Raw genomic sequence first — 222,673 nt, forward strand, 5'->3', positions numbered from 1 at the left:
CAGGCTCAGCCTCTCTGCTTGGCAGAAACTTCATTTTTCACCCAAAAATGTTGAAACGTGACTTTGAGAGATGAGCCAGATTTGGTTTTCTTGTGCAAAGGGTATGATTAGACCTAAAAGGACAGAGGCAAGGTTAACAACTCAACCAGACCCATCCAAGTCTGTGTGATTTATGGATGGATTACAATGAGCTGTCCTTCATAGCAAGCGCCTTTAAATAGCCATGATCATGCTATAAAATTATGTAACAAAACCCAATCGTTTTTAATAAAAATAGTCTTGCTTAGGATAAGGAGGTAGGGCCAAAGTATTTTAATGTCATATTTGATTGCTAAGTGAGTGCATCTTGTTTGCTTTTTCCTGCTGGTTGTGCATATAGAATTAAAATCAAAAGGCTAATAGATGAAAAAGTCGTTAACATGAAGGTTAATTAATCCCCAGAAATCAAATCTTTTGCTCTTGCTGCTACAAAGTTTTCTAATCAAGAAAATACATTTTTCAAGCAACAGCTTAGCAATACTTAGCAAAACTTTGCACTAGGGGTGGCCAAAAATACTCAGCAGAGGAGATGGAAATGATCTGTGCATAAAGACACACAGCTGGTGCATCAAAGACCCTGCTGAGGACAGTCAGCATCTGGTGAGCTGGTTGAAAACTCACCCAAAACATTTAATGATAAGAGCTTATAAAAATGCAAATACATGCCACTTTCTTCGGAGAGCCACGGAGCTGCATTTGTACGTGTCTTATCAGCCTCTCCTCTGTGACAAAGTGTAACATCCGCCCGAAAAAACGTCTGCAAACCCATTTGGGCTTAATATTTGGGGTAAATTGTGCCCACTGGCGTGATTTCTTACAGAACACACCGTGTAAGGGCCCTGTCAGTGTCTGTCAGTCTCACCCTTCCATCTCTGGTGCTGAATTTCAACCAAGGCAGGGAGCAAGACTGAAAGTGCCAGAGGGCAGGGTTAGGTGGGATATTGGGAAGAAGTTCTTCCCTGTGAGGGTGGGGAGGCCCTGGCACAGGGCGCCCAGAAGAGCTGTTCTGGATTGCCAAGCAAATTGTGTTCTATTTGCCATCTGTATGGCAGTGGTCTTCTGTTAAGTTTTCCTTATCTCTTCCACACCCAATCTTCCCTCCAGGGACACACCTGTTGATAAGAGGTCACTGAATGTCACTGCATGGCTGATAAGAACTACAGCATCCCATTGGGAGATGTGAGCCCAGGGGGAGGAGCCAAGCATTCCTACCCAGATATAATCTGGAGACTCTGGAACACCAGCATGGCTTCTCCACTGGATTTCCAGCTGCCTCTTCCACTGGATCTTCAGAGGAAGACTCCACCCTTCTACAGGATCCCTGCTCCAGCAGAACCACCCCTGGCACTCCAGGAGGGCTGCAGCCACAATTCCAATGGGACTGCTGCCAACACCCTGACCCACAGTGTGTCAGGTTGGGTTCTGACTCTGTCAGTGCTGTTTATTGCATTGTTTATTTTATCTTTTTATTTTCTTCCCTATTAAGGAACTGTTATTTCCTGCTCCCATATTTTTTTGCCTGAGAGCCCCTTAATTCAAAATTTATAGCAATTCTGAGGGTTTGCATTCTCCATTTCAGGGGAGGCTCCTGCCTCTCTTAGCAGACTCCTGTCTTTCCAAACCAAGACAGGAGCTGTAGCTGTTCCAGCCCTGGAAGTGTCCAAAACCAGGCTGGACAGGGCTTGGGGCAGCCTGGGACAGTGGAAGGTGTACCTGCCCATGGCAGGGTGTGGGACTGGATGAGCTTTAGGCCCCTTCCAGCCCAACCTATCCTATGATTCCATGATATTTACCACCATATATAGCAGTGGCTCATGTACTGCTGCCACAGCCAGCCCTGAAGCAATGGGAGAGCCTCAGGGCCTCTCTGCTCCCATAAGAATAGAAAATCCAGGGATACCCCTTTGTTTCAAACACCTGCCTTGCTGTGTACAACTCACTGTAAAAGGTTGTAAGGCAAGAAAGACCAAATAGCCATGAAGCTGTGAGTGCTAAGGAGAAAAATAAATACATTTAAAAAATGCATCTTCTGAGGGAGGTCAGACAAGCCTGGTTCTGGGGCTGGTCTGAGAGTGGTGCAGGGTGATGTGCAGAGCTTCTGTCCAGTCCTCCTGTCTCCCTTCTGCTTCTGGGAAGAAAAGGAAGCAGAAAGATTCCCTCAGATCATAAATAGCAGCCTTGAGATTGCTGCAACCAAAGTTTTTCTGGAGTAATGCACTCTGGCAGAAACACGTCCATATTACCTTGTAGAGAATGCAAACAAGATTCCCAGAAAAAGGCAAGAGGAGCAGTGAAACTCATCCCTCTGAAACAGAAGATAGGAGCTGGTGAACACAGCAACATGCACTAAGATATTTAGATGTTTAGACTGGGTACTTTGGAAAAATGTTTCATGTCAAGGGTGATAAAGCATCAGGACAGAACATCCAGGGAAGTGGTGGAGTCACCATACCTGGAAATGTTCTAAAAATGTGTGTGTGTGACACTTGAGGATGTGGTTCATGGTGAACATGGTGGTGGTGCTGAGTTGATATCAGGATTTGGTGATATTAAAGGTCTTTTCCAACAGTAATTCCATTATCCTATTTTCCCTTCAAGGGGTTGTGGCTGCACACCCAAACCTCATCAGGAGAGAGGGGCATGTACATGTCCAACAATCTGGACTCAGTAGTTCCGCACAAGAAACTGACTGTCCACCAAGGACAAAGCCAAATATCTGAGGGTGGTTAATCCCCATTCTCACCACCATCCAAAGAGCCTATTCAATCAGTTTTGAGGTAAGGAGAAATTGAAATTCATCACTATCACCAATCCTTCCCCAGTGTTGCCACACGAAGGGAAAATTGTGAGAGATTTATTAAAGACGTGACTGGGGAGGCAGATCTGAAACAAAAATCCCCGAAACCCATTCTGAGTACACAATACTTCACGAAACATCTAGATGGGAAGTCAAAAATTTAATTAATCTTTTCAGAGGGAAGGGACACATATCCCATATTTATCATCCTGCACCACATGCTCATGGAAACCTCCAAAGAGCAAGGCATTAGGGACTCAGTATTTCATTTTATCACCTGCTGGTGTCTGTGTTGAGCAGTAAAGATGGAAAATTATTTGCAAAATTATCAGACTCCCTCAGTGCCTCAGCGCTTCTCAAGGGAAATAACGTGCTTAGAAATACAGATGTCACCAAGATTAACTTCCAGTGCCTGAAAGGCATTTGCCTGCCTGACCTGAGTGCAGACCATGGCTTTGCCAAGTGACACTCAGCAAATAAAAAAGCTCACGTGAAGATCCAGACACCAGCTCAGACACCTCGGTGGCATTTCACTCACCTTGTCTGGGGGAAGGGGGAACTTCACTCTCCAAAATCTGACTCTCAGCCCAGCAAGGCAGAAAGACTTCTAAAACTGACAGTGTGGCTGTTTGTAGGGCTGACAAAATCTGTTCCTTGCAAAAACAATCAGAATATGCCCATGAAGGGAAAACAGTGGATTTTAGCCCTTATTATTTCTAAAGATGCAGTAAATCCCAGAGAAACCTGGGTTTTGTGGATGAATTTCATCACACCTTCTCAGGCCTGGCAGAGCACCTTGTATCTTGTATCTGGAAGGCCCTAAATTCATCAGCATGTCTGGGGGGTCTCAAAAGGCAGAGCTGAATCCCAGGAATTCAGTGGAATTCCAAGACCCTCTTGTCCTTCCCAGCTACGCCAACAGCAAGAACCTCTGCACAACTCAGAGGTTCTATTATTGTCTCTGAGGTCTACAGAAGTCTATATTCACCTTCAACAAAATTCTCATTCTCTCAGCTCAGGGCTAAAACCTGAACTTGCTAAATCAAAAGTTTAAAGGTTTAGAAAAAAGTGAGTGGGGTCTGAAATGCTCCTCATGGGCAGCTTTAGTGCTGACATCCTAGCAAACAGCATCCTCTCCACCTAAAAAGGTGTTGGTGGCAGCACCTATACAGACTTAGTGTAGTATTTTATCTCTCTGTGATGGACAATAGTCTCTTTATGGATTAAAATGTTTATTCTTCTAGCCAGATCTGTTGTGATGATGAAAAGATGACTAAAAGATGTAGAGTGAGAAAACAACTAAGTGATAAAATTACCTGTCTGCTAGCACTTCACCACCCAGAAGCAGATTTGGGTTATTAGTGCTAAGGAAAAAATAAAAAAGAAAACAAAAAGGAAAGCAGAAGATGAATAGAAATTCATAAAACCTTCATTCCAAGAGATGCTCCCTGCGATGTTTGTGCTGGGAAAAGGGAGGTCAGTACCTGCCCTGGCTCCATCTGGCAGGGCCCACAACCCAAAAACATCTTGCTGGGCACCCTTGGGAGCTCATAAGAGCAGAAGGAACCACTTCATCACAAACACAGAGCTGAAATCTGACACTCAGTACCACACAGCACTGCCGAGGCCAAAAATACAAGCTGTCAATACCAGTCTGAGGGAATACCAGCAGAAGGGCCATTTATTATTTCCCCTGTTTCTTCTGCTCTTTCCCTAAGTGCCCACTTCTGGGCACTGTCAGACTGTGGTGAAACATCTCTGTAATTCACTATGGCTTTTTATGGAGACTTTCCTGGAGCCAAGGCTGCAAATGCCACTGAGGAAAATGACGGATGCTGCAGGCTTTAGGAAATTAACCATTCTTTGATTGCTTGCTAAGCCGAGCAATTTGCAGTGTGATAGACAGAAATTATATCATCCAGTGTCAATTTGTCTATTCATTTTTCCCTCTCCACATGCTTCCTCCCCTTGATTGAATAATCACTAACAATAATCACAAGCATCTGGGGGAAGGAAGTACATCCATCAGTTTTAATGTCAGCAAGAATGAGGGCTGATTCCTCCAGCATTCACCACAGCTCTGCATCTTCAAAGTCATTTACATTTTCCTTATACCAGCACTAATACCCAGATTGTATTATTTTTGTTACATACTCCCATTTCAGTTTATAATCTAGGAACAATAGAATGGCAATTGGGAAAATACCCAGTTTCAAAAAATAGATGGTTGTTTCATCTGCTATCATGCATTACCACAAATATTTTTACATCTATGCTTTAATTCTGTGAGAATATTGATGGAAGTGCAAGCTCGAAAGACTGAGGCTGAATAAGACAGAGAAGATTCAAAGAAGATGATTTTATATGAAGGATGAAGACAGTAAAGGACAGAGCTGTTAGGAAGGTGTAAGTAGGCAAATCCCAGGGATTGCAGAGGCTTTTCAAAGGCTGTCTGTGCACAGTTTGCTACTTCCAGTAGTAAATCACCCTACCGTGTCCAGATATTTTGTAAACAACAGTCCAGAACATATACTGAATATTCAGTGATCAAAATACCAAATTCTCAGTTTGTATGGTTGCATAACTCTAAATATACTTTTATATATGTCTATAAATGATGCTATAGCATCATGTAATTCTGCAGTGACATTCTCTAGTTTTGTGAACCAGTTTCTACCAGCTGAGCTTCCAACTCCCCCTGTTCAGGGATACAGAACAGCAGAAAGTACAAAATCAGCGTCAAGGCACAATAAGTGGCCCAAAGATTGCCTTTCCCAGAAAACTGTTAAAGTGATTTGTTTATTCAATTGAATTTAATCATCTTTCAAACACAGTGACACAGACCAAAAAAAAAAAAAAAAAAACCAAACCAAAACAAAAAAAACCCAAACCCCAAAACCCCTGATTACTGTTCTAGTTATGGCTTACAGCAATTGAAAGGCTTTCTATCACAACCATAGTACAGCTACAGAAACAATAATAAGCTAAAATTACAAGGTGTAAAGTCGACAAAAAAAAGGTCAGCCAAAGGACACAAGAGAGTAACATCATCATAACATCATCATAAAACCAACATGACTCTGAATGGATTTCTCCACCCTCACAGCCATTGCCTTACAGAAATGACAAACATGAAACAGCTTTATTTTTGTCATAGCCCAAGCTCCCCTACAATGAAGACACAAAGTTTTACTCCAGTATTCCCAAAATAAGCATTTGTTTCCCACCAGGTGAAAATCAGGGATATATATACTCAACAGGCAGCAGTTGCTCAGTACAATTTACATGGGCTCAATGCAGAGGTTTGATCAGGAACCTCATGGTGGACAGCAAGGAGGGCCCAGAAATGAAGCAAAAGTCACCAGATTTTTGTCCTGTCCCAGACAGGGAAGGGATTTTGTTCTGTCTCAGACAGGAAAGGGATTTTTCTTCCTTCCCTCGTCTCTAAGAGGACAGGCTTGAATGCACACCTAAGTGTGTATCACTTGGCCAACACAATGCCAACAAACAGGGATTAATTCTGCCTGTTCCACACTGATAAGAAGGCAATAACCAGAGTCTTCACAAGCCTATGGAGCACTGGAGATACTTCAGTGTCTTTGTCCATCAGACAGTTTCAGGTACAACAAACACCTTGAGAACCAGTCAATGCAGTACCTGATTTTTCTGGCTTAATTTGTCACTGTTTTACATGCTAACACATTTTACAGTGATTAGTACAGTCAAAAATGTACATCAGCTTACCCAAAGATCAAACACTGAGAACATCTATGGCTTCTAAATAGAAAGTCAGACACATTGGTAACATATTTACATCTTTCAATCCTTGAAGCACTGAGGCAGATTTGTCTTACTTCAAGCTTCCCACTGTGGCCCAGTCCCTCATTTCTGATGTTTCTTGGATGCTCGGAGCTTTGGGGAGCATGGGAGGTGCTGACAGCCTGGGACCCAGGCTCCCTCAACCTAATGCCTCTTGTACATTTGGATTTCCCTTAAATTCATTTTAAAAAGCACTTAAGTACAATTTCAAATTTGAATAGAACCATTTTTTTTAAATTTTGTTTTTATATTTAATACAATGCAGACCACACAAGATGCCAAGCAGGCTCACCCACATTAGACAGGATGATAACAAGATGCAAAATGATAATAATCTGGGAGGGATTTTTGGGAGATGCAGGTTATTGGCTTGGCTTACAAGCACTGATGTAAGGCCTGAATTCTCTTTCTGCTGAACTCAAATGTGAATGTTGTGGTGGCTTCAAAGGTAGTGGGCTGCATCCTGCCTTGAACACATTCATATCACTGACAAATTCCATACTGGTATTTTAAAACAAGTAGAAAAAACCCTCTTTTCCTGAGGCCTGTGGTTCACATACATACTGCCAGGTACAGGGGGCTCAAGTATGATTTACACTACCACAATGAAATGCTTTGCATAGATGAGTTTGAAAAGATGAACTAATGACATCTGGAAAGGAGAGTGACAGCCACAACACTTCTGCTTCCAGAGAAGCTTGTTCTTTACTCACACCATTGAAAACATGGTATTGCTGCTGCACTGTATCTAAAGCATATTAAAAAGTGTCTCTGAAATCAAGTTGGGGGGGGGAAAGAGGCTGCTCATCTTGCCCATGATCAAGGCCCATTTCTGGAGCACACAAAATTTCTACACGCTTCACTGGATGTTGTAAAGGCCCTAAGCATAAATACTGATTTCTTTATTCCTGGAGCCTCAGCTCACTCCAGAATTTCCCAGGGAACTTGGCCCTTTAGGGATTGCCAAATTTTGCTGTTTCCTTTTTCCTATACTTGTAAAAGCTCCAAGGCTCTCTTCACACCCAAACGCAAGTGAAGCGGGGGAAAAGGCCAATTTCAGAGCACTGCACATTCACTGCCCAAGCAGACAAGTGCACAAGCAACCTGGCCTCAGAAGATCAGGAAGGACAGACTCCCTGCCTCTCCACCTCAGTTTCCCCCCAGACACAGCAGAGATTGCTCCTCGCTGCCAGGGAGGGCTGAGCAGGGGCAGCCCACCCACGCGGCTGCGTCACCACCAGCGCTCCCGCCTGCCTCCAAGGCTTGAGCAGCCCTTCCTCTGATTCACCAAACACCCACAGAGGGGACTATTCTTGGAGCTGATTTCTTTCCATCCACTACATCTGGCCATCCCGAGTCACCTTTAATTCATCAGCAGCCGAGCCTGCAAGAGGGTGGATTTTTCAAGGCTGGAGGAGGCACCCTGATTGCTGCAAGCTGTGAAATTTCACCTGCTGTCTCTGCCGTGTTATTCCAGGGCACTAAAGGCTCTGGAGCAGCATTGTGCTTGCAGCCTCCTACATTCCCTTCACATTGTTTCTCAAGGAGACCATAGACCTGCTCAGCATGGTGCCTCTCCTCCTTGAGACAGCAGCAGAAGGAGCTGCTGCTGTCATGGCATGGTTCTCCCTTTTGCAATTCATGAGCTGGCTTTGACAACTCTGCTGCAATCACAGGAAATATGCTAAAATATTATAATGGCCCTATCGCCATTGAAGCCATTCTGTCCAACAGCAAAGTTGGATTTCATGAATCAAAAGCAATCAGCTAAACTATTCCAGCTAAATACTTCCTTCCCTTTGATGACAGCACTGGCAGATTCATAAGCCTACTCTGTTGACCTGACAATGAAGTCAAAGCAATCCTAGTTCTCATTTCCAACTCAACTTGCATTGCCAGTGTATGCAGTACCAGGAACTTCTTAAGGGATTCTCCTAAATAATGCGAGGGATTGGGGATTAAACCATAACATTCTCTCTCTGCCTGTCTCAGGCTTCATATCCTCAGCAGCAGCAGAGCTGAGATTCCAGCTCGAGCTCAGGATGTGGTACCAGACAGCTGACAGCCTTTCTTCATGGACAGATCAGAATTATTGGTGGGGGGGATTTCTCTGGGGCCTGAAGACTTTTCTCTGGGAAAGCACAACATGCTACACACATCCTTTACTTGCAGCAAACACACCTGACAGTCACTTCTTATCACTCATCTATCCCGTTGTTCAGAGGTTAGGATTGGACATTTGGAGCTTAGACCTCATGGGAGAAGGGGAAACAAAACCAACCCCAAAGTCAGACAAATGATTGATGTCAAAATAATATTTTCTTATGCTCAGCACACAAAAGAATGATGGCAGAAACCAAGGAGGGTCCTTCTTTCTGCAAAAGCCCTTCTACATATGGCATTTCTGAAAAATGCCATAGTTTTGCAATCACTTTTTGAGCAACACCTGAAAAATGAATCAGAAAGTGAACATGTTGCAACATGTATTTCATCTCAAGGACTAATTTATATATATTTCATTAGTTATCTTTCTGGCTAGTGAATCACTCCTTAACTGTACAGCTATGTACACCTTCACAGAAATATCTGGGCCTGTTTCTGCAGTCCCTACACAAATAAAATACCCACCCACCTGAATGGGGGCTCTTTTCAGATAAATGTGGCAAGATTGGGCCTTTGGTGCATATGTGCAAGTAACCTGCACACACTTCTTAAAATCACTAAAAAAATATAGTAGCTATAGATTTATAAGCAATCAAAATCTTAACACAGTAACACTGCACTTATTACAGTGAATTTACATTGCTCATTTATACGAAGCAAACAGTGGAAAGGAAACATCTGTGACCCTGTATTTACAGATTAGCTGTAAATGCAGTTTTGCTTATCCTTTTGTCTGTCCAAAAGGATTCCTTGCAACTAAAAAGAGGGATTTGCACTATTTCTATCAACATATGGGTGCTTCTCAAGTGCTTTCCCATCTTTTTTGAAGTGCCTTTTGCAATGTGTCAGACTCCTTTCAGTTGATTTTGTTCACTTCCGTCACCATAGTAAAGAAAAATCTCTTACTAAAGAAGGTAACCTTAGCAGAGCAGCAGCAGCAAAGCAAACCTGAAGCCACTACTAGTCCCAAACTCAGGCAGAATAAGGAGTAAGGGCTCTGAGTACCAGCTTCAGTGTCATTACTGTTATCATAAAACTTAATGCACAGCGAGACGGCCAACCTGCAGTGTCACATTGCTCTCTAAATAGCACTTTCATCACAGCACTTCATTGTCAAAGCCCTTTGCACACAAATTTACAGAACACAGCAACGACAAGGACCTCTTTTGCATATTGAGTCAAGGAAACCATTTCACCTGCAGGTTGGTGGGGGTGCTGCCTATTTCACAGGTAGACGATACGAGGGGGTGCTCAACAACACACAGTGTAACTCTAAGACCTAAAACACATCACCACAAATAATACATTAAGCTTAAGCACTGGTCCTTCCCCTGCCCCTGGCTGGTGTTTTCCAGGTGAGTTCTGACACCTTCATCAAAGATGGTTTGCTGCTAAGGCAATCAAACCTCAGGATTGTAGTGTAAATAAAATGCACTCTCACCTACCATCCAGGTCACTGCTGGCCAGCAGGGACTTTTGAAATGGTGACCAACGTGCTTTCAAGTTCTTTGTGATAATTTTATCTGTAGTGTGAGCAACTTGCACAGCTCTCAGCACAGCACAGAGGCTTTTAAAAGAAGCTTTGTGCATTCATGCATTACAAAGTCAAAATCCAAGTCCATATTTGGATTTAAACCCTCTCCCCCCCCCTGCAAAAAACATCCCTCTTACAGAACTTTAAACTTCAAATCCTTGATCAAAGATCTTGTAATCTACATAAGACAAGACAAGGCAACAGCCCTAGTGCTTCAGACTAAGAACTTAGACAGGGAAACTCTGTTTGTTTAACTATGCCAGCACAGCTGGAACAGCAAACCTCACCTCCTGTGTATGCAGCCATACCAGTATGAAGGGGCACATGCCAGCACCCTGCTACAACAAAATAAACTCCAGCAACTTCTGGCATCTTTTCTCCTCTCGGATTTTGTCAACTGTAGCAGGTGAAAAATTAGGCTTGGCATATCTGACAGAGCTACACTGATGACATTTAAAGAATACACCACCAGCCCTTTTACTATCCTAATAACATTCTCAATATACAAAAACGCCACATTAAGACATTTGACATCTCAAGATGCATAATTTTAAAATAAGCTTCATAATCTAAGCCACAAAATAACTTCTCTGAATTTTAACTTCATTTCCTGACATTAACATATTACAGATACCTGAAAGTGTTAACTCAACCTGTACAACAGTGAATCAACATTCAGATACTTTTACAAAGTCTTTAATACAAATCAATGAGGAATTTTTTTTTTTCCTATCTTATGCTGAACCAAAAAAAATCATCTTGTAAAATATAACTATGTAATCCCCTTGCTCTTCATCTCGAGAAAACCTTGTGAAGGAGCTTGTTCCTTCAGCAAGGACTCCAATGTGATGCTGAGATGGTGGCTGTGGGAGGAAGTGCACACATTGCCATGTGTTAGCTAGCAGGAAAGCATCACAGACAAGGAAAAAGGAAGCACAGTCAGCAGAGAAGAACAGAAATGCAAGGTGCAAGAAGGAAGAAGAAACAATCTCTAAAACAATATCACAACATGATTCACACAGTTACCTGTTGTTGTGAATGGGAGTTCAACATTCTGTTCTATCCTGGTTGAAAAAAATTCATAAAGTGATTTTGTTTATTCCTAATACATCTATCTGCTATTTTTGATCAACACTTTGTGACATTACAGAACAAAGATTTAAAGTTATATATCCCCATTAAGCTATAATGCTAAAGAGTATTTTCAAAAATCTAAAGGCCAGAGAACAGAGTGTTCAACAACATCTGGCAATACCCCAAGGTACTCGATTCAGAAAGCTCTGTAAAGTCATATAATCTATGCTAAAATTCTCCACCTCTGTTTTTCCTCAAAAGTTTGGTGCTTTTCTCCATAGTGAAATGAGAGATATGTTAGTGTGCTCTATTTATCCCTAAATGTATTGTAAATGTGCTTCTTATCTGACTTGCTTTCCAGGACACCGTGTACCCTGGGGCACGGGAGTTTTGCTTCTCCTACACTGTTACGGACCCAACTCTGCTAGCAGGAAAGATGCTGGTGTCCTAGATCTTATGGGATGCAATGCCTTGAGGAAATTTATATCAAACAATTATTGCATAATCTCGGGGTGTAACAAAACCTCCCACACCTTACACGGCCCATCGAGCTCCCGCCACACTCTCGCAGTGTCCCTGTCAGCTGCAGGTCCCCGTGTGAACCCGCAGGATCCCCTTGCTGTGCATGTGGAGGAAGTTGAATATCTCCGAGGGCATCGCGTGGAAGCCGGGGCGAGGCTTCACGTTGTCGTAGTAGTGGTGAGTTATAAAAATCCCTGAGGGGTTCATGGGGAAGGCCCAGAAGCCGAAGAGGTGCACCTCCTCGCAGAGCTCCAGGGCCGCCGTCACCAGGATCAGCCCGGTGCTGACCCGCTTGGCCCGCACGCCCTGGCCGAGCCAGTAGCGCGAGACGTTGATGAGATACTGGGGGTGGAAGTAATAAACTGCCTGCTGGGACTCGAAGTCGTCCAGCACGTACTTGACGCGGATGGACACGTCCGTGTTGCGCGTGTTGTAGAAGGCCGGCAGCAGCACGGAGGCGTTCTCGTACACCTGGAGCACGTCGTAGAAGGGCTTCCTCCACTTCTCCAGCTTGTGGAATCTGGAGGGGAGAAGGTGTGAGAGATGGTCGGCGCGTCCCCGGCAAGAAACACACCCAACGGGCTTTCACTGAAATATTTCTGACGCGGGGATAATTGAGATGAGGCTTCCTGCCGACCGCTTCCCGTTATCAACGGGAATGTGCTTAGATTTGTAGCTACAGCATCAGCATGAAAAGTAGGGTAGAAATTACATACCTCTAAAAAAACTATTAAAAATATAACTATTTTTAAAAATGAAAAAATTTAATAATTTTTAAAATTAAAAAATAAAAATTTCATAACAACTTCGTAATAACCTTGTGGCCATTTATGATCATGTCTCGCTTCTCGCGGTGTTATTGGAAGTACGTAATTTTTCCAAGCTACATGGTGCGCCATGCAGTGCAGGGCTGTATAAAAAAGTGGCCAACACCAAAGCTAGAAAGTGCTTAAAATGTCTAACTGTAACAGTTCTAAAAGAAATACAAAGTCAAATTATTTCATGTTGCTTGAGAAAAGAAACACGTACCCCCATTGAGAAAGGAAAGCGGTAATGAGCCTCATGGTCCCAAAAATGTCACAAGGTAGCATTAGGGCTTTAACAAATTTAAAATTAAAATAACCTAGTCAATCCTGTCTATGGTAAAGTTTCACTGACATTACTTTAAAACATGCGACAATGTGTGTTACTCTATTTACTTGATGATAATTTTCCAAAGGTAATGACTGTGATTCTATGACTTCAGCATTTTGGGTGGGATCCAGTTTCTTTCACCCTGAATGTTTCTATGTTTGACTGGAACTTGCAAACAGAGCAGGGGAAGGATGGTTCTGTTGTTTTAATTTAATTTTAGCTCATTGCCTTTCCATTTTCTATCATCAAAGTGCAGGTTTAACATTTCTACAACTTGTGCATTCCTACAACTTGTTACCTATTCAATTCAGAATGAAATGTATGATTCTTAGTGATGGCATAAAGTAGGATTTGGGAAGAAATTCTGTGTAACAGAATTAAGTTGAAGGTAGATTTGGGAAATCAAGAGAAAAGAAAATACAAAAAAAACCAGAAATAACCTCTCAGTGATTATACTGGGATTGACAGTCACGACATCTGTCTTCACCCCAACGTCCATGAAGTATTTCTCAGATATAGGAGGCAAATTGCATCTGTAAAAAAGAGAAATTAGTAAGAAAGTTTAAAAATTTCTTTCACCTTTTCAGGACTAGTAAATAAAATTTGTTTAAGTATTTCAGCCAATACTAGAAACAGAGTGAGAATTTAAAATTGTATCAAAACGTGTTGATGCCCAAACTGCACAATAATCTAATAAGTTCTTGAGGGCTGTGTGAAATCCTCTCTTGTTCCCTCACCTGTGAGAGATGACCCCTCTTCGCAGGTGTAGCCAATGCTCATTTTGCCTCCTTAACAGCAATTTACCTATTTACTCTGGCAGTTTAGGATGCAAAATGGAATGAAGCTTCAAGGCCAATCAGCCTATAAAAATCAAAGGCTTGCTGAGCAGTAGCTGAGGTGTATTCAATAATTAATAAACTATATCTAAAACACTGCCTTAAAGATGCTTTGGTTTATACCCAGGAGAATTTAGGGGAAATGTTCCACAAGAGAGGAATCAATCCAGACCTAATTAATCCCAAACTATCTGCTTCACTTCCTTTTCCATTTATAAGCATCTCCCAACATGGTGTAATAGCAGCAATTCTGACTCTACAAGTTCACCACAGGACATCAAAGTTTTTGGAAGAAAACTTGTGAAATTTGCAAGCCTTGACTTTGCTAAGCCTCTATCCACCTTGGCCTTGTCCTAGATACATCATCTCACAAAATTTAGAGCCTCTCTCAAGAGATGCTGAAGTTACTGAAACACACACTCACAAGCTATCACTCTGTCTTTCCTTCCTAAGGAAATCCAGCTGAAAAAAACCTTCGGTATGTGTTTTCAGGGATAAAATGTGTGTTCTGAGAACTGGTTTTACACTCAGTTTAAGCTTGAGTTAGGCACCTAGTGACACTTTGAAAGCTTTTTGAAGTGACCTACAAGCCTCAATTAAAACCGTCACTGTTAAGACCCATGCATCTCAAAAATACTGCTGTGCCTAATTTTCAAAGTTGTCCTTATTTCTGAAGAACAGGACTTAGGAAAAACTGTGATGGTATTTCGGGTAAGAGATGCTTAGTGTTTTCACAATACCACAGTTCAACTAGCAGGATAATTTCTCAGCCAAAGAGAGAGGACAGCTTGGGGAGAAGAAGAATGCACAAAATTCCTCCAAAGTCCTTCTAACACTCAAAAGGTTCACATCCACCTTACAGATAGTCCACCTTTATCTGGCCAGAGAATTGGTTTTGGCTGTCCTTTTCACAGCCAATGCCATTTCTAGGACTTCCTTCTGCTGGGTCATGCCGCTCAAGTCCTTGGGCACCCCCACTACCGCCTAGCACTGGGCACTGTGCTGATTAGATGATATTTGAGAAGGGTTTTCAAATATTCAGCTTCAATGTTTCTGAACAGGAAATTCACACCAGGATCGAGAGTGACTGCATTTTTTGAAGGTGACAATGCCTTATAAAAATGGTCCCATCTGCACAAACTGTACTTTTGTCACAAGACTCCAAAAACTCATCCCCACCAAGAGAGCAGTCCAATCTCTAAATTCACCTGGTGCTTCACCACAGAGCTCTGCTCTGGCCAGTAGATGGAGACAGACAATAACTACTGGTAAATGCAACCCCGGTGTGTGTTTTATATATTCTATTGTACTAAAACTAATTGCTTTCAGAATTTACCTCACAGAACAATCCCGGCTGCATGCTGCTGGCCACAAGAAAAGATTTCCTCAAGTGTCCTGAAGGTATAGCTGAATGTAATTAGGGCTCCATAAACAGCTTGTGAAATGTTTTATATAATTTCACTGGTGGCCAAGATAATGATTCCTGATAGTTTGGTGGACTGGAAAGCAGATGTATTCAGACCTGACCTTGAACACAAGTTTTACTTTAAAACTGACCTTGAGTTTTAAAACACTGGCACATCTTTTTGCATAATCCACATTTTGGAGATGGTATACCAGAGGTTTCTTTGGCACTGATTTATTTATTCATATTCCAGTCCTGAATATGAATAAATAAACCTCCATTTGATTGTTACAGCTACCAAAGAGAACCCAGTTTCTAAGTTCTGTAATAATCTCCTCTTTTTTTCACTGGTTTTGGTACTGTTCAAGGAAGAGTAGCAGTGGTAAAACAGGACCTCTACTAAAAGTCTTCAAACATAAATGAGATTTGCCAGATACATTTCAGCTTCTGCTTAAAAGCTTGCCATCTCCATGTGTCACATGGGCTGCTCCTTTCATCCATACTTATGGTTTTGATCCAACACAACAGCAGAGAATCTACAGTAATTGTTTAATGCATATGGAATGGACTAGGCTTTTAAGAAAGAAGTTATGAGAAGCCTGGACTTTCTCACAGACTCTTTTTTTCATTGAAAACTAAGATAATAGTTTTCTGTAAAGCTGGAATAGGAGGCAGACACAGGGGTCTGAAAATAATGAATCCTGAATGTAAAAATTTCTCATATGTCAAATTAAATTAAGACTGCACTGAACCAAAATCTGATCTAATTTTTGCTGGTGTGAAGTCAGAGAAATAATTGTTTTACGCGTGGTTGTTCTAAACTGACAACAACATACCCAAGATCAGAAAATAGGCCAACTGAAATAGATTTTTCTTTTCTAGGGAACAAGTCATGAATCTGTGCGCTAGCGGTCATATGCCATGACCCAGGCAAAGAGCTTAACAGGATTTAGAGAGGGATTAGTCATGCGTATGAATAACAAAAAAAAAATCTTTCTCATATATATTAAGGATTATAAAACTGCTGCTAGACTCTCTTATCCCGGGACACTCATCGTGGGACATCCCAGTTTATTCAAAACCTGGGTAATTCCACATATAGCGAGGAGCAGTGGAGACACTTAACCTTTAAAGTTATTCTGGTGACTCTGGAAGCCCTGGATTGATTATTGACTACCGTAAATCCTGTTATTGAGCACCTGAGCTCTGCAGCAGTCCAGAAACACACCTCTGAGGCACATCAGCTGTGAGCTATTAACATCTGACCAAGCTGCTTGTCACCCAATAGAGGCTGTACCCCTGGCTCAGATCTGCCCCAGAAAATAATGCCCAGGTTCATAGGATACTGCTTATAGGGTAATATCCATAGAAGGATAAATCCACATCCTCAGTGGCAGGGGATATCCTGAAAGAGAGCATCAGACTTTGTCAATAAGTCAGTGATTAACCCCATGGAGTTCGGGAGAAATAATTCCTCAAAGCTTAATTTTTTTAAAAATATTATAAAGTAAGATGTTTTGGGGTTTTTAGTTTTTTGTTGGTTTTTTTTTGTTTGTTTGTTTGCTTTTTTGTTCTTGCTTTGGGTTTTTTTTTCTTTTTGAAACACAGCTTTTCGTGCAAGAAGCAGGCTTGACGCAGCCAATTTAGCAAATGTCATGTTTCCATGAGAGAGAGAACAGCTTCGCAGTGTTCCTTTTGTCATTGGAAAAGGCAAAAAAAGGGGAAAACGGAGCCGTGGTGGTTACCGAAACACGAAGTCTGCACTGTCAATCTCCCGGCCACATCTGCTGTTCTTCAGAATTCCTCCGTTCCCCACCACGGCACACCTCTTGAACTGGGAGCGGTGGTATGGCATGTCCTGCAACAGCACGACAAGGAAACAGTTAAAGACCCCAAAACATGGAGACAACAAGCCCCCTTTTCCACTTCTTTCCTTTTGTTTTCCTCTGCAGCTGCACCTTGATGCATTAACCACAGGCTGCTGACGCTGGTTCTGGGGTGCAATATTCCCTCTACACAAAGTGAAGGGATATTTTGCTGCGCAGTTAGAGGTGGCACGGACAACAAACACAAATGGAAGAAAAACCAAACCAATAACCTGTTCTTTTTCCCCAGGTTCAATAAGATAAGGAATAATTTTATACATTTTTTTTCCCCTTTGATTTCCACGTGAGGGCACAAACCATGAATTAGTGTAGCTCAGGCACTGTTTTCTGAGCTGCCTGCAAACTGCTGGCTCCTGGGCCTCTGGTGTCCTGCTTTTGGGAAGTCTGCACACAGAGCTCCAGAGCAGCCAGTAAAGCCCAAATTTTACTGCTTACCAACTCTCATTGTACTAATAGTATTAATGATTATTAATTAGCATTTGCACTACCAGCACTGCCTTTGGTCAGGCAGTTTTATGGACTTGTGCAAGATGCAACCTCCTGTAATCTTTGGGCAAAATCCCGACTTCACACACAGAGATGCAGCTGCTGCTGAAGCCAGAGAGTGAAAATCACATCCTGAGAACAAACTGGGCTGTTAGGGTGAGAGGGCTGTGACGAAGAGCTGAGCCATGCTACACCTTATGAATATGTAGGGATGTGCTTATATAAGCATGAGAGTGCTGGTTTTTGGTACATACATATTTTATCAATAATCTCACGCTGCAAACTACAGAGGGATGCAAGAGTGGCTTGACATTTCTGGGTGATTATTCCCAGGATCTTTCCACGGCATCCATAAGCCATGAGGCAAAAAGGGCATGCAATTACACCTGTCTGAGAAAAGCAGCAGCTGTCTGACAGAGAGGAAATATGGAGCTGTCTGTGCTTTATGCAGTGATTTCCTAACATACAGTCCCTTGGCAGCCCTGGAAGGAAAATCAGAAGCCAGGTGTCCATGCTTAGCACAATGCTCTTGCCCTACAGTGTTTCTTCTGTGTTTTCAGCCTTTTATTTCCTACATGTGCCAGGCTGCCACCCTGCTCCCATGCAGAGGGTGGCTTTGGTCACTGCCCAGTGACTCCCAAAGGCATTTTGGCATGCAATGATGCCTTCACAGCCTCCTGATCATACCTGGACAAACAGCACAGCTAGGACAAACCTAGCAGATCTCAGGTGTTCAGACTTTGATGCACTCGTCTGCCTAATCAGGCAGGGTTTTGAGGATAATAGTCCTGGATTTAGATCCATTCTTTGCACGTCTCCAGATGCCAAAGTGCTTTCCTGGATCTGAGCCTTTCCCTTGCTTCTGCCCCAGCTCCCCGTGTGCACATTCAGATAACAACACTTCCCTTCCTCTCAGCAGTGCTCAGAAAGCCATAGGATTAGAAGTGCTTGGACCCTGAAGGACAGGTTCAATGGCACAAATTGTAAGTATTTAACCTGAATATAGGTCTGACTTTTCAAAAGGGATCAATTTCAGCCACCCCCTCCAAGTATGTTGCTGTAAATTGAAGGGGTGTACCCCACGATAAATCTGCAGCCACATCAGCTCATTCATGCTCATCAGTCACTATGTGCAGAGGGAATTGCCCACTGATTATAACCTTGAATACCCCTGAAGGTCAAGCATTATTTGCTGGAAAGGCTTTGAATAATCATTATGATGAATACATTTAAAAATTATGAAGCCCGCTCACAGATAATCTGCAAACAGAAATAAGTATAAAAATAGTCGTTGTGAATATTAATTATAAAACAATGATGGAAAAAGGAAAATCAGACCTACCCTCAAATGCCGGCTTTACTCTATGTGAATATTATACTTTGAAATAGTTCTAATAAATCAGTGTCTCTTTTATTTAGCTTTCTTATTTCATTATCCACTTTGCTCCTAAATTGGCAATATTCTGCAGGAAATTACAAACATATGATACGTATGTGTGCATATATATATATATATATATATATATATATATATATGGATGGATGTGTATGTATATCTTTTGCAGATGACACCAGAAAACAGAATAATCACCTAAAATATTGCATCAAAAATAAAGATTTTCAAAATATAAGCAGAGAATTTGGTAGAAATGTCAAACAAGTGCTAAATGCTTGGCTATAGGATAGTGCCTAATGCAGCAGTGAAACTGTGAAACTGTTCCTGAAAATGGGCAGAGGCACCTTTGGAAACATTTTGAAGATTTCTTGGTTGATATGAAAGATTCCACTCGTGTCCACTTCATATTTCAGTTTAGTTCCCAAGGGAGTATTTTTCTGGGTGGTGAACAGAAAGGATGGGGCATTGCAACACCTTGACAGAGTAGACCTGTGAAATGAAAAGGAAATAAGATCAAGGAGCTGATGGCATGACACAGGATTTGCAATTGCTGTTACTCCTAACAAGATATTTTTCACCAAAAAAATTTTTTTAGCTCTTGGATGGGTAGAATGTTGGTTTGCTGGATTTTCCTTCAGATTCGGTGAAATTTTCTTTGACTGAGAAAACTTTGGCAAAACAAAAAGAAAAGAGAGTAAATTAGATACCTATTGTTGTCTCTTCTAGGCTGTGGGGAATTCATGAGCAAATTCTTCCCTGCTCTAGCCCCCAAAGATGAGGTTCTGCCTCCCATATCCTGGCAAAAACACATCAGTGAATTATTCCCTCTCTACTTTAGAGATCTGCAGCCTTTCATGAATTTTATACTCATCACTGGGCAGGAAATGTCGGGGTTCAAGAGTCCCTCTGGGGATGTGGAAGTGTGGCAGAGCAGTATTTAAACACTGCAATACCCAAAGGCACTGCCCCCCTTGACAGACTGCTGTGGAGCACAGCACACGTTGACTACAACAAAAAAACCTTCCAAGATTTTAGTTTTGCCCCTGCCTTGCACACGTGGGCATCAGGAAGGTGATGTGGCCCCAACAGGTTGGTGCCAGGCAAACTGGTCAAGCCTAAAACTCCAAAATCTCAGACTAATGGCCAAATTATTTTTCTTTTGCATAAAATTCCAAACATGGGATTCAGAGTAAGAGAGAAAAAACATTCAGCTCTGATCCCTTTGCTGTGTTTCACATTGTAGAAACCCAAAACACCAAAAATATTTCTCTACTCTAAAGTATCCTAACACTCAAGGGAGCACTAACTTTAACCCTCATTCATAGAAAAAGTTTCCTAGACTTCAAAATAGACTAAAATCCACAAAAGTGTAAAATATATTATAGAAAGTAGCATATCACTTAGTAAAAAAATTAAGTTTTGAAATTTTTAGTATGTTGTAGATGGAAGCAAAATAAAAAACACAAAGTGTCATCCTAAATTTCTCCTTCCTTGTTCTTCATAAGTTTAAGTAACATTTTGTTATTAGAAAAAAAAATCCACATTACAAACTTTTTAGAATCAGTTATTAAGTTAAAAGAAAAAATAATCTGTCAATTCTTAATTAAATATTTTGTCTTTAAAAACCTTGTAACAAAAGACTGTTAACCATTTTCTGCCTTCTAATGAAAAGCAGCCAAACTCACAGTAATGAAACTGCTTTCCTAATAAATAATAATAAACACTTAAATCCAAACATAAACTACCATCTCAAATACCTTCAATCCAAACCCTAAAAACCAACAGCCAACACTCCAACAACGAAAACCCCTCCACACATGAAATGTGAATGGGAAAAGCAGCTATTCCAGGGATGGTTTATTTCCCAGTCAATGCATTTGATACCTTTAGTGAAAAATACATGTCATGGCAAATGTACAAGCATGAAGGCAAAGCCAGATGGCTCTCAAATAACCCAGATTAAATGCCTTGCCTCTGGGGTGTGTGGCCTCATATTCTAAGTTGGAGGAATAAGCCTGTCTTCTTTATGGGCTTTATTACAAGCACCAGAAAGCAAATAGAGAATTATGCAAACATTTCAGTGATGTCCAATTACTCTCAGATACTTGACTCATGCAGGATGGCACAAAATGACCGTCAGATCAAGGCAGCAAATGAGACTGAAAAAGTCAATGAATAATGTCTAACAGCAAAAATAATTACAAACAGATAGTGGAATTGAATTGTTATAGTTGGGATATGAGAAAAACCTCTTCATTGGCTGCTCCTTAAGGAATTGAAAGAGATGTTTTTCCCTAATGTCCAGCCAGTTTTCCAGAGGCACAGTCCTTTTTGCTAATGCCTTTTTGTGAATCTGATAGAAGATTCTCAAGGAAACTGCTTTCCTTAGTCTCTACATACAAACTTTAGTGTGATTTTTGCCCTTCATCCCTCAAGTAGCTGCTCAAGTAGCTGCTATTTAAATCTGCTGGATTCTCCCCATCTCACATGGTGGGACTGGACTGGCAAAGCTCAAAGTGCCACATCTTGGAGGGTTACACATTTCATCCTCCTCCTAAACAGCCTCCAAACTCAGAGACCTTGGTTTGCTTTTAAGGGACAGCAGCTTCCCCACAAACTCACACACTGATGTCTCTGCCCCACCAAACACAGAGGAAACAGGCTTTAGGCCTTTTTCTTTCTTTTTAACTATTGTCCTGAAACCAGCTGACAGAGATTACGTTTGCATCTGGGTGCCAGTGAGGGTTCCTGGAGCACTGATATATCAGGCAGGCAGGTAGAAGCAGTGACAGGAGTCTTTAATCTCTTTTTTCTCTCAGTGCACAGGGTGGGGAGAGATTCTTTGTTTAATGCGCTGGTGTTGGTGGCCTGAGATAGATTGATGGTCCTCCTGGTGGTCCCTGGAAACTCCTTTCTCATTGCCCCCACCTCTGCTCTGGCCTCCAAACCTCAAAGGGCTCCTTTCCATACCTCAAAGTGCTGCTTTCTCTCTGGGCACAATCATTACTCCTCTCACTCCAGCTGTTTTTAAAATAATGAGCTGCAATCCTGAATGACTCTCCTCTTCAAAACGGGCTCTGATAGTTGCCTACCAAGTAATTTCCAGGAAAAAATACAGGGGAGAAAAAAAAACCCAAACAAAAACCAAACACCTAAAAAAACTTAGGTGTGGAGATCACGTTGGAGAACTGTTATGAGTCTGAGACTAACAATGTTATTTTTAAAGATTTCAATGACTAACTCAGCACATGCATTCTCACACTCTCTCATTAACTCCTGACAGCCATTTCCTGGAATCATGCAAGAGAATTTGGGATAAAGCTGGGGGCCTTATTACAAACAACATCCCTGAATTGTACCAGTGACTTGCAGAATTCAGTCTACAGCACTTACCCCGAAATAGTTTGTTTGCTCAAAACCTACTCAAATATGGCACTGGAATATATCAAGATACAACACTCAAAAACTGGTTTGGCTTCAATCTACTGTTGCCTTCACAAGGCCAGTTTCAAGAGCTGAGTCTTGACAGGATCATGGAGCAGAGAAGTTACATGAAGAAAGACAGAACAGAAAAAGTACCTAGATAATACGTGAGGGAAAGCTGAGAAGCCATTTAAAAAAAAAAACAAACAACAAAACAACAGTCAAAAACCAGAGAAAATCATAAGGTCTGATGGTATGTAAAACACCCAGAAGAACTCAAGTTCTTTTGGTTTATTTTGCAGGCCAAATTTGCAGTACCACCAGTGATATCAGTGTTGGGTGCAGCCATTAAATCTCATCTCCCTCCCCACTGCTGCCCAAATAACATCTGGAAGTCTTTCCCACACCAAATTCCTTGCCTTTCCTGGAAGACTGTTCCATATGCCAGAAATCTTGTTGCTGAGTTGTTTTTTTTAAAGCAGGGGAAAAGTCCACATTTATTCAACAAGGATGGTATTCCAAATGTTGTCATGCTTACTCTTGCTATCCATGTGAAATATTGATCTCTGTGAGAAGCTAAATTCAAGCTGAAGTAAATTTTACTCAGTCTTATCAATGTGAGACATTCTTACTTGAATAAATTGGCTTCTGTGACATTCATCTCCCATTTGCACATCTGTAGGCTCTTCCATCTGTCAAACAATTCAGTTTGTTTCACCCTAAAAATATATTAAAAAAAAAAATTAAGTGTATTACAAGAGCTTAATTTCCTAAAACAGCTGCAGATAGAATACCATGCAAATTCATGGGACAAATCAGCCAGTCTAGACAGTACAAAATTTATAATTTTTCTTCCTTTTTCTGCTCAGACATAGCCACTCCAAACCCTGTGCATGCAAGAATTGATGTTTGGGACTGATCTCTTCTCCCTGATGGGCTTCCTCTGGTTTTTTTTCAGGATAAAAAAATGCAATATTGAGCAAGAAGCAGCTACTCTACCAAAATCTGCTGGGAAGCAAATCAAATGGGTCTCGATCAGCTGAGTTTTGGGGAAAAGTTGCACCCAGCAGAAGGGCCCAGGAGGGCAGTATTGGAAAAGGGGATTAATTTGGCCAACTAAGGCTGCATTTGGTGAAGTTAACTTAATCTGTGATATCCTACAGCATAACACTGCAGGCAAATTTATTTTCTGAACAATTTATATCCCTCACGTGTAGGGATAAGAGTCTGTGATGGTAAGAGGAAATGAAAAGCTCTTTACATAAGCATCTCTACCTCCTCCTCTGCTAATCAATATACCTGTATTCACATCAAAAAAAAAAAAACCAAACCAAAAAAACCTCCTATTTCAACTAGGTTAATACAGGATGACTCATTTTTTTGATGATATCACCAATTCCAAGAACTTCCCCACTGAAGTTCGCACATATTCTGGTGCGTTTGGACAACAGAGATAATGAAGGCTTTGCAAATATCTAGAGGTAGGAAGCAACTCTATAATCTGGCTAAGAAATTTGGAAGTCTGTGATTTCTGCTAGATTGATAGGTCTTAATGAGTTCTTTTCAGGCTTGAGGGCTTTTAATGTTTGAATAAAGCACAGACTTTTAAGATAATTATATATTTAATGTGAGTAGAACCGAGCATTTCCCAGGCTGAGGAAGTTGCAGGAAGGAATTAGGTCATATTGTACTTTCTGTAGCCCACCAGAGCACACTAACTTGGAAATCTTCCATTACCATAAGGGCTGACTTGGGAAACATAGCACATTTGAATCAAGAACATCAGAAGAGACCAGCAGAGTAAAAGAGCTTAATGTCAAACGGCATCTACTGTAGAATTTAGGGTAACTCGTATCTAGCTGAGCAGGACTCCACTACCTTCCCTGGGCCACTGAGTAAGATGAAGAAAAAGGAGGAATTCTCCGTGCATGCAAGAAGAAAAAAAAGCAAATCAGAGCTTTTGATCTTCAGCAGAACATTGGAGAAGTGTGACATTCTCACCCCTGCCATTTATTTTTAAGCGCTGCGAGTCAGCAAGCCGTGCAAAGTGTGTTACTCGGGTACCCTTCATCCAGTGCAGGAGGCAAGGACACAACCTACATTTTGCTGTGCACAGAGTCAGTCAGGGAGGCTTGCTCAGATTCGTGCAGACCTGGAGCAGCAAACTGTATTTTCTGTAGCTCTGGTTGCTTAAAGTTATGCACGTGTGGAGCTGCACTTCGAACTGACATTCCCAGTGGGCTTGGCAGACCCTGGGCATTGCCTGTAACCTTACTGGCTTTAGATGTGGTGAGGGATTAGGCATAATCTAAACACCTGAACTCAGTGAAATGCTGAAAATGCAAAAAGGCAGCACTAAAATTACCCAGCTGTGCAGCGTTGCACTTGCAAACTCACTTTTTTCACCCAATTCCTTTCCTGTGGCTTCATGTAGACATCTCATTCAACTCATTGGTTTCCTGACATACTCACTGGACCACAAAACACAATTTAGAGATATTTTATTGTTTCCCAGAATCACATTTTCTTACCTTTTCAGAGAGGAATTTTGAGTTGTGAAACTCTCTGGTGTTTGAAGAGGTCAAAAATACAAATGGGCTCAGAAAATAACAAAGCAAATTAATAGAAAGGTCCATTGTCCACTCTGATTACTCCACTCTGGACTCTTTCTAGCAGTCCACAAGTCCCCATGCCAGTATTTAGTATCAGGAAGGGCTGAACATTTTCTTCCTTTCCCAGCCTTCACTACTAGCCACTGTCAATGAAAGAACCTTAAGCTAGACACTTGCATGAGTCAGTCTGGCTGTTCTTACCCTTCAATTACTGGAAATATGATATTATAAACACTGTATTGAATTCTCAGCAATAATTGTGGGCCTGATCAAAATGCCTCAATGTATGGGAAAAGCTTCCATGTTCTGTAAATGGAACTCAGACCAAATTCAAGCACTGTTTGCACAGGTAAGAGAAGGCTAGAGATCCCTTCTGAGATCTCTGTTGATGTCACCTCTTGAGCCTTTTGACAGTGTAATTGTAGGATACCATTCCATCCTGTCTCAGAAGTAACACTTTTAGCAGTGCTTTTGTTGTTAGTACTTCTACTTTTCACATTTAGCTCATACTTACATAGACAAGACCTTCACCTCAATGATGTCCTGCCTTAATTCCAGGCATTTTGTAGAGTTGTATTCCAAAGGCCCTTCATAAAACTCAAAATACCTGAGGAAGGACAAGAAAAGATATCATAAGTTAGGTTTAGGCTAGAATAATTGTCTTGCACATCAACAAAATTTTGCTGAAATTTGTCATTTATGATTTTTTCCTAACTTGAGGCTGCACTGCCTGGTCCATAGGCAGCATGTTCCTTCACAGGAAAGCACAGATGTCCCTGCTGGTCCTAGAATAGTCTCTCATGCTCAGTTTGTCCATTCCTACAGGAGGTCATCTATCTTGAAGCAACAACAAGGACCAGCTACCTTTTCCAGCAGTCAGCACTAGGCAGCTGGAACTGAAAGTCAGGGCAAAAGCACTGATCATTTAAGGGACACTGTTCCCATCTTTTGGGTGCCTGACTGTGATGGGCTGGAAAAAACAGTACCACAAAAGTGCTAGAGGTTGTATTCCATCTGTGGAAGCTATTCCATAACTCCTGAGGAACTGAGCTTTTCACTGGGATTTACTCTTTTGGTCTGCTTGGAAGGGAACAGAAAGAGGGATTATATTCTGGGGGAAAAAAATTGAGAACAAAAGGATTTAAATACTCAGACAAAGCACAAAAAAGAGTGATATTCTTGATTAAAATATAGACAGAAATATTTACTTTATTGGCTGATTTCTTTACTTTAGTCACTGGGCTGAAGGGGAGGAAAACCACAATGATTGGTGTTCATGCTTAGGGAAAAGAAAAAGCCCAGGCTGACAAGTGAACTCAATGAGTCTGCATTGAAATGACAAACAAGATTTTGGGTTTACACCAAGCTCTGCATTAGTTTCATTCCTAATCATTAGAAGTCTGTATTAAAACCTAATTCCTAAGACCTGCACATACCCGTGAAACACTTGAGAGGACAATGAAAAATTAAGAGAAGGGGACCTGGAGGAATAGGTGTTATGAACAAGACTAGAGAAAGCTCTTTTGATGGATCCTTTAAAATCCTGGAATTCGTGAGGTTGTAACTCCAAGAACTCAATTTTTGAATCTTCAATGAGAAATATAAAGATAAGATTTGTGGAAAAGCTTCATTCAAGCCATCACTGGAAATAGAATATTTGAGGTTTGTGTCATTGCAAAATAATATCAAAATCAATGTTTGACCCATGTGTAACTGGAAAAAGTCCAAGAGCTTCCCAAAACAATTTGCTTTCAACAGGGAATATTTCTGTCCTATCAAGTGCTGCTTTAGAAGCGTCTCCTTCACCTCTCCCTGAGGTTTTCACCACCTCAGCTTTGTCAAACCCCAAACCAAACTTTTCTGTGATCCAGTGGGAGGCACAAACCTTGAGATGGAAAGGAGGAAACCCATGCTTAAAAGGTGGCAGGAGGAGGACAAAAGAATCCCTAATAAAAAAGTCAGAAGAACCCAATAGCTCATCTTCAAAAAATGTGGCTATTTGTAAATGTGTTTGCATAGCCTTCAAGGCATTTTATAAGTTTTGTAGAAGAAAATGTGTAATTAAAGTATTCCAAAATCAGTAAGAACTCCATGAAAAGACCTCCTCAGCCTGCTGAAGGGAGACCTAACATGAATCTTTTTCTGGATTCTCACCAAAAGGCTCACACTCTCCTTCCAGCTGAATTATTCACCTGGACATTTCAGCATTTACTAAGGAGCAGCTGAAATCCACTGCCCTGGCACATCTCCCATGTGCTTGTCTTGTTGAGCTGGAGATGAGCAACTTGTGGAAGGGGCTTCAGCTGGGTTTGGATTAAGAGCCCACCTGCTTGCACCAGGCCAAAGCCCTGCACGGATGCACTTCAGGCAACTTCCTCAAACTAAACCAAAATCCCTCTTTAGACAGCACCATAGAATTTCTTACAGTTCACAGAAAATTCACAGAATTTTCCTGGGCTGAAGGGGTACCCTCTGGCTGCCAGTGCAGACAACATTTTAATCCTCTGAAATAATCGTTTTTCTGACTGTCTTTTTCAGAATCAATCCTTTTCTCTGGTTCTTTGAGTAAGACAATGCTGGCACCCTGGATGTGCATATTCTACACAGTGACTAGGGGCAGGTACACACCCCCACACAGCACTCAGCCCCTCACACACCCCTCCTGCTTCTCAGGGTGTGCAGGAGTGAGCAATGCCTATCAGCCTCACCCTCACCTGTCTCCTAACACTTCATTTCAGTACCTTGAGTGTGCCTCAGGACAGATAAGCAGAGCCAAAATCTAGATTAACATTTATTTTTATCTTTCCTGTGCACTTCTGGCTGTGCTGCTAGGTTAGAGAGCAGCAGCTCAGATGTGAAGCAGCACATGCTGTCACGTGGGAACACCATGACACAGGAAAGCTGCCTTCAGCCGGTGGCATTGGAGTCAAAGATGTCATTTTATGGAATAGAGATGAAATTTCCTGTGTCCCAGCCGTTCCCTTTGATCGTTGCCTGTTTACTCAATCCACAAACCAAGAATAGAAATGAAAAAGGATGTGTTACCACAGCAGCAGAAGGTTAAGAAGGAAAGGATTGGGTCAAAAATAAACCACTTCTGGATCTGAAAGGAAATCAATCCATGAGGCAACACTGCTTTTCTAGCAGAGCTATTCCATGAGCCTATAGATTGAAAAAGCACAGTCCTGCAAATCTCTACTCTCTCAACAGCTTCAGCTTTCCCAACAGAGCCACTGGGAGCATTGAATTCACCACTTAGTACCCCATGGAAGTGCAGAGGGAGGATCTGTGGGACGGGCTGGATGACACATGGCTGATGGGACACGTGCAGCAAAGGCAGGGGACACCAATGGCAGTGTCATCCTGCACAGAGAGGGGAGAAAATGCTGCTGGCCTTGGGGTCAGTTCGACTGAAGTGAGCTCACTGATGCCCAGCTACTGAAAAAACATCCTTTGGGCTGTCCTTCATCAGGCTGAACCTCACTGGAGCAGACAGACAGACAGACACTGAACCTTCCTTGGCTGTAATGCTATGGATGCTTCTGCACATCAGCTGCACACAATAATGGTGCAGCAACAGCACTGGGAATTTTTCAAGACAGTGTCTGGTCAAGAGACTCAGGAAAAAAAGGATTCCTCTCCTTCTTCCAGGAGTGTTCATGCTTTTTTATTTGCTTCACAGTGATTCCTCCTGCTGCAGATAGTAGCAGAGGCTTTTCCCTGGAGCACTGGACAACCTCTTCCCATAGAGGTGCTTCACACTGTGCTTTCCTAGAACACAGCTTTTGTGCAGCACCAGGCCCTAGCACAAGGGCCATGGCTTCCCTCTACCTCTAGAGATGTCCTTTAAACCCACGTCCTCATCTTGCAAGGGTCTGGACCTGCAGGGAGTGTTTGGAGATCAGGCCCCCACACTTTCCCAGAGGAAGCATCAGTCTCACCCACTCCCTGGTCTCCGAGAGCTCTTCCTGCCTATTAACTCCCACTCTAAAACATGTAGTTCCCTGTGAACGAAGATACATTTGCCTGTCAGAAAGCTTAATTAGCACAAATGGAAACTGTCCCCCCCATCATCCTCCTCAGTCTGATCTCCAGCTAAGAAACAAGGATGTAGCTCAGTTTATTTTGATTTATGTTCTGGATTAGTGACAAGTGACAAACCTGACTATACTACTTACTCCTTTTGCTACAGAAAAAGTCTGTACTTTGGCTTTACAAGAATGACAGTCAAGTTTTATTATCTATGAGACAGAGTTGATCTGTCACTGCCATAATGTCCTCTCTCTCCCTGCATTTTTCCACTGCCCCTGACAAAACATAAATAACTTCTATCCCTTTAAAGGTCACAAGTCTACAGGAAAACCCATACAAGAATTCATGATTCTTTACCTTAAGAACACAACTGCAAATGAATTACAACAAACAGCTCAGTTGCACGTAGGATTGTGCATTCCCAGGGCACTGGGTACTACAGCACTCACTGCTCTGTGTCTGCTCACGTCAATTGTAGCTTTCAAACCTACAACACTTTTCCAGGGTCAAATTCTCTGCCTGAACACCACACAAGCTGCAAGTGTTCAGAGGGCACTGGGTTTTTACAGCCCACTGCACTGAGTACCCAGGAATTAGATGCTATTCACTCTGTAATTTTCCATTTTTGACTGACTGAAACTTTCTTCTTTTCTAACCTTCACGTCCCCCATCGCAACCTCACCTCCAGCTGAGCTGCCTACTGAGCTCGCTAGTGAGACACATTTGGTTTCTCAGTACATCAGCTAACACGTAGGTCTTTGATCATCTGCAGTTGGGCTGCTCCTGCTTTGATCAGAAGTAAGCTTTTCTTGATCACACTACACGAATTAAAAAGCCTGAGACTTCAATCCTGCCTTCAAGTGATGCTTGGGTTGAGACACTGATCTGTCTGATATACTGAAAAAAGGTTTAAAAGTAAAATTTGCTGCAATGGTCAGGCATCTTTTGAGCAGGATCATTTTCTGAAGCTGCCTTCCCATTCATTCTGCTCACTCCTGAAGTGCCAGTTCTCAACACTGCTTGCAGTGAGGCTGCAGCACTTGCACGGCGAGACCGCAGAGCATGGCAGGAAGGATTCCACCTACCCTGCAGGAAAAACAAAGATCTTTCCAAAAATATACATTATCCAGTGACTAAGAAATAAGAATAAATGAACCAAGCCCTGCAGGCTTCTACTAAATGCTTATTAAGAGTGCTGTCTAATTAGCAGTGCCTGTGCTCATCAGTATGGGCAGATCCATGGCCAAGCTTGGGTCGAGATTCACCTTCCTTATTCAGGAATGTTCCAAGTGTGCCAGAGCACACATTCCACAAAGCACAGGGGACTCACATCATCTGGCTAGGCTTGCATGGAACCTTCAGGACCCTGGAGCAAAAATGCTGCTGGAGTGGAGCCTATTACAGCTCCAGAGGCCCTGGACAATTCATGCAGACTAGAACACAGTAGGTGTTGGCTTCATCAGGGCCCATTGTGAGAGACCAAATCCCTCTGGCCTTTGCTTCTCTTAAAGCTTCTATGTGACAACATCAAGACTCACAAGATTTGGTCAAAATGTTTAAGGGCTTTACGTCAATTCAGGGGTTTTTCTCCCTTAATAAAAGCATCCTAGCACTTTGCATGGCCTGTTCTCCCAAGATTATTTTGTCCCATTGGGAAGGGATGATCCCTGTTCAGCAGGTAAAGAAGCTGATGTAGATGTGGCAAGGGAAGCAGGAACCTTTGATGCTCTTAGACTAACTTAAACTTCACCAGGACTGTGGCACAAAAAAAAACCAACCAAACAAAACAAAACTAAACTAAACTAAACAAAAAAAAAAAAAAAAAAAAAAAAAAAAGAAAAAAAGAAAGAAAATTACATTGCTTCTCATGTTGTTTCTGCTATTTGAGAGCCTGAGTCAACTTGTCCACAACAGGATGGTGCTTGAAAGGCTGAACTGAGCGAGGAAGAGCTGTGGGCTCAGCTGAGGAGACTGGAGAAGCATCAGGCTTCTTTCACACAGCTTCATGAAACTATTTGATTGTCTCATTCTTGGGGACAACAAATATTAAACAAGATGGTTCACATTCCTCCTGCCTACCACGTGCTGATGACAATGTCACTGGTAATAACTGGTTTAAATCCTGTACAATCTTCATCTGTAATGCATTAGATGTCTAACTGATCATGAACTTTTAGTTTGTGTCTGTAGGTGGGAGCAAGATACGCCACCATGAGCTGTGTCATGTAAAAAAAATTAAAATATAAGCAAGATAAAATGGTCATTTATCGCTGTATGCATGGTGTAGTAATAGCTCTTCTGAATTCCTGCATCCACTCCTGACATTTCATCTTTGGGGGTTTGAGACACTGGAGTTACAAAAGGACCTGCAGAAATTTTCTGGATTCTAAAATATTATGAGAGGCGTGTGAAGATTAATCTAAACATATGGTGACTGAATAAGGAGATACTGCACCAGGAAGCAATTACCAGTGGCAGGAAAGTTTTCAATACAGTATAGCAAGGAAAAACAGTATTCAATGCCTGGAAGCTAAAGATAGAAATGGCATGTTTAGTTCACGATTGGCTGTCTTTCTAGAAGAATCAGAGTAACTAAAATTCAGGATCTGGAATTCTTGTACAGGGGTTTAGGTTTTCCAGGAGATCCTTGCAGCTGAGGTTAAAAGCTATTGATTCATGAACTCACTGATCATTCACTTAGGATATTTTGAGATTTTGGCTTTACAGAATTGTAAGCTTTTCTGAGGTTTGATAATAGATGATGTTAGATAGGTCCATCCATCAAGACAAGGACCAAGATATTGCGGCTGTTTTCCAAGTTAAAATTTTTGCTTTCATAAAACCAAAAGTGCCCCCATGGACCAGCCATAAATCCATAAGTTTGATCTTCTTCAGAGGAGGAGTGGCTTTTATTTTTCTGTCCCTTAAAGGCTGCTCATGTATAGCTGACTGAACATCCCCAGAAAAGTAGAAAGTACACAATTTTTTTCTACTCAGAGGTTCTCCTTTTCTGGATTCCTTTTCTGACCATGACTCCACAGGTATCCTACCCATTTGTGCAGTCAAGAGGATGGTTGTGATGCCCTGAGGATATATTTTTCATCACAACCATGGAGGCTCCTGGCAAACTGTGACTGGCTGCTCACTGCCATTCTTATTATGATCTCCCATCTCCAAGTCTCCACACACAGATCACTTGGAATGGCTTGGCTCTGCTGCTCATTACCCCATTAGCAATGTGAATTGGCCAAACATCCACTCCTGCCAAAGGCACGTTGTTCCCTTCCCATCTGTCCACTGATTTGGGACACAAGCCTTTCTCTCCACGGTTTCAGCCTAGCACAGCACCAGAGTAAGTTGCAAAACACAGCTCCACTGCAGCAGTCGTGGGTGTAGCAGCAGGAGCTCCAGCAGAAACAGCCCTAAATGGCACAGCAAAGTCCAGGCTGCCTCCTGCTTCTCCCTGGAGATAAGCCCACCTTGCAGTCCATCAACACCACCACCCCCTGTGCTTCCCAGGTCCTCTCTGAACCAGACTGACACCCATCCTCATTTAGAGGTTTTCCCACTGTGCAGTGTGTGAATGATTTCTCGGAGACTGCATTAAATTTGAGTTTCAGGGACATGTTGGTGCTTCTTGTCTTTTGCTGTATCAAACCAATGCTGTCTCCTGACAAGCAGCAGTGGAGTATTCTGCAGGAAGCCCTATTTTCCCAATTTCATTTCAAAACTCTCAGATTTTTAATGAACTGGTGCTTGGGTGTTTTAATCAAGCCCTTTCCCATTCTCTCTGACTGAAATGATCTGCTGATGTTGTTATCCATATGGCCACCCACCTAGAAGATATAGCAACATTCATGACAACCCTTATACATCAATGACATCTTAAACCCCACATTTTAGCTTATTGCAAGCAACTGCCTTTTTTTTTCTTGTGGTTTTTAGATTTTAGGATTCTTGATGAGCAATGTGACTCAAGCAAAATCCTAAGTCCTTACATTCACTCTTGTGAAACATCTATTTGACAAATCAAATTGTTTTATTTCGTAACCAGTGGGGACAAGACAAAGCTTCAGATTTGTCATACTAGAGAATTCAGTGTACAGATTTGATAGGACTTAAAGATCTCCTCTCACCCACCAAAGGCTTCTGTGGTCTCATCACAAAAGCTCTACATTGAAATCTGCAGCTCCAGTAGACTGAAGGGAATACCATAAACCAACTCATATGGCAGATAAGTCATCCTGTCATCAAGGCAGCTTCTTGCCAGTGAAAAATTACTTGAGCGTGAAGACTCACAATTCCAGTAAGTTGGAAAACATATTAAAAGGAGAGCAGAAGAATCAGGGCTCTGGGAAGGGGCTGTGTATATCACTTGTCATAACCAGCACTAGATAAAACCTTTATCTGATTCTCCACAGGAATGCTGTAAGGTTTAACAATGCTTAGCACAAAGTAAAATGCAAAAGATAGAAATATGAGTAATGGGTGATGCACAAGAATCAAAAATAAGCCAGTGTTCAACAACTGGTTGTTATTGCATCTGTGTGGGTAGTCCTCCTCTGCTTGAAATCCCTATAGATTTTGGGGAGCTACGGTGCATCACTTTTACTTCTTGTTAGTAATCACTATTTCCTTGCCACCTAGAAGACCTTCAGCAACATAATCTGAATTGAAATTAAGGCTCTGGTGCCCAAAAAGGCCCAGGAAATTGGGATCTGTCATGTGTCTGCCCAGAGCAGTGGTAGGTGTCACAAGGGTTGTACCACATACATGACACAAGATTTAATTTCCACACACTGCTTCTACACAGTCTGAAGAGCTGTCTTAAGCACTGTGATGAAAACCTAGGTTAGCTGAGTTACCACAGCACAGCAGAGCTGTCAGAGCAGGGCTCAACGTGAGAAGTGTATTTGATTTCAGACCTCAGCCATCAGAGGGCTGGAGCCCCTCTGCTCTGGAGCCAGCCTGGCACAGCTGGGGCTGCTCACCTGCACAAGAGAAGGCTCCAGGGACACCTCAGAGCCCCTGCCAGGGCCTCCAGGGGCTCCAGGAGAGCTGCACAGGCACTGGGCACAAGGCATGGAGGGACAGCAGCCAGGGAATGGCTTCCCAGGGCCAGAGGGCAGGCACAGATGGGATATTGGGAATGAGGAATTGCTGGCTGGGAGGGTGGGCAGGCCCTGGCCCAGGGTGCCCAGAGCAGCTGTGGCTGTCCCTGCATCCCTGGCAGTGTCCCAAGGCCAGGTTGGGTGGGGCTTGGAGCAGCCTGGGACAGTGGAAGGTGTCCCCGCCCATGGCAGAGGGTGGGACTGGATGAGCTTTAAGGTCCCTTCCAAACTAGTGTGTGGTTCTAAGGAGTGGCTCAGTGTTTACTGAAATCACATAACACAATATTCATCTCTTTCTTACTTAATAATTTTCATGCAGGGTTTAATCTTCACAGCTCTTTGGTTTCTCTAAGGCCACTATTCTCATAATGCAATTCTAATGCACTCATTCTTTCTGCATGCCTTTTCTTTTCATTGGAAGTCCTTCATTTTCTTCTAAACCTTCACTCCTACAGGATGAGTTGTCAGCATCTCTACACCCTGTATTAAGTTATGTAATTAAAAGATAAAGAGTAGTTCCAGAATATGTTCAAGTTGATACCACATATGCATGAATAAGCATGTCTCTATATATATAAATGGTACAAGTTAATGGAAATCATATTCATATCTATTTCAATTAATATCTTTAAACACAAAACCTTTTACAAGAAGGTGATGGCACAGCAAACTGCAGAGCTATGCAGTGAAAGGTATTCTGACATACAATTAGTTTTGTGCACTTCAGACATCTCTCTGGAGTCCTGTAAACATATACAAATAAAATCAGTTCTGTGAAATGTAGTCTGCAAGTTTTCCATTCAGTGGAAAGAATTATTCATTAGAGGAAGACTTGTTTTCATTTCATAACAACAGCATAAAGTTGAGTGTCAGATTAAGATTCTCAGGAGATGTCTGGTGACAACACAGTCAGAAAGGTGATCAAATGTAAATAGTAAACAGTTTTGACACAGCTCTGCAGTTGTCACCACACAGCCTCATCTCCACACTTACACAGTACTTTTTTTATTTTCCTATATTCCCAGGTTCCATTCAAAAGGATAAATAATATCTCTAACACACTTAGGTGTGAAACAGGTTGCAGGTAGGCTTATCTCTGACAGAAAAGTGTTCAGCTCCACTGCCAGCAACACAGAACCACAGCATGACTTGAGATGGGAGAGACCCACCAGGATCACCCATTCCAGCTCCTGCCCTGCACAGACCCCCAGCAATCCCACCCTGGGCATCCCTGGCAGTGCTGTCCAAAGGCTCCTGGAGCTCTGGCAGCCTCGGGGCCGTGCCCATCCCTGGGGAGCCTGGGCAGTGGAGATACAGTCACTGACATATCACATAACACAGGCTTTGAAATACACTTTTTTTCTTTATTGATACTATAACTTTTTCCCATTTGTATCTGGCTTGTGTGGTTTGTTTGTGTAAAATCCCCTTGCACCTTGAACCTCTTTGTTTTTGAATAGGCTGAAGAGACTGAGAGCAGCACTGTGGTTCAGCCCCTCCAACTCTGTCTTTTGTATTCAAGGCTTTTGGATCCCAGTCATACAATCAATGATGGTTCAATTGCCTCTATCAAAGGTGTCTAGAGGAGGAAATCTATATTTGTTTATTTTCTCATGCCTTCAAGATGATGTGTGCCTTTGTGTCACACTGAGTTCTTTTTATATGCCAAGTGCCTAAACTGAAGACTTTGTAAATACAGATTATATATGCAGATACTGAAAAGGCAACAAGAGAGGAAGACAGATAGATACACACACCAACACACGAACCCTGCTCTAAGTGAAAAACTGCAGTGGAGGATGGTTGCTCTTATAAAGAACCTTTACAAGACTAACCAGCAGAGCAGCAGGCAGCATTGGTACAGGATCACATTACAGCAAGAGCCTGAACAGGAACTGCAGCATTGCTGTGGTTCAGTGACAGGATGATTTCTGGCAGGCTAGACTCTGGAACTTCTGCTTGCCTTTGAAGTGCTATCAGCTCCACTGCTGCAGTGGTGTATGGTTACAAAATGATGATATTTAAAAGAAAACGGGCAATTTACCCTGAGTTTTGTTTATACACAAGTACTAAGTGTAAAGTTCTTTTAATTGTTTTTAGTTTTTTCTTTATTTTCCAGCTCTTTCCCTGCTGTTTATCGAACATGATGCTACACATGACTCAGGATTTTTAACTCCTGTAATTGGTGTTCCAGGAAGAGAGCCCAAATATTTACCCTGTGCCTGTGCCTGGATTTGTGCAGATGGCCTGGGATAGCTGAGGAGTTCTTTAGGCAGAACTGCTGCGAGTTTTCTGACTGCTCATGACCCTGCAGACACCTGAGCCCATGTCAAACTAGAAACTACAAAGAGTGCAGCAGCACATCAGTGCTCCTCACGTTGCCAAATACTGTAAATAAAGGAAATACTCCAGCCTTGTCTTGACAGAACATTTTTCCCCTGCTAGGCCCTGAAGAGAATTTAAATTAAGCTATGTTTTCATGGAATACATGTTTTACTCTAAAGACCACATTCCCCAGTGTGCTCTGCATGCACCAACACTGTCATGTTGGGACATTCTCTGCCAAAGTCCCATTCTCCCATACTGCCACACCTTCACACACAGCATTGGTAGGGAAACAGGAGAGGCCAGAACATAGAAGCCACCCTCCTGCAGACTTTATGGACGCTTATGACATATTCCAAACTGTCCCCAAGGCTTGCAAGGGGGAAAACAGCACAGTGCTTGGGCATCCCTGACATCTTCTGTACTGCGGGGAGCAGTGCCAAGCAGCCAAAGCACACTGCAGATCTCGTTTTTCATACAGCCTGTGCTCACATTTGTGGTTCACACAAGGGGAGAGAGAGAGAGAGAGAGAGATCTCTACAGCCATTCCCTCGGGTGTTGGTACCTGGTGCCTGTGTCACTGCCACTCTTCACTGCTCCGTCATCCGTGAAATTAAAGGTGCCGGTCCAATTTGCCAATTCCTCTCCATTCTGCCAGCTAAACTGCAGCCCTCTAGCAAGAAAACGAGGCAGTTGATATTTGATATCATTCATTAGGTTAAGTCTATCAGCATGAGTTCTCATGTCCTATTTCTTAACATACAAATGTGACTATGACACATTCATCAAAAACAATTAAAAGATACCAAGAACAACAAGATATCACCTTACTAGGGTGAACAAGTAATTTTTACTTCCCACAAACTCTGCAAGTCCTGGGATGAAAACAATACCAGGCTCCCCATGCAAATTTGAAGGCCAGTAGTTAGCTGTGCTCATAAACAACACACATCTATGAGGAGGAAGAAATTTCATTCTCCAAAGACAAGGGCAAAAAGCTGGAGACATGGGAAACCACAGGGCCAAAGAAGTAAAAGCTCCAAACTTCAGTTTTGCATCTACTACATTAGTAGTTGCTAAATGTGGTGGGCACTGGGTCCTTCCCCTGATTTGCTGGCTCTGCTAGCAAAGGATGTGTCATTAGATGATGTCTCTAAAGCTATAATACAGTGCTTATTTTGCCTGTTTCGTAAGATGGCATTTTTTTAAGCCAATGCATAAACACAATCATCACAAGTCCCCTGTTTTCCAAACTTTCACAGATTTGTTCCAACCCTCATGATGCCTGCAGTCTTCTGGAAACTACACCAATAGCAGGGTAGAAATTTAAAAATGCTGGGGAGATATTTGACAACACAAGCCAAAACCCATCTCTTATCTCAGAAGCCAACGAAAAAGGATCTTGCAGATTGCTATTTTTAAACTTCTCCTTTTAACCCTATTTCATTATTTCAGAAGCCTGGCAAGCTGAGTTGTGAACATTTGGTGCTGCCAATACTGAAAGTTAACTTCCCAGTTGGGCTGTGTGGGGACAGCCAGGAAGCAATCTGCCAGCAGGCTTTGACCAAAAGAAAGGGCATCCAGGACCCCAATGGTTTTTCTGGTCACTGGGCTGATGACAAGGACTGGTGAATCTCTCTGGCCACATCCATCCTCTAGTCTAATTGGAGCAATTATCAGCACAGGGAATTAAGAAGGAACAATATGGGATGTTAAAATATGCCCAGGGGAATCTTGTGAGGTTTAACAAGGCCAAGTGCAGGACCTGTACCTGGATGAGGGCAGCCCCTGGGATCAACCCAGGCTGGGGGTGAGCAGAGGGAGCAGCCCTGGGAGAAGGACCTGGGGATGCTGTGGGTGAGAGCTGGGCCTGCCCCAGCCTGAACCCCCTGCCCTGGGCTGATCCCCCAGCATGGGCAGCAGGGCAGGGGGGATTCTGCCCCTGTGCCCCTGGGCTCAGGTGAGACCCCACCTGCAGAGCTGCCCCAGCCCTGGCTCCAACAGCACAAGGACCTGGAGCTGCTGGAGCCAGTGCAGAGGAGGGCACGGAGATGCTGCCAGGGCTGGAGCCCCTCTGCTCTGGAGCCAGCCTGGCACAGCTGGGGCTGCTCACCTGCACAAGAGAAGGCTCCAGGGACACCTCAGAGCCCCTGCCAGGGCCTCCAGGGGCTCCAGGAGAGCTGCACAGGCACTGGGCACAAGGCATGGAGGGACAGCAGCCAGGGAATGGCTTCCCAGGGCCAGAGGGCAGGCACAGATGGGATATTGGGAATGAGGAATTGCTGGCTGGGAGGGTGGGCAGGCCCTGGCCCAGGGTGCCCAGAGCAGCTGGGGCTGTCCCTGCATCCCTGGGAGTGTCCAGGGCCAGGTTGGATGGGGCTTGGAGCAGCCTGGGACAATGGAAGGTGTCCCTGCCCATGGCAGAGGGTGGCACTGGATGAGGCTGAAATTTCCCTCCTGCCCAAACCTTCTATGATTCCATGATTCATATCAAAGTGTGAATACATTATTCTATAGTGGCCATTGAGTAATGCAGGGCTCTGGATTATCAGGCAGCCCCATAACTTGTGTGTTTCTCTGACAGTTTTTAGTCAGATGACCTGCCCAAGGTACAGTCATGAGTGGAATGTTGGTGTGTGAAGAAAACATAAGAAAATTACTTGGACACCTTCACTTTGAGGCTTGTTGAAATAAATGCTTGTGGTTCTCTCCCATATAACACAGTCTAACAGATTTTTTACCACACTGTAACTGGTGTAGAATCATGATTTCATCAAATATATATCTTTGTAAAAGACATATTAGTATATGGCCTTAAAAATATCTTTTAGTTGTTTAAGGCATCACTGAATGATACATTGGGAGAGAGGGTAGAAGTGTGGGAAAACCAAGCTGGAATTGTGCCTTTTAACTGGATTTAAATTCACTATTTGGGACTTCGGTATTTGCTTGCAAACTGAAATAGAGAGCATTAATCCAGACAAATGTCTGATGTTGATGTGTCCTCCAGAAGTGAACTCTCCTACAGCACGGCCAATATTCAGGCAGACTAAATGAAGAATTAAAACCTGCAGTAAAGTCCTTTCCCTGTCTATGTCTTTACTCTGTATGTAACAGCTGAAAGAAAATCTAAATAAATGTTCCAAGGTGGAGGGGGTGAATCTGTCCATCAAGCAAAACAAATTGTAAAATCACTTTTTAATGCCCTCCTTTCATCAAGCTGGTTTTAAGGAAGGGCGTGCGCTGCAGCAGAGGCACCAAGTGTAAAGGACATTCACATTTTGGGTACAATCCAAGGGGAGATTGAAGACTAACCCTGAGGAATGGCAGATATGTCTTATGATGACCAGCTTGATATACTTAGTTTTGAAGTGGCAAGGTGGGGATCTAAGGGAGGTACAAAAATATCCAGTGAGGGATCTGGGTATGACACTTCTCTGTGGTTAAGGACAAAGTACAGAGCTGTGAGCTGAGCTTAGGGTCAGATTAAAGGTAAGTGCCCAGCCCTAAGCCAGACAGGCCACACAGGGCTCTTCTTCCAACAGGTACTCCAGGGATTATTATAGAATACAGACTTATAAATAAACAAAACACCCCACCAAAGAAATTTTGCACAGCTTATAGGGCTGTGTGTCTCACTGTGAGTCTGCAAGACTAAGACCAAGCTGCTGCTCTGCATTTTTTGCAGAGGTGGTACAATAAATCTCATTCTCACAGTAAGAACAACTTCCATAAATAATGGTTTGGAGTATTAGGACTGAGTAGATACCAAGGATGAGACATTTAAAAACACTGAATTAATTCTGTTTCTAACAGGATTACTGAGAGCTTTACCATTGATTTCAATCAGCCTTGAGTTGGGAGAATTTATTTTTGAAATACAAAATTTTCTAATCCTCTCAGGTTTGAGTTGTAAGCATCCATAAAAAATTATCTGGCCAAATGTGCAAACAGCCTGAGAAAACAGAGAAGAGACTTGAACCATTTCATCAGTGTATTTCTTTGGCATTCTATTTCAGTCAAATTCTACCATGCTCACTCTCAGCAGTAACTGCATCTAGACAGGTAAACAAATTAAGGTTCTGTGAATCAGAGCTGCAATATAAAAGCACACAGAGGACAGAAGCACAGAAAAGGAAGAGAAAAAGCATCAGAGCAAAAGGGTAAGGGTAGGTTAAAAAGGGTAAGGAAAGATTAAAAGAAGGTGAGGAAAGCTGAGGAAATGACTGAGACATTGAGGTCTACTATGTAATTTACATAGTCCATGTCAAACAGTTAATAAAAAAAAAAAAGAAAAGAAAAATGGAAAAGGAAAAAAAGAAAAAAAGAAAAAAAGGAAGAAAATTAAAAAAAAAATTAAGAAAGAAAAGCTAATTTGAAGCCTGGAATAGTTGCCAATGACTGTCAAGTGGAACTTTGCCATTTGCTCAATTTGCCCTAATACAACAACTTCTAAAACTGGGATGTGTCCCCAGCGTGTGATGCTGATGACGGCAAGGAAAGAATTCATAAAAGGTGTAATAACCAGAAACTCTGTCAGTGCAGAGATGCTTTGTTTTGCCCATGAATGTAAGCCAATTGTTCATCAAGGAAGATGTACGTCAGATATGATACCATTAATCACAAGACTTATCCCTAACAAACAAAAGTATGAGCAATGCTCTGCCTTGCCTTGCAGAAACTCCGTGAAGTTGGATGTCTTGGCAACAGAGGCCTTGAGTTTCAGGTAAATGTCAAAGCAATATTTTGATCCTAATTTGTAACTCTAAGTGTTGAATCAGTGTGTGGTCAAATAAACATCGGTGTAAAGTAATAATAGGAGGAGGGGGTGAAAAGGCAGAAAATTAACAAAGCAGCAGTGACTCTGAAGGGCTTGTCAAAACCGGCTGTCAGGAAGCAGCAGGAAGCAAAGACTGAAAGCCTGTTGCTGCAATCCAAACAAAAAAACAACTCCTACACAAGCAGAGGTTTTAATAGCAGAGGATGTCAGATAATTATGAGGATTTTGAACTACAAGGCAAGAACGAGCAAGCGGATGAATTGCAGAGAGAAGCTTTGCACCCATGCTGCTGTCACCCTGAGATCCCCCCTCAGAAATGCCCATTGAACTTCTGAAAAGGAAAGGAAAGGTGAAAACTCACTTCAGACCAGAAGGCAGGGTGTATGAAAGGGAGCTACTGAAAGAAGGAGACCCAAAAATCTCCAAGCACAGCTGCAGGTCATGTCTGGGCTCTAGCCAGAGAGTGGGCCATGAATGTGTGTGCAGCAGAACCTGCTCAGAAGAGATCCACGTGCTTCCCAGGCACAAGAGCAGTTTGGTGCAGGTGGCTGAGTGACACAGTCCTCAGCGCCTCTGGGTGACAGGGACTGAGTGGCAGCGGGGCCATCACCTGCCACTCCAGCCACAATTATTCCCCAAATACCACCAGTTCATCCCATTTAATCCCAGGCAGCAGGCGGCTTCCACTCATCTTTAAAAGATGACAACTACAACTATCCTCATCTGGCATCTACCACAGGCAGGCTAAATCCAAGGCCAAGCAAAACCAGGCAGAAATGCATGTTATTTTATAATGGTGAAGCTAAGCCAAAGCCTGACTCAGCTTGCTGGCCTACACAGATGAGCAAGGAAGGAGAAGCAGAGGAAGGGAAAGAAGATATGGATGTCCCCTTGAACCAGGCAAATTATTTGTCTATAGCTCCCTCTATTATTTGTCTTTACTTCTACTGCTCTTGCTTTCCAGCATTCTCATATCCCTTCTCCCTAACAAAGAGGCCATTAGGAAGTGACAGGAAATCCAGGTTTTGTGACTCCGGCTCCTGTTGAAGTTATCAGCAAATAGTATATTCATTAATTCCATATATATCATTAGTAATTTTATAATCCTGTTTCTGCTGGAAGTCATATACACTCCTCAGATACAGATGCCATATCCAGCTCCTGTCCTGGTGACCAACAGCCCAGGCCATGTAAAGGCTTCCTAAAGTCACTGGAAATTCACTTTCACTGTACCTCAGTTTCCCTGTGTTGTAATGCTTGTGCCCTTGAGGGGGAGGAACTGAAGACTTTGGTGTTAAGTGATCACTGCTGTCTTTGAAAATGGAAAGTGGTGCCCTGAGCCTATTAGCAGGGGTGTCACAGAGGTGTTGGAAAGTCAGATGGTTAATTTTGCCAGAGCTCCAATTCCTTCTTTCCGCAAAATAAGGAAACTATGACTCACTGTGTCCACAGGGTGCACGGAAAATAAAACTAAAGCCGTGGTAGGCATGAGTGACCTGCAGATGAGAGTGATTGGAAACACTCACTAAAATGGATCAGGGACTTAGAGGAGCTTGGGTGAGGGGAATATCAGGAGTCTCCAGTGTGACAGACTGCTGCACAGGTGAAGAGAAGCACAGCAGCCAGCAGAGACAGCAGTAAGAGGAGGTTTGGACCAAAACCAAGGATCCTTTTTAATTTTTGCACAGGCCAGAAAAAGCAAGATTATTTACACTGCACTTGAAAAGATATCAGAGGAGCCCAAAAGGAGTAAAGGACTAAAGTTACCACAGAGAACAGCGAGACACTGGGATCAAACCCAGCCCAGCAGTGCTCAGCAGGACCAGCCTGTGCTCAAAACCCCTTTCCTGACAAAAGGGCCAGACCTAGGCCCTGAAGGCAACGAAGCCAGGTGACAAGAACAAGGCAAATGCTTACTTGAATGGTTAAATATCACTTTAAACACCCCAATCAATTTTGAAATAAATACGCATGGCACAACACATTGGAAGATGCAGCACAAAGGAAAGGAAGTGGCGGAAGGAAGTGGCGGAAGGAAGGAAGGAAGGAAGGAAGGAAAAGGAAGGAAGGAAGGAAGGAAAAGGAAGGAAGGAAAAGGAAGGAAGGAAAAGGAAGGAAGGAAGGAAGGAAGGAAGGAAGGAAGGAAGGAAGGAAGGAAGGAAGGAAGGAAGGAAGGAAGGAAGGAAGGAAGGAAGGAAGGAAGGAAGGAAGGAAGGAAGGAAGGAAGGAAGGGAAAAGAAGAGACGAAGAGAAAAGAAGAGAGGGAGAGAAAGAAAGAAAGAAAGAGAGACAGAAAGAAAGAAGCAAAGAAAGAAAGAAGGAAAGAATGAAAGAGAGAGAGAAGGAAAGAAAGAAAGGTGGAGAGAAAGAAAGAGAGAGAGAAGGAAAGAAAGAAAGAAAGGTGGAGAGAAAGAAAGAGAGAAGGAAAGAAAGAAAGAGAGACAGAAAGAGAGAAGAAAGAAAGAAGGAAAGAGAAAGAAAGAGAGAAAGAAAGAGAGAAAGAGAAAGAGAGAAAGAGAAAGAGAGAAAGAAAGAGAGGAAGAAAGAGAGAAAGAAAGAGAGAAAGAGAGAAAGAGAGAGAGAAAGAGAGAAAGAGAGAAAGAAAGAAAGAAAGAAAGAAAGAAAGAAAGAAAGAAAGAAAGAAAGAAAGAAAGAAAGAAAGAAAGAAAGAAAGAAAGAAAGAAAAGAAAGATCTGCCTGTAGCAGTAGTTCAGGTCCAATTCAGCTGTGCTATTTACTGCCAGGAAAATACTTTGTGTGTGCTGGCCTCTTTCAGTCCAGAATCCGGGTCTATAACCCTGCTAGGCAAGGCACAAATAAATAAAACATTCAAGGATTTGAGCAATATGCTCTCCTTCTTATGTGAATCCATTAAAAAATTCATATTTTTCAGTGGAAGAAGCGTTGAATCTGACTAGCCAAGTTTAGAGAAATACTTATTTCTCCAGAGAAATTAGCAAAATGCAAGTTTTAGTCCTGATACAAGCACTTACATTCTTCTGCTTGCTGCTTTAATAGAGATCAACCTTTGTTTCGGTGACCTACAGCTTTGTAGATAGCCTGACAGTGGGTAATTACTGAGCTCATCACTCACAATCTCACAGGGACAAGATTATTAAAAGGTTTTGAAAATTGTATGAAAATAAGTGGCAGAGAAGGAATGGTGTATTCAGAGCAAAATGAAGAAATTAAATAATGTGGGCCCCACAAAACACAAAATATGGATGGACAATGTGGGAAAGGAGCACGTCTGGTTTCACCACACTCTTGGCCTTACAGAACTATACCAGGGACAAGTGTGGCTCTTTATGTTAGAGGGAAATAATAGTATTAAAATGGTGGAGGAGTATATTTTGACTAGTGCAAAAAGCAAAATTGGAAACATAGGTGGGAAGCTTCTGGATTATAACCATTATTACACAGAAAAAAGGTTTTGTTTCATGTAGCACATTTCACATTTGGGTTATATCTTGCATCAGATACTCACAAGCAATATCTGAAAAAAGTTGGTCTAAAATCACTTCCCAGGAAGGATAAAACACATTCAGATAGTTGGCTTAAACTGGATCTAATGCTGACCAGAACCTCAGGAACATCAAAAGATACATTCCAAACCTTTACAATCTTACTTTTTCTCATCTGTGGCTGGAAGATAAACTTCTAAGGAGTAATAGATAATCTTTATCAATGTTATTGGCAACAATTACTCACAATTGTAATTATTTATAATTATTAATAATTTAAATATCATGATTTATAATACTGAGGGGCAGAACCAAACCAACAACAGAATGAAATTATAGCGAGGCAGGTGGTTTTCAAGAAAAAAACCACAAAAAAACCCTGAAAACAACCAAGCCCTGAGCACAGACACTCACTGGAAATCCCAAATGTTTTAAGATACCAGCAAATTCTGACATTTGAGATGGTAGATGCCTGATGCAGCGTGGGTTCTAAATCTCACCACACCACAAGAGATCTGACTAAAATAATTGCACTGCATCTCCAGTACCAATATATTCAGCATCAGGTCAAGTGTCCCTACACTGCCCTGAGGGCTCATGCTGAAGACAATGAGCAAAATGCATTCACAGTCAGTGAGTGTGTACCCAGTGCCAGGCACAGGAGTAGCAAGTATTCTCTCTCTCCATCACAGAAGTGGATGGCACAGTCTTCTCCTGCCACTTAGGCAACCCTTCCAAAATATTTACAGCTTAAGATGTTCAGTTAGGACTGTCAAAAGCCCAGCTTTGGCTGTATTTGTTCTGATAGAAAATGCCAAACCAGTGACAGAGGCTGCTTTTAAGGCATTCACCCTGAGAACTAAAGCATAAACCCAACCAAATAAAATGGATGGGAAAGGACATCAACTATCTGCAGGGCTGATGGAAAAGCAAAATGGATGCAAGCAACAGAGGGCAAGCATGCCTCAAAGAAACGAGAGGTTAAGTCCACAGTTTGCCTGAGGGAGACATGGACTGCTGAGCAATGAATACACTTGAATTAAAAATTGAGAAATGAAATGAAAAAGCAATCAAGGGTAAGAATGAAGCACAGTGGAAGTAAGAAAACACAAAGCCTTGCACAGTGATTATGCCTCAACCAAATCCAGCAAGTGTAAGAACGATCAGGAAACTCCAGCTGGGTCAAAAATAAAAGCTACCAGGTCATCCACAAGGGCCACAGAGGTCAGTGGTTAAGGGTGTGATGCATCACAGGTGGAGCTGTGGGGAACATGGGTGGAGCACAACCCAAAATGGGAACACAGGGTTCTGGGCTTGGCTTTTTTCAAATTAAGGCAAGACTGAACTTTGTACCTGCCCACACACAAAGAGGCCAAGCAGGTAATTCTTTTCAAAGCATCATAAAACAAGTTGATGGCATTTCTTCTCTAAAATAGATGTCACAGCAGTTAAATCATGTTGGATGAAAAGGTGTTGAATGCTGGGCATTGGCGAAACTCAACCATTCCTTTGTCATACCAAGACAACAGATCTGTGTAAAATGAGGATTTAACCCAGGTATTCAGCCAAATACACAAGAAGAATTGTTTGCTTGGGCAGAAGCAGGCCTAGATCTTCACACAACAAAGTTAGACTGAAGGAAGCTGCTACTGGGTACTACACGAATTAGAATCAATTAGAATTAGGATTTAATTGTCTCTGTATTAGTCAGTAAGGACAATGGCCACTTTTTGGCTGGTAGGCAGGACACTTATAATTCACTGCTCCAGGGCAAAAAGTTTCTGGAGATCTCCTACAGCCTAGCACGATTCAAACCAACCACAGGGTGGGCTGGTGACACTGGCCTAGGAGCTGCTGGGTGGCCACAGCCACAACAAAAGGGGCAAGTGTCCAAAGGCCACTCTGGAGTGACACATCCCTCATGACATGAGGCCAGGAAGGACCATGGTGCGACACACTTGGGATAGTGGAATTTGCACATGTAAAACACTGAAATAAGGGATGCTCATTACCTTAATTTACTGTCATCTGAAGAGAGAAGGACTGGCAATTCACAGGCCAGACCAGCAGGTGGTTTCGCCATCTCAACAGCAGAGGTGAAACAAAACAATGATAGAAATACAGCATAGAGGGAGCAGGGATATAAACCCTGCTGGTTTTCTGCATCAGGGCCATGGGGAGCACTGCCAGGGAGCACAGGAGAGGAAATAACATTTCCTCACACTCTAAAATTTCAGCCACTTGATGCTTTCCTTTTTAAAAGCAAATTAAAATCATGTTTAAAAATCCCCAAACCTTTAACTAAAAGAAGGAAAACTTTTCAGATTCAGGAGAATTGCCTAAACAACCACAGCAGCAGTGGGGAAGGGAATGGGATGACAAGTGGGATGGGGTGACTGCATCCAGCCTCTGGATGGAGGAACATCAACATCTTGTAGCCAGTCCAGAGGAAGCCACCAGGATGATCAGAGGGATGGAGCAAAGGCTGAAAGGATTGGGAATGCTCAGCCTGGAAAAGAGAAGCTTTGGGGTGCCCTTTCAGCCCGTGAAGGGAGACAAGAGAGATGGAGAGAGACTATTTACAAGGGCCTGGAGTGACAGGCCACGGGGCAATGGCCTCAAAATGACAAAGGGTAAATTTAGGGTAGATGTTCGGAGAAATTATTCCCTGTGAGAATGGTGGCACAGGTTTTCCAGAGAAGCTGTGGCTGCCCCATCCTGGCAGTGTCCAAGGCCAGGTTGGACAGGGCTTGGAGCAACCTGGGATAGTGGAAGGTGTCCCTGCCCATGGCTGGGGATGGGACTGGATGAGATTTAAGGTCCCTTTCAACCCAAACCATTCAGTGATTCTGTGATCCCATGAATTTGGAGACAGCTGAATTAATCTATCAGCTTCCTGCTGGTTCTGTCCCCTCCACCCCATTGCCAACAGGGATGCCTGCACCCCATGAAATGGCCTTGGGAATGCCCTGTAGCAGGAATAGCATGGCTGGAGTCTCAGCTTTTCCTGCTGTGCTCAACTAGATCTGCCCACTTTAAGGTGATGTCCATATCCTGTAAACACACTTTTTTTGGTGTTCTGTATTGTTTGAAGACTTTGCTTTGTTCTGAAGTTTCCAGCCCTCTTCTCTGAAGAAAGCTTCCCAAAGCCAAGACCTGCCCAGCACCTTGTCAGGGATTCATCCAGATGACTCACAGGATACATGTAATTTCTGTGGAGCAGTAATTCCCTCTGGTTAGAGCTGGAAGCACAGAGCTGTGTGACCAGAGAGAGATGACTCACTAGGTGACCTTCAGATTACGCCTTTTGGGGAAGATACTTCAATGGGAGGAGAGTTTTAACACAGGAATAGATGGTCTTAGGTTATGGTTAACACTTTCACAGGGTGTTATGAGCTGGCCAGAGGAGTATGTACCAGGGATGGGGCAGGAGTTCTCAGGTGAGCTGAGCTGGCTGTAGTTTGGACAAAAAACCCAGTTTAGGACAAAATACATGTAGCCTCCATGGGCCACATGTAGCCTCCATGTCTCCATTGCAGTTCCTGCTGTCCCTGCCGTAAGAATTACATGAATTTAGGGTACAGACTAAATGGTAGTTCAGGTTCATTTTCTCTGGGTTTATTCCTTTAGTCCATGCAGCGCAGAAGGTGATCACAAATAATCTTATATGGTAAGGAAAGAAGTAAGGATCCCTTCGAATTGATTAGCAAGTGTTGAATAAAAGCTGCCTAAGATATTAAAAAATGATGGGTTTACCTCAAGTCATGAGATTCTGATCTTTGTAAGAGGGCACACATACGTAAGTGTGATGTTTTATTCTCATTTAGAAGATACAAAGCTTCCAAATAATACGGGCTGCCTGCATAGGAAGGTTTGCTGAATCTTGCTGTGTGATTCTTTGCTATCTTTTATGTACCCTCTGGCAGGCCCTGGGGTAATATTTGTTTAGAGTCTTTAATAGTTTTGGAAATGTGTTCTCCTCACTCAGCTGAAAAAAAAGGAGTTTTAAAGGTGCATATTCCCTTCTTCACGTGACACTCTCCCTGTGCAGAAGTCAGTGTGTTAAAACACCCAGAATTTAGTGAATTTCCTGCCAACAGAGCATTGGTATGTAGGAAAGTATTGCTCTGATATCTTTCCCTTGCCAAAGGGAAGGACTGTCCTATTGATCTCTCCCATGCTACAGGTTGGGAGATGAAGACAGATTTCAACATTTTTTTACTGTAGTGGCAGTTTCCTGATGTAATCCAGGATTATTCCCTGCTGGCCAAACAAGAGCTGACAAAAAAAGGCCAGCCCTCAGCTGAGCATCTGATTCAAAAGAAAATTCAGCTGAAAGGCGAGCATTGGAAAGATGAGTCAATACAAAAGCAAGCAGCAGCTCTGGATTTAAGCAGAAGACCACAGCATTTAACCTACTTTAGCAGATCAATGCAGTGGATTTTTAATCATCACATTAATCCTAAAATAAAAATAATTACCCCAGAGATCAGTATTAAAGTCCCTTAATTATATCTCATTTCATCATCCTTTTTACTCATGATCAGAAGCTGCAGAGACCAGAGCTTCCCAATGCCATTTCTCCAGCTTGTGGTTTGACTCTCCTGTTAGGACTTCAGCTGAAACAGCAGGGATGAGGCACTGGCCATGGTGAGAGCACCCACACCCATCCCACCTGGGAGAAAACTGAAAAAGGGCAAAAAATAAGGCGGACAGGACTCTGCTCTCCAATGACACTGCATACAACTGCAAAGGAAGGAGTGGGGAACATTACACAGTGGGTGAAAAATGTGTGAATGCCTAGAAATTCAATCTCTACACTGTCCCCTTCTTCCAGCAATGCCAGGAGCTCATTAACACCCCATAAGGGGAAAGAGAGAACTTTGAGCAGAGGCTGGGCCCCTTATCAAATTTCCCTGAGCAGAGTTTATTTCCTGGAGCATCCTTTCCTGTCCACAGTCCTGCCACCCCCTCAGATACTCTGGGAGCATGGCTATGGGCAAGTGCAGGACCCTGAGCCTCCATGGACAGCCTCAGGTGGGATTTCATGGCCATCAAACCAGCCCATTCCATGCTTGTAAGGGCAAGTGGCATGGCACAGCTTACAGCCACAGAGCAAACTTTCCCATCTTTCTCCCAGAAAAGGGTGAATAGTCACCTTTCTCCCCTCTGCTCTTTGGGACCAGTCCTGAGTCCGTGCTGTCAGCTGCATTGTGCCCAAGCTGCTTGTTTGAGGTCACACTTCCCTGCCTTGCTGGCCTTTACCCATTTCCACCATCTTCTTGCAGAGAAAAGAGCTACCCCGGTGTTATATTTAGACTTAAAAGCACTGCACACTTACTGAAATAGTACTTTAGGGCAATTTTCAGGTTTCTCCAAATACATGGGGGAATTTCTTCCTGCTGCCTTGGGAAGAGGCCACGGAGCCTGCTGTTGCTGCAGTGTTGGGATGCAGGCAAAGGCATCCCAAACAAGCAGCACCTGGAATCCCAGGGAGTAAATGGCTTCATCCCCAAGCTCCAGCTTGGCAAGTGGCACCAGGGCTATAAATATCCCACTTCCCCTCTCCAAGGAGCCTCTCCAAAACCACCAGGTACAAGTCAAAACACGTCCAAGGAGCCTCACAGCCGGAATCAGCTTCTGGCAGGGGCTTAGCACCGGAGGTTTGTGAAGTGCAAGAGTAATTAAAGGTTACAGCTGCCCCTGCACGGAGCTCACTGGCAATCAGACTGCCCTGAATGCTCACCAGAAGGTACTGCAGGGTGTTAAGAGAGAGGGAGGGAAAGGAAAGCTGGAAAAAGAAAAAAAAAAAAAGTAACTTCATAACATTATTGTGGTAACAATGCAGGCCACTGCTTAAATCGCCTTTCTGTCACCAAAAACTTCCAGCCAAATTCTGCATTTTTATTTCCATGGAAGAGGGGAACTGCCAGTTCCCAGCAGAAAGGATTTGAGGGCTGAGCTGCTTTTTGTTTTTTCCCCTGCACTGACTTTGGGGAACCCTCTATGAGACTGTTTTCACATGATTAATTAAAAAAAAGAAAAGGAAAAAAAAAGTAAAATAAACAAATCATTGCAAGTTGTAGTTAAAAAAAAAAAAGAAAAGTAATATTTTCCAGTCTAAGTGACAAAATATATGCCCATCTCCCTACTTGAGACTCTTTGATGGCAGAAGGCTCAGAACCAGACTTTCTCCTTGCAATCCTGGGAATTGGACGTCAGCCTTTTTTCATTCCCTGATGAGGACAGGAGAGATTTCCAAGGCATGAGGCAGGACAGAGTCAGGCCACAGAGATCACTCAGTGGAAGAGTTTTTGGTTGCATCTTCTCTTAATTTTATCTTTGCTCTGCCATTTTTCATTTCATTTTGTACTTGTGATTTATTTTTCTTCTCTCTAACCCTGCTGCAGTAATTTTGACTTGGAAAAGCAAGGATTGGTAGGTCTGCCAGGCCTCCAGGACAAATGGGAAAAACTGAGAAAATAAGGCAAGATGAGACCTCGACCTGGCCATAAAGTCATATTCTTAACACTGAGGAAGCTTAGTGCTACCCTTGTCTACCTACCAGGCTCCTCAAGCTCCCCAAATATGGAGAGTTTATACCTCCTCAGGTAATTATTTTCTTTAAAAGTTCCCCATCATGATTAAATCCAAATCTTCCCTGCTACAACATTTTAGCAATTTGTGAGTGTTTAGAGAGAGGTATTTATTGTTTTTGTCTTCTAAGATTTAATTTGGATATTTCAAGTCAGTTATCCTTTTTCCCCTCAGTCTTCTCCAAGCCAAAAAACCCCATGTTTTCAACACTTCTGCTCATTCTTGCTTCTTCCAGCTGAGGAAGTCACATTTTTCTGGAGCTGAGGTGCCCAAAAAAACCAGAGTCCCCCAGACAAGGCCTTGTGCTACACAAGGCACACAAATTGCTCTGTGGATAAACAACACCCCTGTCTAAACATATTAATATCATGCTTGCTTTTCTCTCCCAGAGAGAAATGTTGGCTGATTTGCCAGCATTTTGCTTGCTCTTGGCACAAAGCAAACAACTACATGAGTTGCAAGGAAGGCAAGAACCAAGCCATTTATCTCTCCTGGCAGAGTGCAGCTCAATTCCAGTAAAAAATTCCACAGCAGCTGCCTACACGACTGAAACACTTACCTCAAAGCATGTAAGGGAAACATTCATCTTCATAAAATCATGCAAGCTGTAACTTCTCAAACTAGGTTTAAGTAAAATAAACTCTGCATGGGTCAAGGTTAAACATTCATAGAGCCCCATCAGTGTTTGCTGTGAAAAGAGCATTTTCAGATCAAAGAGTGATGTGCTCTACAGCGAGGCAGTCTCAGCAGCAATTCATAGGAACACAGCAGTGCAAAAATAAAGCGCTCTCTCGGTTATCTGGAACACTAATATTGATTTTAGGAACTGCATCTGCATGTTTGTTTCTAAAGACATTGAAGTTCCAGCAATGAACATGCTACTTCAACATCTCGAGCCATTTCAGCCTGAACTTACACAGAGTGGGAAGCCTTGGAAGGGGCAAATACTCAGGTGGCACGAGTCTGTTTAAGTTGAATACAAACCCAGATTTTTGCCGCAGCTGAGGATTAAAACATAACCCAGGAAACTCACAAAACATTATATTCTGCCAAACCTTCTCCTGCACTCATAATCTAACAAACATTACAGATGCTGGATGCACCTTCCCAGACTGACAAGTTATTGTTATCATCAGCAAAACACTGAGAAGTGGTTTGCACTGCTATAATGGTCTGCCTGGAGCTCTATCTCCCCTCAGCCTGATCAGACAACTTTTCCTATTCCCTCTGATCCCCCCTTACCTCTTGAGATAGTTTCTCCCGTAGAGGATCTGCTGCAGCAAGGTGACCACGGCAAAGGCGCAGATGAAGATGAAGAACAAAGTTCTGTTTCCCAGCAAATCCCGGCTTGATGAAGGGTCAGTGTATCCCATCCTTCTGAAAAGCCACTGAAGCTTCACTGGGTAAAATTCAGTTCATTGCCACCTTCATGCCCTTTTTGCTGGGGACTGGAGGGGAATGCCTGCTGGCTTTTCTGTGAGCAATCCAAGGACAAGGTATCCCATTGTTTGGTCCTGCTGCCCCTTCCTTGCCCCTTTTGGATGTTAGCTCCAGGACTGTGCGCAATGGCTTGCTTCCATGGCAAAGTTTCCAGGAGATTCAGACGTGGGTAACATCTAAAATCATCTCTCAGAGCTCTCTCAGCGCAGGCAGCTTGTGCTGTGTGAGAGGCATTCTGTTCCCTCTAAGCCTCTCTTGAAAACCCGCTGCTAGCAATTATCTACTTCAATCCCATTTTCATATTCCAGATGGGGGAAGCTGCACACAAACCAGAGAACTGCAGCCAATGGCAAACACGGGGCTCCGGCAACCTGCGTTGGAAGCACATAGTCGTCAGCTCCTCTCTGCTTCTGCTCAGTGATTCCGACCAAATGTGCTCACAAGGAGACGTGACTGGGGCTTGCTATTATTGAGCAAGCATGCAACAATCATGAGGATTTCATTCAGAACCCTGCAGGGGGAGAAAAAAAAAAAAAAAAAAAAAGAAAAGAAAAAGGGAAAAAGAAGCACAGCAGCAGTAGCAGTCTGGTCAGGCTAGCAGGAAAGCTGCATTCTGTGTAGCAGCGCGCCGTCCGTGCCGTGGCTCCGGTGCTGTGGCATTTGCATGCAGAATGCAGAGCCTTCAGTCCCACTCTGCTCACTATTTGGGCTCCTCTGTTTCCCCTATTCCTCCAGAGTAAGCATGAGCAAGGTCACTGTGCATCCCTTCAAGGACAGAGCTCTCAGTGCCTGCATGCTGATTTATTGGAGGCTCTGAGTAGCCTCACAGCCGCAGAGAGGGAGCCTGCCTCTCAGTGCAGGCTCTAAGAACCATTCATTTAAAGAGACAAATATTCTGATTGTTCCTCCACTAGACACAGTTCTCTTTTGAAAGGGCAGAGCAACAAGACCTTGACCACAGCCATCGTAACTCCTCTGAACCTCCCCCCATTTTCAGGAGAGGCTCAATTCAGCTCACAGAGAGTTTTGTCACTCATTTCACTGGGAGCAAAATCTGCCCCAACCCTAAAACAAGTTCCAATGAAAGCTTTATCCATGAATGAAACATCCAAACTAGGAGGTTGTTTTGCCCCAATAACAGATGGGAAAATGATTTTGACAACAAAATGAGGGGGGGAGGAAATCCATTGTCTAAGAGAATAGGAAGATTTTTGTGTGAATAGATTTTCCAACAGTTAAATCAGTGTATGCAAATTGCTCCAGTGTGCCAGCAGCCCAGCTGTGTGGAGCAGCAAACAGAGTGTTCACGGACTTTGTTTCAGCTGTAACTTGTGCTCCACGTGAAGAAGGGCCAAAGGTAACTTTGTGCAACCCTTTCAACACAATCCTTAAAGACAGGGCTAGTCTTCAGCACTTCAGCATTGACCTACAGCAATTTAGGCAAGACAGACAATGGCTAAAACAGGCTTTGCCTTACCTAATTTTAAGCAACAAAAGTCACACAAGTGTCTAAGGTGTGATGATGTCACCCCGAACTCCTGCAGGCTGGAGAGCAGCACTTTAGACACAACTGACTTTGCAGAGAAGGTTTAGGGACCCAGCCCCTGGAATGTCCTGCCTCAGTGCCTCTCACAAATCCCACACCTCTATTTCTGAACCCTCCTAAATGCTTCCATTATCACCTTGCTTATAAATAGAGTGGGGACCCCAGGTCAGATCAAAGATTTCCCAGGGAAAAGCAGGGGTAGAGGGCAAGGACATACTGATTCTTCCTTGGAAACACTCTTCTACTATTTTGTCATTCAGGGTCTTCCAGAACAAAGGAAAGAAAACCAATATTTAGGTTAGAGAAATGACTCAGTAGGATACACTGTACTGGGAATAATGCATACACCATGGGACTGTAAGTTAAACACTAAAAGTAGTTTGATTCCCTATTATCAAAGCCATCAGCTCTGGGGCCAAATATTTATTCGTTAAATAATCAGTTCAGATAAGCTCACATTATATGAACTATATGTTCCTATATGAGACTGTTTCCATCTAGGAACTGAACCATTCCAATGGATCTAACCAGAAAGCCTCTCAGGAAAAGATAAAGCTGTTTGGCCATCAAAATTCCCAGGCTGAAACCCCACAAGACACCACAGTGGCAGATTTGTATGCAGTAGTTTAGTCAAGGCCAGTAAGTTCAGAAGTGAAGGAAAATTTACTTAATGATTTGAACTGTTTTATTTCTACTGATAGCTTTGAAAACTCTGAGAATTTTGCCTCAGTTGCTCTGGGAGTCATTTTACAATAACAGCAAATTATTAGAGAGTAGAATTTGGCTTCCTCTGATTTTCTGTAGGTGTGACACTGATTTTGCAGATTCTTATATCACCTAGGTTTCAGTGAAAACACTTTCAGCTTTTCTACTTTACTGCCCTCCATTCAAAGGGTTTTTTTTTCCCCCTTGAGATCTGTGCAGTAATGCACCAAATTCCTGAGCCTAGCAGAAGCTCTTTCTCCTGGAGTGATGGTGAGCCTGAGCTGCAGCAAACAGCCCATGCATTCTGTCAGTCTTTGATTTTCTGTGTCCTCTCATCATCCTCTGCTGTATCAGGACTGGCCAGAAGATGCAGCACCTGAGAGACCTATGAGCAGGAGAGCTGCAGACCCACAGAACAAAGTACAAAGGTAGCTACAAAAAATAGGAGAGGTTTTCTGTGCCAGAAGCTTGCAGAGGCATCATTCCTGATGTCATATGCAAAAGAAATCTGTTTGCTGCCCTCAGCCCAGTACAACACCACTGCACAACTGGAAGCAGACCAAGTCCATGCAAGCACAGAGAAACAGGACATCTATTGACAAATTTTCATAGGATGCTCAAGGTTGCCTGCAATATTTATTGTGAGTGAAACTTCCTGAGAGTGCAGCAGAAGTGCTGAATGAGCAGTGTCAGCACTCATTCCCGGGGCCCTTTGAGAATTTGACTTGTAAACTGCAGGCCTCCTTGAAAGGATCCGGCCTCTGCAGAGAAAAAAATATATATTTTTATAATAATTTTACACTCTGCACTTGAACAAGCAGCAGACAACAGCAGATCCCCTCTCAGAGTCTGAGAAGGATTGGAAAAGCCCTCTAAGACCATTGAGCCCAACCATTCCCCCAACACTGACAGCTCCACATTCACCCATGCCCCCAAATGCTGCATGCACCTGCTTTAATAACATTTCCAGCACAACAAACACAAGCTCAGAATGGGTATTCCTGCATCCATTCTTGGAGCACAGACTTCCAAATCTAAAGCAAATCTGGCAAAATAGATCTTAATATGAAGCTGCCAGAAGCAGTCAGTCTTACACGTGTCTGGCCTTTATTTGTTGCATGTGAGCTGCTTGCTAAATTTCACCAGAGATAATCTGTCACAAGAAACTCCTCCAGCCTGAGCAGTGAGACTCTGAGTGCTCTAACACAAACACAAACATGCTCCTTACACTGACACGCTCCTATGGGAGCTCATAATTTGCTCTTAAGGCCCAATGAAGCACGTTTGAATTTATTTATTTATTTATTTATTTTTAAAGCCAGCATTAAATTTCAAAGAGAAAGAAGCCAAGACCATGCTACTGAAGCTCTAGATGAAGAAAGATGAATTGGCAAGAGGACAAAATCTGGTAGGGGTTAGACTCTTTTTCTCTCTGGAGGCCTTCTCTCTCTCTCTCTCTGTTGAAAGGAAATACACAGCCCTTCCTACTGATATGGAGTTGATTTTTTAATGCAAATGAACTACAAAAAATTCATTTTTGATGGGCAGGCCTTGGGAATTTTTTAAAGTATCTTTTCACTGAACCTGTCATTTGAATCAGTGTTTGACTGATCATGCATTCTAATTTCAGCTGAAAGCAAGGGTATTTGGTGTCTGGGACAGCAGATCTGTCTCTTGGTTGTTTAATCACAGAACACTTAACTGAACATGTAAACTCACAGAATCATACAGGTTCAGGGTAAAACAAGACATGCTTAACATTCCCCTTCAGGATTTTTTCTCTTCCTGCCTGCTCAGCCACTCTTCATGGCTGTTATTCAGACCAAAGAACTCCACAGCCAGCGCTGCAGAATACTATGGGTGGTAAACAGTTTGAGAACATTTTTTACACCTCGTTTTCCCCCCCAAATTAAAATTAAATCATGCCTATTTACAGTTTCTACAATGCTTGTGTAAACTGCTAGATCCCTGGTTTTGCAAAGAGCTGGCACCCAGGTATACGGCTGTGAGGTTCTGCTGAACGTGAAACTCATAAACATATGCTTATCAATATTAATTCTTTTGCAGATATAAAACATGAATTTATTAGCATAATCGAGTGCTTAACACAATGTCTAGTCCCCCATCACTGCCACAAATCCATGTGTCTTAAACTGAGAAAGTGAAGGAAGCTGAAAGGATTCAGCTAAGATGTAAACATTTGTTTTCTTCTGAGTTGGGTTCAGCCACGTGGAGGTGACAGTGGCTAATCTGGCACCAGGCTCCCACCTGAGGAGACAGCTGAATTAGAGGACATGTCCTGAACACAACGTTTGGTTTGTACACTGGATACACATTACCTCATCTCTTAAGTCATGACCAATTTTCTTCCAGTTATGGGTCACAGAGTGCCCCATTATGGGGGAAAAAATGACCCAGTGCATAAAAAACCCCTTTTTTACCCTGATGACATCATCTCTGTTGGAAAAGGAATGATGTCTGCCTCAAAGGAATAAGGTCTTCTGGCAGGAAGCTCTGCAGAGGGTGCCTTGGCTGCAGTGCTGTACATTTACTGTTGACAGTTCCTTATAGCAGAGCCTGCTAAAATGTATAGCAAAATGCAAACCTCGGAGCTAAGGACATCTCTGCTTTCCCAGTGGTATTTCCATGTTCCTAGAAAACAAAGGAAGTTAAGTGTGATTGTTATGGTCCTGTTCAGGCTCATGGCCCTGTAAGTAACTGAGAACAGTGGAAGCCCAGCCTCTCTGCAGAGAAAAAGAAACAGGACCCAGATTCATTTACAGGAATCATCAATAATAAACGTTAGCTTGATTTTGGAGCACTGCATGAGAGCCCTGGGTTTAGCAACAATTCAAGGGGACTGAGATGTTGGCAGAGCCACAGAGGGGTCAAAGGGTTTCCACGGCCAGCAGTTGCTCTCAAATAAGAAATGTGATCCCTCCTCTATTCCAAATAAGTCGTAACTCCCACCCAGTTTTCCAAAACCACCTTTAAAACCTCCCAGAGGAAAGCATTGGAATTAGTAGCACTCACTTTAATGGGTGTCGAAAGATTGATATTTCTTTTGGATGAAAATATTCCAGTGGTAGCATCACAATGAACAAATATTTCCCATGACCAGAATAAGGATCACACATTAGCTGATGCTGAAAACCACAATTAATAATTATTTCACTATTTCAACAGTTCATTTTTACAGAAAAAGTGAAAAGGTTAATCTCAAATATTTTTAAAAATATGTAAAATGGCATATTAATTCACAGAGGGAGCATATCAGATTTTGGAATATGTTTTGCTCTGTCAGTGAGTGGCATCAATCAGAATGGATGTAAATGTGAAAATGAAACTTTTCCTCTGAACTATCAGCTAATTAAAACCTTCAAACTTTTGTGCTGCTCTTATACTCTAGATGTAAGAGACCTATTAGAGAAAATTATTTAGGAAAAGTTACAAGGGTAATTTTTTATCTCAGTTCTGCAGTGATTTTGCATTCAAAGGAATTAAGTATATTCCTCTTGAATTAACCATCAGCTTCAGTTCCCATGACCTTTCAAGCAGCCCAGACACTCAGGTTTTGAGCCATTCCTCATTATGCCCTCCAAGAGCACTAATTATAGTGCTGGCTACACACATTAGTAACCACTAGTCTAACTGCTACTTCACCTGAGCTACTCCTCTAGCCAAAGCCAGCATGTATTCCGACACATCATGATTTTGTAAATAATCAATGCTAGTCCATTTTTAGTTCAGTCCATGACAAATATTACTAATTTAAAAAAAAAAAATCTATCTGGCTTTTGTGGTCTCCAAAAATCTCTATTCTTCATGAGGCATATTTTGTTTTGCTCTTCTGGCACTGTGGAAATACCCACTGGAACCCAGACACAGAACCTGGAAGACAGACACCTCTACCCTTACAGCACTGTGACCAAACACACCTTTCTTCCCCTCCTGGGGCAGTGTGGGTTCAGATTTTAAGCCCTGCACAGTCTCTGGTCTGACCTGAAAAGTGGCCACAGAGGTGTCTATTAATAAAGCTGGTGGCATTTTTAAATTCCTTCCTTTGGATCTGTGATCTGCCATAAATCCCAGGGTCGTGCTTTCTTGTGTTAGGGTAACAAATAAAGAACATTCCTGGAACAGTCAGACACTGCAGCCAGGCATCAGCTGAGTCAGCTCCTGCCACAGGCACTTGTAATTTACCCAGGCAAGAAGGAAAGGTGACAGTGGGATTTATTAGCCCCTTTGGCAGACAACAGGAATTGCACTTTGGAAGCCGTTCTTGGTAGCATGGAAACGGCTCGGCTTACAAACAAGTTCAAAACCAAGACAACAATGGTCCATGTTGCTGCCAAACAAGTTTGAGAGTCTCAAGGGCAGCACCAGACACCCAGAGGGATAAGCTCCAACCACAGGCAGGGCCTGGATCACCCCTGACCTCTGCCAGCAGCTTGGCCTTTTACAGCCCTGTTACAGGCAGTGCTGGCATGGGCAGGGAGCTGGAGGGCCGCAGTCAAAAACATATTTAAGCATCTTCCTCCCCTTAGAATGCTGAAAATGAAAATCCTTGCTTGGCTCTTGACTGCAAGTGAATTGTCCAGGGTTGTGATTAGAGCGAGACCTTAAACTCAGCCTGGGATAGTGAAAGGTGTCCCTGCTGATGGCAGTGGTTGGAACAACATGGTCTTTAAGGTTCTTTCCAACCCAAATTGTGATTCTATGATTTATGATGACCACGTTGACATTAGCTATATTCCAACTACTTCCAGTGCTGTATTCCACATATTTCTTTCTATACCAGGACCACCAGTACATCCATCAGTCAGAAAATTTTCAGATTTTTTCCACGATCTTTGCTGATGGTGTTGGCCTCTTGCTGGAGACCCTGCAACAGGTTGTCATCTAAATAGCTGAGTACAGTCAATTGGAGGTGTTCATTTTCTCTAAGAACCTAAAACGGGGAAGACAGAATGATAGTTTATCCACAGCCAATATTAACATCCAACACCATACAGCCTACAGGATCCAGTGCTGTGCAGGCAGATATTAAGGAAATGCCTTTAACAGGGAGAGACATCCCCAGAAGAGTAGGGATGAGGAAAGGGCAGCATAGCACAGCATTCAGCCAGAATGTTCCCATCAGCATCACCTTTATTTAAACATCACTTTCAATCAGCTTTTTTATTTTCTTCCAGGTGTATCCAGCAGCTCCTCTGGAGCTAAGAAATTTGTGTGTGGGCTTTCTTTCACGCACTGTGGGTAGGAAGGTATGTGGGAACTATAATTCAGTCACTCTAAATCACATGTAGCTGAAGCTTGAAAGAAAAATAATAATAAATGGTTCAGATTGTCAGGCTCAGTACAATTCTCAATCAATTAAAGCCTATTTTAGCACCAGGGCAGTTTATTTTTATAATGTTCTTCTGGCATTTTGATGCTTTCATGTTACTGTGTAGCTAAAAGGTCCTGCTGGGAACAAATTACTCTTGGTACAGCATTCTCTGAACTACAATTTCAGTTTCAATGATAATAAATATCAAATGATAATAAATAATATCCACAAGAGCAAACAGCAGCAAGAAAAGTGCTACTGGCAGTGAGAGAGAACAACTTTGGACCTGGGTAAAGCAGGAAGATAAACCAAGGTCTCAAGCACAGTAGAACCATTGTTGTCTGGGCTCAGAGTTTAAAAAGTATTCTTCAATGCATATGACTTCCAAATGTAATTCAATGTATTGAGACATTAAATAGTGTAAAGTCACCAGTGAAAATATTCCTCCACCAGCTTGCTGCTTCTTTTCATGAATGGTTAAAATTAAACACTGTGTCTGAATTTTAGATCTACATTTTCTATTGTTATCATGGTTCCCCTTTCACGGATATGGATTGCCCAAATCTGAATTTCTCTTTTGCTGCACTTGAGAATTTGAACCACAGTGTCAGATTCACACTGAAGGTTTCAGAGCTTCAAAAGTTGCTTAATTGATGAGGAGAGCTCTTCCCCGATGTGACAACAAAACCCAAAACTAGTACTGTTTGTGGGTCCTTGCAGTGCAGGGAAGCAGCTGGCAAACAAGAACAATGCTGTGAGTTCACCTTTCCTTGCTGGAATCAGAGACAAAATATTTGTTTAATAAGAGGGACAATAATAACAACAAGTTGTTCTTATATTTTTTTTTTTTCACTGTGCCAAAGACAAAGATATTGTGGAGGATATATCCTAAACTGTTGCACACTGTCATTATAAACTGATTCAATTTTTGCTCTAAGCTTTACCAGGCAAGGGAATTAAAAGCAAAGTGGGAAGGGTGTATGAAGAATGTCCCTTACCCCTTTTTAATTTACAGATTTGAGCCTCCCAGTTGCTCTTGCTTTTCTTCATTTGGAGCCATCCCTCACAATACCCTGTTCCAGGTAGAGATTTTCTATTTTCCTTTCCCAACTGAAAAAAAGGACCATATCAAACACAAAATAATAGTAAAATTATGTCCTTCCAGGGCAGGAGAGAGCTATGGCAGGGTCAGCAGCTTCCCTCTGGCAGCTCATGCTCAGGTGCTGGCCCCTCACCTGGGATACCACTGCAGGTTTGGCTTGGAAATCCAAGGAAGCTGCAGCTCAGATCTGTACATTCAGCATTCTTCTTCTCTGGACAAAAGAAGGACAAACTTTTTTCCTCAGCACTTTTCCTTCCAGTTGATGAAGCAGAACCAGCTGGCGCTGCAAAAATCAGTGTTTTCACAACAAACACTGGGCTGTGACACATCTCCTTAGCTAAGAGAGTCACCAGCTCCACAGGAATACACACCTTGCTCTGGGCCACACACCTGGAAAATCCCTGCAAGTTCTGACCAGCCCTACACAGAGCTCCAGACCTGAGTTCCCCAGCTGCTGCCTGGAACCAGCACATCACCTCCCCTAAAATATGCAGAAAAACCATAAACTCTGCATTTTGTACCCACTGCCTGTCCTTGCAATCTCCACTCCCTCATCACAACACGTCTGTGCTTCAGAAATTAATGTGTTCCTGTTAGTAGTTTTATCTCCCCAGCAGCTAGTGAAGAGTTACACAGCTACAAAAAGTCACAGTTCAATATCCATCCAATGTGATTTCAAGCTACAGTTCCAAATGTTTCATACCCCATTGGCTTTAATAGGCTATTAATATTATATGTAAAAGCTTCAATTAAAGAATCAGTAATGATTTTGCTGCTTTTGCAGAACTATCTTGTCTTATTTTAATGTAAAACCCTAAACTTCCTCTCAGCAGGCTAAAAACCTGCTCCACCCATAGTTCATCCTTATTTTCATTGGAGTGGGGACAACAGCCTTACCATCATTTCCTAATTAGCTGTAGGTTTGGGCTCAGCTCCGTGTTTTACCAGGCTTCCTCCCTGACTCCAGGCAGAGCTGCATCACAGTGCTGAGGTCTCCAGGCTGGCTTGGCAAGGCAAGATGGGATTTCTGGGATAGCATGGCTGCTTCCAGCACCTGAACTGCGACTGCTGCAGGCTGAGGGGGAGTCATCTGCCACCTAGTCAGCTCACATGCAGTGCAGGTGGGTGTCTTTGCCCTCCTCAGCACCTCTTCCCTCATTTCTGAACCAGCAATCTGAGAATTCCTTGGCCTTGCAGGTGTACTGCAGAAGGACCAAGGACAACTTTCCACTTACTGTGTAAGGAAAAAACAAAAAAATCAAACAACAACAAAAAAATCCCTGCTGCCTTTTGGCATATGATTTTGCCAGTTTAAGATCCAAAGATCTCACTCTTGCAAGAGCAGGATCCACCTGACTGAGCACAGGATCCACTTCCCTACACAATCCCATCCCCAGTTCCTTGACATGCCTGCTGAAGATGCGCAAGTATCACACACAGCTCTTGGAAAACAAGAAATCTCGATGTTACCAGCGCTGAAGAGAGATGAGTCTGACTCCCACCACCAATGAATGTGCCTACATTCACCAAAACCCTCCAGGCACTTAGCTGGGATTTAGTCAACATGCTCCATGGAGAATAAGAGCCCCTTGAATCCCAAAGTATCCCAAAGATACATGAAATGAGTCACATCCCAAAAACACCTTTTTCTTTCCTGAGCACAACAGGAACTTTGGATGACCATTTCAGCTGCAGGTGGGATGGCCAGAGGGCCAAGCATGAAAACAGCATGGAAACCAGCTGATGTCAGGAAAATAACATCAGGAAGTGAGCTATGATTGTTTCCCCCTTAATATTTAATCCACTCAAAGTGCCAGTCTTAAATCCAGTTAAAATGTCACAGAAATTCACACTTCCTGCAACCACCTGCCACCAAAGGGGGACAAAGCTACAGAATTTTACCCAGACTTCCACTTTTGCCCTGGTCCTCTTGTTTCTCTCCCACAGCTACTGTAGATGATCATCAGCAAATGAATAAAACATACTTCCATGTGAATGGAACAACATGTGCCAGCTTTGCTGCTGGCATACTGTCCACATGACTAGCACTCCCCTTTGCTAACCCTTCTTCCCTCTTCTGCTGTTAACCCTCCACTCACAGACAAAAGGAAAATAAAGCAAACCTTGGGTACTTCTTCCCCCTCAGTGACATCAAAAAGTGATCTGGGATGAGGAGATGGAGGGAGTTATATTTCCACACAACATAAGAAAATCAGATACTGTAAAATAACAGGTCTCACAAAACTTTTTTTTTTTCTTGCAGAAATATTTTTAAAAGCAAGAAAAATGAAATAATTTGAAACTATAAATGGAAAAGGAAATAATTTGAAATTATAAAAGGAAATAATTTGAAACTATAAAAAGGAAATGCCCAGTTATATAGAAGGTAGCTTTTGGACTCCCCTGCCACAAACAACAGTGCTTAGTAAGCTTCAAAATCTGCTCTGATGATCTATGCAAAGAGTAAGATCATTGACAGCTTCACAGACTGCATATGAACACCTCAAAATCACTGTGTGAGCCACTCAGACTTCCCTCAGCTCAGCTATTCTGTATTCTTCTGCCACAAAGGTGGGACACAAGGACAGCCTGCATGACCTGAAGCATTTATTATTCAATATTATTCTGTATTTTCATGTTCTTCAATGAGATGCCTGACCTGCAGGTTACCCCACAGGGATGGCAGGGACTGATGACGGGAATATAAAATGAAAAAAAACTTAATGTTTGCATAATTTGGCCCCTGGATGAAATCTCAGAGTGAAATCAGAGGATCTTAAGATTATTAAGAGAGTCTGCCCTGGTTTTTAGGTTATATTTCACCCTTTGGCCATCTCACTTGGCTGCAGAATAAATATCACCTGTTATGGCAATAACAAATAGAGTTTGCTGGGGCTAAAGTTCCTGGTACAGTGCTTTATTTGCCTTGAACACTTCAGGAAAAGAATGCCTGCAAAAGAAACCTTCATTTATTGCACCATTTGAAGGCTAGCAGAGAAACCTTCAAACAACAAGCAGCTAACAACTGGGTAAATGCCAGATTTCACTGAGTTGTGCCAGGGATGTATTTGGGCATGTATTCTTTTGTTTGTACATCCCCCATAAAGTTGAATCATTGGGCAAATTTTGCTTAATCAAGAGCTTAAGCCAGCACATGTTTAAATCAATGGGAAGCAATCTTGATTTCCTAGGGAGGAATGGCAATCTAAATCACTTTATTATCAACTCAGACTCACTTTTTTTTTGCTCTCCCTGCAAAATCTACTGCTCAAGTGGCTTTAACCTCCCCTGTTACCATCAGTAATAGAGATCTCTAATCCAGCAAGTGGCCAAGCACCACCCACAAGCTTTTAAAGCCCTGGGGAAAGCTTAGAGCAATCCTGGGAAGCATCCAATACCATACTGGACTGATATGCAGAATAGCTATTTCAAGCTCTTTTCCCTATTTGTCCCGGGATAAAAAGGCATTAACTAATTATTTTAATTGCACTTTTTGTAGTATTTCTCATGGGACCTGGACTACAGCTGCCTCAGCTTGATCCCATTTGGCTGGGGGATGGGATGCTACTATAAAATGTTTTCCCCAGAGTGAATGGGGCTTTCTGCTGCAGCTGTCTGTGTCGAGGTGGGGGAGCTGTTGGAACAGGTGCATGGCACAGAAATTCTCCCTAGTTTGAAACTATCTCCTAGACTCCAGCAGGAAATCTTCATCCAGCTCCTCAGGAGCAAGGCCAGATGAACTCTCCCCCCCACCTTTTTGGTGGGGAGGAAATCTCACAGTGATTACTTTTAAAAGAACAAACACCTGTGTGGGATCAATGCCCTGACAATTGTACTGATGTGATTTTTTTCAGCCAGAATTTTCTTCATTTCTGAGGGCAAAATGTTGAAACTGTTTAGAAGAGTCATGATCTCACAGGCAACCTGCAACAAGATTCAGATCACTTATGGAAAAATATTCAGTTAGGAATGGAGTGAAGGAAAACACCCCCACAGAAACCTGATTAATCAAGTACAATTGGCAGTGAGCACAGAAGAGAGATTGTGCTCTTTAGGAGATATTTTTTGGTGCAGATGAGGTTCTGCTCCCCTTCAGGTGACATTGTCCTGTTTTCCCTGCATTCCTGTTTCAGGCCTGGTGGAACTGTTGCAGCCTCAAAGCCCACACTCATTTTGCTTGGGCTCCAGTCTTTTACTTCTCCTGCTTGATGAGAGGCAGGAGAGGAAGGCAATTGGGATTTCCAGCCGGACTATCACTGCTAAAAATCTGTTTCCTCCTGAAAATCTCGCTCAGGTTAAAGATGAGTTACATCAGTATCAGAGACACTGAGGTAGGTGTAAGATGTTCCCAGGAGCTGGTTAGATCCTGTTTTGCAAAGGTCCCATGGTATCATCCTCTTCTAAACTTGCTACTGGGAACCTCTTTGTTCAGGGTGGACTAGGGGCTGACATTTCCCACCAGCACAATCAGAATCTGATAACCAGAAATGGACATCTCTCCTGCTCCATGTGTGATGTTAGGGAGTTAACTTTCCTCCCCCTTTGTTATTTCAGTTCATTTACTGAAAAAATAACAGATGTGCCTAGAAGAGGAGCTTTGGGAAATATTCCTGGTTTTTTCACTAAACAAACTCTGACAAGTTGAACATCCGAAGTACAGCAGCTCCCTTCCTCTCTCTGACCTTTTCCTCCCAGCTTGGGGAGGTTGTCAAAGGCCTCTCCTCCTCCCTTCACAATTTCTGCGTCTGCAGCCTGGTCTGAACATTTGCTTGCACGTTACCCCCGGGTGAAACAGCATCTTCTGACTGTGGAAGAGATTGAATTTTATCACTATATTATATTTTAGGTGCAGATAGGGTTTTCTTTGATTCTCCTACATCTGCAGAGTTGTTTAATGAAAGTACAGCATCTGGTCTAATGGGCCCTAATTAAAAATAAAATTTTAAAAGTATCACTTTCTCAAACAGTTCTAACTAGCTGTTCCAGACTACATTATTTTATGGAAAAGTGCATGGTGTGCCAGGGCAGAGCAGCTTTTTAATGAAGGAAACATGAAGCTGCATCGCTACAAGCACTACAACCTGGCTTAAATTGGAATACCAATGGAAAAATCAAACCTGTCCTGCTCTCAGCCACCTGTGTTTGTTGTTGCACTCTTCCTCATGTTGCACAGCATTAGTGTTTGCATAGGTTTTCCACGATTAACTGAGAGGCAATCCAGTTTAGAATAAGCCCAGCAGGAAAATAATTTTAAAGGTTAGTTGTCAGATGGCTCAGCTTCCCAACAAACAAACAGACCCAAAATCAGGAAAAGGGATGCTACTCTGGAATTTGGAGATGAAGGGGTGAGAAGGCTGGACACTTTTGGCAGTGGGGCTGCTTTCTGTGAGCTGAAAGTGCTTGCAAAGTGATGGCCTGAAAACGTGACTTGTGGCATTCTCAAGCCCTGCTGAAATCTTCCGACAGCATCGCATCGCATCTCTATTTTTGCACACCACAGGCTGGTTCTCCAGCAAAGCCAGTCCAGCTCAATCAGGCAGGAGGATAAAGAAGTGCCACAAAGTGTGCAAGACAGAAAGCCCAAGAGCCACATAAGGATGGAGGATTTTAAGCACAGGAGAACTTCTGCCTCACTGTGTCCCCTCAGGAGAGGCACTGCATTCCCTTGGGGAGGCGGTGGGGAGGGATGTGCGGGGGACTGTGCTGTGCTGGGCTGGATGTTGAATAACAGAGCTGGATGTTGTATAGCTGCTCGTGGGCAATTATGTACAAAGTCACAACAGCGATGCTAGAAAGCTCCAGGCATCTTCACCAGACTTTTTTGGCCATTAATCCAACAGAAGGCTGCTAATGGCATCTGATCGCTTTCTTTGTGCTACTGCTATTTAAGGCCACTCTGAAGGGCACAAACTCTTCCCTGTTATACAATGTGAGATTCAGGCAAAATTATAACCCTGGGTTTCAGAAGGATGAGTTCTCAAAATGACAATAAGCTAACAAGATGTGAACTTTATTTTTTAAGTCCTCAGCTGGAAAGGAATCACCTCTTGAAAAGCAAGGATCTCTGATCATAAATGAAATATCATCTAGATAGAGGGCACCAAAAATTCACCCATGGCATTCCATTACTAAAAACCTTTACAACAACACTGTGGTTATGAACCTTTCCCGTCACAAAGGTCTATTGCACTGCAGCTCCTGCATGTCCACCCAGCATCCCTGCACATGGAAAACTGCACAGCATCCCCTGGGAATTTCAGTGCATGCCAGTGTGCAGCAGAGGGTTTTAATATGGGTCAAAAAGAGATATGCTAGCACAGGAAGATGGGCAGCAGCCAGAGGTGTCCTTCCCTTTATCCATGCAAAGAGAGCTCCTGTAGTAGGTCCGAGGGTGGGTGACACAGGTGATGGAGGGACTGGAGCATCTCCTTTGAAGAAATGCTGAGGGAGCTGGGGTTGTTCAGCCTGGAAAGGAGCCTCAGTTGAGAGGCACCCTCAGCCCTGGGTGTCCCTGGGTGTCCCTGTGGGCAGGGAGGGTCAGAGCAGGGCCCAGGATCTTCTCTGGGGACCAGCAATGGCACCAGAGCCACAGGCAGGGACTGAGCCCAGCAATTCCCCTGCACAGGAGGCACAACTTCTGCCCTGGACAGTGATCAAGCCCTGAAACAGAGAGGGCCTCCCTCCCAGAGGATACTCCAGACCCTTCTGGACACAGTCCTGTGCCCTGTGTTGTGGGATGATCCTGCTGGAGAAGGGATGTGGCACCAGACTGACTCCCTCTGGTCCCTTCCAAATTTATCCAGTCTGGGATTCTAGAATCCTGTGAACCAGAGAACCAGACACACCAGGTCCAGCTGGGCAAACTTTCAACATCCAAAACTGGTATCAAGCTTATGAGGCTTTCAGTCCATCTTTGGGGTGAAGGACCTTTAGTGTGGTCATGCAATGGTCAGCCTTGGCTATGGCAAATTATTTTATTTGTTCCCTTCCAGAAAAAAGAAGACAGATAATTCATTGTCTGACTGGGAAAGGGCTCACACAACAATCCACAGCCACTGACTGTGAGAACTGCCCAAGTATTGGCCTCACATTAAGAGGAAATAGATCTTTCTCAGAATCTGGAGAGTCATCTAATATGAGCAAAAGCAGAGCCAAGCTATTGGGAGAGGCAAGGATTCTGCTTATCTTCACACTTAGGCAGCTCCTGACAGCCTCAGGGAAAGAGTTCACCTGACTCAGGAAGGAGGGTGTGAATCATTTTAGCCACCACAGAGATATAGCTTCCGTGAACTTAAAGACAATGATGTCAAAACTGTGCCACTCAGCAAGTGCCACACTGCCTGCCTTCCTCCCTTCCCCAAGAGGGACTAAGTCAGAATCCTAGCATGGTCTCTCCTGCCCTGCATAAGGAAAACTCAGAGGGAAAAGCTGGAAGAGGGTAGGAGAGTACCTGGGAGTCAGAGGCACAAACACAGATTTTTCAGCCAGACTGAAAAATCCCCCATCCTGTGGAACGACTCCAACACAGGACAAGGCTAGGAATAATGACTCAGTTTTGTCCAGATCCCTTAAAAACACACTGAAAACACATTCTAAAACACCTATAAAATGATTGGGTTTATACAGGCTAGTGAATATCTAAAGGGAAATCTAACCAGCTTGTACAGAAAGCGAGTCAAATGCAGTTTTTCATTTGGCTTGCAGTCAAAAAGAAGATCAAATGATGTACCAAATCCTACCTTCACAAGAACACAGGACAGCAGTGTGGCTGAGAGCAGAATTTGATTGGAAAAAAAAGGAGTGAACTGGCCATTTCAATCCCTGCTGTGAGCATTCCTGATTAACACCAGCTGATACTTTTAGAATAGTAGGTCTGAGGATTAAAGTATTATGTAGGCTGAAAACATTACGTCACATCTCTAAAATTACTTTTTATCATTTAATACTCTGCATTCTATTAGGTTCAATTCTTAGGTCCACAATCAATAATGAGAACCTCCACCTAAAATCCAGTATTTAGGGTTACTCACCCTCAGAGGCTTCTATAAGAGATTTTGCCTCCAGATCTGCTTCATTATATTTTTTCATTTGTTTTCTTCAAAACCTACCTTTATGGTTTCTCTGTGAACCAACGGAATGTCCCATATGTAGATTAAGGAAAACTACTATTTTTGTTTTACTCTGATAGTTCTTAACAGAAAATAGCAATGCAATTTCTATTCACTCAAATATCTAAGCTCCAAATAATACATTTTACAAAAAAAAAACTGCATTCCAAACAAAACTAACCCAAACCAAACCAAACCAAAATAAAAAAGAAAACCCACCAAAAAAACCTACTCAGATCCTAAAGTTCACAATCTTGGTGTCCTCTCTTCCCATGTTCACCTTCCAGAGGTCAGGCACCAGATTGCTTTACCTGTCACTGCTCTGTTTACTGCAAATAGGAGGAAAACAGTTTTCTGGATGTCACATTATACAGAAAGACTTTAAAAGAAAAGGCACCTTATATTAAAAGTGGCAAGTAAAAAAAATCTGATTAATGCTCTATCCTTGTATCATCATTATTATAATATACAATATAATTGTGTATTACATATATGTCTGATTAAAGATATATTCTGTGCTTTTTCTGAACTAAAATTTATAAAAAATAAAGTCCAGTTTGAAATGAGCCATGGACCTGTACAGAACATGACTGTGGTGCATAAAAGCCAGAGTCCTTCAAATAGAATGTTAGCTCTCTCTCAGTGATAGATCTGTAGAAAAGCTGTTCAGAAAATACATGTTATAAACAGCAGAGGAGAACAGGCATCTCTGTAAAAGTTGCTTTTTAAGGCAGCTAGTCAGGTAATTCAGCCCTTCAGTGTGCTCATCTCTCTCCACTCACTCCAGAAACTGCTTAAATTATCAGTTTAGATATAACAACAGATTGAGGGAGGGGATTGTGCCCCTGTGCCCCTGGGCTCAGGTGAGACCCCACCTGCAGAGCTGCCCCAGCCCTGGCTCCAACAGCACAAGGACCTGGAGCTGCTGGAGCCAGTGCAGAGGAGGGCACGGAGATGCTGCCAGGGCTGGAGCCCCTCTGCTCTGGAGCCAGCCTGGCACAGCTGGGGCTGCTCACCTGCACAAGAGAAGGCTCCAGGGACACCTCAGAGCCCCTGCCAGGGCCTCAAGGGGAGGGGCTGATAAAAGAGATGGAGAGCAATTTTTTACAAAGACAGATAGTGACAGGACAAGAGGAATGGCTTTAACCTAAAAGATGAATGATTTCGATGAAATGTTAGGAGGATATTCTATCTTAGTCACTTAGTTTTTGTAAAGAAGCTGGAGCTCTGAGCTCATCACAGGATCTCAGAATAGTTTACATGGGAAGGGACCTTGAAGCTCATCCAGTGCCACCCCTGCCATGTGCAGGGACAGCTTCCACTATCCCAGGTTGCTCCAAGCCCCATCCAGCCTGGCCTTGGACACTCCCAGGGATCCAAGGACAGCCACAGCTGCTCTGGGCACCCTGGGCCAGGGCCTGCCCACCCTCCCAGCCAGCAACTCCTTCCCAATATCCCATTTGAATCCACCTCTCCCACAGGCAGGGACAATTTATGGAAGGCAGGAACTTCTGGTGATCCTCTATTCCTACTCAGTGCCATCCAGAGAAGGCTCACCCTGAAACGGTGGCAGTTTGCTCAGAGCCTTTTCCAGTGAAGGTCTGAGTATCTCCAAGGAAATTCCACAGTTCCTCCTAGCAGACTCTTGTAATGTTGAATGAATGCTCCCACCTAATAAATTTGCCTTGAAATTTCACAAAACTTTTGTAAATTTCCTCAGGATGGATTTTCTTTCCTTTCCTTTCCTGTCTGTCTGTCTGTCTGTCTATCTATCTATCTATCTATCTATCTATCTATCTATCTATCTATCTTTCAGTGAGAAAATAATATTAAAAATACTTTGATTTGTGGCCCAAAAAATCTAGTGTAGTCTAGGACCATGAGCAATTTCCTTTCAGAGCTAAGTAAACCCTTTTTTTTTTTTTGGTCAGATATTGAAAAGTGTTAATATTCATTTACCTTACTTATAATGTCCCTCTTTCTGTTCCAGGCCTTGAGAGATATCAAAAGCTTAGGTGAAAATCAGTAGGAGTCATGTCAATTGTGCTAATCTCAATCTTTTTTGCAAATAACAACAATCCTGGGTTTTTTGGTGATATTAATTCAGGATCATAGGCCACCAGAAGCTGTGAATTATTTCAACACATAACACAGCAGCATTTTTTGGTTTCATCGTTAAGAATAAAACCTTCTTGCCAAGCAGATCTACTGAGGTGTGAAGTGGACAGGCATCTGCCCTGCTTTGAATCTGCTCTTTGACACTGATATTTTTCTCATTAGCTGCCTAATACTGGAAAGGGTATCAGTTTCAGCTGCAGGTCTAGGAAGCTGCCCATGCTAAGTAAATTTCACCAGCTGTTGGTCTTATTTCCAAAATTTAGTTATCCATTGAACTTGAGGTTCTTAGTCTATGAAGAACTTGAGTTTATGAAGAACTTGAGGTTCTTAATTTATGGTTACTTTTACATCAATAAGTACAAGCATACACATCCACTAAAACTGCATGATACTTTTCTTTTTAGAACAGAATGCTGCACATTTGAAATGTCATAAATTACATTACTTAAGCAAGGATAGACTATTGCTCAACAAAAATCCTTTACTAGGACATGGAAAATTATATCAGAATTAAAATATTTAAAGTAATAGAATTTTAGAATTAAGTGCAAAATGGTTATTACTGAAAACATAAGAAAGCTCTTTAAAAGATAGCATTTGATAGTTTGGGAGCTACAAAATATTGACAGCTTGACAGTATCACATGGAACTTACATTCCCTCCAACAAAGATGGTCACACATAATTTTTACTTGCAAAATCACTTACAAGATATTGACAGGAGCAGCAGCAAAACAGAACTGATAACTGAGCACACAGTTCACACATTGCCAGGAAAAACAGGCCAACAGCTATTTCCTTCTCAGATCTCAAGCTGGGATATATATAACTGAGTTCACAAACCAGAAATTATCATCTGCCCAGTCTTAGAGGTTCAAAATGTGGCATTTTGCTGAAACCACACAACTAGATAAGAACACCAAAAATATTATTAGCATTTAAACTTGTCACAGCAAAGTTTCAGACTTTAAAGGTCAAAGACATTAGTGTGAGATTTCCTTTCAGAAGTTGTACCTCTCTTCCTCTTCTTGGAAAAGGGAGCAGGAAGGTCCTTGATGGCTCCACATCCTTGCTGGTAAGACCCAGAAAGACTCAGTGAGAACATAAGTGAGGTGGGATTTTTTGTACTAATTAAATCTAATTTTCCTAAGAGGGACTGCATTGAGTTATAATCAATAAATTTAAATATTTTACAGCATGTCCTAATAGCAAGAATCACATTCTTGAGAGTTTTGTAAGGCAATTGCATCCTGTTTCTTTGGGAAATAATTGGAAAGTTAATAAATGAACACTAAGAGTTAGAACTGATAATGATGGGCAAACACAATAAAAAAGTAATTTTCTTGTTCTGTGAGTCTGAATCCTATTAGAGCAATTCACCTGCCCTGCATCACCTCCTTTGGCTCACTCTTTCCCAGAAATGAACTATTGATTACACTTCTAGTCTGTCATTTTCAGTGACCTATCAAGCCTCCCACACACCAATTTAAAAAATAGTTTCCAAGTAAAAGCTGTTCTGAAAATGAAGTAGACGTAAATTCATCAAACCCAACAAAAAAAGGAGGTTATTCTAATTCAATCCTATAACAATATGGTCTTTAGAAGCTCTACACAGTTAAACTTGAGCTATATGGGAACTTTGCAACAACTTAAGCTTGTCCATCTCTTCATGCATGGCTCCCCAGGTGCCATCCAAAGAGTCCCACCAAGGGTCAGAGAATGAACAGTTGACTTATTTAATGAGACAGGCTGCTTTCCATTTTTCCAAGGTTTTTTTCCACATAAATCCTGGAGTTCTGAGGCTCCTGGGCGCACGTACTTCATTGCATTCACTGTAGTCAGTGATAGATCTGTAGCTATCTCACAACCTTTTCATCTTGGGCAACTTGTTATTTCCAAAGCACTTTCACATCCTACGAGGAAGATGCTATATAAATGCAAATACTGATGATTCCCATTTTACATTTTTTTTCTGACAAGAAAACACTGCTGGTTTTCAATACTTTAAAAAATACTTATGCCTGAAATCAGAAGTTAACTCCTAAAAATAAGTTAATATTAAAGTAAACATAATAACAGCCAAGAATAAAGTCACTCTGCAAAAGCAGAGATTTAGATTTGGAGGGAACTAAGACTGGTGGTCAAAAATCCCTGTGTTCCTTAAACAGTTTAATCCAAAATAGTTGCAGTCTTTCAAAACCATGATTCATACACATATTGATATGTTCTAGAAATATCAGAATTATTCTAGAAACAGGTTTAGGTGCTTCTGTACATTGATTTTAAAGCAAGCCTCTTTGGTCTCTGTCTGAAATTTGGATAATTTTTGAGCAAAAAATCAACTTGTTTGGTTACTGTTTATTTAAAATAATACAAATAATTAGTCCATCAAATCCTTCAAACTGATGTACCTGAGGAAAAGTCTTTTGAGAAGGGAGCTGTGTGCATAACCCTCCTGGCAAACAGTACAGAGCACAGGGCCAGTGGGTGGCTGGGGAGTCATTTTGTTCTTCAAAATAAAGCTGTAATAGGACGTGGGTGCTGCATCATCCCTCTGGAGTGCAATTAATTGCAATTACTGCAGCCTCTGTGGCTTCTGACACACTTGCAGGGATAGCTGAGTGTTCTCTTTTTGCCCATGAAACAAGCTGCATTTTCTCTGTTGTGTTTTATCTGATCTGCTCCTGGTCCATCTTGGTTTTGGGGTTGTTTTTTCTGGATATTTTTTTAATCTTGGCTTTTGTCTTTCTCTCTGTTCCATGATGTCTCTGCACCCTTGAAAACCTAGCGTACAATTAGAGCGTGTAATGGCAGAGAGGTGCAGTGCTGCTATCAGCCTCCCCTGCATGTGATGGAGAGATTTATCACTGCAATCCCCCAGCAAACTGGTGGAAAGTGGATAATAGGTCCTAGATAAAAGATTTACTTGAAACCAGAGAACAATATCTTAAATCTCTTTCTCCAAGGACAGAGCCAGTGTCACATTGTCACATTCGTGGGGTCAGGTGCCAAGACAGAGGTTCCTTTTCCTCCCATCTCCCCCCCACACGGGATCACCTGCCTGCTATTTGGTTTGATGGGGTCCTGCATGACCTGCAGCCTCAGCAAACACCCTGAGCACTCATCCCTGAAAACTCAGGCTCGTGCTCAAATGAACATTTCTTTGATTAACTTGGCAGCATCTGCACAGTGCTCAAATTCTATTTAGGTAGCACAGGAGAAAACATCCTATAACCCCACAGAAATCATGTTGAGGAAATCAGCTCTGAGTCAGATTAAATAGGACTTAATTTGACTTCTGATTTGTTTACACTTCATCACACAGCCAGTCTCCATTATGATCCCTCTTTATTTCCTACTTCTACAATTTCACACCATTCTTTTAACATATGAAACTATTATTAGAACTATTCAAGTACTCCGAGGTTTTTGGCAACTCCGTTACCTGCAGGTGCTAGCAGCTTGCTAGCACTAAAAGAATCAATCTAAAGTCCACGGTGAAGTTCTGCACGTAATTGCAAGAGATCTTTAGCTTTCAATTCCCCCTCCCATAGCACGCGTGCATCTTACAGATGTGCCATGCCTGCCTCTGAACTCCCACTTCCTGACATAACAAAGATATTTTACTTTAGAGAGAAAAATTACCATTTGAAAAAACTTAATTCCTTTGTGTTTGGAGTTGACTCACAGTTTTAACCCAGCTTTCAGATTAATGCAGATGGCTGTGGAGCCAGGTTTCCTGTAAAACTCGTGGGAATGGATCAGAAACGTGCCGAGCAGAGAACAGCATATACCCTCCGCAAGAAATACAGCCAGACTAGGAGAGCAGCAGCAACTTGGCGCTTTGCCATCAAATTTCCCTTATTTTACTGCTTATTTACCTTCCACACATGCTGTGGCTGCCCTCCTATTTTGCCAGGCTGCCCCTTTCTCTGTGTTTCTCCTCCACTGCCACTCACGGACTCCTGCTTCTCTGGCTCTTTGGGTGACGGGCTGTCCCCCTCTCTCCTCCCGCATCGTCAAGCCAGATCCAGCCTTCGCCTCTGCATCACAGGCAGCTTCCACCAATGCTGGATTTCAGTTTCCTCCTGATGTCAAGTTTCAGCCCAGCCCACGGCTATTGCATCATGAGCTGGAAAACCCTCCTATGCTCCAGATTTTGCAAGGGATGTTTGCAGAGAAGCAGCAGTTTTATTCATTCTGTGCTTGATGCCCCATTTCTTTTGCAGCTTTTCTCTCTTATGTGACAAGAAACAGCTGTTTGTATTGAGGGAAGCCTCTTTCTTGAGCTAAATCCCTTTCCTTTTCTAGAAACAGATCTTTCAGTTACTCCAGTGGGACTGAAATCCCCTGGGGTCAACAAAACTTTCCAAAGGAGCATTTCTTCTATCAGACTTTATTTTTAAATCCATAAGAAACATTTAGACCATTTTTAAAGGGGATTATTTCTCTCAAAATAACATTATTCTAAATTTAAAATTTTAAATCCATGCAATTTTTTTACATGTATGAGTGCTAAAAAGAAAAAAAAAAAAAAAAAAAAAAAAAAGAGAAACAAGGGAACAAGGGAGAGTGGGTGGTGTGGTGCTGGCGAAAGAAATTACCTGCATAAGTTTTAGTTAAATGCTGTATATACAGGGTAATCCTGCAAACCACCTCATGAGCAAATTGATTCCAACACTGACCTGTTTGGGGCCACTCAGTTGTGTATGGCAACACAAAACAGGTTGAAATTTTCAGAATCTGGGTTATTAGCTTAATATCTGATTGAGGCCAGGGCTGCCTACTGCTGTTTGTTTAACACACTGCACAAAGCAGTTTTCTGCTCCTGCAAAAAGCCTCGGGTGCAGATCTGCAGTGAGACTGAGCACTCACAGCAGATTGCTGATGACTTGTGGAGAAATGTCCCTGCCTTATCAACTCTGCATCACATTTTGCACCGCAAATCGCGTTTGAAGTTTTAAAGCTGGATGAATGTGTGAGCTTGATTACAGACATTCATGCAGATAAGATTGTGGAAGAGAAGTTACATTGCAGGACTACAACCTTTCTCATACAATTCTGTGCCAGATCTCTGCAGCTCTGTACCAGATCTTTGCAATTCTGTAATAATTTAGCAGTTTACTTGACTTAAAAAGCAGCTGGAGAATGCTTTTTCCAAGCTCTGAACGACTTGCTCTGTTTAAATCCACCACTAAATCTGGACTCTAACTCAGTGAAATTAATGGCTGTACCATATTCCAGCTTTCAGAACTCTCAAATCAGATATATTTGCAGGATTCTATGGGATATTCAGGAATAGAAGGAATAAAATTTTGTTTCCTCACACAGAAAAGGCAGTAAAAAGAAAGTGAGAATGTTTTCACCCAGTCCTGAGGATCAAGAAGTGGCAAGTTCAAACTGAGCCTCTCAGGAGTGAGAACTCACAGAGAGTTTTATCCCAAGGAAGCAAAGCAGATCAAAAGGCATTGGTTTCAGAAATGCTGTAAATATGCATGCACAGGCTACTGAAAAGATCTGGCGCTTCTGAGCAGGGAGAAGGTGAGGTCCTACTGCTTCCAAGGGATATTGTTATCAACACAGCAGTGTCCACTGTCACCTTCAGAAAACCTTGCTGCCTTCTTTTGCTCTGGTTGGGGAGCAGCACCCTGACTGCAGAGCAAAAATATTAAAACACAAAATAGAGTAAACACTCAGCACATGGAGAGTGCTAATCGAGCACACACTGGAAAAGCAAGATGATGCTGCCACTTTGCTACTAATGCCAGAAATGACGTTGTCCTAGACGCTGCCAGCTCTGCTCTGCTCAACATTTGAGAAATAAAAGAAAGCTTTCTGTCAAGAACACAGCAATGATGATGATGATGATGATGATGATGATGATGATGATGATGAAACCCAAATTCTTCAACCAGCATACAGAGGCACGACTGCAGCAGGGCAGATAAACAATCTGATAGGTGCTCCGTGTGCTCCACTGACAAGGGGTGACACTCAGGAGTCACTGCCTGGAAGTACAACTCAGATTGCAATCAATAAGAGAATCTGCAGTATTTGCTTTGCATCTCTACTTGTTCATGAGTTTGAGTCAGTTTGCATTACTGTGCATTTTCATCCCCTGGGTACAGCAGGCATGGAAGAGATAAGGTAAGAGAAGTAAAGGAAGAAGCGAGAAGGAGGCACAGTTAGTTTTTAGGAATATAATGAACAACTCGGTATTTTAGGCCTGTCACAGCCATTCTACAGCCACACTGCAAAGCTGGCAGTTACAGCCTTGCCCAAACAGGCATCCAAAATTTTCTTTCAGCTCTGCTGCCAAACATATCTTGAGGCTTCTAAATGTTTGGGTGCCACAGTGCAGAAACCTAGTGTAGTACTACCCTCCATGCAGGGAACTTTGTGAGAAGTTCATTTTGCTCCAGGGGATTTTCTGCAGACAGAAATCACAGAGGGTGATAGCCTAATAGGGTTTTTCAAAAGGACTGCACAATGGAAATACCCACAGTTACGAGAGAAGTAGGAGTTCTAGAGATAACAGTTTTTTGAGACATGTAACCCTATACATCTTCAGAACAGAAGCCAGTCATTAAACAGCTTATGATTCCAGATGACTTCCCTGCATGAGTTTCTTATTTCAAAACTGCCATGTGCCCAAGATTTATGCCTTTTTCCTCAGAAGCCACGAGCAGCAGCCTTCCTCAGAAACTGTACTGTGAGCTGACCTGATACTGAGGTATGAGAAACAAATACAACTGCTTCTGCTTATTGCCATAATCTCTGATTACACACGTGTCCGAAGCATTTCATCACATCCCGCAGAAATTAAGGCCCTGGGGAAGCAGAAGCTCGCTGTGCAGTTCTTGGCATGCCTGGCCAGGCAGAGGGGAGAAGGATGACAGGCACTCAGGTGGTGCTAAAACTTCAGCAGCATCACAGCCTGAAGAGTGTACTGGGAAACTTGAACAACAAGCAATAAATTCCAAAATGCAATACTTCCCAAGCAATCAACTCCAAGGGTAGGAAGGAAACAGAGAGACCAAGCCATCTGCAGGCCAGTGTTATTGCAAGGTCATGGAAACTGCCTAAGGACCAGGATTGTTTTCTTTCAAGATGGAGAAAGGTTCCTTCTCCTGGAATTCCAGCATCCTGAAGTCTCCACGAAGGCTGGTGAAATCCAAGCCTCTGCAAACTCTTCAACATTGTAAAAGTGGTTCAAACAACTAGTGAGAAAAGCTTTCATACCTTTTTTCTTCTGGGTTTTTCTCTGAAATGGGATCTGATCTTACAGGTAGATTTGAAGACGGAGGAGCACACTATTCCTAGCCACAAACAGAAAAGCTGAACACACATCAGAACAATCATATTTGCCAGAGAAGACAGGAGAAGGAAAATTCACAGTCAGAACTGGAACATTATTGCACCATATGCTTTCCAACAGCCAAGCACAACAGGGGCCCTGCACAATCCTTGCCTTACTGCACCCTGTTGTATTTCCACCTGGAAAGACATATGGCAGTGCCTAGGAGAGAAAATGTTCCTTTTTCTTTTTTTATTTTCCTAATGTTAATGTTATTTCCCAGCTTTAAAGGAACATGTAATTATGAAACACGCTCAGCCCAAGGATGAAAAAAACTCTTCCTATCTCCTCCCACTAACTACAAAAACGGGTCCATTGACTTGTTGGTATTATGACTAAATGAAAATTTGAAGGCATGGCTTAGATACTATTTTTTCTCATGCATCACTGACAAAATTGCCTGCTCTGCAGAAATCTGGTGCCTCACAGTTATGGCAGAGACACTAAAAAGTGTCCTGGAAGTGTGACCTTACAAAAGTCATCCTTCTGCTTATGAAATGGAAAACACTGCTTTGTAGAGAACTGACCAGGAGCAAACATTCAGCACAGCAAGAGTCGCTTTTACCCCTAATTACAGTCAGTCTTAAAATGTCATTTTTTACCGAGAGCACATTCAATATTACAGGAACCTGCTCATGACTGCTGCTGGGTGAGGGAAGCAGTAGTTATGTTAAAAGACATAAAAATAAGAAACCACACAAAAAGATCTTATAACTACCCTCTCATCATTCTGGTTAGCAGAAGTATTTTAACAGTGATTTTATTGTAGCAGTAATGCTTTTCACCTCCTTTCACAGTAGCTCTGAAAGAGGTATGTTGACCACTTCTGCTAGAAGAGGGCTATATTTAAAAAGAAAACCTGCATAAAGTTGATTATTTTAAGCCTCACCACCCCATACCACCACTGAGTATGAGAGAAATATGGTGAAACTCTGTATTTATTTCACCAGCCTTGATTAATATAATTGTGAAGGGTTGTTCCACCTCCCATTAGTGAGGTTGCTCTTCCTCTGACCACCCCAAACTTAGCCCTGCGACATCCCCTGCCTCAAAGGGGCACATCTGGCTGTGACCAGAGATCGCCCCAGGCACCTGATCCAGCTGGGCTTCCAAGTGACTACTCCTCCATCACAGATTTTAAAGTGGTCACAGTGATTTTATCACTGAGTCTCAGAATCATTCAGGTTGGCAAAGACCTCCAAGACCATGGGGTCCCAGCTGTGCCCCATGCCCACCTTGTCACCAGCCCAGGGCACTGAGTGCCACCTCCAGGCCTTCCCTGAACACCTCCAGGATGGGGACTCCAACACCTCCCTGGGCAGCCCCTTCCAATGTTTAACAACACTTTTCATGAAGGAATTCCCCCTGATGCCCAACCTGAGCCAACCCCATGCCCAGCCTGAGGCCGCTCCCTCTGCTCCTGTCCCTGTTCCCTGGGAGCAGAGCCTGACCCCCCCGGCTGTCCCCTCCTGTCAGGAGCTGTGCAGAGCCACAAGGTCCCCCCTGAGCCTCCTTTTCTCCAGGCTCAGCCCCTTCCCAGCTCCCTCAGCCTCTCCAGGTGCTCCAGCCCCTTCCCAGCTCCTTTCCCTACCCTGGACACGCTCCAGCCCCTCCAGGCCTTCCGTGAGCTGAGGGAACATGGCTGCTGGGCCTGGCTCAGGCTGGGAGCTTTCAGTCTTAATCTCTTCATTTCCTGAAAAAAAAGACTGGTGAATTCCTTGGATACTTCCAGCCCTGATGACAAGGGTTCCCCCGTGACTGCCCATTCCTTGTGGAGTATCCTGGATGCCTGCTGAGCCCTGCATGGGCCTTGCTCAGGACGGGCTCCCTGCCCGGCCACCTGGGCCCACACCGCTCCTTTCGATCCATCACAGAGCACATCCTGCTCCCAGATAAACAGGTGTGACCTTCCCAGTGCAATTTGGCAGATGTTCCCAATATACCAAAGGCTGAGTGGTAGCCCTTATTTAATACACTGCGGAAAATCTGCCTGCGTCCTTCCTGAAGCAGAAAAACACTTTATTCCTTGTGCTTTCCCTTCTTTTTCACTGTCTTTTGCAACCAGAATTGAATGAACACTCATATGTATCCCTTTTGGAGGTTTGATAACATAGAACTACTTCTACATCCATTTCACTATATTGAATATTATAATTAAAAATAATCATACATAATTGTAAAATATATTATAAAAATAAATTATTTTAAGATAAGGAAGCATTGTTAATTTCATTCACAAGCAGGAACCTTTTGGCAAAGACATTATGTAAATTTTCAGTAATGTCTTCCATTTATTTCCCAAATGTAGTCAGATGCCTTTTAATGAGGCCTGCCCTAAACTCTTAATAAGCTTGGATGAGTTACCTACTCATTCATTTGGTCCAGGCAGACAAGCAAGTGTGCTTCACTAGCACAAATGATCACACAATCCATTTCAAGTTTACACATAATTATCTTCGCTTAGCACTCTTTTTCTTACAGCTTTTCAAAAACAGTCATTTGGGGGCAAACTGCTTAAAATGACAAGAGCAATCCCACTGATTTGAGGAGAACTGAATAAATGCAGCACTTTTGAAGATCATATGTGCTGCTTTTATGTGTTAGAATTAATATCAGATGTTCTCACACAGCAGCCAGTGAAGGTGCAGAAATAATATCATGTGGCATTTCTTGTCTTTCTTGTCATTTCTTGTCACAACACATCACAGGCAAGCAAGAAGCTGAAATTCCTTCCTGAAGTACCTGTCTCTCTCCATCCCTAAGTAAGGCCTCCAAGGATGATATCTCTGTCAAATGCCTCATATTTTGTGAGGTGGACAGAGATGATTCTGAAGTGAAGGCAAAATCCAAGGAGATTGCTTGACTGTAGCCAATGCATAATTTTTAAAAAAAGTTCATGATAGAAAAAGCAGCAAACTAATTCATCAGCTTTCTGATTAATACCTTTACAGAATCACAGAATTCACAAAATAACTGGGTTGGAAGAGACCTTCAAGATCATCAAGTCCAACCCATGCCCTAAACACCTTGACCAAACCATGGCACCAAGCACCATGTCCAGTCTTTTTTTGAACACATCTAGGGGTGGTGACTCCACCACCTCCCCAGGCAGGCCATTCCAATATTTTATTACCCTTTCTGTGAAAAACTTCTTCCTAATATCCAACCGATATTTCCCCTGTTGCAGCTTGAGACTGGTGTGCTATCAGAAAAAAAGCCTGTTTGGGAAAGAAAAGTTAAAGTCACACTTAATCCATAACTATATTACCCTGATTATCAAGATTAAATTAAGTTCCATGCTCAAAGGTTCAAACACACATGCTGCTTGAGGTAACAGATTTCCAAAAAAAACCAAAAAAAAAAAAAAAAAAAAAAAAAAAAGAGACTATGGCAACAGATTAGGGAAATTTTCAGTGCTACCCTGGAAAATCCCACATGCTCGTAGTTTAAATTATCCACTGCTTTTCAAAGATTATTATACCTTCAACTTACAACTAACTCAATTTTCTTTTCCCACTCCTGAAAATCAAACATTTTAGACTTTTTCTGCTCTGCACGAGGTTTACTGGCATCAGTTGTGCAGATTTTCTAACACTGTGTTGGTCAGGTACCTTTTTGTTCCCATGAACTTATCCATCACAGGCTTTTATTCTCACGGAGGTGTTGTAAAGCAGAAGATTTATAATGCTATTTTGGGTATTTTTGAGGAAAATAATTTGAGTATTTTGAGAGACAGCACTTCCTTGATGAGAAACCTGCAGGATTGCTCCCTGCCAGTATGTGAGTATGTGAATTACCAGCTGAAGAGAAGCTGTTGCCCCCATCAGGTATCTTACAACAGTAAAATATTTTGTTGTAAATTGACTTTAGTGTAATAAAGTTATGAGTTTTTTAGTTCTCTTGCATCATTACTAGAAATACAAACAGGTAATATACTGAAATGTGGATAAACCTTCTGTCTTCAGAGGATCCCTCAGAGTTGTTAGTGGTAGGTAGAGAGAAATGCAATTGGTAAGTAAAATAAATGGGCTGCAGATTGATCTTGGTTAACTGCAGTACTTAAATAATACAAATGACAAAACACTGCAAATGACAAAATAATTTAGTCAATGCATTTGATTTACAGAATAAAATATGTTTTAAGCTAAGGCTGTGCCATTTTTGTCCAGGGAGGGTTCAAATTTGAGTTTTTCAGGGCAAAGTCACCTGTGTACAAGCAGATGAAGGCAGGCTTGAGCTCTTCAGATGTACTTGGAATTCTCAAGATCTGAGGCAGCACCGATGTGGAAAGTACAGAGTAATGCTAATTGAGTTGTCTTCTGCTTGGCTGCTCTGGGTGATAGCCAGAGAGGGTCCTGCCTGTCCACACAAGCCCACATACCAATAAATTTCAGAAACACCCAGCCTCTAAGCCACAGAATGTTACCAAAATTTATTTGAATAGACAAGGCATGGAAAACCAAGTACTCCATGCACTAAAAAGCAAGGTAAACCTATCTATCTGAATTGAATTGAAAGTAGAATTTTGACCAAAATGAAATGCACGGGAAAAATCTGAATACATGCATGAGAAAGGGTGGATCCAGGGCAAAATGGGGCGAGTGAAAATGGATTAAAACTCTGAGAAACACTGGACACAGGAAATAGCTCCTCCTGTTCCATCATGGCATCTCCTGCCACACATGTGGTAACTAGCAAGCAATTTTTTAACTTTTCCAATACATGTCACTGAATAAGGGCTCTGGGTCTTTGTACCCTCTGTACAATGGTGATAAAATACTGGGTACAGTTTGAACCAACTTCTCCTCATGAAGCCTCAGCTACCCTTTGACAAACCTCTCTTTTCAAAATTTTCCAATCCTCCAGAATTGCTGCCCTGCTCTTATTTACAGTGCTCTAAACACAGAACAATTGATCACTTACATAGAATCATTTTAGACTCTCCTGCTAAGCAAACCCCAGCATATTAAAGAAATCAAGTCTGGCAGAAGGCAAGCACAAAAATAATGTCTCTTCAATTTCCCTTCTGCCTTTAAAATGTGTGCTGAATTGCACACAGCTCTTTCATTCTTCAGGAACAATTTACATGATTATATTGATTGAAGATACAGCTGGGAGGGGGTTCAGTACAGCACTCTCCACACCCAGGGCTGAAGGCGATGCTGTGGAGGAGAGAATAAGGACAGTAATTGCTCTAGAAACACAAAAGACCATGCTTCCAGCAAAAAAAGAAAAAAAAAAAAAGAAAAAAATCCCAAATGTGGGAAGAAGAATGGTTAGCACCTGTAAGAAGGTTTTTGTAGGTAGAGAACATGCTGAAAGAAAATTTGTGGAAGAGCTGTCATTTTTAAATGGAATTGAGGTCATACAAAGAATAAAATGCTCATGAAAATGGCATGCCAGTGTACACTGAGTGGTTTTTTCCAGGAACCTGTTAACTTGGAAACTTTTCAACACTTCTCTGAGCTTTGTTTTCCTGCACAGATTGGCATAAATTGGAAAGGAATAAAAAGCAGAGGAAAATAAATTTCATTTATATATACAGGACTGTGCCTGAGCACCAGCTCTGCAAAGTGGTACAAAAATTGTGTACTTAAATGCACACAGACACAAGGAAAAGCTTGTTTTGTTACCAGACATCAAGTCTTCAGAAAGAACTCTTCATGCTGACAAAGAACTGTGCACAGAACTGAAGTTTAGACTGCACAAGCAAGGCCCTTACAAGTGCTGCTCTGCTCTTCAGAACAAAACAACAGCACTTTCCCTCTGCTGTGACACAACCAGGTTGTTTAAAGGAAGCTATTTCATATCTACTTCATAACCCCACAAAGATAAACTGAAAGAAAAATGTGCCTTTGGGCAGGAAAAGCTTGGCAGAGAAGTGTCTTGTGAACATTTCCTCTTGTCCAGGTGAAGGACATGAACAAAAGCCCTTCTCTTTCTTGGCCAAATAAAGGACTTTGGTTATTTAGCTTATTTTGTTTTGAATACAGGTGTTGACAAGGCATCAAACACGCCAGACTTACTCAGTGTGAAGTTGTTAATTGTCTGGCCAAAGAAAATTTGGAGCTCTCAGATCCAGCTTTTCCTCTGTTATGGCACTGCTTTGAGGAGCACGGTGCAACCAATACCTGCTTTTTAATAAAATGAACAATGCCCTTCAGGCAACACGTAATTTTGAACTCCAGGCTGAGCATTTATGACCACTGAAATTGCTGTTTAATTAAAAAAAAAATATTTGACCCTGCAGGCCAGAATTTCCTCTCTGAGTGCATACTCTTGCTACTTTGTTATCTTAAACTTATTTAATGTATTAAGCTTCATCCAGTTGAGCCAAGCCTGCAAGTTCTCCTTTGGCTGCTGCATGGAAAGCTACAGCAGCATTTTTCCATGCCCAAGGCTGGCAGGTCCTATTAAAAAGGACCTTTCATTCTGTAGGGCTGATATAGCATTTATCCCATCCATAGCACTTTGTATATAATAATGTGCCTGATTTTATATTCATCTTTCCTGACCTTCAGTTCTTAGGAAGTATTCCTGTAAAAATGTTCCCTGAGCTTGGTCCCTCAAGTTGGTGCTTTTCAGTGAAGCCATTCACACACTCACTCTGTGCTTGACAATTTAATTACCTTATATTTCTAAAAGGCGTTTTTGAATGAAAGTCTGTATTAGAAATGGGAAATGCTTTTCTTTCTTAAGTGCCTTCCGCGGCAGCAAGTTATTTTTAAAGGGACTTGGTGTCATCCTTGCATTCCAACAGGGAACTGATCAGTCATTAACTCGGTTTTAAAGGTGACTAATGGGGGGGTTATGGCACTGACTACCTGCTCCAAGCCAGGAATCAAAACTAAATATCCTCAGAGGGAAAACCCACTGCAAGGGGGGGACCTTGGAGCAGAGCAGTGAGCACCACAGCATGGAGTTGTGTCAGGATTGGGTTAGGGTGGATATCCGGGAAAGGCTCTTGTCCTAGTTTAGGGTGAATTTTGGAGGAAAGTGGCCTGTCCCCCAACTGATTTGGTAAAAGATTTCCTTGAAAAAAAATGAAAAACACTGTTTATTTAGAAAGAAAAGTATTTACAAGCATAAAAAAATTAGTATTAAACAACAAAGCCTCTTGCTGTTCTGAAGAGGTGGCAAATTTAGAAAGCCCTTTTTGTGGGGTGTAGCTCAGCTCATTCAGTCTCTTATCAGTCCCTCCTTTGCTGGAAAGGGCTGCGTCCCAGGCTGCTCCTGGTGTTCTTCTGGGTTTTCTGTCCAGAGTGTGACCTCCTGGTGTTCTTCTGGGTTTTCTGTCCAGAGCAGGTTTGAGAAAGTTCCAAGAAAAAGAAAAAAACACAGTCCAGGGAACTTCTCTGCCTCAGCTAGCTGAAAACTAACCAAAAGCAAAGGAAAACTCTCTCCCGCCGTCAGTCCTTTCTGAACAAAGGAGCTGTGGCTGCCCCTGGATCCCTGGCAGTGTCCAAGGCCAAGTTGGATGGGGCTTGGAGCAGCCTAGGACAGTGGAAGGTGTCCCTGCCCATGGCGGGGGGGGGGGGGACTGGATGAGCTTTGAGGTCCCTTTCAACCCAAACCATTCTGGGGTTCTCTGATTCTAAGATTCTTTTAAATCACTGCAGTTCTCATAATATGTTTCACTCATTTTGAGTCTATTTTTATTCTAGTGAACCAGGAATAAACAGCTGCTTGCACACCTTTGCATTTCTTAAGAATTAATGCTATTAAAATTCTTCCCCTTTTAAATTTTTTTTCTCAAATTCTTGCAGTCTTTCCTTGTATTAATATCACTTTTTATTGAAATGGACATTCTAGTTACCCATGTCAGCTTTTGTAAGGGTTCTCATTTTTCTTTGGCTTTCAGGATATTTATTTCTGAGGTGAAGCATGTAATTGTTCAATACAATAAGAATTTCAACATCTTTAGGAGGAAGAGACGCCTTGCAGAAGAAGTGCAATGGAGGCACTACTGGCAGCACTGCAATGTGAGCTACCCAAAAATTGTCAGATAGAAGTTAAAAGGAAGGTAATTTTCTGCCTGTACTGGCCATGAAACTTGGGAGTTTTGGAAAAAAAGTGAAGCTCTGTTTTTAATAAAGTGGTGATATTTCTCCTTTCTGCAGATACTGCTTTCTCCTCAAAAATTCCTTGCTTGGTGGTTAAGGATCTTAATCCCTCTGCAGCAAGCATCTCATGGAAAGATACCTTTGATTTGGTTGCTAACTGACACAGCAGAACAGAAATTCTGTAACAGCTCTTCAATTAGAATCACTTAAAATTAAAATCACTGTTAATTTTTAATCTGAATATGTGTTTTCAATAGTATTTAAGACCGAAAAACTGTGCTGCCCATGCTTTTCTCTTACAGAGCCGCACACATATTCTGTTCTGGAAATTGTGTAAATGAAGGTGGTAAATAAGATATTTGGAAGTGGACAGCATTTATTGATACATAATCCTGAAGTTCCTGCCACAGGATAACAACCAGTCCTGTTGAAATAATATGCCCGTGATGTTTGCATTTAGAATTAGTGCAAATGGACACTTGCAGAAGGCTTAAAATATGAAATAAAAATAAACAGCTGTGGCCATCTCTGTTCCTTATCCCAAAAGAAAACCACAGTGTGGCCTGTGCAAATAAATGTGGTGGAAACTTAAAGCAAATGGAAAAAATGCAATTATCTTTGCTAGCTAAACATTTATCTGGCACAAATTTCGGTTGTACCATCATAAAAGTGTAAAATTAGGTAGAACAAAGAGCAGGTAGAGTGCATTTTTCAACACTTAGGTATTTATTTGCATTATGAAAAAAGTGTACATAGCATACTTCTGGAACTATACATAATTCTAGCTAAGAGTCTTGATTTTATATTATTTTAGCACAGCACAACTTAAAAAACAGGGAAAACTATAAAAGTAGAAAAGTGGTGGTGCCATCTGTAAATGGAAAAGAAACAGAAGAAATAAATAGTTCAAAGTTCAGAGGAAGTATGTAAGTGTTGCTGTGAGTGAGACTTTGGGTGCCAGGACACTGTAGAACTTTATGGAAAAGGAATATAATTGTTTCTTTATTAAGCTGAAGAATAACCCAGTGGGTCAAATTCAGAAATGAGGTACCTTCATATGAGGTGGATCACTGACAAAAGTGTAAACATACAGTAAAAATTGTCTTGTTTGTGCTAAGTTTCCCTTGGTGGCAAAAGAGGGAGGGGTTGGTTGGTTGTTTTCTACAGACTTTTAAGTAGGAAAGAAACTATAAATGAGAAGGACTAGGGGGAAGCAGCACATTTTTGGGCGAAGAGGCCAAGCTGCTGCTTAGATATTTCTGATTTCCAAGCAGAACTTGTCTATTTTAATGAGAACCAATTTCTGAGAAAACATACAATTAAAAAAATTTAACTAAAGATCCAAAGTTAGTAAGAGAACATGCAGTAATTTATTTCATCAGTGTATCTGTCTATGCACAAAATAATTCTGTTTTGCCTCTTACATTTAATTATATTTTGAGCTGGGCTGGTTGAAATTTTAAATTAATATCTTATCCTTGGAGGAAGATGTGCTCATTAGCACTCCAGCTGTGCTGGAAACTTTTGTTTGTGTAGCAATAAAAATGCGTGTTTAATTTGATTTTTCAGTCATTTGTGACTCCAGCTCAGAGAAGGAACCTATTTAGGTGTTTCTTATGGGGCATTTTTCTTCACTTGATCAACAAGTACAAACCACTGCTGTAACATGGGATTTCTGTGCTTATTTGTTTGCTATTCCCTATAATTTTTCCCTCCCACTTCTGTCCTTTTCCCTGTCCCTGTGAAGCACTTCCTGCATTAAAGGGATTTGTAGGAATAACCAATTAAAGGTGTTTGTGACAGACTGAGACAGGCCAAGATTAGAAACATCTCACCTGCCTTTGCTAAGTGTCTCATGTGCTTAACAGATAAATACCAGCACTTCTGGGGGTCAAGATTTCTTCTTTCCTTTCTTATTTTTACAAGCTGAAAGAGGGGAGATGCTCTTAGCATGAGAGAGAAGAGTTATGGAAATAAGAACTATTTCTTTCAGGTGTATAATTTGTGAAAGGGGCTCTAAAAATTCTGCATTTGGCTCATTAATGTTTTTGAAGAGGTTTTTGGCTGAACTGGACCACCAGTTTCTAGATCTGGTGTTTTGTCCCCAAAAGGAGGAGGGAAGAGGCTGGGAAGAGGGGCTCACCTGGGAGGGCTCAGATCCTGGGAGATGGGGAGCTGGGGTGGGAGCAGGGCTTGGCACAGCGAGGAGAGGAGAGGGAGAGGGAGAGGGAGAGGGAGAGGGAGAGGGAGAGGGAGAGGGAGAGGGAGAGGGAGAGGGAGAGGGAGAGGGAGAGGGAGAGGGAGAGGGAGAGGGAGAGAGCTGCAGCTCTCAGCTGTGTGCACCAAACCCTCCTGGAACATTTGGAAGGGATGAGCTGTTCTGTCTCTGCAAGTGGGTTCTTCATTTTCTGTGGTGGTTGACATTTTGTGGTACAAAACCAGGGATGTATTTTAAGTTAATGCCTCCTCTCTTTGTACTCACATAAACACACCAAAAATGTGAACGGGTATTTGTAATGCTAAGCTTAAAATCATGAACAACTTCATTTCCTCTTTAGGTTGTGAATTTAATGACAGTAAAACTTTAAAACTTCATATCATTTGTATGCTTTGAAAGAAAGCAATAGCTGATTTTTCATTATTTTTTTTCCTTCTTCCTCAGGGTGAATTTCACAGTAGAGCAGAACAAATCAACCTTGTCAGACTCCTCGGTGTGTATAGCACGATTTCTTCAGCCAGAGCTTGAAGAATCTGATTCACAGACACAGAAAAAGAGCAAGAAAGATGTGTCATAACTGAATCTACGTAAATTCTGATTGTATCTTCTCTTCCTGTCTTTTTCTTTAAAACCTGAAGACAGAAGAGGGCTCTGCTGAAAGCCTTGCCTCTCACCAGATCTTTTTTCACTTGACATGTGCCTCAAGCTCTGCACTGCAGAACAGAAGCTCACAGTCCTTAGAGTGAAATCTCAGCAATTTTGGGGGTGAGCTTTTATGTGGTACCCACTGACCACTCCCACCTTCTCCTCAGTATGGAGGAAGATGCTTTTGGAGAATTTCTTGGTAGTATCCTTCATTTTTCGTGGATTTCTTACTCTGGAGGGCTGTGCCTTGTTATTTTCTCTATATTTGAGATCTGCAACTGCAAAGTTTTAAAGTGAATAAACTTTAAAGTGAATTGGAGCATTGCTCTACAAGTGTCTCGCAGTGATGTCTTGCTGTGACTGTTAGGTTATGGTGTTTGTTTTGAATAAGAATAAAAATTAATTACACCAAAATTTTAGATCCTAATAACTTTAGTATTTGAAATATTGAAGTATATTAAGAAGTATATTAAGAAGTATTGGCACCATAACAGTCTTGGCACACTAACTGCCCAACCAATGCAACTTATAAAATCAGCAGAAAATGAAACATTATTAATTTATTATTTTTATTTTCTTCTCTCACAGGGCAATTTCTGGGAATTGTAAACTCTCAGATAGCACCTTGGCCTTCATCAGACAGTTCAGGGATGGTTTGAGTTTTCTTATTAACTTAATTGGCTTCCCTGGAAACGTCGATTTCTTCTCTGAATTCACAGCAATCCTCCTGTTGCTGATGGTGCCCCTGTTGTCACTGACTGTTTCAGGTAAACATGCTCTTCAGCTGGAAAGAACTCCATGTATTTTACTTTTATCTTCTTAAGGGGAAAAAAAAATCACAAGTGATGGGGGAAGCTTGTTTCTCTAATAGTTTCACTTCTAATGATATGAATTCTGACATGCATTTTTAGCCCATGGCCTTTCCTCTATTTTAGGAGATTGTAGCACTTCCTATCCAACCTATGGGGTGAATGTAGAGTAAATACATGAATAAATAAATCCCTACATGTGTGTAGGAATGAAGGAAATAATGTAGAAATGCAGAAAATAAAGTCGAACTTTCAGCAAAATCCTGGAGAGTGGAGGTGCCTGTCTCTACTCTCCTTCCATTAGAAAAGCACATGTAACTGAAAATTATGGTTTTGGTGCCAGTCTGACTTTCCCACTCACCACTCTTATCAAGTAGATTAGACGTCTTGCCCATATATAATATCATTTTTAATTGTGGTTATATTTTATTAAGGGGTTTGTGTACAGACAGAGACTGTTCTGTGACAGGCTATTGCAGAACACATCAAACCCATACTGATGATGAACAAAATGGACCATTCTTTGCTGGGATTGCAGCTGGAGCTGGAGGAATTTAACCAGAATGGTGTGGAAAATGTCACTGTCACCACTCCCGTGTATGGAAGAGGTGAAACTGGACTAATGAGTGATATTATGGTGAAGAAGATATAAAAACTTTGCTATGGTTGAAACCCAGTTTTGGAGAGTACCAGCCTTAAAGCAAAATAATTGCATGCATTTATGGCAGTTCAGAGTCATTCTTCAGTCCCCTTCTCTCCTCACTTGTTCATGTTCCTTCTTTTGGGGATATTATTTCAGACCACACAATGGGGAGTGGGAGCCCCTGGGAGGGAGGGGAGAATTCACAAAGCAGGTCATGCTCTGGTGACAAAATGTGTATCCTCGAGGTGGTTTCTCAGTGTCACTCAAACCCCAAATGTCAAACTCCTGTCTGGGCCAAACTGATGAAGGGGAGCTGTGGGTCTTTAAATCCGTAAGGTTGGCTTTCTGCACCTCACCTTGCTGCTTCTGTCACTTACACAACAAGAAATGTGGCCTTTCTGATATTCCTGACTGAGAGGATATTTAATTTGCTCTGTTCTGATCTGAAGCCTCTGCTTTTCTATCAGTAATTATATGAAAATTTGCTGGATACCTCTGGAAGAATAGTTGGATAGGAAGACAAACGGTATTTCCTGTGTTGCAGATGATAACTATAAAACAAAAAAGCAAAGTCAATTGGAAGTTTCCTCTGGGGGTCCAGCTGCTAAGGTGAGGAATTATCAGAACTAGACTGGTTCAGATACTATTTTTTTCAGCAAAGAGGTACAAGACTGACTTTCTCACCAGTTCTGAGCTCTGTTTCCCTTTCTTCAGATGGAATTCCCCCTTACTGACTTGTTTTACAGCTAAAATTGTCTGCAGCTCACCTAGTTACTGAAACAAAGGTCTCTGAGCTAGGATTTTACTCTGATTCTTATATTCCATGGATCTCAGCCACTCCTGAGCCAGCCAGTTCCATCTGTGTGGCAGGAATGAGCCACCTCTATTCTAAATGCCAGAGAAAGTTCACAAACAATTCAGTCAATGCTCACCACAAGGCTCTCGTCCTCCAGATCCTGCTCGGAGCTTTACAAATACATTTTTCAAGTTTCAATTTAACCTTTCCTATAAATAGTCCCACCGTATGGAAGGAAACTCTTGCTTCAGAGCTGCGGTTGAGCTTGAAATGAAGGGGAAGAAATGGTGAGAGGCTTCTGGGGTGGAAAGGAAGCAGAGGGAAGGCTGCAGATCCATGCTGAGATACCACAGTGACACTCTGAGGATGTCAGCGGTGCATACAAGCACTTCTGCTGAGCTGGGCTCGCACAGGCAGCCCCTGGAGGGAGTTTGGAACTCCTGCAACAAAAATATTTAAACATCTGAGTGTTAAACCGCGACACTGAGAAAGGAAATTTCTTGTCGTGCAGATATTCTGTGTGTGCCTCCTCTTCTCTGTAAGAGCAGAGAGAAAAGATTCACTCTCACAGCTTCAGAACCTTAATTATTTCATTGGCCTGTACGGGTAAAATTAATGTACAAACACAAGATGATGGACCAAATCCAGTCTTATGATTCCACTGAGTATTTGTGTGAATTTAATGAACCTGAAATTGTTGAAATCGACAGGCTCTGTTTGCTATTAGCTGTGTACACAGCTTGCTGTTCACAGAATGATTTATATAGTTCAGAAATTTCAATGTATTTGCTTGTCTTCTGGTGTCATAATAAATTGTCCTACCTTGACTCATGTAGCTCATGTAGGATCCTGAAATTCTTCCAGGATTTCTCTTTTAAAATTATTTTAGCAAGGCTTCAAAAGGCAATTAGAGATAGCAGGGTGGGCAGGAGAATTCTTGATAGCAAAGTTACTTTAAGTGCCTATTTCCCTTTAAAAGCCAAGAAATCAAAGAATCTCAGAATGGTTTGGGTAGGAAGGGACCTTAAAACTCATCTATTCCAACCCCCTGCCAAGGGCAGGGACACCTTCCACTAGACCAGGTTGCTCCAAACCCTGTGCAACCTGGAAAAATGCAAAGTGTTTATAGTAAAATCAATCAATCAATAAATCAAAGGCCTAAGTTAACAAAAAGCCATCCTTTGCCTCCACGGGCTTCTAGCAGTTATTCTATACTGAAATTAGCCACTTTCTGTTATTTGAATCTCTGCTTAAATGTGAAGCTTTGCAAAGATTTCTTCTAAAAGTAACTGAGTGGAAATTTGCAGGGGAAGTGGATACTCTGCGAGTTCAAACTGGATGAGTAAAAATAAACATCTTCTTCAGATATTTTGATCCAGCAATTGGAAAACTCAGCAAATCAGCCTCTAGCCCAGATGGAAAGAAGTTGCTGAGGACATTCTGCCAGCTAGTTCTGGATCATGGCTTTAAGGTAAAACACTATTTTGTCTTGATTTGCTTGCAAGAGGGTAGGCATAGACTTTTTTTTTTGGTTTAGCAGGTTAACTCTTAGGACAGCTAACCTTCTTGTAAAATAGTCTTTTTTAGGTCCCTACTTTCTGTACATATTAGAAAAAAAAAATAAAAGAACAGTGAGAAAAATGTGGGACAGAAGGGACAGAAGAATCTGAGCAGTGTGTTACCTGCAATAACATATCCAATTGTCCTTTGACAACTGGTCAGTGCTAAATTTCTGTGTCAGGAATGCCACAATCTGAAATAGTGTGCCGGGAATGTACTGCACTGAATCTGCCAGGGAGATAACAGGATGTGAGTGTGGTGCAGCACACAAAGCACACACCTGGTCTAAGAAAACAGGGAGTTTTCTTATTTCCTACTAGAAAGAGACAGCAGCACTGCCTCCCTGCCTCTTCTCAAGGTGTCGGTGCAATGCTGACACAAAGGCTGTGTCTGTGCAACCAAAATGAGATTTCTGTGGGCCCTCACGGATTCCAGTGCACCCAAAAAGATTGAATTCCAGTCAGCTCCTGGAAGAGCAATGCCTGAAAGCACATCAGCACTTTCTGTGCAGCACTGCATGCTAAGAGAAGAGAAATTAGGAAACTGCCCAGTTCCCTTTGTAACTTGTGTTCTCCTCAGATTCATTAAAATCCGCAGGAAAAGGGGTCCCAGAGAATGTGTAAATTTCTTTAACTCTTCACTGGAGAAGGGAAATCCTGACACATCACTATGATAAGTGGCCAGAGATTTAATAAAACATTTGTGTTTATTTTTAATATTTTCTATATGGAAAATACAAGCATATCTGTGGACCTTTCTCTTTTCAGTACTGTATAGTAGGGGTTTGAAGAACATTCATGTCTTTCTTTTTGGAGCTTAATATAATTCAAGATCCCAACCTTTGGCTGGGAGGAAACAGCTCAAGGAAACACAGAATGCAATGGGCGATGGTTTTTTGTAATTCAAACATAGAGTTGTGTCCAAATTACTTGTTCTAAATAAGTATTTTTCTCATAGCTTTAAGTTTTAAAAGATTTAAGTAGTCACAAGGAAATCTCAAATAGCTGCCATGACTTTTTGAATTGAATAGAATTAAATTGAATTTAATTGAAATTAATCCCTAAGTGAGGCTTTCTGTGTGGAATACAAAAAGTTTATTTTGATGTTTGTTGTTAAGTTTGTTGAAACAAGTTTAAATTCCAGTGTGAATTTTGGATTCCTAGGCCATGCATGATGTGCTGATGGCTCCCTGCTGGACATGCCTTGCTTCAGGTGATCACCACTCACTTACCCTACCCTGTACCAGCAAAAAAAGAACAACAATGCACTCCTCTATGAGGGGTCACCTGCCAGTGAAGCTGTTTTGGCCCAAAAGAAAATATCCCCACAATGCCAAGGGCTGTCAAAAATACAGCACTCCTCCTGCACACATGAGCAAAACTGCCTAAAATGGATGTAGATTAAGTGTTCTGTGTTATAATTAGTAATTTGGCAATGTTGAACAGGGTAATGCAAAGAGAAAACAAGCAACAAGAAAGCCTTGGGGTACCACACAAAGTTTGGCTTACGTGTTTATATGCTGGATGCTGATGTGTGGGTAACTAAATTGTATTTATTTTAGACTCAGAGAATGTGTGGCTGAGATCAGCAGGAAAATGATGGAGGAATGATAGGCTTAAATTCTAGCTCACCTAATTGCTTTATAAAAGAGACAGAGCTCTGCTCTAATCCCAGACTAGTTTGGGTCAGAAGGGACCTTCAACTTCATCCAGTGCCACCCCCTGCCATGGGCAGAGACATCTTCCACTGTCCCAGGCTGCTCCAAGCCCCATCCAGCCTGGCCTTGGGCACTCCCAGGGATCCAGGGACAGCCACAGCTGCTCTGGGCACCCTGGGCCAGGGCCTGCCCACCCTCCCAGCCAGCAATTCCTCATTCCCAATATCCCATCTGTCCCTGCCCTCTGGCCCTGGGAAGCCATTCCCTGGCTGCTGTCCCTCCATGCCTTGTGCCCAGTGCCTGTGCAGCTCTCCTGGAGCCCCCTGCCCAGCTGCCCACGCTGGGGGATCAGCCCAGGGCAGGAGGATTCAGGCTGGGGCAGGTCCAGCTCTCACCCACAGCACCTTCTCCCGTCTCCCAGGGCTGCTCCTGATCCATTCTGCACCCAGCCTGTACTTGGGCCTGCGATTGCCAAATCATTGAATCACTTGAGGAGGAAGAGACCCTTAAGATCATCAAACCCAGCTGTAAACATAACTATGACAAAACCAGAGATGTAACAGACAGACACCTAAATGTGTTTTCACATTCACTTCCAGAAAACCACAATAGCTCTGTTCTAATGTTGAACACTGAACAATGTCTTTAGATCAGTGATGCAAAAACTTGGAGAGGGGCTGGACTTGGTATTCCTGTCTGGAGTCCTGTGTTAACCTCCATGGCACCCAAAATAAGACCTGGAGCTGCTGCAGCCAGTGCAGAGGAGGGCACGGAGATGCTGCCAGGGCTGGAGCCCCTCTGCTCTGGAGCCAGCCTGGCACAGCTGGGGCTGCTCAGAGCCTGCACAAGAGAAGGCTCCAGGGACACCTCAGAGCCCCTGCCAGGGCCTCAGGGGGCTCCAGGAGAGCTGCACAGGCACTGGGCACAAGGCATGGAGGGACAGCAGCCAGGGAATGGCTTCCCAGGGCCAGAGGGCAGGCACAGATGGGCTATTGGGAATGAGGAATTGCTGGCTGGGAGGGTGGGCAGGCCCTGGCCCAGGGTGCCCAGAGCAGCTGGGGCTGTCCCTGGATCCCTGGGAGTGTCCAGGGCCAGGTTGGATGGGGCTTGGAGCCACCTGGGACAGTGGAAGGTGTCCCTGCCCATGGCAGGAGGGTGGCACTGGATGAGCTTTAATGCCCTTTCCAACCCAAACCATCCTCATTCTGTGATCCTGGAGGCTTTTTGTTCTAAAATTATGAAAATGTTAAATGGAAATAGAAAAATGTAGGTGGGTAGGTAAATTGTTCCTTATAAATTACCTTTCCTCTGGGGAAGTTACTATTTGGAGGTAACTTTTTTCTTTCTGTCACTAAACCTTTAGCATATAAAGCAATGGCTGGCCTAAATAACCAGAAAGAGCAGAAAGAATTTGGGCTTTTAAAATAAACTCTTTTTGAACTGTTTAAACATTAACTTCTGGCCTTTGAATAAGTGGATTTTCTTAGTAAATTAAATTTTTCCACAAAAAGCCTGGAAAATACATTCCATCCTAAAAGTATTTGTTTATCACAAAGACCAGCTTTTCACATACCAGTTTGTCTTAACTATCTTAAAAGCAATCAGAAGATTTAAAACCTGCTTTAAAAATTAATTCCAGACCACAGTGCTGGGTGGTGGGCAGGAAATATACCAGCCCAGCTGCTCAAAAAATGTCTTGGCCATCAGAGCTGAAGGATGTAAGTGCTAGGACAAAAGAGCAAAATGGAGAATTTTTTCCACCTCTGTGACTTGTGAGACCTCTCCTGGCAAAGCAGTGGAGTTTTGCAGCTGTAGAGATATTTCTAAGCCAAATTGATGGTTATTTTGGTACAGTATTTATCAGACTGCTTGTCAGCCTGTTGTCCTGTACATCTTCAGTTCAGAACATCTTCAGTTCAGATAATTTACTCCTTTTTTCCTGGCAGCCAGCTCCTCCAGGCTTTGGTGCCAGCAGAGGGTGCCAGAAAGATGTGGCAGCTCCTGCACACTCAGACTTTTCTTTTTCAGGTTGGGTTTCCATCATTTTAAGCAAAGATTTTCCTTTGCAGCAAGCCTGGAAGGAATAATTGGTTACCAGCAGCCGGGTAGAAAATTAGTACAAATCTGAAGCTTTAAAAGGACAGCCAGCCAAAGGAGCTTCCAGGACAGGACACCCTCCTTACCTTTAAAATAGTGTGATCTTTCTTATGCTGCCACTGAAACAATTTTCAGTGTGGTACAGAGCCCTTCCTGTAGTACTGTGCTTTGTTTGAGAGTCCCATTTCACTCATCCCTTTTTAAAAATGCTCTTCAGGAGTATCCTGTGGCATCGGGAGGTTGCACGGAGCACGTTTGCAACTCCTCACATGGAAAAACTGCAAGAAATGCCATGTTTTAATTTTGGAGGTGGCTCCTTTCAAAGCATCAGTGTGGTGCCTGCTTAAGTAACCAGTGATGAAATAAGAGATGGCCAACTTATAAAGTCTAAACTGGCAATCTAACTTCTTAAAAGAATAATCTACGTACTTGTGTGGCTGGTTTTGAGTATTTAGGAGGTTTTCTCCCAGGTTTAATTTTTAGCCCTCTGTACCTGCTGCCTTTCCCACGCTGGAGGGCCCAAGCTTGGCTGAGTGTGTTGAGGGCTTTGTTTGTGTTCCCCTTCTGGAACCTTCTCTGCAGTAATTGTTTTGATAATAATAGAGCCACACAGCATATGTTCATGATAAAGGACAGGCTGTCTCTGAACATATTGTTTTGTGTCCTGTTCCTTTCCTAACAGGTGCAAGCACTCCATTTCTCACCTTGGCTGCTTCTGAACACTGAATTAACACTTCTGGGTGCTTATAATAGCCCAAGGAGCTCAAGCTGACCAGGTCAGTTCCTGTGACAAGTGAAACACCTTTTTCTCCATATCCCATTCTGTCCATCTGAATTGAAATTTTGCCTTTTTATTGCAAATTAACTTGGTCACATGAGATCTTCCTGCAAGTGGGAGTTGGCCTCACTTTTACCTGCTTTAAAGAATTAATTGGAAAGCAGCCGTTTCCTAGCTACCATCAGGGTTTTCTCAGGTTTTGTCTATGCAAAAACTCACAATAAGCCAGTCCTATTTTTTCCTCTAGCTGGCTCATCCCTTTTTAATTTAGTTGTTTTCCTTCCCACTAGATTTTACTGCAAATTTGAGATTCAACACTGGCAGCCAGGTTTTTTCCAGTGCATCTTTGATCATTGGCAGATTCTGCCTGGAGATCCCTGGCAAGTTGTGACTGAAACAGGTAAAGGCAAAGGCTTCAAGCAGTTTGTTCCACCTCTGGATAACTTCCTAGGCAAGTTGCAATCACTTCTGTTTCATGGTGTGTGATGCACTGCCCACTTTTGTCCTGACAGTTTCCTCTTAAAACCAGGAAGGAAATGGAGATTGTTTTTTTAGATTGTCACCTTGAATACACAGTGTTAACAAAGTGTGGTTATGACATGACCACCTAATTTTAAAAAAAAACCAAAAATTACATCCAGCTTTGACTTATGTGGTTGTTGTTGCCTATATGTTGTCTGTGACCACTCCTGCCTGGATCAAAAACCCACTTTAAAAAAAAGCCACCCGGGACTAATGGTGTTCTTTTCAGTTTGCCTAGACCACAATTATTTTTAATCTAGCAAGCACCTCCTGTCACTGTGGCTCACAGGAATCCTTGCTGAATGGTCAGGTTTTTTCGTCTCAGACAAAATACGTGTTAATTTCCTAACAGGAATTCTCTGTGCTCTGGGGGATGGATAGCAAAAGGCTGGCAGTTCAGAATCACAGAAATAATTAGAAAAGCCCTCTGAAGTCATCAAGCCCAACCTGTGACCCCACCACCACCTTGCCACCCAGACCATGGCACTGTCACATCCAGTCTTTCCTTGAACACCCCTGGGGATGGTGACAACACCTTCTCCCTGGGCAGCCCATTCCCATGCCCAATCACCCTCTGTGAAGAATTTCTTCCTGACGTTCAACCTAAATCCCCCCTGGCACATCCTCCTCCTGTCCCTGTTCCCTGGAGCACAGCCCGAACCCCCCAGCTGTCCCCTCCTCTCAGGAGCTGTGCAGAGCCACAAGGTCCCCCCTGAGCCTCCTTTTCTCCAGGCTCAGCCCCTTCCCAGCTCCCTCAGCCTCTCCTGGGGCTCCAGCCCCTTCCCAGCTCCGTTCCCTGCCCTGGACACGCTCCAGCCCCTCGGTGTCTCTGCTGTCCTGAGGGCCCAGAGCTGTCCCCAGCCCTGGAGGTGCCTCAGCAGTGCCAGCACAGGGATGGACACCGTCCTGGGGCTGTGGCCACACTATTTTCCCATTCAGGAAATGCCTGTTCCTGCTGCTGGACAGGTGCACAATCTCCTGGAGCGGGTGTGGTGGTGTTGGGCAGCAAAGTCCTGCCTCCATGGCTCTCTGACAGCTTTGTGTGATGGCAAATATGAAAATCAGAAACCAGTTCAGACTGAGCCTTTGAGAAGGTAGAGTCTTCCTGTCACTAGAATTTTAGCAGCTAGCTCACTTCCAGAATCTGCAGAGAAAATCATAGCAAATGAATGCGTGAGGGGACTGCCAGTGTGCGGAGCAAGGCTTTCACAGCATGCCGGTACCTGTGCAGTGGGGGGGAATTCCTGTGTTAACCTCACCAGCTTTACTGCCCTTCTGCAGCTGGCTCCAAAGTGTATTTGATACAGTCCACTCAAAGCAGCAACCATCAACTCCCACAAGGGAAAGAAACAGGCAAGACCCTATCTAACCTTTTCTCCAAGCTTTTTCTTGTTGGAAGTCCTTGGATAGACATTCTGATGTGCTCTAGGATTTGCTGAAAGGGAAATAAACCAAAGCCACACCTAGCCAGGTTGGCTGAGCAGCACGGGAGTGGTGCAGGCCCCACCTCAGCTGCAGCCCTGACCTCCTCCCCACCCATCCCAACAAATTCCTTGTGGAAGCAGGAAGATGGAAGGGGACACTGCACTGCTCTGACACCTTGGTACACCCTCATCCTCAGCAGAGTTAAAGGATTCAGGGGTTACACAAGCCTTGTACCTACTGGCATTGCAGGAAAAGCACACATAACACAGCCTGTGACAATCCAGGCTGAAATGTCTTCAGCTTGCACTGTTGCTGTCATGGCTCTGGAAGGTTTCAAGAACACAGCCTTGCCTCAGCCCCAATTACTGCCTGCTACACAGGGCACAGTAATTTACAAAATTGCAGCTGCACTTTATTACACCCTGAGTGGTTTAGAGCACGTCCTAAGGACACTTGTCCTTACTTCACTTTCCTGATGTACATGCAAGATGTTCTCATCCCCTCAGCCAGTTGAGCCACACTCAAGTTTGACATTAAGAGCACAAACAGCATTTTCAGCAGCGACCAGTTTAAAACTTTTATTCAGAGTTACTCTTGGAACCTCTTTCCACACTCTACTCACAGGTCAAGTCGACGTGCAATGGTGATGCAGAAAGCACTGATCTGCTGCAGGCCGTCAAGAAAAACTTTGTAACAAGCATGTTTTTATTGGAAATAAATCATGCTAACAACTGATCCTTAACAGGTACAAAATATTAAACTGATAAGAAAAAAGAAAAGAAAGATTGGGGCACTATTAAGACCAACATGTGAACTCAAGACTGCATTAAAAATCATACAAAAAAGGCAGTAAAGAACAGTAATGCAGCATTAAAGGTAGGGGTACAGGGCAGACAAAAATCACAAAACATCCTGTTCTGTATATATACCTCCTCATCCACGTACTTGGTTCAAATACTGTAACAGTACTGGAAGGCAAAAAGCACCAGACATCCAACTAAAGAGGTAAGAAAAAACAAACCAAAAAATTAGCAAAAAAGTAAGATCTGGTCATTAGGGAAGGAATAATCTCAAATACAGTTACTGAACAGAAATACAACACTTGAAAAAGCTGTTATTTCAGCATACATAGACAATACCATTATTTTATTTCCAGCTCCATGGAAATGACTTGGTTTTCCTAGTCTGTAACCTCTTCCACATACAGTACTGCTGAGGTTATCCCCAGGTGTGTGTGGGCAGACACTGCGTACACACTAACAAAGCAGCACAGTCATCCTTTTACAGAGGAGTAAAACGGGGAAGTTGTTCCCTTTGAAGTAGAAAAGCAACAATCAGGAGGCCAGGAAATGTGGGGCAAAGCATCATTAAGCCCTAAACACACAATTCAAAATTAGGTGCGGACACTGCGCAGCTATGGCTTCTACTTCCTAAAAAGCCAAGCCTCCCTTACAGTCCACATGGAATACAGCAGCTGCTGAGGAGACAGAAACCATAATCAAGAAATCCTAGAAAACACTCCTGCACTGGAGAAAGTCTTTCCTATTTCATCTGCCTACAGATGCCACAAAAAGCAGCTGTACATTGCACTGTATACCGGGAGTTTTTGGTGGTGGCAAGGTGTCCCAATTATAACATGGCAGCACAGAGACTGTGTGATGCAGGGTTTGCATAGATAGTCTGTCCCCTTCCTAGCTCAAAGAACATAAAGAGGAAGAGGTCACAGCTTAGGCTCTTGTTGCATTTGGAACATGAAACTAGGAAAAAACCCCCAACAACTCCATTTATAGAGGCTTCCTCTATGTCCCCAGGTAATAGGGAGGTGGGGAACAAGACACAAAACATATGTCATGGCTATTCAAAGCTTCATTCTCTTAATGAAGTCTATTACAGGCCCCAGTGAAAATATTACAAATTCACTAATTCCTACACTTCTGCACCTTTTTCCTAACTGCCGTCCTAGAGCAAGTAAGTGCTCTTCTTTATTAAAAAAAAAAACCTCATTTGTTTTTACATTATTGCTGTATTTTACAACAAAATTAAAAAGCACTTATGGAATCCACACAACAGAAAGTCAGTATCCCCAGAACAAACTAATAGCTTGAACATGTATTCTCAAAAGGGCCTTTTCTACACCAGCTATTCAACAAGCAGGAGAAATAAAAACAAAAAGCCCAACTAATAAACATCCTATCGCTTCTCTTCCGAGCATCAACAAAATTCACCCCACTCTCCCAGGAGGGAAATCCTTTCAATAAATATCAGCGTGAGCTCCGAGGTGCTGGAATTCCAGATGGGGGGAAGGAGGAGCAGCAGCAGCTGTGTGCAATGCCCGCGGGGTCCGTGCTGCCCCGAGGGTCAGTCCAGGGAGATGATGTCGGGCGCGCTGCCGCCGCCGCCGCTGCTGGTGATGACGCCGGCCTCGGCCCGGCCCGAGGAGCTAACGTGCGTGCTGCTCTCGTGGTGGCTGGTGGAGGTGATGATGCTGCCAGGCGTGCTGCTTGTTAAGGTTGAGGTGAGACTATCCAAAAACATAGGAGGACAGTACTGCTTGAAACAAACAATGGAGAGTGAAGAGACTAACTGCATGAGGGAAATGTATGCTCTGAAGATACATCTTCCCCACACAACAAGCACCAGACGCGTTCCTAGCGAGACCACAGTGAGAACCAGAGTTCTGCAGATCAGTGACCAAGTGGGGATGGCAGCTACGAGCCTCCTCCCTCACCACCCCTCCCTTTTTGTTCTCCAGAATGGTCTGGGTTGGAAGAAACTTAAGACTCATCTCAGTCCATCCCCTACCATTGGTAGGGACACCTTCCACTACTGCAGGTTGCTCCAAGTTCTGTCCAACCTGGACAATTCCAGGGATGGGGCAGCCACAGCTGCTCTGTGCAGCCTATGCCAGAGTCTCAAATACACTCTGGGTCTATTCAAGTTAATGCTGAGCACATATTTACTTTAAAAAGACAAACTATCAGTAAAGAATGAGTTTCCAGGCCTGGATTTATCATGGAAAGGCTAAACTGAATCTTGTTTTATGCATATTCATTACTAGCTCTTGCTTGGTTTCCCTAGACTGTGGTTAGGTCTAAGCAAGTGAACCCCAAACACAGTTTGGATGATAACTACTGGAGCACACGTCACAAAAATCAGGCTTGGAAATAACCCCACAACAGATTAGAAACATACCTGTGAATCAACTGGGATTAGCGAAAGAAAATCCAGACCTAGGAAGAAGAGAAAGATGATAAATAGACAAGTCTCTCCTTTATTCACACACAACAAATGTAAGGATTTTTTTTTTGTGGTTGTAGAACAGATTTTGCAATTCATACAGAGTTTCTAAATGGAATATACCACTGTGACACCACTCTCAACGACTACTTCAGGCAGCAGCAAAACGAATTATCTAGTACAAGTGGCTCTTTTTAATAATGAGGATGACATAATGATGTATTATTCACTGAATACTGCAGGGTGGTTCAATGTGGTTGCTTAGATGGAAGTTGCCATTTGGAGCTGTTGGTTCATTAATGCAAGTTTCACTGCATATTGTACCTGACTTGGCCAAACTGGGACATGAAGAGTGTCATCACATTAAAGATGCTGGAATGAAGTAAAGTCACAACATGCACAAGTCCAAAAACAAGCAGCAGGTCTCTTCCTCCACCCACGGGCAGCCAATAAGGAAACATTTCTAATATCATCCCCGTTTTGTGTCTAGACAAATAAAAGGAATGAAGAAGAGGAAACTACAAGTAGTTCAATGTATATCCTCCAAGACCAGTGACAACTAGTGTCCATCTTAAACACCATTTGCGTGTAAGCATTTAGGGCAAGATGTTTAGAATTATGAAACCAATGAGAAATTACCACATTTTTTGGTTTTGTTTTTTTTTTTTTTTTCTAAATATTGGCCTTGTGTTTGCTATGTCAACAGAAAGAAATGATATACTCCCTCCCTCTCCCCTCACCTCCAAATCTCTTCTGGCCAGTGACATCTCTCCTCTTCTCCATTAGAGAAAAATTTTGAAGGAGATTTTAAAAGTCAGCTGCATTTACAGATCTGACAGCTTCTTTTGTCTGTGCAAGTTCTAGAACTTCAGTTGGTAAGAGCTGAACAACAGTTCTAGACTTCTGTTCTCCCAGCTTATTCTCCTATCCAATTTGGGAAGACAACTGATTTCTTAACAAAGGAGAAGTGGAGGGAGGGAGCAGTAAGGGAGCCAAAATGGACAGAGAAACAAGGGGAATGATATCCATCTCATTGCCAAACTGGTGCTGAAAGAAGAGGAAAAAACCCAGAGATGTTGCAGGGGAGGAATGGAGACAGGCAATGGAGCAGGGAAAGGGAAGTACAGGAGGCCAAAGTGACACCTGTCACCACAAGTCACCACTTCCTGGGCTCTGGGTTTGTTACAGCCGGCCAAGAGAACCCCCAGAGTCCCTATACACAGTGTTCTTTTCAAGGAGCCAGGATAGAAAACAATCAGTATCCCCACCTTTTGTCTGATATTTAGCAGCAGTGTTGAAGAATACATCATAGGCATTTAGGGTATGTCTAGGTAAAGAAAGTCGATAGAGGTCAGCTCACAGATTGTAGCTCACCTTAACCTTTTTCATACAGTCTAGACAGAGCACCACTACAATCAGCTAGCAAAGTAACTACACTGAGGGCTGGGATGAGTTAGCACCCTCACACCTCTAGTAACTAAAACAAGCAACTACTCTCCCTTGCATCTACAACACGTAACTACCGGATGTTTACACAAAGTCTGGCTGAGCACAGCAAGAGCAGCTTCTGGCTGCTGTGCTCAAGTGCCAGTTTGTACCCCAAAAGCAGTGCTTGTCACATCACTGCTGCAAAATGCAATCTGAAAATGGGCAGACAGCCTGTACTAGGCTTGTCTAGACATCCCATCAGTGCCATACTGCATATAGACTTGTTCCATTAAAAAAAAATAAAACAAAAACAAAGAGTTAATAAATTCTTCCAATTTCTACCCACCCCATAAAAATTAATACTGTTGTCAGAACATACATGAAAAAGACGCAGCACCTACCTGGCAAGTCTGATGAAATACTGGATATTGGTGGGTGATGGAATGGTACTGGGTAGTCAGTTAATGAAGGAGGAATAGCAGCAGCATCGACCGTCGTCACGCTGGGCACTCTGGCAGTAGATGGCTGATACATGAGAACCCTGTTTCAAACAGCATGGGAAATTACAAACAACCTGGCTGTTAGTTGAATAAGGGAAACCATGCACTGCTGTGCACTCTCATTCACAAATCACTGTGCGACAACACAACTACAGCATGGCTACTCACTACACAGTACTCCACTCTAATTTCCTTTTTCATAACAGTCTTCATAATAAAATGACCGTATCTTGGCTCTCAACAGCAGCTGTGACATAAGAGCAAGTTGGCATTAAAACAAAGTACAGTGCTGGAGTCATTGGCAACAGTCAAAGACAAATGGGTGTCTGTGAGCACCCACAGAGGGATGCAGAGGTGACCAGAGCCAGAACGAGAGTGTTGCGTTTGATTTCTCCACAGAACTGCTCCATGCCCACCTGTTACACCAAGGGCACAACTGACCATTATCCGCCCCACAGGATGACATAGATTACACAGGTGGGAGTTAAATATAAGTCTGTCTTTACTCACAGCCTCCAGTTCAGCTCTCAAGGAGCACATTACAACCCTTCTGCTTCTGCTCAGGCTGCCTGACCTCTTTGCAGCATTGCTACAAACCTTGCCACAGGTGCCCAAGCACCAGCCACGTGCATAGAACAGTTCATGAACTCCAAGTCAGGTGGAAACACACAGAAATCTGCTCCCAGATGCTCGGCATCGCTCCCTCCAGCCTTTAGTGTTATCCACTCGTCTTCCTTCCCACACTCCTACCTGTTAACCTACTTATGATGTCAGAACCTTGGATTTCAGACCCTCCCTTCTCAGGCATCTCTCATACTTCAGCCTATATTGCTGCTTCCTCTAAGAAGACACCCCAGTTTTCCCAAAACTAGCATTCAGACAACACTGTTTAAAGGGACTAAGCTACACCCCCAAAAGCCTGACTTTGATCTGGATTTGAAGAATAAAAATATGCCATATCATACCCAAAAAATAAGGAAAATACATGGGTCATAGAGAGAAAAGAAGTCAGTCCTCCTACAATTACAGTTGTAGGTAGCCATCTCAACATAGGAGCACGGAAGGAAGTCTTGGTGCCTTCTGAAACTTCATTAAGAGATGTATCTGTAGCTACACTTTCTTGTAAAAGTGAGGAAGAGTCTCTTGCAGAAGGACACCTCCACAATCCTCACAAAAAAGCAACAGCATTGCAGTATCACTGCTGAAAGTGGTTGAAGATGACCAACTACTTGCTCACCAAGGACCACAAAGACATTCCTGTGGACTAGAGACTCACCACACCTGCTCATTACTTCTGAAACAGAAGGGGAACCTTCAAAATAGAAGGGGATGGGATTTATTATTATTATTATTATTTTAGTACAGGTCATAAGCCACTACACAGAGAGACACAGACACGCACCTCATGCAGGCAGCAACACTAACTGATGAGCCATTACTAAAAGCTGAGCTTGGAGCAGTGAGTGCTGGTGAGCCTGACCAGTGGCCCTCATTCCCTGCAGGTCTGGGGTGCCCCACAGGCCAAGAGCAGAAACATGGGAGCCACAAGCAGCACCTGAGCTGAGGTGCACAGACCAGGACAGACAGAAGGTCTGGACAGACAGAAGGGCACAGCAGCAAAGATGGTCAAGCCTGGTCCTGAAGTCAGGCCTGACTACAAAGATGGAGGAGATGCCAGAGGACTTGGGAAGTCATTGGTTGTGCTAATCAAGGTGCAGGACTGACTGATGACCACAGCCAACAACAGCACCCAAGACATTCCAGAATTTAACAGAGAGATGGAAGAAAAGCTCATCTTGATTCAAAAGAGCAAAGCGGCTCCCTTCCAAGACTGATATGATGGATGAAACACACAACACAGTCTCGTTCCCGGGGCACCAGAGCAGATTAGATAGCAGATAGTAGGCAGCAAGAGAAAAGCCTTTAAAATGACACTAGCTCAGCAAGAATGCATGACGTTCCTCCACTTAGCATAATCTACTTTCTCAGGAGAACACTACCCACTAGCTTAGTCAGATTCCTTTTCTATGGAGAAATGTCCCTGCAAACACAGCAACAGTCAGCGCAAAAAAAAATTCTTTTGTGAAGTGAAAATCTATTTAATAGTGTTTTGCCTGTACAAAGTTACTCCATCAATAACAACCTTCTACAGGAGAGCCCTAGATGTTCTCCTCTGCAAGTGCAGAGCTGGATTCCAAGTACATTTCTCTACAGATCAGTTTAGCTGACACATTACAGAATAACAACTAACTTTAAAATTGACAAACCCTTTGGTTGGGCTCCCGTGTATTTCAGACATAAATATGCACTTCCTTTTGGCTGGAGGATCTTCTTCTTCATCAGAAGAGCTTTCTACTGTCAAGTCGATAACATCAACCTTCTTCTTGTTTACCTCACCGGCCACTGTCACAGAACATGGTTTGCTAACAACACTGGAACCTGAAGAAGAAAATAAAACATCATTGCTCTCCAAAAGATGGTGATGTCAGCAGTTCCTATTTGCAAGAGAACCAGGAACCCAGATCCTGTACACTAGATCACCTTTCTGGCCATTACAAATAATATTTTGCCCCAGTGCCTGCTTTATGACTCTTCTGTGTCACATTGAGACGATTAAAGAACAAACTTTTGTTTTCACTTATCATTTTAAGGATGTCAAACAAAAGCAACCTTTCATTTTCTTAACTGCTATTATAAAGAGCAAAGACAAAGATCAAAAATGCACTCTTAGAGATATAACCCTTTCTTTTCTAGCTTAAATTACAAGAAAATTAGTCGTAGTAAGCCCTCTACAAAGTAAACACCAACATCCACACATATTATCCAAGCTACAACTAAGTCTCTAAGATTTTGTGGTGGTTTGCAACCAGTAACCAGATGTACATACTTTCTATTTTGGTGCACTGTGGACTTGACACTTTCACAGCTTCCTTCTTTGGCCTCATGGGGCACCAGGAGCCATCCTCCTGGAATTTGATCTCATCCACATCAGAACATTCATTAAGGATTTCCATAAAGAGGCTGAAAAAATAAAGTTTCACTTTTGATTCTAAGTGACATTTTTATTCTAAGTGAAAAGGAGACACGGATAAAAAGGTAATTACGATCACGTTCTACCCACTGTGTCTCCCTTCCCCCTAGTTCCTCTTACCTGAAAGCCTGTAATTACAGCCTTTGAAGACATCAGAAAATAAGATTATCCCAACCCATCCATAATTCACTCCAACACTACTGCAATGCACAGATTTCCATACTGAAGCAGAAACCATCACCCCTTGAATGAGTCAGAAGTTACATTTTGAAGTTAACACCTTTCAGGGACAGAGACATGTAAAAGAAAGACCTGTCCTTTTATGTTGCATTTTTATTTCTCTAGAAGAAATACCCTGAGACTCAGGAGTTTGATGGCGCACTTAGGACATAAACCTATACAGGTCACTACAGGAAGAGAAATTAATGGAATGTAATGGTTCCTCCAGTCTAAAGTATTTTGACCAAAAATAGTATTAAATGGCTAACTTCAAGTCACAAAAGTAGCTACTGAGTACATAATGAAAAGATTTTAAGTAATTGTGTAATCTGCAAAGCCAGTCTCTTACCCATCTAGTATTAGGCTCTCGTAAGCTGCCTTTTTGTCACAGACAGGGCAGATCCAGGTAGGCTTCTTTTCATTCATTTGAAGATAAAGAGCAGCATCGAAACATTGCAGGTGTGTGCAAGTCACAGCCCGGCATGGGATTGTCAGTCTCATTTTTCCCAGCTGCAAGAGATGCATTTAAAGGGTGTCAGAACAGAAGACAGAGAAACAGGCCTGAATGGTTAACAATGAATCCAGAGGCACTCGTGAAACAACTCTTCCTGCTCACTGCAGAAGTGCCTGGGGCTAAGGGTGCTGTAAGTAAATCCACCACATCACATCATCCACAGAGTGCTCCTAAAGGAAAAATTAAGCCCTGCTCCAAGGCCTCAACACACTGAGAACACTCAGAAACACTTCTAATGGACCTGAAACAACGTTATTTGCAGGATTTCATTTTTATTAAACAATCAACTGAAGTATCCACTTTTATAATTTTCTTTTAACCCAGTATTTCAGGCGTTTTCCTGAGCTCCAAGTACTTATAAGTACTTATAAGCTCCAAGACTTGTAAGTCATACTGAGTTACACTCAGAATGACCAATTTCTTCCTGGGAAGAGAGCCCCCAAGGCAGCATTACCTTGTTATAAGGTGATCGCCTGTTTTTTTGCTTGCTTCTGTATCTGCAGTATAGACAAAGCCACCAAGATGAGGAGATAAGCGGTTTTAGTTATCATTCCATCCTTTAATTATTCTGTCAGCCTGCCTGATTAGCCTCAGCAGGTCAATATAGGAGATTAATCCTTCTAAAGGTCTCCTTGTACACAAGCAGCAGCTTGACTCAGTGCATCACAGCTGAGGCATCCAGTCCTAAACCACAGCTGGGTTACTGCTGCTTCTCCCCACTATTCTATCTTAGCTTGCTAATAAAATACAAAGCAAGTGAGGTTTCTAAAGCAAGGCCTTTGAAAAGCAATTCTGCACTACAGATGAAAATATGAATGTTATGTGGAAATTTCCAGCCATACTTACAGGACACATCAGAGAGACACGCAGACTGGTTGTGGCAATCTCACTATCAGGATCTGCAGTTAGTTTTTCTTTAACTATTAAAATAAGTTAGTTATACATAGAGATCATTATTTCAAACGCTAACCTTGATTCAGCAGTACATGCACTTTTTTTCAGCTATCTAAAAATATTAATCTAGGAAAATAGTTCATAAACAACAACAGTTTTACTACTTATAAGCAACTGGCAAACTGCATCAACATCTCATGTTGTTTGACTGCAGATGCAGTTAAACCACACAGAGCGAACTCAACCCAACATGTCAAGAGATAAATAAACCATTATGAGTGAGTGAGGTTCAGGTGAGGAGAACTCAGGACATCTAGCTGCACCTCACAGGCCAGCACAGTAAGGGGTGCTCATGGATTTCCCATAACCACATTTCAGATGGGATCTCTGGGTATGTTCTTTAAAAACCCCTACTGAAAACGAATGTGATGCCTCACCAACAGCCAAGGGAACCTGTGAAACCCTAGGCATGGACTCTATTCTCAAAATACAGCAAATCTATTCTGTATTACCAATTCTAGTTTTAAAGAGCCAATAACCTCCCTCCAAAAGTACCAACAGGCAAGTTAATTACTTACTTAGTGCTCTGGAATGATCAGGATTTCTGATACCTTTCATTTTTAACCTCTGCAAAAGCATAGCTGAGGTGAGCTGGCGAACCAGATACACAGACATGGAGTAATTCTACGAAAAGAAGAGTTAAAGGTTAAATGTTGATTTCATATAATACTCCCACTAGGACAATAGATGACTACACTAGTTGTATCATATAGTAAAAACAAAAATGTGACTTTTTGCTTAATCAATAATTACTAAGAGCATTGACAGACAACTTCAACTCTGTGGAGGTCCAACATTCTCCCAGAATTCTCTGGCCAATCAGGTCTAATTATCCTACTCCATTATGACTGAACTAAAAGGTAATTTCACAACCAAGAGACAATCTGAGCTCTCCTCCTGGAAAGATCATATGTGACATATTTCATACTTCATGTAGTCTTTTAAGAATTTCTCACATTTTGTCTCCTTAATCTTCCCCTTTTTTCCAGCGTCAGTGGGGAGCACAAAGAATCACGTGACAAAAGATAAATGGTCTTTATGGTATAAACAACAGCTACAGATGGTACAGAGCTGCCCCAGTTTCTTTGTACCTTTTCTTTAGCTTGTTCTGTACTTCTAAGCTCAGCCTTGTTACACCATGTCTGTTCCACTGAGCCTGGCCCCGTTCCCCAGCATTTTCTACTCCTCCCTAACTCACACCACTTGTCAGCTTCTTTTGTTCACTGTTCACTCCGACTTCTAGGTCACTAATGAAAAGTCTGCAAGCCCCAGTGCTACAGGATAATAATGGTTTCATCTGTGTAACAAGAACAATCTGTGACCTCTTATTTCCACTGCCTGCCAGCCATCTTCCTATGGCTCCTGCACTGCCTGGGTACTGCAGAGAACTTCAAACAACTCCTACAGCCCTGTTCCTCCTTTACCACCTACAAGAAAACCAGCTCTAACCTAGAGCAGCAGATAAAGCATTGTAATTGCACATGAAACCACTAAGAAAGTTTTGGTTTTTTCCTTAAAGAATGGCTGGAGTTTTGTTTTTTTCCTTAAAGAATGGCCAACTGTTGCCTTACAGAGAGGATTCTACAGGCTCAAGTCTGCCTAGCACTGAGGAGTTTAGCCCCCTCGGCTCAGCAGCCCGCCAGTATCAGCCCAGTCCATGCCAACAAGACCTTTTGTGACACCCCATGCTGTTCCCCAGGGTCTCAGTTTGAGGATGAAAAGCAGCAAACTCTGGCAGAAACACTAAACCACAGAACTCGCTTCACCTCTCAGGCCAAGGGGAGGATGTCCAAGCATTCCGAGTCATCTGCTTCCATCAGAGTATATTTTGGCAATACAGGGAGGAAAGCTAGCAGGCCTCAGCATGAGAGGCCAAGACCACACACAGGACTGGAGTAATTTTAAGATTCTGGGCTTTGACTGGGAAGCAATGGCTCAGATCTTTGTCTCCATCCCTGTTCTAGAAAATCATCCTTTGATGTCAGCCCTGCCCTTCATTTATTTTTTGAATATTACCTTCCAATCCTATTTCTTTTTAAAATCTTAATATAAAAGCTTATACTGGAGTCTCTTTGAAATATGTGGTATTTTTAGTCCAGAGAATTTGGTTTTGAATACAACCTCGTAGAAAAAACTACTTTGATAACTGCATCCAGAATTAACACAAACAGTGACAGCTAAGGAATAAATAGCTTTTGACTTGACAATAGCTGAAAGGGTGCTGCAACAGTTATTCAAACCTAGGATGGAGTCAAAAATTCCTTGTACTCTCCTTTTCTTTCCTTAATAAATCTAGAGGGGGATTTACTATTCACACCACTAAAAGAGTTTGTTATTTTTGACATGCATTTCAGACAAACTCTAAAAGCAGACTTTTGAATATGAACCCTGTAAGAAAATCTTTCCATCTGTATGTAAATCCCACATGTGTTACTGAAAACTACTACAGTTCTAGAGCAAACTTTGTTTCCTGGCACTGATAATAAGCTCAGACATCTAACAAAAAACACTTGCAAGCCACATCAGGCAGCAGGGGCTCAGGAATGCTCAAATAGGCTATTTAGATGACTTTCCACATCCTACAGAACATGCAGGTTACCTTTCCAATTTCAGAAGCCCAAGAGATGGAAATCTGGTTTGGCACTGCTGATGACAGCCTAACTAGAGAAGTGATATTCAAGGGACGCCCAGGTCGCTTCTGTTCAATTCCATTTTTTGGTGGTGGAGCATATCCCTGGGGGAAAAAAGGACAATGGATGTGTTACCCAGTCTCCCCAGTGTACTCTGAAACTGCTGACATATACTTGTTAGATTTAAACAGATCTACGACAAGCAGGCAAACTTAGAGGCTGTCTAGGCTGGAGAGCAAAGCCAGTATTTATTCTGAGAAATATTAGACTTTCACAGTAGATCACCAGAAGTCAAACACAGTCATAAGGCATTTGTTGTTTTACAAGGGTTTTACAGAAGCACTGGAAAGGTGGAAGAGAATACAGTTTGGGTCCAGGTAAGCTCACTGGAAGAGTAAAAGCTCATGTGGATGTCCTGTCCTCTTTCTCCTCATGCCCTACTGGAACAGAGTGAAACATCACAAGGTCACAGCCTTAGTGACAAGCAGAGCAAGTACTGAAGACTTAACTCAGTGTTTCACACACTGAAAACACTTCACTGATTAAGTAACAATTACACCTTGTTCCAAGAGCTGCACATCACCTCAGTGACTACTTTCCCTCATTAGCTACTGGCCCCGTTAGCAACAGGTGTCACCTGTCCTCTGCCAATGCCCCTGAAGAAGCACTGCACATGGAGTACCAGCTGTATTTAAGAGATCATGGAATCAGAGGGGTTTGGGATGGAAGTGACCTTAAAGATCATCCAGTCCCAACACCCTCGTCACACAATAAGCCTGCAGCTTATTCCTCTCACCCTGCATCTGTCACGATGACAACAAGCCAGTCTGACAGAGCCACCCTGAGAACCCCTGCTCTGAGCTCACAGCCAGCCTGCCACCACTCATCTCAAACCCATCCTGCACATGAAGGATGCCAGCAAGATGCAGCTCAGCCTCTTGCACAGGCAGTATTGATGCATTTCCAGACAGTGTTGTTTTAAACAAAAAACTCACCCAGAAAGGATATGCTGAGGAAAAAAAAAAAAAAGTATCTCTTTAACCAGAGAAATACACACACATTCACAACCTAGTGCTTGGTGAAGGAGTTACTTTGAAAGATGCTAAGTCTGGAAATAAAACCATAATAATTATATAAAAAAAAATTAAAAAAAAATATATATGAACAGCCTCTTCTACTCACTAGCCCAGCATGCAATGAGGGCTTTATTCCAGAACACAGAGGCAACAGACATACGGGAACTGGTGACAATTTCACATTTAAAACACAGAAAGAATTATTGCAGAAGAGAGTGAGTGCAAGTTCTCTAACATTTCACAATTTTTTTTCCAGAGACAGACTCTGCAGTGCACATGATTTGTTTCAGTAAAGCTTTTAGTGTTTTCTTCCACAGAGCTTATTCTTGAGAACAGATTCACTCTCATACTCCTACAACAATTTGGAACCTTCTCTTCCTGTCTTTTTAGGAGCTTTCTGCTTGCCTCCCAACCAGCATGGCCTGGCACTGTTTAGGTAAGCTGCCAACTCCAGTGGGAAGAAACTGCCAATATTATTGGGGCCTTGAAGTCTTCTATGGTTCTTCAAAGAACCACACTACTCAAGGCAGGTATCATCTGCTACAGCAAGGAAATTCATCAGGAGAAAGCATAACTGCTCATTTATCTGACTTTCCCCAGTGACACAGATGCAGGATACAAGGAAACATGATGTTAATACAAACACTATCCCATGCAGTACTGGCACACAAGCAGCATTGCTATGAAGCTCCTGGTAAGGACTGCAAGCAAGGAGATGACCAAGAATAATTTACAGACCAAGAATAATTTACAGAATAATTTTTCTGCAGAGGCGCGTGAACTGCCTTACCAGGCAAAGACAGAAGTTCACTTATGCACTGTGCAAGTGGGCAAAAAGAGCTGGCATCAGAGCTTAACTAACTAACACCACTGGAATGGAAAACAGTGGGCTTTGAGGCAAATAAGTTACCTTACACTTCCTGAAACAGAAAGGCAGCACCTGATGATGCAGAGAGAGACCAAATGAACAAAAAAAGCCGGCAGAAGCACTCAGACTGAGACTCTATTTGTCATTCAGCTCATAGTGAATGAGGAGGGGAAGTTGCCAAGGCAATAGTGATTTATTCATCTTCCCACCTAAGGTTCAGCTGAACAGATTAAAAAAATCATCTTATCATGTGCAGGAAGAACCTAGAGGATTTAAGTCTAAAGCTAAGTAATAATCCAAGATTAGTAGTAGTTTCTGCTACAACTGTGACACCTTACACACAAAATGGAGAGTACAGCGGGGTGTAACCTATATTAACAAGACTAAGAATCAGTTGACACTGATGCCCAAAAGATAACATCAGACCAAATTCTTTTTTATTGGTTGCTGAAATACAATCTGCAGAAGAGAAAACCCTCAAAGTTATCACACAGAATGTAACCAGCACTTGCAGAAAACACTGACCAGAAAACATGAGAAAGAAACCTTTTATAACCTTAGGATTGAAGTAGGAGGAAGAGAATCTAAGGAGTCTCATTTAAGATGAGTAGAGGCAAAGTTTAAAAAAAGCAGTCACAGTTGCATATGGAAGGAGGGAGGGTACAGGACAATACATCTAACACACCAAGGTGGTTAAAAACAATCTGAAAAAGAGGTTTCACACCTTCTCTCTCCACATGGTATCTTTCCAAACCCACTGAAAAAACCCACTTCCCAAATCTACTGAAAAAACCCTCTGTTCCATGACTTTTACCACAATTTATAGCCTCAAGAAGTATTTCTGAATGGGTTGTGCAAGAGTTTCTCTCTGTTCTATTGAAAGAAAAAAGAGAGCAACCCATTCCAAAGATATTTTGAGAATGAGAGAGCTTTTCCCTTTCTGTCCATACCCAAGCCTGCAGATGACCGTATGGTGACTATGTTCTAATTTTTGCAACATCAGACACTCCTGAAGTGTGACTGCCAACAGTGTTCTGTTACAGTATCAGCAATGGGCTAGGAACCCTAAAACATGGCTGATCTTTCTCCCCACAAGAAAGAGTGCTCTAACCAGACAGCCGCAGAGCAGTGCACAAGCGGCACACAAGAGGCTGTGTTCCACACAAAAGGAACATTACAGAACCAGAAGGAACTCAAGCCTCTAGCAAATACAGCCATCCCACACAGCAAGGGCTACCACCCTCAAATATACTGAGTCTGAGCACCTGTGAGGAAGATTCTCCATGCAGACACCAGATTGTTTTTGAATTATTTAGTTATATTAACAGCAAAAGACGAGGTTTGCTGTAGGGGGCTTAATCACATTTAGTCCATGCAGTGGCTGTAATATGATTAACAGCAATAATGGCTATCTCACACAGCAAATGTACAAACTCCATGTCTAACATTAGAGAAACCTGAGTGCTAACGAACAGCTTGACTGTTTTGGCAAGCTAACACTACAGAAAAACACATACACACTCCACAAGTCACCAAGAAGCCACAAATACATACATACATACATACTTACTGGCAATGGGAACAGCTTCCCATTTACTTTAATGCACAAACTATTAGGATAATTATCCTCTTGAGGGCAGCTTGTCTCTGCTAAGCATAGCCTGTAACCATAGAAAGAGAAAGCATCATTTTCAAGTGTCCCCACAAACATCCATCAGCCAATTAAGTTTTCAGAGAACACTGCACAAAACATACCTTAGCTGAACTTGGACAGTGTAATCTCTCCTGCCTCCAGGCAAAAAGTCCCTGTGACAAAGAGAAAGAAAAAGAGAAGTACCCACTTAGCAGGACTCATATTGCAGCCATACAGAGAAACAACTGACACAACTGCCCCAGCATCACTAAACTCTGCTCTTGTTTTTGTTTTATTGAGCTACGAGCACCTTACAAATGACATTTCTGTTTAACTACTCCCAAGTTACACAGGACTTCAGGATCAGTATTCTCCATCAAAAGTTCATGGCAACAATAAAGTAGGATGCTGCCAGGGATGAAAAAGTGCCTATGAATTTTCATAGTTTACAATATCAACCTTGGGAAAAAACAGAAAAGCAGGCCTCCATTCCTACAGCCAGGAGAAATGTAGGGAAACTTCCCACCTCTCTAAACAGTGACAATTATTCAGAACTCAGCAATTGTTAATTCTTTAACAGGGTACAATTTTTACAAAATGCACATAAATCCTATGCACAGCTGTTCCTGAAGGAAACAGAACAGATATAAACTCAAGAGTAACTTCAGTGAGGATTATCTCTCTGCATCTACAGAGTAAGTGATGCATATAGGGAACCAAAACTTCACACTTTCTCCTGAAATTTTGTAGATTTACCTACACTACACCACACTTACTTCTTACCTGGAAATACAGATTTCTCTGACCTGCTGAGGTGTTAAAGCAAAGATAAAAAACTTCTCCTGGAACCTCTGAATACTGCTCTGTACTAGAAGAAGAAAAAAAGACACAAAAGAGGTTGAACCATGGTGATTAAAGCCGTTGATTAAAACAGGATCTGCAGTTAATGCCTGGAACAAGGCATTAAGTCACTCAAATGGTGGTTGGACTGCATGTAACTGTTAACAAAAAAAGCAATGGAACAAATCTTTCATTAAACTACATTCAGATGGTTTAATATCACGTTACACTTCAGTACTAAAGCAGCTTGGCAAACTGTGTTACAATCCTTTCTCCCAAAGGAGGAAGGTTCAAACAAATACACAACAAAATATTTCATTGGATACCTGACAAAAGGAATACCACAGAGATGCCAACAACTACTGTAAGGTACCACAGGAAGAACATGTGCACCTGAAGTCATTAATGGACAGCTGGAAAATTCACAAACAGCTACAGGTAACAAAATTTTGGGGGAGGAAAGGAGGGACAACAACCCCTCAAGCCAGAGAAGCCAGCTAGACTTCATCTCTGGAGTTACCCTTTAGTGGCATTTGACAAAAAAAATAAAGAAATACAATGTTCACACCAGAATACAACTTTTCTGTCAGTGATGGGAATTGGCAGTATTTTCGTATTTAAAGCCCACAGTAGGCACATGCTGCTTGCCTACTTCCTTTAAAATTGAAGAGAAGTTAAATATTTTGACCTGAAATAAAGGCAGATTAGGCATGTCTAATTTAAAATAAGCAGCAGGCAGGACAAATGAAAAAACAGCACAACAAAAACAAGCAAATTTGGAAGAGTTGGACTGTCTTGTGCACTGTGACATTCAGGGGAGATTATTTCTATACCCAGAAAAAAACCTCCATTTCATGTTTGCCTCCCAGAAAAGGAGGCAAACATGAAATGGAGCCCAGGTGGAGCAAACATGCACCAAGTTCCTCAGGCAATTCCAAACAGATACAGTGTGCATGTATGCACACACACCACAGAGCACACCTGATATTTAAGAATAATACTTGAGCGCATATAAAAAAGACAGTGGAAGTATTTTGTTATTTAATTTGGTGTGGGTTAAAACTAAGCCCCACACTTGCACTTGTGCTCTGATATTAGTGCAAAGGAATACCATACTCATCCCTTCTCAAGCATGAAGCAGTGAGGGGGACTTTACTCCTAGCTCTCTCACTTTAGCTGTTATTTAAATACTTAACTCTCAAAATTACAAAAATAAATGAGTGTCACTGTGCACAAAGAGAAGTGACAACAGGCACTGTAATTACTTTTACTGCTTGTTAGTAAAGTTTTCTGCTTTAGGTACTGGAGGATGGCAGATGAGCAGTGCATCCCTCACTGAGTTACAAGTCACAGCCTAAAAGAGTTTATGATCAGTTAAAAAATAAAATTGTTTAAGAGGATGCAAACAATTTTATAAACATGTTACTAAATAGTGAGGGAACATTTTTTGCCATGTAAGGTAAGCCAGACTGAATTTCAAGACAGAGGATGTAGTTCCAAATAATTCAAAATGTTCAAGACTGAGGCACTTGGGGAAGATAAAGCCGATTTCAGGTTATTTGGAGGACAATGTCCACTCCATATTATAATATACAGTACTGCAACAACTTTCAGGCTGAGAAACTTCATTACTCTGAGCACAACACTGAACATTGCAGCACAAAGTGTCTATTTCAGTGCCAGATCTCACAGACTACAGAATTGCCGGGAGTGAGATAAGGGTAAAGTAGCAAACCAATGAACTCTTTCTCTTTACAGGGTTGTAACTTGTAAATTACTGACCCTGAAATCCTTTTTCTACTACTGCTAACAAAACTGTTCCTCATTTGCACTAAACAGAAACTTCAGGTCCAAATCTTTCAGCCAAAAAGTGGAGGTTCAGACTAGACATTAGAAAACATTTTGTTACCAAGAGGGTGGCCAAACACAGAACAAGGCCCAAGGAAAGCAGCCAATGCTGTCAGCTGTCAGTGTTTAAGAGGAATTTGGACAATGCCCTTAATTATTATTCTCTAACTTTTGGTCAGACAGTTGGATGACCATAGTAGGTAGCTTCCATTTGAATAACCCTGCTCTTCTCTTTAATACTCAAAAGAAAGAAGTCTTTAATCATATTACTTTTATAACAGGAAACTATTTTCTGAAGTGTGGTTTTGCACTTCTGGGAAAAATGGTAAAGAAAAGGAAAAGGTAAAGATATAAAAGGAAAGGAGTTTCCATTTGTCCCAGCCGCAAAACCCCACTGAAATCTGGGCTTAATATTGTCAGAAGCAAAGCTTATTTAATGAATTAAGCAAGCTGCAGAGGTATTAAACTCTTACCTAGACTCGTGGGTTTAATGAGCACGTCGAGCACATCGTAGAAAGGTAAGCTTTTCAGCTGAACATCAGGATGAACAGGCGGAATCGGAGGGGATGGCTGCTGCATCTCAAAGTGGGGCTTAGTGTCTTGGAGGAGCACAGAACTGACAGGTGAGGATGGAGACTGAGGCGTGACTGAAGTGGAAGGGAGTGGGTGAATGCCCGCGACAGCCAAGTCAGGCTCGACTGGAGAGGAGCTGCTGTCCAAGTTGAACGCTGCAGGTTTTATAGCCGACAAATCCGACAGTCCCTCAATTGTCCTTGGGTACCGGCGCCTATAGAGTTCTCGGATTTTGATCTGAACTGCTGGGCTGCAGCCGCTCTTCAGTAAGTGCAGTGCCCTCATCAGGAGGTCATGTTTGCGACCACTTTTATTACGTCCAGCAAATCCCAGCAGCACTTGCAGTTCAGAAACACGAAAACTTGATACCATATTCTAAAAAGGAAAGAGAGAAAAGCACAGGTGAGCCCACAGCACCCCAAGGAGGCCTTTTCAAGGAGTACGGTGGTGGTGTACGGTGGTGATGCGGCATCTGTCATCATTTAATCTGACAACTTGTTACTTGGTTATGGGTACTGCCCACACCTTCACAGAACATCAAAGTACAGTTAGTTTAAAAAGAAGAAACAAAGTGTCCAGGATGCAGGTTGAGTTTGCCCATGAAAGATCTGTTTCCACACTCAAACAATTGTAACAACAAAATCTTAAATTCGCAGCACAAGCACAAGCTGTACCACAAAGAATCTGTCTCACTTTGTGGAACAAAATTACTAGCAAAAAAAATCAAGTGAATCAGTATTATCACCAGTCTTCCAACACATTTTAGGCACTTCATTATTTTATTTCTTAATTTCTGAATACCTTATTGTGAAACTCTCTTTATTCTGGACACTGTTAAAGGCAAGCATAAAGAGAGACAGGCATATCAGATTTCACTGCTGAAAGATATGCACAGCAAGGAGAGCAGTTCTTGAAAGCTACATTATCTATTGCATACTGTGGCATACAGTATGATACACAAACAACATAATTGATTCTTCAAATGTCACAAAGAACTCCCTCTCCTTTTCAGATCACATTCTGGTATCAAGCGTCACAAAGGTATTGTCAAAACAAATAATACTATTTACTTGGTTATCAGGGTTAGTTTTGGAAGACTAATTTTTTTAATTTCACAGTTCAATCCTCAGAATCCTACTGTTTGTGAAAACAGAAATTTAAAAAAAAAAGCACCCACTATACAAAAGGAAACAATCTTGAGCTTCACTAATATTAACAATTAATTTTGTACAGATGCATCATCTCTCATTTTTGTGAGCAATTTATACCTCCATTTCAGAGGTATAAAGTTGTGCAGAATACTTCTAACCAACTTCCTTCCTATTTCTTAGGGACTCTTTCACCATAGCAAGGAGATAAAGTTTTTAAAGGTGAAAGAACACCTGCCTACAATCTGTGCCGCTACACCATGACAACTCCAGACTCAAGGACTGGAGATGAAGGTGCTAACAGAAGGTATGAAATAGCAGACATCTGGGATCACATGTATTTTGAAAAACAGTTCAGAAGTGCATCTGGACTCATACTAAAACTTTGGGTGTTGATTTCAAAAGAGACAAAACTCAAAACAGTGTTTTGTCTTTCCCTTCCAAGTCCTTACTACACAGAGTTTATACTCGTGTTCTGACAGATCTGATCTCAGCTGAATTTTAACACAATTTTTGCTCAAACACTGAGTCAGCCACCAATAAAGTCAAAATCCTCCCTGTGTCCCTGGCTTGTTCCCTATTCTCTTTTTAACATTGTGAAAATTGTTTTGGCAGTAAGACCAGTGAATTGTATCAGATCAAAACTAAACTTAAAATCACAGACTCATTTAGGCCGGAAAAGACCTCCAAGATGATGAAGACCAGCCACTGCTCCAGCCCTGCCAAGGCCACTACTAACCCATGTCCCTAAATGCTACATCCACATTGCATTTAAATCTTTCCAAGGATGGGGACTCTGCCACTGCCCTGGGCAACTTGTGCAGGGCAGGATAACAGCCTTGGTCTAGAAATTTTTTCCAGTATCAAATCTAGTTCTCCCCTATAATAACTTGAGGCCATTTCACCTTGTCCCATCCCTTGTTACCTAAGAGCAGAGCCCAACTTCCTCCAGCTCCCTCAGCCTCTCCTGGGGCTCCAACCCCTTCCCAGCTCCGTTCCCTGCCCTGGACACGCTCCAGCCCCTCGGTGTCTCTGCTGTCCTGAGGGCCCAGAGCTGTCCCCAGCACTGGAGGTGCCTCAGCAGTGCCAGCACAGGGACAGGCACTGCCCTGGGGCTGTGTCACAGCCTGGCTGGGACACCATGGGCACTTTGTCCACCTGGGCACACACTGACCCAAGTCTGGGCACATGCAGTCCCAAGTCCAAGTCAATGTTATTTTTTGTGCCATTAAAACACAGCAGGAGTAAGTAGCCAGGACCTGCCTTCTCAAGGACCACATTATTTATGCAAATCAAAATGACCATCTAAAACACTATGGCAGAAACCTCATCTGGCACACCCTTTCCAAATCATTGATGAGACAAGGTTATTGCATTTCAGCCCCTGATTTTGAATATTTCCACACAGTCCATTTGGATCCAGTGACTCTTCTATCAAGAAGCTGTTCTGAGCAGAGATAACACAGCAGCCTTCACACAGGTATTCCCCCAACACCCTGACTATAAACGCACCATGGACACAGAAGCCAGCAAAAAGGCATGTGAGCCACTCACTGGCTCACCCAAACTTTTGAAGAGGCCAACAGCAGATGTTACCTTAATTTCATCCCAGCAACTTCCCTCAACAGCAAAATAATACAAGATGGAGAATGTTACTTTCCACCTGGCATTCCCCTTCTACTTTTCCTTGCACTCAGTCAAACAGAGTGATGAAAAGAAAGTGTTCCAACATTCATAAAAAATGGCTTGAAATACTGTAACAGCTTTATAGTTATGACATAAAAGAGAAACTGTATTAAAAGATAATACTAGTATTCATGAATTCACAGAAAACTTTATGTTGCATACTTCTGTAGATAACTGCATAAGCATGATAGCAACGCCAGCTCCTTTATTTCAGATGCAGGCAGTAAGCATGACGCTGGGTTCCATAACCACAATGCAAATGAGTAAAATAATCCTTTACAGAGAGATTATGGAAACAGCATGTATTGCAAAATACTGTCTACTACTCTGCCTGCTGCCTTCTGTGCATTCCTGCAAGTTAATCAAGGTGAAATGTGCAGTCAGTCACGCCTCAACACAGCTAACATTTTGTAAAAAAAAAATTTCACAAACTAGCACTTTGTTACAAGATAGATTTCATTTTACTAGAAGACATAGCCTGGCTTCAATACCATACTCATCAAAATTTTAAATTAACACCCACATTAAAAATGCTTGCAAGTATGAAAAATATACACTGTTTTGTCCACCAATGTAAAAGTCTTACACAGGCTTTAGAAAGAAGACTTGCAAAGGGCGAAGCTTACAGGAGTATCTAAGCAATAGCTTTTACAAAACTTTCCCTCTAAACCTGTTTCTACTTTCCCTTTAAGGCAACATATGTATATGAAAACACACCTGCCAGGGCCTCCAGGAGAGCTGCACAGGCACTGGGCACAAGGCATGGAGGGACAGCAGCCAGGGAATGGCTTCCCAGGGCCAGAGGGCAGGCACAGATGGGATATTGGGAATGAGGAATTGCTGGCTGGGAGGGTGGGCAGGCCCTGGCCCAGGGTGCCCAGAGCAGCTGTGGCTGCCCCTGGATCCCTGGCAGTGTCCAATGCCAGGCTGGATGGGGCTTGGAGCAACCTGGGATAGTGGAAGCTGTCCCTGCCCATGGCGGTTAAGCTTTAAGGTTCCATCCAAACCTATGATTCTGTACTTATCTTCCTACTCTGTTTACAAATACAGCATGGACATTCATCATCATCAATAAACTTTTATGGCGATGTACATCCAAGAACATTTATAAAATCATGGTGCAAGGCAGACACTGCTTCCAACAAACCCTTATCATGTTACTTTCTTCCGGTTTTCCAGCATATTGCAGAAGACGGCAGCCTCGTTATTAATGTGCTTTTCACATCACTCAATTACGATTAGACATTCAAGTTGTGCCATGTAGATGACATTTTCTCTTAAGAGAAGTTCTTTACAGCTGCACAGCCCAATAAAAAAAGCTTTTTTAACACAAAACCAAAGCCATTTTAGTTTTAATGTTACTCCATGAACACAAAGTAGTTTGACAGAGCTCTAAGGAAATTAGACTGGATAATTCAAGCACTTCTATAATCCAGAAATATTTTTCCCCCTGAAATTCATACTTGAAGGTTATAAGAAGTTTCATAGGTTTTTTTGTTTCTCACAGTTAAACTTTAGCAACCATGATTCATCAGCAGAAACACTGTTCTAAAGCATTAAGCCGTAGGTGTATCTGGAATGGCATTAATTTCCCGGGGAGGATGATGTTAAAGAGCCCAGGAAATGCTGACATGCCACTGAAATTAAGGGGCAGGAGTGTTTCAAAGCAAAGTAAGGGATCAAACATCTCTTCAAACAAGACCTGTGTGATTCTCCACACTCCCCTGCAATATTAACAGTCACTCTACATCTCTCTCTCACTCTCTACATATATGCATATGTATATGTATATATATATATATATACACACATATATGTAAAGAGAGAGAGAGAGATCAGTGCAAGGTAACTGAAAATGCCTGTTTAATTTGTTTAATTCTTGATACATACCCTACAATAAGCAGCAACAACTGTGGCTTTAAGGCAAGTACTGCCTGAGCTGCCAAGTGGACACCTGCACTCCAGAAGCAATCCAGCCTACTCAGAAGTACTGGTCAGCTTGCCCCTAAGAGCTCTGCTTCAGCCCCACTGGCTTCCAGATAATCCCCAAAGGGTCTGAATGCTCTGTACAGAAGGGACACACCAAGGACACGTTCCACAAATCCTCTCTCCTGACTTTAAGCCCTTTCATGGACATTCAGCAAAGCAGCACATTTGTGACATCTTTTGCAGTAGATATGCATCCATGCTGACTTACACCAGGCTAGAAATGGGCAAAGATGGTGAGGAAAAACAACCTGTGTCCTAGGATGGTTGAAGACCTCTCTGCTGAGTGGAAGCGTTTTCTCAAACTGATATAACCATAGGTAAAGAAATGCAAGTCACAGGGGAAAATGAAGATTCCATTATTGGAGTCTGTGTCAGTAGTACAGGACAGCAAAAGCAGCTCTAAAGGAAACCAGAGCCAATGCAAATCATAACCACCAGATTCTCAGTATTATGGAGATTTTCCTCTGCACAGACTCTAGCCTGGCTCCTTAATTAGGAATTAGCTCCAAAGTTGCATGCACTTCATAACAGCAAAAATCTTAAGTTAAACAAACACAAATATTTAAGACACTCAAAACAAAGCTTAGCCATTTTGTTGCAGCTTCTTTTTTAGAGTGTCCAAAAACTCATTATCTCCTTCCTCTCCCCAGCACTGTATCTCAGCACAATCAATTAATTGTCAATGATTTTACATAAACAAACTTTAAAGGTGTCTCAATAGACTTCAATGATCTAGAATAGTGACTGTGAACCTATGGAGCACACAGGAATTTTGTGCAGATACAAGGTAACAGCACATTATCATAGGCTATTAGGAGTATTTCATCAGCACTTATATTATTTAATACATTCAATTTAACTGCAGCCCAAGGACCATCACAGCACCAACAGCAACTTCTCACATCCATTCTGTTCACCATCATAAGTTTAACCCAGGTCATGATGTGGAAATTTGACTTCTACATCAAAAACATAAATGGGTCAGCACAGACAATAAAATTATACTAACACAGAAAAAATAAAACAGTGTTTGTCAATGACCTTGAGGAGGACACATGAAAACAGCTCCCAGCATTTTCTTGTTAGCAATTTAACACTAAGCACTGCTTCACCTGGTAAATGTGAGGTGGTCTCTTACACTGTTCTTCCAGACTGGAAAAATAAAGCAAGTGAAGTGGAAAGCACCAAGTCTGGTATGAACAAGAGATCCAATGTATAAAAGAATGAGACTTCAACTTCTGTATTTTAATATGGTATTCAAACAACATTTCTCCTCCCATTTGAATTGTTTGTCTTCAGTACTGGGTGTGCAAGAGCAAAAAGTAAAAGTGGGACCTACTTCCAGCATTTACAAACATGATTTTCCAGTAAATTTTGTGCAATCTCTCCTGCCAGAAAGGATATATTAGCACGCTTCCATCTCCTCTCAACCGAATGAGTTCTCTTCCACAATGGCTATGAAACTGATCACAAGTGCTACAGATTAGTTTTGGCACAGGCAGAGCCATTTGCCTATAAAGAGCCTTCTTTTTTGCCCCACAGAGATGACACTAACAAATTACTTCAAAACGTGACTAAACACGAACTATGAGACTGATGCTGCCACGTAAACTAGAGATCTGTTTCAAAGACTGTATGCACTCCACATTTTTTGTTTCAATTTCAGAGTCAGGACGCCAGCAGAAACACGTGGTACCCAAGAATACCAAATAATATGTAACTGATCCTCTTATCTGCAGTATTTTGTTGAGATTCAACGAGCTTCAAGCTAAATCTTGGTGAGTTGAGAATCTGCTGGGAGCTAGAATTGTTGCCTCACAGATGGCTCTCAGAAGGAGCTGTAGTTCCCCACTTCTGGGCCTATTCTGTTCAAAAATGTGTCTACTCATCATCTCTGGCCTCCACACCAGACTGATGATTCTGTTCCACATCCACCTGTGCCTGAGTAATTCCTTCATCCTTTACTGGGCTGCTCTGGAGAGAGGATTATGGAGAAAGGTATGAGCCAGGTTTAAAAACACAGCTGCTGTGAACAGCAGCTCTGGAAATGGCATCTCAAAACTAACTATAACTAGACACCGTTGTGCTGTCCCCCTTTTCTCAGCCACTCCCTAAGACTCCAGAAACCTGTAGTCTACAGAAATCAATAAACACTACTAGCTAATAAAAGTTTAATCATATGGTCTGGAAGGGTAAGTCTTGGACCAGACATTTTCACCAATATCTTGAAAAGTAGCAAATCCTTTAACAAAACTGAAGATTTCCAAAAGGCCTGTTCTTGATGTCTGGTTTCTCTCACTACAACCTCTCAGTTATAACCCTTGGATCCCAACTCCTCAGAACTTTTACTGTGAAGATCCAGAGGATGCCAAGGATAGTCCTAACAAATATTAAAATGCTCTTTGCCCAGGGAAAAAAAAAAAAAAAAAGAAAGAAAAAAGAAAAAATCAAAAAGAAAAAAAAAGAAGGGGAAAAAAGGAAAAAAAATTTAAAAAAGGAAAAAAAGGGCAGCTGTGCCTGCTTGTTTCCCTCAAGAAACATGATTTAAGAGAGAACTCTGATCTCCTGCCTTTAGACAGTCCTTAACAAATTACTAAAATAAAATCCACTCTCTAAATGGCCCAAGTGGCCTTTTATAAAGTAGGTAGAGATGACATACTACAGGAAACTGCAATCAACAAAAGAGCAGCAAACAATACTGCCATAAAAACATTCAGGAGGTTAACTATAAAGCAGCCATTTCAGATCACACCTAAAGGTCAATTTACAAAATCTACTGGGGGTAGGGGAATCTCTCTCATCTTTGGTCAAAAGCAGGAAGATTAGGTTGTCTGAAAAAAAATTTAAGCCTCAAAACCAAGTACCTCATATTCAAGCAGACACATTCAAATGCATCCTCAAATGCAAAAAGAAAAAAGAAAAAATTCAGCCATAGCTTTGCAGACATGAGGCAGACAATTACTTTCTCTTCCAAAAATTACCTAGAGCTTTGCCTCAACAGGCCATGAATTATTATCACATTGATAGTGAACATTTAGAGAAGCTCCAGGCTAACAGATTCATCTCACAAGCACTCCAGTTTACAAATAAGATTAATTGGAATATCAAAAGATATGTCTTCAGAATTCATTTTTTTAAACTAGTGGCACCTCTTGAGTGATGAAATGGCAGCCCTGCAGTTGGTTTGAAACACAGTTCCCTTTTCCCTCCATACTTCCTGCATTACATCTATCTATGCACCTCAAGCTTCCTGTCAATTTTAAAGGTATTCTGGAACCTAATGCCCTGAGGGAGATTATCAATACTTATGGATATCTAGATAAGCCATTACAGTGCTTTGGGAGAGACAGATCACAACTCCACCTCAAGACTGGAGAAGAAGATATAAAGGAAGAGTCACCACTGGCACAAAGTTTACACTGGGGCTTCAGCCAAACCCTTTGAGGGGGTTGAGAAAGAACCCTTAGAATGAGGGCTGAGAATGGGTGAAGACACCAAGCAAGAAAATCTGTAAACATAAATACATTTAAAGGGGGGGAAAAAAACCCAACAACACAAGGCTGACGTACAAAAAAATAAGCCAACAATTCCTAAACCTAAAACTGAGGCAGAGCACTGCTGTCCTCAGACAAAGAAACTCAGTTCTTTCCACTACATTTTCATAAGTGAGCTCCTCAGTTGTACTACCAGTGTTAGTGCTGAAGAAGCCTCAGCATGGGAAATTCTCTGGCGGTTGCAGCACATTTCCCACTGTCACACAGACACCAACTCTTCCTCCCCACTAAAGCCCAACTCAGAGGGGTTCCCATTTAACCGGCTTTTATCCCTCCTGTAACAAAGTCCAGGTCGGGGGGAGCGGCCTGCATGAAGAATTCCCACGAAGAATTCCACTTCTGCAGCTGTGGACGCTGCTGAAAGACAACCTCCTCTTTCCACACAAAGATAGCAGCGGATTGTTCAGGAAATAGCAGGAAAAGCACAAACTATGCAGTCAGCTCTTTGTGTACACACCTTAACAAAATGAAAGGACACGCACGCACACACCCACAACGACAAATCTGCTACAGAGACTCCACCACGACAATATGAAACATAATGAACCGAAGATAAAACAAGTCTGAAAAGCGGCTCTGGGTTTCACGCTGGGCAAGCACAGCGTTCCCGGATGGAAAGCGGTCCACGGATTTCCAGAGATTCCACAAGTATCAGCATTTTTAACAGCCCGGTGGTTATTCACCGCCCTCCCTTCAGCCGCACGGAGCGCGGGGCCCAGCAGGAGCCGTTCGAGCCCTGGGGCCGCTCGGCAGCGCCGAGATGGCTTTTAAAATGTCGGGAGGAGCGCGAAGAACCTCCCCGGCGGCAGCAGCAGCACAACCCGCCGGCGGGGACGGGGAACCGGGCACTGACAGGGAGGGTCTCCCCAGCAAGACCCCGCCGACCCCCGGGGAAGTCGGGGCGGGCCCGCTCCTTCCCTCCCTCCCTCCCTCTCACTCCGGGGATGGCGCGGGCCCCCCAGCACCGACATCTTGCCCCCGCAGCCACCTCTCTCCCTCCTTCCTCCTCACCCGCAGCTCCTCGAAATCCGCCATTTTCTACCCGCCGCCGCCGGGCGCCGCCGCCACCATCATCGTGCACCCGGAGCGCGCTCCCGGCACGTGACGGGGAGGGCGGTCCGGCGGGAAGGGCGGCAGGGAGGGGCGGGGAGACCTGAGGGGAAACTGAGCTAGAGTGGTCCTGACACACCGGGAACCCTCAGGGGAAACTGGGCTAGGGGGGTACTGACACACCGGGAACCCTCAGGGGAAACCGGGCTAGGGCGGTACAGACACACCGGGAACCCTCAGGAGAAACTGGGCTGGAGTGGTGCAGACACACCGGGAACCCTCAGGGGAATCTTGGCTAGGGGGGTACTGACACACCGGGAACCCTCAGGGGAAACCGGGCTAGGGCGGTACAGACACACCGGGAACCCTCAGGAGAAACTGGGCTGGAGTGGTGCAGACACACAGGGAATCCTCAGGGGAAACTGGGCTAGGGCGGTACAGACACACCGGGAACCCTCAGGAGAAACTGGGCTAGAGTGGTCCTGACACACCGGGAACCCTCAGGGGAACTGGGCTAGGGCGTTACTGACACACCGGGAACCCTCAGGGGAAAATGGGCTGGAGTGGTGCAGACACACCGGGAACCCTCAGGGGAAACTGGGCTGGAGTGGTGCAGACACACCGGGAACTCTGAGGGGAAACTGCCCCGCGGTGGTACAGACTGGGAACTGAGCGGGAAAACTAGTCCAGCTGCATACACACAGGCCGGTAGGTACCGGCCCCAGTTACGCAGTGCTCTTGCCGCAGCTCCAGGGTGCAAAGATTTCAAGTGGCCCTGGAAATGATCCCGGAGGGATCACAGAATCACAAAATAAAGATGATCTCTGGAGATCACCTAGACCAAACCCCTGACAAGGAGAAGGGTCACACAGAGCAGGTCACATAGAAACTCCAGGTGGGTGTAAAATGTCTCACAGAGGGACACTCCCCAACCTCCCTGGAACCCCTCTACCAGGCCTGTGCCACCTTCAACATAAAGAAGTTCTTCCTCATGCTGAAATGAAACTTCCAGTTTTCCACACTTCCAGCTGTATTTCAATTGTGGCCTTTGCTCCTCATTCGGTCGCTGGACACCACTGTAAGAGTCCAACACCATTCTCTGGACACCTGCCTTTGAAATGTTTATCTGCATTAATGAGATCCCCTCTCAGTCTCCTCTAGGCTAATCATACCCAGTTCTTTCAATCTTTTATCACAAGGGATGCTCCAGACCCCTCATAATCCTTGTGCCCTCCACTAGATATTCTGCATTAGATCTTTGTCTTTCCTGTACTGAGGAGCTGGACACACCTGCCATGTTTCTTCCCCTCCAGAATTAACACTCCACTCTTTAACTAAATTGTTCTATTAAAAACCAAACAAACAAAAATAAAAAAGAAAACCAACCAAACCAGCAAACATAGAATAAAATAAATAGAACATATTCCAGCTTGCAATTGAAGTGGATTAAATAGAAAGCTTGTGATTTTACAGCCCAGTTTATCCATCCAATCAAGAGCACTCATAATTTGTGTTATAATGATGATGCAGCACGTTTTAGTAATAAAAAATGAAGGGAAAATGTCACCAGCAGTAAGCTTCAAAAACTGGATAATGGGTTTCCTGCTGTAAGGAATGTAAATGTTGAGACATTTACAGAAAAATAAACATCGAGGTGCAGCTGAGAATATTGTTTTCAAAAGCAGCCAGAGATCATTACCTAGTCGTAATAATTACCTACTCACAATATTCAGTTTCATCAGCAACTTGGCTGTAAAACCAAACAACCGATTTATTGCAATAAAAAATAGGAAAGACTCAGCCAACAAACAGGCGAGCAGCCAGCACAACCCAAACAAGAAGACAGACACAGGAAAAGAGGCCTGAAATGCAAAACATATTTGCTTGTATTAACCAAAAGGCAGCTAGTTTTGCATGACTGACACATCCAGAGCAGCAACTACAACAGTAACTTATGGGCCAAGGGACAGGCCACATCAGCAGCAGGCTCTGTGAGGAGGGGTGCTGGCAGGTAATTTTGGGAACAAACAGCTGACCTTTTCTACAGGATACTTATCCCTGCCATACACAATACCTATGAGCACTTAATGCTGCTATAAGACCTGGACACCAAGGAACTCAATAACTAACATCATTAGTTGTAATTTTGCAACAGCTTGCTGAGACAGGCTTTCCTTTTTATTTACTATTTACTCCAAGATAAATCCTTAAATATGCCAAAGTTTTCCACTACAAGCACAGATACCTAGTCCTCTGCACTAACAGCTTTCATGCTTGGTCCTATGACACCCCTTTCCCTGAAGATTTAAACATAAGGACTTCATTAGTATCAAACCCATTCTGTTAGTCAAAACCAAGAATTGACAGACTAATAAAACATGCCATCTGCCACACCACTGCATGATTTCAATCCTAAGTCCATCAAATGCTTATTTTCCCCTCCAGTTCAATACCAGACTAAAGGGGCAAGCTGTAAGTTAGACTCCCTTAGATCATTAAAGCATGACCAGACCAAAGCCTTCTTTTGTTCTTTTAACAAACCCTCAAGTGCTCCTTCCTTCAAACACACCGAGAAGGACATCAGTGTTCAAGCTCACATCAGAGCCAGACAATTCTGTTCTAGTGCACACTCACCTCTCACTTCATAACCACATCTTTCAACATTTCCATTCATCCTATCCCCAATATCTGTGGGGATAAGAGCAAATACTATTTTTATACATCTCACATGCATGAGATAAAAGAGTTTATGTAGTAGCTTTCCATAATATTTTACTAAAGTGTTCCTCCATTGTATGTTGTTTTCCTCCATCTTTCCCTCACAGCCTTTCTACTACACATCTCTGGGGCCCTATCCTCAAAAAAAAAAAAAAAAAAAAAAGACTTTTGGTCCTCCTCAGTTTTTTTCTAGTTCTTCAGAATCCTGCTGTTTTATCATAACTTGTCACAAACACATCAACTTCAGGCTTACACTCCACAGGTACCAAGTCATCTCCAATATTGCTCTTCCCACCAAACTTTTAAGAAACGTACCTCAAATGTCAGAAGTTCTTCTGGGATCATAAACTTCTGCTTCTTCTTTGACCTCCATCTTGAATACCCCTTTCTTCTTCTCCTCCTCTTCTTTCTCACTAAACCTGCTGCTGCATCTCCTGAACCAGTTCCCAGGCTCTTCACTTGGGCATTTCCTGATTTTTCAGTGTTAGTGTTAAAACTTGGCCCAGCTTCATCCATTGGAGGAGGAGACCTTCCTCCAGGCAGCTAGTGCATACTGCTATCTCCCAGAAAAATCACTGAATTAGTCCCTGGGGTTTTTGTCTTCTCCAGCAGGCTCTAACTAAAGTAAGGAACAAGCCTATAGGTGCTAAGCAACCTGCCCCCTAAATTGAGGCTTGTTAGGGAAAGAAACCCTATCTGGTTTCAACCTTTTCTAGTAATCTTTCTAGTGATATGCACAGTATGTCTATATAAGCACTGCCCGTTCCCACAGCTGTGTTAACTACGGAAAGATATCTGACCATCCAAATAAACCCTCCCAGCCTTTCACAAACACTGCAGTGAAAAAAAAAAAACCTAAAAAAGAAAAAAAAAAAAAACCAAACAAAACCACTCTACAGCTGCTCGCAGGATTGCAACAATTGCTTTTATCAGCATTATACCTCATCAAACCCCTCCTGTGCTGCTTAACATGCTGCCAATAGACTAGAGTGTGAACTGCAGGCAGGGATGGGGCTGGGGTGGCTGGGTAGAAACTAGATTTGTTTTGTGTGTTCTGTGTTTAAAGGAAAGAATTTTATGAAGTCAGCCTTAAGCTCTCCATCATCTCTCATATCCCACAGTCATGTATTTTTAAAGGTAACATTATAAGTGAATGGCAAAAATATTTAAGTGGTGGTCAGTGCCTACAACCCTCTTGTGTGAGGTCTACAGCTGTCAAAGCAGAGAGGCTGAAAGACACCCTTAATCATACTGCTAACAAAAAATGTGTGGACTCTGGCTATAAGACAAAATACTCTAAGTTGGATACTCAGGTTGAACAGGGCTTGAAGTAACCTGGTCTAGTGGAAGGGCTACCCTGTGCAAAGGAGGGCATTGGAACTGGATGGTCTTTGAAGTCCCTTCCAACCCCAGCTATCCTGTGGTTCTCTGAGTCTGCCTATTGGAAAGAAATAATTTATGTGCCTGCATTGTATCTGCATTTTCTATGCAGCTGTTTGACAAAACAGATTTTGGATGGGACATAATCTTCTGTCAAGGTGATGCTGTTTGGGTTTTGCCTTTATTTCTTTTATATGTTCTCTGCATTCTTCACACATCTATTTGCAACTCTGTCACTTATTGTACTACTAGCTAGTTTTCCCAGTACTTTTCCATGGCCTTTCCCTAAGCAGAAAGACAAAACAAATTCCAGAGCTCCAAGCCCTGGGAGGTACAAGGCTCCCTGCTATCTTGGTTCTTCCTGGGATCCAAGGCTGAGAACAGCCCTTTAAGAAACATTTTCATGGGCAAAGTAAGCTAATGCTGAAGGGGGGACTGCAGAGAAGGGCTTGGCCTGGGGGGCAATTGCATCACCACTTCTCTTCCTAACTGGTGCTTTTTATCAATTCTGCTAATTTCCTAAAACCTATAAAAATGCACTCACCTGGGGGGTGTGGGCTTTTGTGGACATCTTTCTATAACTGCCCCAGAAGGCCTTCACTAAAGATCCTCTTTTATATTACCTCCTTACTAAAATGATCCCAAGTTTCATTTCCAGGTTGGGAAAAAGGCAACAAAGGGACATGATGAATATAGTTATATATAACTTCATTGACAAAAGATATATTAAAGTTTAGAAAAATCCAAATAAGGAACCTAATGTATTCATATATATATAATCAGTTTTGATAATGAAATATTAATTTTGCCTGCCCATCCTAACATACCACAGCAATACACCTATATTTTGATAATAGGACCAACAGCAAAATATTGATATTTTGTTTTGAAGTTGTTTACTTGATCATTATTATTTTTATTAAATTATGTCTATTGATATAGGCCTAGATTTCACAGTCTTGAACACAGCCTCCCTGACTGTGGGTGAGCATTTGCCTCTATGGACAGTTTTTGTGAATATTACCCTCAACTTTTTTTCAAAGGATTTGAAGAGTTCTCTTTATCCATCAAAACTATAGGAAACCAGGTATTAAGGTAGCATTACCCCTTTAGCAGTAATGGTGGAAAACTCTACAGTCAAGCACAGCCATGAATCCAGGCTATTCTCCAGCAGTGATGAACTTGGGATGGCTTGAATTCTAACTTCAATTACAGGAATTTCTCTTTCAGAGCCATAAAAAAAGAAGTCCATGGTAATGGAAAAAACAAATGCATTACCACTCTACTACCACATTAAGGCCACAAAATTAAGCACGCACTCTAATAGGATAGGACCTAAGTTATTTAGAAAAACATTAATGTCATCCACTTTGAAAAAACTCCATGTTTTATGGGACAAATGTAATAAAAAATGTGTAGTAAATTGCATCCTTGACAGGATGAATGTATATACATTTACAGCACAGCTACTGAGCTGTGAACACACACTGCAGCCTGTGTTGGCATGTACTGGATTGGGAATGTTTTAGAAAAGGGCTGGGGAAACATTCCAGAGTGGGAACAGACTGACACCAAAAGAACAAAACCATAATGGAGTATTGACAGTTATACTGAGGAGTATTTTTGGAAGAAGATCTGGATGTCTGGAAAAAAACATATTTTTGAGGATAAGATGCTAAGCAAGTGTGGCAGCAGCCTCTAGCCACAGAAAGCAATGCACAACTTTCCCAGGCCTTGTGCTGGGAAGGGCATTGAGAACACCAGAGAAAAGAATAATAGACAATTATCTTCACTTGCTGCACCTGTTGTTGTGAACATGTGGAATGTTTTATGGAGATTTGTTTGCAAAAGGGTGGTTTCTTGATGGCCAATGGTGATGGTGTTTTGACTGAAGGACCAGCTGGGTCCCTGTATCATGACTGTCTATAATGGCGATGGGTTTCTTAATAAGTATAGTATAATAAAGTGATTGATCAGCCTTCTGAGAATCACAGAGTCAATGCTAAATATTACCCAGCTGGAGGCCTGCGATGACAAACAAGCGTGCTTTAGAATCCAAGAATGTTTTGGGTTGGAAGGGACCTTAAAACTCACCCAGTTCCATCTCCCTGCCGTGGTCAGGGGCACCTTCCATTAGACCAGGTTGTGTTGCATGATGTGAGAACCTGGTTATTACCCTGTCCAAGAACTGAGCAGCTGTTGGATTTGGGAACAGGGATAACAAAAGCCCTTCCCACAAAGCTGTGCCTGTGTCCATCAATTAATCCTCCCACTGTGTGAGAAAAGCACAGGATTCCTCATGCAAGAGGAGTTATGGTGGAGGTCCTGAGACTGAGCTTTAGGTTTCATCTTGCCCGATCATAGCTGGATGTGGTCCAGCTGGACTGAAGCTGGACCACATCCAACATGTACAATTCACCTCCCGAAAAATTCTCACGCTGAAGCCCAGGAGGCTGCAGCAACCAAGCAGCCAAGTTGTGATCCAAAGAGAGCACTTCTCACAGCCCCGTGCTCCCTCACAGCAGTGGTCTCCATTTTAATGCCCCTTGATGTGAAAGGCAAACTTCACTCTCCTGCTTCTCACCTCAGCTGTGTGGGTGAGCTGGGAAAGTCTAAAAATGGGGTGAGCTGGGCTCTGCTGATTCGGGTTGTTTTGGCTTGATTTGGCTTGTTTGGAGTGGCGTTTGGTTGGATTGGCTTGTTTGGGGCTGGTTTGGCTTGTCTGGGGTTGGTTTGGCTTGGATTGGCATATTTTAGGTTGATTTGGCTTGGTTTAGGTTGGTTTGGTTTGTTCTGGGTAGTTTTGGATTGTTTAGGGGCCGGACCGCTCCATCCCCTCAGCCCGAGACCCGCGCCCAACCGCCCCGCACCACACAGGCCAGCCCGGCGGCCATTGGCCAGCGCCGCCTTCCGCCCACACTCCTCTAGTCGTGATTGGGCAGATCTTCAGTCAATCTTGCACCTTCCGGCGTTTCGATTGGCTGCGCTGGGGAGGCTGGGCGCGCCTGTCCCCCTCGGGGGTCGGCGGGGTGCGGGTCCGGGCGCTCGGTGCGCTATTCCCAGCGGCGTTCCCGGTAACATTCCCGGCGGCACTTCTTGCCGCCATGGAGCTCGCCTGCCAGGCGCTGAGAACCACCCACCAGGCGAGGGAAGCGGTGAGAACCGGCGGGGCGCGCGGCTGCGCGTCTCCTTTGCGCGTCGCGGTTGCCTTGTCAACGGGGAGCGGGGCGCTCTGCGCATGCGCGGGGGGTTGGTGTTGTCATGGCGGCGGGGACGGGGTTGGCCCCGGTGGACTGGGCCGGGAGTGGATCCATCGCACCTCCTCTCTACATGGTTCTGGAGCAGTAGGCACGGCCAAAGGAGACAGTCCGTATCCCTTCCTCCATTCGTGCTTGTTTCAAAAAGTCACGGCTGTATTGCCCCATCCCCAGGTCGGGTTCGACGGGGCTTGAAGCAAGCTGGGATAATGGAACGTGCCCCTGGCCATGGCTGGGTTTGGAATTGGATGGTCTTCAGGTCACTTCCAATCCAAACCAAATGATTCTATGGTTCTTGCTCTAGAAAGCCGAGAAACAGCAAGATTTTGCTGAATTTCATAACCTGTTCTTCTGCTTCCATCTGCTGGTTAAATTACGGCAGAGGGAGTGAGGCTGAGGGATGCTAAAAGCCTTTCCCATACAGCTGTTGGGTGCTATGCATGCATACACCAATCCCTCTTCTTACTTAATGAAAAGTACAGGATTTTTCACAAAAGACCTGTTTTGGGAGGAGTCCTGACACTGAGCTTTAGTTGTTATGTCAACTTCTTGTGGAATCATAGAATGTTCTGGGCTGGAAGGTAGCCACAAGGATCATCATGTTCTTACTCTTGTCTTGCACAGCACAGCCCCAAAACTCAAACCACGTTCTTATGAGCATTGTCAAAACTCCTGGAGCTCTGGCAGCCTTGGGCTACTCCTTGGGGAGCCTGTTGAACGCCTGACCACCCTCTGGGGGAAAAGCCTTTTCTTGATATCCAGCCTAAAACTCCCCTGACCCAGTTCCATGAAATTCCCCTGGATCATGTCACTGGTCGCCAGAGAGAAGAGATTGGTGCCTGCCCCTCAATAGCCTCTCCTCAGGAAGTGTTAATAGGATAGATACATTTTCCTGGGAATGGGATCCTCTAGCATGGTCTCCTTCTGAGCCCTAAAGTGAATTCAGATCTCAACCACTGCAAATCAGCCTGAAGGTGTGGTATTGAAACAGCATCAACAGACAGGAGGAGTGGAGAAAAGGGGACCTGATTTTTAACTTCACCAGTGGGAATTTGCATGCCTTTTTTCCAAAGATAGTGCTGGTTACTAAATGCAGAAACATTTGTGGGACTGAGAACTGGAGCTCAAGAGCTCTGTCAGCTGTGCCTCAGGATTTGGTTTGATGTGTTCTTGGTAAAACCTGGCTTCTCCATAGCCTTTTGAAGGTAACAGTCAATATTTTGGGTATAGAGATGGGGGAGTGTGTTTCTCAGAGGAGCAGAAGTCTGGAGCCTATTTTTTTGATTAGTGACTTGAAGAACCACCTGAAGCTGCCAGGCAGATTTTTTTTTTCCTTCTTGTTCCCAGTCATAAATTCTATGTTGAGCTCGCTGTATGTCTTTAATTATGAAACCTCGTTGTAATCCTTGAAAAACTTTGGCAACTCTATTGTTTGCAGCAGCCTTGTATTATTTGGAGGAGAGAGGAGGGCAAAGTGCCCTTTCTTTGTCCTGGGAAATTCTATTCAATGGCAGCCAAGTTATACATTGTTTAAAACTCACCAGTTCCATTTTCTGCTTGTGTTTCTCAGAAAGTACGGTCAGCAAGCCAGACAAGAACTGAACATTCAGCCTTCTGAAAAGCCTGTCAAGGGTGCAAATATCCAAAGAGCTATGGGGAATGGAAAGCTGTGGGAGTACAGGGTGGTGGAGGGAGGGAGGAAGAAAACTAGGTGAGCCCATCAGGCCTCTCTATCCTGGCACATGGTTCCAGCTTGATTTTGAGGGACTCCATGCTTGTCAGCATCCCGGGATCCCAAAGACAAGGAAGGAAGAGTGTATTACAATTAGTGCTTTCCCTGTGTGATTGCACAGCCACTTGGCTGCCTCTTGTCCAAGTTCCTAATCAGAGATCTTTCTGAACACATCCTGACTGCCCCAGTTGTTTGCCCTTAGAGTGCATGTACTAAAGCAGAGCAGTTCTTATTCCCAAGCTCCCCAGATGATGACTTACTCTTGTAACTCTTTATTTTTAATCCCAACAAACATGCAAAATTCATGCAGAATTTATAGGGTCAAATGATAATGAAATGTTACTGAGTTAAATTAATCTTTTAGTAGGCCCATTAATTTCAGGAAATTGCACAAGGGACTTGGTTGATTCTGCCTGAATGTAAATGCATTTTAGTGAAAGGTGTGGCAATGACTAAACAAACAATTGCACCTAAGATGCACAACTCTATTAGAGTTTAATTCAAAATGACTCAAAAAAAGGAATATGTGCCACTCTTTTGTTAAGCTAGAAGTAAAGAAAATAACACTATAAGTGTTGAAGCTAATTAGTTAAGTGCTCAACTATTTAGTTTTTTAAACAAGATCACATTTAAGTGCCTTAAGGTTTTATTAATTTCATGGACCCCAAAACCCCCTTTAGTAATTGAAAATTTAATTACACATGTTTTTCTGTTCTTTTAAGAATGGAAGCTTATTAAACTTTAAACATTTAAACATCTATTGAAATACCAGTGGCTATAAACAACATGCAATTCTAAATACTAATTAAATAGGAAGGCTAGATCACTATAAAGCTAAACTGAATTTTAAGTAACTTTGCACTTGTAAGCTCTCCAGTTTTTTCATGCTGTGTAAGATTTGCCATTTCTTCCCTAAGCACCTCCCAAGAAGCCTTGGGCAGTGTTAGTATCTGCCTGGACTGTGGCAGGGAGGTTTTTTTTGGACATAAGTGCAGTGTGTCAGTCCTAGAGGACAAACTGGGGCTCAGGACAGCAGACCAGGGCAGGCACAGAGCTCTTTTAAGGGGACAGATAAAGCTCCTGGTGGCACTGACACAGACAGAGGCTCATCTGCCTCATGGAAAGAGTGTGTGGTAAAATAATGGTGAAATTATAATGTGCTAAAATAATGGTGAAATGCAGGAAAGGGATTGGTGGACTGGTCAGGCAATAATCCATGTACCACTGGTTCACCAGATTAGTGGCTTGGTAGCAGATGCATGTTGAAAGGTCCTTGATTTTTCTTTGGTTTATAGAACTTTCACAGAACGGAGCTACCAGAGATATATCAGTTTTGTTTTTCAGGTCCAACCTAGTCATTGTCCGTTGATTAACTGATTAACAGCTTAGTTACTGTTTTCCTTGGACACATCTGATTCTCAAAATCAGCCATTGCTGTTTTCATTCTTCTTAACAAGGGTCAAAGACAGAATTAACCTCTCAGTCTAAACTCTCTTCTCATTTTTAGATGGGACTCTTTTGGGATGTAAAGGTTCATTTTTCCTTCTGTTTGGTCAGCACAACCAGAAGAACTTTGCTATGTCAAGGTTGAAGTCAGTGGCTCACATAGACACAATGTTATCTAACCCCCAAAGCAAGTCTGTACTTAAACTATTTGAGATACAGCCAATTACTGTATCGCTATTTTACTGGAACTTAAAATGCTTTCGGGATATCAGAAGTAACAAAAGGGGATGAACAGCAGCAGATGACGTGCAAGAACACAAATTCTTTTCAAGGGAAGTTCCAACCATGGATCATGAACCCTGTCAGTCCATCAGGCAGAGGTAATTCCTTTCTTGTCAGAATATCCATGTTTATTCCATGTAACGCTTGATGTGCTTGTCTTCTGTGGTGGCCACTCTGTTTGCATACTGTATTTTAAATATTCAGAGGTAGCTGTAACCTTGCCCTTTGATGCATTAGCAAACACAACAGTTAATCTTTCTCAGCATAAAACTTCAAGAGCAGTTGCATTTCAAAGGATGTACAGGTGGGATTCTCAGCAAGTGATGACTCCAGCTTCCTTCTTGCATCTCCAGATGTGTTTCAGAATTTCAGGTCGTCCAGGAGAAATGGTAAATGGCAACAATTCAAAATCTGTTTTCCAAGCACCAGCATATCAAAAGATTAAGAAAGAAAAGATCCTTTCATCTCAGAGTGTGTGTGTTCTCTTTTTGCTCATGGGAATTCTCAGAATTAGTTCATTTCTTGTTGCAGCACCTCCCAGGAACCAATCTGCTTCATCCAAGAGTTACCAATCTACAAAACATTTATACAGCACTCCTTTCTCATGAAAATGTTCGGAAAAATTATCTTTGTACCACCACTGAAGTGGTATTCTTACTTTTTTGGAAAGTTTCTCAAGAGGGTATCAAAGGTAGATAGGGGTTATGGTTTTTTCCCTTTTTTCCAGCCAGTTTTAGCCTTCATTTTAGAAAACTAGAATGAACATTCTACGAATCTTATTTGCAATGTGTGAAATGTCAATTCGCTTTGACTCCGCAGGAAACGTTAAGAGCAGACCCCAGCTCTTCCTTAGTCCTGACACTAGATGGCCCCACGACTGAAGCAAACGTCCCAGAAAATACCCGCTCGACTGGGATACTTTTTCCTAGTTCTATCCAGTACATTTTATAGGCTGGCAGATTGTATTTTAAAATAAAACAGTAGCTGATGATGCTGTCTCAAGTGTTGAAATTAGTAGTGGAATGCCATGTGATACCGAGCCCTGTGTGCAGAGCAGAGGGAGGTCTAACCTAGCAAAGGAGTGGTGTGTAAAGAGGTAAATTGGTTTTGCACCACCCAAAAAACACCTTTGATTTTTGGAATAAGTGATTCTCTACTGTCAAAAGTCTGCTATGGTTGCTCTCTCTTCCAAGAGACCGGAAAGAACAGAGTAATGGTCTTTGTGTATATATATTTCTTTTGCACATCTTGTGGGGTTTGAAAACATCAGCCTTGGTCAGTAGTAGTTTCTTGGCATCTTTGTGTGCCAGGCACAGGCAGAGAGCAGCCCAAGTCCTTGATACAGGTGGTTGGGCTCTGTCTGCAGTATGAAGAGGACAGAAATCTTCATTTGTCACTCGCAGGCAGCAGGTGACACTTGGGCTGGGCTTATCCTTGGGGGTGGATGAGGATGCTGCTCAGTTGGGATAGATGGGAGGGAAACTGGGGATGGAAGCAGGAGCCTGTGTAGCTTTACTCTGCAGTGTGATCAGGGATGTGTGTGTGCTGTGCAATCAACAGAAATTGTTGCTCTTTCCCCATCCATTAAGTATCACTCCTTCCTGTTTGCACTGGGTCCTCACAAGTAATCACAGAATCAGAGGAAAGACACAATACCTCAAGTTGGAGGGGACACATGAGGATCATCAAGTCCAACTCTCAATGCTCCCAACCTAAAAGAAAAGGGAAGTCATTAATTTAACTAAATGTGTGTTTGGCCATACTTGCTTTCTCTGTGGCCACAGTTTCAAGTCCCAGTGAAACAGACCAAAGGCAATGTGCTGATTTCTAGAGTTTTCATTGTAGCACCTTCTGTTATGACCCAAAATCTCAGAAGTTCTCTGCAAATGCTGAGCATATGTGGCATGTTTCACCAGAGTAAGGCTTTATTCCATCATCTTGCATGATTCTGTTTCCACTGTGCCTTTTCCTCTACTTGATACTCGATATCTGCATCTGATACTCTCTCAGACGAAGCTTCACGAAATGAAGAAGGGGATGTTTTATGCTTCCTTGTGTTGATTGCTTAACCATTTGTGAATGACTTTGGGTTCTCCAGTCTGTGCCAAGACATCCGTGGGACTGATTCCATATTGAATTTCTTCATGTTGAGTCCTGATTTTGGTCAGTCCTTATTGTAAATCAACAGCGACTCTGATGAAGGGGAGAGAGAATGATGCATCTGACTCTCTCATCAGAAGGTTAATGAATTACTTTATTATACTACACTGTGTACATTTCATCTAAACTGAATCTGCCAAGCACTCCCTCTTGCTCACAACTGCACAGAACTGCACTCATCTCCGATTCTCTTGGGATTGTCCCGTGACAGTCCCACACACACAAACTCCTTGGCCCCGATAGGCCAAGGGAACAAAACATCCTCACTTTGGGTAAACAATCTCCATATTGCATTCTACTTTAGCACAACACAGGCACAGCAAGCGAGATAAGAATTGTGTTTTCCTTCTTCTCTGCTTGTCTCACAGCTTCTGTCTGTTCAGAGGGCATGTGAATACCACAAGTCCTGTGTGAAAATTGTGCACAGGACAATTTTCTAATCCAATGCACTAATTTTTCCAGTGTCTGTGTTTAATTTGTTGTGTTTATACTTCAAGGCCTATGAAATGGGAGGTATCAGGAAGTGTTACAGCTGGTCTTTACTTGTAGTAGTGTCATGCAGATCCCAGACCTGTTCACCAGCCCCCCTTCTCCAGGCACTCAGAGACCAGGTTTCTGGTTGCAAGGGAAGGACAAAGCCATGATGGGTCACAAGGTCTCCTTGCACAGTCCCTGAAGCATTGAGTTGTGCAAGAGTCTTGCCCTGAAATTCACAGCAGTCTGAACATGTTGGGAACCATACCCATAGTAAGGGAAGTAAGTTATTTGTTCAACCATAAAATAATTTTCTCTTCTCTAGGAAAAGGTTTCTACCCATCCAGTAGCCCTGATAATGTGTAAGAAAAATTAGATTGAAAACCACTTTGCTTGTGTTTATTAACAGTGAGTTGTTTTACAGTTCTTACATGCTGTTGTGTTAATTTGTTTGTTTCCAGAGGCTACATTTAGATGTTGTTAACAGCAATAAAGAGAATATTACATTTGATCTAGAGTTCTGTCTTAATTCACAGGAGGAGATGCGAACAGAAGCTCGTCGGAAAAATCTCCTCATTCTAATTTTGCATTATTTAATGGAGGAAGGGTATGTTTTTTAGATAATAGTGCTCTACCCTTGTGGGTTTGTGTGTATCTGACCTGCTGTACTGCATCTGTTGGCTGAATGAACAGTGTGGGCCTTTGGGTTGTTGTGAGGAAGTGGTAAACTACTATGAGGTGTCATCGCAGTTTGCTTTGCTGAATTGTTTCAGTTTCTGAAACAAAAATTCCCTATTAAAAAATACTTTAGATCAACCAACAAAGCTTATTGAAATAGAGTTTATACTTCTATAAAAATAGGGTTGTGGACAAGTTAAAATACCATATGCTTACTAGTGCCATTGTTTGTTTCTTCTCTCAGAAATCAGAGTAAGATGATGACTCAGTTTTATGATCCTTGTTTGTTTTGTTTTTAAATTGCCAGATATGTTGATGCTGCAAATGCTTTGGAGCAAGAGACAAAATTAGGTTTACGTGGCTTTGAAGTTTGTGACAACATTGATCTTGAGACAATTTTGATGGAATATGAAAGCTACTATTTTGTAAAATTTCAAAAGTATCCTAAAATTACCAAAAAGATCCTGGACACTGGTATGTGGCTCTGTTCCAAAAATAAAGCTTTTGTTTCCAGAGTTTAAAATGTGTATTTCCCTACTATGCTCACAGCCCTTGTCATGTATGTCAGCATTTCATGTTCCAGCCCTTACGGTTACAGCTAGCACACAAGACACCAGAACTGAGAGAGGTGGCTTTGAGCCCTTCTGTTTTCCTTTTTTCTTTATACAAAGGAACTAGAAGGTGGCATTTTTCTGTCTTTTGAAAGTTGCTTTGGTATTGGAAAATGTCATCTAAGCACAAAGCATTATGGCAAAGATATATTTATCCATTTTCTTCTCATAGGGAGAGAATAGTGGAAGAATGATACAGAATGTGGCAAATCAGAATATGAGCATTCTGTTATAACCCTGAGAGCCTGAACGGTTTTGCACTTGTGCACAAAATGTAACTTGGAGAAGCCATAATAACAACTCTATGAGAATAAGTGATGAAAAGCTTGAAGGATCTAAGTTTGGATTAGACATTAGGAAAAATTTCTTCATGAAAAGGGTTGTCAAACCCTGGCACAGGCTGCTCAAGGAAGTGGTGGAGCAATATCCCTGAAAGGGCTCAAAAGACATGTGGATGTGGCACTCGGGGATGTGGGTCACTGGTGGCCATGCAGGGGTGGGGGAGTGATTGGACTGGATGGTCTTAGAGGTGTTTTCCAGCTTAAAGGGCTTAGTAATTGAAATTATCTTGAAATTTGCTTGAAAAAGGCATGCACATCTAGAACCTATGGATTGGGGTTAATACAAAGAGGAAGAACAGCCCTGCAGGACAAAACAGAAAGGATTTGTTATGAGTTAAGAGTGAAAAAATATTAAAAAGCATTTTTTCACATCACAGTCAGAGCAGTAGGCAAGACTGAATCCATGATCTAAGTAAAAAAGAATTCCCAAAAAGCCACTCTTGGACACTTAAAAGCTCTCATTATGCATTTTTTGGTCACTAAAGCCTCTCTGGCATGGAATAGTATGCTCTTACCTAAGCTCAGATTGGTGACCATGCTGACAGGGAGGCATCATCCTTTTTCCCTAAAGCACAAGTAGCCTCTTCTCCTGCACTGCATGCAGTCTTTACCACGCCCTAAATTGTGCCTGTTGCCAGACTTGGATATCTAAATAAAACCCTTGGTGTGGTGCTCCTTCCTACTGAATTCTTTGCAGCACTCTTGGCAAGTCCTACAGTAACAGGTTGGTAATTTCCATGCTCATTTCTGGTGAGTTGGAAATGTTATATATATGTACCCAGAAGATTACAGGTTGCTCCATGGGCTCTGCTGCCCCTAAACACACCATGTTCCCAAGCTCCTTCAGGGAAATAACTGTTTGGGAAGGATTATTTTATTGTGTGAGAATCATGAGTGGAAGAACATTGTACAGTGAACACTGAAAGAAGAGGTGGTTTTGGAGCAGCCAGGGGCATGCTGGTAGAATCATACAAATCCTTGGCTTTATGAGTTCACATTTGGGCTTTGCAAGTTGGACATTTTGTGAAAAAAAAAGCTCTCCTTTGACAGAAGTTGTTTAAAATTATAATAATGCAAAAGATAACATAGTTTGATAACCACTATTGCAATGTGACATTTATTCTGTCTTGTTATGTTGAACTTGATTCCTCTTCAGAGGAGTAAGGCAAATTCATATTTCCCAATTCAGTAACGAAAAAATTATTAGCATTAAATAAGCATTCTGTGTGCTATATTAAATTATGGTACTTAATCTAATTTCTGGTGATATCCATTTTACTGTGAACATGATACTGGTTTTAAAATGTAAGCAGAGAAACCAAAGACTGTATGAGCTAAAATGTAAAAAGCTTGAAGCAAAAGCACTCTCACTGACACCAGTTTGTTTTCAGTAAGCTTTTGCAAGCTTGCTGTGCTTATACGGTGTATTCCTGTTTATGCATTATTATTTCCAAGGTCATTATTGTGTGCTTAAAAATATTTTTAAAGGGGAAAAAAAGGTTCAAATTGCCTTTTTTAGATCCTTGATTATTTTCCATTTTTATATTAATTTTGCCTCAGCAGAAAATAAACAACAGCTGAGAAGTGGAGGAAGAGCAAGAAGGTGAGATATATGTGTGGGGTGTTTTTCTGGGCAGAAAATTTTCCTCATAAAAGCAAATATGCACAGTGGTTAAGATAATGCTGTGAGACCAGAGGAGCACCAAAGCCTAGAGCCGTGCTCCTGACTGTGTGGTACATTTTTTCTGCATGTGCTGGAGGAAGTTAAAGACTTGTTTCCCAAATGGAGAGGCAGACAATTTACAGAGCTTCTGCAGTGTGGGTAAAGTGGGGTGGGGTGTTTGAAAAAAGTAAGCATTGAACTCTGCTGAGATTGAAGTTAATGCCATAACTTCAGTGGAAGCAAAGTTAGCCTGAAACTGCTTTATTTGGAAGCTTTGTGTTTTAGTCTTTTGGTATTTTGAAGGAAAAAAAAGTCATGGAAGTCTTGCATTTTTTTTCTTTATTCTAGGACAGCAGCTTCTTCTCAGAATATACCAAGGGTCAAACAACAGACAGTGCAACGATCAGTATCAAAAACTTCAGCTGGGAGTACAGCAGAACCTAAATCCTCCACCAAGGAGAGCCCCAGACAGGTTTAAACATGTTTTCTTTTATCTTGGCAGCAGTAGAGTTGAAATTAATGGGATTTTGTCTGGGGAGTCTGTAGGCAGCAAGAGGATGTGAGTTACACAATTAATAATTGTGCAACTAATGGGTTTTACTGATTTTGTCTCTTAAGGTGCAAGACCTTGAGAGAATTTCTGGCCATGAGTCTGGGGGCAGTCACAGGCAAAAATTAGAGGAAAAGGAGGTATATAATCCAACCTATACTGAAAACAATCAGAGGGGTTTTTTCCATTGATATCAATATATTCATCCTTTAGTGCCAGAAAACAAAACAAACAAAGAATGAAGTGGAATCATTTGTAAGCATCTTCACAGTGCATAAGTTGTTTGAGACTAGGGAGTAATTTGGGTCTGTAATTTTTAGGTTTGAGAGTCACATTTTGGTGAGATTGCTGTGAAATCTGCTTTATTATCATGCCTTTACAGAGGGTGGACAGGAACGCCAGGTTGGTGGGCAAGCACTGTGTCTATTGCAGCCTTTTTTTTAAGGGCCTGGCTGCATTTCTGCATCAAGAGGAACTCTTCTCTGACCTATTGCTACCCCTAAAAATACCCCAAAACTTTGCCTTTTGGATTGTATACAGCAGTAACTGCTGTGAAGTTACTAAAATAGCTCCTGAAATAGCTCCTCATTTCTGAGTTGACGTGCTGTGCCTTTTACTTGGCCAGTCATTTCCCCTGCTTCTTATGTAAAATGCAGTTTTCTGCTCAGTACATGGAATAACTTCACTGCTGAGCTCCAGAGCCATGGCTTTCACTGCTGTCACCAGTTAGATGAAGTCCAATTAAATCTACAGTGGTGTTTAAATGATCAGTATTTCTCTTGGAACTTCATCTGGGCCTGTGTGAAAAGAGGGAATGATACCTGTAATGTAATATCTTCAATCCATTTACTTGGCAGCACATCTGTTTTAAAAGGCATTTTTCTTTAGGATAGTGATGGTGCAGATACTCTGGATCAATCTGATTTTGGCTTAAGCATCTCAGGAATCAGCAAAACTGGAGGAGACAGCTCTCACCCAAGAAAGGTTAGTGGAAACCTTGTATGTGGTTTCTCAGAGAAATATGTATGTTGAAAAAAAAAGCACAGAGGTTTTCAAAAATATCAAATGGTAGGGTTTTTTGTCTATTTTCGTATAAAAATGTTTCTGTATAGTCAGCTGAAGAGTCAGTTTTATAATTTTGTATAAAAAAATTATAATACTTTGCATAGGAGGCACTTTTTTCATTAAATACTATTTCAAACATACTCAGAGAGGAATATTTATCTTTTTAAGGCCTAGTGGTAAATAACTAAGACTGAAGATAAATTTTGAATTCCTGAATGAGGTCATGAAAGGCTCTGCAGTTAAATTATTTAATTGACTGAGTTGTGTGTTCTATCCCCATTGCTACCACGGTTTTTGGGGTCAATTTTTGCCATAATTAGGACTGTATATGCAGTAAGGAAACACACTGCTGTAATTGCAAGCAAAATTTGGCCCAGTGTATTTTGAAAAGTAGTGCTACCACCATGGTAAATCCTACAGCAACATTTTTTTTCTCCTTTAGGGCCAAATAATTGACTTCCGCAAGATGATTCGGGATGCTGTCAGAGTGTCACCAGATGGAATTCCCTTGAACAGCCTTAATTGTGATCCAGATCCATCAGTAAGTGTTTCTGTTCATATTTCCATCCAGTCAATATGAACTTGAGTTTTGCACAACCAGGAACAAAACAAAATACTGCAACAGCGTTGTTTTTGTTCCCAAGTGCTAAAAAAGGTCTTGGATTTCTGAGAGGTGTGTTTCCTCCATGAAGGGACTGCCCTGCTTGATAGTTGTCTGATTTGATGACAGTTGTTTATTCTGAACATGAAAGTAGGCAACAAATAAAAATGAGGCGTTAAGATGAAAAAAAGAAAATAAATGCAGACACCTGCAGAACATCTGGGTGTGAAATCCTGGTTCCTTTCAGCTCTAGTATGTCTCTACCATTTGCTTCAGCTGAGACAACAACAGAATTTTGATGGTTGAGATAAAGTTTCTGTAAACACTCTACACACAAGCCAGAACTTCTCAGATAGTGCATCTAGCTTTCATGGTGCTTGTCTGCCTGGCAACTTGCTACACTGGAAGAAACTATCCAAAAAGAGAATGTGACAAAACAGTGACCTGCAGTTACATTTTTCACTCCTCTTAGTCTATGTAGGTCATATTTAGGACTATAAGTGTGATAAGAAAGCTGCTCATTTTAATGTTGATTAGGGTTAGATTCTGTCAGAGGAAAATACAACACTGCAAATATGTTTTACTTTAAAATTTGTATTATTACACATATCTCTACAACTTTAAAAGTTGATATTACTATGATGTATCCGTTTTTTAAAAAATACATAATAGTTTGTTTAAAAATACTTGCCATCTTGACAAGAACCTATGTTTTTCTCTTTTAGGAACGATTATTGAAACCTCTTAGTGCTTTTACTGGCATGACTGGTGAGATGAGAGAACTTGCAGTGGTTGTAAGCAAAGTAAGAGCAGATCTCCATGTCAGTTGTAGAGAGACGTTGGTTATCTTTGTCAAATGGGAATGCTGTTTGTTTCTTTTTACTGTCACTGATAGGGTTCCTTCTTGAATATGCAAGTTATTTTTCCCTCTACATAGCTCCCCAACAAGTCATTTTTTACATGTAATGATGTTTCTTTCTGATGCACAGTGGGAGGAAATAATTAAGTCCATTCCTTTCTAATGGGGAACAGGTAATTTAATCGTGCTGTGCAGACTGTCATGGCTTTTCTCTTTGCTACAAAAAAAGTGCAATACTTCACTTGAAAGAGAGATTTAAATATATTAGCTAAAACCAACTATTATCTAATGTTTTATCTGGCTGTGATCAGATGGTGGGAGAAACCTTGATTCCACCCTTTGGGTGCAGTTTCCATTCCAGGCACAGGGCTGTAGTCTCTGTGGGCAGTGTGCCATTATCACAGCAATATCTGAATTCTGAATGTATCTACTAGATAACATCTACCAAAATTACTATTAAACCCTGGTATTCCTGCATGGTTTAGAATTAGAGAATGATTTAGGTTGGAAAAGCCATCTAAGGTCATCAGGTCAGCACTGCCAAGCACTGCCAAGGTCACCACCAACCCGTGTCCCCAAGTGCCACATCAGCACGGCTTTTAAACTGCAGGGATGAGGATTCCACCACTGCCCTAGGCAGCCTGTGCCAAGGCTTGATAAACTTTTCCATGAAGGAATTCCTCCTGAGGTACACCCTGACCATCCCCTGTCCCAGCCTGAGGCTGTTCCCTCTCTTCCTGTCCCTGTTCCCTGGGATCACAGCCCAACCCCCCCCAGCTGTCTCCTCCTGTCAGGACCTGTGCAGAGCCACAAGGTCCCCCCTGAGCCTCCTTTTCTCCAGGCTCAGCCCCTTCCCAGCTCCCTCAGCCTCTCCTGGGGCTCCAGCCCCTTCCCAGCTCCGTTCCCTGCCCTGGACACGCTCCAGCCCCTCGGTGTCTCTGCTGTCCTGAGGGCCCAGAGCTGTCCCCAGCACTGGAGGTGCCTCAGCAGTGCCAGCATGGGGACAGGCACTGCCCTGGGGCTGTGTCACAGCCTGGCTGGGACAGCCCAAGGCCACTGGCCTAGTACTTGCCCTGAGCCTTGCTCTGTGCAGCCTGCACAGTCTGCACTCCCTGTGCATTCTCAGTGGTGCAGTGGAGAGATGCTGTAACTGTGAGCTCTGCAAGCAGTGCCCTCATCCCAGCACTGCCACAGCAGCATCAATAATGCACCATGTCCCAGGGCAGACTTGGGGATTCCTCAGGATGGGCAGCTTGACCCCTGGAGGGAACCACAGCCTTGTCAGCAGCATTCCATTTCACTCCTGGGTTGAGGTGTAGCCTAAAAAACAGGCACTGGTCTCTCCAGGATCTGTGGCTATAGCACACACAAATGCTTAGCATCCACCACTTTTGGATGAGTCACTCATCAGAAAGGATTCATAGCACCACAGTGTTTGATAGTGTTGTGACTTTCTGGATATAAATATCATGAGTGTTAACATCTTGGGTAAACCTGCTTAAAATCATCTTTCTAAAAATCCTGGAAGACTTTTGTTGACCAATTTTATACCCCTGTATGGCCCAAATTCTTGGTCCACAAGTTTTGTGTTTGACGTTTAGTAGAACTTAAGAAATGTCTTAGGAAAATTCCAGCCTTAAAGTAAGAAAATTTTCATTTGTTTCAGTTCCTGTCTGGTCTTTTATTTATGGTAGACCTTTAAAATAATGTTGTTCTTCCTGCTACATTAACAAAAAAAGCAATAAAAAATTGCTTTCCATTTGTTATGGTGTGTTTTTAGAATTGTGCTCCATTATGGTATGTTCCTAGTTTCTATGGTAATCAACACTGTATAAATCAATACAAATAAATGGCATGTTATATCTATTTCATAACACAATCTAATTTAATTTGGAAACAGTTATGTAAGTCTCTACTTAATAGCAGAAATCTGATTCATCTCAATTCACTGTTAATAGACAGGGAAAGTGTAATCTATTCTATATAAATAATTTTTTTCTAATTGTATTAACTTTTCCCCTTGGATACAAGCACATAACTTTTCTTCAGTCTGTGTGGACTATTTTTGTTGGGGAGCAGAATTTATCCTGAGCATTTGTACTGAGGATGTGATTTTTTTGCAGAACAATTAGCCCCTGGAACACAAAACCATAAAATATTATGGAGGCAAATGGAGATTCACAGAAGATTTGGGAAGTTTGATGAATTAAATGAAATTAATTTAGTGAGTGTTTCAGGGCATAGACTAATTGCCATCTATCTTTTGGTAGATTCTTAGGGGAAAAATTTCTTCCTGTTGCAGAGCTTCTCACAGCTTTTCTTGCAGTTTATAAAATCTTGCATAGAGTGGAGTAAATAGAAACAAGAAATAACAACACAAGAAATAACATAAATAATAGGTATTAACATTATAATAGGTAATAATGTAAGTAATAGGTGCAGCCATAAAGTTACTGAGCATCAAGTTTAAAAACCACAAAAAGTAAGTAAAAGGTCCATCCATAAAGTTACTAAGCATCAAGTTAAAAAAAAAAATATTTTCACATTGCACATGAGTGAGCTGTGGAACTTGTGACTATAAAATAAACATGTTTAAAAGAGGGAAGAAAACTTCATTGAAGAATGAATGTGAAAAGATGTTTTGGCTCAAAGATTCAGATGTAATTTGAATTACTGAAGTCCATTGGTGGTGTAAACTTGAACCAATGTGTCACTATGATTACTTTTACTTCTTTTTTTAAATATCCAATACTTGCAACAATAGAGACAAAATATTAGGGCTGGTGAACCTTCTTATCCCAATTGCTCTTGATGTGTTGGTTGGTTCCTGAATCATACTAACAGAAAACAGATCTGAGGAAGATCTGCTCAGCATCTACATTTGGTAGGAATACATTAGGGAAACTGGGGCCTGGAGGGGATTGATTGCTGTGTATGCTTCCCTCCTGGGAGGTCCCTGGTACCTAGGGTTAAATAGTACAGCCTGTATCACTTAACAGCACCACTATTTTATCCCTCAGTCGATCCTTTTACTTTGCCAGAGTCATTATCCGACTGCAGAAGGAGTTTTGCTAACAAGATGTGATGTGTGTTGCAGGACATTTATCTCCATAAGCCAAATGTGAAGTGGGATGATATTATAGGACTGGATGCAGCTAAAAGGCTGGTCAAGGAAGCAGTTGTTTACCCCATAAAGGTAAGGTGCTAAATAGTTTTGACAAAACCAGTGTTGGGCTTGTTTCCTTGCAGTTACAGTGGTGTTTTAGAGTTCTCAGTATTTCTGTGCTTTTGTAGGCCATTTGTGTTAGAGCTCTTGGTGCTCCTGTTTCATGCCAGAACTATTCCTGTTCTATCTGAAATGGCACCTGCATTCTTCTACAGGAAAATTACCTTTCAATATTAATATTGTATGAGTTACATCCAATTCTTTGGCACCTTTGGCATTGTAAGAAGTGCTGGATTTGGCCTATATTAATTCCATGAAAAATTACTTTTTAGAAGAGAATGTCACATCAATTACACTTGGAAGAAAAGGCAGAAAAAACAAGCACTGAAAACAGGCTTTTAATAATAAATACAGCATTTTTCTCAGTACTCAGATCATACATGTCACATTGTTTTAGCATGGTTTTATGACTCTCTTCAAATTTCGTATGTTTCTTGAATGTGCTAGAAGCAGTGAAGGTGAGGACTACAATCCCTTGCAGTTTGTTTTTGATGATGCATTTTTAATCCCTAAATTAATTTTCTTATAGTATCCAGAGCTGTTTACTGGCATTCTGTCCCCTTGGAAAGGATTATTGCTGTATGGACCACCAGGTAGGGAGAGTTTTTACCCCATCTGTGTGTTTGTCACCACTTCTTGTTTTGTCCTGTGGATAAGTCATCAATGTTAATTAGATCAGATTGTTAAAAAAGCATGTTCTGTACATAAATCAAAAGGAGAGAATGTTGGATGGTTATGTCCATCTCTGACATTCAAACCTGCCCTTTCTTGTGAGCTTTGGCTATTTTCATAGTGGAATCTTCCAGAGACAGTACTTAGGCTAACAATTTAGGAGAATGAAAACTCAGACGTCTGTTTTTAGTCAGCTTGGACCATTTTAATCAAGACTGGCATGATCCTATAATATGTCAATAAATGTGCTTATCTCCAAAGTGAAAAATGTCCTTCCTTTCTTCTGCTTTTAGGGGTTGTTTTGGGAATGGGGTAGAAGCTTTGCCTTCTTCTAGCTGGGTGTTTTCCTTGTTAGTGCAGCTTCCCTGCTCCCATTGCCCCACTTTGACACTAGGATGTGGCTGGAAGGGGACAGAGGGCACAAGAACCTCCTGACTCAGGTTGCAGAGCCTCTCTCTGCAATGAAATCCATTTGTTCCTGTGAATGTTTAGGTGTTCCTGCCACAGAAGACATCTGACCATTTCAGCATGCACTACTTTGGATGGATTTGGAGGATCTGCATTAGCAGTTCTGTATTACCTCAGTTTCTCCAAACAGTCTTGAGAGGGCCACAAAATATTCAGAGGGCTGGAGCCCCTCTGCTCTGGAGCCAGCCTGGCACAGCTGGGGCTGCTCACCTGCACAAGAGAAGGCTCCAGGGACACCTCAGAGCCCCTGCCAGGGCCTCCAGGGGCTCCAGGAGAGCTGCACAGGCACTGGGCACAAGGCATGGAGGGACAGCAGCCAGGGAATGGCTTCCCAGGGCCAGAGGGCAGGCACAGATGGGATATTGGGAATGAGGAATTGCTGGCTGGGAGGGTGGGCAGGCCCTGGCCCAGGGTGCCCAGAGCAGCTGTGGCTGCCCCTGGATCCCTGGAAGTGCCCAAGGCCAGGTTGGGTGGGGCTTGGAGTACCCTGGGATAGTGGAAGGTGTCCCTGGTCATTGCAGGGTTTTGGACTCAATGGTATTCAAAGGTCTCTTTCTACCCCATTGTATGAGTTTTTTACTGGTTTTAGCTGACTGATAGTATGATGAGGGAAATTTATTCAAACATTCACATTTTATTCCTTTGGAGAGTGATTTTCTCAAACACTGTTGTTTGTAGGTACTGGAAAAACTTTGCTTGCTAAGGCTGTTGCCACAGAATGCAATACAACCTTTTTCAACATATCAGCATCCACCATTGTCAGCAAATGGAGAGGTGATTCAGAGAAACTTGTCCGGGTAAGAAATCTTCTCTCATGGATTACACTTTAACAAACATAATGTTCCCCCTTGAAGAACTTGGGTTCAGCACAGAACTGGAAAAAAGTGTTCCTCTGATGCTCATAATCTTTCCTGATTTAGACAAAACATGACTTTGGTTATACCTAGTTCTGAAAGCAGGAATAACATCACTTCTGTAAAAATCTCATAATGCATTCTTACTGTCTTGTTGTCAGACTTCTGTAATGTAAGATGGAGCAGATGTTCTGAAGGTAGCAAAGATCTTTGACTGCCTGATCAGGAGTCAGACAATCAGAGTTCCAAACTAGTGTATGCTTAGTCAACTCTTCAGATTATTTCACATCCATTTTGCAGGGGTTGGCTCCCAGGCCGCCGGCAAAATGTAATTTAGATTCCCAAATTCCTAATTGTTCTTTGTGGCACAAAATGGGCAAAGAACTCCTTTGTCACAAACATCTTCCCGTCAAATGCAGATGTAATGTTGTTTCAAGGAAGGTAGTTTGCTGGCAAATGGGTAAATGCATTTTTGTGCATAAACTAGCTAGGAGTCTGCATGGCTCAGCTGTGGTACAACAGGTTCAGGGATTCATGTGTAGCATCTTTGCCCATCTGAATCTCTCCATAACATCCACTAGCTCAGTGGAAATCCACAAGCCCTTAACCTGCCTTACCCTCATCTCTTGGGCTGCACTTCAGGTAAATGCAGAGCTCTTGGAAACAAATAACCACAGCAAACTATTCTCTGCAAATGGCATTGTGTGTCTCTCTTGAAATGTAGGCAATGGCTGCAGCACACTTACTCATCCTGCCTCCTTTGTCCTTTAAAATTGCATATTTTTCTCCTGACATTCTCTTTCTCTCTTACTGATTCTGTCTCAGCAGCTTCCTGGAATTTTCTTTTCTGGCAGGAGTATGTGGGGACAATCTGGTTTCTGCCACTATGATACAGAAGGCTTTTGTGAACATGCTGCAGCACATGCAGTGATAGTGAATTTGTGGCTTTTTATCCTTAATTAAAGTTGTGGCAGAATCAAAAAATGAAGTAAGGTTGTCGATCAGGGGAGCTCTAAGAAAAGTATTGTGTGAATTTATATCCTAAAATGACATGTGCCTGGTGAAGGGGAAGTATAGATGGGGTTTGTGGTCATTCAGAGGCATATCCTCTCATCCTGTTTTGCTCAGTTCTACATGGTATTTCTGTATTGTATATATTATGTATTGTATATATTATATTTCTAGTAAAATTGTATACTGGTCGTGGTCTACTTGTTACTCTGGGCAAATTACTTAAACCCTGTGTTTCATGCTCAAAGTGATGAAAATAATATGTATCTTTTAAAATTTTATTTTTTCAAGTATTCAGATTTAAAAGTGCTGGACTAATATATACTGTTAGTGATATTTATCTAAAAACTCAAAAACCACTTTACTCAAGAAGAACTGACAGTATTTTCTCACTCCTAACAAAGGCCACTCCATGTTTATGGAAAATTAGATGAGACTTTGTTCTCCAAAGAGCAGATCCACATTTTTTGTTTCAGCTTTCAGTCCATTTTTTAAATTGTGATTGTTCAAGCAATTTATGTTTGTTTTGATCGTGAAAAAATGAGTGCTTGATTCTTATCAAAAGAATCAGTGCATTTTCTTTCATTATGCTTCAGCTGACCTGCATTTTTTTTTTCCTCAAATCCTTACTTAAAAAAAAATTACAAATGGAGCAACAACAAAAGGCACATGTTTAATCTCAGTAACAATTTAGGAGTTCCCAGAATCCTCTGATGGATCATTTTCTTCTATCCCATTATTCTTAGGGTACTCTGATAGGATTTAGACAGAAAGATTTACACATAAAGACAGGATTACAAGGCTGTGTTCTTTATATCTCCTTTACAAACCTCTCAGATTTTGAGAGGATTCAGGGACCCTCAGCCTGCCCAGAGCTTTTTTCCAGCAGATATCCCTTGGGATGTGGGTGCTGTTAACTGATCTTCCATGCCAGTTCACTTTAGTGCCTTCTTGTGTCAGTTTCTCCTTCACATTTACTCTTCTCTCTGACAGGTGCTGTTTGAGCTCGCCCGGTACCACGCTCCTTCCACAATTTTCCTGGATGAGCTGGAGTCAGTTATGAGTCAAAGAGGCACTGTTCCTGGGTAACTGATGGGACCACTTTGGGATTAAAAGAGTGAGGTGCAGTGCTTGTGTCAGTCACAGCAGAGAAGCAAGAGAGCTTCTGTGAGAATTAGCAAGGGGTTACAGGGGCAGCAAGAAGGGGGGAGGTGCGGGGCTTCATAACCAGTTGTGCTGTACTTTAAAGGGATTTGAAATGGAAATAAAGGGCAGTGGTGAGAGAAAAAAACAGGTGAATTGTTAGAGGTAAGTAAGAAGTAGCTTGTTTTGTGACACTTTGAACGTAGGCATAGCAGAGTAATAGGGAGTGTACACAGTGGAATGGCATTTCCATTAGTGACAGATTTTGGTGGCATTGAACTTCCTGTTGCAGGACTGGGAGTATGTTGTTACTTGAATCTAAGATTCAAGACAGTTTATAGTTAAAAACACATTAAAAAAGGTTAGGGATGGGAAAGAAGCCAGAGAAATACAAAAATATTGTTAAAACTACTAGGAACCCATTACAGGGGATTTTATGTACAGTGAATTACATGATCATTTTATATATATTGTATTGTATGTCTATATTGTATGCTTACTATTTGTAAATAGAGTATGTCCTATTGTAAAGATGATACTTGTAGTCATTCTCACTTAATAGATGCAAATTATGAGCCAAATATTTCCTTCATATGTACATTTAAAAGCTCTCACTAACATCACTGGGTTATATATTCTAATAAGGGCTTTTATTCTAGATGCTGTTCTTATTTTTGCATGTACGTATTAAAAACTGACTTGTCATTGATGTTTGAAAGCCTTTGCAGAAATAAGTAATTAAACCTGAACTGCAGCCTTTACCATCTAAGGTCCTGATGTTTTCCCTGGGCTTGGTCCAGGAGTTTCCAAGAGCTTCACATCTGGAACCAAGTGTTCCAGCTGGTTTTCTGCAAAACAGATTACCTGTATTGGGGCCAGAGTTCTTAGCACTTTGCTTAAGTTCTCCTTTTTTGAAGAAGGATCCTTTCTGTGTGGTCTCTGCCCCTTTCTAAATTCATATCTGCATGGTGTATTTTTCTGTTTTCTTTTGATAGAACATTTTGCAAAATGTTGAATTCAGTAGTAGTTTTATTCTCTTGTGGCCACTTCCCATTCAGTCACGGAAAAATGCTACCCTGAAGAGGTGGGTGTACCAGTTATTTAATGGCAACTATCACATTATAAGAATTCACTGCTATAGATCAATCAATCAGTCAATCAATCAATTGGAGCCCTAGGTATTTTGCAGTAAATCTTGGTCTTGTATGGAGATTAACAAGAAGAAAAAACAAATAAATATTTTCTTTGGATTCAGTAATAGTGAATTCTCTCACTTTGATGCACTGAAAAGAGTCCATTTAAGTAATCATTAGAGAGCTTGATTTTAATGCTTAGATCTTAGCTCATGGAGCTTAATCATGCTTTGAACTGGGGCAAAACTATGACAAGGGCTCAGTTGCTGTGAATGACACTGTATAAATAAAGATGATTAATGCACTGAGCAAATACTATTTCTCTGAATCTTGGTAGTGGTGAGCATGAAGGAAGTCGGCGGATGAAAACGGAATTACTGGTGCAGATGGATGGCTTGGCCCGATCTGATGATCTTGTATTTGTTTTAGCAGCTTCCAATCTGCCATGGTAAGAGATCCAGAGAGTACATTTTGAATACATTTTCATGAGCTTCTAAGTACAGATAAAGATTTTATTTAGACTTCTGCAGAAAAAGCCTTGATATTTGGTTAAAGCCTTTAAAGATTAATTTGGAGCTTTTACTTTTAAACTCTTCAATTCTTGCTATTTGTGTCACATGAGAATAATCCATAATAAAGTCAACATATGCTAGTCGTACCAGCTGCTAATATTTAAAATGGAGTATTTGACTCGATAGGCAAGTTATTTACTATGTTTAAGCTAAGAAGGGTTTTCAGCCTGGAACTGTAAGGTGCTTAAAACATATGGTGCTTAGAAGGATACTCCATAAATAGGAATGTTGGATTTTATTAGAATCAAATGTGACTTTGAAAAGTTGAGGGACAAAATTCTCCAGTTTCTCCAACACCATTTAGTGTAGAATAAAAAACAGTTTAAGATTGGGACTGTGGAATTTCGTCAGGCTGGGCAGGATGTGTATTGGGAACAAGACAAGTTGGAGAGAATAAGGACAGGAGGTAACATTTTTAGTGCAACAACTGTGGGTGCTCAGGAGAGGAGCTGCTGATCCTCACAGCACTGAGATCTTTCTGGATACCCTTGTCCCTAAGGGCACATGGAGCTAAGTGGGTCTGTTCCCCTCTCACATGGAGAACAGTGGGTCTGTTTCCCTCTCACGTGGATCAGAACAGGAGAAGACAGCAGTCCTGTTTCCAGGGAACTTGTAGCCATGGTCTGGGAGTCATTTGTTGGGAGGTGTTAGTGGAATGACCTCGTGAGAGCAGCAGTTCAGCAGCATTTCAAGTGGCAGAACTTGAAATTTGACTTAAAGGTGCTTTGTTTAGTGAGACGACACTTGCCCATCTCTGTGTCTGTCACACAGAGCAGGGCACCTAAAACCTGCTGGGAGCCAGAGAGGCCTCTGCACCCACAAAGCCACAAGCTTCATTTTTGGATTGTTTTTCAAGATCAGTGATTTTTGGCGGAATCTTGAAAAGTTGCCATGGGGACAAATGTTGGAAAAGCCTCTCTTTGTGACTGGAGAGCTCAGGGTTGTGATCAGCAGACTGTTGAGAATGTCTTGAGTCTGGATGTCACTGGGTGTGTAAGCACAGCTGCTTCATTTTAAGTACTTATAAAAAAGTCTAAAGTCCTGGAGCATGTGTTATTTTTGACCATACAAATGCACATTTTGGTTGTGCATATCACCAAATGTTCTCTCACAAAGTCTGGGTAATATTTTATTCCTCTTGTCAGCTGATCCCCTTTTTGTCAGGCCTGGCTGAAAAGGTCCAGGGAACAGGCAGATAGAATTAAACAACAGAAGTGGAGTTTTTGCCTGAGAATTGAGGCTCAGAGGTAATATTTTCAATCAGTCCCATGTGGCAGGTAAGCCTAGCTTGTCTTGTCCAGGATTTTCATGCTCTTTAAATGAAAGAATGGCTGTGTGAACCCCTAAAATTTGCATAGAAGTTAGCTGCAATAAGTTTGACTGGTCCCTACTCTGGCGAGAAGTGTGAGTACAGAGCCACAATGGTTTGGTTTTTTTTTTTTTATAGCTATAATAGCAAAGTCTCTGTGTTGGTTTCAGGGATTTATGTCTTGGACAAACTCATGAATTTAAATCAGTGCAAAATCCTCCCCATTTTGTTACAGTATCTATATAAAAGGAACTGAGCTGAATAAGATTTAATCGTGTTCCAGTTGTGTAAGAAAATGCTGAGAAAATAACTGCTCTCTGTGTGGACAGTTAAGTTTGAAAGAGAATTAATACAGTGTTGATACATTTGTCTCTTTGTTAGTAATGAACTATAAATGTTTACGTTATTGCAGCATTGTTGCCCTTTCAGAAGAAGCTCTGAGCAGTGCATTGCACCTGAGATCTCTTAAATTATCCTGTGAGATAATTATCCATGCAGAGAGATTTTTGCATGTGTTTTGTTACCCTGTATCTGCCTTACACGATCAATAAGCTTTCTGGGAAGTTGTGTAAAATACACAGAATTCAGTTTTAAGTATTTTACGTATTTGATTTTTGATCATTTTATAATACCGAAGTTCTAATTGCTGCAAAATTGCTTCCTTGAAACATCCAAAATGACAGCCTTTTTTAAGGTTGAGACAAAACTACAAGGTTTCTGTTTTGAGGGACCTGCCCTGAAAGAAAGCAGTCAGTCTGTGTTGGAACAAGAGTGGCTGCTGGGGTGTTCACTTTTGAAAGTTTTGTACCTGAGACTATAGAGCTTCCTTTTGGACTTTCTCTCTTGTCTGGTGGCAATGTTCCTACCACAGAGAAAATGCTTTAAGAAGGGGCTGGGCAAATGCTTAGAAAGGTGTTTGAGGATGGATGGAAAGCCTGGTGAAAGCCTGAGCTTTCACGTCACTGGGGTTCTCCAGCCATGAGGAATTTGGGATTATCTGCCTCCAGAGAGGTCAGCAGGTTTTAAACCTCTTTTAGGATCCCAACTATATATTTACAGATTATTTTTATGAGCATTAGGTGACATTTAGCCCCCACTGTCAGACCTAGACTTCATCTCCACAGGAATATTTCACAACAAAATTTCAAAAGACCTACTGCTACCTAAACTGTGGCTTCACAGCACTGCCCTGTGCTCTTGTAAACATTTGTTGTTAAGCTGGATTTCAAGAGATTTGTTTAACATAGATATTTATTGATCAGGGAAAAAAATTAGTACCAAGCTGCTTTTAGAAGAATGAAAAGAAGCCTAAACAAAGCTCTTTACACTGTCCTAAGCTGCACTGCAGCTATTGATCTTCCTCTTCAGCCTGTGCTTACTGCCCAGCCCTGCTTTCTGCTGCTCATCTGCAGGGTGTTTCTATTAACAAATTACTTGTTGAAATGGTTGAATGTAATTAAATAAAATAAAGGCCTTGTTAGTGAAGGAATAAAGAGATCCTTAATCACGTAGTAAATGTTTCCTAGTGTATCAGCACATATAATTCAGTTTTCATTGCAGTGCTGTTTTCTTCTCACCCTTACCCTCAGGATGGGTGAAGTTGTGGTGCACACCGATAGATTCTAACCTTCCAACCCAAACCATTTTGTGAATCTGTGATGCCTCCTAATGTTAATTGCAAAAAGTCATCCATCTTATGGATCTGTAGAGCTTTGTTTATATTTTCATGAGCATCTCTCAGTACTTCATTGGCTGTTGTTTCAGAGAATATTTAGGTTGGCTCAGTGCTTTGTATTCTGCTCTGGTTAATGTCACTTAACCTTGCATTTGATCACTGACAAAACAATTCAACAACAACCAAAACACTCGAGATAACAAAAACATTGTTTCTTTATTTCCCTCTTCAGCCAACAGGTCAGTATAACCTTCTGGATAAACAATCATAGAATCACAGAATCACAGAGTGGTTTGGGTTGGCAGGCACTAAGAGCACATCTAGTTCCACTCTCCTGCCACTGGCAGGGACACCTTCCACTGGACCAGGCTGTCCAAGCACCCTGTTTCTGAACACTTTGGGGATGGGACAGCCACAGAGCAGCTGTGGGAGAGCTCCTCTGGGCAGAGCAGAGAGACTTCTGTTGGAGACTTATTTACAGAACATGGCTAAGGGCGCTCATGAAGCTGTGTTCTTGGGGGGCCTGAAGCAGAAGGAGTGATGGAAAATGTCATTTGGAGAATTTGCAGGCTATTTGCAGAGGCTGGCTCTGGTTGTCCTTCGCCTGCCAAGGCTCTTCAGAGTACCTGTGTGGGCACCTCCAAAAACCCTGAGAACTTTTGCACTCTTTACACAGATTATGTTAATGTGGGTATTAATATGTGTAAATAACAGCAAAGGGTTATCAGCCAGAGTAATTATTTCCAGCCAAGCAAGGCAATTTTAGGAAGTTGAGCTGAAAAATGCATTTGGAAGATGAAAGGAGACTAACATGGTTCTTTTCTTTGCTGGCTGAGACCCTCTGCGAGAGGTATTGCACTGAACATTGGACAGCACCTGAAGCAGCATAAAAATAATAATATCAATATAGCAATAATAATAATAATGTCAGTATAGCAACAGCTGTTGATTAACAAATTCTCTTATTTACTTCTGAGACCTTGACTAGAGGCACAGGGGTGGATCTGAGTGAATTTCTGTTGTCCTCTGGGCTCCTGGTTTTCTGATTTTCATGTTCATTGTTTGGACCAGTGCATGTGGAACAATGTTTCCCAAACCAAGACAGAGTGGGGAGAGGGACACTTCTGTTCCTGCAGAGCTGACAGCCAGGCATGCTAATGTTGGGCAGGCACCTGTGTGGGGATTTGGGAGCCCATTTATTTTTGGGTTCTTTAATCATGTGCTATGCCATAGAAACACTCAGTATTAAAAAAAAAAAAGACAAGTCACCAAAGGTGACAAAAATCAGTTCTGGCATTGGGCTACAAATCCATCTTGAGCTGTCTTTGAACTCCCTGTGAACTAAAAGGGAGTTTCCTTTTAGAAGGAAAGAAGAAACTCCATTTGTTGCTTTAAAGCTGACTTTGCTGGGAAAAATATTTCACCCAGGGAATTGGAGATAGGAGCAGATTTATTTAAGTGTATCTGCAGTTGCAGGTTGCAGGTAGAACCCTCCAGCAGCTGGCTCCTCATGCTCAGCACAAATGAAAATGATGCTTAGGGCTTCTGTTTTTCTGCCTGTACAAGAAACTTTGAAGTGGGTTTCTCCTGGACAAGATTTTCTTGCCAGGTGTGAGGAGTAAATAATATTTTAAACTGGAATAAGGAGTCTGTGACTGAATGGGGCCAGTAGAGAAAGATTGGTACAGGACCTTTTTCTTATCTTTTTTTAGACAAAACATCATAACCATGTTGATGCTGACAGAATCAGAGTTTTTGGCTCACTGACATATTTATCCAGCCTATTCACCCTGCATATGATATTTTTCATAAGGATAATGTCCTTTGTGGCTGTTTATTTATAATAATAACAATATAAATAAAACAAAAAAAATCAAAACCAAATATAAATAATATAAACAATTATGTATAATTTGTATAAACAATTTGTATAATTTGTTTAGCAGGAGGAGTCTCAGTTTGGTGTCCTGTTCTGCTGTAACACACGGCCTCACATCCAAGACCTTCTGTCTGGATTTTATACCTACTGAGCATCCCTTACTAAGTAGCAATTAATTAGTCCTCAGAATGCCCCAGACAGGCAATTGGTAGTGACTCCTCATTAGCAAAGGGCGAAAGGGAGAGGTTGTTGCTGATGAGACATGCTGCAGGTGAGTACCAGGGCGAAGGATGGAAACTGCAACTTCTGATTGTTATTGTTAGCATCGCTATCACAAGTAGCATATCACTGAGCAGGAATACACTGGATGATTAACCCCTTTTTTTTTTTCTTTCGGCACAGCTACAGGCGAGGGTCTTGCTGTCAAAGCCACGTCTCCACGCCGAGAGGCGCTGAGACGCTCCCTGTTGTCCTGTGCTTGCAGGGAGCTGGACTCTGCCATGCTGCGGCGGCTGGAGAAGAGGATCCTGGTGGACCTGCCGAGCGAGGAGGCACGGCGGGTGATGATCCAGCATTGGCTGCCCCCTCTGAGCAACAGCGGCGGGGTGGAGCTGCGGACGGACCTGGACTACAGCCTGCTGAGCCAGGTGGGCTGGGCTGCAGCTGCTCCTGGGCACGACAGTGACCGAGGGCTGGGACAGCGCCTCGAGGGCTGGGACAGCACCTCGGCCAGCAGCCACTGCCGCACACGGAGCTGGGCACCACCTCAGCTCACCTGAGAACGAGCCAGAGGGGCACTGGTGGGACGTGGGGCTGAGCACGGCACACACACACGCACACACGCGTGGAAATCGCCGGCTTCGCGCAGCTCTGCCTGCAACACGGTGTGTGCTGGCCCTCTCTGCTGGGCCAGCTTTTCAGCCTTAAATACAGGGAGACATCCAGCAATAGCAGATTTTATCACTGCTCTCACCAAGCTGGGAGCACTTCCAATTCATCAGGGTAATGAACAGTTAATTGTGTAGGGAGGGTTTGTCGCAGCTCCACTGCTGTGGCAGAAAAGAGCATTTGGTAGCGAGGAGATTCACTAGATACCCCAGCTTCCTTCATATGGCCCTTTGTCACATCCTGGATTCTTTGGAAACAGCATCCTAGAATGGTTTGGGCTGTAAGGCACTTCAAAGATAATCTTGTTCCAACCTCTAGCAGTAAGCAGAAGCACCTTCAATTAGCCCAGGTTGCTCAAGGTCCCAGCTCTTAAATATTTTACTTTACCCAGCTGAGATTATAAAGACAATATTGCTCATTTCTGGGCTCATAAGGAAATACATTTATTTTATTAACTGGAAAGCTGAGGATGGACTCAGAAAGGTGGATTTTATTTCACCTGCAGAAAATGGGCATTTAGTAAGAAAATGCCCAGTATTTTCCTTGGTCCTGTGAGCTATTCAAGGAACAGGCATTCAAAGTAGGCATTCAAAGAATAACAAGCTACATAATTTTGAGAGGATGGTAGAAAAAAATATTTGCGTGTGTTTCTGTGTGCATATAAATGTTTATTTCAGACAGCAGTAGACTTCACAAATATTTTTATAAATACATACACAATAGATATGCCTGCAAATTCCAATTATGTATGATTTGTGAACTGTAATGTATCAATCTGATCTGATCCCCTCACAGGAAACAAATGGATACTCTGGCTCAGACATAAAACTCGTGTGCAAGGAGGCAGCCATGAGACCAGTGAGGAAAATTTTCGATGCTCTTGAAAATCATCAGCCAGGTACCTCAGCTCTGAGCAGAGAGTCTGGCCTGGGAAATGCTGATTTCCTGCTGTAACTCTTAGAACGAGCATTCTAACTCCAGCAGGTGGAGCTCTGATATCTGCCTGGGAAAGTTTTAAAATCTACAGTTCCAAACCCTGTTAAATTTCTAAAAATCAGGGCTTCTTTTAAAACTGTCATTATCTGTGCTCTCAGCATAAATGCAATTTTTAATTTATCTCACTACATTTAGTCTGTTGTTTTCCTACATTAAGTGTTGGACTAGGCACGGACATAAAAGACTGTCTTTTGGTAATAGTAACAGGATTTATTCAATTCTCTTGTCTTTAGGTAACAGTAACTTGCCCATGATCCAGCTGGACACAATCACCACTGCCGATTTCCTGGATGTGATCACCCACACCAAGCCATCGGCAAAGAATCTGAGCCAGAAGTACACGGCTTGGCAGAGAGAATTTGAGTCTGTCTGACAGGAAAAACTAAAAACCTCCAAGCTATTTGCCATCCAAAGTGGCCTCCAAAGGGTCAAATGGTGATGGGGAGGGTTGTTTCAAGGAACAAAATGCAGTGGCAAGTGTCAGAGGGAAATTCTTTCTTTCAAAATGCAGGGGTGGGTGAAGGGGTGGTGGTTATTCTTTATTCAGAAAAGTTCTTTGAATTAATGTAATGGCACCATCCTATGCAACAACACCTCCAGCCTTAATTTTATGTATAAAGACTTAAAAGATTCATTGATTGATTCTCAGTCTTTATTCATGACAGATTTTGGGTAGAACTGGAGCAAAGTTTAAAAGCAGATGGACAATTAGTGTAACTCTCCATTTCTGACACTCCGTAGAGCACCACAGTCAGTGTAGCCTTCCCAGCAGAGACCTGCACCCTTCTTAATGAAACACAAAATGGGAGTTTTCAGTGAAATTCAGGACCTGAGCAGGGCATGTAAATTTGGCTAGTTTGTCACTATTTTCAGCTGAGTCCAAAGCCTTGAAGTGTATTATTGTACTGTTGGTTTGGGGTATTGCCAAGGTGAAAAAGGCAAGAAATTAAAGAAAAACTGCAGAAAATCATCACATTTAGGATCATTTACTAGAAACTGTATTGGTGGCTACCCAGTGCTGGCTTGCAGCCAGCCATAAAGCAGAATTACAGAACCCCAGGATGGATTAGGTTGGAAGGGACCAGAGGAGGTCACATCTGACCCCACCTGCCTGCTCCAGCAGGGCCATCCCAGAGCACAGGACACAGCATTGTGTCCAGAGGGCTCTGGGATATCCCTGGTGAGGGAGACTCCACCCCTCTCTGGTCTCTGGTCTCTGTTCAGGGCAGAACTTGTGCCTCCTGTGCAGGGGAGTTGCTGGGCTCAGTCCCTGCCCGTGACTCTGGTGCCATTGCTGGGCCTGGAGCAGAGCCTGGGCCCTCCCTGCACACAGGGACAGCCAGGGACACCCAGGGCTGAGGGCCCTCTCACAGCCCTGAACAGCCCCAGCTCCCTCAGCCTGTCCTCCTTGGAGGGATGCTCCAGGCCCTTCCCAAGGTGTGCCAGCCTGCCCTGCCCGTGGGTGCAGCAGTGAGCTGTGCAGGGCTGTGCCAAATGTCCCCCATGCCGGACTGTCCTGCCCACACATGTGGCCAGGTGAGCAGCCAGCACTGCCGTGTGTACTGCACTCTTCCCATCAGAAATTCCAATATTTTTTCATTTTTTGCCATTTGCTCCGGGTCCTATCATTGCCCTTTTTCATCCTGCTTCCTGCTCAGCAAGACACTTCCCCTCCATGCAGTTCTCCCTCTGTTTTCCTTGGGCTGGTGTGTGTCTGCATTCCAAGCACCAGGGTTGTGCACGTTTTCCAGCACATTCCAGGACCTCTGAGGCACTGACATCCTTTTAATTCCTGCATCAGTCACACATTATTGGAAGTCTCCAAGGGAAGTATCTTCACAGGATTTTGCTGGTACATCTCCCACCTCCTGCACCTGACTGTGAGCCCAGGCCACAGACCTCCCTCACATCCATCCTTCCAAGCAGAAACCAACAGGTTCAGAATGGCTGGCACAAAGCCCAGACATGTGAATTTATGCAAAACTGAAGCTGGCAGTACAAGGGCCCACAGACACTATCTAAAGATGGCTTCTGTTCCTCAGAGATCTCCCAGGCAGAAAGTGTCATCATGAGAGGAAACAACCTCAAGTTGCACCAGGGGAGGTTCAAGTTGGATATTTGGAACTATTTCTTCCTAGGAAAGATTGTCCAGGCCTGGCACAGCTGCCCAGGGCAGTGGTGCAGTCCCCATCCCTGGAGGGATTTAAAAGCCACATATGAATGTGGCACAGGACATGGGTCACTGCTGGCCTTGGCTGTGCTGGGGAATGGTTGGACTTGATGATCTTCGATAACTTTTCCAGCCTAAATGATTCTGTGATTCCATGATTTGTTCCTGTGTTTCCACAGCAAAATCTCCTCCATCCACTCATTCTGTTCCTGGCAGAGTCTAATCTGAACGTAGTAACCACCCACCAAGGGAGGCTGCAGAGAGACACTGTCACATGTGAGAAATTCATTCATCACCATGGTTTTGTTTAACAAGAACAAGCATGGCTCATTAACACAAAACTATATTTTCAATAAGGTTAATACTCCAGTAATGCATAATTACAATCTAATAATTTAACACACAGGAGCACTGTAAAACAACTGTAAAGGACTTTGATTATTACAGTTTGCAAATGGACCAGAAAAGCCATTTACCATCATTACAAAGTTGGTTCATATTGGGGGATGTAGTGCATAGGAAAAGCATTGCATGCTACAGAATTAAATTTCATTTTACAGCTCTGCTAACCAACTGTAAAAACTGGAATCTGTCCCCATGGCTTGTGAAGGATTTTTTCCATAACATTAAAAAGAAACAAAAAATCCCCAACAAAAGTGAAATTTTGTAACTGTAACATTAATAGGACCCAGCTGAAGCCTAATTTTAAAAAGTCACAGTCTCTAAGGCATTTAATACCAGAGTTTTGTTTCTGCATCATTCTTTTTAATAACAGGATCTAATTAAAACATCTGTAAAATGCTGACAGTTTTTAATTTTATGTAAAATTTGAAAAGCAAATAACAGGATCTGCTCTAATGAAAGACAGCCACAGTAGTTATTATTAAGAAATGATGATATTTTCATATAAGAGTCACTTCTAAATGAGCATAATCTCTATCTTTAAGCCAGAGCAGAGCAGAGCCATCAGTGAAATCACTACAGGCCACTGAGGCTCTAAGGCTCTGTTTGAGCTTTATTTATTCCCATGGGTTTTTTTTCAGTGCATGTTTTCAGTTCAGCTGATTCTGCAGAAGGTGACTCTTTTCCAGACAGTGCTTGTCATCAGGTATTCTTTGAAAAGAGAAAATAAGAAAACACTGCTCTGTGTGCCTGCCTGTGCTGGGCCCACATGGATCCCCTGCCCCTCACAGGCCAGGGGGTTTCTGATGGATGCCACGCATGCGCTGATCTTCGGACCTTAATTTTTGAAGCAAGAATGAAGGAAATGGTGTGAAACAGATGTTTCTTCAAGCTACCTGTTCCCTTTGTCACAACATCTGCTTCAGGATATGTTCCACTGCCTCTGGGAAACTCTCACAGGTTAAGTAGGGAGCTGGGTTGATTTTGTCTTCATCTGCTGGACGGTATTTACCTGTAACAGATTAACACAAAGATCACTTTACCAAACTCCTCCAAGTACCTTTCCCTGCCCCCCCCCCCCAAAAAAAATTACAGCCTTGTCATAGCAGTACCAACCAGGAAAATGCCCATCTGGGCAAAAAACAAAGGCTTCCCTAAACAAATGCTGATTCCTCCAGGGGCAGCTCTGGACCAAAACTAGTGTTAATCGCACTGGTTCATTCTGCTGTGCTGGCAAATGTCCACGTTATAGGTTCTTTAAATAATAATAATAATAATAATCATAGAATCCAACAATGGTTTAGGTTGCAAGAGACCTTGTACACTGCCAGGGATCCAGGGACAGCCACAGCTGCTCTGGGAAACCTCTGCCAGGACCTCACCACTCTCAGAGGAAAGGATTTCTTCCTAAAATCTCTGACCTAAATTTCATGTCTTTCATTTTGAACCCAATACTCCCTGTTCTATCACGACAGTTCCTGATGAAGAGTGCCTCTCTGAAGACTCTTCTGAAGAAAAGCAGGATTACTTCCCTTCATTTTCAACATATCACACTGTGTCGCATGAGCAACTGCCACCTCAAAGAGACCTTTCCCAGTCCATGGGTCCATCAACAGCACAAACAATACCTGTCAATCCCTCCAGGTTCCACTTCCATACAAAGCAAAATTACATTTATAATGAGCTGTGTAATTGTTGAGGAATGTCACCAGAGATCCTACACGATCAGAAGTTACATTGCTATGACTGATTTTGGCAATCTAAGGTGTGACAGTGACAGTTCCCTCTGTTCTGTGATTACTGCTCTGGATTTTTGAGTCAGAGCAAAAATTCACACCTATAAGAGCAGCAGCCCCCATCCATGACTTTGGTCAGCCTGCCATCAGCTGGGGGTCCGTGCTGCTGTGCTCTAGCCCTGTTGTCACAATGTTCTGCTTGACAGGCTGCCTCTGCCCCACCCCAGCAGGGATGTGGAAGGTGGGGGCTGGCCCCAGGGCTCAGAGTCCTTTCACTTCTGGGCACAGGGTGAGATCACTGAAGGCACTACTGTGTCCTGAAATGATCAATCCATCGAGCACTTACCTGTCCTTACCAAAATCCCACGCATGCCTGCCTGCTGGGCACCACCAACATCATCCCTGCAGTCCTGGGACACAGCAGGAGAGCAGTGGGTTAGTGGGCACAGACACTTCCACAACCTTCTCTGCTTTGTACATCACAAAAGCGGTGACACAGAGTTAGATCTTTCAGCTACCCCATCGGTCACACTGTCACAGGAGTGGTTTTCTATGTGCTCTCTGCCTGATCAAATAGTGACCAAAGTATGAGAGAAAACCCCATGGATTACACACTAAACCCCGTGAACTTTCATGGAATTGTTTAGGTGGGAAAGCCTCTCTAAGACCATTGAGGCCAACCATTCCCCAATACTATGCAGAATGCCACTGACCCATGTCCCACACATCCACACAGGTTTTAAACCCCTCCAGGGGACTCCACCAATCCTGGGCAGCCTGTGCCAGTGCTTGAAGTCTTATTTCATGAAGAATTTTTCTCTAATACCCCATCTAAACCTCACCTAACACAACTTGAGGCTGTTCCCTCTCCTCCTGTCCCTGTTCCCTGGGAGCACAGCCCGACACCCCCGGCTGTCCCCTCCTGTCAGAAGCTGTGCAGAACCACAAGGTCCCCCCTGAGCCTCCTTTTCTCCAGGCTCAGCCCCTTCCCCAGCTCCCTCAGGAGCTCCATTTTCTCTCCAGAAATGACAGTTTCATGCTCTGGAGCCCCCCTCTGAGGCCCTGCCCACCCTGGAGGGCAGCACGGCAGGCTGGCAGTGAGGAGGAGTTTGTGCTCACGTACGTCTCCGATCATGACGGCCTCCTCGGGGGCACAGTCAGTGCCCCGCAGAGCCTCCAGGAAGAAGGTCTTCTCTGGCTTCCCCACCACGGTGGCTTTGGTGTCTGTTGCATACTCCAGCCCTGTCACAAAAGGTCCAGGTCCCAGGCACAGGCCATCCTTCTTCTTGAAATACCTGGCTTTATGGATCGCTATGAGAGGCGCCCCATCCAAAATCAACCTAAAGAATGAATGAACGAACGAACGAACGAACGAATGAATGAATGAAATACAAAAATTATATTAAAGGTTTATTTTTTATTTACAACTGAAGGCCTCAAGTGGCTTTCACACAATCCCAGAATGGTTTGAGTTGGAAGGGACCTTAAAGTTGATCTCATTCCACCCCCTGCCATTCCACCCCCTGCCCCTCTTCTACTACCCCAGGTGCTCCAAGTCCCATCCAACCTGGCCTTGAACACTTCCAGGGATCCAGGGGCAGCCACAGCTGCTTTGGGCACCTTGTGCCAGGGCATCCCTACCCTCACAGGGAATAATTTCTTATAAGTACAGGATGAATCATTTGACCTTTATATTTTAGCATTGAAGGGATTACAGTAACAAGTTACACTAAAAAAACCTCAAAGCCACTTGAGACATTCACATCCCTCTGAATTTCCTTGTTTAACCCTGGGAGTTTGAGCAGGCTCAATTCCACAGAACCTGCAACTCATTTCTGTTATGTGCCCTGCAGATTTTACTTACAGCAGACACTGCATCCCCCTGTCCTGCAGCAAAGGGAAGCTGTGTAGGTGCTGCACTACAGGAATGCTCCTGGTGCACCAAGCACAGCAATATTATTGCAGTCCTCCCCTCCCAAGTTTCAGTGCAACAAACACTGAACTGCCATCTGGACTGCCAAACATTTTCCTTTTGATTTCACATTTGCTCCAGGTAATGCAGGTCATTCCAATCTTTATCACAACAGTGTAAAACTGGCTGTTACTCTCAGGGCAGAAAGAAGGATTCATTTCCCCCTCAACCCAATTTTCAAAACAAAACAAAACAAAAGCCTTTAAGAAAACAAAGTCTTGGTTTGCCCCTGTTGTAGGAGGCTGGCTGAGGTGAGCTGGATTCTCCTTGGAGGATGTCTGCAGAGCAGTCTAGAAGCTCTGAGCAGGGCATAAATGATATTTCATTTTGCTTAATTATCACAAAACACTCCTATTGAATCAATGCATTCCAAAGCAAGCTGAACAAGAAAAGAGCTGGGTTGTGTTTCTGTGAGCAGCCAGACATGTTCATGATGGGAGGATGCCTCTAGGACACAGAAAAATTTAATTTGACAGCATCACCACAACCACTATGTTCAGCAGTTTGCAGGAGAGATCTCACCTGAGAGAATTCTTTCAAACATGGCATCAAAATCCCACTTATACAGGAAGAGAAATTTAGTCTCAGTCATTTCAAGTGGTGCCTGGAGAACAGCCAGACTCTGTGTATCTCGTTTTGGGACTCGTATTGGGTTAGATTTACCTAAGTTAATGTTGGGTGTCAATGGAATAGTTGCCTACCACGTAATTAGTCAGCCTGGGCTCCTCACAGTTGGTGCAGAGGAAAAGGCACTCCTAGGGCACAGTTCAACTGTCCTATTTTAAGCACTATTAGGTAAAAAAATGCCCTGAAGTGCCTCCCTTATCCCTCCAGAGCCCAGATCACCAGCACAGACACGGGAACCTGTGCTTAGATATCTGCATTTAATCAGATTCACCTCAGAGTTCTGCAATCCCAATGCAATTCCATTTTCAATGCAAATCCCAAGTGACTTAATTATCTGAGCAGTAAAGGAGAAAGAATAGGGCAAGCCTTGACAAGAAGAGAATGTGTCAGTGGCCAGTGTTTCCATCAGACCTAACAGAACTGACACATGCAAAAGTTTATCCCCTATAGAGAATGGGGGGAAACACCCAGAACAAATCAGTGAGGTGTTACAGGCCAGACAGAACCCATCCTGGCTTTTTTAAAGTGTCTTGGTCTTCAGCCCAAAGAAAACTATGGATATTATTCAACAAGTAATATATTTAGGACAGAAATACAAATCAATAAAATGATGTAAGCACTGGGATACTCAATAGGTTAAGCTCATGCAGTTGTGAAATTAAGAGTCCACTCATGACCCAAAGTAAAAGTCCAAAATCAATGCCTTTGGCAAGGCTCACTAACGAGGCAGACAGGGTCAGTTTGGGTCAACATCTGTTGATGTAACACAGAACTGGCAGCAGATGAGGACAGCACTGGCCTCCCACTCCAAGAAACCTCCCTAAGACACTGATGGGCAGTAACTGATACTCTCTCTTCTAATTTTATGGTTATAAAAACAGGTGAAGTTGTTTGGTATGAGTTCTGCACCGGATTTCAAGGTGCAGAATTGTGGTAGCCACCACCCAGTGAGCAAAGATGGGAAAGGGCTCATCACAAACCTCACCAGGGCCACACTCAGCTACAGGCTCACATGCAGTGTCTGAAAGCTGAAGGCTTTTCAAGGTAAAATACAGAGTGTGGAGTCAAGCCAGAATCAGTGAGAAGGACACATGACTCTGCACTCATGAAGGGTCACAGATGGAGTGTATCTGACCCACCCCTCAGCCTAGAGGCAAAAAGAGCATTAAAAATAAAACATTCAAAATCAGCTCCATAGCCCACCTGGCCCAACAGGTTGTGCTGGCCACTCCTGAAGAGAAGATCCTTCAGAAGATACTGCTGGATATCCTGCATTAGGTAGGTAAGGAACAATCTGCCCTAAATACTGGATTCCTTCCCTATAGCACACAGCCTCTGGAGGCTGGGCTTTGAACACAGAATCTGCCTCTCCTTTTGGAGAAGAGGAAACAGCCTCAGGCTGTGCCACGGCAGGAAAAGGCTGGACATGAGGAAGAATTTCCCCATGGAAAGGCTGGTCAGGTATTGGAAGGAGATGCCCAGGGAGGTGTTGAAGTCCCCATCCCTGGAGGTGTCCAAGGAAGGCCTGGACATGGCACTCAGTGCTCTGGGCTGGTGACACAGTGGGGACTGGTCACAGGTTGGACTCCATGGGATGGGGGTCTTTTCCATCCCAAGTAATTCTGTGAATGCTTCCCCACATCCCTAGTTTTGTGTACTTCCCCTTGATGAATTGCTAACTTTTCCCCTCAGTGACAGCTGTGAATGTACTTCTGCAGCTTATTTAGACTGAAAGCTGTAAAAATGAAGTCTGGACTGCCTGAAGTTCCTGGTGGAGAACCCAAATCCTCACAAGCTGCATAATGTGTGATATTCCTACCACCCTTTTCTTCCCAGAAAGAGAAGAGAGCCCAGCACAAGACAGCTCCCCCTCCCCCCCCCCCCGCCAGGGGCTGCCTTACCGAAAGGCTTTGTTCATCATCTCGTAGTGGAAGTGCTCAGGAGCCAGTCCCACCACCACAGCATTGGGGTTATCTGTGCCAATCCCTAGGAAAGACAGGATTTAATTCACACTTAGCAGCCCACAGTCAGCAAAGTGTATTTAATCACCTTAAGGTAAAAACAAGCATTTTCCAACACAGTCGTAGCACAGAGGCCACTTTTATGTCTTTTATAGATGAAGAAAGCTTCTGTGGAAAAGGTGCTGGTCTATCCACACTGTTCCATCCTCTAGGATCTGGACAGTCATAACAGCAGCTGCTGTTAATATTGTCCAGATCTGCTACTGCTCCCACTGAAATGCAGCAGGACACAAAAATCCCTCTTTTAACTGAATGACTGACTGCTTGCCATCTGAGAACCCTTCTCTACATATATTTATGTGCTTTGCAAGCACAGTAAAGCAGGAATTCAAGTGAATCACATCCAGTTTTTCTATTCCCTCTAGCCACAGGAAATTCCACTGACTGTTGTTCCATGCATCAGTCTGATTCTGACAATAAGGACAGTACTGCAATATGGCCCAAAAGTTGTTACCTGAAATAAATTTGGGCTTTTATGGGAGGTCTTTTTTTCAAAGTGGATAAGTGCCCTTAGGAACAGCTCCACTGCAGTCCCACCCCTGGACAGAACCAGCAGTGGAAGCAGAGTAACACCAGCAGGAGGGTTTTATTAACGGCATGTTTTCAGCTGAGGATTTTGTTCCACCTTCAGACACACCCTCTGCACCTTTAGCAGGACAACCAGAGCTCCTGGCTGGCTCTGCTGGCTGAGGTGTCCTGCTGCATGTCCCTCAGTTGGCTCAGCCAGCAAAACACCCACTCAGAGGTGCCATGGTGGATTTGTAACAGCACCCAGTTGCATCTGAGCCCTTAAATCAGGAAAGGATTCCTTCATCCAACTGTGACCAACTTTAACAGAGAGATTAGCCAAGAACAGCTCAATAGCAGCCATCAACTGGAATTTAAAGCACTCTCCACTGTACTTACATGTTCCAAAAGCATCACTGACGATATGTGAGCCAAAGCCCTTGTAGCAAAAACAAACCAAACAACCCACTTCAGACCCCAGCAGTACAGATGATGCACCAACATGCCCCCATGTTACCTCTGTCTGTGCCATCTTTTATAAAATTACCATCAGCTCCCAAAAAACTCATGGAAAGATCCCAAAACCATGGAGACTGAGCTGATTAAAATGCTGTCAGTGAAAGAGCTGCTGCCTCTGCTGTTTCTCACCCAGGAAAGCCTCTCCAGGAGCACAAATATTGCTGGATATTGCTGGGGGCACATTTCTCTGGATATGCTGTTAGGTAGAACAGATTACCAAGTTTCACTGCTCTCACAGAGGTTTATCTCCTGAACATTGACCTCTCTGAAAATTTCTGACCAGACTATGGCACCAAAATTTAACAGAAAACTCCTAGATCCTAGCAAGATTAGAACCTACTTAAATTACACAGCCAAAAGATTTCAGTTTGTAAGGCAAGGGCAAGGCAAGCCATCCATACTTCTGCTGCCTTGACTCTAAATAAGAATTTTTGTGTGTACTGCATACAGTTTTCAACTCTAAGTATGTTAAAAATGTGGGTATCTTTGCTACTCTTGATGTCCAAGTGAGAACACATCATTTTCTGCTCCCCTTACTGCTGAGGGAGGTAAATGGGAACATCTGACAGCAGATTTTAACTAAGTCTTTAGGGATGACAATTTAGAGGACTCAGGCTGATGAACCTTTTGTTACCAGTGAAGGTATCCAAGTATATGGGGTGAAACCTAAATGTTCAATATAAGATAAGCAATAATTGCTTGGAGATTTTGCATTTAATAATAATCTATTAACAGAGAAAGAGCCTACTGTGTGTGCCGACACACTGGTTTTCCAGCTCTTTATGAGTAAAACCTCTGCTGGAAGTCAGGTATTGCACAAATTGACATAGCTTTGCTATAAAAAAATCAGCACTGGTAGGTCCAGTAAAGCACCAATGACCTGGTGATAACTATTACATCATATTTTACACTGGAAATGAATGGAAAGTACTGAGTTTTACCTGAATTCCTGACTATCTGAAGGCCTTTGTGGCCATTCCCACTGCTCCTCAAGAAGATACAGGTTCAGGCTGTTTGATGTTTGATTTAAAATGAAGAAAGGACCTTTATGACCCTGCAGAATATCCCACATTTCAGGCTCCACCATGGCTGGTGGTCTGTAGATGATCGAGAGCACAACGTCTCCTTAGCTGTTTGTTAGCTGCTGTTCATTAATTAGCTGCTTCCTGAGCACCTCACCTGTGAAATCAGGCAGGGCCTTGTCATCCACCAGGAGCAGGGGCCGCACCTGCTGCTGCTCCAGGAGGTTCCTGGCTGCTGTCAGGGAGGTGAAGATCTCGTGCTCGGCGATGTCGAAGCCCAGCCGCGTCAGCCTCTCCAGCAGGTCCCTCTTGCTCTCCTTGGTGGTGTTGGTCACAAACCGGACGGTCAGCGGGGCACTGCGCAGCCTGGGGGAGACACAGGGGAAAACCTGACACAGGCTCCTCCTGTTCCCACACCTCTGCTTCTCTTTGGGGCTAAAAACAGCCCCAAAGGCTGCAGATGTGTCGGAACCCAGGAAATTCCTCTGGCTGCCCTGGAGGACTCCAGTCCCTGCCCAGGGGGCTCAGAGACCTTGGCACAGAGCCCAAGACCCCTGTGCCTTTGATCTTGACCCATGGAAAAAATTACCAACCTTATATGAGGATTTACAAGCCATGAAAGTTTAAGTAGAATCATAGTGAATTCATCACGGGGTGAAAAACTAAATTTTTGAGGTTTTTAGAATGGAGCCTGGGGGTCCCAAAATGGAAGAATTTGGGCGTGCCTTGTCCTTTTTCCTTCTTCCTAGCCTCCATCTTCTGGGTGATATTGGCACTTTTAGACTGGTTTAGAGTAGAAACTCACTGTCTAACATAGGTGATAGGTATTGGGAAGTTTTTGTAAATAGTGTACACATAGTTTTAGTATAAAATATAACACTGCCCCAAGGAAAGGCAGTGTGCCTCAACCCGACCTGCTAGACAGACCTCAGCAGGTTGGAGAAATAATTTTATAGATAAGACACAATAAACAACCTTGAGAACAAAAATAGAAAAGTTCTGACGCCTTCTTCAACTGCCAGGCTGGGAAAAGAGACTTTGTAACTTATCTCAGGGTCACTCTGACCAGCAGAGATTCCAAGACAGATGCAGAGAGCACATGGAAGATGGTGTCACACAAAAACTTGTGTGAGGTGGAACAAACAGTAAGAATTACACCCCCCAGACCAAGCCAAGTCAACCTCCCCTCCTCTCCCTCATCTACCCCAAAAATTCCTGAGGAAAACAGTGACTGCAACTCCCTCTTCACAGCAGCAGCCAGCACATCCATGATAACTAAACTGAAAAGCCTTTTTATTCAAACTACACAATAAATAAGCTAGTCCTGCTTCTTGATCAAAATAAGCCAACAAAAGAAGCTTGTTGCTGAATTAATATTTTGAACTCCACTGTTGGGTGAATTTCCCAGCAGCTGTGGCTCATTCAAGAGGTTCCAGGAGCCTGTGTTACCTTGGTGGTGGTTTTATGTCAGCTTCTGCAGCCATTTCCCCCTTTCCTGAGGAACACCAGTATCACATAAAACCCCGTTATTGCCCTGTGCTGACAGTAAATGCTACCAAACAATCAAATAATTTTAAGTGACAGTTTCAACAGCATTCCCTTTAATTACTCCCCCACCATCACTTTCTCTGTTGCTATAGGAACACACACAGGCATCAGGACTGTATGGAGAACATCAGAATAAAGTTGGAGACTTGCTTTCACCTGCCACTTCCTTCTATCTCTTGTTTTACACTGACCATTCACAGGTATGAGCTGATAAAAGAGTCCCCTGGTTAATAATAAAAAATACTTTGATTTTTCCCTCTGGACCTCAATAGGGAACTGTGAACATAGTAACCCTAAAATAGGCACCTCTCCATTTGTTCCCTAAGCAAGATGCATGCCATTCCTTCCAGCTTCTCTTTGAGAAAGACAGGGACATGGGCTGGCAGAAAAGAGAGTGGGATAGTAATTTTTTTCAAACCTCTGAACCAAAAGACCTGACTGTTCTCTGCCACCTGCCCTCCATACCTGTGACAGCACATATACATATTATATGGAATTTCAGGAACACACTCTCATTTCTCCCTGCAGCAGGAAAACAGTGCAGTGAGTGAAAGGGCAATGAATGAGTACCCAGTATTTCAGCAGTTTTTACTTCCTTGCAATTTTACATCTTAAGGACACAATCATTTCCACAGCACTACCTGTGGGAAATTCAGCTTCCTCATCCCTCTGTGAACTTTTCCTCTGAGCTACAGTCCAGCTATAAAAATCCCTTAGCAGCCCATTCAGCTCCAGTATAGTTCAGTTCTGCTTCTATATCCTGATTAATCCCTAGTGCCCCAGAATCCTAAAGTTTCTTCCTTCATTCACCACAATATCACCTATCACTCTGGGATTTTTCCCTGTCCATTGCAAGATGTCTTCTCCAGGAAAGACCACAAATATTCCTGGGATTGTGTGTCCTATTTCACCACTGACCGGATTGGAACAAATCACTTTGCTGTGTCTCAATGTCTTTAGGCACCCTTTAACCACAAGAGAAAGAGTTAATTTGACTGTCCTGTTTATTAATGTGTTGAAATTCCTACACCAAAAAAAAAAAAAAAAAAAAAAAAAAAAAAAAAAAAAAAAAAGAAAGAGGTGGCCTACCTAGCAGAAAGAAACTTTAAAAACAGCAATAACCAAGAAAAGCCCGGTCTGTATGAAATGAAAACACTGCAGAGGTTGTCTTGCTCCCTAGACCAAGCTTTTCTGTTATCCCACTTAATCTCAGCACAGATCTAAAAGATCTCAGCACAGACAATCAGAGATCAGAGCCCAAAGGAACAGCTCAGCTGACCTGATTTTGGGGTAACTCACCCAAACTCAACTTTGGCTGTGGCTGTCTCACCTGCGAATCAGTGGAGACACCTTGAATATTAGGGATTTAATGCCTAGAAAAGGCTCAGAAAACACAGGAAGAGCCACTGAGGAAAGCAGCAGGGGCTCAGCTGACATCAGTATCTCTGTCCACTCTTTGCTCAGCTCTCCTGGCATGAACACAGCGCAAAGGATTCGGCCGCGTGCTCACTCCACTCACCCACCCCTTTGTGCAAACAGCACTGACACAACCTCACAGAGAAAAGCCAAAAGAGAGGGGAAACTTGCCTTTTGAGGGCCTCCTGGGCGCCGGGCACGGCTGAGTCCTCGACGTGGAGGGTGCCATTGAGATCCACCAGCACGGCCTTCAGCGCGCGCCGCGCCGCCATCGCGCCGGGGACAGGCCGAGGCACCCTGGAACTGCTGAAGAGTTAAAAAAACCCCACATAATTGATGAAGGAGGGGTGTTTTTCTCAAAAAGACTCTGTAGAAGTCAGGTGCTGTTTGTTCTTTAAGGGCATCAAAACATAATAAAGTTCTCTGAAAGAGTCAACAGAGAGAGAGGGCCATTAGGCCTGGGATTGCCGGCGCAAGGCCTCAGCAAAAATACTTCAGCAAGTCCCGCCAGCACCAACAGTGAAAATACAGACACAGTGCTCTACAGCTGTATTTCTAAAGCTGCATTTTGGCTGGAAAGCTCAAAATGTTTTGCCAAAGTGGAAATTGTTGATTTTGTTTTTTGTAAGAGTGATGCAGCCCACACCACAGTCGCTCTGAGGCTGCTCAGGATTCCGCAGATTTTTAGCTTGGAAGCTCTCAGGGCTCAGGCATATCCAGCACCTCGAAGGGTCATTCCATGCTATTGCAAAAGGGGCAGTTTTTCTGGTTCCACATATTCAGCCCAAAATAAAAGCCGGGATTTGAAGGGTAAAGTCATTTGAAGGGGAGGAACAGAGAGGTGATGTTTGAGTCCCCTGGCTAAAGATCTGTCCCCAAAAACAAACTCTTCCCCTCATTTGGGCTGCAAGTGTTGCACTTTACTCCATGAACAAGTCTGAGGAGCTGTTTCTCAGAAAATGCCCAATACAGCTCCAACACCGCACGGTTTTCTCCTGTTCATTAGACAAGAACCATCTGAAAAAGCCGAGAGAGTTTGGATTATAGAAGAGAAGCTTTGGGGTGATCTGATTTTGGCTTTTCAGTACCTGAGGAACAATTTCCAAGTGATGGAGGGACAGGACACAGGGAATGGCTTCCCACGGCCAGAGGTCAGGCACAGATAGGATATTGGGAAGGAATTGCTGGCTGGGAGGAACTGGTGGCCCAGGGTGCCCAGAGCAGCTGTGGCTGTCCCTGTATCCCTGGAAGTGCCCAATGCCAGGCTGGACAGGGCTTGGAGGAGCCTGGGATAGTGGAAGGTGTCCCTGCCCATGAAAAGGGGTGGGATGGGATGAGCTTTAAGGTCCCTTCTACCCAGACCACTCTGGGATCTGCCAACCCTACAAGTGACCACAATTTTGTGTTCAGCTGGTTTGGTTACAGACAGCATGTAGCATGTCTGTACTTTTTAAAAAGCCTACAAAATAGTCAACACCATGACTGGATCCTGTCCTAACAGATTTCTCTCAGTTTTATCTTTGCAGACAGTTTTATAAATGGTCATGTGGGCCTGGGGTCTCAGCTACACGGCACACACACAAACAACAAGAAACTTTGATACTCCACTACCATTATTCCTGCTGGTTCGCTGCAATAAGAAAATAAATAAAAATGCTTCTCTTACTGTATGTCTGTTGACACGAAAGCCAAAGTTAAATGTTAAAGACACAGCAGCTGAAAACAGAACTCCTAAAGAAGCTTCACCAATTTCAACGGAAATTGCTAGTATCATTATTATTATTATTATTATTACTATTACTAGTGTTACTGTTTTTATTTTACTGTTACTATTTTATTTTTTACCCTACATTTCCATCTGTTCTGCTGTTCACACTGCATTTATTTGGGAAATATGGAAGCTATCAGCAGAGCCAGTTTTCGGCACAGCCTGATTTAAAGGAAAAAAGCTCATGGACTGCCAAGAAGTCCCAAAAGGCCTCCAGAACCTCAGTTTTCCTAATCACATCCCAACGAAAACTCACCTTGTCAGGACAAAGGGACACCCCAGCCCCGGTCTCTGGGACAAGGACACGAGGAACACAAGACAAAACCTAAGGGAAAGAGGGATATATTCTATAAAGATATATGTAGTTATATATGTCCCTCGCTGGAAGGATGAGGATGCCAGATGTGTGCCCACCCGTCTCCCAAAACCCCCGTCTCGCGAGGATGGTACCGCCCCTTCCCGCCATCTCACAACGGGCACACGGGCTGGCCCATTCCCTACCGGGGGAGTCCCGACAGCGGCGAGCTCCCCTTTCCCTGACGCAGATGGTTCCGCCCGCCCGTTCGCAGCCGAGGGCGGTGGACGCGCCCACATGGAGAAGGGGGGGAGCAGCCAGCGCAGGTCCCCCGGCACTGACCTGCTCCCGCCGCCGCCGCGTTCTGCCCGCCCGCCCGCGGGGTCCTGGCGGAGCCGCGCCCGCCCAGCCCCGCGCCGGACCCGCCCGCCGCCAGCGCGGCAAATAATAAACGGAGTGTATGGATTATTGTTATAAATAAATACCGACCTCAGCCCGCAGCGGGCCTGCCGCCGGTCGGCGTCCGGCAGCCGCGACAGGCAGCGCGGGGGCAGTCCGCAGGGTCCTGAGGGCGCGGGCGCACTGTGACATGGATATGGTTATAAATGATATAAATTACACCCGTTCTATCCACTATTTACCTGTTTTTATACGTGTTACAGCCTCTTTATCCTGTATATGCTATATGTAATCATACCCTATGTGAATATAATAATAAATCATGTAAATTATATCCCTTATATCCTATATGGACATATATGTATCTGTAGCCATATACTATGGATATCTATAAACTAATTATCGATCATTTGTTTATTATGGATATATTATGCCCTGTATGGATATTATACATAACAACTTATTCATATATTGATATTATGGTATTTATACATATATATAAACGTTATATACAAAATGTTATCATATCCACGTATGGATATATTATACCCATAATATCTCCGCGGTAACTAGTATGTATTTATATATAAATACATATACATATATTGGATACTTGGAAGAAATTATTCCAGTTATAGATCTACAATGTAATGTTTTAAATTAAATCTATAATATGTCCATAGTGATAATATAACATATATAATTATATTATTATCCACTTATTATATCCATATAGGAATGTATGAATATACCTATACTTATAATTCTACATTTATATGTGTTTATATATTTTTGTAAAATTAATTTAAAGCTACAAACACATGAATTTTATATATAGTTTTACAAGGTATGACTAAGGTGTATAGACATGTAATAACTTTATTTTGCATGTTCCTTGTTTTTTGCAGTTTCAGCCGCAGCGCTGTTCCAGAGCTGCTGGAAGCCTCACGAGGGGACAGCAGCAGTGTGATTATTCCCTGGCTGTCCCTGCACTCCCTGCTTGTTCCCAGCACACCTGATCCTCAGCTGCTGCCCCACTTTGGATCCCGATTTTTCACCTGTCCGGTGAAGCTCGTCCTAGTTCTGCCTCCAGTGCGGGATTCCCGCTGCTCCTTCCCCCTGCCTGTGCCCAGCCAGCTCTGCCCTCTGTGTGCCTGCAGCCCCTCTGGAAGCACAGCAAGAAGGAGAACTTCACACCTCTTGTTATTTTTAAGCTGCTGCTTGCAATCTTTAGTGTTGGCCTTTATTTCAGTAAGGACAAAATACGTTTGGACACAGAAATGGGGTTACAGCCTCGCTGTGCCTCAAATCGTTCAGCACTCGCTCCCAGTGCTGCAGCCATGGAAACATCGACACCTGTTTTCTTTCCAAAAAAATTTCATAGGAATACAACATGTTCCACACACACATTGCTCCCTTTCCACCAAAGACAGATTTGTGAGAACAGCTGAGCCTCAAGGCTGTACCCTTGTTACCTCTGACTGACACAAAGATCATCACAAAGAAATTACTTCTAACAGTTCCACAGGTTTTAAAATCTAAGGATCCTGAAGATCCTGTTCTGCCTCAGGACAGCCTTGCCACATCTCATTGGTTTGCTACATAAACAAAAATACAGCTCCACAGCAGAGATTATATTGCCATGTGCCACAAGGATGAGGAAAAAGTTACACATTTCATATAAGAGCAGTAACTCTGGTATCTGGAGCAGGATGGAGCAGAGTTTTGAAATATCCCCACTATACACAGAGAGAAAGAGAAAGAGAGAGAGAGAGAGAGTGAGTTGGGAGTGTATAACTTGGATATTCAGGATTTAGTTACAAAAATCACAAAAAAAAAGGAAACAACATAAACTTCTCCTCCTGGATGTACTTTACTCTGCAAAAACCTGTGATTGAAGATCACATTAAATGCATTTACATGTTTTACAGATTCTTCTTCATATACAACAGCATATGCTTTAGTCATCAAGACATTGGGAGAAAATATGATTGCCTAAGCTGCTTTAAAATAATGAAACTGCCAGGTTTCCCTTGGCCTTCCCTCTTTAAAAATAAAGAGCAGAAGAACAGACAAAGGATTCTAACTTCTCTATGAAGATACATGAGAATCACGTTTTCCAATTCAGACCTAACTCAGCAGTCTTAATTGAGACAAGACCAGTAGGAAAGCAATTAGGAGCATTCTCTTCCACAGAACTGCAAAGTCACACACACAGTTGCACTTTCAAAACTGTTAATTTAACAAATGATGATGATGATGGAGGGCAAGGGAAGGAGCAGTAACAGAAGAGGCTGCAAATTCGGGGTTTTTCCCAAAGAAATGCATTTGGAAAGCGCAGGGTATTCACCTCCCATGGTATTCCCCTCCCACGTTTCCCACAAAGTTCAGAATACAAATGGTTCCCCACTTTGACCACAGTGATCACCACGCAGAAGTTTAATAGATATTTTAAAAAGTATAACAATTCTTGACAGAAAAGTAACAAATACTAATCACTAATATCCCCAAAGTTAACACAGAGTTACTCAGCTTTAGGTACAGCTTTTTTTTCTTAATTTTTAAATTTTTTTTTTAATTTTGCACTGCAATTGCACGCATTTTCTACTGACTTTACCATCAGTATGAAATACTGATTTGAAGACAAAAAAATCCCCAATTAAAGCAGGGTAAAATTCAGCTTTCAACGTTAACCTGAATCAGGACTTTACCCAGCTGATTTTATCTCACTCCATATCACAGCTGGACTTCAAACCTTTATAACAAGCATTCTTTATGACATGCTTTCAGAGCCTAATTCATATTTTCTTTAACAGTTCCATGGTAGTAACTGAAATGGAAACAAACATATTGTTATTTTCCTCAATTTAAAAACAAATTGGAGAGCGTACTGAAGGAAATTCATCCCTGAGTAACAAAGCATTTAAAAGCTGCATCCCATTGCCAGTCACTGCAACATCCTATGACATTTACTCTAATAATTAATCAGCACTATGAACAGGCAGCAACAGAACTGGTCACAGTCCAATGTGTTTGCAGCGTTGTTGCATTGATCCCGTGATCCTGCTTAATGAAACTGCAAGGGAACATTAGGAAATGGGATAAATAGGAACAGTGTCTTTTATTATTTTAAGTTGAATGTCAGATTGACAGCTAAACCGTGCTGGATCCCAGGAACTCAGAGCAGTGGTGGTCAGCAACTGGCTTCTTTGGATGTCCAAAGGTTTTCCACAGGGTGTCTTCAGCCAAACAACAGGAGGAGAATGATTGTGATGGAGTTCAGGGCTATTAATGGCACTGCAGAGGGGGAAAAAAAGAGAATAGTGAAAATTTTGCTTTCCACATCACAAAATGACAGAGCTTCATATAACCTTGGGAAAAGGAGTAGAAGCAGTCAAAATTTTAGAAATATATTTCATTTTCCTATGTAAAGCTGGAAACAGTGGAATGAGCCAGGCTCAAAGACATTAGTAGAAAGCAACAGCAGAAATAGCTTTCCACAGCATGTTTTAACTTTAACCCAGAGCCTTTAGTTCTGTTTTAACCAACACAAATACCTCTTACTCCAAATGAAAGTACATGATCTAAAATTCAGCTTATAATCCTTGGCTTTACTGTGCTTTAGAATAAATGTTTCAAGTTTTACTCAGTGGTGGGCAAGACAGGTTAAGATTTGTTACTCCCTCTCTACCATCATCTACAAAATGAATTTTTGGTGTCCTTCATAATGAAGAACTGTCAGTAACTTACAAATTAAGTATATTTTCTTCCCCATCTTCTGAGGCACATAAGCCTGGCTTGCCTTTCAAAAACCCCAGAATTACATTTCTCTCACAGATACTTCCCATAAAGGTGTATTTAGACAAAGTGATTGACACTAACAGCACACTTTGGTTGATCACCAAACTTCCTCCCAGCTGCCAAACCCCAAGGGGAGGCAAAAGCTCAGCAGGAGAAATGAGCCAGAGCCAGGGAATGTTTTTGCACTTTTACCAGAATTAGGGCACTCTGGGTGAGGCCTGCACCCTCTCACAGAGAGACCAGGCCCAGATGAAGTATAGAATAGTGCAGAAAGAAGACATTACAGATTGTAATAATAATCATCACAATCATAATAATAGTAGTAAATATTGTGCCCTTACCTCTCATAACGGTTCGTATTGATCGAATGAGGTTTGTGAGCTGTGCTTTAATTCCTGGTTCCTCTCCAAATCCTCCAATCCCTTGATCGCTTCCCCAGCCAACTGGGTCACATAAAAACAGACAGACACTTTAGGAAAAAAACCCCAAAACCACACAACAAATGCTGCAATTTTAACGAGCAATCTATCCTGAATGTAGTTTATACTAACACAGATAGCCAAATTAGCCTTATTTCACAAGCATATTTTAATACAGTAGGCTGAAAGCTGTTAAACTTCAAATCCATGTTTCTGTAATGAAAACCCTCACCTTTTTAATACACCGCTGTTCCCTGCATGCCCAGACTAAAAGGTGAGTTCGTCTGGGCTTAAAAACTAAAACAGCTCAGTCAAACCCTAAACCAATTGCAACCTGTTCATAGTACTGAAAACAAAAATAGCAAATATTGCTGGGTGGGAAGTGCTGATGCTTCAGCACTGAGAAAGAGGCCACATGAGAGAAAAACGGCCAGCGCAAATTCCATCATTGGGGTGATGATTTTTGCAACTGCTGTAAAAAAAACTTGTGAGGAAAAAAAATTGGGAACTTTTCTGAGCATAGCAGAAGTCCTGAAGTTTTACGATGCCCAGACACAGCGTGATGGGACCAGGGATGTATCTAGGGATTTCTAAGACTGCTGGCTGCAGCCCTTACCATTTTGGGAAGGAGCAGAGCAAGGACCAGCTCTCAATACACCAAGCTCAACTGCCCAAGCTGTGCGTTTCTTTCTCCAGAGGCCACTTTTGAGTGATTTTTGTACTCCCTTTCTCCTCTCCCTGGCACCAAACTGAGGGTAGTGGGTGAGTCCTCTCCCTCACCAGCCTTGCCAGCTGCTGCTTCCCACTGGGATGAGCCTGGAGCTATATTCCCAAGTCTCATGAGGCTGACAAGTGGCTTCACCCATCCCACTAGTCCCCACATCTCCCTTTTTTAACTCCAGCTGCTCGTCAGGAGAGCCAAAGAAAAGCCCAAACCCAAACTGAGCAGATCCCTTGAAACAAATCCAGCAGAGGAAAGGGATGCCCTTCTGCACTCCTGCCAACAGTCCTGGCTCAGCCTGACGTGGAGAAGTCAGGATTCTCCACACCAGTGAACTAGGAAACCGTGGATCATTGGCCCGGTTTTTTTTCCACGGCTTTGCAGATCTTTGTCGATGGCTTTTCTCTCTTTTGCAGGGCTTTGGCTTCTTTTGAAGGGCAAGGATGCCCAGCCCTGAGAATCCCACGGACGGAGAGTCGCCATCTCATCAAGAACCAGGCACAAGAAAAAGGAAACATTTGTACGACACCAAACACTCCGAGGTGCGGCACGAAGGGGCGTGAAACAGTTAAAAATGAACAGGAAAAAAGGACAATAATGGTGGGAAAAAAAAAAAAAAAAGAGAGAAAAAGGTACGACGAAAGCGGCTGGGAATTCATTCCCAAAACTCAAACCCACCCCGATTCCCAAACTCCTCCCCCGTGTGCTGCTGCTCCCACCGGCAGGGAGCGGCGGCGGGGGCCGCGGCCATCGCGTCCACCCCCCCAGGCCAGCCGGCCCTCCCGGCTCACCGTGGCGGAGGAAGCGCTCCTCATGCAGCACGGCCACGGCATTGACGATGAGGAGCGAGGCCTGCAGCAGCGAGTAGAGCGTGAACGCCATGGCCCGGCGGGCGGAGCGGGGCGGCACCGGGAGCGGCACCGGGAGCGGGAACGGGAACGGGAGCGGCGCCCGAGAGAGACGTGGCGGCACTGGGGGCGGGGCCTCGCTTCACTGGCCGGGAGGAGGCGAGGCCTCACTCAAGGCTTGGGGCGGAGCTCTGATAGGGCGTGGCCTCTCTGCGGACGCCGCGCGTTGGGCGCGCATGGAAGGGGCGTGGCTTTATGGGGCGGGACAAATATGGGCGTGGCTTGATGAGCCCGGCCCAATGGGGCGCGGTTTGTGGAGGCTCCGCCTCCCCGCAACGCCGTGCCTGCCCGGCGGGGAGTGGCCTGGAGGGGGCGTGGCCTCCGGCTCCCGGCAGCCGCGATCGAGTCCAGGTTCGCCCGCGGATCCCTCGGGACCCCGAATCCCTCGGAGCCCCTAGGGTCCGGCCGAACCCTGTGGACCTCGCAGAGCCCCGTGGATCCCTCGTTGTCCCTGGGATTCCTTGGAGCCTCTTGAGTGCGTTGGATCTATGGATCCCTCTGGTCAATGGATCGCTTGGATGCCTGTGGATCCCTCGACTCCGTGGATCTCTCGGAACCCCGTGGGTCCCATGGAGCCCCTTGGGTCCATTGGATCCGTGGATCCCTCGCGCCCATGGATCCTTTGGAGCCCCGTGGAGCCCTCGAGTCCGTGGATCCCTCAGAACCCCGCAGGTCCCTCGGAGCTCCATGGGTCTGTTGGGACCATGGATCCCTCAGCTTCATGGATGCCTCGGAGCCCTGTGGTTCCATCAGAACCCCTTGGGTCCGTTGGATCCATGAATGCCTTCAGTCCATGGATCCCTTGGAACCCCGTGGATCCCTTGGGTCCATTGGTCGTTCAGAGACCTTTGGATCCCTTGGGTCCATTGATTTGTCAGAGCCTCTTGGGTTCATTGGGTCCGTGGATCCCTCGTGTCCATGGAGCCCGTGGAACCCTGTGGATCCCTCGGAGCCATGGATCCCTCGCATCTGCATGGGTTCCTAGGAGCCCCTTGGGTCCATCAGATCCCTGGATCCCTCGGGTGAATGGACCCCTCGGAGCCCCATGGTTTTCCCAGGTCCGTGGGGCCTTCGGAGCCCCGTGGATTTCTCAGGTCCGTGGATCTCTCGGAGCCCCATGGACCTCACAGCGCAGGCTGTGACATGGGAAGCTCCGCTTGCCGTGTAGCAAGTGGCCTTTGGATTCGGAGCGGGAGTAAGGCTCATCCTCATCCTCCTCCTCTGTCGGTAACGTGGTAACGTGGTGTCGCCCGGTGGTGGGAGCCAGCAAGGAAGACATTGCCTGGCGTGGGGCAGCCCCCGTGGCCATCCGTCATCAGCAACCCAATACAAGTAGAATTAATAAAAAAACATAAACACTGCACATGCAAAAATCCATGAGTTTATACTTATATTTAGCCTTATGTACAGCGGGGTTTTTCCATGTGTTTTCACAGTACATAGGTTTTCCTTCTATCCTGACTGAGGTTTCTAGCAGGAAGTCAGCCCAGATCCCAGATGCTGTTTGTCCAGCACTTAATGCTGCACAATCCAAAGCACACTCCAAAAGAAAACAATTACATTTTATAGTGGATTGATCATGGCTTCTCCAGTCAAATTACAAAATTACCACAACTGGAGCTCAGGGATACTGTATCCCTGTTACAACTACCGCAGTTACAGACTTATCCCTGTACTGTAGTTACACAGTTATCCCAGTGTAGTTATTGATGCAATAGACATTTTTTCCCCTTTGCCTCTTTCAGTCCCGTTAGCTGAAGGGGGTGATTTGCATAATCCCCCTGATTCTATTTCCCCATAATTTCACAGTACACAAGCCCCTTAACTCCGGATGGTTGGTACTTTTATTACTCAGTCGGGACACAATGATTTGCATGATCCCTTTGTGGTGGTGGATATTGGACCCATCCTGTGCTCAGTGTGGTGGACTGCAGAGACCCCCATCTCGAATCCCTGCCCTGCCACTTCTGACACAATCTGGACAAATTATTCACCACTTGTCAATATTGTGTCCCCATGCTCTGTGTGAAGATCCCCTCACCAGCAAGTGATGATCTGATACTTCAATTAATCAATTGTCATGAGCATGTAATCAATAGATGCTCAGACACCACATGAATCAGCTGTGAAGAAACCCACTCCTCAGCTTCTTCTTGTGTTCATCTTTCCTTTCCAAAACACCCACTTTGGTTCAATCAGTGTCACAATATTGTGCAACTTAATAATCGCTACTGTTAAATAACATTACGTTTAGATAAAGCACCCTGCCACCAGAACCACAGCATATTTTCTTTGCAATTTACTCCCAAAATTACTGCTATTATACAAGGGAGATAGAGAATCAAGGATGTTCATCAGAGTTCTGTCATCTGGTCAAAAGCATTTGTCATTTCAGCCTCAAAAAGGAATATAATTTCAATTCAGGGTAGTGACTAAAATATCTACTGCAGTTCCAGTGAGCTCAATATTTTTGAAGCCTGTACTGAAGTGTTTACTTACATGAAAACTCATTGTTTTTCCCAAATGCTGGCGTTGGTTCTGAAAACTCTCATGTGTATGATTAACTTCATAAGCCAGTGGTTAGTGGGAACACTTGAGTGTAGTGGCACATGTGAACATACACTTGCAGGCTCAGGAGCTGCAACACAGCTTCTCTATTTCTCATCTAGGTTTTTTTATTTGCTATGACTGCAAAATTCCTAAAACCTCACCATTTTAACATTTTAAAATGGAGCCATTTCTAATTGCCTGGTTCCCACTCTCCCTTCCCTCCCCCACCCAAATTTGCAGGGGTTTATAATTCAAATAATCTTTTTCCATCTGCAAATAACAAAACAAAACAAAAGCTTTTCTTGAATTTATAAAACTCCATACAGGCAAAGAAAGTCAATATTGGTCTGAAAAATTTGATCCCAAAGTTCACTACAAATTTCTAAGAAGTTCTGAGTGGTGACATGTGATGAGCTCACAAATAGAGCTGTCTTTTATCCTCAAACATAACTTAGGGCATTCTGGCAGTGATTCTATAATTAAATAGAGATGAATATGGGGCTCACTAACACAGATATCTAATAATCATCATGATCAAGTAGCATTTCCTGGGCTACCTCCTTACAGTATACAAGCTATAAATAAATAAATGCTAACCTCAGTGAAGTGCTAATGCTTAGAGTTATGGCCCTGAAAAAAAACCCCAAGGTTTTTGCAATAAGTACACAAGTTATGGCTTAGTATTTTTACCCATAATTAAGATGTATTTCGAAAGAGCAGCTGCCATCAAGCTGACATAAACTTGACATGATTTTCCCCTTAATGAAATCTATCATGGCAACTTAGCAACAACAGGAGTCTTATCTCTGAATCATATTACGTGGTTGAAGGCAAAACCAGATAAAGTTGCTTGCATTAGAAGGAAAGGGGCTTTTTTTTTTTTTTGTTTCATTAAGGTGTCGTGTTTCAGTACAGTAAATTCCCGTGGTGTCATCTGCAGGGTGCATTCAATCACCATAAAGGATAGTTTTAAACCACCTTACAGATGTCAAAGGATTAAACTTCAGGCTGGTGAAGTATTGTGAAGGCACTGGTGTTTCTCACTCTCAATTCCTTGTTCAATATTTTCAGGCACAGCACATCTGCCCGGGTCTCACTGTCCCCTACACTTAATGCTTGTTGCATGGGAGATTTTGGGGTTAACTGAGTTTAATCCTGATGAGAAAATACCAGGACAAAGGAAAACCTGTTATGACTTCAGGTCAAATACCCTTCACCTCACTTGCCACCACCATCTTCTGACTTTATTTTCTGAACTAGCTTTAACCATTTCCTTCTTTAGGCACTGTACATACCCAGATACACACATATCAGTAAGAAAATTTTGAGGGCCCTGAAAAGTCTGGAAATTTGGTCCAACAATCCCAAGAAGTGAAGAAATGGTGGCAGCTTTTTTTACCAACTCTTACCATAAGTAACTTCATTAACTGAAATACTTTGCGTAGGTGAAAAAAAATTAGGTTCTGTGTCTCGGCCAGGTGCTATAAATAAATCCAATAGCTAAATTTCACAGTTAGACTAAAGCCTTTGTCATCCCTCACTCATCACACCTGTAGCACTGTCAAAAAGCTGTAAAGTTAATGGTGCGTCCGACTGATGTAGCACGTCCCTGGTAAGCACAAATTGAGTGACTGGTTTAATGTCCAGATGTGGGGTTTTTTTTAAAACCACCAAAGCTGGGAATGCAGTAAGATTTTGTACATTTGGGAGGATGTGTGTCTCGTCCTCACCTGTCAGCAGCTATGTACAGAAAAGATCCTTGCCTTATCCGTGACTCATGGGTCACCTCTGCCTTTGCTTGTTTGAGAAGTGAACAGCTGTCCCTCCAAAAACACAGCCTGACAGCCTTCCTGAGATTTGAGAGGACATTAATAGGGCTTCATGCACAAAAGAACTGCCTGGGGATTGAGGAAGAAAATGGAAAACCATACACCAATTCTGGATTTACATCTAAATTTATTGATACTGTTTTCCTAAGTTACTTGACTCGGTAACCATAACAGCCTTTAAGTGTCATTTGTTGCCTGGTTCTCTCTCTGTCACAGACACACACAAGCACACACACATGCTGTTGCTCATCTTGCTACCACCAAGAGTACAGAATGGTTGTAGGATCAGGGAATGGTTTGAGCTGGAAGGGAGCTTAAAGATCATCTCTGTGACATGACATTTTTCTATTATTATTGGCACTGTTTGTGTTGTTTTTGCACTGGAATACACCAATCCAGACCCAAATCCTGTCATGCTCAGTGCCATGCAGATATTTTTCAGAGGCAGGCATAGGGATTTTCCAATCCATGTCTGAGATGGAAGACAGTGGATATCGGAAGCAGGCCAACGTGGGGAGCGGGGCAGCAAGGAAACAAATGGATTTTTTCAGGGAATTACAAGTCTCTGCTTAGCCCTGCCTCACTGCTGACAGACGGGCAGGATTTTCAGGCATGGAGGCAGCAGACAGTCTTAGGGAGGGATTTAGAGGATGGGGAAACAGCTCCATGAATTTTGAAAGGTGGGGGATTTAGTCTCTGTGCAGTGAGCAGCATGAAGAAAAGGCAGGGGGATTAAAGAGAGAGAAGGGTGCCTGAGGCTGCTGCTATGGCAGAGGATGGGCAGGAGCAGCTCACTACATGGAAAGAGGGAGGGAGACCCAGGGGACACAAACTCTTACAGGCACAGAGTTGGTGTTTGCCACCACAGACTTGCATGGATTTGTTTTTCTGTTGGACCAGGGAAAATGGTGCCAGAAGAAACATGCTGGGACTACATCAAAGGACCAGGGATGGTTGACATGTGCCCACAGCTTTGGTATCAGGCCTGGCTTCCACCTCTGCTAATAGAAAAGTCATTCAATGAGCCCTCTTGGGGGCAAACACGAGGAGATGCAGTGGTGACTGAAGTCCAGCTGCCTTTGTGGCACAGAATTTCTCTCTGGGCTACGAAATGTGGATTTGCTGAGGCGGCCTCACCTTCCTGTGCCTGCCCCAAGTCCCTCTTCATAGGTGTCATGTAGAGGAGGTGACACGTGTCCTGGAGGAGGTTTTGGTGTCCTGGTGTGTCCCAATGGGGCCAGGCCTTCCACCAGCAGCTTCCCCAGGGGATGGTGGCCCCATCTAAGCCTGGAGAAGGAGGAAGCTCACAGGCAGCAGCCTAGGGGGGTCCCAAAAGCAGTTAGCAAAGGGCATGAAGCTGGAACAGGCTGGCCAGATCCAGGGATCACACTGATCCCTCCTGGAGTCAGATCCCAGCCCAGCCTGATCCCTGGAGCCACCACCTGAACGAGAAGGACAGCCAGGCCAGCTGGTGTCACCCCAGACGTCATCAGTGCCCCGAAAGCCACAGCACTGTTTAAAAGATGAATAGATAGTCTCTTTCTCCAGGCTGTAAAAGTGGGTGGGTAAAAACCAAATCACAGGCCTGGTGGCTCTGGAGGCTGCATTTTGTCCAATAATGTCAGCATTAGCAAGCTGGAGTCATGCAGATAATAGGGAACAATGTGCAGAAGGTTAGGTCTCAGCATAAGGCCTGGGATTCTGAGTGAGTCAGAGGGATTGGGAAAGCTTTGTAAAAATAACCAGAATTCCCCCTCCTGTATTTTTTCCCCATGACTCACCCCGCAGAAAAGAGGCAATATGAAAAAGACATAAATCTCTGCAGTAAATTTTTAACACAACACGTCACAGAGAAAAGGTACATGTATCTGTGCTTTTTCTCCATTTCCATTAAAAAACTCAATTTCCCTGCATTTTCTAATACTTTCGTGGTATGAGTTCACAGTCCAGCACTTTGGTGGAGAAAATGAAGTGCAACGTGTCAGTTCACCCTCTCAGCTAGCACATATCCCCTGAGTCCTTTATCCCCTTTTCTCTCCACAAGGAAGCTGCAAATGGAAGAAGCTGTGGGCTGTCATTGCTCTGGTGCTGAACTGGGGGGTGTTGTCAAAGGAGAAGCATCAGAAATGGAAATTGTTTCTTCAGAGATGGCAAACTGTGGCTGGGCACGTGTTTTGCTTGTAAGAAATGTAATTTATGCACATCGGGCCAGTCAAATCCACCGTCGAAATCCTGTCGGAGCTGCAGTTTGCCACTGTAACTTTTTCCACCACCACAGCTGTTCTGAGGTCTTTGGAGGAATAATTTGATGTGCAACGCCTGGCACAACAGACATGGAGAAAAAACAAATAACTGGGTGTCTGATTAGCATGAGGAGCTGTTGGTATCTTGAAGCCAAGTCAGTTAATAACAGAATGCAATTTATGGCAGCACAGAGCTGATAGCTGGGGCAGAGCTGATTTAATTGATTATGGAAGTGACATATTCCTTTTTTCCTTAATCTTCTGCCCTTTATAAAACCACATTCTATGACCTCATCACCCTGCTCCATTTGGCTAGGTGCATTCAGACTAAAACTGAACAATTTTTTTTGTTTGAAGAGACTCCTCAAAACATATAATTTAGCCTCTCTTTGTAGAAATAGATGCCACAAGGAAAGTGCCTCTTTTTGTGACTTCAGGTGATTGAAAACAATGAAAACATTGGCATTATTGAGGAATCATGGGCTTGGGTGTCTTGATTTTTCTCTATAAAATTTAAATACATATCTATATAATTACACCTAAATATGTATATATCTATTCATAGAGGTATGCAGATACAGATATAGGTATGGATATAGATAAAAGTATAGATATAGATACAGATATAGATATAGGTAGATATATGTGAAAAATCTGGAGGTGGGGAGAATTTGGACCAGATGTAAAACAAACCCAATGTCATTACCCTAAATTGTTATTACCCAAGCACCCACTCTAGAGATTCCCCAGCCACTTCTATCCCATCCAGCTCTAGGCTGAGGGGGGAGCCTGGGAAGACCCCAAGAAGCCCCACGAGGGCCTGGCAGGCTGTTCCCACAGGCTGATGACTCTTGGCTGGAGCAGGAATTTATCCCTGCACATATTCCCATGGCAATCCTGGTTTCTGTCTTCCCCCCTGCCACTTACCTCCTGAGAACACTTACTGCCATGCTGATGGCAACCAGCAGCAGGAGGCTTCCACTGAGAGACACCATGACAATGGCATAGGTGGAGGGTGGTGAACCTTGAAGAGAAATCACAGGTGAGTTTTGCCAACAAACAGCTTCAGGATACACAGCCTTTTGTGAATTTACAGGTTGCTACAGGCTGAAAATACTGATAGTCCTCCTGCTCAAACCATGAGTGGAAGGGGGTGACCAGCTCTGTATTAGAGGGCTGTTTCTGGAACCAATTTTTCTTCAAAAATCTCACAGCTCAGTTAAATAACTTGTGTGTCTTTATCTACCAAAGAGCAAAGCCAAACTGCTTTTCAGGACTGAGACTGAAATGCAGCCCTGTGGATCTCAGAGTGGGAAAGTCTGCCCTGCACTGTTGGACCACAAAGTTATTTAACTTATTATCCACCTACTTATAGTAAAGCAGCATCCTGAATCTTACTCTCTGTCTAGCCAGCACTTTCCATCCACTTCCACCCTTTCCAATCTGTTTCCATCCTTTTTTCACTCTTGTCTATAATTCCAAACTTAAGGAAATGAACAGTGGCTTACATCCCTGCCTCCAAAGCTCCCACTCTTTCCTGCTGCAACTCCTCCCTTCAGTTCCACCATTCTTCCCACCCTCAACCCCAAGAGAAGCATGTCTAACATGTCTGATTCATCCACTCCTTTTGAGCCCACTCAACACCCTGTATCCACAACCTGACAGACTTGGTAACATGCTCAGCAGTGTCACCACACAAATAAACACTGCAAAACTGATTTTAAATGCTGATGGAAACAAACAAGAGAGGAAAACACCTTCTTCCTGGACAATCACAGAGTTGTACAAATCTTCACCACCAGCATGGACCATCCTGAAAAATTAGGCAGAGACAATCAGATCCCAGCTTGATGTTCAAAACCAGCACATTTAGTTCAGATTCCTTTATTACACCTGAGTATTTCACTGTCTCTAATGTGAATTATCTTTAACTGGAGATTAAAGCAAGATGTGTTACGGGATAGATTCAAAGGACAGAAGTTAATCCAACTCAAAAACCCTGAATGCCTCTGTTAAGGCAATGAGCTTCCACTGTCTTGAGTTTGACTTCATTTTTCTCCATGGCATCTAATCTTTACAGAATCACAGAAACCCAGGATGGTTTGTGTTGGAAGAGACCTTAAAGCCCATCCAGTGTCACCCCCTGCCATGAACAGGGACACCTTCCACTGTCCCAGGTTTCTCCAAGCCCTGTCCAGCCTGGCCTTGGACACTGCCTGGGATGGAATTTTGGCATGGACAATCAACCCAACAACACCAACAACATGCTCTGACATATCTAGCCAATACTTTTATCTAATCCTGGCCAATTTGCCCCAGGACACAGAGCCTTTTATTTTACTGCCTGCAGAAGTGGCAGCTAAGTGATCTGTCCAGGCTTTGCCTCTTGTCCATCAGTGCATGTGAATAAAACAAAATGTCAGCCCAGAATCTGCTCGAGGATCTCATGTGAAGTTTCCCCTGGAGAAATTCTCTGTCTCCCCAAGGAGAGCTGGGCTGATGTTACTGAGAATGGAAAATCAACTTGCTTACTAGAGAGTCCTCCAACCCCCCAAGACCGAATCTTTTTGTCACATCTGTTAGATGTCCTAAGGAAAACCTCAGTGTCACCCTTGTGCTTAAAAAGAAGTCAAGAAAATACACCAAGGAAATTAAAATATAAAGCAGAATTAGATTACAAATTTGTGGATTACCTTGTGACTGCTAAAGATCCCTGTGTCAGCATCACACTGCTCAGACCTTGCCCGAAAGTAAAGCTGGTTCGAAGGGTTTCAGACTAATTGCTCACTTCATTTGCCTCTGTTGATTGCTTCCTTCTCTCCGTGGTTTTTATAGGGCAGGGTAATCTCTTCCATGTTTAGACAATCAATAAAGTGTGGAGGTGGATCAAACAGAGGCTTTACTCACAATCCTCTGGATAAGCAATTATTTTCACAGCCTTTCTGTTGGAGCAGGAGGCACAGCTGGGCTCCACCCAGGAGCCTGACAGGGCTCCCACAGGGCACGGGACCCCCTCTCTTGTGCATCAACTCCTCCAGCAAAACCATCTCTGTGGCTGGTGCCCAGGACTTGCTGCAGAAGCGTGCTGTGTCCCAGGAGGGGTGCCTTTGGTTCTTCTCCAGAAGGCTGGGTGGAGAGGCCAGGTGTGGCTGCTCTCCAGGCAAGGGGAGCCCACCAGCTTTGACAAGTCTGAGCTCTGTCCTTGCTGTCTGGCTGTTCCACAGTCTGACCTGGATCTCTGCACTGAAATGAGCCAGGCAGGAGTTTAGGAGCTGCTGCTGAGCTTTCAGACAGGGATGGCCAGTTCAGGGCTCCTAAAGTGCTTCATTCTGGTGTTGCAGCCTGGCCTCACTGCATCGCAGGCGGGAGGAGAACAGCACTTTATCTCCAAAGCACCTACCCCTCACCATGCCTCAGTCAGGGAGGCCACCCCTGCACAGCTCTGGGCCTCGTTCTGCTCTGCAGGAGCCCCCATTCCCTCTGCCAGGCTGGGGCTGAGCTGGCAGCTGCACAGTTATCTCCTGAGAGGCTGTGGTTGCCTGGGCTCTGTGGTCAGAGAAGGAGTGGTGCCCCAGGGTGGAGACCCTTTCTTCGTTAATGCAGGCACAAAGAAAACATTAATGAAATCCATATTGGCAGGTATTTCAAAACAATAGAGATAGACTGGTTTTTCCTGCTGTGCCTAGACAAATAGGTGCACAACAATTCCAGCTCCTCTTACGTCACAGTAACTAACAGGACCCAAGCACCTCTCAGAGTCCCCTGGAGATTGTTTGGAAGGCTTTCAGGCATCCCCAGTTTAGAGAATTCTAAAGAATTCACAGTCAACTAGAAGTCTAGTTGACCACAACTGTGAATTTTCCTCTGTGGCTCAAGAAAACAGCGAATTAACTACATTAAATAGATTTTACAGAGAGGTGAACAGCAAAGAGCAGGCCTGCAGACATATGCAGGTGTTTTTTCTGTTGAAGCCACACATTCACTCTTCATTTTGTGTCATCCAGAGAGGAGGACGCTTGGTCTGTATGAACCTTCTCTCCCTCCTGCAGGGAATCACTGGACTTGTGTTTGGCTTTAAGCCTGAACATGCCACAAAAGAGCTCCTGAGCAGGGAGGACTTTGTATTCAGGCAGGTGCCAGCACTTTCCTTCTTTATCAAACAGAGGAAAAGATCAAATCAGAGCTGAGATTGCTTTGTGGAACACATTTGTAATTTTTGAGTCTGATCCAAAGGTCACTGAAGTTAATGGGAATCTCTGCTGATTTCTCTGGTATCCAGACCGTGTTTCTAAAGAAAAAGCTGGTAAATACACAGCAGACCTCACTCTTGGAAGCCACTGACCATCTGCATGGTGGATCCACGTGTCTTGTGCATGCCAAGTGTGAAGATGTGGTGGAAGCAACTGGGACGTGTTCTTCTCTTGGGAGTGGAAATTCACTTTTATTGAACTTTCAGAGACAATAAGGAAAAAAAAAGCAATGGATGCCCTCAATATTCCTGAAGGTGAATAGTTTCATTTTTAAAAAATTCATATGTGAATAAATACTCCTTTTTTCTTTTTTGTCCTGGTGTCACCTCACCCCAAATTCAGTTTTGTGGAGAAGCTTGAGATCACAGTGTGGGGAGCTGTGGTGGAGGAGGAGGGGGCACCTCTTTCCTGCAGAAACACCTTATCTCACCTGGCTTGGGTGCAGTTCCAGCACTGAAAACTGCCAGCACGGATAACAAGAACCCCAGTGAGAGCAGGACAGGCTGCCAAGTGTGCATAAGGCCACAGAGGCACACACCACAGGTCGCAAGGATGTGTGCAAGGACAGAGCTTCTCTGCACCACTGTAGGTCTTTAACTTGCTCTGGGACTTATTAGTGAATACCTGGCTACCACTTTGGAGATAAAAAACTTCACATACGAGGGTGTGCATCAAGGATAGTATTACTATAATGAAGAAAAAGCCCTCTCAAAATTGTACTGAATAATCCAAGGCAGCTGGGTAAAACAGCGTCGAAATACATTTAGAATTATAGAATCACAGAATCATATGGTTTGGAAGGGATCTTAAAGCCCATCTTGTTCCAGCCCCCTGCCATGCTCATCTGGCATAAACTCCGTGGACAAACCTCCTGGAGGAAAGAAAAGCTACAGGAGGTGACGGGAAAACAGTGGTATTTCCTAGAGGAGCTCTCCCAAGAGCTTTTCTTAGCAGACTGATTCTGCTTTAAAAGCCATCAGGGTGAAAGTTTTTATCATAGAGGGCCAGAGAAAACACTTCACTTTGTTTTTGTTAATTCCTCAGTGATACATTCTGAAAAACACAGGTTTTCTGAGGAGGAGCTATTTTTTGTACGCTGCAAAATTTATGCCAAACCTTTGGCACAGCTGCCTCAAGGTTTTACACTACATAAAAATTATGGAATAGGAAAAATAACCCCGAGGAAATCTGAAGTCTAAAAGGCACAGGGATTTACTTAATCAGTAATACAAAAGAAAAGGTGTTGTGATTTTTTTTTTTTTTTTTTGCTATTATTAAGCAGAGCCTTATCCTGCTTGCCATACCCAGCTCAGACAAAACTTCTTGATCTTTACTCTAACACCTTGAAGAAACCTATTCTGTCAGAGTTACCTTTTTTTTGTAATCCTCAAGGTATTTATTCCAAGGCATTTATTCTTCAGTGTGATCAATCTCAACAGCAGTAAATGCTCAGAGATGCTGTCTGCTTCAGAAAACTTGTTCATGACTCACAAGGCCAGGTTGGACGTGTCTTGGAGCAGCATGAGCTAGTGGAAAATGTCCTTGCTCATGGCAGGGGGTGGAACTGGATGAGCTTTAAGACCCCTTCCAACCCAAACCATTCTAGAATTGGCAGATTGCACCTTCCACTTTACAGCAAGGTCAGCAAAAGGTAGAAGGGGTCTTTGAGGGTGATGGCTTGAAGGCACATAGAATTTTGGCCCTGAGAGAAGGCCTGTTCCCTTTTCCTGGAATAAGGGAAAGCACATATCTTCATGCTTTTGCTTGGTGCACTTCTTCACCAACAAAAATAGCTGTGCTAAAGTATCTCAGAAGTAAACCATGCAAGCCCTAGGTCCTGGAGAAGCACCACCACATCTGGAGGACAGAGCCCACCTGGGAGGTGTCGTGGGCAGTTCATGGACACACAGCCGTGTGGGGTATAAAGCAATACCCTCATTGCATTTGGGAATTCAGACCACTGCTCAGTGTGCAGCCTGTGCTGTGGGTTATGCCATGCTCAGGGGATTTTGGTGTCCAGAAGGCTAAAACTGAGACCTGTGGGACTGCTGTTCCCCTTTGCCTCTCCTGTGATAGCCGCTGTGGAGGCGACATTTGGTCACTTACGCAGGTTTCCTCAAGGTGTTGACAAGCTGCACGTCACATGCTAGAAAAGCTGAGTGTTTGTTTTCCACACCAACACGTCATTTGTTTTGTGCTAAGGGCAGCAGCAGTGCTGCTCTGTGTGAGCAAATCAAGTGTGGCTGGGACAGTCCCCACGTGGCACTGGGGAGCTGCAGCCACAGCACGGCACTGTCACCTTCCAGCTCAGGGTGGGCACATCCAGAGTGCCATCAGGACAGGCTGGGGTGAGCCCCCAGCCACGCTGGGATGTGCTCCCCAGTGGGCTCCAACACATCCCTGCCAAGGCCACTGCAGAGAGGTAGCTGAGTGCAAGTCAATTTCTGTAGACACTGGGAATGTGTGCTGCAGATACAACCATACCAGCTACTGGGAAAATCTTCCAGTATCCTTTTTCTTTTACTTTGATTTGTGATGCCAGCTGGTGGAAAGGTTGAGTTGGTGAAACACAACAGTGTTTAATGGGATCCTGTTCATTTAATGTGTACAAGCTTTGCCACAAGAGGAAAGCAAACAAAAAGCAACTGGTGATAAGGAGCTTTCATGGATATTTATCAAAATGATTTGTTTAGGTGGAGGCCTTCCTTTATTTGTTTTCTAGAATCACGTTCTTGATCTTTATCAGCACAAGGAATTATTTTTTAATTCAAAACACCTCGTTCATGCTTGGTTCTGAGGTCTGTGTTCCATCACAGCCTTTGCCATTGTGGTCTGTGAATCAGCCACCAACCAAGCCAATGGTGCTTCCATTTCCTGAGTGGGCATAAATAACCAAGTGGAAATTGGACATTTTGAGTCTGAGTGCTCAGTCTGAAGTGCATTTGTGGCCTGTTAATTCGTGTGAGCTGTGCATTTGATGCACAGCTCCACAACTGCACCAGCACACATGCCTGTGCTCTGGAAAGTCCCTGGAGAACACGGTGGCCTGAGCTGGGAGCAGAAAACAAATAAATCTGCTTTAGGTGCCTTGTGTCTGCTCCTGGGCCTGGTTCTCAAATGGTGAGGGGCATCAAGGGCTGCTCTGCATGCCTGACCACATCCAGGAGCCCTGGCACTCAGAAGCCATTAAGGAGGTAATTTCTTATTGAGCAGCGGGGTTACTTTATGTCTGGGCAAAACTTTTGATCTATAGTGGTAAGAGATTTTACCACCACCCTGCAGCTGGGTTCATTCATCACAGGAAGCAGCACAGTGTCACTCTGTGCAATAATCTGTAGATATCCTGCACCCTGAGTATTCTCAAGTGCAGCTAGTTCTGCATCTCATAAAGGATGCTCCTGATTGGGAAAAGGAACATGAGGACTACAGAGCTATGGGGCTGCTCATGTGGGAGGGATGACTACAACTTAATCTGGAAAAATGACAGCCAAAAAGGCTTGATAGATGAAATCATGTCAGCCTATGAAATCATGTCAGACAAGGGGAAAGTGGACAGGGATGGCCAGTAGTCAACAATTTGTCTCATCCATAAGAAGCCCAGGGCATAAAATGAAGCTAAATTTGGCAGCTCCAATCATCAGAAGCTGTTTTTCTTTCTTTTCCCCACAAGATGTATTTAAGCTGTGGAGTTTATTGCCACAAGATGCTGCAATCTGCTAAAAGTGTGCCTAGGTCTTAAAAAATCACCGGTTGTGTTCATGGAAGAAAAAAATCCATTGAGGGTTACTAAAAGCAAGACATCATGTCTAGGTCAGAAAACCCATAAGCAGTAAATCATTAGTAGCTAAAACAATATTCTGGGAACATATCTCTAATTGCTGATGTGCTTTCACAAAGTATCTGATTTCCTCTGTTCCTGGGAACAGGCTGCTGGTACAGGTGAAAATTTGAGCTGCCCTGGCCCAGCTTCTCTGGTGGTTTTGCTGCTTTTCTTTTTTCCCCACGCCACAAAAGTCTTAATTCTGCTGGTTCCATGAGTCTTGTCAGCTCACCTAACACCAGAGCAAACTGTGCAGGGTAGGGCATGAAAACAGGCTGTGCCCTTCCTCCCCTGCCTCCCAGCTCTGCCAGCTGCACCAGGGAACTGTAAAGCCAGGTGATTTAATCTCACAAGAATTTGCTGGGAATTTCCTGGGAATCTTGAGAAAGCAGCTCTGCTGGGCATGGCTGAGAACAGTTTTGGATTCTGGGGGTGCTGTCCTGGTGTGGGAGATCCTTTGTGTTTGGGACCAAGCCCTTCAGCAAGGAGATGGATTCACTCAGGAAAGCCCTGACAATCAGGGTGCTGCAGGTCACCAAGGAAAGACCTGGGGGAATAGGGCTGCAGCCTTCAAAATCAACTGACTGCCTTTATTTCTGGGAATCCACAAGGCACGTCCTGAAATTGTACTAAATCTGCTTCTTCTGAGCGTTTTCAAAATAACCATAGGCAGAAATTTCCCCATGAAACTCTTCAGCATATTATTTGTGAATTAAAATACTTCTAAAAAGGCATTATTGGGGATACATTGCCCAGTTGTTTTCTTCAGTGGACTAAGCATGGCATTAAATTACAGGGAAGCTCAACTATTATCTCATACTTTTCTTTTTTTTTTTATTATAGACTTTTTATCCACATGAATGATAAAGAAACTACAACAGAGTTAAATACCTTTTTTGATAACAGTGATTATATTCTTAATTACACTCAATATTAAATTGTAAAATATTTCCAGAGGAGTACAATCGTAATTCATACAGCAGGCAAAATACCAGAGGGGGGAAGGGACGAGGGAGAGGGGTGTGAGAATCTCCAGACTGCTTTTAAAAAGCACTGTGTATGGCTAACGCTGCTCCATCCGTCCATCCATCTGTCCACCCGTCCATCCAAACGTGGTTCTGGCCCATCTGGTGAGATGTTCATTTCCTTCCATAAAACAATCACTATTCCAAAGCAAAAGGTGAACTGGCAGATGTTGTCAGTGTCTGTGGCATTGAAAGGACCAGCAGTTCCTTTCACAGCTTATCTGCACGATTCAAAAGCTTTTTTTTTTTTTTCTATCAAGCTCAATAGTCCTTCTAAAAACACAAAGACTTAAACTTTGGTACCACCAAAAAAAAAAAAAAAAGAAAAAGAAAAATATCAAGGACAGGCATTTTTTTTTTGTTGTTTTGTGTTTACTAATAAATGGCTGCTACATTCTATTTGACATGGTTGTCCATGATACTATGAGGTCACTTGTCCTTAGGTTCAGAGGAACCTGATTTTTTTTTTTATTTAGATCCCCAAACACTTCCATTTCACAGTCTATATACAAGTCAGGTTTCTGACTGGGTTATAACTTATAAGGTAACAGCTGCAAAAGCTCCTGTGCTTCTGGGAGTGGAAAAAAAAAAAATAAAAGAGGGGAAAAAAGAGAAAGAGAGAGAGAGAAAGTGTTATTAACATTAAGCCAAAGTTTGAGTCAGTGACAGAATTATGGCATTTATTTACAACCCTTGGGAAAGGGACACATGTAGGTCACTTGCTCTTGCAGCATCACCTGAGACTTTGACACTTTGATCGTGGTTATCTGGTTACTCTGTACTTACTCCTACTGCTTTTATTTTAAAGAATCTGCTTCTTCTACAGCCCAGGCCAACCTCCATCATCTCTCCTATCAAGCCCTGCTCAGATATCCCAGACTCTCTTGACTACCTCTATTTTGTGCATTACTGAGATCTCTGTGTATGAGGAGCTCTTCTTTTTCTAATCCCCCTACTTCTCCTCGGGGATTTTTTTTAGTGAACCCAGAAGCCAGATTTCATGGCATAGCACAGTGAGTATCTGTGGGGTCACAGGGAAATATTGGCAATAAAGACGAAGTGCAAGCTTTAACTGACTGCGGTGCGATTAAACGCAGCCAGATCTGCTGTGGGATGGAGCAGAGGGCTCCGCAAGGGGCTCGGGGCAGGAACTGAGGGGTTGCTCTGCAAAACAGGGAGTCTGAAGCCCCTGGGAGCGCTGCGTGGGCAGGGATGTGCAAACACGTTTCCTCCTGAGGAGACTTTTCCTTCTTGGCGCATCAAGGACACGAAACTGCTTCTGAGCAACGCAGCCGCGGTTCTCCGCCTGGCTGGCTCAGCTTAGCACTCGGGTAACAGATAATCTTTCAAAAGCACCGGGGCCGCTCGGAGACATCCCCGTGGTCCGCGGGGATGCGGGCAAAAGCAGCGTGAGGAGCGCATCCATCCTTCCCGCCCTCGCCAAACGGGCACGGAATGCTGGCTGCCGGGATGCCAGCACCGTCCCTGCAGGGACTGGGAGCTGCTGGAAGCCCGGGGATGGGAGCAAACTGTTCCTCTCCTCCGATGCTACCATCCTCAGGCAGGTTTTTATTGGGCATCAAGCGCTGCAGACCCGGCACTGGGGCAGGACCTGCTGCTCCTGATCGGGGGAGGCGTGCTGTTTCATTCGGGGTGTTAATGCCGCTGAGTTTGTTTTAAATCAGCGCTCAGACTGCTGTAGGCTCGATAGGAAAACGCTGGCAGTCAGTAAGGAAGTGTGCACAAGAGCCAAAAGAGACCAGCTCGGTGCTTGGAATAATCTCCTTATCTCAGCGGGCAGAGCTCCGGGCCACAGATTGTGGTTATCTGGTTACTCTGTACTTACTCCTACTGCTTTTATTTTAAAGAATCTGCTTCTTCTACAGCTCAGGCAAACCTCCATCATCTCTGCTATCAAGCCTTCTCAGATACTCTCTTGAATACCTCTATTTTGTGCATTACTGGGATCTCTGTGTGTGAGTAGCTCTTCATTTTCTAATCCCCCTACTTCTCCTCGGGGATTTTTTTTGTGAACCCACAAGCCAGATTTTGTGGCATAACACAGTAGCAGGGCAACCAGCTTTTGACATCTGTCTCCAATCCCTAATCTTCTTGTTTTACCAGGAACAAACACCAAGGGAATGTCATTTAAATGTTAAAACTGCAGCACCCAAAACTGGAATCTCCCAGGCCACTGATGATGGAGGTGGTGTCTCTACTAAATGAACCCTTCCAATAGACAGTCCTGAAAAATGTGGTGTTTGGTTTAGGAAGGCCCTGCATGTGAGCAGCAGAATAATTACCTTCTGTAAGACCCTGAATTTCAGAACCACAGTCAGTGGGGTTCTGAGAGATTCCCAAAATATGCTGATGTACTGCTTTTTCCTGGAGCTAAAAGAGTTCCATTAAGGGAAGAAAAACTCCTCCCTACCTGGAGTGTAAACATTTTTTTTACACTCTGAGTGCCAAGGTATTTCCTTCTTTCCACTGAAGGTACGTTGACCTTGATGACACTTTTCAGTGTCACGAAAAGCACAAGCTCAGGCAGTTAGATCCATGGAATGGTTTGGGTTGAAAAGAACCTTAAAGATTCCCTCATCCTACCCCTGCCATGGGCAGGGACACCTTCCACCACCTCAGGGTGCTCAAGGCGCATCCAACCTGGTCTTGGACTCTTCCAGGGATCCAGGGGCAGCCACAGCTGCTCTGAACAACCTCTGCCAGGGCCTACCCACCCTCCCAGGGAAGAATTTCTCCCTAATATTTAATTTAAAGCTACTTTAATATTTATTTTAAAGCTACTTCCTGTTTGAAGCCTTGTCCTGTCACTGCAGGACCCATGGGTCAGCTCCCAGCACGATGTCCCACCCCAGGGAAGCCTCGTGATTTGTGCCACATGTGATTTATCAGCTTTAGACTGTAGCACAGCACCTGCACAGAGAGGGCTTTGGTTCCAGAACCAGCCACATCAAACCACAGAATGATCCTCTTAATTCCTGCAGTGGCTGCAGAGGAACACAGGCAGCCAGGTCAAGCGGGATGAGGTTTCTTTCTCACCTTTAGCTTTTGCTGAGGTGTGCACCGAGCTTTTCTTTCCTGATCAAGCTTGCTGCATAGGGAATCTGGAATGACACAGAAACAGAGACACTGCTCAAGACAAGGTTTGGCTAATGAAACACCCAAGCTGGAGATCCCTGTTAATGAAAGGTTTTGTTTTCCTTCCTGAAAATGGGGAGGAATTGTAGGAAGCAACACCTTAAATACAAAGGTTCAACTCTTTATGAAACCTCAAGGAGGTTGAAGCAGAAATAAAATAAAAAATGGCCAGAATTAAAACAACAGATAGAATCTTAAAATTCAGTGTAAAAGATGCATTCTGATCTTTTGTTTATATCAGAGGCTGACAAAGGATAAAGCCACCTGTGAGATCATAAAAAGTCAGCTGTCTGTGACAGATCAGACAATGCACACTGATCCCTGCTCAGCCACAAAACAGCAGGTTGGGAGCGTGAGACATCGTGTATTTATATCCCCCTAATTAGGAAGTTCATAATAGTTATCTCCAACTTGCACCAATCTGAAGGGAAGCCACTGAAGTGGAACAAATAATTAAAGAAAAACAGAGAACATGGGCATATTAGGGAACACAGTTATATTTAGAAACAAAGTGGGATGATGTGCTCATTGGCCAGAGGGAATACATTACAGGGCTGCTCTTCCTCAGTGCTGGGCCTTTAGAATGCAACAAAACTAAATTGCTCTGAGATTTCTCCATAGCTGGGAATCCAAGTGGCTACAAATTCTTTGATGATGACTTTTGGAGGGACTGCTGGAGGAATTCAGGCTGGGAGATCAAAAATTCCTGTGTCCCTGCACTCCTAGGTGCTGCTGCACACTGAGCTGACCTGCTTCTGCTGCCAGGCACTTCAGAATATGCTCACAAATAATGTCAAATATGTCACTGCAAGCTGACAATTATGTCACCTGAAGTCAGGATCAAGGCCTTAACCTGCACAAACAGCACAAGGAACAGATGGGCAAATGCAGAGAGTTCAAGCAACCTGCCCCACACACCAAGACACGGTGAATGTGCATCTGTATCCACTGACCCCACAGGTTCCTGTACATCCCTGTTTTGATTTTAAATACATTATGAACATAATTATTTTAAGTACAGTATGCCCATCCATTATGAGGATGTTTGTGTGAATTGTGCCCAGCCATTGTGCCTCTGGGCTGGGGTGAAGCATCGTGTCTGCAGAGAGAGACTTATCCATCCCTGCCTACCTTAATCAGGAAAAAGAGGAGGGAAGGATCAGGATGAGAGGAAAGAGAGGGGCTTTTGAAGCTCGAGAGATAACCCTTTCTTGTCTTGGGAAAGGAGGTCAGTCTGGCTGAAAGCAGCAGCACCGGGAAGGAGCAGTGTCTGTGGCTGAATGAAAGTAGAAACCTTCCACAGGGGCACACTGCTTCCCCCCTGCACAGCCCTGGAAAAGGGGAAATGTGTGTGCACAAACCACTGATGACCGGAAAAGACCACGATTCCAGGTGTTTTGTCTGACTACTCTTATAATCCCTTCCCCTGGCAGAAGATAACAGGAATCAGTAAGCTTGTGGCCCTATCCCCCCCCCCAAGAAACAGAGCTGTCCCCTCCACCACGTCCCCAGGCACAGCTGCCTTCAGGACATGGAGCTTGCAAGGCTGCAAAACTCCTTCCCAAGCTGCAGCAGAGGGGGGGTGCAGAGAAGCTGCTTCCCTCATCACCCATAGCCATGAATTGGATGCAAAAGGGAGCCACAAACAAACTGCACAGAAAAAAAAAATCAGCACGTTCCAGCTGGGACCTGTGGTGCCTCACCAGCTGATTCCTGCCTCTCTCCCACTCACCAAGGCCAACTTGGGTTTGCATGGCCACAAATTATGTAGGACATCTCCCAAGCTGTACTGACCTAGATAATACAACGGGGTACATTCTGTCAGAAATTAACTGTTCTTAATCCACTTCTCTGCTATATTTGGCATCTTTCTAACGCGTGTTGTTTTACCTGATCTCCTGGTAATTGATGGCACAGGGAGAGGTGGGTGCTCAACAGGGAAATGACTACTTTCTCCATGAGTTAAATCATCTACAATGTCATCTTCTATTTCTGTCATTGTCAGAGCATTCAGTAATTCTGATGTTGTGATGGAATAGGATTTAGGGCTCTTCCTGGCAAAAAGGTGGCCCTTTTCAAAGGGTGTACAGAAATAACAAAAGTGAAGGCAGTTGGGTTTTAAGCAGCAAAAACCCCAGTTCTCATGACCAGGTCTACATTAGTAGGAAACACAATGAGAGCAGATCTGAAAAGAAACTCCAAGAAAAATGCAATACGGACACATTTATATGTATTTATACTATGGACAATATTCCTACAGGCTGACTCTGGCCTAGTCCTGGTCCCCATTAGGAAATGGAGCACATCCCCATTTATTCCACCTGGAAGGAGCCCAGTCAGCAAGCCTGGAGCCTGCCCCATAACTCAAACCAAAGCACAGGCAATGGATGGGATTGGGGAGTCATTTCTGACATTCCTGTCTGATCCCTGTTACACACACTCAGATATCAAAGAAGCTTCAGCACACCATCCTCTTTCAGAGGCTTCACCTCTGCATCCCATCTCTGCTGAGGTACACGATTTTACATCACCCTTATGTTGCCTAGAAAAAATATTTTGCACTCATGCAGTAGCTGGGCTGGCTTGTGGCTCCCTGCACATCCACACCCATTTTTGATCAGAATTTCTGAAGATTCTACAGGAAAGGAAGATTTCTGCTTAAATTTCTACAAGGCATCCTTTTTTTAACATTTGAATTTACTGGAGAAGGAGGCACAGCTCCATCCTATGCACCCAAGGCTGATCTACATGTGGTGTCAGGATAAAAGTTTTGGTCACCTGTCTTTGGAAAACAACAACAACAACAACAACAAAACCCAAAAAAACCCCAAAAACAAACAAACAAACAGACCTGACAGCAAGAAATAAAATTCTGGTGAAAACAGCTCACTTTCCTGTACACAATCAGGGATGAGCCTTTTGAGGACACAGGACACAGCGTTCCAGAAATGTTCTTTTACCTGTCATTATCTGTGTGCCTGTGAGCAGGCACTTCAGCACAAGATGCCACTCAAGAAATCCGAGAGCCATTCTGCTGAACAGCTGTTTGCATTCCCTCCAAGGTCAATCATCTGAGCTGCACCACTTCAGGCCAAGCACAGAAATCACAAATGGCCCTGAAGCACTGCCATTTCCCATTTCCTGTTTTTGAGAACCCAGATCTCCCCACACAGAAATGTGGGTGCTTCTTGTTTGGATCATGAATACATTAGTTGTACAAAAGCACTGGCTTTCCATAAGCAGTGTAAACTAGGAATTGGAACTACTGGTGCTCTTCTGAAATACAGTGCAACCCAGAGGGACAGGCTCTCATGCCTCTGAAGATTTGCCAACATTAACCACATGGTAGATTTTTTCCCCCCCTTCTTTTAAACACTCCTTGTCAATCTTTAAGGATCAGGGTGAAAGATGATGCAGAGATGGAAATCAGTTTTGCAGAGAGATAGCTCCTGATTTATTTTATTGCCAGACTCTGAAGAACAGAGCTGATTTAAAGGAGCACAGAGAGCAGAAAGCCATAAAACACAGAGCAGTTCCAGATGGATCCAGTTCTGAGCTCTGAACATTATTATCAGCCTGAAGTGAGGCTGGTGAGGAGGAAGTCAGTTCATGGGAGCAAACCTAATTAAACCACCCCAAACAAAATCAAACCATCATTTTTCACTTAATCTGGAAAGACAAAGGCCTGCCTGAGTGTTTCACATTTCTAACACACCTCAAAAATCTGTCACTTTTACCCCAATGTAAAATCAGTGGGATTGATCATCACCTGGTGATCCAAACCACCATGGGTGATGAACACCACCTGAGCTTTTCCTGATGGACAGGTCACCACTGAGAACCCACAAACTACTTGTAAGGCACCTCTGAGAGAAAATTAAAAAAAGCTCCTCCATTTGCAGGAGGCTTAAATTTTCTGCTTGGTGTTCTACTTTCCCGTGGCCATGTTATGAAAACATTAAAGGATGAAAATCATAATGCTGGCAATGCTGCTTCTGATCTTTTTCTCTCACCAGGCAGCTAGGAAGAAAGTTCATGGTTTTAAAGTCTGTTCCACTAACACAGTTGCTCAGAAGACAATATCAGTCAGATGCAGAGTCTCAGGAAGGAGGTGACTTGGTACTTGGCTGCGGTGCTGGGCTGTCCCAGCAGATGAGTTCTGGTCTCATTGGACAGAAACTAAAAACTCTAAAGGCAGGTGAGCTCTTCTAAGGCTGTACCACGTGTGTCATGTTAGAATTTCCCCCATCCTGCTGGGCAGCAGTTCCTCCTTTCCGGCCCTTTCTGTACAGCTTATTAAAAAAAGCCAGATGATCCTCAGAATCTCAGAATCTTTTAGGTTCAAAAAGATGTCTAAGATAATTGACTCCAACCATGCCACCAATGCCCATCTCACCACTAACCCATGTCCCCAAGTGCCACATCCACACAGATTTTAAACCCCTCCAGGGATGGGGGGGACACCACCTCTGTCCTGAGCAGCTGACCTCAGTGCTTGACAGTGAAGAATTTTTTCCCAATATCCAGTTTAATTTTTTCCTAATATCCAGTTTATTTTGCATGTGGATCCAACGGGATCCACATGCAAAATCTGCATTTTATATATGATCTCCACATACACGCCCTGTACTCAGCCAATTTGGGAGGCAGCATTTTGCAAGAGGAGGAAGAGAAAAATGCATTCAGCGGTCTAAGATCCATTTTCTTGTTAATTATGATGACTGGTTGTATCCTAGCATTTGGCCGAGATCCTGGCACAAACAATTTGCAAAACGTCCTGGTAGCTCCTCCAGACACTCGGAAACCTCTGAAAATTGAAACACAGGAAGTTCCAGCTGGCCATCGGGAGGAAATTCCTTACTGGAACAGTCTGCATGGAGAAGTTGTGGAGCCTTCCTCGCAGGAGGTGCTCAAAACCTGCCCGGAGAGCTGTTCTGAGCAATGTGCCCTGTGGGACTCCACTCCAGCAGGGAGCTTGGACTAGGGGACCTCCAGTGGCCACTTGCAGCCTTACTCACTCAGTGATTCTCATCAAAACTAATGGCCACACACCGACCTGCTGCTCCAGCAGCCCACCGAGCCAGGCTGCCTGCAAAGAACCCAACATCCGCCAGTGCAGATGCAAGAGAACAGAGCCCACCCCGTTTTCCCAGCGACCTGAGCCTTACTCCTGGCTTTCAGGAAGGCATGGAATGTTAATATTTTTCAACTGCGGCTCTGGCAGAGCAGCAGGAGCAGCGGGGGCCGCTGATCCAGCCCTGCTTTAAGCCGGGTTTAAAGCCCGGCTTTAAGCGCGAAGTTAGCGCCGCGGCCGCTGCAGTGGCGGCCGGCGGGCGGCAGAGGGCACCCGCGGGCCGCGCTGCGACGGACCGCTCCCAAAACGGGGAAAAATCTCCCCAAAAACACGGGACAAAAAGCGTCACGGCCAGTGCAGGGCACGAGCTTCACGTCAGTCTGCAGAGGATGTTGGTGCTGGGAAGTTTTCAAATGCAATCAGGATTGGCTGATTTTTTTTTCGTGATGGCGTTCAGCTTGTATCACAGATATTTCCGAAACAGCGAACACGCTGGGTTAATTTGTTTTGAAGTCTGATTACTCAGTTCAGGGTGAATGAAACGATTGCTCTAGAAAAACCTGCCTCTGGGACCCACAGTTACAGGGGATCAGAGGGTGACAGAATCATTTAGGTTGGAAAAGCCCTTCAAGATATTGAAGTCCAACCATTTCCCCTGCACTGCCCAGCCCACCCTAATCCGTGCCCCAACTGCCACATCCACAGGGCTCTTAAATCTTTCCAGGGATATTCAGGAAGGACTAACTTAAGTTGTATATCTTCAGCCGTGAGAAGAGCCAAAAGACCCCTTGACTCTAGGCATCTGTATTTTTTGTAAAATAATTTTTAAAAGCAATTAAGTCTATTTCTGTGGCCAGTTAAATCAATAAATTTTGAGTTTAGTACTACAAAAGCATACACCTTTGAAGGTCTAATTAAAACTATAATTTCAGTATGCATGAAACACTTCTGCTTTTCTCTTTGTACTTCTATGTTAACAAGAAAATTAGGTTAAAGCCCTGTCAAAGTAGTAGTGCAGCATCTCAGGTACAAAAAAAAAAAAAAAACACCTAAAAGTGCCAGTTAAAAACAAAACAACAACAGCAATTAAACAAAAAATCAAAAGCAGACATGCTTTTTGTGTATTCTGCACCAATTCATCCATGCAATAACCCTGGAAGGCCAAAGTAGTTCTATCATTACCACATTCAGTTCATTCATCTTAATTCTATATATAAACATACAAGATATATTCCCATGAATGAACTAAAGCCACTGCTGGGATTATCATCTCCAAACTGCTGACTCCATTTTAGTTATCAGCCAAGACATCTCTGAAGATTTCTGCACCCATCTTGAGCAAACACACTCATCATCTGCAGAAGTCTCTCAGTTTTTCATACAAACATTTTTTATCAGTCTCACTGATCACAACCTGCCCCACAAATATGAGCATGAAGAGTTACTGGTGATTCAACAACATTTCTATTAGTAATAATTAAACTAAGGCATCTGTAGTGAGGGAAGAGGTCCTGAGTTGTTGGTGCAGCATGTTAAATGTTGAAGGTATTCTCTGTAGGGACCTTCAGACAGTGCTGTTAAATGATTTAATGACTCTCAGTCCGTCCATAGCACAAGTCAGTAAGTGAATTACTTGATCATATTTCTTTTCCTGCCCGAGAAAATCAGGAAAACCACCACAGCTGGCTTGCTGGCGGTCTGGGATATCCAATTCCAGAAACAACTTTACCACAGGGCCACAAGGTAAATGGCAGAGGTGACCCATTCTCTCCCTGAGAGGCAGAATTAGCTCGCTCCAAGTTCAGCTGGCACAAGAGATAAGGACTGGGGTGGGCCCATAAACTTTGTGCTTAGAAGTTCTTTGCAGCAGGAAATTCAGCTGGTCACCTGCCTCAAGTCCAAAGCAGCAGAGGAAGTGCTTTTCAGGATGGCATCCTAATTAGAATTTTCTGTGACAACAAAGTTCACGGGTCAAGTCAAACTTCCTGCCTGTCCTTGGGACACAAAGGGGGACACGGTAACAAACTGGGCACACTAAAGGAAAAGAGTGCAGACCAGCTGCAAAAAACACCCAGAGATATTCTGGACCTGAGTTTCCTCCACAAACCACCTCTTTCAGACACCCTCCATCTCTCATTGAAATCTCTGCAGTCAGCAGGAACGGGGCGCGTGGATGCTCGGCAGCTCTAAAAATAAGCCCAGTCCTAAATGCCTCTAAACATTGGAGCACAAGTCTGACAATCCTGGCCTTCAAATTTACTTTTATGTCCTAACCCATCCATTAGAAAATGACAGTACCAGGAGGCTGGGCAATGCCTTCTCTGCCCCATGACAAGTAGGAGGAAAATTTCAATGGGGGAGCACGGGGCTGATTCAGAGAAATGGGGATATTTCCAAGATTGCCTCAAAAACAAAACCCTGTTGAGCAATGTCAGATTGATCACAGAGAAAACACCAGCAAGGCAAGCATTAGCTGACAGCCTCACCATGCCCTGCTCTTGAAACCACACTGAGCACTCATTTATTTGAGTGTGGAACAGCTTTCCATGCTCCAGCCCCTTTGCTTGCACTGGATTAAGAACGTCAGCTTTTCAAAACAACACAGTTGGATGTGATGATCCAGAGCTGCACTAGCACACAGCCAAAATCCCTCTTGGTTTTAAAATAACAAGCAAGAGACCCAACAGTAATGTGTGCCTGCACTGAACTGTGTTTTGGCAACTTGATCCTTTACTGCTGAGTTAAGCACTTCTTGTAGCATCTGAAATGAGAAAAAGACACATCCTAAGGTTTATTTTCTGTTGGGAAGCAGGGATTGAGCAGATTCCCTAGGCAGAAACGTTTAACTGCTCAAAGTTTACTGGTTCACTCCTCCCCAGTCCTCTCAGCAGAAGAACCTCTCCGGGTCGAGTTGACACATTTTGTTTAGTTGAAACGTGAAGACACATCTGGTTATTGTATGAAAGTAAATCTCCAGGTAATTAGGCTCCAAACCAGCTGAGAACTGCCTGTTTACCTCTTGCTAAGGCAATAGGAGCTCAATAATGGTGCATCTGCATGGCTCACAAAGGAAAAATTTGAGATGTGCCCTTAAGAAACACAAAGCAGCAGCCCAAGACATTTCTATCAGAGAAAGTAAACTTACGATTTGTAGCTGCTGCACCATTTCTTCTCTGTACGCCAGCTCCCGCTTCATCTGATCTTGAAAATTGTCTGTTTGAGAGGGGAAAAAAGTGTAGGTGCAATAATTAAAACAGAGACCACATGGCAGTATTGACACCAAGCTAAGCTAAATCAAGCCCGGTCACTACTGAGGAATCACAAAGCATTACAGAGTCCTTCACTCAATTAAAACACAAACCTAAAAAATACGTGTCTAAAAGGAGACACCACTGACATGTGGAAAAGTTACATTTCACTACTTCCCCCACCAGAAAATGTAGGATGCTAACTTTGTGTTGCTAGCATTTATTCCCAGCTATTTTCCTGCACGGGCAAGGCTCTGCAGTCATTAGTCAAAGTTTTTCAGGCCCTGAAGGGAAGAGCAGAAACTGCTCTTCTTTGCTTTGGCATAAATCTGTTGACACCAACAGCGATGTCCAGCGTGTGAGAGGAGGAAGCGTTCAAGGATGCAGGGTTTGATTTGTGGTTTGTAGCATCGTGCTGACGGCTTTGAACAAAACTGAAGCTCCATAAAGAGGGACGTGGAATTCGGAAGGGAGAAAGTCTTTGAATGAGAGATCCTGGGCAGCTGGGTAACAGCACAGGCCGGCCTTCCTGCTCCAGTAGATGCTCCTTCCCTGATTTTCCTCCTAAACAACCATTTCAGACAAAACTTCTGTTTTGTTAGAAGACTAACTGATGCTCTGTGTTCCTTATCAGTCCTGTTGGTGGGTGGGAAAAAGAGGAATATAAACAAAACTATTGACAAGAGCCAGAGAACTCCAAGAGCTGCCTGATGGAGGTCAGGGTGCAAGGATGGGCTGTTAAATGGAAGAGGAAAGAAAACCCATCCCAACCACTATAATTTTGATTCAAGTAAGGAGCCTGTCCTGGAAGAAATAACAAGGGGACAGAACTCTGTCCCCCTCTCAAAAAAGAACTTTGTCCCCTCTAAATGATGGACTGAAGCTGTTGTTTAAAAGAAAAGGAGGCAGGGAAAGGAAAGAGCAATGAAACAGGGAAAGAGTGAGAGATTTTGGCAAGCTGAAGCCCTCAGGAGTCTAGCACAACCACATTGAAAAGGACATGGTGGTATTATCTCATGAAGTTCTTCAGATTTCCAGTAAATTCACACAGAACTGTTAAACCTATTCCCTCTACTCCAAGTCGATCAGAAAAATGAGCCCACAAAAACAAAGCAGATTTTCAAATCCCCTTTCCCTAGCCCCAGCAAAATACATGCAGTACAAAAAGGTAACTGCCTCCTGTCCTGGTCACTAAAGGCTGATAATTGCAACTGAGGTCCTCCAGCTCTGCTCTGAGTAGGCTTTAAGGAGAAATTTTCCTTTTTCCTCTCAATGCTTTCCTCCCAGCTGCCTCTTCATGGGCTCATCACCTCTCCAAACAAACAGCTCAGGGATCTTGCTCATCCCTGCACAGCAAATGTCCAAGCTCACAGTGGAAATGGGGTGTTAATGGCAGGGACAGCGTTTTTTTCCAGCGGCATTTATCCGAGTCCAAACACTCACAGACAAAGCCATAAGCAGTACCCAGGAGAAAAGATATGAATATTTAAATAGCTTTCTTAACACAAAATTAAATACTTTAAGTACCCAGACTGAGTCTCCACCATTTTATTGCCGCATTGTTTAAAATGCAGATGGACAGAACGCGGAGCAGCCGACACGGAGGGCACAAACCAGAGCAGGGCTCCAGGACAGCACACTGTCACCATGCAGAAATGCTTGCATTTTTATCAGGACAGCAAATACTTCGACTTTCTACGTGTGATCTGATTTTTTAAATTTTTTTTTAAATTTTATTTGCGTGATCGCTGCATTGAGAGACCTTAAAGGCAAAAGAAAATTACACCTGCAGCTTTCGAGCACAGCAGCAATGTGAAAAACACAAGGTCTTGCTGTTTCATAAATTATCACAGTCCATGTTTCAAGCAGGTTCAAGAAGCCACAGAGCAGACTGCAGCATAGCACAGCTTAGAGAGCTTGCAAATTAGCTCAGTTCTCATTTAACAGTGATTTAAACAAGAGGAGAGCTCTGAAAACAAACACCACTTGCTGCACAGCCCTGTTGTGAGTAGTGGCTTGATGCTGTGAAGGTAGAGCATCCCAAATGTGCTCAGTTCCAGGTGGAGGACCCAAAAGAGGTGACTCTAGAGCTCACTACAGGCAACCTGATATTTTCCAGAGGGAATAGTATTGCCTTCCACATCTCGCATGTTGCCTCCCAGCTGAAACAGGGATGAGTTTTCAATACAATTTAAATTTTACCTCAACTTTCCTTTTGTTGGATCTCCAAAAACTCCTCTGCCTGGCTCCTCTCTGCCCAGGACACCAATACCATCCTAACACCTGGCCTAAAGCAACAGCCCAACAGCAAGAGCCTGGAACAGCCACACTCTCCTGTGCTAGAGCACACATTGCAACAGAGGACAAAACACCCTTAACACAAGGGTTTGGATTTACACTGATTTGCTTTACAAAAGTAATTTTTTTCTTTTTCTCTTGTTTTATTACACGTGGAGGAGGGGTGGGATTTTTTGGTAAATCTAAATCTGTAAATAGGCTTTACGGTCACTTGTAGGTATGGTTTATAGCACATTATCTGTTTTCTATTTTAATCCTGAAGAAAATTGACCACTACTTTGTGGTACATTGAAACCACATATTTTTCAAGCCAGCATACAGCAGTCACCACTTCCTTGGTCGGCCGTACTTGTTCTTTTCTTTTATTTGAATTGTATTTCATGTGGTTTAATTGCAGCGTTTATTTACATGGCAAAGACAGAGCATTAATTTTACTGCAGAAGAACAAAAGGATAAATAAGAGACTTGAATGGCAAAAGTCCAAGATGCCATTTCACCAATACCACACGGCAGCGTTTTGATCCCCACGAATTATTTGAAAATTACCTCACTCCCAAACCTAAGTAATGACTGGATTTATTCTGAAGGATGAGGTTATGCTCCTTTCATTAATATCTGTATCATGTCAAGTGACTCTTCTTTATTTATGGAGCTGTCTACATATTTCAATATTCGGGCTAAAGAGGGAGTCATTCCCAGATTCCTCACACTTCCTTCCTTCCCTAAACATACCCATCTGATGCTACAGAAAATGGATAAGCCTATCTTCTTTGAACAATAGGAAAATGCTGTCTGTGCTCCCTCCTTTTCTGGTGGGATCATCCTTATCTAGGTGGGATTTCTCCTGGAAGAGTCTTTCTGCTGTTGCTCCAGTGTTGTTCGAGAGATCCCAGACAAGGGGTCTTTTTCCACATCCCTGTACAATCAGCCCAGCCTTCTGGCAGCTTCACAAAATCCCTGCCCAGTGCCCATTTTGTTTTATTTGAGACGTTCCCTGCACACTCCATTGCCCTGGGCAGCAGCACCCGCTCAGCAGCCGTGGTGGAAGGGCCATCTCAAACAGCCTCTCCCAATGGGGAAAATCCAAGCAGGAATTTCTACTCCTTAAAAAGGCCAGATCAATTCTCCAGCATCAGCTGGAACCTCCTGAAAATTAGTATTAGGAGCCTCCTGAAGACAAGGATCTTGTCTTCAGCCAACACCCTGAGGTGTTGGCTGAGACACCAACCTCGCCGTACCCCATGAGGACCCACATACGTTTCTGTCTACTCACTGTAATCAAGGATATCAAAACCAGTAGAATGCACACCAAAACAAACATCCAGCTTTGTATTTTCCCTACAAAAGACCTGCTTGGGCAGCTGCAAAGCCACAGCAGGGGTTGAAAAGGACCTTAAAAACCACCCCATTCCAACCCCGGGGACACCTCCCACCATCCCAACTTGCTCCAAGCCCTGCCCAACCTGGACTCAGCAGAGCTAAGCCCAAGATCATGGCAGCACAACTGAGAACCTGTCTCATTTTATCAGCCTGGCAGCAACCAACCACAGACACACACAACACCAAAACCACAGATTGTGTGTCTTACTGAAGACTGGGAAAGACGCGTTTCCTTTCAACACCTGGAATTCCTGTTCCAGCCTCCTCCGCAGGTCGATCTGCTCAAACAGAACCTTCTGGAGTTCCTCTAACAAAGAGAAAAAGTGGTTTTGATAATCTGTATAAATAATTCTTGAAAGAACAGTTGCAGAGCAATTCATTACTCTAAGACAAAATATTTTAGCGCTTATTAAAAAAAAAGAAAAAAAGTGTTGCATAGACCTACCATAGATTTTGTGCAGAAAGCCATGAATATAAATCAATGTAATATATTATTTTAAAGTATTATATTACAGTGTCATGTATTGATTGATATATATGCATTAATCTCAATTATATCCACCCAAAGGTCCATATATTATTCATATGTTACTTGACAAGCCTAAAATATGGCACAGTACAAAAGTGCCCCCTATTATCCTCATATTCTATTAAAACAAAGAGCAGTTTTATAATGTAAGAGGCCCTTATTTATTTTACCTTTCCCCATATTTTCCACATCCTTCTTCAGAGAATGAGGTGAGTTGGTTTCTTGTGTGTGTTCTCCTTAAAAAAGAGAAAAAAAAAAAGTTATTGATTTACTGATGGTGCCTTCTGTCATTGCTGTCCTTACCAGGCATCTGCTTCAGAGAATCTGGAGAGGAAAAAGAAGGAGCAAAATTATAAAGAAAGAGTAAGATTGAGGTTTATCTACAGATTTGTGGGTGCGTAGAACAAATATTTCTGAATTAATATTTTCCCTGGTTCAGTGAAGTATGTGCCTACAGCATGGCCTCTTACAGGCAATAGCTGATGTCTCCTTGATATTCTTCTTGCTGAGCTGATTCCTCCTTTCCCTCTAAACCCTCTCTTGAAGACACTCTCATCAGAGAACACCTGGGAGCAGGCAGAGAAAAGGAAGATCTTTCTCTACAGTCTCATCTGTTCTCATCTCAATGGGAAGCCCGTGCTCTCCATCTGGGCAGGACCCTGCTCCAAAATCCACAGGAAAAATGCCTTTTTGCCTTTATCAGCTCTCCAGCTTTATCATCTTCCTGGGCTCCATGGCATGGGTGTGTTGCAACTGGGTATAATTTATATCCAGCTGAGATAAAATTGACATTAGTGGTATTTGCATATAAAGGATACAGCTCTGGGGTCAGCCAGTTGAGGGACTGAATTGTCTTAGGTTGCTCACATCAACTTTTAATCATATTATAGCACAGAATTTTCCATGTAACAGAATCTGGCTATTTCCAGACACATGCATGCTGCTTCCTTCAGCCTTTTCTCTGTCTACAAATTGAATTAAAAAAAACCAAAACCACAAGTTGTGAAGTTCACCTGAATGACAGTTTGACTTGAAAGCTGAACCTTCTGACAAAAGGTGTTACTTTCACTATCCTCTGCAACTGCAAGTTTTTTCCTGTGTTTTCTATGAATAGCTTTTATAAAAGCTATGAAAAACTTTTCTAAAAATAATAAAATACTACTTAAACTGAAATTGATGGGAGAATTTCTGTTATCTACAGCTGAAGTAGAAATGGACTCTCAATAATTAAGAAAATATTTGGTAAATAACCAGTTATTGAATTAATTGGATTAATTCTTTAGTCCAGCCAGTAAATACACATCATTAACTCGACTGATAACTCATCTGTAATCACAAGAGACCTATATATAAATATATTCATATGCTTATGTAGTTAGAAGAGAGGTTCATGGAGAAAATACACTGGGTTTTGATGTTTCGTTTGGTTTTGCTTTTTTTAAAATAAAAATCCATAGCACTGAATAGGTCACCAGACAACATACAAGGGTTACTTTAAAAATTATTGTGTCATCACAATAGGCTAATTTTAAAGTTGAATTGGAAAGTCTTGCAATACATGCAGTCAGAAATCTTTTTGCAAAACATTTTTTTCTGTTTTTTAAAAATCGATGCAATCCTATATCCAGTAAACCCTGAAGTTACAGCATATGAAACCTATCCAATAGCTCTGCATTTCAGCATCTCCACTCTCTTCAATCCTTAAAAAAAAAGACAAAAAGCAACCACTCATTCAGGAATATACACTTACACAACTGGTATCTGGTGCCAGCAATTCCATTTTAAAAACTCATTTCTGTAACGTGGTGACTTAAAAAAAAAAAAAAATCATTTTTGTGGGATATTTGGTGAAAACAAAGTATTTTCCACAGGTAAGTTGTCTCACCACAGTAGAAGATATAGCAGGCTTAAAAATACATCACCTTTTGGGCAATGGTTTCAGGGGTTTCCACAATCTAAAATGGGTTTGTTGGGGGATTTTTTTAGCCAGCGTGATCCTTTTTTAAACTGGGTGGCCATCAAAACAAAATATTTTGTCAGATAAAATTGGGTACACTAAATCAAAAGGGAGGAATTTAAGTTTAGGAAGGGTGAATTTGCTGAATTACAAATACTAGCATATTCCCAACCCATTTTTTTCCACTGAGGTGCCCTTTTCTGTGTGCTTTATGTCCAATTTTGAGGGATAACCGGCTCACAGACAGAAGGTAACTGGATTTTTCGAGGAGAAGGAAGGAAAAGGGGAAGAGGCTGGAGTATGGTGACATTACAGCTCTTCCTCCCTTGCTTGGTTGAGCTCCCAGGGCTGCATGGTTTGAGGCTGCTGACTCGCTGGGACAGAAAGAACTGCATCAAAATGAAGACAAGGGCATGCAGCATGAAGAACAACTTCCCCAGCCTCTGCAGCCTCCCTACTAAGCTACTGAAAAAGACCTATTAGAAAATCCTGCATGCTTGCACCTGAAATAAGTAAAGAATGGGAGTGGAAAAACAGAGGTATTTAAAGGCCAAAGACAGGACACATGTTTTTAAAGAATAATTGCATTTCTAAACTGCTTTCTGATGTAAAAAAAAAACAAAACCAAAAACAAAACCTCTACATTATTATTGTTAATGGCAGTAATAATCAGATGGGTTTCACCTTTCCTGTCCCCCTGAAAATGATAATCAGGAGCCTGCTCTTCTCCATTTTTCCATACTTCCCAGAGGCCTCATCACGCATTGTGCACTGTTCTACCTTAATTGAAAGGGAGGAGGTATTGAATATTTAACTGGCTTCCCTTCTCTTAAATGTTAATTAAAAGCTAAATAGGTGTTTAAAAACAAACAAACAGAAAGCCCAAAGAATTTTAATCAGTCTAAGAAAAAATCACTTCCCCTCCTAATAGCTCCACCATAACTCTCCTGGGCCTTGTCTGCAGACAAACGTGCAGCTTTTAGAGCAGCAGGGCTGAAAGCTCTGCCCCCCTTCTGCATGGACACCGAGATCTCCTTTAGGAAAGGCTATTTCAGTTTGTTCAGGAAAATCAAACTGTGCCTCTTGGATGAGGGGAAAGAGGGTGAAATATTTGCAGGTCCCTTAAATGGCTTCAGCGAAAGCTTTGGGTGCCTCTCTTCTTCCCCACGAGCTCAGGGGCACAGACATGGTTTTCCTGGAATAAAAGTACAAAAGGCTTTCTTAAGCTGGAGTGTGAACACCCACCCATGAAGGACACCTCAGAACTGCTCAAAAATGGGCACTGTGAAAAACAGAGGTCCCAGGGTTGGGCATTGGCACAACCTCAGCTCCTGCAGTGCTGCCATTTTATCAGCTCTACGTCAGCTTAAGATGGAATTTTTAACATCTGGATTTTTAACATTCCTGAACCTACCCTCCTCAAAAGAAATGCACTATGTCCTCACTGTAAAAAAAACCAAACAAGCCAGACATAGCCAGGTTACCCCTTCATGCTCTGCCTCATCCTGCAATCTTTCCTCGGGAAGCTCTCAGGACGCTTTCTGAAAAGCAGCTAAAAAAAATTTCCACACAGTCCCAGACAACTCAGCTACCTCAATGTGCTGATTTATCCAGCACAGAGCATGGATGGTCTGGGAATATAATTGCATTCTCCCAGATCTATGCCCTGCACCAGGTTGTGCCCTCCACAACCCTGACCACACCTGAGGTTTCAGACCATGTCATGTAGAACCACCTCCTCTTTCTCTGTGTCCACCTCATCCCTGCTATTCCTGGACAACCTCTGTGCTTTGCAGAGCCCACCACATCTGCCAAAAGCTCTGCATCCCACCCCTGACACGTGAAGCCTGCAGCACTTCTGGTCCATCACAACTTAAACACCCACTACTATCTGCAGCTGGAGAGAATCGCTGCCTGCAGACACAGAGACCATAGAAAAAGGTTGCTGCTGTCTTCTGGATATAAATATATATAGATATATACATTTATATCCATTTAAAAAAATGTAGGCAGATGTGAACCAGCAGACTTTCAGCACTCCAGAGGCACCCTCTGCATCTGAAATTAAAGACTTGCTCTAAGACACGCAGAGCTCTTGCGTATGTCCTGAAGAAATTCTAAACTTACTGAAAATATTCATGCATCCTGCATATTCATGCCACTTTTAGGGGGCAATAATCAATAGGGTATTCAGGACTTGGCAAAATATGCCAACTTTAGGAAACCTAATAAGCATTTTTTTTAAAGTGTTTTTGTGCACTGGGGCTGATAAATGTCTTTAAAAATC

At 43.0% G+C, this 222,673-nt stretch overlaps 6 protein-coding genes and 1 long non-coding RNA gene across 19 annotated transcripts in view; 1 reads left to right on the forward strand and 6 right to left on the reverse strand.

Moving 5' to 3' along the window:
- Positions 1-5,601: 5,601 nt before the first annotated feature.
- Positions 5,602-75,858, reverse strand: ST8SIA5 (ST8 alpha-N-acetyl-neuraminide alpha-2,8-sialyltransferase 5). 4 transcript variants are annotated; one of them, XM_059873149.1, is made up of 9 exons: positions 75,667-75,857; positions 52,678-53,246; positions 37,160-37,267; positions 25,641-25,733; positions 23,147-23,233; positions 19,436-19,580; positions 17,069-17,181; positions 13,523-13,615; positions 5,602-12,468 (listed from the first exon to the last, which is right to left on the reverse strand). In XM_059873149.1, the coding sequence occupies exons 2-9, from the start codon at positions 52,806-52,808 to the stop codon at positions 12,006-12,008; spliced, it is 1,233 nt and encodes a 410-aa protein (XP_059729132.1). In that variant the 5' UTR covers positions 52,809-53,246; positions 75,667-75,857; the 3' UTR covers positions 5,602-12,005. The 4 variants fall into 4 exon arrangements, with proteins under 4 accessions (XP_059729132.1, XP_059729131.1, XP_059729135.1 ...); XM_059873148.1 differs by having other exon boundaries at positions 52,678-53,386; XM_059873152.1 differs by lacking the exon at positions 52,678-53,246 and having other exon boundaries at positions 75,667-75,858.
- A 13,893-nt stretch (positions 75,859-89,751) lies between these two features.
- Positions 89,752-92,663, reverse strand: LOC132341830 (uncharacterized). Its single transcript, XR_009490329.1, has 2 exons — positions 92,453-92,663; positions 89,752-89,956 (listed from the first exon to the last, which is right to left on the reverse strand). It is a non-coding gene; the product is annotated as an uncharacterized LOC132341830 (long non-coding RNA).
- Positions 92,664-100,906: 8,243 nt separating this feature from the next.
- On the reverse strand, positions 100,907-129,207 carry PIAS2 (protein inhibitor of activated STAT 2). 5 transcript variants are annotated; one of them, XR_009490255.1, is made up of 15 exons: positions 129,095-129,207; positions 119,607-120,081; positions 117,229-117,313; positions 116,568-116,618; positions 116,383-116,473; positions 112,838-112,972; positions 110,757-110,862; positions 110,131-110,204; positions 109,120-109,280; positions 108,408-108,541; positions 107,788-107,959; positions 105,422-105,561; positions 104,861-104,919; positions 103,548-103,585; positions 102,786-102,876 (listed from the first exon to the last, which is right to left on the reverse strand). XR_009490255.1 is itself a non-coding variant. In XM_059873103.1 (14 exons), exons 1-14 carry the CDS (start codon positions 129,116-129,118, stop codon positions 102,796-102,798), a joined length of 1,767 nt encoding a protein of 588 aa, XP_059729086.1. In that variant the 5' UTR covers positions 129,119-129,207; the 3' UTR covers positions 100,907-102,795. The 5 variants fall into 5 exon arrangements, 3 of the variants coding, with proteins under 3 accessions (XP_059729086.1, XP_059729085.1, XP_059729084.1); XR_009490254.1 differs by having other exon boundaries at positions 102,803-102,902; XM_059873103.1 differs by lacking the exon at positions 104,861-104,919 and having other exon boundaries at positions 100,907-102,876.
- A 14,370-nt stretch (positions 129,208-143,577) lies between these two features.
- KATNAL2 (katanin catalytic subunit A1 like 2) lies at positions 143,578-165,410 on the forward strand. The gene is made up of 14 exons (XM_059873176.1): positions 143,578-143,734; positions 145,773-145,815; positions 146,224-146,347; positions 147,314-147,409; positions 147,933-148,031; positions 148,817-148,894; positions 152,048-152,146; positions 152,706-152,769; positions 153,995-154,113; positions 156,175-156,266; positions 157,795-157,905; positions 163,377-163,539; positions 164,576-164,678; positions 165,010-165,410. The coding sequence occupies exons 1-14, from the start codon at positions 143,662-143,664 to the stop codon at positions 165,147-165,149; spliced, it is 1,404 nt and encodes a 467-aa protein (XP_059729159.1). The 5' UTR covers positions 143,578-143,661; the 3' UTR covers positions 165,150-165,410.
- A 1,861-nt stretch (positions 165,411-167,271) lies between these two features.
- Positions 167,272-181,163, reverse strand: HDHD2 (haloacid dehalogenase like hydrolase domain containing 2). Of its 6 annotated transcripts, none has more exons than XM_059873168.1 (8): positions 181,122-181,163; positions 180,741-180,809; positions 178,888-179,022; positions 175,910-176,118; positions 173,585-173,669; positions 170,208-170,424; positions 169,431-169,494; positions 167,272-168,360 (listed from the first exon to the last, which is right to left on the reverse strand). In XM_059873168.1, exons 3-8 carry the CDS (start codon positions 178,986-178,988, stop codon positions 168,257-168,259), a joined length of 780 nt encoding a protein of 259 aa, XP_059729151.1. In that variant the 5' UTR covers positions 178,989-179,022; positions 180,741-180,809; positions 181,122-181,163; the 3' UTR covers positions 167,272-168,256. The 6 variants fall into 6 exon arrangements, with proteins under 6 accessions (XP_059729151.1, XP_059729157.1, XP_059729156.1 ...); XM_059873174.1 differs by lacking the exon at positions 181,122-181,163 and adding an exon at positions 180,986-181,111 and having other exon boundaries at positions 178,888-179,019; XM_059873173.1 differs by lacking the exon at positions 181,122-181,163 and adding an exon at positions 180,986-181,111 and having other exon boundaries at positions 178,888-179,139.
- Positions 181,164-183,580: 2,417 nt separating this feature from the next.
- Positions 183,581-187,109, reverse strand: IER3IP1 (immediate early response 3 interacting protein 1). The gene is made up of 3 exons (XM_059873175.1): positions 186,911-187,109; positions 185,321-185,422; positions 183,581-184,475 (listed from the first exon to the last, which is right to left on the reverse strand). Exons 1-3 carry the CDS (start codon positions 186,999-187,001, stop codon positions 184,420-184,422), a joined length of 249 nt encoding a protein of 82 aa, XP_059729158.1. The 5' UTR covers positions 187,002-187,109; the 3' UTR covers positions 183,581-184,419.
- A 15,471-nt stretch (positions 187,110-202,580) lies between these two features.
- SKOR2 (SKI family transcriptional corepressor 2) overlaps positions 202,581-222,673 on the reverse strand; it is a 27,286-nt gene continuing 7,193 nt past the window's right edge. Inside the window, exons 4-8 of the mRNA XM_059836669.1 lie at positions 218,600-218,665; positions 218,109-218,207; positions 214,120-214,187; positions 205,802-205,866; positions 202,581-203,315 (exon numbers count right to left, since the gene is read on the reverse strand). Of these exons, the coding sequence (XP_059692652.1) occupies positions 205,804-205,866; positions 214,120-214,187; positions 218,109-218,207; positions 218,600-218,665 (296 nt within the window). The 3' untranslated portion in view covers positions 202,581-203,315; positions 205,802-205,803. The remainder of the gene's footprint in view (positions 203,316-205,801; positions 205,867-214,119; positions 214,188-218,108; positions 218,208-218,599; positions 218,666-222,673) is intronic.

Source organism: Haemorhous mexicanus, chromosome Z (genome assembly GCF_027477595.1).
Source record: "Haemorhous mexicanus isolate bHaeMex1 chromosome Z, bHaeMex1.pri, whole genome shotgun sequence".
Taxonomy (NCBI): Eukaryota; Metazoa; Chordata; class Aves; order Passeriformes; family Fringillidae; genus Haemorhous; species Haemorhous mexicanus.

Coding starts and splice junctions, on each gene's coding strand:
- ST8SIA5 (XM_059873149.1), bottom strand. CDS start 52,808: ATGGGATACACTGACCCTTCATCAAGCCGGGATTTGCTGGGAAACAGA. Junction 19,581..23,146: donor ACAGAAGCCAATTTATTCAA/GTAAGAATGTCT, acceptor TTCATTTCACAG/GTCTACTCTGTCAAGGTGTT. Junction 13,616..17,068: donor AGTGCAGACTTCGTGTTTCG/GTAACCACCACG, acceptor TCTTTTTTACAG/ATGCAATTTGCCTCCTATAT.
- PIAS2 (XM_059873101.1), bottom strand. CDS start 129,118: ATGGCGGATTTCGAGGAGCTGCGG. Junction 117,314..119,606: donor CATTAAACCCACGAGTCTAG/GTAAGAGTTTAA, acceptor TTCTTCTTCTAG/TACAGAGCAGTATTCAGAGG. Junction 107,960..108,407: donor ACAGTGCACCAAAATAGAAA/GTATGTACATCT, acceptor TTTCTTCTTCAG/GTTCCAGTGTTGTTAGCAAA.
- KATNAL2 (XM_059873176.1), top strand. CDS start 143,662: ATGGAATATGAAAGCTACTATTTTGTAAAATTTCAAAAGTATCCTAAA. Junction 147,410..147,932: donor ACAGCTCTCACCCAAGAAAG/GTTAGTGGAAAC, acceptor TTTCTCCTTTAG/GGCCAAATAATTGACTTCCG. Junction 157,906..163,376: donor GCAGCTTCCAATCTGCCATG/GTAAGAGATCCA, acceptor CTGTGCTTGCAG/GGAGCTGGACTCTGCCATGC.
- HDHD2 (XM_059873168.1), bottom strand. CDS start 178,988: ATGGCGGCGCGGCGCGCGCTGAAGGCCGTGCTGGTGGATCTCAATGGC. Junction 173,670..175,909: donor GGCCCTGCCTGATTTCACAG/GTGAGGTGCTCA, acceptor TGTCTTTCCTAG/GGATTGGCACAGATAACCCC. Junction 168,361..169,430: donor TGGGATTTTGGTAAGGACAG/GTAAGTGCTCGA, acceptor AATCTGTTACAG/GTAAATACCGTCCAGCAGAT.
- IER3IP1 (XM_059873175.1), bottom strand. CDS start 187,001: ATGGCGTTCACGCTCTACTCGCTGCTGCAGGCCTCGCTCCTCATCGTC. Junction 185,423..186,910: donor GGAGCGCTTCCTCCGCCACG/GTGAGCCGGGAG, acceptor TATGTGACCCAG/TTGGCTGGGGAAGCGATCAA. Junction 184,476..185,320: donor AATACGAACCGTTATGAGAG/GTAAGGGCACAA, acceptor CCCCCTCTGCAG/TGCCATTAATAGCCCTGAAC.